The sequence below is a fragment of the Ceratotherium simum genome, chromosome 14 (assembly GCF_057802395.1).
Source record: "Ceratotherium simum simum isolate JZ-2026a chromosome 14, ASM5780239v1, whole genome shotgun sequence".
Taxonomy (NCBI): domain Eukaryota; kingdom Metazoa; phylum Chordata; class Mammalia; order Perissodactyla; family Rhinocerotidae; genus Ceratotherium; species Ceratotherium simum.
Window position 1 is genome coordinate 19234296 of NC_141913.1, and position 288358 is coordinate 19522653.

Below are 288358 nucleotides of genomic sequence, written 5' to 3' on the forward strand. Positions count from 1 at the left end.
ACACTTACATACTGCAAAATGATTACCACCATAGCATTAGCTAACACCTCCATCATTTTTTTGTGGTGAGAACTTTACTCTCTTAACAACTTTTGAGTATATAGTACGGTATCATTAACTATAATCATCATGCTGTACATTAGTCCCCAGAATTTATTCATCTTATAAGAGGAAGTTTGTACATTTTGACCAACATCTCTCATTTCCCCAACCCCTCAGCCTATGGGTAACCACCATTCTACTGTCTATTTCAATGAGTTGTTATTGATTTCTAGTTTTGTATCATTGTGGTTGGAAAAGATACTTGGCATGATTTCAATCATATAAATTTGCTAAGACTTGTTTTGTGAACTATCATATGATCCATCATAGATAGATGTTCCATGTGCACTTGAGAAGAATGTGTACTCTGCTGCCGTTGGATGGAATGTTCTGTATATGTCTGTATATGTCTGTTAGGTCCATTTGCTCTAAAGTGCGGTCTGAGACCAGTTGATTTTCTTTGTAGACGATCTATCTATTGTTGAAAATGGGGTATTGAAGTCTCCTACTCTATTTACTGCTGTCCATTTTTCCCTTCTGATCTGTTAGTATTTGCTTAATATATTTAGGTGCTCCAATGTTGTAAATTGTAAATATATATGCACCCAACTCATATACTCTGGATGAATTGACCCCTTTATCATTATATAATGACCTTCTTTGTTTCTTGTTTACTTTTTTTTGGCTTAATGTCTATTTTGTTTGAGCTATAAGTATAGCTACCCCGACACTCTTTGGTTTCCACTTGCATGGAATGTATTCTTCCATCCCTTCACTTGAGCCTAATATCTATCCTTAAAGCTGAAGTGAGTTGCTTGGTAGGCAGCACCTAGTTGGGTCATATTTTTTATCAATCCCACTACTCTATGTCTTTTGATTGAAGAATTCAATCCATTTACATTTGGAGTAATTATTGATAGGTAAGGACTTAACTATTGCCATTTTATTAGTTGTATTCTGGCTGTTTTCTAGTTCCATTGTTCCTTTCTTACTCTCTTGCTGCCTTCCTTTGTAAATTGATGATTTACTATGATGGTATACTTTGATTCCCTTCTCTTTATCTTTTGCATATCTACTGTAGGCTTTTGCTTTGTGATTCCTCTGAGGTTTTCAAAAGATATCTTATAGATATAACAGTCTATTTTACGCTGATGACAACTTAACTTTGATCACATATAAAAACTCTACCTTCTACTCCCTTCATTTTATGTTTTGATGTCACAATTTACCTCTTTTTATATTGTCTATTCATTAACAAATTATTGTAGCCACAGTTATTTTTAATGCTCTTGTCCTTTAACCTTTATACTAGAGTTAAGTGGTCAACACTCCACCAAATCACAATATTATAGTATTCTGAACTTGGCAACATACTTACCTTTACCAGTGTGTTGTATATTTTCATGTTACTAATTAGCTTCCTTTTATTTCACTTGGAAGAACTCCTTTCAGCATTTCTTGTAAGGCAGGTCTAGTGGTGATGAACTCCCTTATCTAAGAGAGGGAGTTTCTCTGGGAAAGTCTTTATCTCTCCATTTTTGAAGGAAAGCTTTGTGGTACAAAGTATTTTTGGTTGGACTTTTTTTTAAATTATTTTATTGAGGTCGTAGTGGTTTATAACATTATGTAATTTCAGGTGTACCTTATTATTTATCAGTTTCTGTATAGACTGCATCGTGCTTACAACCAATAATCTGTCTAATTTTTATCCATCATCATATATATGTGCCTCTTTACCCCTATTGCCCACCCCCCCACCCCCTTTCCCTTTGGTAACCACTAATCTGTTCTTTTTATCCATGTGTTTGTTTGTCTTCCACATACGAGTGAAATCATGCAGTGTTTGTCTCTGTCCGGCTTATTTTGCTTAACATAATACCTTAAAGTCCATCTGTATTGTTGCAAATGGGACAATTTTGTCTTTTTTATGGCTGAATACTATTCCATTGTACACATATACCACATCTTCTTTATCCATTCGTCAGTTGATGGGCACTTGGGTTGCTTCCATATCTTGGCTATTGTGAATAATGCTGCGATGAGCATAGGAGTGCATAAGTCTCTTTGGATTGTTGATTTCAAGTTCTTTGGATAAATACCAGGTAGTGGGATAGCTGGATCCTATGTTATTTCTATTTTTAATTTTTTGACAAATCTCCATAGTGATTTCCATAGTGGCTGCACCAATTTGCATTCCCACCAGCAGTATGTGAGGGTTCCCTCTTCTCTACATCCTCTCCAACATTTTCTGGTTTTTTTGTCTTGTTAATTATAGCCATTCTGACAGGTATAGGGTACTATCTCATCATAGTTTTGATTTGCATTTCCCTAATAATTAGTGATGTTGAACATCTTTTCATGTGCCTGTTGGCCATCTGTATACTTCTTTGGAAAAATGTCTGTTTATATCCTCTGCCCATTTTTTGAGCAGGTTCTTTTGTTGTTGTTGTTGAGTTGTATAAATTCTCTATACATTTTGGAAATTAACCCCTTATCAGATATATGATTTGCAAATATTTTCTCCCAGTTGGTGGATTATCTTTTTGTTTTGTTCATGGTTTCCTTTGTCTTGCAGAAGCTTTTTAGTCTGACATAGTCCCATTTGTTTATTTTTTCTTTTGTTTCCCTTGCCTGAGTAGACATGGGATTCAAAAAGATACTTCTAAGACCCATGTCATAGAGTGTAATACCTATATTTTCTTCTAGGTGTTTTGTGGTTTCAGGTCTTACATTCAAGTCTTTAATTTTGCGTTAATTTTTGTATATGGTGAAAGATAATTGTCTATTTTCATTCTTTTGCATTTGGCTGTCCAGTTTTCCCAACATCATTTATTGAAGAGACTTCCCTTTCTCCATTGTATGTTCTTGGCTCCTTTGTTGAAAATTAGCTGTCTGCAGATTTCCGTGAAGAATGGCGTGGGGATTCTGATTGGGATTGCGTTGAATCTGTAGAATGGTTTAGGTAGTATGGACATTTTAATTATGTTTATTTTCCTGTTCCATGAGCATGGAATGTCTTTCCATTTCTTTATATATCTTTGATTTCTTTCAATAATGTATTATAGTTTTCAGTATATTGGTCTTTCACCTCTTTGGTTAAATTTATTCCTAGATATTTTATTCTTTTTGTTGTGATTGTAAATGGGATTGTATTCTTGACTTCTCTTTCTGCTAGTTCATTATTAGTGTATAGAAATACAACTGATTTTTGTAAGTTGATTTTGTACCCTGCAACTCTTCTGTGGTTGTCGATTATTTTGAATAGTTTTCTGGTGGATTCTTTAGGATTTTCTAAACATAGAATCATGTCTTCCACAAACAACGAGAGTTTCACTTCTTCCTTTCCAATTTGGAAACCTATTATTTCTTTTTCTTGTCTAATTGATCTGGCCAAAACTTCCAGTACTATGTTGAATAGGAGTGGCGAGAGTGGGCACCTTGTCTGTTTCTGTTCTCAGAGGGATGGCTTTCAGTATTTCACTGTTGAGTATGATGTTGGCTGTGGGTTTGTCATATATAACCTTTAATATGTTGAGGTACTTTCCTTCTCTACCCATTTTATTGAGAGGTTTTTTTTTAATCATAAGTGGATGTTGGATCTTGTCAAATGCTTTCTCTGCATCTATTGAGATGACCATGTGATTTTTTTGTTCCTCATTTTGTTAATGTGGTATATCACACTGATTGATTTGTGGATGTTAAACCATCCATACGTCCCTGGTATAAATCCCACTTGATCATGGTGTATGATCCTTTTAATGTATTGCTGTATTCAGTTTGCCAATATTTTGTTGAGGATTTTTGCATCTACATTCATTAGCAATATTGGCTTGTGATTTTCCTTCTTTGTGTTGTGCTTGTCTGGTTTTGGTATCAGGGTGATGTTGGGCTCATAGAATGAGTTAGGGAGTGTTGCATCTTCTTCAATTTGTTCAAATAGTTTGAGAAGGATAGGTATTAAATCTTCTTTGAATGTTTGGTAGAATCCTCCAGAGAAGCCATCTGGTCCTGGACTTTTGTTTTTTGGGAAGTTTTGGATTACTGTTTCAATCTCTTTACTTGTGATTGGTCTATTCAGATTCTCTATTTCTTCTTGATTCAGTTTTGGGAGGTTGTATGATTCTAAGAATTTATCCATTTCTTCCAGGTATCCAATTCGGGGGAATATAGTTTTTCACAGTATTCTCTTTTAATCCTTTGTATTTCTGTAGTATCCATTGTAATTTCCCCTCTTTCATTTCTAATTTTATTTATTTGAGTCTTCTCTCTTTTTTCCTTGGTAAGTCTGGCTAAGGCTTTGCCAATTTTGTTTATCTTCTCAAAGAACCAGCTCTTTGTTTCATTGATCCTTTCTGCTGTGGGTTTTTTTTTTTTTTTTTTTGGTCTCTATTTCATTTATTTCTGCTCTAATTTTTATTATTTCCTTCCTTTTGCTGACTTTGGGCTTTGTTTGTTCTTCTTTTTCTAGTTCTGTTAGGTGTAGTTTAAGATTACTTGTATGAGATTTTTCTTGTTTGTTGAGGTGGGTCTGTATTGCTATGAATTTCCCTCTTAGAACCTCTTTTGCTGCATCCCATAAGAGTTGGTATGGTGTATTTTCATTTTCATTTGTCTCCAGGTATTTTTTAATTTCTGCTTTGATTTATTCATTGATCCAATGGTTGTTCAGTAGCATGTTGTTTAGTCTCAACATATTTGTGACTCTCCCAGCTTTTATCTTATAGTTGATTTCTCGTTTCATAGCATTGTGGTTGGAAAAGATGATATGATTTCAATCTTCTTAAATTTATTGAGGCTTGCCTTGTTTCCCAACATATGGTCTGTCTTTGAGAATGTTCCTTGTGCCCTTGAGAAGGATGTGTATTCTCCTGTTTTTGGATGGAATGTTCTGTATATATATCTATTAAGTCCATCTGGGCTAGTTTTTCATTTAAGTCCACTATTTCCTTGTTGACTTTCTGTCTGGATGATCTATCCATTCATGTAAGAGGGGTGTTGAGTTCCCCTACTATTATTGTGTTGCTGTTAATTTCTCCCTTTAGGTATGTTAATAGTTGCTTTAGATGCTTTGGTGCTCCTGTGTTAGGTACATATATATTCATAAGTGTTATGTCCTCTTGGTGGAATGTCCCTTTTATTATTATTATGTAGTGCCCCTCTTTGTCTCTCACTGCCTTTTTTATCTGGAAGTCTGCTTTGTCTGATATAAGTATGGCAACATCTTCTTTCTTTTGCTTGCCATTTGCTTGGAGTATCGTCATCCATCCTTTCGCTCTGAGCTTATGATTGTCTTTAGAGCTGAGATACGTTTCCTATTGGGTCTTGTTTTTTAATCCATCCAGCCAGTCTGTGTCTTTTGATTGGAGAATTCAATATATTTACATTTAGAGTGATTATTGATATATGAGGGCTTAATACTGCCATTTTATCTCTTGTTTTCCAGTTGCTCTATATTTCCATTATTTCTCTTCCCTTGTATTTCTGACTGCTATATTAGTTTGGTGGTTTTTTGTGATGGTTTTTCTCAGTTTTCTCTGTATTTATGATTTGCGTCTCTGCTTTGATTTTTTGTTTAGTGCTTACCATGAGGTTTGTATAAAAGATCTCATAGATGAGATAGTCCATTTTCTGATAGCCTCTTATCTCCATTAGCCTAAGCAGTTTCCATCCCTTTCCTCTTCCCATTCTGAGTTATTGTTGTCACATATTATTCTGTTTTGTGTTGTGAGTTCCAAACTAAATTGAAGTGTTTATAGTTATTTTTGATGTTTTCCTTCCCTTTATCTTTTGTTATAATTGTTTGCTAACTTGTTTTGATAGAAAGCTGCAATTTTCTGATTTGTCTGTCTATTTATCACTTTACTCAAAGCTTTGTAGACCTTTGCCTTTTTGTTTCAGGTATTAGGGAATCCTTAATCATTTCTTTTAGGGTAGGTCTAGTCGTGATGAACTCCCTCAGCTTTTGTTCATCTAAGAGAACTTTTATTTCTCCATTGTATCTGAAGGATATTTTTTCTGGACAGAGTATTCCTGGCTGAAAGTTTTTGTCTTTCAGTATTTTGAATATATCATTCCATTCTCTCCCAGCCTGTAAGGTTTCTGCCAAGAAATCTGCTGAAAGCCTCATAGGGGTTCCTTTGTTGGTTATTTTCTTCTGCCTTGCTGCCCAAATATTTTTTCTTTGTCATTGACTTTTGCTGGTTTTAGTATTATATGCCTTGGAGAAGGTCTTTTTGCATTGATGGAATTAGGAGTTCTATTGGCTTCATGTATTTGTAAGTCCAGTTCCTTCCCCAAGATTGGGAAGTTCTCAGCTATTATTTCTTTGAACAAGCTCTCTACTCCTTTCTCCCTCATATCTCCCTCTGGAATACCCATAATCCTTATGTTGCATTTCCTAATTGAGTTGGATATTTCTCAAAGAACTTCTTCATTTTTTTTAAGTCTTAGCTCTCTCTCCTCTTCCATCTGAAACATTTCTCTATTTCTATCCTCTAAATCACTAAATCTGTCTTCCATAACATTAGCTCTGTTTTTTAAGGATTCTAGATTGTTTTTTACCTCATTCATTGTGTTCATCATCTCCAGAATTTCTCTTTGTTTTTTAATAACAGTTTCAATCTCTTTGGTGAAGTATTCCTTCTGCTCATTAATTTTATTCCTGAGCTCATTGAACTGTCTTTATGAGTTTCCTTGTAACTTGTTGAGTTTCTTTATGACAACTATTTTGAATTCCCTGTCATTTAGAGTGTAAGTTTCTGTAACTTCAGTATTGGTTTCTGGACACTTGTCCTTTTCCTTCTGCTCTGAAGTGTTACTGTAGTTTTTCATGGTGTTTGATGAGCTGATCCTTTGCCAAGGCATTTGTAATAGTATCAGGTTGCAGATTCCACTTGCCACCTCTTGGGGGGCAGGGGCTGTGTTTTCTGAACTTGCCACATCTGCTGGAAGCTGTGCCAGGAGGGCTCCTCTGTGTTTGCCCATTGGCCACAGTAACTTGGCAGGTCACACATGCACATGTGGGTGCTCTGGTGCGGGACCGCTGCCTTGACTGGGGACTGGCCAAGCTGGTGTGGTAGGTGGGAGAGGATGGGGTCTTTCTTTCATGCTCACAGGCCTAGTCTGCACTTGTGGGTGGTTTGCCTGAGCTGCTGTGCTTGGTGGGGGCTTCTTCCTAGGGGTGGAGCTGTGCCACTCAGTGTAAAGCATTCCCAAGGGTGGGGCCACCAGTGCACAGTGGGCACTCCTGGGGGCCTAGCTGCAACTCTGAAAGTGAAAGCATTTGCTCACAGGCCTGTCTGCCCACTCTCCTCCTCTTGCAGTCATGCTCTTGCTGCTGTGTGAGGACCTGTGACCTATATTGCCACTGCCAGGGAGGGCAAGGGATCTGTTCACCTCCTTCCACTGCTTCCCAGGGCTCCAGTACCCCCACCTTTAGATATATGGCTACATGGATCTCTCATACATCCTATTGTGCTTTGTATCGAATCCTCTGTTGGTTAATGAATGTCCATTTAGTTGTAACTTAGGTGGGAGAGACTAAGAAAACAACTCACTCCACCATGATGCTGATGTCACTCTGGAATTATTATTATTATTATTATTATTATTATTATTATTATTAGCATTTTGAATATATCATCCCGCTCTCTCCTGGCCTGCAAGGTTTCTGCTGGGAAATGTACCTTATGGAGGTTCCTTTATAAGTTGCAAACTTTTTTCTCTTGCTGCTTTTAAGATTCTCTCTTTATCTTTGATTGTTTACAATTTTATTATAATGTGTCTTTGAGAAGATTTCTTTAAGTAGATTTTGTTTGGTGACTTATGAGCTTCATTAAGTTGGATATCTAAATCTCTCCCCAGATTTGGGAAGTTCTTAGTCATTATTTCTTTAAATAAGCTCTCTTCTTCCCTCTGCCTCTCTTCTCCTCTGGAACCCTAGTAACGTGCAAAATGGTTCTTTTGATGGTATCCCATAGATCATGTTGGCTTTCTTCACTCTTTTTCATTCTTTTTGTTTGTTCTTCTCTGACTGAATAATTTCAAAGTTCCTGTCTTCAATCTCACAGATTCTTTCTTCTGCCTCATCAAGTCTGCTGTTGATGCTCTCTATTGCATTTTTCATTTCATTTGCTGTATTCTTCAGCTCCAGAATTTGTTTGGTTCTTTTTTATGATTTCTATCTCTGTTAAACTTCTCATTTTGTTTGTTATTGTTTTCCTGATTTTGTTGAATTGTCTTTTTGTGTTTTCTTATAGCTCATTGAGTTTCCTTAAAACAACTGTTCTGAATTTTTTGTTGGATAAATTGCAGATCTCTATGTCTTTGGGTTCAGTTATTGAAAGATTATTGTGATTGTTTGATGGTGTCATGTTACTTTGGTTTTTCAAATTCTTTGAAATTTTGGGTTGATGTCTTCACATTTGAAGTAGTAGTCCCCTCCCCCAGGAGAGTGATATATTCCATCAGTCCTGCTAGGAATTCTGATGTTATCTCAGACCTTCTATGGATACACCTGCTCCACACTTTTTACCCCCTCATGTGACAGAATTCTTGAGCTTGTTTTCTTTCTCTGGATCCTGCAACATTCCAGGATGAATGCTGACAGCCTCTCTTTTGTTTTTCCAAAGGTGGCACTAAAGCTCAAGTTTGTGGTCTCTCTCTGGTCTGCAGATTCAGGCTGGCTTTCTACATGTGCTCACTAGCCATTTACCAAAGCTTGCTCTCACTGCTGTTGTTGAGAAACCCACAGGGAGCCAGCTACGGGGTGAGGAGGTGTGGGTGATGCATGTGGAGTGCTGAGGGTGCCCATGGGCCAGCTGGGGGCATCTGCAGGCAAAGTGTTCCCAGCGGCTCATAGGCAGGCTTCTTGATAACATAATTAGTAGGATCTGCATCCTTTTAATGTCTTCTGAGAGTTCTATTTGCTGCTCTCCCAGCCTCTTACTGCTTCCTAGTTAAGTAGCTTATGATTTAGTACCCTGGACGGAGTTAGCAATGAGCCCTTTTGGCTGTGTCCTGCACAGCTAAACAGCTGGGAATGCTTACCCATACACTCTCCATTTTGTGGATTTCTCCACAAAAGCTCTCTTGTCCATGGGTGATTGTCTAAGACAGTATTTTCCAAGGGCTCCCAGATAGTGACAGACAGGACCTGGAGTCAGTTTACAGACCACTGCAGAGTCCACAGCCTATACCAAGATCTATTTGCTTATTACCTGACATGCAGGTGGTTAAGACTCCTCTCAGGTCCCTTGGCATATGGTGTTGGATCCCACGGCTCCCACAAAGGCACTTTGTCCAGGGATAGATGCCAAATTTTTGTTTTGGGGGGGAGGGGAAAAAGACATCTTCTGCCACTATGATGCTTTATTTTAATTTTTTAATTTTTTGGTGCAAGAGTCTGGAACACAGTTGTATCTGCACTGGAAGCAAGTTCTTATGTGTGATCTTGTTCTAAGCCTGTGGAATTCCACAATCAATTGGATTTGTGCCCTCAAATCCTGATATTTTCCTCATAGGTGGATTACAACCTTGCCTTGGGCTTTAGGATTTTATTTTTTTTGAATTAGTAGTAAGGATTTCAACATTCTTTTTTGGTAGCTTTCCCTTTCTACTTTTTCTTCAGTGGATAGTAATAGGAAGAGACTACCCACTGGATATAACTGGTTGGTTGGTTTTCAACAGCAACATTTTGACATTGTTCTATTTTAAAATACACTTTTGGTCTATAACCTAGACCAATAGCAATGACTGTCATCTCCATCATCAGCCTGAAAATCTGGTAAATTTGGTAAGCTCAACCTTAACTAGTTTTTTTCTCTCTCCATCAACCACCACTAACCCCCATTCATTAATTGTTTCCTTGGTTTGTTTATTTTATTTTACCCAAGAATTCATTCGCTCAAATCATATTGGAGCAGTTCCTAAATCTGTTTAATCTAGTCACTTTTTCCAACACCACAGCCAAAGCCAATCATCTGTGACTTTATTATCTCTTCTTTGGACTCCTGCAGTAGACTTCTAACTTATCTCCCTACTGAAGCCTTAGCCCACTGCTATTCATTCTTTCTGCACTGGACTACATGTAAGCATGTAGGAAGGTGAGGAAACAATTAAAATTATTTCATAGTTAACATTTCAAAAGAACATTGAAATAATCCCTATAAGAAAAATCAGAACATGGTCAGATTTCTTTACAGTCATTTTTACAATTTAACATTGTTTTTATCTCTTTATGTATTGCAGAGTCACTATAATATTTTCAGTATCCAGGACTTCTGAAGATTTTACCTGGGCTCTGCAGATTCCATGAAACTACCAGTATGACTACTCAAAAAAACCAGATCTGGTGATTTCTTTCCTTCTTTCTGCCTTCTAGAGATTTTCATAACCCAAGGCATAAAAATCTAAATTCTTTAGCATGCTATGCTGGGCTGAGCATTATCTGAATTTAATCCCACTGCAAGCAAGCCTAATTGCTTGCCACTCCACTCTATTCTGAAGTCCTGTCAAAAGACTTGATCATTCCCAAAATATGCCTTGCAATCACACCTCAATGTTTTTGATTATGTTGTTCCCTTCTAGAATGTTCTTCTTCTCCACCTTGTGTTTGAGAAAATTATCCTTCCACTTCATATTAAGTATTGTCATAATGAAGAGGTAATTCAATATGGAGCCATATATTCTTTTAAAAGTTCCAGTGGAATCAGATCCATTTTTGCTATGCACTTACCATCTCATATAGTGGCTAGTCACGTGACTTATCTCTGTTTTAGAACAGAAGGTCCTTGGGGGCAGAGCACGAATCTTAATTACCTTTATAGATTCATGGTTCTCGACACAGTACAGAGGCTCAATCTATATCTATTGTCTGATGATTATGCATCTTTCCAGGTTAAAGTACAAAGTGGAATGTGTTTCCTTAATGCTTTGTAGTTTCTTGAGCCACAAGATTTGTCTCCTAAGGATTAAAAAACATTTTTTATTCTCATTTAAAATATTAAATTTAACAAAACCCTTGTAAGAACTCTTCGCTAAAACCTGAATTCTTTGATTTATATGAATGACTATATTATTCTGCTATACTATAAACATAACTGTAATATTGGCAGAAAACAGATCATCTAGGGAAGGTCAGATATTTTTAGTTTTATGTTTTTAATTTCACTTTTTCTTGACCATGAAAAACTGAGCTGAAGTTAGAGACTCTGTTGGCTTATTCATAATGAACAACTGCTGTGATAATCACCAGTCAAGGTTAAAAGATCAAAATTAATGTTTATATATGTTTACATTCTACAAAGATCTTTCATATACCTTTTCTTTTTGCCTCTCATAATAGTCTTTTAAATTAAGTACATGCCAGGCCTTGTTATTATGCCCGTGGTGTAGATAATGATGCAAATGCTGACAGAGTTTGTGTGGTTCATGTGTGGTCATGTCATTAGTAACTAGCAATTAATTTTGGGATATTAACTTAGAGCTTCTACCTCCAAAACTCCTCTCTCTCCACTAAACTATACAGCATCCCTGATTCCATGAATCTGGCTACCTACAAACCCGATCTAATAACCGGAACAAATTATTTCTCACTCATTCTTTCATAAATTATCTATTTTTCTTTCTTGTCTCCTCTTCTCTCCTTTTGAACTACTTCAGTTATTTCTGTCTGGCCTGGAAAAAATTTGGGGTAGGAGGCTGACATATTAACTTTACTCAAAGTAATAAAATACTCTCAATTTTTAAAGATATTCTAATTTAAAAGGAAACCTTTATTAATGCCAATTTAATGTGCTGGTACAAAGAAAAATTGCAAGTTGAATAGTTGTATTCATTTACATTCAAAATACAGAGTAAATTTTATGTTAGGATAGCTAACATCCTGAAATCCCACATTTTATTTCATTTTGCTGGGAACATTAACAGCATTGAAATTATAAGGTCAACTTTCAAATATATTAAAAGGTTGACATCTTACCAGAACATGCAAAATTTACAAATGAAGTCTGAAATTTTGCTTCATTGGAGATAAAAACCAGTTTTTATGAATATTTATTATAATTAAAATGAAAACTTATTTAAAAGAATATGTAGTGGCTAAAAAGATGAGATTTTAGAACTAGACATGCTTGAATTTTCCTCCAAACTCTGTAATCCACAATGTGATTTTAGGCAACTTGCTTTTTTTTTTTTTTTTTGAACATTAGTTTACTCAATTGTAAGATGCGTTGATGTTTGGATCAAGAAAGATAATTTATTTAAAGCACATCAATAAGCATAAGATATGTGTAAAATTAATGATTGTTATCACTATTATATATTAGGCTAATTTATATTTTTGTAGTTTTTGGTATACCTTTTTAGTGTTTTAGCCAGTAATCATTGATATATACCACTGGGTAACATGAAAATAATCTACACACTCTGCCATCTGATCTAATTTTCTCTCAAAATTCTGTTCACTATTTATCTAAAAGATCTAAGGTGTGTACAACACAATGGCAGGATTAGTAGGGAGGCAAGATGTGGGAAGTACATTTTAAGATTTTTTGACATAAATTGAATAGCCAGTACTTCAGTTAATAAAGAAAGTATATAATCTAGATAGTCAAGTCAAAAAATCATCAGCTGTAATGGAGTTGCAGCTTGCATTTAATTTCGAAAACACTAGTAAATAATCTCTTTACCTTATTTAAAAATATAGGCATACATTTTGAAAACCACACATGGGATTCATAAATTGGACGTGTAATTTGACTATACAGTTAATATTTGTAGACCATGTTTGTTCTCATGCATCGTAATGAATTTTATAATCGATAATTTTTATATCTGACACTAGCATTCTTAAGGTGATACAAAGTTGTAAGAGAAGAATACGATGAATCAAACTTTGAGTTATCTTTTTCCAATTGAAAACATTTTTTCATAGTTCTGAGACTAGAGTAAGTTTTAAATTTGTTTTAGAAGATGCTACTTACGTCTATTAAATAAGAATTAATTATCTGCTGCACCTCTTTATTTTAAGAAATTATATTTTACTACTTTCTGGATATATCCTTTATCTTGGAGAACCAAATCTCTAGGAATTTTTTAAAAAATTAGTTCCCTAGGGTGCACTAAACAGCATGGTGTAATACCATATCTAAACTTCTGTATGTTAATCTAATAGAATTTAAGGCATGCACACCAATCAATTGGTCCACTAACATTCAGGTACATGCAAATTTATCAGCTAAATTCAGATATTTGAAGGAAAGCAAAAACATTTTTAACAAGGAGTTCAAATATTCAGAAGGCATAATATTTATAATTTGGATATAGGAAATTCCTTTAAATTATAGAGAATACGTCCCTAGAGGTTTACACAAAGAACTTATCTCCATTTATTAGGAGAATGTGGGCTTTCTAGATCAGATGACTTTTCTTTCTTCCTGTACCTTTTCAGGAACGCATCCTGCATTTCCTACCCCCTTTGTTTCTTGAGCTTCCTCTCCTCCCAACTTGGCTGTACATTAGGGCCTGGTGAGTGTCCCTACATTTTCTTCCTTGCAGTCACCAAAGCAAGCACGCAAGCCTTCCAGATAGGAGCTAATTGCTGTGAGCAAATGGTAGGTGTCACAAAAATCACTGCAATTTTGGATATCTCCTGTGGTTTTGGTGTTTTTAAGAGCTGCATTACCGGGGCGGCCCCAAGGCATGGCGTTTAAGTTCACGCACTCCGCTTTGCGGCCCCGGGTTCACTGGCCCAGATCCTGGGCGTGGACTGACACACCGCTTATCAAGCCATGCTGTGGCAGTGTCCCATAAAAAGTGGAGGAAGATGGGCATGGATGTTAACCCAGGGCCAGTTTCCTCAGCAAAAAGAGGAAGCCTGGCATCAGAGGTTAGCTCAGGGCTAGTCTTCCTCACAAAAAAATAAAATAAAAAGAAAGAGCTCCATTACTTTTATTTCAATTTGTCACTCCCCACTGCACCAATACTTCTGCTTAATCTTTACCTGATTTCCACAAAACACCAGAAACACACAGTATAACAAAAAACAAAGCAAAATCCCCAAACCCTCTTACATGTCTCATATTCTTGTATGTGGAAATGGAGGAGGTGGTTTATATACAACAGTGCAAACAAATTGAAATTGAACATCAGATGTCCCTGCTATTAGTCTTTTCCCCAATGCCTTTTAATCATATCTTCTCTCATTTTTACCTCTGTCCTCTTCCCTATCCCACCTTCACCCTCATTTCTTCACCCTCATCTCAAGTGTCACACTCTATTTACCTCTTTTTCTTACTCAGTCTCAACCCCAAGAAGTTATCTTCCTAAATAAACACTTCTTTCCTGTAAGAGGAATTCTTACATCGGATGGTTTAATTTTGTTTTTACTATACCACATAATAAACTGGCTAAGTTACCAAATTTTTTTTAAAAAAATTAATAAGCATTCACTATGGCGTGCCTCCCAGAACCTTCTTGAGAGGTGAAGAATGTACTTAGCCAGTTGCTAAGAGTGCTGCCAGTAGACAGCCCTACTGACAGCCCTTTTCCAAGATTACCTTCATTGAAGTGGATCCATTCAACCACCCAAGGTCAAAAATGCTTCTAGGGTGGTATATATCCAGCGACTCGTCTACATGGGGCTATATAGTTGTGGTGCCCTAGCCTCAATTTGGAAGAACCTTGAAGGAACACTGTAACTTTATAGCAGCCTGAGATGTCAGCTGAGGCCTTTGTTGAGACTGCATGGCAGCTCATCTTCTCCTTCTGCCTAACACAGCTTCTTTCCCTTCGCTTCCACAAACATCAATTCCAAAAGCCCTCCCTGATTGATAAACTTTCTGCACACCAATCATCTCAGAATCTACTTCCTTTGGAATGCGTCCTGGTTCTTACTTAGTGTTCCTCCACATGGTCACCTACTCGCTCAGTCAGATGGGACTCCAACAATGCTTTTAGCAAATGTAAACTGGTTCTTTGCTTGGGTGATTCTGCATGGCAAGTTCATTTGCTCAGACTGTGGCCCTGGCTATTTTGAGTGGAAGCCAGGCATCAGTATTTTTTACAGATCCCCAGGAATTCTAACATGTAGGTATGTTCAGGAACCACTGGTCAATAATTCCACCACTCTTCATTAAGAAGTCTCTCTACCTCCTTGGCTGTATTCCTTTATTAAAAGAACATTTACTCCTTCTTTGGTTTTCTTTGACCTATAGAATAGGTTTAGTTAATGCTCATCTGAGGAGCCATGCTTTTTCTATCTTGAGACTAATGAGTGACTTCAGTCTCCTTGGCTCAGATTATGGCTCTTCCATTCATCAGGATTGCCATGATTTATTCACATATTGCATATTTCCTACAGGACTAGTGTGGTCATGTTAGAATTATGGTTTGACAATAGAAGAATCCATTAAGAAGTCATAGTTACAATAAACTATTTGAGAAAAACAAAAATCATCAAGCAAACGAATCCTGGAACAAGAGGACAAGCTGTGTCCTGTCTCTCTGGGTTGTAACATCAGTAAGTACTCGGATACTAAGTACTAGCTCTCAGTACATAAGAGACATACATATTAGAGGCTTCAATCTAAGTAGTATCTTTTTGATGACACGTATGCCATTCACTTTTCCAAGTTGTTAATTTAATATTTGAAACTTAAGATTTATCCAGTCCTTTATAGTCTATAAAATATCTTCACATCAATGATCTCATTTAACATTCTTCAGTTGTGCTGAGTGATTTAATAAACTGGGTGATACTGGCATTAAGTTCTTGTAAAGAATGTAATCATGATTAACAAAAAGCAATTTGATGTATTTGCTTCTATACCCTGTACATCCAGTTATTAAAGTTTAATGTTGCTTGATGACCTAATTTTTGAAAGATTCCTATACATGCAGTCAAAGAGTTTAAGAGGAATGGTACTGTTAAGAAGGGGAATATTAGAAAGTGTATTTAGAATTAGGTGAGCCAAGCTAAAATGGATGATTTTGGTCATATAGCTGAGTTATTACGCCTGCATTTTTCATGCCCGAGTCCACAAGGAAAATCTCCAAAGTAATAAAGTTTGATCTCTTTAGAATCTATCATTTCCAGGCAATTTAATCATTTTTAGAACTTTTGTAGTTCTAATTTTCCTGGATATACTTGGATGTTCTTCCAGAGTTGGTGATTAAGGAAACAAAGGTGACGGGTGTTGAAGCATTCTGGTCACTGGGGCCTGGAATCATGCACTATTTTACTCCAATAAACTTGACTAGGGCCCAATACATTTATATAAAATATATTTAATACTGGTTTCAATAATGGTAAAGAGTTTAAAATATATAATGCAGAAAACTAATACTGAGATCTTTTTCATCTTTAAGAGATAAAATGAAGTCTCTTACCAAGGTAAGTGCGTACATTGAAAGAGTGAAAAGAATATGTATTATAGAATGGTAAAGTTCTTATGAAAGTTATGACTGAACCTTGTTAATAATCTTTGAAAAAATAAGAGATTACACTGAATCTTAAAGTGAAAAATGTTTTTGAGACTGAGAACATTTTCTTCTTCCGTAAATTATAAAAGGAGATATGTGTATGCAGATAATAGGACCACGTCTTAATAACAATAGATAACCATAGCTAACTTTCATGGAGTGCTTACTATGTTCCAGGTCACAAGCACTGTCCTCACAAGAGCTCTGTGATGTCTCCCCCATTTACAGACAAGGACACTGAGAGATCAAACAAATTTTCGGAGGTTATGCAGCCGTTAGAGAGCAAAAGTGGGATTTGAACCCAGGGAAAATCACGCCAATCAGTGCCTTCTGGAAACGTTTAGTGTCTTCTCAAGGCTCTTGAGGTTGTTGCAGGGTGCTGGCAGGCCAAAAGTTAGTACATAGGAAAAAAAGACGAGCTACGTTGGATAAAGAAACAGAATAAAAGACTCATCTTTCTTAGAGGAGAAGAAAACCAGCGTCTGCTAGCAAACCAAATGTTCCCTGAGAGCCTGGAAATGTTACTTTGATTTCCAGAATTGTTCAGCTTACAATAGAAATGAAAATGAAACGGTTGGGCCAGCGATGGCAGGCGGGTCTCGTTGCGCGGATGAACGCGAGACTGTTGATAGTGGCTGACAGTGGAAGGATGCTTTGAGCGGCTTTCCAAGTCCTGGGTCAACAGGGTGCAGCGCGATCTGCCTGGGACTGGGGAGAGACTGATGAACAAGAATGCTAGGAATGTACCAGTCTCGGTGTAAGCAGTGAGAGAAAAGGACTTAGTGAGTACAGGAAATTATGAAATTTAAAAATTTTGCCTCTCATCCTGAGGTCTCCTATTCCCCTCCCTCCCACAGGCATTCTCACTAATGTGCTCAGCATTTCATAGGATATGTTTCCTTGTAAAATGTATAATTTATTTTTAAAATTTAGGTTGAATTAATTTAAAATTTTAACTTAGGTATGTAAATTAAAGATATTAAACTGTCTTGACATACACAAATGGCAGTCCCCTGTGGTGCACCTACTGCATCAATGATACTGTGCAATACAGCCTCTTGCTCCTTTTACACTCAGCCCTGTGCTTTTTCATGCAGTGCCTGCTGCAGCCGAGTGATGATAAGTGTGAGTTCAGGAGCCACATAGTCGGGCTTAAATCTTGGCTCTGCCACTTACTAGCTGAGTGTTAGTGGACAAGCCACATAACTTCTGCTGTGGCCTCTCCATCTAAAGAAACTGGGGAAAATAAAAGCAACTTTATATGCCTGACTACGTATTTCAAAGATTCAAAGACACTCTGATGCTATGCTTTATTGTTACTGAAAGGCATCAGTGTGAAGTTTTCACACAACTTCAGCACCGTGTCACCAGGCTGGGACTCATTCGACAACTGTATGATACTTCTTGATCTTAGAATTGTTAAACTGCGGGAAAAAAATAATGTCTATTAGAAGCAATGAAATTGGATAATTACTGTAAGGATTAAATGAGCTAATGTGCCAAGTGAATAGAACAGTGTGTTTGCACATAGAAAGAACTCCATATATGAAAATCTATCCATGATGTTGAATGTGTATGTGTGTATGGGTTTACCTGAGACTAGCAATGGTTTGAATTTAATACAGTGTATGAGGCTGTGTTTCCTTTGAACACAAATGCAGTCAACTTACATGTATAATGTTCATACAGAGCCTGGGAAGATAGGACATTGATTCAGTCTGAACTACTCCAAAGGTTGCAGCGATCCCAGTGGAGTGATGTGAGCTGAGTATAGAAGGTGAGAAAAGCCTGGGACAAAGGAAAGCTCCTTTCAGACTGTGGTTATTGATGCCTTTACTGATACTTAAAGATCAAGATGGAGCTAAAACAGGAAGATAAGAAAAATATCTAATGAAACAAGAAAAACATTATTAAAATAGTCTCAAGTAGCTACCCAAATATAAAGCCATTTAAAATTAAAATAAACAAAATGAGAAAATATTCTCATCCAATACAGTCATATTTCTCCTCTGACCCCAGATGGTACTACAATAAATGTCTTTACCACATACAATCAAGAACCCTATTAGAAAAAAGCAGCAAACTCTAAAATGGTACTATGCAAACTGTCTTCCCACAAAGTAGAACATGAAAAAATAAACTATCACCAAAAAAGTTATATGTATGAATGTACAAGATAAAGGTCAACATTCTTAAACTTGAGATTTCTTATTCTGAGTATGTTAGTTGCAGAGAAAGATCAAGAAACAAATTACTGTAGAAGCTGACTGACATCCATTTAGTAATTAAGTTCACACATTCCTGAACAGGTAAATACTTTTAAGAATTATTCTTGAGGTCAACATATTCTAACTTTAAAAAACTGAATAAATGAATCCCGTAGATTAAATATATATTGGTTTAGAGTAATAGAATATCTCAAAAGTATCTTCCCACCATCCTGTTTCTGATTCACAAAAATGTTTCTAGTTAAGAGAACTGTTCCATCCCACTCCACTCCATGTCTAAGAGTAGGCACTTAAATAATCAGTGTCATAATTCTTATGTGGATGTATGTTTTATTAAAAAGAATATATCCTCAAACTTTCAGTTGTACCTATAGTCAGCACAATCATTTGTTGTAAGAGAAAGTAAGGGAATCTGAATTACTTTAAATCTACAAATAATTTCCCCCAAACTCATTTTAGCTGCTGCAGCATCATCTCTTTTTCCACCCACTGAACTCTTAACTAGACTGGTTCACAAACAGAAAAAAAATGGTGATATATGAGCTTTTATTACCAACCTTACAGAAGCGCTAATGATCAGTCAAAAAGTAATATCTATAGGAAGTCTGAATTTGCTGCATCAAGAAAAAGAGAGCAAGGGGCCAGCCCGGTGGCATAGAGGTTAAGTTCACATGCTCCACTTCAGTGGCCTGGGGTTTGTGGGTTTGGATCCCAGGCACAGACCTACACACTGGTCATAAAGCCATGCTGTGGCAGCGTTCCATATACAAAATAGAGGAAGATTGGCACAGATGTTAGCTCAGCGATAATCTTCCTCAAGCAAAAAGGGGGAGACTGGCAACAGATGTTAGCTCAGGGCCAGTCTTCCTCACCAAAAAAAAAAAAAAAATGAAAAAGAGAGAGAAATGGTTTTGCTGTTTTCTCCCTCCAAATGCCTTCTTAACTGGGGTCAATCAACTGATCTTTTTCCAGAAGGGAGAGTTCTTGTTCACTGGTTTGTTGTTGTTGAGCAGTGGTAGTAGTATGCTGTCAGGTATTTCACATTGGTAATATCTCACTATCATCTCAGATGAGTCAAAAGAGTGAAGTTCAGGATAGTATGAAACTCTTAGGTCTTCTAGTTTTTCCCTTGACTATGAAAATGATACTTTTATTCTCCCAATGAGAAAAAAACTGTAGTAGATTTTAAATGAACAACTGTAAAGGTACAAGGTAAAAATGAGAGAGAAAAGAGACCCGGCTTTTTAATGCCTTCTCTGCTTTTACACCATGGAGGTCAGTTCACAGGCTGGTGGTCTGGAAAGACCCTGCAGCACAGGGCGAACAATCAGTGAGAGCATCTCCTCACATGCCCAGGTCACTGCGGTCACCTCTAAAAATACATAACTGGAGATTACTGGTTGCAAAGACAGTAAATTGCAAAAACCAAATCATTACCAAGACTGATGTTTTGGCCAACCTTCTGTTTTAGTGCCTGTTTAAAAATAGCAGTGAGATAAAAATTTTAAATATATATGTTGCTTACAAAGATGTAGAAAGCAAAATTATTCAAAAGTCTTTAACAATAAAGAGATGAACCAAGCTATACCAGGAAAATGCTAAAATCAAAAAAAAAAGACAGATATAGCTGTATAAATATAAATATCAGAAAAAATGGAATTTAGAGCCAAAAGCACTGATAGTTGCCAAGCAAGATATTTCCCATTGCTAAAAGCTACAATCCAAACTAGAAGATAGAACAGTTTTAAGCACAAATCAACATGGCCTGGAAATACACAAATCCAAAATGCTAGCGAGAAATGTTAGTAACCGGTAAATCAAAAATAAGTAAAACACTAGGTATCTGAAAAACAAAACAACAGGTTTAGAAAAATGTGTACTCTAAATCAAGTGAATAAATATTCTACGTCAATAAATCAAAAAACTAATTCTTTTAACAGAACAATAAACAGACACTTTTAACTACTCTGCTGAAGAAAAAAGGAAAAAAAGTAAAAGAAAAAAATAACAAGGTTTGAAACAGATTTTTAAAATACTGTATGCAACTTTCTATCAATAAATTTTTTAAAAGCTAGATGAAACAGACAATTCTTCAGGAAGATGTAAATTGTGAAAATTGGTCAAAAAGAAGCATAATGCCTCAATACACCAATTCTTATAGGAAAACCTATCCCTATCATAGTAAAATTGTAGGAGAATTCTAATAAATTTTTATGAGTAGGTAATCCCAGTTTATATAAGCGATTCCAGAGCATTAAAAAATGACAGTCTTCTTAACTCTTTATTTGAGGCCAGGATAAATAGACTAAAATTGAGCAAGAATAGTGAAAAAACAGAAAAGTACAAGAAAATTAAATATAATCTAAAATTCTGAAATAAAATAGCAAATCAAATATATCAGCCCATTAAAAGAATAACATTATGACCAAGTGGGGTTTATTCCAAAAAAATTTGACTCAGTATTAGAGAATCTAATGGCATAATTCACTATATTAACAGATTAATATATAATCATCTCTGTAGATGAAGAAAAAACATTTTATAAAATTCAACAGGTACACTCATAAAATCTCAAGGTAAAGTAGGTATACCATGAAATATATCTATACCTATGGTAAATGTTATTTATAATGGTGAAATATACAAAGTCTTCTTACTTTAGTCAGAAACAATAAAATGCTTATGATCAACATTACTATTAACTATACAGGAAATTAAGTATTAATCTTGGAAAGAGGGGAGGAACCTGTCATTGTTTGCAGTCATGATTATCTGTCAGAAAAATCCAAGAGATTCACCAGAAAACTATTAGGACTAATACAAAAGTAAAATAAGACAGAAACAAGACAAATAAATAAAAGTGGATAAATTTCCAATGGAGCAGTAAAAGAATCATTTGAAAAAATGCTGCAAAAAGTAGATCCCACTCATAATAGCCATGAAAATTATAAAATAGTGTCATAAAATGACATATTTAGTGAAACTCAATGAAAGTGTATATATGATCTGAAAAGTGAGAAAGATATTGTAGTATTGGATAAGATAATACATGAAACTACTAACTTCTTAGAACTCAATAAAATTTCCAATAAAATTTGTTATGGAACTTGACAAAATATTTCTAAAATTTATGCACAAGAGAAAATGTGGATTAAAAAAAATTTTGACTAGGAGAAAAATAGTGTAGGGAGTGGCTTATCAGAATGATATTCTAGTATATCAATCTAGTATTATGCAGGAATTAAATAAAAGATCAATGGAACAGAATAAATGATCCAGAAACAAACATACACTTATATGGGAATTGTGTATATGATAAAGGTTGCATTTCACATAACTGGGCTAAGGCTGTACTTTTCTAACAAGGGGTGTTTGGAAAATAAACCATATATCTAGAAATGTTTTTAAAAGTTTGATTTCTACTTCATACAAAATAATTTCCAGGTGAATTACAGAGCTAAGTCAATGCAAAACAATAGAAAACAGAAAACAATATAACTTTATAGTCTGGAGGTGGCAAGACCTCAAAAATCTACAGTTGAAAATACTGACAGAGTAAATCACATAAAACAAAAATTTCAGTACGACAAAATATCATAGACAAACTTACAAGATTAGCAAAAGACCAGGAAAAAAATGCATACAATGAGTTCTTACTAATTAATTGGAAAAAGCCAAGTAATTCAATAGGGAAATGAAAACAGACACTTTGAAAAAACACAGAAGGCTCATAAATATGAGAAAAAAAGTCACCCATCTGTCTCATTAGTAATCGGGAAAGTAATAATTAACATGAGGTATCTTTTGTTGCCCGTCATATTGGCAAAACTTTTTAACACGTGTAGTGTTCAAGATTGTTGATGGGGTCTATAAATTTGTATAAAATGTTGGTGGGAGTGTCAACTGGTGTTGTCTTTAATTAGGGCAATTTGGCCATGTCTCATTAACATTTAAAATGCACATAATTTTATCATAGAAAATAACCCATTTCACAGAGGTTCTAGCACTCTGTATGTATGTTTTTACTGGCAATGTTGCAGAAGAGATCCAAATCACTAGGAATGATCTAAGAAAACATATTTCTGGATGGGTCCACAAACCACATCCATAAATATAGTTTTGAAGGTTTTATGACCTCCCATGGTTACAGTCATTTTACAGGGTACTTGAAACTAGTACTGTGGCCTGACGCAAAGGCTAACTTCCAAAGAAAAGAGAATAAGGCCTTGGCTAGATTGTCTTACATTTTGTGGTTACTATTTTGAGCTGCATAAAATCCTTTTGCCAAAGGGGGAAGTTGCTGGCTTTTAGAAAGCCTCATTTTCTTTTAGCTAACAGGCACTTTGAAGTAATGTTAAAAATTTATAATTTCAGCATATTTAATTAACTTCTCTCCACATTCTTTAATCCAGCAATCCCATCTGCAAGCATCTCATTTAGAGAAATACAGTCCACGCAACAAGACATGCGCAAGGATGTTAGTTGTAGCATTGTTCTTAGTCGTGAAAAAATTGGAAACAACAAATTACTTAGGAAATGGTTAAATTAATTATATGTCCATATTATGGAATACTATGTAGCAATTAAAAAGAATGAGGTAGATGTACATATATACTAATATGGAAACATTTCCAAGACACATGCTTAGTGAAAAAGGTAAGTTATGGAAAATGCATAATTTACAGTCCCACTTTCATGGAAACAAAACAAAAAATCTTTACAGACATATGTGTGTAAAAATGCATATTGGAAACGACTAGACATTACACACCAAAGAGCTAACGTAAGTTCTTCTTATAGCAGGACAGGGGGCTTCCACTTTTTATTGGTTTCCTGTTTCTTTTTTTAAGTGTTTTCAAAAAGGAAATATAGCCATGTATTACTTCTGCAAAAAAAAAAGAGAAGCTTTGAAAAATATTAACGTTTCCATTTACTGACTGTGAATATATAAAATACTTATTATTAATGCTTAAAGTTTAGATATATATATTAGATATAGTCTGTGACTGTACATTAAAAATAATTAGAAGAGTGTTTACCTAAATGATGCAAGTTTTAAATGCTGTGATGATTGATTTTAAAAAGATAGTTCAGTTTTCATTTGGATGTACAGCATCATAGAGGCACAGTCTAAGAATCTATTTTAGAAAAGACTATCCCAATTAGCAAATTTAGTGAGTTTCATTATGGAAATTCCCAGAGGCAAGCTCTGGCATTTAATGATTAGAAAAGTAACAAGAAAGTATTGCTTACAGAGAGAATCAATAGAAAAGTAAATTTCCCTCTCTAATATAAAATAATCTTTATGTCAAGCAAAAACACATGGAGTTAATTAGAGGAGGTATACTGTGTAAGTGTTTTTCAAAGTGTACAATATAAGAATATGATCGTGAAGCAAATAGAAAAATACAGAGGGAATTATTTCAAGTCTCTTAAAATTCACTTATGAAATCATAGTAAGATACATGAACAATTTTACAAAATTTAGTAAGATGGTTTCCCTTTCCTGTCCTCTGTGACTATCTATATCAGGCTAATAGTGTAGTGTCTACTTGAAATTTGCTGAGAGTAGATCTTCAGTGTTCTCACCACACACACACAAAGGTAACTATATACGAGGTGATGGATGTGTTAAGTAACTTGATTGTGGAAATCATTTCATAATGCATACATATAACAAATTATCACGTTGTACACCTTAAATACTTTATACAATTTTATCTGTTAATTATACCTCAATGAAGCTGGAAAAAAATGGTCAACAAATGGAAGCCAGTCAACCAAAGTGTATTTCACTGAGTACATAAAACAATGGCTTAAATGAATTGCCTGAGGATTCCAGGTGTCCACTGCAGTTTCCAGGGCCAGGCCTATAACTTTTTACTGAGGTTTTAATTATGCTGGTGCTCTAATGGGAAGACCCATTAGAGTTAGTATAACCACAAGGTTGAGCAGAAAGAAATGAAGACATAGGTGATGTTAAGAATGACAACAAGTTCACTGAAGTTAGGGATGTGATTGGTACACCACCATCAGTGTAGTCTATTCTTGCATCCCTTGACATTCTTCTTCTATGGTGATGAGAAGATCCACAATGATTCTCTCTGTCGCTCACTGGACACGGCTGCCATGCTAAGGGTTTCAATGGTGAAGAGAGCAAGAACAAATACATATTTTTGTACTGTTGTTCTCAACGCAACTCCAGTACTGGGGCTTTGTGCAACATTCAAAGCAGCTCAAGTAGAAAAGAAAAAGTTCAAACCAGTCACCAGATCCAAAATTAGCATTTTATTCAGAACGCTGGGGTCAGAGGTGTATCATTTATATTCTGGTACACAATACAGAGGCAAAGCTGTTGTCAGAAGTCTCTCCAGTTTGAAAGCTTTTTTTTCCCATTTTTTTTTTAAAACACACACTTAGTAGTGCCACCAGTGTCAGGCCACCCCTTTCTTTTCTTTCCTTTTTTTTTTTTTTTTTGGTACAAATTATGTAAAACATTTGTGCTAAGAACTTTTCTCCCTCCCCAAACAAAAAAGAAAATAAAAAATAAAAAAAAAATTAAAAAATTAAAAATTGAGTATTCTAACTACAGCTCAACAATTGAATCAAATGTCACCTTGTTTTGTAAATACTTTATCCATAACGAAAGATATAAACATGCAAAAAACCTGAATCCATAGTCCAAATAATACATACACATGTTCTGAAGTTTCTGCACTTCTCCATAGACTATGCCAATAAAACATTATGTACACATACCATTTTTACAGTGAAGTGGAAAAAATACAGTAAATAAAAAAAGTGTACATGGATTAAGACCAAAATGTGTCTAACATTCTAGTTTATGAAAAAATTCGATTTTGCTACAAATTGGTGATATGAAAACTCCCTTTATTTGCAACCAGCTGCATAAGTTTTAAGATTTTAGTGAAAAAAAAAATCTAAAGTCTAAAACTAGAAGTAATGTACATTTTCCCAATCTCATGGTCTTATCCCCCAAGATAATAAAATCGCTCCATGAGTTTTTGTTTGTTTGTTTAATTCCGTATTTTAATAAAAGCAAATGCAATGTAACAAAAGTGTGTTGAAGCGTATCATGGTTTAACTTACTGCTCCCACCACAAAATATTTTGTCTTTTACTTATCGTTTCAGAAATCAGTACCATTAAAGCCTTAAACATAAAACTAATTCCAATCTGAAAAAGGTACAAAAAGGCACATAAAATCCCAGTGCTTCTGTACTGTAAAATTCAAGTGTAACTGAGCTCAGTGTTCTTCCAAACAGTATTGGATCACTGATATTCCCTCTGAGCCCAAAATGGTTTGCAGCCTATGCCAAAGCCTCCAGCAAGCACTGTGCTAGTAGACTACAAAGTTAAAGCCTAGCTTCTGAATGCTTTTTGGGAATATCAGTTGAAATTGTTTGTACTTGTCCAAAAACCAAGTTCACCCTGAAGTTCAGTCGTCACCTCCACCGTACATGTCAGCGAGTTTCTTGAAGCGTGGCCCCCAGTCGTTCAGGTAGTCATAGTCCTGCTCGCCACCACTACTGGAGGAATTCAGGGAGCTCAAGGACCCAGCGGTGGAGCCACTGCCTTCATAGTCAAAGACTAAGAGGGAGTCATACGGTGGAGCTGTGGGATCATTGTCAGCAGCTTTAAGGCCCTACAATTTGGAAAGATAAAGAAAGAATGAAGAGACGGTTACAATTTGCAAATCCACAAGCAGATCCTAGCGGTTCCATGGCATCAAACACTTGTTTGTAAGTTTCCATTTGCAGACGACAACATTTTCAACCCTCGGAAATTGGGGTTACCGCCGTGTTTGAAAGTTAGACAAAAACTCACTTTTGTCTTTCCTCTGCAAAGAAAGAATCCTAAGGAGTCTAGCTCCGTGAGGCCAAGGCATTCAACGGGAGGGGGTTAACTGGAGGATGTGTTTGATAGGTGGCAGAAATGAATGGCCAACTGCTTGAAGCCGAGAAGGGAGGATCTTAATGAAGTCCGCTAATGCATCTGTATAGTAGTGCACTGGGTAAGACCACTTTTGAGTGAGTAATTAATGGTGGAATGAGTTACATAGAGTAACACAGAGGGCTATGAAATCATGTGATATGTGGACCCTAATCTATCCAGAGTCAGAGTCAAAGGATTTTGACAGTGATAGGTTTAACAGGAATTATAGCCAAGGCCAAGAGAGGGGCATACAAATGAGTGCCATATGGTCCTTGTACTCTACAAGCTTACAACCTAGCATAATAGGCATTACTATAATATGAAACAAATCGCAACAAAACTACAAAGTCTAGACAAAAGTCATCACGATACTGAAAAAAAAATCAGACTAGCACTGAGAGCTAGGAGTTCAAGGAGGAAGTGGCACTGTATTCGACCTAATTTTGGAACGATATCAAAGGAAAAATGAAGGCAGGCCAGATGTGATTAAAATTTAAGGAAAATTACTCATTAAATCATTTGTGTTCTTAACAGAACACAAAATGTGAAATTAATTGATAAACTGTGACTTCTAGATCCAATAGGCACTAGAAGAGTCATGATCCCATATCTACACATTTGTAGCATAAATATGGGGGGGGGTGGGAATCCTGCCAATCAAAAATAACATGTACATATGTGGCTCTTAAAAAGAATTTAAAAAATAATAACCAATGAAATTATTAACTTATAAACTTAATTCAACTCTTAAAAAGCAAAAAGATGCTTTTTAATATATAATTCATGTATCTGCAGCCAATTCATAATTACGCTCTACAAAACTTTTAAGGATTCAATATTAGGTCCTTTTGGTATTTTCTCTATTTTTTTTCCCAGTTCCATTTTAGTACTCCAAGGTATACCAACATCAGTCTCCAAACAATCATTCTCTTTTTCCACAACTCTGCTTTTTAAATGCTTGTGGGCTTATGGTGGCCTCACTTAGCCAAGATGTCATGGACATTCCTACTTTAGATCAATCCTTCCAATCCACATGCATTTTATGAGTACGTATATGTGAGTCAGTATGTGTTCATCTATTTATTCTTTCAAGTTTACAGAGGAGGAAGAGGGAAAAAGAGCATGAAAATGAAGGTAAGAGTCGGTATGTGTAGTGGTTAAGAGATCAGACTCTGGGTTGAGACTCAGCTCTACACAGTATTAGCTGTGGGACCTGGTTCTATAAGTTCTATAGAGTTCTATAAGCTTCATTCTAAAAGCTTCGTTTCCTCATCCTCATTGTTGTAATAACAACAATAAGATCATTACAAAGACCAAATGGAATAAAGGGACCCAAGGGCTCATCACAGTGTCTGGCACCTGTTAGAGCTCAATGAATATTAGTTAAAAAAAAAAGACCTTTTAAAGTTTAGAGAAAAATTTCGTGCTTTGGAATTTGAAAAAAGAAAAATAAATGTAAGACAAAAGAGAAAAGTACACACTACCAGTTTTCCCATCCTCATGTCTCTCTTACCAACAATCCTACTCATTTAATTAAACACCACTTTTCCTCACATCAGGTTATACTATTCATAACCCAGAAATGCCTATTAAAATAAAACAAAGCCAGTGTTCAGCAAACTACTTCAATATATAAAACATAAATAATTTTAGATAAGATTTTCTTTATCATATTTATAGAATAAGCTACAGGGCAATTCTGTTCAGACTGAGACTCACAAACTACAATTTCTCAAAATTCATAGTTCCCTTCTGTGGTAGATTGTATTACTGTCCTCATGATTCACCATCCTTTCCCCATCAGTGGATCAGACGCCCACATCACCACAAGAACCTCCCTGTAGACAGAGTTTACTTCCCCAACCCACTGTCAGGCTGGGCTCTGGGAATGGCATTGACCATGAAATGTAAGCGGCAGAGAACAGGAGACTCTTGAACAGTTTTATCTAATGTGTTTTCACCAGCTCCCTTTCCTTCTCCCCTCTGCCAGGAGAGTGGCCTGCCCAGATGGGAGTTTTCCTTCTGCCTGGATCCTGAAATACAGAAGACATGTGGATGAGGAACCAAGCCACTGCCGGCCTACAGTTAACATATAACTTGAGCAAGAAGTGAACCTTTGTTAGTGTAAGCCAACAGTACTTTGGAGTCATTGGTTCCATAGCCTTAGCTAGCAAAAGCCAAAGAAGGCACCTTCATTCATTTAGTTTGCATTTATTTATTCAATTCAAGACATATTTGTTGAGTATCTATATTGTAATGTATTCTGCCTAGTGTGGGCACACAGCTATGAACAAACAAGATCTAATGCCTGCCCTTGTGGAGTTTATATTCAAATGTCAGCATGTGCCCCTCTTTCCTTTTCCCTACAAAATCTAGCAACTGCAGATTTAAGCAGTAGGTGATTCCTTTAGTTCACCACTGTCTAACTTGGGTCCACACAAGAACTGGACCCAAGAAAGATCTGAAGGAAAATCAAGAAAAATCAAGGAAACTCCTGATAAGGAGAGTGGGCCTCTGAAGACAACCATTAAGTTTTCATTATGACCTTAAGTAAAAATGCTTTATAATACAGACAACAGAGACAATGGCCAAGGTCACTGTGTTGAGGTCATCTGTTTCGGTACAATTCAAATTTTTTTTTTTGAGGAAGATAGATTGGCCTTGAGCTAACATCTGTTGCCAATCTTCTTCCTTTTTTCTTTTTTTCTCCCCAAAGCCCCAGTAGATAGTTGTATGTCATAGTTGTACATCCTTCTAGTCGCTCTGTGTGGGACACCACCTCAGCATGGCCTGATGAGCAGTGCGCAGGTCCACATCCAGGATCAGAACAGGCGAACCCCAGGCCGCTGAAGCGAAGTGCACAAACTTAACTGCTTCGCCACCAGGCCGGCCCCAGCACAATTCAAATTTTAAGTGGAAACACATGCAGACTCTGCCCAATCCTTATAGTGTCAGCACCAAACTGGAAATATGGAAAAGTTAAGATGAAAATTAGCTCTAAAGAGTCAATGGCAGGTATCAAATATGTCTGGATTCAGCGGCGAGGAAAGCAATGACCTGTGTTTACCATGACTTGGGAATAAATGCTAGAAGCCGTCTGGTCTTCACTGGTGTGTTAAAGGACTCAAGACTCTTCTTCATCAAATGTCCCCTAATTCAATTCCTTAAAATAAATATAACACTGGTGGTAATCTAGTCCTATACTTACTGTTGAGATTCTTAAGAAATATTCGTTTCTTTTTAATTTTTTTAGCTCTTGCCTTGGCTTTCTGATCATCCTGGTAGTTTCTGAATCTATGTTTTCTTCATTTCTTTTTTAAAAAAGAGCTTAAGGCCATAAAATCCATTAGAGATCACTGTGTTATGCTAGAGCAGTGCACACTGTCTCAGGTTTTAACAATTACAAAAGGGCAAAAACCACTGAACTTTTCAAGAATTCTTAGGCAAGCTATCTTTCTAGGTTGAAGGTTAAGTACTTTACGTTCCCTCTACTTGGATAGCACTGATTTTTATCCAAGAATAAAATACGACTCTCTGGAAGAGGCATTACATAAATTCTGAGTACTAATTTGGTAATCCTAAAAAGATCATAGTCAAGTCCTGAGAAAGTGACAGTGACAGGCACTCAACCAGAATGAATGCAGAAATTCAGTGGGCTACAAAACCTTCTGGTCCTCCCTTACGGGATCCCTTTATTCTTAAGTGTGGACACCATTTCACATGATGTGTAATGTGATGTGTAATGTACTGTTACCAAATTTACACACTCACTGCATGTGTTTTTCTTTCTTTATCTAACTTTGACTAAATCTAGACAAGTATGTGCTTGTTTCACATTTCCTGCAGAGGCAGATCTTGAACTCTGGATAAATCTGAACTATTGTCTATAGTTTGAGGCACCTCTGCAAAAACGAAAAAGCTGTGTCTCTGGCTGAATTCTTGCTGAGACTGTATTTATAGACTTCTGATCCTATGCTTTACGGGTGGAGACAGGCTTTTACAGGGACTATAAAAACCCAGATTCTTTAGTGAGGGAACACAGGAGGTATACAAGAGGAAAGAGGTCCTATTGATTCCCTGACATTCTGTCTTCTGTTGTCTCAGTGCCACGGCCTTAGTTCAGGTCCTCATTAGATCCTGCCTGGACCACAGCAAAAGCCTCTCGAACTGGTCTTCCTGCCCCCAGCACTATTCCTGCTTCTCTCCTACAAACTATTATTGGTTTCTCCCTCAGATGTTATTTGAGGTCACTCTCCCAAGTAAAACTCTCTGATTGCTCTCTGTCACGTATAGCAGTGTTTCCCAAATAAGGGAGGAGTTCCCGGGGGTAGGCAAGATGATTTTTAATTGGCGCAGGGCCACTTTAAAGCAATTTCCTTTACTAAAAAAATTAAGTTAAAAACTGATTAAAAGTTTCAGTAAATAATAGAAGAAGTGTGCAGACATGGAAAAAACTAGAAGGTGTTACTCACATGTCCGATGTTTGGGTAACCTATAGGATAAAGTCAAAACTCTTTAGAGAGCATTCGGTGAACCTGCACTGTTCGCCCACCTTTTCTGTTTCAGCTATTCTCAACTCCAGCAACCACAACTGAATTATGCACCAAATTACGCACCCAAATTCCCCCAAACCTAAAAATGTCATGTTCTTGTGTATCTCTATGTTATTCGCATATTCATTTCCTGCTAGCTGAAATATTTTTGTTTGAAATGTCCCCTCTCATATGTTTTCATCTGATTAATATCCATCCATCCATCCATCCATCCATTGTTTAAAGCCCATTAAAAATGTCACTTCTGCTGCAGGGTTTTTCCTCCCAACCACAACCGGGAGTAATTCCTGTGGTCTCTCTGGTCCCCTTTATTTTTATTGCCATGTTTGGGTTGCGCTAGATTATGACGGCCCTTCCTGTAGAGGCTGTCTGTATTCATTTCATCTCCTGCTCTCCAACACAGGGCCTGACATCCAACAGGCATTCTAGAAGCTAACCTTGTACTGCTGTCCTAAGCTTAGTTTTTCACCTCAGCATCTTGTTCATATTTATATCTACTCCTTTCAGAAGAACCCAGGATTTAGGTTTAAAATATATGTGGACATAAAAGTATACCATGTTTATATTACAGTGGCTTTCTGTGATATCACTTATCAATGCCAACATTACTATCTCCCTTTCTGGGAATTTCATTTTACTCAAAGCGATTTGTTTGGAAGGAGAGGTTTTTATTTGTTTTATTTATAATCAGAAGAAAGTAGAAAGTTTTTACTCCTGAAAAGAGACGTATAATAATAATTAATATCATACTGATAATAATTAAGAGATTAGTTTACTATGTGACAGGCACTATACCAAACACTTTACATGGATTATACTATTCAGTCCTCACTGCAATCTTCAAAGGAGGTTCTATTAGTATCCCCATTTTATAAATAAGAAAACTGGAAATCCAAGGACCTTCACCTTGTACATGGTAACAGAGCTATTAAGTGAGGCAGCTGGATTTGAACATAAACCCTCAACTTCTATAAGAGTGGATAGAGATATTTTAAAGAGGACAAATTTAATGAATAGGAGAAAAAAGCCAAAAGTTTTAAAATTTAGTAGTCTTAAGCAACTTATCCTAGAAGCACCTTCCATAAGTTTTTAAATGATATTAATCAAAAGTTGGTCTTTTAATAGAAGTATGCCCTTGGTTTTCATATTTCTGAGATAAAGAAATATACAAGATTAGTAGAGTTATTGGAGGTATGCTAATATCTACGGTCGGGCTGAGATTAAATGAATTTGTTTCAACTCTTTACCCTCTAAAGGTCATGTTTAAACACCTCAAAACAGAATGAAATTCTGTAGCTGAAATTCAAAAATGTTTGATTTATTTTACTCTACCTACACCAGACTGGAAATAAGTTATCATCTTTGAGATTCAAGGCAACATTTATTCATTATTTAAATAAACAAACTAGAAAATGTTCTTATGAGCTTACCTATTCCGTACATCTATAAAAACACCCCAATTATAATCATCACTACATTATTCTTCCTTTGGAACATTTGGTTCTGTGCTAAATCAAATAAGACCTGGAGAGAAAGAAATCTGTTTGCATTTTTAAATGTATTTATAAAATATGCTTGAGTTATTTCTAGGTGTCTTCAACTGTTTTACAACTTTATATGTATTTACTTTCACCTGTCCAGTTATAGAAAGATATTGAACAAATCTTAATGGGTGTCTTAGATGGAAGAATCTATATAGTGTGTTTCAATGTATCTCTGACATTGACAGAGATACAATTTTGACAGTTTCACGCCCCTGAATTTTCCCACAGAACTGACCACCCCATCCCTGGACCTTCTTTTTAGCTATTTTCTGTGACACCTTAACTTCCTTAGCCTTTCTTCCTGTGTCCAAATGTAGGGCATTACTGGGTGTAGATTTTTGGTCTCCCTTCTCTTCCACATTTCTTTATCCTACAATCCCATTCAATGTCATGGATTCAGTAGCTATTTGGGGAACGATTTCCAAACGTGATCCTTTCGTCCGTTCACGTACTTACCAAACCAATGTGCCCCATACCGTCCCTCAGGGATAGACATCTCTTCCCCTGGACCCTGGGGGTGCTCAGAGGGGAGGCAGAAGGGAACTTTAGGACAGGATTTGTAAAGGGAGGCAAGTTCCGGGTACGATGGGATGCCACTGGATGGCGCCTGCCCCATACTCTGTGTGCCTGATCCTTTTTGGCTGGTAAAGACTTAATGAAGGAACTAACATCTAGAAAAAGGGGAAAGGGCATTCCAGGCAGCAGGAACAGCATAGGAACAGGCACTAGCATGGAATTACAAGCTTAGCCTGAGAACTACAAGTAGAGGTCTCTGTCGCTGGCCGGTAAGATGCAGGTTGAGGGGGGGGCCTGAGATGAAACTGTAATGCCAAGTAAGAACCAGACCCAAGGGGCCTCCTATGCCCAGCAAAGTAAGGCTTCAGATACCAGAATGTTTGCCTGGTATACAGACTGTGCTAGCACACACAAAGAGAATCTAGGTTTAATTTATTTTCTTATCTACGTATTACTAGCATAGTTATGTACACACAATTGACATTCAATAGCTATTTGCTGAATGAATGATCCTAAACCAAGCTCAAGATAATTTCAAAATGAGCCATGTTTAACAAATGCAGACAATCCTCAAATTATGAATTGATTGTATTCTGCAAGTTAATTTGCAAATCAGTTGTTTGGCACAGTTTTTCATGTAACTATTGACATGTTTGCTATGGTCTTGAGCCACTTTTTAGGCTGTGTATTTGGGCACTGTTTTAGGGAAAGGAAATTCCAAATGGAAATTCCTACTATAACTCTTTCTACTGTGGCATTAGAAGGGCTGGGTAATGGAACCTTATTAACTAGATACACTCCTCCATACTGAAGAAAATCCAGCCCCTGTAAAAAGGATGAATGAACACACATATAGATACAAACACATACACACAAACACAAAGCACATATTAAAATACAACTTAGAACAACCAATATCCTCCTTTTCTGAATGTAATCAGCATCAGTGGAGTGAAAGGCTCCAGACTTGGGCCCCAGTGAATCCCCATCAACTGAAAATTGGGTGGTGCTCATAGCTTCATGCCCTACACACCTGACACAGTACCTGATTTCCTTAAAACAACAAAATCCAAGAGCTAGGCAACATAATAGATGCTTAGGTTACACAAAAATGAACAAGAAATAGTCCTTGTCCTGGAGAGAACATACCTACTCACATGGGAGAGAGAAATATTGACAGTTACACCCCAGTGGTGAAGGCTACGACAGAGGAGGCGCCCTGCTAACCCTCCCAGAGGGATCAAAGAAGGCTTCACAGAGAAGGGGATGTTTGAGCTGAATCTGAAGGCTACGTAGATGTCTCACTGATGGTCAAGAAGGTAATGAGGGCTTTGGAGAAGTTACATTATAGTCAAAACTGTGATGCTTTTGAGAAACTGCAAATGGTTCAGTGGGGCTGCAGCAAAGGAAGGGAATGTGGTGGGGGAAGAGGGCAGGAATCAGATTACAAATAGCTTTATAAATGACGCTTAGTGCTTGAACTTTATCACTGAGAAAAGAAGAGTGTCATGGATGGGATGGAATCCCACAGAATACTGACACTTTAGGGATGGGCAGAAATATTCAGTTAAGCATTTGCTGAATTACACTGAAGCTAGAATTCTTGCTTTAAAAAAGTCTAGTTCCTACACCTACATTCAAAAGATTTGCTATATCTTGAAAACAGACAACTACAGGAATAACTAAACAATTCCTCATGACGACACAAGCTAAATTAGAAGTAAAATCATCAGGCAATCTTACATACTCAAAAAGATCTAGTCATATATATAAATTCCTGCAAATTCTCCTACCAGGCCATTAAATTGTATATTTAATACTTATTATCTATTTAATAGAAGTGAATACATATGTTCAGAAACCAACATGTATTTTAGGAATAGATGGTAATGAATATTTGTAAAGATGGGTAAATAATCTAACTTTGTTTCAAAATTTTTTCTACAAAAGTTGATTCTGACTCCGAACAACCCTGTTTACAACAGAGGCAACGCTGCCCCGTCTTTTTGCCCCATCCTCTCACGAACTTGGGCCAGGGCGGTGAGAGTCCCAAATCTTAACCACTAGACCATCAAGGCTGGCTGCCTACAAACTATATGAGCACCTAAAAACCTAAGGTATATTGATTATGTATACATAATATACAACTATTTCAAGGAAGCCTAGGAAATAAGAGTCTTATCAGCACACAACTGAAGGCAATATATAGGACAGAAGCATTCCACTCTGTAATGCACTGAGCCCAATTCTGATATTGGAGACACTGAGCAGGAGGATATGGCCAGAGGACGAGTCTTGTCACATATTCATAATCAATATCAATACGTATACATACAATAAAAATTCAAAAGGAGAACTGCAGTGAAACATGATCAAAAACAGCAGCATAAATTATTTTACTTCAAAACTTAAGTATTAAATGTGGCAGAACTCTTGGTCAGTAATGATATAAAAGAATGCCATAATAATTTTGACAGTGAAAATCGTATCTGTTATATTCAACAGAGAATTAGCTGCCTCTTACAGAAGCTCTTAAAACTCCTCAACTAGACAAGTATTTAAATCACTTACACAATATTTAATTTAGCCACTCTTCCTACTAATCTCATTTGATGGAACCCTCTAGTCATTGGGTAGGCACTGAATTCTCACCATTCATGGGACTTAAAGGGTACAGGGTGGGGAAAATGAAAGTGAACTATGATTACATTCATCAGTGCTAATAAATGAAATTAGAATACGCTATAATATTGTTAGTCTGTTTGTGACTTGTAATCTAGGGAAAAAAATCCTTTTGGAGATAGTGTGACTAATACTGATAATGTATATGAATGTCATTTACAAATGTAGAGTATGAATTGATAGATCTCTTTTTGGTCGATCAAAGCAATTAAATCTGTTCTCTATTATTGAAGCCATATTTGCTTTCACACAAAGATGAACTTAAGAAAAACAAGTGTGTTTTAATGCACTACACAGCTGTATTCCAAGCAATTTGTGGTCTACACAGAGCTAACCACTAGCATAAAATAAACGCCTTGATAAAGAAAGTGAGCCTCTCTTCGCACCTCATTAATGAAGTCTCCGATGTCCCCAGGGTGTGGGGCTGCAGATCGGACCGGGTACTGGGGCTCTGCATGAATGGGTCTCTCATCCAGCCGTCGGATTCCTACAGGCTTGATGGCATCAGGTTCCACGGTATCAGGCTGCTGGAGCTGGCTCAAGTCATAGTCCTGCAAAAGACAAAATCAAAAACCCATGGTAGATGGGCATAAAGATGGAAAATTACCGCTTTTGCTTTTAAACACATCCCCAGAATGCATAGAAATGAGTGAAATTTAACATAATGGAAAAGTTGCCACTCTGAGTTTTTCCTGTTATGATTAAATATTTCTTTCACACAGCTCTTTCTTCTGTGTTTTTCATTTCTACAGTCTGTGCTCCATCTGCTTTACTATGTTCTTCATCAGTTTCCAATGGAAAACAGCAATGAGACGAGGTCCCACTATAACATGACTGAAAAACTGACTGGAAAATATAGTTGTATCATAGAAGCAAAGGTGCTAACTTAATGGGGTTCAGGACACACTACCCTAAAATATGGCACCTTGGCATATTAAATATCTTAAGTCAAAGAAATTAAAAAAAAACAAACCAGCAGAAGCAGGAAGGTCACTGACTGCTACTCCCCCTTGCCTTTCCTTCCTAAAACACATTACACAGCTCCCATGTGAAAGGTCCCCTCCTTGTACCAGGAGAAGGAAAGACATTCTTATCACAAGAGACAGGGAATTTGGGACCAAGAGCTCTGCACAAACGTTGTCACACTAACCCCTATCTTCCTAGTCACTTCTTCACCATTTACTACCTCTACCTCAAACCCTTGGTCTTGTCAATTCTTTACAAATTTATTGTTTCTTTATCTAGAAAGCATAAAAACTTCCTGCTCTGGTCACTTTGGGTCTTCATTCTCTTGTGAAGGCTCCCATGTACATGTGAAAGTTCAATAAAATGTCTACGCCTTTCTCCTGTTAATCTGTCCTTGTTAGTTTAATTTTCAGACCCAGCCAGGGGCCCTAAGGGGGTGGAGGAAAACTTTCCTCCACTACAATGTCTTTCATACTAAAAAAAAAAAAAAAAAATGATGTAGATTCCTTTTCCCTTTCCCTAAAGGAAGGCATTAGTTCATCCAGTTTTTGACGCCACTCTTCAATCCTCCCTTCCTCCCTGCAGTGGTCTAGAGTCTGAAAACATTTTTAAAGGGTTACTGAAAATGACAATAACAACAAAGAAGAAGAATATGCCATGGAGACTATATGGGGCCCACAAACTCTTTCTAGCTGGTCCTTTACAGAAAAAGTTTTTCAACTCTGGCCAAGCAGTGCTAGGCCATGGAGAGTGGTTTCCCTTCCAATGCAGCCCTGTGGGAATGTCTTGGGAAAACAGCCTGTCCACTCTCAGACGGGCAGAGCAGAACTTGTGAAGAAGGACGTTCTGGGCATAGGTTGGGCCCTCAGAACTATTTTCAGCTTTAACATCAGCCAGCTAGACAGGAATGTATAAAGAAACCAACTGTAGTGTGGACATGCACCAGAATTTTAGGTTTAGGCAAATACTTTGTAGTTTTCAAAACCCTAAATTCCAGTGATATATAATGTCACATCCCCAGCTTAACCAAAAATCTCTAATTTAATGTTGATATTTACAGAAAGTACAGATTTCCTGGTACTCTTTATAGTTCAGGCTTCATCTCTTTGTCTAAAACCAGCTTATAACAATTTGTAGTATTTCTATAGTGGTTTTGATTTATTCAACGCTTGAATATTTACCACGTTCTGGCAATGTTCGAAGTGCTTTACATATGTTCGCTCCTTGAATCCTCTGAACAACACTGTGTGATATCAAGTTTTATTATTCCCATTTTAAGAGCTGAGGAAAGTGAGTCTCAAATAACTGAAGTAATTAGTCCATGGTCCCAGATCTACTAAGACACGGAGACAGACCCTGACTCCACATGCATTAGACTTCAAAGCCACACTCTCTATACAGTCATCTAGGAGAGTGAGTCAAGGCCGAGCTACAAGGTTGGATTTAGAGAGTAACAAACCAGATAGATGAGTGTGGAGGGACAGGAATGTGAGGAATGATTAAAACAACAAAAGAGACAAAGGAGAGAAAGGTCACTGACCTTCATACCCACTAAGCACCAGGCACTACACCAGCCTCTTGATAAGCGTCTTCTCACTAATACTCTAACAAACCCATGGAGAATGTTTTACCATCATCTTTTTAGAAGAAACAGACTCAGAGAGGTTGGTTGAGTAACTTGCCCAAGGTCACACAGCTGGCACGTGGTGTGAAGATGGGAATCAAAACCAGGTGTGTCTGACTTCAAACCGTTGACCTGAAAGTTAACTCTATGCTCCTTGAGACACCCTCATCCTGACAACACTCCCCTAAACAACTCCTTACCAAGAGATTCGACTAACGTAACTGGTGAAGGCACTGAGGGAAAGCTCCTCCTCCTCCGAGTGTACAGGTGATACGGGAGGTGAGGCAGGCACAAGAGGAGGAGCACAAGCCAGTGTGGGGTGTAACCTTGGTAAACTGCAAAGTAGAAAATGCTCAGAGAGGGAAAGCTAGCGTTAGGTTTGAACCTTGAACAGTACATGGGCCAGGGAGAAAGGATGGTTCTGGAAGAATCAACAGCATGAGGAAAGGCCTGAGAATGCTGTTGCCTCTTCTCAGGATAGATTATTTCAGAGCACGCGTACAAAACTTGAGTGAAAATATCTTGATCTTGCACAAATGTGTTCCATTTTAAATTTTATAGAATTTATGAGTTATTTAGAGACTATCTTAAAGCAAAGGCATACAATGATATAACAGAAGTGAAAGCCTTTGAAAGGCTAAAATGTTATACGAAATAAAAAGAGGGATTTATTTAGAGAGTTTTGGATGCTTACACACTAAGAAGCACGTTTTTCCAGACCATGTGTAATTGCCTAACCAGCAAGCTTACTAGAATGGGGTAAACCATGAGTAAGTGTGCCTTCTGACCCTCATTGAAGCTTTTTGCAGAAAGGGGAAAACAGATTGTAAGTATACTGATGACAGTTAATAAATATTTTTATGCTGAGGGTATACAATGCTTTATTAGAAGTCTGAATTACGTGAAATTAAGTAATTGAATCTTATATTTAAGGACTGTCTTTAACCTGGTGACATACTCCTCAATAGTCCTCAGTATATTATATTATAATTCTGTGTAAGTATACAGAAGAATTTCTTTGTCATAACTAGAGCAATAGAGGCAGGAGAGCCTTGCTCTCACTATGCCTTAACTGGAAAGAGCCCATCCACCCTGATTTCTTATATAGCTCCCACTATAACCACAGGTGACAAACACAAATCCATTTTGATTGGCCAGCAGTATTTCAAAAATTTTCTAATAAGTTGTCAACGTTTAGATATAGAGATATTTCACCTGAAAATAGGAAGATCTGACAAAACAGAGCTTAAATTCTGACATAACAATTTGCTACAGCTGATAGCAGCTGTCCCCTCTGGAATAGGAGAGCATCTCCATGAAGCCAGCTTCACTTATTAGTGTATACATATAATAGCATATTAATTTATAGGTTTTTATCTTTCTTTTGATAGCCTTTTTCTACTACCTTAAGAACCAGTGAGCAACAATAGTCTTAAAATGTCTGTGGGCCTGCTCAGTCCTTTCCACTATCAATATGTCAGGCCCATAGAAAGTGCTCATTAAAAAATGTGTTGAATTAAGTCTCAGCGATGATATTCATGCCAGATGTTCAAAAGAGCAACCAATTCAAGAAACGTGCCTTGGGTCACATTACACTCCATAGCAGTAATTCACAAGGAGGAGGGAGAGAAAGACCCTCGGTCCTATCGCTGAGACTCACTGCCATGGCAAGTGCCCCCATAATGATGGAAACATGTCATGTTCCTCAGTTATGCTGCTATCAAAAAAGAAGCAGAAGACCACTGATCTACAGGAAGCTAGAAACTGGGTTAAAACATGGCTTAAAGTTTCTCTGGGATGGTTTCTCCAGTCTATTGCAAATACGGGATATAAAAATCTGAAGTGTCCTCAGGTCACAGGGATGGGCTTTTCTGTCCACATCCATCTGTGTTATATGGCAGAGGTCCTGACCTGAGGGCCCAATTGTAAGCCTTTTGATAAAGGGTCACTCCATGTGAACCTTCTAAATTATACATCTTTACAATCCCATAATGCTTTACGTAAACACACAAATTACAACATGTAGGATGAGAATTATAAAGAGAATTACAGAGACCGAAAACATTCTCAAGGTCCTTGGGTTCATGGCCTTACTTCTGAAGATTATAAAGAAACAATCCAAGAAGAAGTCTTTATTTGGTTCTTAAAACCCTCTAGAGAAAAAGTGGATCTGAAACTTCTCTTACAATTGTCAACCTTCACAATGTTAACGTCCCAAAGAAATCTAATTTTCAAATGAAGGCCAAGGAAAATCCTGTTTTAACTAATGTTTGGAACATGTGCTATTTGGCAATGACCATTGGAAGTAGGGTTTTTAGATATTAACATTGCAAGTAAGGGAAAATACTTTTTGTTTGTCTATGATTTAAAATGTCTTAAGGGTGATACAATTCTGGGACAGTTAGTAAGTTAGCAGCTAAAACTCTGGTTTTGGCTTTTCTTGTTTAAGTCCACTAAGTTGCAATGATTTATAATTGGTTCAGAAAATAATATCACGAATCTACCTTAAATAAAATAAAATACTGCATCAGTATAAATTGAAATTCTGGAATCCCAGGCAAAAATATCAGAAAGCTATATTGCTGGTAGAATCTACAGAATTGTGCAACTAAGTCTCTTTTAGAGAGTTATGAAAACATTCATTTACTGTTTCACAAGGATTTCAGGAGTGCCATGGGGTGTCCGATGCCATTTTCAACTCTGAGAGTGTGAAAGAAGGAGACTGACTTATTATTTGGTGCCTGTCACCTGTTAGAAATTACACTAGGTGTTTTCTCATGTGATATCTCACATATTCCAAGCAAAAATCATTCCAAGTGGGTGTTGTTCCATTTCACTGATTACTGCAGCTCAGAGAGGTTAATGATTTGTCCAAGGTCACGGCCTCAGTTAAGCAGTGTGGAAGGTACAACAGAGGCCAACCAGGGGGAGTGAAATAAAAAGCAAAAAGCTGCATCTCCTTGCCAGGGCCAGAGAAGAAACGTACCAAACAGTCTGCTGAGGGGGGAAACACGAGAGGTTTTAAGTGCTGGAAGGGGAGTTCAAGGTGGTTATGCTAATTATGCACTGGGATCTAGTACTCTAGTCTGTGCACGGTTGGTTAAAACAAGCCTCATTGATTTTTAGTCAAGAAGGAATCTTCACGTAGGTCCAACAAGGTTCTGGCACACTGGGAGGGGGAGGTACTCAAAGTTCATGGTCTTTATCAGCCTTCACTGGTGAGAACCAGTGATGAAACACAACAGCCAGTTTTGCTATCTCCTGAGCCAGGGCTGGTACAAGTGGAAAATTCTCCTTTTATAGTAGCAAAGGCAAGCAACTTTAAAATGCCCCTCTAGATAAGGTAAACATTTTTTATGTCTCAAGACTGAGTGACTGAGAGAAATAAAAATACTAACATGAAAGTAAATGGACAAAATTCTGAAGGAAAAAAAGGGTTATCTGGAAAAAAGCTGACTAGGGCACAGGCAAGAAACTCTTCAGACAGACACAAAAACAAACGGAAGGTGGAAGAAAAGAGCATTATTATCTCACCCTCTGTAGCTCCTGGCATTAAATTAATTGAATAAAATAAAGATAAGGTGTCAACACATTACCATACAGCTGCTGACAAGTAAGTCAAATACCCTTGCAAGCTTTATGTAAATTACATTACGACCTGATTTTCTTCCCCAGCGAAATACAGTTATGATGGTAACTATCTACACAGGCGAAATGAGGTGGAAAACTAAGTAGATCTTCTGAATTATTAAAGTCCCCCAAAACAAAAGATTTGCTAAAAGCTTTTCTGGTTTGAATCATAAACTTAATAGAGATGAAGTAACTTGGGGACAGACGAAGGACCTCCATTCTCTGCTTTCATATACATTTTAATCGCACTGGAGAGTCAGTTTTCCACTTCCCACAAGGGAGGTAGCTGAATCCCCATTAAGAGGGAACACATTCATTGTTTCTGCTTCCATGGTTTACTGTGAATGCTGCCCTGTCACAGCTTCTTTTAAATTTCTGTTTTCAGAATTATGAATGAGCTGAAGGTTCATTCTTTGGTGCAAAATTATGGTTTGGCTTCAGAAACTAGCACTGTTGAAATTTCACCACAATTTACTTCTCGTTGTAAAATTATGGCATTTTCTTTTGGAAAAATGCAGCAAATACAATTCAATTAGATTTGATTCAACAAATACTCTCGGAAGAGTCTCTTGGGTCATAGACTCAGTTACTGACCTCAGAGAGTTTTTGGTGTAATGTCTTTAAAAAGGACACAGTTAAAATAATGAAAATTTAATATCATATATACACTATTAAGAAAATATGGAAAGTGAAGGTGCAATTAGCCGTGGAAGAGGGGCTGCTGGAAGAAGTGAGGACACAGCTACACAGAGCCTTGTGGAATCTGAAATTTGTTTTTTATCCTAATGTTTGTAATTTCTCATCCTTTCCAGGTAATTCAGTTACAGCCCTACCAAGACAAGCACATTTCTTAACTCTTCGAACCACTGTCTGTCTTGGCAGACAAAAGGTCTAGCCATCTAAATGTGTCTTCAGTTCCACATCCTCACCCAAGCTCCAACTTCTCCTTACAAAAAATAAAAAAGTCACCACTCAGACAAGTCCAAGTCATTCTATCCCAGCACGACCTGTTATGCTATCTTGGAGGAAACCTAAAAATAAGTAATAAAGAAATGGTAATATTTGGTTAAGAATATGATGAAAGAGCATCAAAATCCTTCACTAGTTTATATCACATTGTTTTGGAATTTCCTAAAGAGATATATTCTTTGTTTTAAGATACATTTATACATAAACTCAATACAGCAAAGGAGCATAGTATTGTGATTTAAAAGATGGATTCTGAAATCAGAGCGCCTGAATTCACATCCTGCCTCCAACATTACCTAACTGGGTGACCTTGGGCAGATTACGTAAATTTCCTGTGCTAACGTTAAGAGTATTTTCAACCTTTGGACACAAAAGCTGATGAGGACTCCATTAATGGAATAAGTCTACAGCGAGGGTCAACAAACTTTTCTGTAAGGACCAGATAGTAAATATTTTAGGCTTTTTGGGCCACACAGTCTCTGTCATAATAGCTCAACTCTGTTGTAGTATAAAATTAGCCATAGATAATACGTAAACAATGGGCATGGCACATGGCCGTGTTCCAACACAACTTTATTTATAAAAATAGGTAGTTGGTAGATTTGGCCAGCGGGTAGAACTTTGGCATACACCATTTAGAATCTTAGTTTTTTGTTTTTTTTTTTGCACAGTGCTAATACATACTTGGTACTCAAATCTTTATCACTGTTATTACTGGGATATTGATAACTTTCCATTCCTCTAAACTAAATGTAATAAACTTATGATCACTCAGGAAGAATGAATATTAGAATAAATTATATAAAATGTTGTGTTCAATCACATAAAATGACAGGAATAGCACATAAAAGATCATGTGCAAATCATGTGCATAGTAAAAATATTTAATACCTGGTAGGGAATGGGCACAGATCTCTTAAGAATATATGTTGTCTTTAGCCCACCAGTGTGTATCACCTGGCCATAAGTGTTTTGAAAACAGTGTGCAAAAAGGGGATGACAAAGTGCTAACTCAGTCCCTGGTGAAACTCTCCTCTTGTGAAATCAGTGCCACTCTTTCCATAACTCATATATACTAGTGTTTGCAGGTGGGTTTAAATGGATGAATAACTTAGGAACATAATTAGCAGAGTGTGCTTTAGCCAACAATAAAAATGTTGAAAGTGGTCTCCATGGTTATGTCCAGATTTAGTCATCTGTTAATTTGCTTATAAAGCAGAATGATTTTGTAAAACGATTATTTCAAAGAATCAAATATACCGTGGTTAAATTATACAGCTTCATTCTCTGCTTGAGTCAGAGGGTTGGGCTTGGTTGCCCATATTGAGGCTGGTTCCTGAGATTGGCAGGAGGTCCATAGAGACCCTCTGGCTCAAGCAGAGATCCCTTACTCTGGGAAGTGACTGTTTGGTCTCAAGGGGCTTTCTTGTACCTGTGCCTCATCCCTCTATCTAGGCATCCAGCCTGGATTTTAGATTTTAGTTCCTGTTGCCCAGATTGTATACTCGGATTTTTTTTTTTTTTTTAATAAGTTGGCTGCTCAGACTGCTTCTCCAGATTCTAACTTTATTAATGTCAGAATGTGCTCAATTTTGCAAACCATGTTTAACCAATTAATTGGGTCTTACCCTTCACCTATTCTAAAGCCAGATTACCAGTGGGCACCTAATAAGCTATGGCTCAGCACCCAGACTTGCCGGGCCTACCCAGTAGTACCTACCCGCTAAAGACCAGCAAGACTAAATAAAAAATCCATCTTATGACCTCCAGCACAGTGCATAAGAGCTTGGCATCTCAAGTCACACGGACCCAGGTTTGAAAACTGGACTTATAGCAGTATCTACTGCATAGCCTTGTTAGGAAGATTATGAGAGACATGCAAACTAAGACGGTAGCACAGTGCCTGACAAAGAATAAGTATGTAATGAATGCTAGCATTTATGAACGCTATCATAATTTCCTGAAATCAGAGATCTCAAAGAATGAAAGTGAAATGGTCAGGGGTGTAGTGGTTCAATTAACCCTGTGGATAGACTTGCAAACTAAGAGATTCAGGAAGAGGGCCCAGTGCACAAACATTCTGTGAGTGCCTGCCAGGTGCCAACTGTCCTAGATACTAGAATCAAAAATGAATATGACAAATTCCTGTCCTCACAGGGTTTAAGGTCAAGACCAGGGCTGGACACAACAGCTCAAAATAGAGGTAGACATGGGATGCTGTGGGAGCACAGAGCAAAGACATTTGATTCAGCCTGGGACCCCAAGAGAAGATGTCTTGAGATGAATCTTGGTGGCTAAATAGAGTTAAGCAGGTAAAGACCATGCACTAAGCCACAAAAGTGTGAAATAGCCTGGTATAGCAATAAACATACAGGAAGTTCAATCCTACTGCAGTTTAAAATGCAAACTGGAGGGGCGATTGAAATTATATGTGATTCCTTACATGTGCAAGGGCTGGTCCCTGATCGAGAAGACTTCAGTATCCCAGGGAGGACTGGAAGCATTCTCCAGGTGAGGAAAGTTGCCCTGCCTGGCTTTTAGTGAGCCTTACACACCGTTTCTCATGCCATACAGTGATACAGTGTCCCATTTTCATGAGCTGCTGCACCTCCTGTGTCTCCTCTGTGTCCAGGGACCCACATCCTTCTGGCGTGCCTGGATGTATCAGAACGATACACGTGATCTAGCAACCTACTGTGGGTGGGGTAAAACCCGTTTTCATAGAACCTCAGAAGATTTTCTAAAGTCAAATACCCAACTAGGGTGAGGTAGAGACTTTCAGCTGGTTACAGAATATCCATGTCCAAAAGTGGAAGTGATTTGTGCCACTTCCAGGTCTGGCTCATAAAAATCTCCCACAAATCATCATCCTTGCCATATTTTCATTCAGAGATTGCATGTATGTACAGCTAGGGTGACCTTGGAAACCACATGTGGCAGATGGGAGAGCCATTGGCACTCTGGGTCCATGAATGACTGTGGAGTGGAGCAGAGCTCCCCTCCCCACCCCAAACTCCCATGATCCGAAACCCAATTATTGCTAAGTAAGCAAGAAATACATTTCAGTTAGGCTTAGGTCACTGAAATTTTAGGGTTTGGTATAGCAGCTGGCCTATTTTTTTGTTGTTGTTTGGTGAGGAAGATTGGCCCTGGCCTAACACCTGTCGCCAGTCTTCCTCTTTTTGCTTGAGGAAGATTGTCCCTGAGCTAACATCTGTGCCCATCTTCCTCTATTTTGTATGTGGGATGCTGCCACAGCATGGCCTGATGAGCAGCGCATAGGTCCGTGCCTGGGATCCGAACCCATGAACCCCAGGCCCCCGAAGCAGAGCGCACGAACCCAACCACTATGCCACTGGGCCGGCCAAGCTAGCCTATTGTAACTAATATATCTGGTTAAATATATTTGTGGCTTTCTTTTTTCTTTAAACCAGTACTAGAGAAAATTATTTCCTGGCTTCAGAGCACTACAGTACCTCCTCTTCATAGAAATCTATTTTTGTTAATCCAAAGCCTAGTAATTATTATATAATTGAATCAGAGTCTGCAAAAATAGTTATCTATAAAGGATAGGCTGATAACGTAAATCAATAAAGCTGGCCTGGTATGAAAAAAAGGAAAAAAAATGCAATTACGGGAATATGCTTGCCCTGCTTAAGAAGGAAGCTTCTATTTAGTTTCTAACAACAGTTGTCATGTCAGAATGCAGGTCATGTTTCTAGATCTTTCCATTTTTTGAGAGGATTGCGAGATCCAAAATTTATGTGATTTTTTTCAATTTTTAAACTCTGCAAGCTAAATAAAACACAGACCCCGCAATGTATGAACTGTGACTTTAAAGTGACACAGAATCCAGCTTTCAGATATGCCCTCCAAACCATCAGGGTGGCATCAGGTACTTTCTTGGAGAGCTCAGAATCATCTCTGATGCAAAAGAAACTAGCTCCGAGCAAGTCTTTAAAACAAGAAACCAAATCTGGGAGTTCAGAGAGAGTCCTCACAGTGCTGGAGTGAAACGTGAAACCTACTGAACCCAAGACATGCTGGACCTTGTCTGTCTATAGAGACTGAGAGAAGAAAATTTAGTCAATTGTGATGCTACACTCAGCAGCAGTGAGTAACAGAAGACAGATCCGGAACACGGTGGATAATGAGGGCCAAGAATCCAAGAGCGATCGAGAGAAAACTGGTGAGGAGTCCTGAAGTAGCTAGTCACACTTTCTGTCACCACAGCTCCGAGCAGCATCAGCTTTCATCTGGAATGAGTTGCCTCTGCCTGTGGAGACGACAAGCCCTGCTCCCTTCATGCTCTCACTGCTCCCTTGAACCTCTGGCCGTGGTCCAAACAATTCCAGTGTCCACTGATCGTCATCTGTGAAACCTCCCAACATGAACAGCGGCATCTTCTCTCATAGACCCAGAGTTCCCACAATAGCCCAAGGCCCTGGGAATGGAAAATTTTCCAAGTCAAATTTTAAGAGCACAGGAAGCTGCTCTATGTCTCAGAGCCTACTTCAAGGAGGGGACAGCCTTCTTCTGATAAATTCAAAGGACGTTCTGAAAGGCACTGTCTTAATGGCCTCGTTGAGCCTGCTCTTTGCCAAGGATGCTATAGGGTATGGTAAACACGCCAGCTTCTTTGGACTCAGGTGGACCAGGATTTAACCTCCACTTCACTATGTTCTAACAGCATGTACCTACTTTGCTGTACTGGGGGAGGGTCAAATGAAATAACGGATATAAAGCACTCAGTACAGGGCCTAACATGTAAAGTACCCCAAACAATAGCTTTTGCTATTATTATGGAGAATGAAGCTGCATAATGTCGAGTGATTTAGGTAGGGGTTGTTAAGGCAAGCACCAGTGAGTGTTGTAAACATAAGACACACTCCATAAATGTTTGTTTAATATAAGAGCGATTGTAATTAAGTCTAAGCTTTAAAGAGCAGGAAGCTAACAGTTTCTGTTTCCTATCCTGGGGCTAGAGGGGATGGTTCCAGGAAAAGTGAGTTATCAGCTATATTGTACATTCACCCTGATTTTATTAGTGACGCTGATATGGAAGGAACTACATGCAAAGATCATTAAAAGGGATACAGTCTCTGCAACCAGCTCCACTGGCCAAAAGGGCACGGAAAGACATTTACTAATGAGGGTGATTAAACATGACTTGATAACCACCAAAAGCCCTGCTGATTATGGCAGTGAAGCAGATAAAGAAGGAACCTCACCCTCTGAAAAGAGACTCGACATTATACAGAAGTGTCTGTCCAACTGCCAACAGCTCTGTGAGGAAATAATGCTCCTGTTAGAACACATCCAATGCTAGTTTCAAATGTGGGGCCCAACCTCATCTCCTGACAATCCAAACCAGAGCAGGATATCCACAGGCACTGATAAAAGTCTACCATTCACAAGACAAGCAAAAAGATATAGAGGTATTTGTTGATTTGTTTTGTTTTTCTTTTCTTAGGCCTCTTTTAGGTATTTTGTTAAAGAAACTAGTACCCTGTGTTTTGGCACAGAACTTAGATAGAGATGCTAATCAACAGCAGGGAAGATAAGGGGCTACCTTTGTAAGGGACTGCTTTGCTTTGTTTTCTTTCTAATCACTGAGCTCCCGAAGAAGGATAATTTCTCTCCGCAGGAAGAATAGGAATCTTGGCTGAGCCAGCTTTAGGCTAGAGGTACAGCCTCCCTGGGACAGCTGCTGTAGACCCGCCTGTGCCTGTAACCACAGGCATCCGCCAACCACCTAACGTGACCTCTAAGATCCACCCATCCTTTAAAGCTGATGATGCTTTAAGACTGTCTGACTGAGACATCAAGTAGACCACTGCCTGATTAAGATAAGCAGTGTCTCCCTCCTATGGCACAGTCTCCATCCACACGCTCCACAAAATACCAGCCATGTGTAATAAGAATCGACTACAATTTGTCTAGAACTTAACATGGCATCACTTCCATTTCTGAGGCCCGCTCTTGTAAACAGATAATATCTTAAAAAAAAACTAATTAAAAAGTATGAATCATGTTCTGTTGCCAAAAATGCTTCAAGCACACTAGAAAGAGATATAGAATTTCTAACAGGGAGCCACATGTGAATTATGGAAAATAGAATACCGTATATTTCACAAAACTGAACTTCTCAGGAACTGACCATAATTTTAAGATTTAAAGCAATAGTATCTTACTTAGAAAATGGAGAAGCATTTGGAATATATTCACTTGGAAAGTAAGAGTAAAAAATAAATGGTCTCTCTTTCTTAAGGAAAAAAAAAAGTAAATGATAAGATCTACCAAAAACCTTGAAGAAAATCTTGACGAATTCAGTTGGAGAATTTATCCAAACAGATACGAGGACATATTAGAAAGTGATAGTAATGAAAACTGTGTGGTATTGGCCCAAGAACAGACAAATGAACAAGTAGTACAGCATAGAGCCAGGAAGCCGACCCACACACAAATATAACCACCTGCTTTACGACAAATGAGCCACTGCAGTGCAGTGGAGAAGGGTTACCTTTTTAGTAAACAGTGCTAGATATCTACACCGCAAGAAAACAAAAAAAATCTCTGACCCATATCTTATATCAGATGAATAATCCATTACAGATGGATCACAGATTTAATATGATAGGTAAAAGCATAAAGCTTCAAGAAGACAATATAAAGGTTTTCTTTGGTGAGGGAGATTCATTACCTGGGGGTAGACAAAGTTTTCTTAAATAGGATATAAATGCACTAACCATAATGGAAAAAATAGACAAATTGGACTTCATTAAAATTAAAAACTTCTGTTCATCATAAGACATCATTAAGAGAATAAAAAAGCAAGCTATAGAATGGGAGAAGATATTTACAATACATTTATCTGACAAAGAACCAATATCCGTAATATATAAGGACCTCCTACAAATCAAAAAAAAGACTGATGACTTGATAGAAAAGTAGACAAATAAGCTGAAAAGAAACTTTGCAAAGAAGATATCAAAATGATGAGTAAGTCAGTAGGAATATCCCAATTAAATCATGAGACACACACCATCAGAGTGGCTAAAATTTTACAAGACTGAAAAAAACCAAGTGCTAGTGAGGATGTAGGGCAGTTAGAACTTGCACAGTGCCGTGGCAAGGGGAGGTGTGAACTGGTACAACTACTTAGGAAAACTGGCAGGACTGTACTAAAGCTGCACATAGGCACATTCTAGGACCTAGAAGTCCAACCCCTGCACACATGCCAACAGAAATGCACCAAAACATATGCACAAGAATGTTCATGGCAGTTTTATTCATAATAACTCAACTGGATCAACTCAAATATCCAAGTGTCATAGAATGGATAAATAAGATGTGGTTAATTCTTACAATGGAATGCTATTCAGCAACAACAAAAATGAACTACTTTTAAATACAGAATGCATGAGTCTCACAGATATAACGTTGAGTAAAGGAAGCCAGACAGGAACAGTACCTACTCTATGACATTAATTTGCATAATAAAATCACAAACCAGGTAATGCAAATGTGTGGTGATAAAAATAAAAAATACTGATTACTTTTGGCAGAGGACGTGCCGCCTGGCAGGGGGTACAAGGGAAGCTTTTGTGGTGCTGGAAATGTTCTTTGTTGACATGAGTGGTGGTTATGCTCTTAAACACGTAGGAAGCGTTCTGCTTCTGGTTGGGATACACAAAATCATGAGATAATTATTCACACTCTACTGCCAAGAACAAGCCAGATAAGTTACCAAATCACAGATTTTTGAAAACATAAGATAGCTGAGAACATAATGAGGTCTAACTGAACAAAAATGAAGACACTGACAAGCCCTTTCTAGGAGAAAGAAGACCCACAGCTACTTTTATCCCCAGAAGAGGAGTGAGAGGAAAAAGAAAGGAATCTGTCATTAAATGGTAAAAGGACAAATCATCCTGACTTTGAGGGAAACTTGAGTGGCCATGAGTGGACAGGCTAGATGGATTCACATCCTGAGGGAGTCTGCACCCACCACCAACTCTTTCCCACACGCCTTTACCTAGTGCGCGAGGCGGTACAACAAAGGTTGGGTGCAGGGCCAAAGATCTGTCATGCTATAAGGAAGTCTGGATTTGATAATTTCCGAAAAGTGGATGAGGGTGTGAAACCAGAGACAGGACACTCATTAGGATGCTGTCACAGGACAGTAAAGATTCTGACTTACATTAACGTAGTGGCCTTGGTGAAGGAGATGAGTGAATGGATTTCATGGACCACTTCAGAAGTAGAGGAGACAAAACTCTTGGTGTAGCATTCCTACACTGCATATTTTATTCTGCTATTGTGAGGTAAAAATTAGAATGAATAAAAACACCCATTATGTAATTATGTCACAATTTTCTATAATGAGAACTGCAAATGGAAATCACAACAGAGGATCAGAGATGGGTGGAAGCTCTTGATCTAGATAGACTAAAATGCCGTCAAAGAACCAAGAGGCTACAAAAAGATGCCACAGGAAGACCAGTACTAAATATATTAGCCACAGTGGACAATACAGAGAAAGTTCTAGAAAAATCTTTGGACTATCAAGGAAGTGGGTAGGAAGCAATACATTCATGCCCAAGAGTTCATGTGGGGGCAAAGAAAACTTTAGAAGTCAGGAAAAGAAGAGGTTGAAGATTTATGATGATAATTTCAATAAATCTTGCCATAGGTAAGTTTCACCATTTGATCTCAAGCATCCATCTAAGTGGATAAAGTCAATAAAGGAAGTAAGTCTTTCCTAAAATAACTACAACAATAAAACTTCATTAAATAATTTCTTAAGGGATTGGTGGGAAGGGAGGAGAAAGCCTAATCGAGTGACATTGAGTGCCCTGGTCCAGACTCTCAGATGCTGAGAACTAGTGTGGTTCATGGTTCTCGCCTCTAGGCCTCCAATTCTGTGCAGCATCCACCTACGACTGGTGGCCTTCCAGTTATTACTATTTTCACTGAAGCTTCATTGAGTTGGGTTTAGGTTTATGCCTAGAAAATTATGCAGAATGACATGAAAAATAAAATACCAAAAAAGATTTATGAGATAATGTGATCAATATACGTTTGCTGATCTTGAACATAGCTCAGGAAAGTGAAAGGATAGATTAATTAAGGATTAAGCTAAACATGAATTTTAATATCCAAAGACATTTATAAGGAAGAAACCCTGGGGTGTATTTATAGAGCCACTTTAATTAGTCAGTATTCAAAACAGCTTTACACACGAGTCAAGTTTTCAACAGATTTTAAACACATATCTCTTCTAAATGACAGAGCTGAGGAATATTGTTAACCAAGCATGGAAGCTGGAAACTGGGCTTGAGTTCTGACTCTGCCAGTACAAACTCTGAGACTGAATGATGTAATTTGCTACAAATGTAAAACGGAAAACCATAACAGGCTGCCACAAAGGTTATACACAACAATGGACGTGAATGTGCTTTATAAAACAAAAAGTGATATACTATTTCCTCAAAGGAATAAAGAAGGGAAAGAGAAAGTATGTTCATGAAAATTTACTTTTATTCAAGTTAGCAGTCCTATCACTAACGTCTACATATATACTTAAGACAGAGCACGCCGGAATGTACTGATAATGATCCAAGACCCAAGAATTCTAGGTTCTTTTTCTGACTGCTATCCTGACATTTGCATTAGAAAGTGGAAATGACGTAACTATCAAATGTATCTAAGAAATACCTGTCATAGTGATTTCTCGAGGATTATCTTAAAATCGTCCAGATAATTTCAAGAGGAACTATATCAGAGAAGTTATTTTAGGCTGTGACATAAGACAGAGCTGCATTTAAATCCTGCATCTATCACTTCCTAGCTTTATGAGTTTGTAGAATCCAACCATCCTTAGGCTCTGTCTTCTATCACAAAGGTGAAGATATTCACAGTAAAATATCACAAGTTTCAAAGATTTAAGAGAGAACAGCATTTAAAGTACTTAGCAGAAAGCCTGGTATGTAGTACAGACCTTATAAATGTTAGCTATTTTAATATCTAAATTGCTGCTTCCCAGAAGATAAAGATTCTTTGTTTTCCAACCATTGGTCATTCTTATGCTTGGACAAGTATGCAGTTCCTTATGGACACAGTGACATAGAAGCTCATTTTATTTTATAGCCAAATGGAGCTTCAACATTTATTGAGCAACTACTCTGAGCCAGGCACCATGACAGACACTATGGATACAAAGATGAGCTACATATTGTCTGTAACTCAAGAATGTAGGACCACTGAGGGTAGATATTTGTTGGCTCTGCCCACATCTGTATTCCCAGTGATTAAAATAGTGCCTGGAATATTCAATGTGCTTGGGAAATATGCTTGTGGAATGAATAGTCTAGTGCTTTTTCTGCCATACGTATAAATATGTAAATCTCAATGTAGAAATACTTTTACTTATATTTTGGGTATCCAATAATGAAAAACCGTAATGAAAAATATTTTTATTAGTACAAATATAATTGGAATTAGGTTTAAATCTCAGGCTTCTTGAAGCAATGTTAATGATTTTCTCACAAACTAAATACAATGACATTGGGCTCTTCAAAAAAAAATTCAAGAAATGTGCAGCACACGTTGGAAAGAATTCACCAAGTGTTTGATAACGTGATAACAGAAAGGAAACTTGGTACCATTTTCTTACTGCTTGTATTAACATCTTTCCTACCATTTAAATGATGTGATTATAAAATTTCATTTAAAGATTTAAAATATTGCTCACCTGGTCTTCTTCTCCCCCACCTTCTTCATCATATTTTAAAATATTATCTCTTACATCATCTTCTGGATCAATTAAAAGTTGCTTGGCCTGGCGTTCTTTATCCCGGCGCTTCATCCATACCACAAACATCAGAACAAGGACTACAGAGGAAAATAGCAAAAAAAATATAATTTTTAAGACAACATATAATCACAGTCTTCAATAATATACTTATATGGGTCAAAAACGTGAAATGCATAGTCTACTCTATTATCTATTTCTCGCCTCACATTCAGAGAGATGAGACAAAACAGGGCCCCACCACTGGGTTCCGAGTGCAAAGAACTGGTTCCAGTCCCTGGCACCCTGTGAACCCAGTGGGTGAACATTTGTCCTCAGTTTCATCATCTACAAATGGGGACAGTAACTATTTCTATCTTTACTTTGTCTTGCTAAAGGATAGGATACCCTTGTAAATTCTAAAACAACAAACAGTAAGTTAAATTGTTACTTGTTATTTAATCGCTGTTTCATTCAGGTTGGTCAGTCACCATTATGCTCCTGGAATCAGAGAATGGCACTTCTCAAGGCCCTTCTCATTGCCACGATGACTTCAGTAGTAAATTGGAAGTGGATCAACTCTTGGGGCTTGAGGGGTTTTGATTCCCAAACGACAGTGTTTTTCTACTGCACTATTGTGCATCCCCATTTCATATTAAACCGCATGTTTCAGGTAAGGCTAGGGGATTAAGTTCGAGTACTGAAATAACATTAGGCTTGCATGCCTTACACTTTTGTGCCAGGTCTAGAACCATAAATTTTCCAGAGGGTTGATGTTAAAATCAGCACCAATTTATTTTCCTTCAAAATGCTATAGTCATTTCTCCATGCCATAATCCATCATATCTAAGTCTTTCTTGATAAGGTTGGCATATATGCCACATTTTAGTTGAAACTGAAACATATCCCGAAGTGCACATCTAGAAATGCATTCTCTCTAAAATCTGGGGATATCAGTTTACATCCTGAAGCAAAAGATTTAATGACTCCTATTTGAGCACATTTTTATTACTGGCCATAAAAGTAAATATCCTCCTTTTAAAGCCAGATACATGATCTCATTTGCCATTGTTCCAAGGCTAAATCTAGCAAGCAGATTATTAGTATAGCATGCAGGTTTCAAATTATAGTCAAAGTAGTCTCCACACAGGAAGTAAAAAATGCTCAAGCTTCTATAGTAATTGCTTAGAATAAAGGAACAGAATTCTAAATTACCAGAACACTTGTAAATGGAGAAAACATAAAAGAAATGGCCAACATTTTCAAGGAAGTGATTGGTGCATAGCAAGATCGCACAATAAACTAAGTCCTGATGCTATTCAACAATAAAACACAGGGCCCAGGCAATTTATCCTTTTAACCTGCATGCTTAAAAGTGGTTCCTAAAGTACTTTCCAGTGGTTAATTTCTTGCATTCCACTGAACCAAAGATTGCAAAGTATCTTAAAAAAGGAGCAATTCCTTAATCTAGACTTGCTCTAAAGACAGACAATTTATTGAGCTGTGTAATCATTTCTATTATCAAATGTGCTGTGTGAAGTACAATCTCTCACTATTTTACGCAGCCCTTCAGAAACAATTACTTTGATCCTTGCATGACTGGAGCAGGTTGCTGACTGCGCTTTACACGAAGGAAAGGGAAGGAAAGCAATATACTTATTTTCCTAAATCATCTATTACGTGCCATAAATTCATACTCAAATCATAAGATAAGTGCTCCAACTTAGGACTGTCTAACGTTTTTCTATGGAAAGAGTTTGCTGGAGCTCCCCAAGCCATCAGCATCAGAAAACTGCAATGGGAGAGGTATGCGGGCTGGGTTTGCTGCAAACACGTAAAGCTTGAAACAATGCTCAGGCTTTTTTTCTCATTCTAAAGTGGACTTGGCTGTCCCATATGTGATTGGCAGAAAATGCTCAGAGGTTGAAGAGAGTTGTTACATAACTCTGAAGGGCAATAGCAACAAGTTACTTTGCTAAAGATCCTAGAAGCAAATAGAGTTAAAATCTAAGAACCACTGAAAGTACTTACTGAGCAGGATGATGATGCAAAGCAGGATGGCAATGATGGCACCCGTGCCAAGCCCTGCACCCACGATTCTGTCTACGTCTGTGCAGTCCCCGTTGGAGTCACACTGGCAAACCTTCACGCGCAGGATGGAAATATTTGATTTGGGAGGATTACCCGAATCTGTGATTATGATTGGAACTTCATATATCCCAGCTTCAAGAAATTTTATCTTTAAATTAAGCTGAGCAAAATCACCTATGTGAAAAAGGAAAAAATATAGTTTGATAATTAATACATATTATGATAAAAAACACAGCATTTTCTGGAATGTATTTACTACCTGATAGTATATATAAGCGTGTATATACTATACGTATAATAGTAGGTATAAGCGGATTACAACAATGCTGTGCTGTGAAGACTCTTTCGGCTTTAAGGGCTTTTAATAACTTATTTAAACTTTAAGTAGCTTTTAAAATATATTTAATGAGATTATAAAGCACCTAAAATTAACTTTTCATAACAGGCTTCAGAACTTCTTAACTGCACGCGTATTCAAATAATTAACCTGTTCTTACCATTAAGCCGAGTGATGGTCCAATTTTTCTTAATACTCGCTGGAGACAAAGGCAGATCAAAAGCAAACGGTCCAGCATTTGGATCAATGTCATAATCAAGTGCGGTGATGTTAATTGAATTGGGGTCTGGAGTTTCACAAGTCTCTGCCTCTTGAGGTAACACTTGAGGGGCATTGTCATTAATATCAAGTAAATAGATCTGCAGTGTTCCCGTTCCACTCATAGGAGGAATTCCTTAAAAGGGAGAAAAATCACAAATTGACGCTGAACAGTTCTCTCCCATGAGTCTCAATTACAGTGAAATTCTCAAAGCTTCTAGCCTTCTTGCCCTTATCACTGCATAACCTTGGAAAAATCTAGTTGCCACAGCATCTGGACAGACTGTTTGTGGAACAAGGCCACTTCTTACTTCCTTTCTAGGATGACCTTGAGCTGCCACTGCTGGGGTGCAAGCAGCTGAGCACGGTGACAATGTGTGCCCCCGCTGAGTTGGTTCTGCACCTTCCCTGCCCTCGTTGTCTGTTACTCAGGGCCCCGTGCACAACACACTGCTCTAGGCACTGCAGGGAACGTGAGAGAAGCAGAACACCAGGCTCGTGATCTTGTGGACTCTACTCTTTTGATGAAAAACCAAGACATGTGCATGAAAGAACGTAAAAATGCTTTTAAAGCTCAAACACAGCTATGAAAAATTGAAACAGTCTACAGACGAGTAACATAGACCCACAGACCTCATCTCGGGCAGGAACACCATGGAGAAGAGAAATGATATTTATTGATCAACCAACCACCTCTTTGAGAGAGTATTAGGTCGCTCCATATACATTCTTTCATTGTAATTCTATGAAGTAGGTTTGAAGTAGGTTTAAATATACAAGAAACTCAAGTCTATATAAACTGCTCATGCTCACATACTCATAAGTATTGTTGCTACTAACGATAGGTCTGCCTGACTCCAAACCCGTTCTCATTCCACTATAAAATGTTGTCTCTACCACTTCTTGTGATAATTTAGTCTGGTGATTTGGCCTCCGCTATATGATAAATATTTATAAATAAATATACATACTAAATATATATATATAATATAATAGAAATATTATGTTATTATATATAAATACATAATATAACACAATTATATTATTTAACTGAATTATATTATTTTATATATATTATACTATGTTAGAAATACAAACATTTTCTAAATAAGGCTGCATACAAAGACCCAGAGGTGTAAGTGACCTGCCCAAGAACATGGAACTAGGAAGGAGCACACACACACTCCCGAGGAGGGGCCAAGGAGAAATCTCCGTGGACCTCTCTGAGGAACACAGATGGCTCCGAGAGCAGGGAGAGTGAGGGAGGAGATGTTAACAATATTCTAATAGCACCACAACCACCACGATACTCCACAGTACAAGGAATTTTCACATTTATCATCACGTTTAATATTATTTGATTCTCATAACAACTCTATAGAATAGGCAAGCAGCAAAAACAATTTATCAATAATGAAACTAAGGCACAGAGAGTGTAAGGCCTTGCCCAAACATTAAGGAGCAGAACCAGGGCTCCAAATCGAGCCTCGAGATTTAAAGCCGAGTGCATTGGCAAAGCATCACAGCTAGATAGATTTAACTGCTCACTTCTCTCTCACATCAAACACCCTTTCAATTAGAAAACAATCTACCTTGGTGAATGCAAAATTTGGTTGTAACTCACAACCAACATAAATACATACAATTTTATATCTCTTTAAGTCTCAACATAATGGTGCAAGATATATTACTTCAGCTTCCCCTTACATACGACGAGAGAGCATGAAACAGACACTAATGCTGTGCTCTGATGTGCAACAGCAGAAGCTGTTCCTACCAAGCGTCAACTCTAAATATTTGAACAGTAGGTCTCATGTTAGAAAGGCCAGGAAATATTGCTTTGGCCCTGTCACCATGTAGATTTATGACAGATAATAATCTCATTGAATCTTATTATACATGATTCCGAAAGGTTCATGGAAACTGTTCTTATCATAAGTGTTGATAAGCAATGTTTTTCAAGCCGCACATCTCGACCACCAACTTGAAGACTGCTATTTTTATTAGATGTTAACATTCATAGTCTAACACTAAAATTATTTTAAAATATGGTTGTGATTCAGTTTTGAAACTATTAACACATCATAGAAATATTTATTTGAGTGTTGAGTTTGTGCCAGGCACTGCTTTAAAAGCTTTATGTGTACAGCCATTTTATCTTCCCCAAAAACACCCTGAGTTAGGTACTGCCACCATCATCTCTATATAACAGAAAAAGGAAATGGACAGATGTAAAACCTGGTTGCCAATCCCACAGTTGGGAAGTGGCAGAGATGGAGTCTGGACCCAGGGGGTCAGGTAGAACTTCAGAGCCTGCACTCTTAAACACACGCCATACTGAGGGCTAACAGAGCAAAACAGATCCATCACCAGGTTTATGTAAGTCATTTTTGTCTTATATAACTAAAAAAAATGTGCTATCAGGGCCGGCCCTGTGGCCTTGTGGTTAAGTTCAGCACCCTCTGCTTCAGCAGCCTGGGTTTGATTCCCAGGCACCAACCTACACCACTCATCAGTGACCATGCTGTGGTGACGACCCACATACAAAATAGAGGAAGACTGACACAGACCTTAGCTCAGGGCAAATCTTCACCAGGAAAAAAAAAAGTGCTATCTATTAATCTCAACCATTTAGAGTCTAGCAGAGACCCAGAATGAAGAAACAAAAGGTGCCAAACTATATGTTCCAAAACCAACACATTAAAAGCTGGTGTTCTCACTTATCTCAATTTATGCAAAAAATTAAGAGTTTCCTGGCCCATGGCAGACCAGAGACAGAGAATTAGAAGGAAGAAAAGTGCTAGAGACAGACAAACTGATAGCAGCAAATGGACTGACTAGAAGAAATAAAAAGACCAACTCAAAAAACACAGTGTTTGGGGCCATTGAGAACAGACTCAACCTGCAATAATGAGGCATCGACGCGGAGCAGGGCAGAAAACCCACAAAGGCTTGTAATCACAATATGAGGCTATAATGGAGGGTGTATGGACACTGGGAACATTCATTACAGAAGACAAGGAATATGTCATAGAAAGCCCAGCGGAAAAGGGAAATAGAAGTTGGGGCCTTAGAGTAATCAATATCCGTTTTCTAGACAATCGAATTTCACAGAAAATCTCATTTCCTGAGGATACATGCATGATGAGGATCTACTCTCTTTAACAACATACAGGATAATACAGTGACTATATTTAATTACGTACCATTGTCAGAAGCAAGGAAAGTAGCATTATATATATTGTTTTTCACATTTGGTGATTCTCTGTCCAAAACAGCAATTGTAGTTATTTGCCCATTCACAGGATCTATTTTTAGCCAATTGGCAGGATCAGATAATTTTGTGTATCTACAAAATGAAAGTGCAGTAAGTTTAATTTTTTTGATATAAAACTTTAAAAAAGTAAAACATATTTTTCAACCTAATTTCAAATGCAACCAGCTCACTAACCTGCATTTTTTTAGATGATGGCTGGATATACAGTTTTCACATGGAAAAGTATTTCTGTGACAGTGATTTTGGGAGGCACATACAGGTTGTATATGGTCAGGCATGCAGGAAACATTACATAGGTATTTGAGAGGAAAGACTAGGAGCACAGTCTCCATACAGTGTGCTACAGTGGATTTGACAGATCTCATTTCAAGCTGTTGTCTGTTTCAATGGATAGCAATAGTGCAGATACAACAGCTCAAATATACCTTCTAAATAAGCAGTAGCTCTAATGTATAGGATATAAGAGAAATTATAATAGAAGTTGAATTTTTTATCACAGAAAACTCTTAAAATGTTTACCACCTTATCACGGCAGAGATGAGGTCATAGTGAGGAGACCTCCATAATCCCATTTCTACTAGTATCTCCCACACAGGGTCAAGCCTCAGAACTACACTTATCAAGGGAAGTCCCAGAGTCAGAGGCTGTATCAAGCAGATTTATCTCTATCAGTAGACTTATCAGCTTAAAATCCTTTTTTATTTGGGGTGGGGGTGAGCTTTTCAAGATTGGATAACCAATATACAGATTGGAAAAAATATCCTATATTTTGAGAGGTAAAAAGTTGTAGGAGTTCAATACCCTTGTTAATTAGCTATTTATCTGTCTTGATTTCAATGTATAGAGAAATGGAAAAGATATGCAGTTTTCTGTTAGCAGCAGTTCTGGAAGAAATTAAATAAAATATGAACTAATTAAAAAATTATCATCACCAGCAATGGATAATAGTTGTGTGGGGTATGCTCTGCCAACCATCTACTCCCTCATAAGGAAGGATAAATTAGATTTTGCTGAGGTTAGAAATCTTTATAAATATGTTTTATAAGTCCTATAACTACTGTACAGGTAAGGGATGAAAATAATTAGCTCTTATATTTTGGTTTTAGCATGAGTTTTCTTTTCCTGATGTGTGGAGAAGAGATAAATATTATAAGTTTATGAGAGTCCCCTATTTATTCACAGTAGAAACTTTCTGTGATTCTTAGTATAAAAACACAGGCTAAATCATTATTAAACATAAAAAAAAGGAAAGGGAGCAGAAAAAAAGAGGCAGGGAATATTTTTTTCTTCAAATAAGACATGATCCATTTTATATTTCCTATCCAATATACTCATTGATCTACCGAGAAGAAAATTCATCAAAGAATTAAAAATAATCCCGTAATAGGTAGTTTTGGTTCCAGTGAAAAGTTCTCGCTCAAATGATAAATAAATTTTACCCACAGCATAGAACATAACGTAAATTACAAAAACACCATAAATGTCATTTGATACCTAATATTTTGCTGCATATATCGATCTGGGTCCTGAGCAGTAAACGTTGTTAACATGGTACCAGCATGAAGGCCTTCTTCTTGGCGAATGATCTTGGGATTTGGGGCAAAATAAGGGTTTTCATTCACATCAATAACTGTAACAGACACAGTTGCAGTTGACTGAGGTGGGTGCTGAATACCCTTGGCTAATGGCACTTGATTTTCTGCAGCAACAGTAAGGACAAACATCCTATTTGTTTCAAAGTCGATTGGCTGCAAAAATTAAAAAAAAAGGGAAACTATATTTTTGCAGGAAATAAGAATATTTGCATTCTGCAGTTTATTCTTCTAGCAACTTCATTTCCAAAACATTAATTTTTCATTCACTACACCCTAGGTTCCTCTCAAATTCCTGGAAAACATGCATTAGCATGGTCAATGATTGAAATATTTACCACAGTTTAACCTATTTATATAAGAGATTTATAAATCTTGGGTACTTCAAAGATTTACGTTCATAAAATAATGCATATTACTATTGCACTGATTGCATTTCTTTAGCTACATCTAAAACCTTATTCTTAAGAACAGCATTGTTGAACAAAAATCTAAATAATCTGAGGTTAAGTGAGAACATGATGGTCTAGATTGTATTCTCAAACATTGGTAAAAAGACCATACCTCATCCAGGAAAGCTTTTACCAGTAAGTCTGTGATGATATGGAAAAAAAAAAAAACTAGAAAATGTAATTTTTTTCATAAAGCTAAACACATTCTATTTAAAAGTATCCTTCATAGGGGCTGGCCCGGCAGGATAGTAGTTAAGTTTACACGCTCCACTTCAGCGGCCAGGGGTTTGCGGATTCAGATCCCTGGTGCGGACCTACGCACCGCTTACCAAGCCATGCTGTGGCAGGCGTCCCACATATAAAGTAGAGGAAGATGGGCACAGATGTTAGCCCAGGGCCAAACTTCCTCAGCAAAAAAGAGGATTGGCTATGGATGTTAGCTCAGGGCTAATCTTCCTCACACACACACAAAAAAGTATCATTCATAATTTGAAGTATACATTTTAAAGTACACACATGGACCCACACATTCTTTAAAAATGATAGTGTTGATAATATAGGTAGAAGAGTTTTGTGTGTGTTTTTTCCTTACTTAGCAAACTAAAACTCTGGCTGTTTTCCAAAATAATTTTGGGTATTTTACTGGTCTGTAAAAATCCCAAATCTAAGACCAACACTCTAGATAAAGGAAAGAACAAATAACCCGTCATGTAAATATTAACTTCCAAAGTTCCATTGAATCCTACCGTCAATAGAAAGGTCACCAGGAGTCAATGACCAGACTGGACTTGCACTCTGAATTTCCCTTGCTCACCTCCTAGTGGAGGTGCGGATAGGCATTACTGTCCATAATAGTATGAAAAAAGAGCTTGGAGAGCTCTCATGTATCGTAGGTAGTCTAAGAATGATGAAGAGCTGAAGCTAATGAGAAAGCCACATTATGAGCACAAATCACACCAGTTTCTTAAACCTAGACCATCTCCTCAAATCTTCAAACACATAGCTTTTTTTCTCTCATTCTAAAATCCCCAGTTCAACTTCTTTCTCAATTATTTTTAAAAAGACACTAAAGAAGCCAGAAAGTAAGACAGAATTCTTTTGAGTGATTTCATTAGCCACATGAAACATCCCCGACATAACATTTATTTATGCTAAGTGGTATGTGCAGCTCTAAATCCTTTAATGTGCATTAAGCTTATCTATCCCTCCCAACAAGGTTATGACTTGGGTACTGCTATCATCCACGCTTTCTGCATGAGGCTTAGAGAGGTTAAACAACGTGCCATGGTCACACCGCTACCAAGGGCAGAGCTCGGATTCAAACACGGATGGTTGGGCTCTGGGCCTGTGCTCTTGATCACTGTGCTGTATTCGTTCAGAGAATTTCCAACCTCCACCTCATGGGGGAAATTACCAATCTACTCATGCACACATAAAATTCTTGGCAACTGACACCTCAGTGCACCTTTCTATGTAAGGCCAACATTTGGATTCACTTACAAATCAAGAGTGTTGGGACGCAAGGCAAGGAAGCAAATCTCTTCCCTGGGCGTCTAAAATGAAGAGATGGTCACTTTAAAGAGCCGTTACTGCATAGCTATGTATTTATTACACTCAAACTTAACATCCCCTTTGCTTCCCACACTCAGTTTTATTTTCATTTTTTGACAAAGATCAGAAGAACCGATTTCTGAAAGTCTTGAAAATAGCATTTAAAAACAATAATGTAAATTCAAAATTTTTTAGAAGCATAGGCCCTCTTCTTGCCTACTCATTCCATTTTTCTTTTGTGGTATTTTCTGGTTTGTTCCCTGAGCCAATACTCTAATAGAGACCTGTAGACATGAGAATAGTAGGTCCGGGGCATCATTCTGAATCAATTAGTGATCAAATTCCTATCAACTGGTGATCAAAACTTCAGGATGTGATATATCACTAACACACAACTACACTGACAGTTAACACTGTTGAGAGTAGTCCTGTCTTCAGATTGTCAAAACTGTCCAAATTGACTTAAAAACAATCATATTCCAGGGATAATGTGAGAATATCTATGTTGACCTCAGCCTCAACATAAACTAAAAAATAATAAATGTGACTCCCCAAAATATATTAACTCCAGATTTAAAGACGTTTGAAAGAAAAAATTCCTAAGATTCAATAGCAAACTAAGGGGGTAGGGGACATACACTGGTCATTGCAGAGTGGCCATCAGAGAAAACAATACACTTACTTTTACCACGGTGACTAAGCCATCGTTGCTGTTTGGGTCGGTCTGAATGGCAAACCGCCCTGTGGGATCCCCACCGCTGATTCTGTACACTGCATTCCAGGCTGGCGTATGGGGCTGATCCTTATCGGTCACAGTTAGATTAGCTACTATAACATCTACCCTGTTTTCAGGGACTTCGCCGTAGAACTACAAGAAAGACAGACTTCAGTCGGAGGAGCGACGTGGAACACTGAAGGACAGCGTGTATTGATGACCACACCAACCGGATTTTACTGCCCCATTAAATCTTTATTATCCACACTAAATGAGGAGATCACTAATGCAGGTAGTCACAGCATTTATGCTTGACTCTAAAAATACGATAATTTTTTCAGCAGTCAAATTTTTTTCCAAATTATGTTATAGTTTCACCAATATTAAAATTAGTGTCCGTTTGTGAATATCTGGGTGATTAATAGGGGGTTGGAGCAAAGGACTTGTGTGGGGGAAATAATTTTACTCAAGAGAAAATAACTATATGGTGACGAAGTAGCATAAATCAGTCATGCAATTCATGTACCTGAAAATATTTATAAATATTTTGTTATTACAGCACAAAGTCTTCTTAGGGCATTTCTTCCAGGCAGTATATTTTAACAACTTTATCAGTGGACTTGGAGACTACAAGAAAACAAATTACTTCGGTGCCTTATTTAAAATCCTGGCTTAAGTGACAGAAAATGTCTGAGTCAGTAGCCATTCTACCATTAGGTTTAGCAAGTTCCACTTCTATTTAACGCATTTATTATTCATGACAAAACTTCTTGGTAATAGACCACAGACCTAAAGTTCTGTGAGTGACAGTCTGTACTTACTGTCATGGCAGTAAACTCTGGAGGATTGTCATTGACATCTGTCACCGTGATGACAGCCGTGGCTGTGTTTGAAAGGCCATATGTGGGATTGCCTTCCATGTCTGTAGCTTGAATTATTAGCGTATACTGTTGCACTTTCTAAAAAGACATAAAGATAACAACTTAAATGAAACTAATTCCTCAAGAAGACATAACAGTTGTTCGGTAAATGGCTCTTTATTACACATGGAGAGCACCGCATCATTCATTCTGATTAACATTACTTGAAATTTCCCAAGTTGAGTTTACTTTAACTTGTGAAGCACAGGTCTGGTCCTTGTCTAAAGAGATTTAACTGTTTTCACCTCTACTCGGGAAAGGAATGCATTGCAGATGTGTGAAATTCACCGCTAAACTGAAACTTCCATCTGGTTTCAACCTTTCCCTTTCTTCTGAACTTCACAACATTGTGATCAAGCATGCAAGTCATTTGGTTTGTATTTACTTTCTCATATGTTAATTTCTACCTGGTTTAGGATACTAAAGACAATGAAGAATCTTGAGAGGGAGAAGAAAGTATATATAATTCACAAAATATATATGCTTTCCCTTTATTCTTACACATGTTCTTTCTATTATAACAGGGTTGAAAAAGTATTTTCTCCTAATTCCCATTAGTACATACTATTCACAACTATATCAAGAGAGATATTCTCAGGTGAATTCAAAACCTAATTAAAGGGTTTATGTTTATATCCTTAGTCCTGGAACATAGTAGGTATTTAATAGTTGGGTACTCAAAGGATTGCCCTTCGGGCATAACACTCACTGTGTCCACGGGCCTATGATGGACATGGTTACTTTTGCATGTAGGCGATTATTATCAGATAGGCATCACAGCTTTCAAATTTCAGATTGAATTTTTAAAAGGAGAGCCAAATTAAGCTGCAATGTATCTAAGAGAAAATCTTGAGATGGTCTAAGTCTGTAGCACGACTTGACCAAGTTTTATGTTAGGCCAGCCTAACCAATATGAATATCTAAAATCAGTTGAAATCTCGTTGGAAATTGGCACAGATAAAAAATATAGATCGTTTTCATAAAAGTTAAACCATTCTGAACAACAAAACTCACTTCTCCATATAAAAATAAACTGTCACTGCCAAGTGCAGTTTTCCCTGATTCTAAATAGAGAGAACATTATGAATGGCCGTTCTTCAGGGATTTCTGGAGCTTGGATAGAACAGACACAAATTGCAGCTTTTGATTTAGTTGTGAGTGGGAAGGGCAAGGAAAAAGAGAGGAGGAGGAGGGAAAGCCAAACGTCACACATTCGATTTTAAGTCTCTGTCCACCCAAATGCCAGTCTCTAGCAATTATTTATTTTAGATTTTTTTTGTCTTCTTAAAATAGAAAATATCACACTTTTCTGAATAATTAAAAAAAAATGAAATGAAGGAATAGTGTTGGTTGAGCCATTTTCAGTTTTCTTAACCCATAACACTTCACCACAATGCTTACATAGGCTAAACTATTTCTCAATGATTTCCTCTCCCAATCCAAGAATGTCATTTCAGCCTAACGCTCTCATGGTTAGTGAGAGAATTTTGTAGGGCACTCAGTTCAGCCTCCCAGCTGAAAATTATGAAAATAAAAGTTTGTTATGACTTTGAAATGCCATTTTTGTTAGCTGCTATTTGCAGAAACAGATGAACATTCTCAAAAAAAGGAAAAAATTGGAGTATTTTTTTAAAGATTAAAAAACCCACACAAATATTATATGGAGATACAGTTCTTTGTTAACGTCTACTCTACAAAGATCTGTAAAATCATAGACGCATAATACAAATACTTTTCCATAGAGCTGAAATACTGAGATTGATAGCTAATCCTTGAAATTTCCTATTGTTTCAAGCTAGTCTTAAAATCTTTAAGTTACAAAGAACATTGTTATTTCTAAAATACAATGTCTCTTCAAATAAAAAAATACTGACTTGGTAAATAATATAATCTCCATTTTCAAATGTCTGGTTGATAAAGTGCTCTTACATTTAGTAAAGAAGGCACGACAGCCTATGTTTTAGGCAACCAAACTATTTAGACCTTCTTGCCTAATTTAGTCACTAGGCATCTGGTTCTGAATGACTGACAGTTAGATTTGACTTCCCATCCGCAGTCCCACATCTGATCAAGGGGACTCTGCTTAAAAATGTTTCCTCACTTTCTGTTCCAGAAAGGAGAAAATCTCAACTCATCTGCTTGCTCTCAATCCTTGCATCTCTGTGACTCACTTATCTTACCAAACCTAACTCTCACCTTCCATTCACTTACCCCATACCTCAAGCTTTTTGTATTTATCTTCAAATGCCTATCATCCCTACGCCATCCTCTGCCTAGACCAGTGGTTCTCAACTAGGGTGATTTTGTCAACCTCCCTTCCCACCCCTCCACCAACCAGGGGACATTTGGCAATATCCTGGGACATTTCTGGTTGTCACAACTGGGGGGTGCTACTGACATCTAACAGGTAGAGGCCAGAGATCCTACGATGCAAAAAACAGGCCTCCACGACAAAGATTTATCTGATCCAAAACATCGATAGTGCCAAGATTGAGAAACCATGGCCTAGAATACTGTTCCCTTCATCTGAGCCTGGCAAACACAAAGCTTAAAAGTCATCTCAGAGATGACTTTAGAAAGTCCTTGAGATAGACGGAGCTGTCTGCCTACTCAGGACACACCTGTATCATGGCTTCTACTTTATGAGGCTGTTATCAGTCCACATGCCTGTCCTCCTCCACTACGTACATACAAACACATACCCTTCCCCAGGGCCCTTGTGTTGTCAATGTTTGTGTTGCTGGTATACAGCATAATGCCTGAAACAGAGCAAGTAAGTGATAAATGCTTTTGAACTTGTGGTTGGATGGATGAATGGATGGGAAACCTTGGGTCTTGCATTACATTATAAAAATCATTTCAGGTCTGGGAAAAAACCATCTTCTTTTTACATGGCTAGCTATCATTTATTCATTAAAACATATGCTGAGAGCATAAACTAGCTCACCATTTCCCAAACTACAGTGATTCATATACCATCTTCCCCATTCTGCCATATCCTCATATTTCTATACCATGAGTCACTTACTATTTATCTTGACATTAACTTCCTTTTAAAAAATATAATTTATGGTAAAAGTGCCATAAATGGAAAATTAGTATCACTTGCCATAAATATAACTGTAAGAATAAACACAATACAATCCTTGTACTCTGGCAGTCTCTACTTGATGGAGTAGCATGTAAAAGACTTGTGGTCTTTGGTTTTCTCTAGAAGCTTCCCTATGGGTATCAATTAAAATCATTCTAGCTGTGTACCACACTTTTGAAACACTGAACTAGAGGGATATACGTGAACAAAGAGGTGAGGACATTCAGTCATTCATTTGGCAAACATTTAATGAATGTCTACTACATGCGAGGCAATGTGGTATTCACTTGGATTAAAATAATGAACAAAACCTGAGGTGGCCTTGCTGTCATTAAGTGACGGAGACAGATGTTAACGGATCATGGAACCAAATGGACAATTGGACATTGGACAACCAAACGGACAACTGTAGTAAGAGTAAGAAGAAGCGATGCAAGGAACCTTTAATGGGGCATCTGAACCCATTCTCAAAACCTGGAGGGAGGAATGAGTGCAAGAGGCATTTTGAAGGAAAACAGAGAGGAATGTGATGACTAAATAGATCAGGGATGTACTGATAGCAGTACGTGGTAAAGGCAAGTAGACCATGATCTTGGGAGAAGGTGGCACTGGTCACGTGAAATAGGAAATTCATCAGGAATTTAGGGAGATGATAGATCTGCTTTTGGATGCATTGGATTAGGGGATGGGCAATTAAGCAACAATGTCATGAGAACTTACAAGGGAAAGACAGGTTTGTGACCCTGTTCAAATTCTTAAATGCTAAGTCCCAGCTCCCTCCTCTGTGAAATGGGGCTGATAGTACTACCTACCTCCTAAGTTTGTAGTCTAAAATTTTTTTGAAAGCTTACTGTATGCTGACAGTATTCTAGGGGGCTCGATAATAAAAAACAATAATTAACATTTATTGAAATTGAGCACTAAGTATGTGCCAGGCACAGTGCTATGCACTATCAATCATCTCATTTAGTCCTCACAATAATCCTATAAGGTGGGTTTTTTAATACTCATTTTACAGATGAGGAAACCAAGGCTTAGGGAGGCAAAGAAGCTTGTCCACTGACACCCAGCCTTATAGCAGAGACAAGATCTGAATCCAGGTCTCTCTGAGTCCAGAATCTGTACCATTAATTGTTCCACTATGTTAGTGCTTTCCAAGAAAGTCAGAATATGTGCATGCATGTGTGCATCTTGAATGGGGAAGCAGGAGGAAAGCCAGGTTTCAAGGAGATGAGGCAGGAGTGGGAGTGGAGCAATGAGTAGGGACTGCCCTTTTGAGGAGTCTAGTGTTCAAGGAGAAAATCTAAATTGAATATTTCTTCAGGGTTCCTGTTCAGGGTGAAAAGAGGAAGAACACATCAGCTTCACTGCATACTGGGAACAAGAATGCAGATATAACATCTATATAACATAGTCTTGTATATCTAGAGGAATGCACAGATGACTGTGGGTGCCAGGGGAGGGGTGAGGACTGGCTGTCACAGAGTAAAGATTAGCCTGCAATATAGAGATGGGAAAGGAATCTTCTGGCAGAGGGAATAACAGGAACAGAATATAAAACTTCAGATTTGTACAAGGAATTGCATGTGGTTGTATGAGTGGCTGGGCATCATTTGCTCATAAGCAGGCAGCAAGGAATTCTCTAGGAGGGAAGGCTAAAGAAGGCTTTGGGGCCAGGGTCCCAGAGGGTCTAGAATTCCATGTTAAGAGCTCTGACTTCATCCTGTGGGTTATGGAGAGCCATTTTACCACAGGCGAGACTCAGCATGTTTGTAGGTTATGAAGGAACCTGTGGGGTTTTTAAGAAGGAATCCGTAGAGAAGGGAAGGCTGAGACAACAGAAAACAGGAGAACATTCCTTCAGGATAGACCATGGAGCTGAGGACACAAGTAAAAGGATTATTGGACATGGAAAACAGGAAGTATAATTCTTTCTTTGGCATGATAAAAATTATGATAAGGAGAAAAAGTGATAGTGCTCACCCAGTAGATGCTGAGGTTAGATTTACGATGGCAACGGGGGAAAACAATAGCTAACATTTGTTAGGCACTGTGCTGAGAGCTTTCTGCCTTGTGTTACATACTCCTTCCAACCACCCACGAGGTAGGTAATATTATTATCTCATTTACAGATGTGGGAGGAGAGGTTTCAGGTTAATATGCTGTAGGTCAGATAGCCCATAACAGGCAGAGCCAGAATTCAAACCTAGTGAAGCAGAGGGTGAGTTGTTGGTTGTCCTCACCAAAGAGAACAGGAGACGGACATAAAGATTGAGTGGGGAAAAGACAGTGCCAGGAATAAGCAGCACTAAGTAATGCAACAAGAATCAGGTAGAGATAAAAAACTGAAGACTGGGATATATGGTGGCTACAGCTTTAGGTCTGGAAAACCTGAGGAACTGAAATTTTTTTAAACCTGGAGATTAAAGGAAAATAAAAAGCTGAATCTCCGTAAGCATTTCAATGATTAGGAGTTCAATCACTTAAAGGTGGCATATATCCTGGGAGAACGACAACTGAAATTACTTTTGACAGAAAAAAAGCTGTGAATTCTAACAGAAATAAAAGAATCTCAAGCCTGCACGAGGCCTAAAGAAGTCAGAGTAATTTATTCCTGGCCTCAGGCAGAATTACCATGAACCATCTGAGATAGATACATTTTTTCTATATTAAATGACTTTCAGAAAAGGAAGGTTTTCCATAATTTTCCGCGGTAACTCATTGTTGTGTTTAATAATTTCACTGTCAAGAAGCTATTTCTCATACTCTATCTCACCCACGATTCTATAGTTTCAAATCCGTTTCCACATTCGTTTCATCAAGGGGTAGCGCATAGCCGCTTCTGTCCACTGCAAGATATGCTTAACCACGATTACGGTCTGACTTCAGACTTTCATCCTCTAAACTAAATACATTCTCTTTGATTTGAAAATATGGTTGGTCTGCTTTAGTAAAACTATCTTTAATTCTCTGTGCCTCTTTCTTGTCATAAAACAGCCAGGCTAAATGTGATAGGAATATTACTGTATGAAAACAAGAGGAAGCCCCATTTCTGTAACTTGCAATGGGAGTGTGAATGAAAGAGAAGTATTAGGATTGGGAGATGAGTTATACCTTAGTGTGTGAGCAACCTGACATTTAAGAGAGAATATTAAAAATACCCCACGTTCTCATATAAAACATGGCATTCATGCTGAGTTTATTGGCATTTAAGAACAGTACTTCACACATTAATGGAAGAGGTGAAAAGGCATACATGTTCCAAATATCACTGAACTAAAAGTACTATTGCAAAAACTGAATTTCAACAATCTCTTATGCAAAACATTCCTAGAAAAAGAATTGTTGACACCTGGAAGGTAATAGGTACAATGTAATAGGTATACATCTAACTCCTAAGTAAGGCTCTCAGCTCAGCTGTGAATAAAGTAATCTTGATTAGCTCATATTACTTTATTAAAGTGCTTCTTAGCACTATCTTATGTATATAATTAATTGCAATAGTAATGTTTTCTTTGATCCAATTCAAGTGAATGCTACTAAGGCAAATAAAGCATCATAAAAACCAACTCCTAAAATTCTTATCAATAATATTTATTATGATAGGTATGATGTTTCCTTTTGATGTACATAATCTGAGGTTCCATTACTATAAAAGCTGGCTCAGCCAGAAATCTACAAAGCACGAATCTCTATGAGTTAGCACTTTGATAATTCACTCACACAATATTTACTGATGGTCAATAATGACCTTGAGAATCTCTAAGAAAATGGTCAGAATAGAGAAAGAGTGTAAAAAATTCATTAGGGCTGGAGTTTTCAGGAAACAATAAAAGCAGGGCTTGAAGTGGAACATGAAGAACTGGAAAGTTTAAGATCAAGAAAAAGGTACAAGGCATTCCTGGCAGAAGGAATCACATGAACAATACACAGAGGTGTGTAGGCGCACAAGGTGGGCTGAGGTCTGTCACAGGGAGACAACACATCTGGAATTAACCGAAATACCCATTCCCTCTCAGACTGTAATACTGCATAACATTTCAGTACCATCAATATTTTATGCCTGTTCAACAAATATTATGCCAGAAGTGTGTTTCTCTGCATTTATAACTTTAAAGGCTTTTTAGTAGAATTAATGCAGTTACTAGTGTTCAAACCTGTTAAATAAGTTAATGTTAGAGTTAAGGGGCAAGTTCTAATAAAGGAGATCATATCGTTTGTACTAAATCAGGCTATCCACAGGGGCTACAAAAACCTTAATCACAAACCTGTTACTTGTAGCCTCTTAAAAATATGAATGTTAAAAATTATCCTAAATCTATGCACACATTATTTGGGAATGATTCTTAATTTCAATTCTCACAAAAACCTTTGAATATAAGGGAAAACCGAGAAAATGCCAAGAATTTTAAAAATTAGATACCAGAGGTATCTAATTAACTTAGTCAATTATCACTAAGATAATTACATAGACTAGCAAAGGCTTATCCAGTATACATATATCATTTAACCAGTTTGAAGTTGTGCAGAAAATAGTACAAGAGATTTCTTAATGAAAATTAACATTTGAATAACATTATGGATATATTATTACCTGGAGATAAATTGTATGTGACACCACGCACTTTTAAGATTACAAGCAAATTCAAATACAGTTTGGGGTTGGCTTACTTCTCTATCAAGTCCAGCTGCCACTGTGATAATATCACCCGTCTCATTGTTGATTGTAAACATGTTGGGTGAAGGGGTGCTTGGAGCCTGGGACAGGATTCTGTACCTCAACATCCCATTTAGAGCATTTGGATCATCAGCATCAATGGCAGTGACCGTCATCACGTATGTTCCTAGACACAGTACACATGGAAAATGAGTGGTCACCCTTCACTTCAGCGTCTCCTAGACAGAAGGAATATTTACCTTTTCCATCAATCTTAGCTTTTTCAAAACAAACATGTAATCATTTAGACTTGACTCAAGAGCAGTACTCACTTTTAAAAAATATAAAACATGGTTTAGATACTTGAAAGGAAAACGATAAAAAATTTATAAAGACTCAATTTTTCCATAACTTAGAAGACAAATTCACTATATGATTCAAAGAAAGGATCACTTCAGACCTTCATTTAGATAAAATGCAAATAATAACTAATATAGATGTCATCAGAAACATATTTTATGGCCACTGATTCCTTCCTTCTGCTATATTTTTTTTCCCATTATGCAATAACATCTAAAATGACATGCTGAGTGTGACTCTCCCCAGTGCCTAAGTCACTTTCTGAAAGTAAGCTGTGTGCATAACGATGCATACTCCATTTACTCAGGTCATAAGGAAGGATTCCATGCATTACTGTTTTGGTTCATTGAATAGGGGTTTGGCATTGTGGTTCATTATTTCCTAGGAGATTACAAGAACATTGTAACAAACTGAGGGACTTCAATTTATTAGATATTTTGGAAAGGAAATCTACAAAGCATTAGGATCAAATAAATTCAAACTAGCTAGACAAAATGTGTAATTTAGAAGTAGAAAGAAAAGTAGTTACTATTTAACACGGTTTCTTCTGTGGGATATTTATAAGAACTGGATTATAAAATTTTCCGTCTCCGGTTTATCTTCTTCACGAGTATTCCAAGCTCGGTTCTGCCAGAGCCGTTACAGGTGCTGTTCCCTCTACCTGGTACATTATTGCCCCAAAATTAACCAAGTTCTGGTCACATTATTCAAATCTCTCTTTAGAGCTTGTCCCTCTAAAGCAGACACTCTGACTATGTGCCATTCCTACATGTTGTTATTTTTTTCAGAACTTTATTGCGTATTTACTGGCTTGCTTGCCTTTTATTTTTCTCCCCTACTAGAATTTCAGCTCCAACAGGGCAGGAACTAGCTTGTCCCTGCTGTATCCACAGTGCCCAGCACACAGCACGTGCTCTGTAAATACTTGTTGAATGAATGAATGAACAAACGAATAAATGGTTAAAACAAAAATATATTTCAGAATCTTGAAACAAAATATTGATTACGATGCAGTTTAACTCAAGATTCGTAACGTTACCAAACCTTGTCTAGAAGGATGTTTACAAACTTACAGAACAACCACAGGAAATAGACTCATGATATGTCTACTTCTCGTGATCACTGAGAGTCTTTTATTTATGAGAGGCTTTATGGAAATGCATGGTCAAATGCACAATAAATCTATGTTTAATGGTTTGTTTTTACATTTTTTATAAAGCAATACTTTTAATGAAGTTGGAAATAACAGAAGAAAAATGAAAATAAGTTTAAAAAAACAAAAAAACTTCCCCAGGCAAAAAAGCCCAACGTTTATTTACATTTATAATATGTGCATAAGACTTGGGTTTTAGTAAGGATTTTTTTTGTGTGAGGGAGATCAGCCCTGAGCTAACATCCATGCCAATCCTCCTTTTGCTGAGGACGACCCGCTCTGAGCTAACATCTATTGCCAATTCTCCTCCTCTTTTCCCCAAAGCCCCGGTAGATAGTTGTATGTCATAGCTGCACATCCTTCTAGTTGCTGTATGTGGGACGCGGCCTCAGCATGGCCGGAGAAGCGGTGCGTCGGTGCGCGCCCGGGATCCGAACCCGGGCCACCAGTAGTGGAGCGTGCGCACTTAACCGCTAAACCACGGGGCTGGCCCCAGGATATGTTTAACATGCTTTGATTTTACAGTATTTTGAATTTGATTTTTAAGGTTTTTTTTAAAATACTGAAGAAAGCTACTCTGAAAACGTGATTCAGGAGCCACCGATGGCTGAACTTCCTGCACAGTCCCTGTCCTCCCACTCCACTGCCCCTCACCCTCACCTCCACTTCTTTTTGAGGATACAGACAAGTGTACTTGGATCAGTAAAAGTACCAGCGTAATGCACAGTTGGTTATATCTATAAATTGGCCTATGTATAAGAGAGCTAGCTACATAAACTGGTAGAGATGATAAAAAATATGTAGCACAATTTTAAATATTGAGGGTTTTTTAAATACAAAAGAATAATAACATAGCTAATTAAACCTCTCTAAACACGAACTCGTCTCAGAAAGGCTGGTGAAACATTTCCTTTCACCATCCCTATACCAAAACTGATTTTCTTGTCCACTAGTTTTTCAAACCAAATAAGCCTTTCTAGCCTTGCTATTCTCCTGTGACTGAAGCCTACAGTGTTTCAGTACAAGAATCTAAAATCTTAGTCAAACATCACTTCACAATGGTGAGAGGCTTTGGCAACTGCTGTTTCTAGGCTGGGTCACTTTCCATGATGCTAGTTTAACAGCAAGGGCTGCAGAAGACAGCAGGGTCATCCTGAAAGTAAATATCCAGTGTAGCCAGAGGGCAGCCTCACAGCTGGCACCAGGCCCCTTCCCTGCTTTGGGTGTTGCCTCACTCACTGCCTGGTCCCAGGAACACCACGCATTTCAAGACTCTCCAATTGCGTTTTAGTCGCTGCTACGACTAATATGATAAAATCTGTACTTTATGAACAGAAGGCTTCTGGTCCTCTGGAGCTCACTTTCTAGCTGCACTGACTATATCAACCATACCAGAATGAGAGGATCCTATAGATTCCATAGTACAGAATCAGATACTGTAGTATATATTTTTTCAAAGGTGGGAAAAGTTATTGCGGGCAGTAGAGTGATATTTTTTCTGTTTTCTCTCTTCAATCAGTTTTTTCCTAAGTTACCTTTCTTTTTCCCTAAAAGCATTAGGAATGAAAGAAAATGATATCAAAAGGCTCACACGATTTCTCCTCTTCTTGCTTATATAACAAACAGTGCTGGATTACACTGATTCTCCTGAAGTCATCTCCAAATTATTGTCTTCAAACTTACCCGGCTTTGATCCCTCAGGAACTGTCCCATTCCACACCTGGTGTAAGAACTCTGGTCTGTTATCATTCATATCAATGACATTGATGACAATGTCAATGGGGTTCTCCACTTGATTGCCATTAATATCCACTGCATGTGCCCTCAACTGGAAAAGTAATTAGAAAACAAAATGATGTAACGGATTTAAGTGAGAGGTAAAGAGTGAGAAGGTAAAATATACAATCACCATGCTACCAAAATAGCAAGGATGGACTGAGAAACTGAAAAAAGCTACTTTTCCCATCAAAATTTAAGTTAGCCAAACTCCATGTAATTAGGGTAGAAATACTAGCAAAAAGCCACCACTTACTACCTGCTAGGCATTGTGCTCAGAGCTTTATGGATTTTAACTCATTTAATCCATATACAAAAGAATGAGGCAGAAATGATCAGTAGTTAGAGGTGAGGAATTGAGCTTCAGAAAAGCTAAGAAACTTTGCTCTTTCTACTGACAGAGCCATATCCAAAGCCAGTTCTGTCCAGCTCCCAAATGCCTTTTGCTAAATCAGTACATATGAGTCAGGGTAATTAAAAATGTGGCACTGGCACAGAAGAGTCATAGAGATCAAGGGAACAGAAGAGATTCTAGAAAGAATTAGGTGTGCATAGGGAATTTTGACACTAGGTTTTTTTTTTTTCTTTTTATTGTAAAAAGCACTCATAAACACTTAAAGTACAGGAGGATATACACTCATAAATGTTAAAAGTACATCAGTATATGTTCCTCTCCCAGGTCTGAATTCTCAGTTTTACAGGTATTCTTCTAGAAATTTTAGCTTTTTTTTTTTTCTTTTTAAACAAATATAATCACTCAGCTATTCTTGGCAGAGTATCTTCAAAACCTTTTCATCCAGCACCTAGAGACCCATTTGATTCTTTTCAAAAGTTGTGTAGTGTTCCATTGAATTATTTCTTTTCAACAGCAATGCTTCTATGGTTTTCCTGTGAAGTATGATGCTGGCTGTTGGTTTCTGTTGCATATGCTTTATCAAGTTAAAGAAGCATCAACATATCCCTTTTTTTAAATTTAGAGGTTAACACATGAAATATTGTAAATTTTATTATTTCCTTTTCAACACCTATAGAAATAATCCTTTTTTCCTTTGATTTATTTAATATATTACATTAGTAGATTCTTAACATTGAATCATTCTTATAATTCTATAATTCTATTTTTTATGGGTATTGCTCTTTTATGTGCAAGTAATGAGAATCTGGAGAGCAAGAATTTACCCAAAAACTGACATGAAAATATTTACTTCCTGAGTTTTCATCACATGAGTTCAATTACTGAGAATTCATACAGGTAGAGATATTTAGAATTTTTTAATATTGATACTATTTATATTTATAAATTAGAGACTAGTCTAATTAGAGATGGATCTATTGTGTGCTATCTCTATCAAGGTTCCCTATTACTATGATGTTGTCTTTGCGAGAGGTTTGAAAGTACTACTCCTTTCTTTATGTTTTAGAACAATATAAAAAGCATTAGAATTACATGTTCCTTATGGATTTTAAAAGAATTGGTTGATAAAACAATCAAGGCCTTTGGGAGAAGGGAGTGTTGAGCAATACTCAGGATTTAAAACATTTTAAATTTCTCATATGCTTATGTGTCTGTTTAGATCTAGGGAGGTCTTGCTCTGACACATATCAATATTCTAAGAATTTTCAAAACTTCAGTAATTTTAAAATTTGTACAAGTGCAAAAATTCAACAAGTATATGAATGGGCAAAATAAGAATCTAAAAAAAACACATGCTTATCTGGAATAAAAAGTTTTGAATGACAATGGAGATGATAAATGAATGGGAATATTAATTCAAAATGTGGGACAACTGTTTATCAATGGGAATACTAATCAATACATGGGACAACTGGCTAGCCATAAAGGAAAAACAAAGTGGATCTATATCCCTCCCTCCTTTTACTAAAATAAACTCCACAGAGGTCAAAAATTTAGATGCAAAAAAAATAAACACGAGATAAAATTGGAGGATAAGCATGTTGGAATAGGGAAGGCTTTTATAACCATCTCTAAAATAATGCATGATAAATTTTTAAAAAATGAATTTTATAATTCAAAAACTATAAGTTATAGTGGAGTAAAAATTATTAACAAAGTTTAAAAACAAACAACAAAGGGAGAAAATATATAACAAACCAAGCATTAATATCCCTAATAAATAAAAGGTTCTTAAGAGAAAAAGGTAAACAATTCAAAAGAAAATTCAACATAAGAATAAGGAATTCACTTTGATCAGACATTCAACTTAAAGCATTGAGATAAATTTTTTACAAATAATACTGACAATAAATAAACAATGCCGGGAATTGATAATGAATGTGGAGAAAGTATGTCTCCTATATAGTGGGCAGGTAGTGTAACACAATGCAACCATTCCAAAGAGCAATTGTACTATATTTATCAAAATAATTCTAATTTTAGGAATTTATTCCAAGGACACAGTGAGAAAATGTACAGAGAGATGTTCATTGCCAGATTATTATGGTTGCAAAACAAAATAAAAAAAGTAAATTATCCAAATATTTACCAATAAGTAATTAAAATTATGTTACATTCATTCAACAAAATAATTTGGAGCAATCAAAAATGATGATATAAATAAGTAATTATTTACTGACATGGAAAGATGCTAAATCTTATAATTACTAAATGAAAAAAGCTGGTTTCAGAGAATGATCCTAATTGCAAAAGAATACATTTATGAATCTGTGCCTAGAGAGACATCTTACAGTATACCATAAAAGTGTTAAAAAAAAGAAAAAGGTTAGTTTTATGTACTGGGACTACAAATCATTTTTACTTTCTTATTAATACTACATTATTTGAAAAGTTTTATCTATGTATTATTTGAAGAGTTTTTACAATATGCATATATTCTTTTCTAAAAGAAAATGATACTTTCATTAAAAGTTTTAGTTATTCATGTAGAAATTGGAGAAATAATAGAGATCAATTTAGGTTTCTATATTAAACTCATGAAAAAAATTGTTGAAATCTTGTTCCATGAAAATGTGCAAGCATGGCTAGGAAAAAATGAAAGAAAAATGCCTCCTGGAATTTATATTTTAATATTAGGTAATTCTTGAGTTTTCAAATACGATAATATTATTTTTAAATTGGGAAAATCAGTTTCAAATATATACATATATTAAAAAAATGAAAATATAACTATACACAAAAAGTTGTTATAACTCAATAAGAAAATGAATAAAACAGAAAAATAAAGAACATAAAAATTAACATATGAAATATAACTAGGTAATATATCTAAGAAAATATTGCTCAGATTGGCAGATTGATGAAACCAAGTGTTGGCAGGGTTATGAGGGAAAGGAAAAAAATCTCAATTTCTGGTAGGAGTGTCAAAATGGCACATCTTTCTGGAAGGAATATTGCCAACAAATAACAAAATAAAAATGTGCTATCCATTTTCTAGGACTCTATTTAATGGTAATAACCAGACCTGCAGGAATAGCTAAAGATGGCAAACACAGATGTCTATTAGTAAGAAACTATTTGTAAAATTATAGTCTGTACATTCAACGGAATACTATGCAGTCATTAACAGTGCTGTGATCTCTATATAATTTATACACAACAATTATGACCCCCTTCATGTAAATTTGTTCTCATAAGTTCTTAGCCACATCAATATGTAAAGAGTAATGAGATTTCAGGCTATTTCACTTTCTTCTTTGGCACTGTTTGTTTTTTACCGTGAGCATTCATCAATTCTATATAAACAACAGAATTATTACAATAAATTGAAAAGGCTACAAGAGCATTTCTGGTGTTGAAACTCTCACTATCAAAGCTGTAAGATGGTTATGAGAGGCAAATGCTAAACTCTGCACATGTTTAGAAGAATATTAATACATAGAATTATCCGCTGGTTGACATCTTACATGAAACCGGGCTATCAGCTCGCGATCCAGAGGCTTGGTCACTGACAGCTGACCTGAGATGGGGTTGATAATGAAGATACCAGTTGGAGGCTGGTCAGCTCCCGGCCCAGTCACGCTATACCTCAGTGAAAGGTTTTTATCTCTATCGGACCTGATCTGAGGATCAAGAAGACAATCGCATTAAACGAGAGACTAAATGAGCTCATTATCAGATTTCATGCCACACTGCATGCCCTTTTCAGTTACAAACTTACACCATCTCTTCCCAGAAAACCACTGAAACTCTCCCAGTCCTGTTCCTCCTCCTCGCTTCTTGGTGATACGCTTCAAAAAGAGATGTCACCTATCACCAGAAAGACTGGGGGCCATGTTAACATCTAACAAAACACTCACTAAGAGCAGTGCAAAAAGTCAAAATTAAGGAGTGTCAGTTTTTAAACAGAATCAAATTCTATCCTGGGAATTCGTAGGTTAGAATATTTAACCCAGTAACAGGTGTCCAATTTAATGAAAATAAAAATTGCTTACCTTTTGGTATCAGTTAAGATAATTCTTGTCTAACCATGGTGTGAAACAGCCTCACATGTGAACCCTAAGATTATGGTTGAGCCTGGAAGTCAGATTTCTGTACTTGCATTGTACTGACAGTATTCATTGCAACCACAGCTTTCCATATCATTTTAAGGTGGCACCTATTACCCCAAATTCTTTATTAATAAAGCATACGAGAAATGATTTCAAAATGTATTTCCAAACTCTCAAAAATTATACCCATTATAGGCTCACTGCCTTCTCCTCCAAATGCAATTCCCAGGAAAAATAAATTTATAGATGAGCGGTCATAGGAACAGGCTACAGACAGGGAGGAGGAAGGACAGTACAGAGAAAGGGCTGACTGAGCAATAGTATTTAGAGGTGATAATAAGAGATATTTACATATTAGCTAAATACGCTTAATCCAGTAATAGAATCCAGTTTATTTTTTTTTAAGTTAAGGCAAAATTCTTTTTTTCTCATTCTCCATTAAAATATACAAATAGAAAACACCTTTATTTGCGGGTTATGTCATTCATTGTTAAATTGAATTATAATGTGCTTTAGAATAGAAGAGACAACACAAATAAATGATATTAAAATATACAGCTTTCAGTAAGCATGCATCGGAATGCTAAATTAATCATATACAGAAATATTTACTTTCTAATAAACTATATAAAGTTGAATTTTTTTAACCCCTCCCAAAATAATAATAATAAATAGGGATAAAATGACTTTGTCTTATTTTCCTTTTGTAATAAATAATGGGTTGCTAATTTTACTAAACAAGTAGAAATATCTGCAATTTTTTCTCTGTGTCTGAAGCCCTGCATTTAGAGTAACTGAAAAAAACTCACTTGTCAGATTTGAAAGCCTATGTTTTGGCACAGCCCCGGGGATTCTGTTAATGGTATCAGAGGTCATTTTTTTTTCTTTAAAACTCTCAAAAGCACTTAGTTCTGGCATTTTTAGCAATGATTGCCCCTTTACTTTTTCTTTGGGCCATAAGCTATCTATAGAGGGCAAAGATCATCATGGAGAGCAGCTTCCAGACAGGGAAGCTAAGCTGTGTGCGTGTTGTGGGAAAGGGTGTGGTACGGGTGTGAATGCATGGTGAAGTCAGGGCGTCTGTATTCACAGTGAACAAACTTTATCATCCATGGTGTATAGGACCTGTTCTACCTATAAATAATCTGAGATATAAAAAAAACGAGAAGAAGCTCTCTACAACACCATAGACACTTCATCTCTACAAAAACATATTTTTTTAGTATGAATATGTCGCAAACTCTACCTTGTGAAAAAAAAGACAAAAGCATTTCTAACATACACTTAACACAGGCCACAGTTAAAATTGTGCCACCCTACCCTGACAAGCTCCTGAGGAAAGGGTCCTCTGGAGTTTTCCGGCAAGTTGATTGGAGGGATAACCCAGTCTCTCTTCTGCCTTTGTAGATGGCCGTTGTGCTTAGTCAATTGTCTTGGGAATACTATTTCTTCAATTTCTTGTGATTCCTTTGCATTAAAATACAAGACATTCCTCAGTTCTAGGAAAAACAATTTTCTGAAAGTACATCAATATCAATGAATACTTGAAAGTGTAGGAATCACAGCTTATTACGAACAAGAAAATAAGTCTGGAGACCCTTTCCTCGTCCCTCTGTTAAAATAACAGAACACACCATAAAATTTTTGGGTTACACCGTTCATTGAAAAATTGAATTCCAAACAATTTATTAGGTGGCACAGCTGTGTAAACTATTTGCAGTTTCAATAAACCATCTTAGATAGTAGTTAATATTGAGCAAAATTTAATAGTACCCTTTTACACATTTCTCATTAGTTTAAACCACAGTTCAGGTAATGTGCTACTGTACATTAAATTTAGATCTTGATGTGCTAAAATATAATTTGAATTCCAAGGGAAGTTTAATACATACTGCTAAGGAACGTCTCAAATATTTATGACCCTATTAAATCCCACAGAATTAATGCTGTAATTATTCTAAACCTATGTCAGCCATGATGGATGCTGCAGATGACCCACTTCACACACTGGGTATTAATCTCTGCTGGATGTCAACATTTTCTTCTATTTCTCCCTATATCTGTAGAAAGTTCAGCCATTAGCCCTTGCTGCTTCAGTGCAAATATCCAAGCTAGTGTGCTGGAACACAGCGAACCATCAACCACAACAAAAGCATCTTTTCACTTGATTAGTTATGAATTTCTCACTTTATATTACCCAAACGACATGATTCCCCTTAACACTTAATAGATTAACAAATTACATTTCACAATAATGAAAGTCCAACACTGGTATAAGAGAAAAATGGTATCTTTTCATTTGATACATTTATTCATATTTGATTATGGGTGTGTATATCACATTTACAATTAAATAGCAGAAATGAATGTGTATATTCCTATCTCCCACAGTACAATAAATATACGAAATGTAATAGTCATAGTTCATAAAATCATGAACTTCAGAATACACGGGTGTGGAGCCCCCACATGTTTGTTTTGATTAACTCAAAGAACTAGAATATTCAGAAACTAATAATGTCATCATTACTGTAATGTTATCATTACATTATCTTTACTGAAGAAGTTATTGTATCTTATTAAAAATTCTTAATATAGTGACTTATACAAAATAAGTACTCAATAAATGGTTGTTGAATTTAATCAAACTGTACTCCTTTGGAAATGTACCTTACTTATTTTATCTTGGCTCATAGCAGCTTCCACCAGAGGGAGTACATCATTCCTAAAAGTCATGTCCGTAGTATAAATAATTCATACTCCCCAATTTGATTATTAAGGGACAAGACAACAACCCAATACTCCGAGCCAGAAATGCTTTCCTCTTACTACTGTAAATCTGAACTTCCCATCTAATAAATTTGACTGGTGACATCCAGCAAAGACTTGTTTATTTTGTGGTTATATTTAAAAGCTTGTAAAGCTTCTAAGAAATTTAAAACAAACAATGACGACTAATTTAAATTAAGTTGTGAATCTCAAAGTATAAACAAACCTTTCAAATACAATTTCAGATTGCTTAAAATATATTTAGTCTAAACATCTTATGAGATTAAAAACACAACAAAATACTGTTGAAGTGACTGAAGTCGATAATTCAAATACTGGCTGCCCCTTAATGTGACATAAAGCAAAATATGTATTTAGTCAAACTGTATAAATCTGATATTTAAACATAACTCCAAAGCCGTATTTGGATAGTCTACCTTCACTGAATCCTCTGGTAAGGCTCGCTGGAGGCTCAATTTTACTGCTACCTGCCACTTTTCCTGAGTCTCTTTGTCTTGGGCATATACCAGGAACTTCGCGTGCTCAGAAGAGAGGGGAAAGCTTCTCACAGCGTATACCACGCCGTCTTCATCCACCTTAAAATCTGCTGGCTCGCTGCTTTCATACTGTACTTTCCTTTTTCCATTGCAGTTGCTAAACTTCACTGTAAAAGATAATAAATATATAAGTGTAATTATTCTACAAAGGCAAAAACACCTCACGTCTAAATCTACATGCTGCTTAGGTTAAAGGATAAAATGCAGTAACATGAAACACGAACGTTTTATTTTTACATTATTAAAGGAATTCTCATACTAGAGAATACCAGATTGTGGTTCTGAGTCGTTCCCCAGCATCTCCTTGTTCCAAAGCCCTCCCTTGTCCTTCACATTCCCCTAGATCTTGGGCCCTCAGGTACACCTGCTCTTCCCCCCATGCCTCTCACTGATATTGCCTGCCACTCCCTAACAAACTCCTACTCATCCTTCAGGACCCAGCTCCAAAGTCACTGAAGGTAGAACAGATCCCTTGTTCTCAGTCTTGGTCTAGCAATCTGAACTCTACTATCACAGTTTTATAGCCATGCCTGACACTCACTGTGAGATGTAGTTCAGGGCAAATTTTCTCAGCTATCTTGTATACCCTGCACATTTCCTGGCACACAGTCTTAATATATAATTTTTTCAATAAATGCTTAAAGGAAGAAAGCAGTAACATTTATTAATGTTGAATGCCCACTGTGCTCTAGAATTATAAGACCTTATGGTAATTAAAAGGTGAATAATTTGCAATTTCTAGTTCTCCTGGTGATTATAACAGTTCTATGAGGCAGTAACAATTTTATAAATTTTCAAACAGATGAAAATAAAGGTGTATTTCAAAATAAATTTTAACTAAAAATATCTATGTCTTAAGAATAGACGAAACAAAAAAATTTCAGTATTTTAATTATCTCTATCTTAAACGTAATGACTTAAAATTGAAAAAATAAAAGCAATGCCAGTCAGCTTATGTCTCATCGGATAACAAAACAAAAGTTAAACCATGTACTTAGAAATGTAGAACTAGACATAGTTAAGCCAAAATAAAATTATAAAATAATAAAAATATTCTCTAAGGAAGATTATTTCCTTTGAAATCCTTAACCATTCTTTTCGCAAAAAAATTCTATGGGAATAGCATAAAGGGATCAAAGAAAAAGCAATTTTTCTTTTCCGTAAACATGTGATGTTATGTCCTGACCACAATTACATAGAATACGTTTTGGAATACAATTAATAGGTATACATTACAAAATATAATCATATACACCTTTTGCATTTTTCAAGGATCTGAGTAAATTTTTTCGAATTCCCACCCCACATACAGATAGATGACAGTTCTTTTGTTTTCATTAATATAAATTCACTGAGATGTGCACCAGACCACGGACAAATAACACGCATGCTTATTTCCCTCAGTACCCGTAAAATCCTTGATAACAGTAATAAAATACTTTACTGAATATATTATTTCCCACATAATCCCACATATATCATCCTTCTTCTTTCAAACATTTCACAATGAAAATAAAAGTTGTATCTGACACTAAATTATGTTAAACCAAAACATTCGTCTTTGGAGTAGAAGTATCCCAAAAGATACTTAATTACCCCATCTTACTTGCCATGTGATTTGAAAGTGAAAAACGGGAATCTTTTCTACAGAACAATGCCATCTACTGCTTATCTTTTATTAAAGACAACACAATGAAAAGCAAAATTGTTTTTGGGAACCCTGTTGAGAAATCAAAATGAAAGATTTTTACTATCTTTCTGTATGAAAAATACCTTTTTATATCATAAAAGGTATTCATGATACTTAACAAACATATAATCTGGATCAGAAAAAATTATATACTCTTTGCACTTTCTGGTTCATTTTTACCACTCCAGCATTAATCCTCATCAAGTCACACCTGGACTGTTGTGTCTGCGTCCTAGATGGCCCTCTCTCTGCTCCAGGTCACTGTGCTTAGTCCTAGACTTAGCACTGTGCTTAGTCCTAGACTAAGCCTCTGATGCTTAGTCAGGTCTGCTCCCTGCTTAATATCTGTAACATTCTAAGTAAACTCTTTCACCTAGTCTACAATGCTCTCTTAACTTGGTCACTGGGTCTCTTCAGTTTTACTTACATCATCTTCTAAAACATATTCTGCCCAGTAAGACAGATTACTTAGTCATTCCCCACCTCACTGCAGCCCACAGTCCATGCTCATCACCTTTTCTGGAATGCCTCCCCACACCACTCTCCATGCCACAGCTCCAGAGCCGGGCCATCGTTTGGGGCAAGAGTCCACTGGGGTGTCCTTGGGAAGATGGCAACCTCTCTCTCATTCGGAAAGGCTCTGAATTTTTCACTTTCAATTTTATTTGTTTTTGCATTTTTTGTCCACAGAAACACATATTAACACTTTACTTTTACTATAATAATAATTATAATAAATAATGTCTACTTATTAATGGTTTCATGTGACGAGATGTCTCCGTAAGCAGACTGTAAACACATTTTGGCTTCCTGACACTGAGTCTTGATTCTTCTGTTTCCTGTGACACCTAGCAGTGATAGGGACAGTATAAATGTTCACTAATTATCCATAGGCCAGTTGTAGAGCTTAATATCTTATAACTTTGCAAAAAACTAGAAAACAGACCAGAAACTTAGAAGTATGCCCAGCTTACTACAGCAACATTCGGCAACAACAACAAAAATCCAGGGACTTCAAATAATTTGGCTTTGTATTAGGTTGTTGGTAGTGAAAGAAAATGAATTAATATTTGTTGAATGCCAGGCATTGAACACGACACTTAGGATCATGTTATCTACTTTAACCTTAACAATAACCTCCTGAGGTGGGAATCACTATTTCAGTTATTTCAGACAGAGAAAGAAAACTCAGAGAGCCATCTCTGCCCATGGCTGTTGGACTCTTAGTGGTTCTCTCCTCTACAAAAGCCCAAAGGAATCTAACGGAACTCATGCCTTTTAAGTTATTGAAACCTAAACCTTTAACAAACAATAAAACTAAAGAAATAACAAAGAGGCTTGATAAATGCTTGTGAAAAGAATAATCCCACATTTAGATCTCTGAGAGTACCAATGTAAACAGCATACTAAAGAGAAGTCCTTAAATTGGAGTATGCCCTAAATCTCCAACAGAGGGGAGACCTGGAGCCCCTACGTTGTGGTGAGAGTATGTGGCAGGCGGAAGAGGAAAATTCATGCTCACGGTTACTCTGACCAACTATTCTGTTAATTTGGTACTCAGCTACCCATTTGGATTCAGGTGTCAGAATGACACAGGGAGGGCAAAAAGGAGGACGTTGAAAAAATGCATTAGCAAAGAAGGAAAAAATGTGCCTTTTCCTACGAAGGGTCAGTGCACATGCTATGACTGAGAAGTGGTTAACATCAGAAATCTGACACTGGAGAAAACACTTTGGAGGAAATTGCATAAAGGTCAGTTATTTGAAGTCAATTAGTTTTTCTATCACCCATGCCCCTAACCTATAACCAATATGAATTGGTTTAATATATCGGTTATTAAAGTGTTCTCAGTTTTTAAAACAAATGCTAATTCTTATTAGTTCTATAATAAAATAAGCAACATTTTTCACATTATTCAGGCTTAAAGAAATATTTTGTATTACATAATTCCCTTAGTACATTCATCCACTGGAATCTTTTTTTTTTTTTTTTGTGAGGAAGATCAGCCCTGAGCTAACATCCATGCCAATCCTCCTCTGTTTGCTGAGGAAGACCGGCCCTGAGCTAACATCTGTTGCCAATCCTCCTCCTTTTTTTCCCTTTTTCTCCCCAAAGCCCCAGTAGATAGTTGTATGTCATAGTTGCACATCCTTCTAGTTGCTGTATGTGGGATACCACCTCAGCATGGCTGGACTAAGTGGTGCATCAGTGCACGCCCGGGATCCAAACCCGGGCTGCCAGTAGCGGAGCGCGCACACTTACCCGCTAAGCCTTGGGGCCGGCCCCCATCCAGTGGACTCTTAATCCAACACCTTACTGAAAATAAGTCAATTGCCAACTAAAAAAGTTCTCCTTGGTGAAACATTAGTTCTGACTTCATCCTGTGGTTGTGAGTTAATACATGTAGTACAATGCCCGGCTCACAGCAACACGCTTAATCAATGATAACCACATTTTGCTGTTTCAAGTCACACAAATTAAAAAGCTTATTAATTTCAATGGGTGTTATGGAGTGAACTGTGTTCCCCAAAATTTATGTTAAAGCCCTAACTCCCAGTACCTTAGACTATAATTGTATTTTGAGACCTGGTTTTTGGGGGTTTTTTTGGTGAGGAAGATTGGTCCTGAGCTATATGTGTTGCCAATCTTCCTCTTTTTGCCTGAGGAAGATTGTCCCTGAGCTAACATCCGTGCCAATCTTCCTCTACTTTATATGTGAGACGCTGCCACAGCAAGGCTTGATGAGCAGTGCATAGGTCCGCACCCAGGATCCGAACCTGTGAACCCTGGGCTGCCAAAGCGGAGCACATGAACTTAACCACTACACCACCACGCTGGTCCCAAGATATGGTTTTTAAAGAGGTAATTAAAGTTAAATGAGCTCATATGGGTGGGCTCTCATCCAATATGACTGGTGTCCTTATAAGTAGAGGGAATTTGGACATAGACATGCATGTACACAGAGGAAAGACCATGTGAGGACACAGAAAGAAGGCAGCCATCTGCAAGCCGAGGAGAAAGGTCTCGAGAGAAACCAAACCTGCTGACACCTTGATCTTGGACTTCTAGCCTCCAGAACTGTGAGAAAATATATTTCTATTGTTTAAGCCACCCAGACTATAGTATTTTGTTATGGCAGCCCTAGCAAACTAACACAATGGGTAACACGTGAATTCCATTTATTAACAACTGGTCAACATTTATAGCCTGCTGTTTTGTTCACTTATGACGTAGATATAGCTAAGAATATTTTCTCAAATTTGACGAGATTCACCTCTGCCCTAGGACCAAGCACTGAAACTTACTCAAGAGGAGTTTTTTTTTTTACAAAAACTTAGAGGTTAATGGAAGAAAAAGGGGGAAACAGCTATGTTATAATCTTAGTTATAGCACTAATATATACTTATAATTTATAAATTATATTTATTTGTAATTTATAGCTTTTCAAAAAGGTTTCCATGAGGACTATGACAAAATATGCATACAAAAAAGTCTGATCAAAAATAAAAAGGAGAGTGGACAGAAGCCATTTGGAAGGGAGAAAGAGATATCCAAGGGACATAGTTTATATTATAATTATTAAAATTAGATTTAAAATTTAACTTTGAAGATGAGGAAAACAGGCAAACATCACAGACATTTGACTCTTATGAGAAGGAATATCTAGTTCACAGAAACCAAGTTGTTTCTGTTTCTGTTATTAAAACATTTTCCTAATGGATGGTAGGTAAAGAACTCTGAGTAACATAAGGAGTAAGATTTTGTTTTTTTTGTTTTTTTTTTTTTGTGAGGAGATCAGCCCTGTGCTAACATCCGCCAATCCTCCTCTTTTTTTTTTATCTGTGCCCATCTTCCTCCACTTTATATGGGACGCCGTCACAGCATGGCTTGCCAAGCAGTGCGTTGGTGCGCGCCCGGGATCCAAACCAGCGAACCCCAGGCCGCTGCAGCGGAGCGCGCGCACTTAACCGCTTGCGCCACCGGGCCGGCCCCAGGAGTAAGATTTTCAACTTTTATTTTCCAAAACATGAAGCAGTTTTAACATTTTTTTTATATATGGGTTTTTAAGAAAAGATGATGATAAATTTATTTTAAATTAAAATACATCCTTAGCAGTGAAACTACCCTGTATGAGGCTTAATGGCAGATACTTGACGTTATGCATTTGTTAAAACTCACAGAACTGCAGAACACAAAGTGTGAATCCTAATGTAAATCAGGGACTTTAGTTACTAATAATGTATCATTATAGGTTGTAACAAATGTGCCACACTAATGCACAATAAGAATAGGGAAAACTGGGGTGAGGAGGATATGGAAATCTCTATACTTTGTGCTCAATTTTTCTGTAAACCTAAAACTGGTCTAAAAAATAAAGTCTATTAATTTAAAAAAATGCTTCCTTATAGGTGATGGTCTAACTTGGTATATGATTAGATATTTGAAAGGAATGGATAGTCAATATTCTCAGTCTCTCACAAACACGAGTTCCAGTGAATCGCCTCCAGGTGGTATTAGTTGGAGCTGGATAATATAACTGAATCAATTACTTTACATAAATACTAGGTAGGGAGATATTGAGTTAGTGTTTCATGAAAGTCTTAATATTTTATCAGACACATGCAATAAAGTTGAAATTCTATTATTTTAAAAATAATCAAGGAACTTGAAATATTTTTCTGACAGAACAATCTTCCTTACATAAAAACATTAATTTTGCTTAAGTGCTCAGATAACTCAAAGTAGAAATTCTAGAATCTTATAACATAAGAGAAAAGGAATAAATTTCCTGAGACAACTGAAAAACCAGGCTTGATCTACTGGATTATTCAAGTTTAAAACAACTCGATACACAATTAAACGTTTGTGGCTAAAAACATCATATTAACAAGAAATTCATGATTAGAGCTATTGCATAGTTTACATCCATAATATGTAGTTACTGTTTTTTAACCCACATAAAATTTTGTTAATATGATTAATACAAAATTAAGCATCAGAAAAATAACTATCTTAAAGTGCTTTTTGACTCTTAAAGTGATACTTCAAATTAATGTTAACCATAAAACTATAATATCCTTGTAAAATATTAACAGGAAACCACAGATCTTATACATTAAATGTATTAGCAGCTAAAGGCACTACATAAACTATATGAATGAAAATATGCAAATACACACAAATGGTTTATAATTTTTGCTCAAGTGAAACATCATACCATATTTAGCAACAATTATAAGAGTACACTAAAATATTTTTGTGCCTAAATATGCTTTTAAGTTTTTTATTGTTTTTTCCACATTAATGGATATTTTTGAAGGCACAGTGCAAAAACAGAAATGGTTTCACAGTATTAACAGAAGTTCTTCCATACACAGAGCAATATTTATTAATGAACACGTATCTATTAATGAAGAAATGGGAGGGATGGAGGAAAGAGCTGTCTCAACAGTAAGTATTTCACAGTTTTTTTACTTATAGATTCCAATGTAGAATGGTTACCAAGTGCAAGTTTGCTCATAAATCTGAAAAATCTGCTTAGACATTCTTTTGCCACTCCAAGACCTTTCTGAGTTTCAATTTGAGGAACAATTTTTCCTAGAACAAGTGAGTAGCCATTCCAGGGTCTACCGTCCTTTTCACACATGCACAATGGGATACACTAGAGGTAGTCTGGGAATGTCCAAATGGGCCGTGGCAAAAAAAGTCATTACATTTTCTTTATAGCATATAATCATGAAAAGAAAAATGAAATAAAGTTTTAGGAAACATATTGACTATTAAATATACATAAAACTTCCAAATAAAATATTTTAAAAATCTTTAAGGAGAGTTTGAGCTTGTTTTCCTGAAATACCTTTTTTATAGCAAGTTTTATGATTGAGATATTAAATTCTTGATAATTACCATCAATGAAAACTTTATTCACAAAAGTCAGTGGAAGCAAATGGTAGCAAAGAATTCATCACTTTTTCTCCAACTGACAGAAAGATCTTTCTTGTCATGAACCACAAGGGATACATTTATTAAATTTCATGGTCCTTCCTTTTCTTACATCGACAAATATAATGTTGAAATTCCTTGTGGAAATGCAAAAGCTTTTCAAGTTTTTTCATATTAAGTATTTTAAAATAATGATAAAACCTTACTTCAAGCATGCACAGGTACCGCTCTAATTGTCTTAATACTTTTTCTTTAGAATTTAAAATATAACATCAACTAAATATCACAAGTGAATCATTTTTATCCCTTTCCAAAGTTGAATTTTTGCTTCAAAGCCATAACATCTGTGAGTATGTGTAATATTTTTTACATGGCCTTTGCAGTTTTCAATTAAGTTCATTCAGGTGCTCCAAAATGTCAGTTAAGTAAGCTATTTTTTCAAGTGAATAACTCTCCTCCAACAAATCTACAGTGAGCAGCATTCAAACATACTCACAGTCCGTGTTTCTATTAGCTAATAAACTCTTGAAAAAAAAAAGTCCTTTAGACAGCTTGTATACTTTGGTATATATCAGCAAATATGGTATTCTAATCCCTTACCTTTGCATAAAGCTGTAGCCATTTATTTTCATAATATCAATTTATGTGGATTTAAGATTTACGAGCAAACTTTTATATACAAGAGCTTTGATATGAGTAAAACTAACAGAATCACAGGGCTCTCAGATTTAACTCTTGATGTTTATATCTTCATACCATTTATAGCCTTTATACCTTCATACCAGCCTCATGTAATGTTTGCTTAACATCTTGTTTTAAAGTATTCATTTGTCTCCTTGATACAATTTACAAAAGTTTGCTTTGCTTTTTTTTTTGCAGAATAAATAATGCTCTTCAAAGATTCTAACCACTATTACTAACATTTATTAATTCCATAAAGTCATCCACATGCAATGATAACTTTTTTGATTTAATAATCTTTTTGATTATTAAATGTCACTATGATGTGTGACATGCCATCACTCCCTCCCCTGAGTGTATTATTCAAAAGTGGCTCCTTTTCTATTTCTTCTACTTCATTGGTGCTCAGTATACCGTTGATGTATATAAAGACTGGTAAAATAAGGAATTTTGCATTTGTGTGAGGCACTTTGGCTTAAAGCATTAAATGTGAAATATTTAAATGGCTTTTAGAGCTGGATCATATAGTGCCAAACTCAATCTCATAAAAGAATTTTCTCGCTTTCTGCTTAAAAAAGTCCAAAAGTTCTTCTGCCTAAAATGGCTGTTTTGGGGAATGGTGCCCACAAAATTTGTCCTGCATACAGCTTCATTTAATCGTTTTTACATTAAATAAAACATTTAGACCAAGTGGGAGAATAATTACAAGGACACACAAACTCCAATTTGAGGGAATCATTATTACATTACCTAATTAGTAATATAATATATATAAATAATAATGCAATAAATAATATTATGTAATAATATAATATAAAAATAATATAAGATATACAAATAAATATATATAATGTATAAAAATATATATTTAAGCTCTTCTGCATTTTTAAAATACTTTAAAATAAAGCATACGAGAAACTTGAAAAATTAAATATCCTATAATGTAAATTAGAATACTGAATATTCATTTTCACTTAATTTAACAATTCAAAGTTTAAAAAACTTACAAAATATATTCATTATTTATATTTGTGGATAATCAAAAAATATTATGAAAAAGTCATTTTCTGCAACCTATGGTCCTGTTTAGTAATTTAGTAAATTTTATGTCCAGAAAAACCAACTAATTTAATTCTAAGAAATTTGTTTCTAAAAACCTATATAAATTTAACATAATACAGACACTTTAATTATAAAAAACACACAAAAATTATTAATTTCGATCAAGTATAAGACTTTATTTTAAAATCCAATAGGAAAGAAGAAAAAAAAGCAAAAGAAGAAAGAGAGGAAAAAAGAAAAAGAGGGAGGGAAGAAGAAACAAACAATTGAGAAAATTAACAAAATTAATGATTTTCTGGTACCTGACAAAAGCATAAAATGATAAAATTTATACATACCTTCTATTTTAGAACTAAATAGTGAAAACCATGAGCAAAAAATACAAGCACATTAAATTGAAAGAACAATACATTAATACTTGCTTAAAAACTTCCCTTAGAGTAAACATATTACAAAAGTAATGATCAGATAACTGGGGGGGTTCAGTGGGAAAGGGGAGATTTTGGTGCTTGCTCCATGGACAAGCTTTTGGTCAACAAGATGACCTGGGGAGATGCTATGTGGAGACTTGAGTCTATGCAAGTTGTACTCAGCAAAATAGAAATCAATAAAATTAATAACTTTCACTGAGATTTTAGAGAAAGCCATAAAAGAGCACTCAAATATAATTTTAACTGTTGTCAGTTAATTTATTGAACTGTTTTATTGTAAAAATGCCTTCACATTTTTAACACCATAAAAAAGTTCACCCGTGAGTATCCATAGTACACCTGTACCCCATTCTTGGGATTCTGGCTGGGAAACACTGATCTATTTTGCCATACTGCTGAAATATTAAGGCTTAGGTAGGCATTACTAAATGCTCTCAGTTTTCTTCTCCTTCTTAGACATTCAGAGAGACGACACTTCTCATATCCCTTGACCTTGGCCATGACCATGTGGTTTGCTTTGGCCAATAAAATTTGGTGATTGAAGAGACACATATCACTTTCCAGCAGAAGCATTTAAACTCTTTTCCCGCAGTGGCAATTATGAAAGAACGTGTTAAATGGAGGTAATACAAAATCAACCCACCCCGGGATGACCACCACTCAACAGAGAGTTGCCCCGGGGAGTCACCTGTTTCCACAATGGACTTCACATGAAGGAGAAACTGATGTTTCTCTGTGCTAGGCACAGAAGACTGGAGGTAATTGTTACTGCAGCACACCCCAGCCTATCATGTCTGACAAGACCTCAACCTGAGTGACCTAAACCCTTCTCAAGGCAGTAGAATGAGGATGAAGTGTCTATGAAACGAAATAAATAGAAACCAAACTTATTAAAGATGAAAATCATAAAACAAAAAAATTTCTTCTTCCTAAAAGTCTTGGTATTTCCCCACCAAAGGAACAAGCTTTTATTGTAATGTTCTCTAAAACGTTATGAAATCTATTAGAGAAGCTGTTATTTCATTTCTTTTCCAAGGAAAGTCATGTAATATTTAACTAACAGCTGTATACAAGTTGCCACAAATAAAAGAAAGAAAGAAAGAGCTATGATATTCTTCTTTGGTATGAAACTGAAAAAAATCAAAACAAGCAGTAGGGATCATATAGAAGAATGATTATGACATCAAAAATATGAAATTTAAATTTTCAATAGTCCAATAATGTTATGCATACAATTTTATATATTAAACTATTGGAAAAGCGATAAGATTATTTCATTCTCCCTTGTATGCATCCTAATAACTCAACAAATTGTAAGCTGTTCCCCGCTTCATTGATATTCTTCCTCCAGGCATCTCCATGCCATGAAATTCAATGAAAACCCTTTCTTTTGACAGAATCCAGCTAAAAGTATATAAAATTATCAGTGCTCAGGCAGAATTATTCTCCTTTTTTGCAGAATGTGCCCATTAACAAATTACATTGAAATGCCACTACCTCTAATTAAATTACTCTGACAGAGCACAGGTTGTGTAGAAGCTCCTTTTCCCAACTGTATGGTTATTAGTCTCTGAAATTTGATGCAAATTTATTTAGCCTCATATTTCGGGCTACTTATATCAACAAAGAAGGAATCCTAATTCCTAATTATTGTGACAGGTTTTTACTAATTTTTAAAGAAAATGAGCTTTCTGAAAAACAGAAATTCTTGCTAATTGGAGTTTTCTAAAACACCGCTAGAAAAGGAAAAAAACAACCTAAACTAAACTAATCTTGTGTCTAAATCAGTTTTGACAATGTGGCCTCAAAATGTGTCACAAAAACCAGAAAGAATGAATGTCTCCCCAGAAATGCCACCTTACTAAGACATGGGCACACCAAGGAACACAAGGATGTTATATGTTTTATGAAACTTGAATAAAAGAAAGAGGTTCATAGAACATAATGTTCATTAAGCAAATTAGCTCTACAGTATTACAAGATATCAAATTAACTGAAATTAAAGTCTATTGAACTATTAAACTATTAAATCCCAAACCATTTGCTGATAGTAAAGTTACAAAACAAACAGGGTAAGATTTCACCCCAAACATGCAAAACAATTTTAAAAAGATTTATTCTTTTACTCATTATTAGCAGAAAAAGATCATGGTCATATACGAAGAAAGATCAATGTAAATAAAACATCTCTTGAAAATTTGCCATAATAATACATAATTCACAGTTTAAAAGCTGAATTCCCACTTACTACTGCCAGTCCCCTCGAAAGATATATCAGCTCACTAATCACTGGAAAGAACTTTGTAAATAACAAAGTTGGACTTTCTACAGAAAGCAAACCATAAAAATTTAACAAAAGCAATATGAAAACCCACAACATTACACGCGTTATTTCTAAAGGCTGCCTACGTTCTCTGAACATTAGCAACGTGTGTATTAAGTATCTAATATATGCAGGATTCCATAAAAATTTCATCAGTTACTACTTCTTTCATAAAACCAACGAAGTTACTCAAAGCAATTACATAAAATCCCTAAGTTGCCAATGAAACTTAAATAGTAAAATCAATTAACAAATTCTAATATAAATTCAATTAGTGTGTTATTGCTTGGGAAATATCACCATATAATCTGGAAAAAGAACACATGGCCTCCTGGTCCATCTTATTATTATTGTCTCACTACATCACTTTCCCACTTTTTAAAGAATTATTGTATATCTAGAAAGCTCTCTAGTAGCATAAAAGTATTTTTCCAACAACCTAAATGGATAGTATTTCTCAGATCCAGTTCAACTCACTCTACCACATGTAGTCACAAGGAAAACAAGGGCAAGTAATCTATGACATATAAGAAAAAAACGGGCTGTGATTTTTAATGCATTAACATGTAATAAAGGGACATTTACAGATTATTTGATTTTACACCAATGTATAAATATTTGAGTAACGCTCTTTTTAAATAAACTTATTGATATTTAGCAATTATATTGTATACTTACTAAATCTTTATTATAGTGTCCAGAACTGCAGTCATTTCAAAATGCTGTCATTGGTTTAAAACAAACAAACAAAAAAATAAAACAAAAACTCCTCTTCAGAAGTGTTCCCTCTCCCTGTTACAGCCCCAAATGAACATCTCTGTGAACACACCAGCAGTCTGAATTCCTGGGCAAAAATCTGCTTCAACTGACAATAATAAGCCTTATCCTCATTAATGGGTAGACATTTCCTGTTGGAGAAATGATTACACTTCCATTTCACCATTCTCATTAATGATACCAACGCGAATGAGATTAATTGTCATCTACTGTAACATTATGGCCATCTCATGTATGCTGCACACCATGTGATTTATCTGCAAGCATTTAGGTGCATGAGTGTCTGTCTAGGAGCATTAATCTCACCGATCCTTCCTGAATGCCACTACAGCACTCTTAATCCAGCTCTTAGGTGTATTTATGAAGGGTCAAGGTATCTTTAAATTTCACAGACATAAAGATTTTGCACATTTAATTTACCCCATGTAAATACACAAGCATGTATTAAAATATTTTCATTATATTAACCAAGATAATGTCAATATAAGTATTCCACACACATATTATTTGCTTCCAATTTACCATTTCCCAGTCTGTATATTAGCTACAATAAATCGAGTTAGGCTAAAACAATATCCTTATCTTGTCCTGATAAGTGGATGCAATACGCAGACTAGTCTGAATCATTTTTTTGCCTAAAAGCCTCAGCGATACTAATGCTTAAGTATAATATATTAAAACCCCATTTTTAAAAAAACTAACTTAGATATTTGACTTCCAGAGGCATAAATGAAGTAAAACGACAGATGCAAATAACTGAAACAATGACAGAAAAAATACACAGCTAACAGGAATGATGAAAGACCCATTAAAATGTGAATTTCTCATCTAAAGAAACCCATTTTTTTAAAAAGCAGGGATATAAAAACCAAGAATAGATGGAAAGGCAAGGTATGAAAGAGACTGCAGATAGCGCTTCACGGCACAGTGGGTCCATATTTTTGATGTACTATCTTGTTCCAAACACACAGCAATAATAATAAAGTATAAAGAGTTAAAACAAAATAAGACAAAATCTAGGCAGGCTCAAAACAAGATGAATATCCCAGTGGACCAGAAATTAACTTAATGTAAATTGCTGCTTGGATAGGAAGCAAGCATGGGCATCTGGAAGTTCAGCTTCTGCAGGGTAAAGGAGCTTGAAGGTGAGAAGAAGTAGGGTACACATCTAGGATGCCACGCGACACCAAAGCATGGAGGTGGGGCTGGGGCTGAGGTTGGGTTTGTACAAGGGCAGAATGTGAGATGAAAAAAAGTCCCACTCACAAGGAGCCTGAAGTCTCCAAATCATTACACATCAGAAAATCTAATGCTAAGAACAGCCAATAAAACCAACAATCAGAGCCTAACACACTCCAAATGAAATTAATTTCATGGAATATTCTTCTGGTTCTCCCGATCCCACTGGTCACTCCTCCATCTCTGTAAGATGCCTTAAGTTTTAGCCTGGGACCTTCAATTCTCTCAATTCTCACCCTAGGTGATTTCAACCGAATCCAAGGCTTTAAAAACCACCTGTACAAACATGAATGTTGAACACATATGTACCAACCTTGACCGTGCCCCTGAGATCTAGACTCCTACTTGCAACTGCCCACTTGTCATCTCCACTTGGATATCTAACAGGCAACTCAAGCTGAACAGGTGCCAAAGCCAACTCTTGATTCACTCCTGCCCCCCAACAACAAACTCCATGGTAAACAGTTTCAGCCCTCATCCAAATGCTGAGACTACAAGTCTAGGAGTTGAGCTTGACTCCTTTCTTATTCCAAATGTAACGAATTTGAAAGTGCTGTCAGCTCTGCTTTCAAAATATATCCCCAATATGGCCATTTCTCATGACATCCACTGATACTATCTTATCACCAGCCATTATCTGGGCCGACTCATGGCTGGTCTAACTGGTCTGTCACTTTTACTCTCCATGACATCTATAGTGGCCTTTTAAAAATATAAATTAGATCATGCTCAATGGCTTCCTCTCACATGGAGATCAAAATCATTAACAAGGCCCTCAGCCCTGCAATTCATCCTCCTTTCCTCTTCCAGCTCATTGCAGTCACGCAGGCTCTTATGATTCCTCCAACAAGCCAAATTGATTCCTGCCTCACGTCCTCTTCTGTCTATTGGAAATATTACACAATGCAGGAGAGAAGAGATGAAAGAATGAAGGAGAAGGAAGAAGAAGCAAGAAAACTTGGGAAATCAGGCAGGAGATTGAATCAGCTGTCCAGGGAAAAGATCATCAGGCTCACTTGGGTCTTTTATAGGCTATATGGTTAAAGTTACTTTTCCTTAATTTTTCCAACTTCCTTCTTTTCTTTTCTTTCCATGTCACTGGTATTCAATGGATGATTAGAGTTGACTCCAGTCAAACCAGATAATGAATAAAAGGAACGTGAGACTCTCTTTTTATTAGCTAGTTTGACTAGAGATGAGTAGTATGAATCATAGAATGCACAGGGGAGGGGTGTAGCATATTATGCATTTTAATAAGAGCTAAGCAAGTAGAGAGGCAGCAAACAAAAGTGTTTTGATGTTTGCAATCTAGTGACCAGAACATTAGTGATAGCTAGGATGCCACAGATCACCCAGAGTCTGTGCTCTACTGTACCACATAGCCTCTCAAACACCACTGGACTTTGAAAACTTGCAAGAGGAATGAACAAATTCCAGCTAGCCCCTTAGTAGTCATGGACAAGGCCAGCAACAACCATAGTCTAGTGTTGAGCCAATGTTCATGCATATATGCATTAAGTCTCTTCAATATTGGGGAATAGTTAAGAATTAGCATAAAGAAACTTGTGGGTTCAGCATCTCAACCACCAATTATAACCCAGCTTTAATGAGAATGACTCTTAATATAAGGAAACAAAGGACAAGGGTAGAGTTTGTACCCACTTCCTCAGATCCAATAGCACTAGTCAATAATAACACATTAACTTGTTTTGTATGTATGTGCGAATCCATCTATGTATGTATAAAAGTGAAGTGTTTAGAACTATACTCTGAACAGAGTAAGTGTCAACTATTACTCTCATTACTGCTATTTCTAAGTCAGGAGTTCAGAGTTCAGAATGCTTGTGATATAATATGCCATTTGGATATCACCTACAATGATCTAAATACTTTCATGCACTTTTTTTATTGTTCATACAATAGTTTCCCACCTTTACACATAAAAAAATGTTTATTTGGGAAACAAAAGGTCACAGAGTGTAAGTTACCTGGTCACATTGAAAGTGGTGGCACTGATGCCTTAAGTTCTTGGGGGCATCCTGAGAAGCACCCACCACATTTCTGGACCAAGGGAAATTTCCATTTCTTGTTGAACCGCCCACATTCACTGAAGATTAACCAAATGATTCCCAGTCTACCAGGTAAGGTGAATACAGAGATGGATATGTCAAGGTCCCTGATGTCTAGAAGTTTAAATTTAGACAGAAAGGTCTTCAATCACTAACAGTAAAGTAAAACAATATAAAACAAGATGAGATAAACCAAAGCTCTTGACATTTATGTTTGAAGCGAGGAAGGGAATAACAAGATGTAATGGAAATGGCAGCCGGCTTTTAATCTGAGCATAGAAAGATGAACAGGATCCCACTAGGCTGCACGGGGATAGGTGAAAGGTGGTGGCTTCAGCATGAACAGAGCATGGAAGCCTGGCAGTGATGGTGCCTTCACAGAGGCATCAGTGTTATGTAAAGAGTGGTACCTGGATCAGCACAATTGTTCCTCATTCAACACCGTTATTAAGGATGAGTATTTGTGAAGGAGTTTTTCTAGGGCAACTTTGTTTAGCAAGGTGTTTTTAGGGCATATTATCTTTGTAGGGGGATGGATTTTTATGGGCTAAAGTCTTTTATTGAGAAAAGCAGTCTCCAGGTAAACCGAAAACCATTAGGCTGAAAGAAGAAATGTCAACATAGGCATGAACTAAAGATCTAATTACTGATGCACGTGAACTGGTTCACAGAATTTAGGGGCAGTGTGTGTGTGTAATGTGCATATCTGACAGTAGGGTTAAGTGTTAAATTTAAATGTCATTGTAGTTTTTATAAAAAGGCTTAGTTAGCATTTCTCCTTTTCCTGAGCCCATGGGTTACACTTATTAATATGAGAAAGACCATTTATGACACTTTTTAAACATGGAAATTATTCAAAAATATGCAATATAACATGCAAGATGAAATTATAAAGAAATGGGATTGATTCCACAAGTCACATAGAAAAATCAGATTCATTACATAACAAGCACACCTTGTTAATTATAGTCCAACCAACAGGGGTATAAATATGCACTTTAATTTGGAGCACAGTACAGAAGTAACTTCACCATCTAATGAGATGAATGACTAAGAAAGCTGAAGGATACTAAAAAGAACCGGCTTCTATAAAGGCCAACTCTAATCTCACGTATTTTATAAGTAATCTTCAATAAAACACCAATATTTTATACACGATTGAACTATATCCTCAACTAGTCTGACACAGTGTACTTTTCTTTGAATAGGACAAAATTGCATTGATAATGAGATTTTTATCATTCTTTTCTTGTTTGGTGTAAAAAAATAAAAAGCCAGTAAACTCAGTTCCACTGACACCGGATCATTCTCTAAACAGCCTTGGATCTTCATTTCTTCAGCTATCATATTTTTACAGCACTAAAAATATGCATACACGTAGTCTAAAATTCAGTACCATAACAAGTCCCTGAGTGAATACCACCACTGAAGGTTGCACTCAAGTTTTTTTGGTTTGTTTTTATTTTTGTCGAGCAGCTTTTAAGTAAAATATAATGGCTTCTCTGGACAAAAAGTAAAGGAAAACTCCTATGGGAATAAAATTGTTTTAAATGTATTTTTCTTTAGTTTTCTAAAAAGCTATATATCCCACAAAGCAAAGTTAAAATCCAAATATCACATTCCACGTAATTCTAGATGAAAGGGTAGCAGTAGCTACAGTGATAAAAATCAGTGCAATTATTCAATGGTCACTCTCACTTTCAACAGGTTAACAAACTACATTGGCATTAATGAATTGTAATTCATAATCTAGGCGTTTCTCTTTTGCTAAAATTTGTATGTCATCACAAAAAGCTCAAGTTATTCTGTTTGAAACACAACTCTTCCTAGAACAGACCAGTCACCTTCTTTGCATGAACAGATTTCAGTCATTTCAGCACTAAGATGTCACAATGAGTATAAATCCTTGAAGATCAAATGGTACTACCAGTACTTCAAGTTCCAAATTCTGTGCCTCATCCCCTTTAAAAGTAATGAATGTCAATGAGAAAAGGTAAAACTCAAACTTCTTTAGAACACACTCCTTTAAAACAGTTCTTTAGAACTATTTGGTAAGGAATACAAAACAGTTGTAATTCTGGAAAATAAAAATATGCATTCAAGACAACTAAGGGTACAATTCATGATTTCTCTTAAATGTACAATTTTTATTAGATAAATGCTCTTCAGGAAAGATAAACTGAAGACCTACAAAGTTCCTTGAGAGACATGGCAAGAAAACCGATATGATTCTATTTCGGGTTTAAGTTACAACAAAAAAGATGCTCCTTTAACGCGCTTTAAAGGTGCTGCTTTACGTGACATATTTTCCTTTAAAAGTTGGTAATAAAATAAACTCAGTATTTGTTGCAAAAGAGATATTCTCTATTCAGTTCTTATCATAACAAACATACATAAACATTCTCCTGAAAGTTTTGATTTCTAATGAGTAGCATTCTTTTTCTCAGGTTCAAAGTCATTTTCTTCAACAGCCTATTTTATATGCACACAATACCTTTTGATAATTCTTCCATGGATTACAGTTTAGACTTAAAAACAAGCAACTTTGTTGAATATCTTATTGTTTTTCTAGGCAGTTTCAAATCCCTTGATGTTTGGCAAATTTTTACAAAATTAATGAGATTAACTTTCATTTTTCAGACTTGCACAGTTACTTTATGTTAACACAGACCTCTTCTTTAAAGATGACTCATAGTCAAGGACTTTTAAGTTTCACTTTATTTTTAGGAAAATCTAAGCTCAAAGTAAATATGAAAAAAAGAGAAGTATGTGACACTTTCTTAATCTTAAACACATTTAGGGAACTAAATACAGTTTAATCCCACTTGAAATAGATTTAAGAAAATACAGACATCTGAACTAAAAGGTAATGAGACATTAATAATGTTTTTCTTTTTCTAAGATTCCTTTTTGTAGCTGCATGGTATTCTGCCTTCTTACTCCTTTCCACATCTGAACATATATGGCTTTCTACGAGATAGATATGTGAGAAGAGCCAGAAATATAAAAGAGAATGGGGCAAGTAATCCACCATCAAGGAAGTCACAGATTCATCTAAAAATTTCTGTAGCAAATTATATGAGTTAAGATGAAGATCTACTGAGTGGGGATTAGGGGAATCAAGCTAAGACATTTAAAAGTTGAAGTTGATACTTAATGACATGATTAAATAGACTACCACAAAAAGTATAAAGTTTGCCACAAAAATATTTAGTCTGTAAAATTTTAATTTACCTGCAGTTTGCAGGGCAATATCTAATATATACAGAAATGGACAAATATAGCTTGTTGCAAATTATCACCAGCTGGATTTGAAAACGTACCTTATTTTAAAATATAAATATGTAGTTCCCAAACCCACAACTCTAAAGAAGGCAAAGGAGAAATATAGCTCTTAAACAACTCCTTCTTAAACCACCATCCCTACCCCCATAGAATACATTTGCACAGTTTTTTGTGGTTATGTGTTAGTTTTATTTTAGAATAACAGAAATTCATAGAATCGCAGAATTCTTTGTTTAAAATCTAAAAATATGCTTTGTACATAAGCCTTTTCATTTGATGCTACTTTATTTTCCAATTTAACTAAACCACTGTTAGATGGAATGAATAAGGCAATTTTTATTACCTGAAAGGAAAACATATGATTCTGCTTGGTTCTTTAATTTCTCAGTGAAGATACACACACAGCTCTTTAATAAAAACATGTCATTGAGTTTCCATTTCCCATAATTCCTTCTGCTTAGTGAACAAAGTCATAATAGGTATGTCAGAATGAAAACAGGGATAAAGTTCTTTCGAGCTGACGGAAATGCCTATGCAGCTTTTTATAACTAGAATACCGACCGTCAGCAAAACAGAGATTGGGTGGCTCAAACAGAGCCCATATTACATCTGATTCAGTGATCCCTTTCAAATTCTTGCCCCCAACCTCGGGGCAGCACAAAACCTTCCTGAGCTCTGCCGGTCCTTTTGTCTGTTTGTAAAACAAAATACAACATAAGAATAAATTCTTAGAGGGTAAAACAGCATTTCTAGTTGGACAAATATCTCCCTTTTGGTTATCTTGAGATGCATGTTCTTTCTAGTTTTTTCAGCTAGAAACTATCCTTCACCTGTTACTTAGCAATCTGTTATGTAAAAACATCTGTAGCTCTCCAAGCTTTCTCTAAAGAAGCAACTTGGATGAAAAGTCAATAATAAATGTGCTTTGTCTACCCAGCAGCACTCAAAGTGCTTATAAGATAATGAATCTTGGTAAGGAGTTGTTGGTTTTATACTCTAAATTGGGTCTGAATCCAAGATTAAACATTAAAAAGAGTGTATCTGAGAATACTCAAAATACAAAATTTCATAATTAAAGAAATGTACTCTATGTAAAATGAAAGATGCTTTCACTGCAAAACACGCCTGAAAATAATTTTGCTAATGGGTAGATAGAAGATGCTTAACGAATGCTTTCTCTCCCCGATTTTTACAGAAGTTACACTTACCAAGAAACTTTATGAGGTTTCAGATAGGCTTCCTACATGAAGGTAGGACAACTTTTAACAATGGCTTGTCAGATGTTGTCTTGTTATTAAACATCTCCCTTTCAACAATTAACTTTCCATTTCATACCATATGCTAAACAGTTTAATGTAGCATAAGAATACTGTGGGAACCAGTGAGAAAGTCTACAGAAATACTCTGGGAAAATGCTGAACTTTGGAGGATTCTGAGAGATGAGAATAGGAAGACAGAAAGTTCTAGTAAGTAGCAGGAATAACACAGAGCACAGCAAAGAAGACAGATGATGACACGTCTAAGAAAAGGCAGAAGCCAGCCACTGCTTGAAATATTGAGTTCATATAGGAATATAGTGGAAGGTACATCTATAAATTTAGCATGAACATACCACAGAAGACTTGCAAAAACTGGGAAGACAGATGCTGCAAGTTTTTGGGCAAGGAAAGTGCAAGTAGTGTTTTGGGACAAGCGACCTAACCTAAACATACAGGCTGAAATTATGAATGAAAACCCAAAGACTGGCAAAGCACTGAAGAGGTTAATGTTTGAGCATGAACTAAGGATCTGAGCCAGAGTGAGAGCAACAGGAATCCCAAAAGAAGAAATATATATTCAAAGAGGTGGAGGAGGAAAGAATCCACAGGAACTGATAATTGATCAGATGTGAGGATGAGAAATGGCTCCAGAGGAAAAGTAAGAGGTAGAAAGGATTCCAATTTTTGAGTCTAGTTGGCTGCTACAAAGATGAATGGAAATAGGTTAAATTTGAAGGAGGAAATAGTTTTATGAAAGATTGCTTTTCAGAACTGATATAATTTAGCATTAAAAAATATATGAATTGTGCCTGACATTGGGCTAGTTGTAGAGGATTCATAAACTTCCACACAGACCTTACCTGGAGGAGTGCCTAGTCCAATTATAGACAGACACACACATCATTTGCCTAGTTGAAGCCATCGGAATGAGGTGAAATCTTTCAGAGAGAAAGTCATGTCTAATTTAAAACCTTCCCGCTAAGATTATTTTGTTTAGTTGTCTTATTGACAGAAAACATCTGATAGCCATCTTGTATGCAGATATCTCTTCAAAAAGATATAAAAAAAAATACTGATGTCAGCCCTTATCTTTTTTCCCTCCTTATTAAATTTATCAGTTTCTTTACTCATGGGCCTTTGGTAATTTGTTTTTTCCCCCTGCACCATATTCTAACTTGCTACTACTATTTTCAAATGTAAAACTTATGAAAATTAATTCCTTAAGCTCAAATGCTCGTATAAATTATTGCCAAAATAACAACATTTGAGTACCTACTGAAGGCAAAATACTTTTCAGTTTTTGTAACTCCTACACACACTTGACAATTTCTTGTGAGCTTAAAAATCTTTGGAAGTATTAATGATAACTGAGCAATGCACGTTCCATCTTTGGTATTGTACAGTCAGGGCAGCGGCCTCTATGAGTCATCCTTTAGGCTCTTGGTCCCTTGCTTAACGCTCTACTAGATTTATGCCTTGGGTCTAATGTCATGAAGAGTTCCTTCATTTCTCTCCCTTCCACAGCCACTGAAAGGGCCTCTGGTAAGCCTGTAACCCATCTTACCTGGCCTCTGGTGTGATCTACATTTCTGACATCTGAGGATCCTGAGGCATAGGGGAGGGCGGGGACATATGAGGCATGGGATGCCAGGGGTTTGGGCTCAGGGAACACTGGGACATTGGCACTCTTTGCCTGGCTGCATTCTTCCAGTGCTTCTTCCAATCTGCTCTTGGATTTGGGAGACTAGTGTTGATATTTCAGTGATTTCACAGACGTGATCATATTTGATCCTTACAACTCACTCTAGCCTGAGTAGGCAGCAACTCATATTCCCACTTTATAAATGAATTAATTATGCCTCAGGGAGATTAAGCAACCTGCTCTAGGTCCCACAACTGTCAAAGAGAACAAACTGCCATTATTAGGGACCAAATGAACTACAAATAATGCTAGGTTTCTAGCTCACATTTAGTTTATGGTTTGTGATAATTACCTATTTTCTGCTCTACCAGTGCCAAGTCAGGATTTCACAGTCTATATCATGTATTTTTTGTCAAGTCAAGTTTTTCTCACCACTAATTTGTAAGCATAATTTTCCTCTAATTCTACTAGTTGTAAGGATAAGCAATTCCATGAAATTTAGAGTCTTGTGTGACTTTGAAACAAATCTTGGTATTTTACAGTGATACTGTAAACACAAAGAAAGCAAAGTTAAGGTAGGTCAACATTTATGCTTCAAGAAAAGGAGAGTATTAGACAACCAATAAGGAGTCAATGTCTTCTAAACTATATTCTGATGATAATGCATGCTCTAATCTTGGCAACAACTGACTGTGAAAAAGAGAAGCAAATCTCTTTCTGACTACTCGAACACAAATAAAAACTTCAAATAGTTTTTATCATGATAATATCTTAAAATGGTGCTACTGAAGAATAAATAACTATTTTCTTAGTTGGAGCCAATGATGCTTATTGAAAGTTGACTGACCACTCGCACACAGGGCCTTGGAGCAAAGTGTCTAAGCAAGTGTGTGGCATGCTGTGGTCCTTTCCACTTGCTTTGCTTTCCAGCTAAGATATTGCTCTTTAGCAAAGGGAACTATATCAGCCTTACTGTCTCATCAAGATAATATTAGGACCACTATCTTATAGCTATATAGCACTTTGTTACAAAACTGTCTTCACATAAGCAGAAGGTAAATTATGATTTCTGATATGGCAGTACTCCAAAAACTTTATGCCAATGGGGAGAGATCCACCACATCAGCAAAATAATTAACTCACTTCCAAGTAGCTAAAATTTCGTGATGAACGGAGCATGTTAATTTTCTTAGGTCAGTGCCCTGATAAAAACTGTGTTCCCACAATCTGTATTCAACCCAAAAACTCTTAGTTTTACCTCCTGTTAACAGAAGTGTCAGAAACAAAATTATCCATAGGTAGCAAAACTGGCAACTGCTTGAAAAATATCAGATGCAACAACAGAGAGAACAGTATAAAGCAGAAGCTGAACCCACATAGTCCAGCCGAGCCTTGATGAAGAGTTGTGCAAACCCTCACTATAGTAGATATCGCCCTACTAAGAGCAACAATATTAAACACAGAAGATCAAGATGGATAACTCTAGTCCCGGCCCTCCGCATATTCACAGTACTGTAGAGTGAAAGAGGAACAAAGATCAAGGATTCTAGTTCATTATTCTCATATTGAAAGATCTTGGTCCACTGTTTTAGCGATTATGCCAGATAACACTACACACACTATCTCATTTAATCCTGAGAACAATTCTAAAAGGTAGATGTTATTTTAGAGATGAAAAGAAGAAGAAAAAACAAGTCACGGGGAGATAAAGTACCAGGTCCTAGGTCACACAGCGGTGGAACTAGTATTTGAATATGGCTCTGCGATTCCAAAGCCTGGTATGCTTTTTCAAAAATGCTTCACTGCCTTCCAGTTACGGGAGAGGAGTCCACAGTGAGCACAAGATGCGAGTAAAAACATGAGCTATGAATTAATATCTTTATGAATAAAAATATCTTTCCCTTAGGAACCGCACTAGATTACACATTTATAAAACAGTGAAATCTTTATCATTTGTTACATTCTTGAAACAATCTTTTAATTGGCATGTTTATAAAAGTGGTTTTCTGAAGTGAAAATCTGTTACAAAGTATCCATAGGCACCTGGACTTCATAAATATTTTCAACTTTTCTAAAAAGAATCACAATTCATTTAATTTCTCACTGGAATCACACGTCGAGTTTTATATGAAATAAGAAGAATGGATTTCTACTGAGTACTTTCTACTTTAATCAAAGCCTGAATCAGACCCAAGACCCACCAGGCCATGTGAAAAAACGGACAGTCAGCGGGCGTCTGTGTGTTTTCAATGGATAAGTGGCCATGACAACAGGAAAAAAATGCCACAGCAGTGCAAGCAACACTGTTAGCAGGCTCAAAGAGATTAGGAGTAGAATTAGCCTGCAGATCAATCTGCCTCTTTCCCTTCCTTCTTATAGATGAATCATTCTGAACAGAATTCAAAAGCACTGCATAAGCGCGGTCCTGCCTCCCTCACGTTTATACCTGTTCCTGAATTGATAGAGGGCTTACGTGCTAAGTGCTGCCCATCTGGCACTTTTCACCAGTCCTACACTTCACATGTTTTCTTTTAATTCATAAACAACTTATAAAGTTCCCAGTAACAGTAAGAATGAGTGAAATAAATGAAAATATAAGTTTATTTTCTGAAAATGAATATACAAAAGTACACCATTCCTTGAAATGTTTCCAATTATCTTAAGAATTTCACCTCAATTTCATTTAAATATTTTTTCAGCTTCACTGAGGTATAATTGACAAATAAAATCATAAGATATTTAAAGCACTAATCATGATGATTTGATACACATATACATTCTGAAAAGATTACTCCCATCTAGTTAATTAACACATCTATCACCTCACATATATATATACATATATATATACATAAAAGAACATTTAAATTCTGTTCTCTTACTAAATTTCAATTATACAATACAGTGTTATCAACTATAGTCACCACGTTATACACTAAATCCTCAGACCTTATTCATCTTATAGATGAAAGTTTTTAAATATAATTTATTGATGAAAGAAATGAATTTATACCATGAAATGATTTTCCCTTTAAACTAAATTTTTATGTCCTTTGTAGTTACAACTGAAAAATAGCTGTATACTAGGAGGGCAATCATCACCATAAAAACAGGAAATATGGGGGGACGGCCCAGTGGCGTAGTGGTTAAGTTTACACGCTCCGCTTCGGCAGCCTGGGGTTCCCAGGTTCGGATCCTGGGTGCAGACCTACGCACAACTTATCAAGCCATGCTGTAGCAGCGTCCCATATAAAGTAGAGGAAGATGGGCACGGATGTTAGCCCAGGGCCAATCTTCCTCAGCAAAAAAGAGGAGGATTGGCAACAGATGTTAGTTCAGGGCTAATCTTCCTCAAAAAAACCAGGAAATATAAAAGCTATAGCTGGTATATTTGAAATACCAAAGTGCTAATAAGCACTTTTTATTAACCATATATGTGGTCTTTATATTTTATTAATACATTTTATTGTTAAATTTTTGTGACTATATGTATAAAGGAAACTTAAAATTGTGTACATTATACTATATTTAGAACAATTGACTTTTTTTCTGTTTATTCATAGACAAGCTTTTCTGCTTTTATAATACCCAATAAAACAGCATTGGAATTACTTGGATAATGCTTTATTTTACTTTAAGAGTAATCCAGGTTAGGGGTTCTCTGGTAATTCCATGATTAACCTGCCTCGGATGACATGTAAGGTGATCTGACTGATACTGAAGTCCACTCTATAGAACTGTATTATAGTTGGTGTATCTACATTGATGGTCTGACACTATACTCCTAAAGCACTTACAAATCTTAAACTGTGATAAATTCTATTTTATTTTTCATGTTGCAAATAAGTAGACAATTCATCTCACTTTAACATGTCTTAAAAAAATCATTCATTTATTCAACAGTTACTTATTGAAGACCTTCTATGTGCCAGGCATTGTTATGAGCCCTAGGGATACAGCTGTGAACACAGACACACACACACACACACATCACACACACGAAAAGTTTAAGAAGAATTAAGGCAACATTTGCATTGATAAAACAAATTATTACAGGAAACTAAGGTTTTTAAAAGTATAATTTTAGCCTTCTTTCTGTTCAAAGTCTAAGAAATAAAGGGATTTCATCCTTTTCCATTAAAGAAGGATAATAATCAAACACAGAGTAACTAGAACTAGTAACTTCTAGCAGGAAACAAGATTTGACACATGAATGGAAGGAAAGACAGAGCTCCCTCCAACTGAGGAGATAAAACGTGGATATCTCAAAAATAGGTTTTATTTGTAGAAGGTTATGGACATTTGTGATTTTTTTAATAACTATTTTATTGAGGTCACACTGGCTTACAACATTGTGTAAATTTCAGTTGTACATTATTATATATCAGTTTCTGTATAGACTGCATCGTGTTTGCTACCAATGCCTAGCTTTTACTGGTCACCACACACATGTGCCCCTCTACTCCTTTTGCCCTCCCTCTACCTCCTGCCCCTCTGGTAACCACTAATCTGTTCTTCTTTTCCATGAGTTCATCTTTCACCTATGAGTGAAATCATACAGTATTTGGTTGCAGGGTACAAAATCAATGTACAAAAATCAGTCGCATTTCTATACACTAATAATGAACTAGCAGAAAGAGAAATCAAGAATACAATCTCATTTACAATCACAACAACAACAAAAAAAAATACCTAGGAATAAATTTAATCAAGGAGGTGAAAGACCTATACACTGAAAACTAAAAGACATTATTGAAAGAAATAGAAGATGACATAAAGAAAGGGAAAGATATTCCATGCCCATGGATTGGAAGAATAACCATAGTTAAAATGTCCATGTTACCTAAAGCAATCTACAGATTCAATGCAATCCCAATCAGAATCCCAAGGACATTCTTCATGGAAATAGAACAAAGAATCCAAAAATTTATATGGAACAACAATAGATCCCCAAATAGCCAAAGTAATCCTGAGGAAAAAGAACAAACCTGGAGGTATCACAATTCCTGACTTCAAAATATACTACAAAACTACAGTAATCAAAACAGCATGGTACTGGCAGAAAAACAGACACACAGATCAATGGAACACAACTGAAAGCCCAGAAATAAAACCACAGATCTATGGACAGCTAATCTGGACAAATGAGCCAAGAATATATTTTACAAAGGAGAAAAGAAAGTCTCTTCAATAAATGGTGTTGGGAAAACTGGACAGCCACATGCAAAAGAATGAAAGTAGACCATTAACTTTCACCATACACAAAAATTAACTCAAAATGGATTAAAGACTTGAATGTAAGACCTGAAACCATAAAACTCCTAGAAGAAAATATAGGCAGTACACTCTTTTGACACTGGTCTTAGCAGTATCCTTTCAAATTTTCAAATACCATGTCTACTCAGGCAAGGGAAACAAAAGAAAAAATAAACAAATGGCACTACATCAGACTAAAAAGCTTCTGCAAGGCAAAAGAAACCATGAACAAAACAAAAAGACAACCCACCAACTGGGAGAAAATATCTGCAAAATATATATCAGACAAGGGTTAATTTCCAAAATATATAAAGAACTCATACAATTCAACAACAACAAAATAACCCAAGCAAAAAATGGGAAGAGGATATGAACAGACATTTTTCCAAAGAAGATATACAAATGGTCAACAGGCACAGGAAAAGATGTTCAACATCACTAATTATTAGGGAAATGCAAATCAAAACTACAGTGAGATATCACCCTACACCTGTCAGAATGGCTATAATTAACAAGAAAAGAAATAACAAACGTTGGAGAGGATGTGGAGAGAAGGGAACCCCCATACACTGCTGGTGGGAATGAAAATTGGTGCAGCCACTATGGAAAACAGTATAGAGATTTCTCAAAAAATTAAAAATAGAAATATCATATGATCTAGCTATCCCACTACTATTTATCCAAAGAACATGAAATCAATAATTCAAAGAGATTTATGCATCCCTATGTTCACTGCAGCATTATTCACAATAGCCAAGACGTGGAAGCAACCCAAGCGCCTATCAACTGATGAATGGATAAATATGTGGTATATATAAATACACAGTGGAATACTATTAGGCCATAAGAAAGACAAAATTGTCTCTTTTGTGAAACATGGATAGAACTTGAGGGTATTTATGCTAAGTGAAATAAGCCAGTCAGAGAGAGACTTGTGATTTTTAAGGGCACTTACACAGGTTCTTTAGTGGTTGATGGGACTGAGTTCTCATTACATCTCGTGTCTCTTCAAACTTTATGGGTTCTCCTTATGACATAAATATCCCACCAGCACTATCATTATGTTCCTCATCTTTGAAAAACATCATTTTCATTTCGAGTTAACAAATAAAGTAAAGATAGAAGAAATGTTTTCCCTAAGGTCAAAAGTTGGACAAGAGACCCAAGGGAGCTGGAGATGCCGTATTTGCAAGTGAATGAACCCACTCTGGCTGGACCACTCATCTCTTTCTTAGCCTCTTAGAATTTTGAACAGAGAGAGAGAAACACAGGGACCTGCTGACAGCATGTTAATTTTCAGCTGTACTCTGGAGGGGAAATCCCACAAACTGCTCCACTTCTTGGCTGTTAACCTCTTACTTTGTTTCTGCAAGATTTTCCTGGTATTCTTCTAACATACAATCCCTTTTGCTTAAGTTGGTTTCTGTTACTTGCAACCAAAAGAACACTAATGTTACATCTCCTTCCACTGGTCCATTTTGTATGCATCGTTTGAATTCATTTCCTTTTTTCTAATCATCTTGCTAAAAACTTTCAATGTTTCCTACTGTTGATAAGATAAAATCAAATCTATCTACATTCCAATATTCTCTGTGACACTCCTACAGGCTTTCAAATTCAGTTCTGAGTGCACACTCAGCCTGTCACCACTTCTATACCTTGCTTCTCATTCTTCCTAAAACACTACAAAAAATAAAAATGGAAAAAAAAGTAAACATTATTTTAATGGTATGTTTGGCTTCAAATGCTGGACCTGGCGATTACTGATGTGGAAGCTTACAAGTTTTCTTACCTCTCTAAAACTTAGTTACTCTTTAATAAAGTGAAGATAATAATATGTTGTTCTTAGAGTTAGATTGAAGATTTTAAAAGACTATATATATAAATAAAATCATCTAGCACAGGGTCTAGCACATAGAATGTTTTCAATAAATGAGAGACATTTTTATTTCATTATGAGTAAAATTATATCTCTAACCCAAAACCCTTTCTTGAGATTCAGAGCCACAGATGTTAAGTGCCTACATGACCTTTCCATGCAGACAGACCTCAAATTTCAAATTCAATCTGTGCAAAAGGAAAATTAACATCTGCATTCCTCCCAACGTTAGTTCTCCTACATCCCTTACCTTGAAGAATGAAACCACCATCCACCGGTCACCCAGCTACAAGTATGATAATCTCAGACTCCTTCCTCATCCAACTGGTCTCCCCACTCTGTAGACTTTACCCTCTTAACATCACTTGAATCCATCCTCTCTGCTTCTCTCAGGACACAGATCCTCCACACCTCTCATCAGGCCTCCAACAATAGTTTCCCAGCTGATATACTTTGCCTTTGTTGCACTCACCAAATTTATGCCCCCAACAGTGAATGAATAACTCTTTCTAAAACTCAAAGCAGATCAAGCTTAAATCTATTAATAACTCTCCATTGACTAGAGAATAAAGATGTGCTGTTTGGACTGTTACATCTGTCCTTGACAATGTGGCCATGGCCTAAAGTCAATTCTCTCATTATGCCTTGTTAGTGAACTCCACTCCAATCATATCCACTTGCTCACAGTTTCTGCATCATCAGACTGCTTCCAGCTTCCTTTGCCTTGTTCATGCTGGTCCACTTGAGTGGAACGCCCTTACTTCAACGCTCTGGCAAGTGGCTATGCATCTTTCGAGGGTCACTTCTTTTACGAAGCCCTGGCAGATATGGCCCTCTCCCATGTTTGTATTGCAACTGTAGCCCTTAAATACTTCTATCAGAGCACTCACACTTGTATTTAACATGCTTGTGTACATATTTTTCCAAACTGAAGGGCAAAGCTGTGTATTATTCCTTTAGGGCCTCTGGTGCTCAGCTCAGGCCTGGAACATAACAGGCTCTTAATATATGGTTGCTGAATGAACAAAGGTAACAAACAGAAAGAGACAGTTAAGGGAATTTAGAATTTGAATTTCAAAAATGAAAAGCAAAGTTCAGAGTATGTTTCAGAGTCTGGAGACATTCAGTGTCTCACAGGACCCACAACAATACAGCATACAATAACTGTTCATAATTATAATTTCTACTAATTAAGAAAACATTCCATCACAGCTATTCAGAATACCCTATTTAAGGTAATCAAGTACCTGATGAAGCTGACACAACATTCCAAAAGGGGTTGAGTCAAGCATTCATTTTTGTAAGAGGGCTATTGCCCCTTAAATGACAATTTGAGAGACTTATGAATATTTTACAGTCTAAATAATTTAAAATGGTGCATTACTGAGCAACTCCAGAAAATAGCTTACTAGCATCTAGTAATTCGTGACCATCTCATATATTACCAGGAAATTTAGGCAACTTTAATAAATTTGCAAATAACTTCCTAAATGGGTAATGAAACTTTTGGAAGAAACTGGAAGATAAAAATGCACTGGGAGAATCTGTTTAATAGCTGATTAAAATAGAGAATTATTTCTTTAAAAAAATGTTGATAGCTATGCCATAGTAAACATTAAGAATATACGCAAAGACATGGTCAGAAACCAAAAATATAAGAATTTTTGACATAGAGTGATTCAGGCAGAAACTCATAACTCATAATTTAGAGGAAAATCTTACATTACTGAATCGAATTAAGTTATAATACGATTCAGTGCTAAGAAAAATGCTCTGCAAATTTACAGAATGCATCGTAGGTAAGAGATCTTCTATGAAATATTGTCACAGACCAGAATAAAATAAATGTAATTTAACCATCAATTTTCAACCTAGTCAATAAAAAAACTAAAGGAAATGGATGGCTGTTTTGATAGACTTTTAGATCCGCTACCTATTCTAACTTGAATAAACAGTCTTTAAAAAACTTGTTTGGACTTTCCAATGAACTTCACTCAAAACAAAAATCATAATTTTGCATTTAAGATTTCACTTTTGTTGAACTGGAGTCACAGATGAAAGTGACAGGAACCATGACTGATTAAGTAGAAGTAACTTTTAAAGCAAGCTTAAGGCAGGTACATAATATTACTTTTGTGAAGTCTAGTGGAGGAGTGGAAAAGAAAGACTACGAATTTCAAGAATCATGCAAGACTGGGATGTGCTAGAAACCAAATGATTGTATTTGATATGATTCCTAGAGGGACTCCTTTACACTTCAAATCTATGGCCTTGTGATCTGCCCTGCTCCAGGCAGTTCACAAACAAATTACCATCACCTGCATTGAAAGTGGATTCTTAGCTGTAGGAGAAACAACTAAGCCACAAAAAAGCACTAAGAGATTTAAATACCTAGAAGCTTGCTAGAAGCCAAGAAGAAATGAGATACTGATGAAAGTTAGATATTTATCATAGAAAGCCTTGGCCATCTATATTCATGGCTGAGCAAGAAAACATATCAAAATACTTTTCATTTTATATCTCAAGATGTTTTAAGACCAGAGGGTAAGACTGGCCTGCCAAGCACTCGGCTGCCCAAAGATTGCAGTAGTTATGATCACCTTTTCAAAATAAAGGAAAAAACGTGCCTTCTAAAGCCATGCTAGATTTCAGTTCAATGGGTATCAGGAAAGGAAAAAATAAGTTTTCATCTGATTATTCAAGTACTTATGTTAAAAGATTTTAGAATAACATAAACAGATCATTTCCATATGAAGAATATGGCCTTGGTAAGTTTGAATTGTGATACATTTTAACTTTTATTTAGTGTTTAACGCTAAAAAATAAAAGGGGAGGGGAGCTGAAATAAAATTTCCCATTACCTTTTTGCTTCATCTATCGGCTTTTCACTTGAAATTATGGACAGAGATTTTATTATGTTAAAGGTAAACACAGAAACAATCCTGCAAAAATGTACCTCACACAGTGATAAATAATGATTCTGGTTGTTATACAGAATAACCGTATTTGATATGTAATGTAGGTCAAATGCCCCCCAAGCATACAAAGTGGGTACCTAGAGACCGATATTAAAGTTTTTTGGCATTTCCTCAAGACTACGATGTTATTCATGACGCTATTTCCCAGTCTACATGAAGGTGTTTCTATTTCATAAATCTGAAGCACCATAACCATGACATGAATTTGAATGTAAGCAAAGAATGCTGAACCCCTAACTAAAGGCAGCAATCTTTCTACTTCAGAATAGGCAAACACCGCCAGCAAAAACAACAAATGAAATTTCTGTTGACACAAAGACGGCAGAGCGTGAAACAGCAGCCTGCCATCAGACATTGGGAGTTTGATTTTCATCAATGGCAGCTGAAACAGCCCTCTCCTCCCACTTTTGTATGAAAAAAGAGAAAACAGACAATACCATCTGCACGCAAGCAGGAGGACAAATCCTGTCCGTCTACTTGCTGCACTCCAGCACGAAATCCACAGCAGCCACCAACGCCTATTTAGGCTCCGTTTCATTCCCTGAACCGATCTGATACTCCTAGTTATTGTACATTCAGAGGAATACACAGTAATTTTTTAAAATATTCTGCTGGTGTCACATCATGTATTAGAAAAGTTTTCAACCAGGGGGCTTCTGATTGATTTGTTTGGGGTCATGTGGATGGAAAAGGAAAAGTGTGAAAAAATAAGCACTTACAGTGGTGAGTGGCAAATGCAACCTGCGATGTGAATGTATTTCACAAGGCTCCTCTTTGATGAGTACACAAAAACGTGCCAGGGGCGTGTAGTCCTTGCACCAAAACAACAGTCGCTTGTTGCTGTACAGCTATTTCCAATTCACCTGTTATGATGCTAAACATGCTCCTGAAAGTCTACCTTCTGTGAGAGGTGAAACTCTTCACACAGAGATGAAATGAACAGTACAAATATACACTGCAGTAGCAATGAAGAAAAACTCAGATCAAATAAAGCAGATTGATAAAACAGGTAGAAAACATCTTAGCTAGACTAGATTATTAATGATAGCAGAGAAGCATCAATGTGCTTTAAAAGGTTTATATGCATTTGTTCGTCAGGCATGGTGTAGTGACCATATGAAGCTCAGTGACTAGATTAACTCATCACTGAATAGTGTCTATGACAAGTCCACATGCACATTCAATGTCACAAAGCAAACAACCAACGTCAACAACAAAAAACCTTCTCAGCCGCATCCTGCAGACCTGATCACTGCTTTTAGAAACTTTCAATATAATTTAACCTGGATGTAATTAATAATAATTGTGATGATGATAATTGTTTTAATAGTTTGAATTACTGTACAGCAAATATTCACTAGCTTCTTCCTCTCCCTACGGGCAGAACATACTCCCCCATTCCATTGAGGTTGGGCTTGGAAATATGTCTTGCTTTGGCCACTGGAATGTTAGTGGATGAGACACAAGCAAATATGCTTGCACTGTGGGGCTGGCCTTCTTGGAGGATGCCATCACCATGCAAAAGAACGTGTTCTCGCTACCCACTGAGTTAAGGAGGGTGAAGGGAATGTGGAGCAGATCTAAACTCAATCTGCAGCTTGCATCCAAGCCCAGCCTGGATCAGCTACCCAGCCCACAAACGCATGAGCAAGAATAATGATTGCTGTTTTAGCCACTGAGTTTTGGAGTGGTTTGTTATGCAGCATCATTTTGGCAATAGCTGACTGAGATAACACTATTAATAAGGATATAATTAACATATCATCATAAGTAGTACCTATATATTAAATAAATGGTATAGGGTGAAATGAAAACACAGAGATTTCACTATTGCTGATAGAATACTATATACTTATAAGCCTTAGTAAAACTGGGTCTTCTTAGTTTTACTCCCTCCAAACTTTCTATACCCACATAAGTAGCTACTGCCATTTATTAAATACTACGTCTCAGAGTCTCAGGCACTAATGCAGTCACTTTCTATTCATTTGATTCTTAAAACAATTCCTGTAATGTAACTTTATCCTCTTACAGATAAGGAAATCAAGACTCACAGAGGTTAAATAACTTAGACCACAGAGCTAATAGGCTGCAGCTCTAGGTTTCAAGGAGGTGCTTCCTTAATACTTACCATATTTCAGTGAAGTTTTTTCTATTTAAGAATGTTTAAAGGAGGAACAAGCTGACTCCATAGAGGAGACATAATGTCTTTTTCACTTTTGTTGCTCTGTAGGGACTCATCTGGCACTGAAATAGCTCTCCCATTCCCACCCCCAGATGGTCCACTTGACAAGGAGAGGCCTCTGGGGATGTTTGAAAGCCCTCTTCTTGTAAAGGAGAAGTACAGCCTAGAAAATTCCTAAGATAGCCATAAGTTTTAGCTCAGGAGGATACTTGAAAAAAAAAAGTTTATTTCCTTTCATCTATGATCATTAAGTTAGCTCAGCCTTGATAAAGACCATACAAAGGAAAAATCAAGCTTTTTTTTTTAAAAAAAAACATACATCTCCCTAACCAGGTGTGTTTCTAATTAACCCACACTAAGAACTGAAAACACTTAATTCAGTTTTCCTCTCCCAACTCTAAATCTTATGCATATTATCAAAAAAATAGATAACTATGAACATTTTTCTATGAATGCTTTTCTTGAAGTACTTTTTAAAAGATACAGATGCAGAGATTGTCTTTCTAAACATTATATTAAATTATTATTAATATTTCTGTTGCTCATATAAGCTTTTTTCAGACAGATTTCTTAATACATCAGGGTAGTCAGGCTATCTCTATTCCACAGTAGTGGAAACTAAAGGATAGCTAACATGACACTGGGAAAAGATCTTTCAAAACTTTAAGATGTGATAAAACCAGATATTAACATTAAGAGTAACAATGACCTTGGGAAGATATCAAATGCACTAAAAACAACCCCTGCATAATTAATAGGATGACGTTATCTCTATAGTCAGTAATATTATGCTTGACACTAAAAACATCCACTCATCCTAAGAAATGCAGTCTGTGAAGTAAAAGAAGGGATTTTCATATAAGATTATAGATTCTATGTCAGAATCATTCTGATACCTGTCAGGCAGGAGTGCTAGACTTTTAAAAATTAAGATATTTAGTGCCAAACATTTTTAATAAAGACAAAATAATTTAATCCTTTGCTGCAAATTAACCAATTCAAAAATGCTTCCTACTAACTGCAGAATTGCCTGCCCTTGATACAAGGCTCTTTATGAGTAAGATTCCCAGCACACATTCAGTGAGGCTGTTAGGAATGCCTCTATATCTATAGGAAAATGAACTACAGTCATGAGTCACTTAATGGCGAGGATACGCTCTCAGAAATTCGTAGTTAGGTAATTTTGTCATTGTGCAAACATCATAGTGTGTACTTACACAAACCTAGATGATATAGCCTATTACACACTTAGGCTATATGCTCCTAATCTTATGGGACCACCGTTGTATATGCAGTCCGTCATTGACCTAAACCTTCTTATATGGTACATGACTGTTTAGCCCTAATACAATTAATGATAATTGTTTGGCATCATGGAATAACCAATCTATGAAGTATAAAGCAAGTCTGTCTTTCCCTCACAATATATTATACGAGGAAAATTATGTCTATTTCCCAGCACTACAATACTTTTCAAAAAGGAAAAATGAAGAAATGAAAAAGTAATTAGAAGAGTCATAATTTCCATTTTCAATTTATTACACATGGAAAGTAATTTGTGTAAGGGAGGTATAACTAAGAGAAGACATGGTATCAATATGTATATCAAACCTGTAATTAAACAGATAAAGGAAGAGAAATCATTACTTGAATTTTAGGTTATATTTAGGCTATAACAATAGCAAATGAAAAATTAACTTTAAACTTCTCAGTGTCCATTGTTATTTAAAAGCATACAGAAGTAAACGCTGAAGGACCTCCTTTCTTAAGTTAATTTAAATGAAAAGCTAACATCATATTTAATGGTTTGCCTCTCTACAAGATCTTACTCCTATTTGTTTGGAGAGGTAGAGAAATTTCTAAGCCTATAGAGAAGTGTTTTAAAGTTATTAAACAATGCTCTAACTTCAGTGTTGCCAATGCCTCAAAAGAAAAGAGAAGGAAAGCAGCATGGAAACGAAGCAGAAACAGTCACAGGACTGAAAGTGAAAATATATGCCATGACCAAGTGGCCAGACATGCTCTGGGTGCTTCTGCTTGCTCAATATCCAGGAAAAGTTCACTGAAACTAGCTGACTTGTTTTTTGAGGTTTAAAAATTACTCTCTCTCCTTCAGATCACTAAAAAAATTATATTCGTTGTGTTACGGGCTGAATTTTGTCACCTCCAAATTCATATGTTGTAAGTCGGATCTTCAGTACCTTAGAATATGTCTGTATTTGAAGATAAGATCTTTACAGAGGTAATTAAGGTAAAATGAGCTCATTTGGGTGGGCCCTAATCCAGTATGACTGGTGTCCTTATAAGTAGAGGAAATCTGGACACAGATGTGCATGTACAGAGGAAAGAACATGTGAGGACACAGGGAGAAGGTGACCATCTACAAACCAAGGAGAGAGGCCTCAGCAGAAACTAAACCTGCCAACACCTTGATCTTGGACTTCTAGCCTCCAGAACCGTGAGAAAATAAGTTTCTGTTGTTTAAGCCACTCAGTCTGTGGTACTTTATGATAGCCCTAGCAAAGAAATACACTGTCTAATGCTGAAAACTCTAAAAACTAGTCACTGACTTCATTCATAATGAGGCAAGTTAGTATGACCTTAATTTTTTTAATGTCAAGTATTAAACATTTTTTAAGATAATAATACCTATCACACCTAAAAGTGAACTATAATTCATTAAAATTAACAAATATTCAGTCAGTAATCAAATTTCCTTGACTGTCACAGATATACCTATATATGCACATATACATATACATATGCATGTATATGTGTGTTTCATATATATTTTATTTATATAATATATATGTATATTATAAACTTGCTTATACACATACACACTTATTTGAATCAGCTTCCAATAAGATTAGGTGAAAAGTCTCCTTTAATTTATAGGTTCACCAGCGCCTTTTTCCTTTCAATTGTTTTTGCTGTTGTTGGAGAAACGGGATCACTTGCACTACAACATTTTCCCACAATCTAGAGTTTGCTGATTGCAATTCTATAATGTCATGTAACATGATCTTCTGCTCTCTGTATTTCTTATAAGCTAACAGATCTAGAAGCTTGATCAGATCCAGGCTTATTATTTTGGTTGGGGGGGGCAAACTAGTTCACAGATGATGTTGTGTAATTCTATCAGGAAAATATAAGAGATTTTTCTTTCTTTTAGTCGTTTGTGATCATTGCCTAGATCCACTATTTCAATAGAGATGCAAACTGGTGATGATCAGCTTCTATAATTCCTTTTTCATTTATTAGCTGCAATACTTCTATAAGAAGGAACTTACTCTCATCATCTGTTCATACAGAGTAAATGTGATATAGAGTCATTATAGAAAAAAACAAGATAAATACCATATTATTTCCTTTTATTCAATAATTTTCAAAACAGTGACCAAAATGGGTTAGTTTTTTTTTTCCCCCACTGCAGTTATTAACCTTGTTGATGCCAAAGCTGACCCAAATTGAGAAGACCTTTTGATAAGACTAGTAATCATTGATAGTTATGTTGCTGTGTGAGAGGGCAACATGATATTCCAGGTCATCTCATATACTTCTTGTTGTAGACATGGAACCAGTCATTTCTTCATCGAGTCCCAGTTCCTTCTGGTACACCTCAATATGGACGCCAGGGGTACTCATTACTACTAGATGGTCATTGTTTTCAGGCATTTTCAAAGGATAAATATAAGAAATCAGTATTTTTAAAATAAGTTCATTTTGATACTTCTCACTCAAATTCAAGATGTCAGGATTTTTATCCAATCACACTGATCTCACACCTCTACCTTCTTTCTCCCAATCAAAAACACAGTTACTCACTTGCTTTACCCCACAATACACCCACACAACAGTTTCCAAAGCTAACACTACCACCAAATATGATTGTGAGAAAGTTTAAAATTTCATTGTCTCTGTTTTTAGATCTCAGAGTATATCCCACTGAGGACGTACAGTCAAATTTCTGTGTCTTAGCATCATGTGAAATGATTCTTCTCTGTGGCACTGGTTATACCAGCAACTAGATACGCAAGGAGGTCTGTATTTCATCTCAAACAGTTGTCTTCATTTTACCGGTTTTGTTTTATACCTATGTAAAACATGGACGCCCTTCCAGAGTCAAATCCACAAGACTCCCCTTTAGATAAAGAGTAGCACTGCTTGTTTGAGCACACTTTCCTCAGCGGTGCTGTTTTTACTTCACATTTCATCCACAGCAGTTTATAGAAGCCCTCACTCCTTTTCACAGCTGCATAGCACTTCCTTAGATGGATGTACTATAATCTATTCAGTGCCCAGTCCCCAACTCATAGTCATTTGGTTTGTTCCTGTCTTTAAATTTTACAAACAGCTGCAACGAACAGCCTTGGTTTTTTTTGGTTTTTTAAAATGTTTTTATTGCGATAACATAGGTTTATAACATTATATAAATTTCAGGGGTACATCATTATACTTCTATTTTTGCATACATTATATCATGTTCACCACCCAAAGACTAATTACAAACCATCACCACACACATGTGCCTAATGATCCCTTTTGCCCTCCTCTCCCCCTGCTTCCCCACTGGTAACCACCAATCCAATCTCTGTCTCTATGTGTTTGTTTTTTGTTGTTTCTACTTATGAGATCATACGGTATTTGACTTGGAGCTCCCTCTGACTTATTTCGCTTAGCATAATACCCTCAATGTCCATCCATGTTGTCACAAATGGCTGGATTTCATTGTTTCTTATGGCTGAGTAGTATTCCATTGTGTATATATACCACATCTTCTTTATTCAGGGGCACCTAGGTTGCTTCCAAGTCTTGGTAATTGTGAATAATGCTGCAATGAACACAGGGGTGCATGTATCTTAACACATTTGTGTTTTCATGTTCTTTGGATAAATACCCAGCAGTGGAATAACTGGATTATATGGTAGTTCTATTCTTAATTTTTTGAAGACTCTCCATACTGTTTTCCATAGTGGCTGCACCAGTTTGCACTCCCACGAGCAGTGCATGAGAGTTCCCTTCTTTCTACATCCTCTCCAACATTTGTTGTTTCCTGTCTTGTCAATTATAGCCATTCTGACGGGTGTGAGGTGATAGCTCACTGTAGTAGTTTTGATTTGCATTTCCCTGACAGTTAAAGGTGTTGAACATCTTTTCATGTGCCTGTTGGCTATCTGTATATCTTCTTTGGAGAAATGTCTGTTCAGGTCTTTTGCCCATTTTTTAATTGAGTTGTTAGTTTTTCTGTTGTTGAGATGTATGAGTTCTTTACATATTTTGGAGACTAACCTCTTATCACATATATGGTTTGCAAATATCTTCTCCCAATTGTTAGGATGTCTTTTCATTTTGTTGATGGTTTCCTTTGCTGTGCAGAAGCTTTTTAGTTTGATGTAGTCCCATTTGTTTATTTTTTTCTATTGTTTCTCCTGCCCAGTCAGACATGGTACTTGAAAATATATTGCTAAGACCAATGTTGAAGAGCGTACTGCCTATGTTTTCTTCTAGAATTTTCATGGTTTCAGGTCTTCTGTTCAAGTCTTTAATCCATTTTGAGTTAATTTTTGTGTATGGTGTAAAATAATGGTCTACTTTCATTTTTTTGCAAGTGGCCGTCCAGTTTTCCCAACACCATTTATTGAAGAGACTTTCCTTTCTGCATTGTATGTTCTTGGCTTCCTTGTCGAAAATTAGCTGTCCATAGATGTGTGGGTAGCCTTGTTTTTTGCAACAAACTTGTGAGCTATTTAATATTTTTTCTAGCTAGTTATCTATTTCTCTTTAAAATTTAAGAAGTGGCTAAAATTATTTCAAAAGGAAGAGAATATAGCACAATAGGATAGACTATTGTCAACTATTCATGCACCTATCCACTAAATTAAAGGATCTATCAAATTTTCCAATAGAAAACATACAACTTATTCAACTAATTGACCACAATTTATAACCTAATATATTCAACTTGAGTCAACAAAAGTCTCAGTTTTGTGTGCCTTCATTATTTTTATAGCATTCTACAGATGAAAACTTATATAATTCTTAGGCTTTTTTAAATTATAAACTATTTTTAAAATAGCCCCTGATACTGTAAATCAAGTAATCCACATCATGCAATTGAGCTGATAGTGCAAATATTCTACACATTAACATGAAATCAGGGGGCTGCATATGTGAAAACTTTCCAAATTTTAATGGTACACAGTAAGAAAAAGGGAATGAAACATCACAAATTGTGAAATGCATGTCTCATAAAGGCCTAACAGGCTCCCAAACTGTTAAAATTGTATTATAATATGGTAAAAAAAATAAGCAGTACTTTAAAAAGCAGCTAGTTAAATGTTAGATTTAAGTACCAGTGTACGGCCCTCTTAAGTCATTTTTATGGTGGTTTTAAAAAATAAAAGCATATAGCTTTGTAAAATTCTATTTGTTTCATTAAAAAGTACTTGAAAAAAAATCACCCCCCCAAATTATTATAGGGCAACAGCAACATTTATACTACTTTTCTTGTATTTTGAATCTCAAGGATTTTACTGAACATCTCATTACTACCATAAAATAGACACTACTTGGTGCTTAAAAAAAAAGAAAAGTGGGCAAAGGAGTCAACAACCAACTAATGAGGAGGAAGGACATTGACGGAGGGCCAAAGAATATCCCTTTGTTTGGGGAGATGGAAGGAGAAGCAGTCTTTCTCATCTGGAGCAAAGAAAAAGGAGAAATTCTGGCAAGTTATTTATGGTGGCACACACCCACAACTACAGCAGATTTCTCTCACCCATTGTATGGAGCACTAAAGCATCATTAACACATCCCAATAAAAACTTCTCACAGGGGCTCCTTTCTCATCTCCATGCAAAACTAAATGTCAGCAGGAGGCTGCTAGCTTCAGGAAGCCATAAAGTGAAGCTTGAACTCATAATGATCTGCAGCAGGATATCTATTGAGACAAATTTACTTGGCTAGGACAGATCTGACAGCATAACTGCGTATGTGTAACAAACTTCACACCATTTAAGCTACGCATCCCTGAGATTTGTAGACAAAAGTATCCTCTTTCATGCTTCAAAAAGTATTAACACGGTTTTCTACATTTTCTTCCTAAAGGAGCTTCATATTATTGTTGGTACCCATCTTTATTCTACAATCTTCAAAAATCACTAGTGGCACAGTATATTGCATATAACCAGCCCCAATTTATTCTATCTTTAAGATCAACTTAGGTAAAGGAAAAAGTAATATAATATTTATTGCCTGCCTGAGAGGTGTTAACAGCGAAAACAAGTTAAAATATATGCTCTCCTTCATTTATTTCTCCAGACACGTCTGGGTGAGAAACATCTGGAAATCTCTTAAAACTATGAATTCCTCAAAGCGGGGTAGAGGGGTAGAGGGAAATTTTTCTCTCTCCTGTCTCAAAAGGAACCCCATCTCTGAATATGATATTTGTATGGAAGCAATCCCTAGGAATTAGGACAGTTTTCCTCATCCCTTTTCTTTCACTGGCTTCCTAAACCAGTAATTTGCCCACGACACACCAGCCAGAGCACATGGAGATATACCAGAGAGTGATAAAGGAGGAAACAGAAAGGTGAAGGAAGGAAGGAAGGGAGGGAGGGAGGAAGGGAGGAAGGAAAAGAGGAAGGGAAGAAGGGAGGGAGGGAGAGAGGAAAAAAGGGAGGGAAGGGGGAAGGAAGAAAGAGAAAGAAAGAAAAACAGAGAGACTCAAACAGAAAGACAGGGATGAATGTACCTAACTGTCCACCTCCCCCAGTTCTGAGGTAGTTTGAAGAAAAGGAAAAAGAGAAATGAATGGGGTGACCAAACCAAAATATCCAGAAACCTGGAGCCCTAATTAACAAAGTTAATATTTACTTAAAATGAGAAAAGAAATCACCAAAATTACCCGAGCCTTGAAAGATTCAAGTCTCTTTCTTCTGAGATCTCTTCAGGCAATTTACCGGAAATGTTTCCAGATTACCATCTGGCTCCTCGTTCCCTCCTAGGACACTCTGAAACAACTCCCAGCAAATCCCATCACTCAGGGCCTGAAAGCGAACAACCTTGAACTTTCAGCTTCCTTAACTTCATGATAAACCTGCCTTTGCTGTTCCCTTGTCCTTCGGCTTGTCCTCTCCAAGAACCATACATTTTCAGGTCCCTCCTTTCCCAGCAGCTGCCTACCATAACAAGATTTTTCACACTCAAGAATGTCACAAATGAAGTGGTACTACAATTCAAGTGCTATGCTCGGTGGCTACTAAAAAACTATAAATTACAGTGACCACAACAGTTTGCAGCTCACTTCAACACTCCTCCGTCCCTTGAATAAAGGGAGCTCTTGGAAGCTCAACCAGAAATTCAGTCACTAAGGGGTTTATCTCCTGTTGACACTTCATTGTTCAGAGAGGTGATAAGATCTAAGCCAAGATCTAAGCCAGGGTCCCAATCCTATTAGGCCTCACAACTGATTATCTACACAACATAACATCCATATATCAGGAAGCAGATAGTGGGCTGATTAAGGAATACCCAAAACAATATTTTAATTACACAAGATGTCTTACCAAAAAAAGAGTTGGGTTATATGTTAAGAAGAATCCATTCTAGAGCAAATGTAATAGAGGAGTCTTTCTAAAGCACTGCTATTTTCAAGCATAAATGCTTCTGTTTCCTAATATGGAAGAGGATTACTATCCTACATTCTCAGACACTGGCTCAAGTGCTAAGAATGCTGGCTACACTGATAATCCAGTCATTGTCAACCTCTAAGGAAACCCACGGTCACTTGCTACAGAATTGGTTCCTTGTTGCCCAGGGTGCTGACACTATAAGAAATATTACATCAACCTCTTCTTCTCCATGGTCGCCATCATCATCATCATCATCATCATCATCATCATCATCATCATCACGCCTAATTCATCATCAATATCATCATCCTGCCTAATTCTCCAACAATAAATTCTGCAGAAGACTATAAGCAAGGGTGTCTTAGAGGTAGAGGAAGACCTCAGTAGTCCCCTGGGTTATGAGGTGATTAATGACAAAAAAGTGGGACAACCACCAATATTTATCTCTTACAGGCAATGCTAGACTTAAATGCTAGTGGTTTGAAGAAGATCACAAAATTAAATTTCACTCTCCCTTGGCTCTGATGATTACTCACTCAGATAGTACCAAATCTGACAAAGAAGGCAGGCTGAGGCTTTCTGGTTAAAGTGGGGGTGGAGGGTTATAAGACTTGGGTTACATACCCCCCGCACTTATTCATTAAATATTTGAGAGACTGCTATGATTCAGGATTTGCATGTCAATTTATGCCACAACTCTCTCTGATAACAACCATTTGAAAAGTACTTAATCGCTATGTTTAAAAGGATTATTCTTAAATTCAAAATATTTGTCTGAAAAACTATAACTCAACTGGATTGAACTGGACGGCGTATTTCAATTGCACACAGGAAAAAGAAGACACTTAGCCTTAGCAGAAACTTACTAAATATAACATAATTTTAACTTCAAAACTAATTACAGAATCGTTTTACAGAACTTCAAAAATGCAGCTATTTCATAAAGAGAAACACCGATTTTACATGATTAGAGTAAAACTTGGGTTCTAATCAGAGTATTTTTTAGATTTTAAGGTTGCCACCTTTAGAGTGAGAGTTCGAACAAAGGCTCTTATGTTTAATGCATCAACAATTTTCAGAATAATTCTTGAGAGCAATGCATGGAATTGTATTGACAACTCCCTTCTCCAAATAGACCCCTTTCACTTTTCAAAGGCAAAACTCTCCTTTTCTTACTGTCTATCAAACAGACAAGCATGTAATTAAAACCATTTCACTAATTCTCTTTTTACTTTAGGTGCCACTGAAAAGCTGGTACTACTCTGCTGTTTGAATAATGATTTCTATTATAGTCAAGTTGAATCTGAATTGTACGAAGGATAAGTTTTACCACTGGATCAGATGGAAAAAAATTTTAATCTGTAAGTTACAAAAATGTTTATTGTCAGAATCTGAAATCCACAATATGAGCACATTTAGCATTCAGAAGAAGACTCAATTCTTACAGCATTTATATATACGCTCCTTCAATATGAAAGAACTGGAAAATCCCCCAAAATATAAAAATCCAAAGTAAATTTCAAGTAACACTCGAAATAAAAGTCCTAAAATAAGAACATTATAAAAATTTAGTTTTCTACTTAGATCTTTCTCCTCATAAACAAAAAAACCTATAAAAACAAAACTTCATAACTGGAGGGGAAAACAAACTCTACAAATGCATTAACAAATAGACTGCATGGATTTATATACTTCTTGGTAACAGTAATAATCAGAAATTTATTTAAAAAATTCACAGAATCTGAAAGCAAATTTTTGCAAACTCATATTGATTATGCAATGTATATTTTTGCATTTTTGGTTTTGTTTTTTATTTCTAGTGATACTAATTTTTTAACACTTTTAATGAGCTATAATTCACATACCATGCAATTCACTCATTTAAAGTATACAATTCAATGGCTTTTAGTATATTCACAGACTTGTACATCCATTACCACAATCAATTTTAGAACATTTTTTCACCCTAAAAGAAACCCTGTACCTTTTAGCCATCACCTTACCGGCCCATCGCAACTCCCTACCATCCAACCCTAGGCATCTATTGATCTACTTTCTGTCTCCACAGATTTACCTGTTCTGGACATTTCATACAAATAGAATCACACAATACGTGGTCCTTTGTGACTGGCTTCTTTCACTTAGCATAATGTTTTCAAGGCTCATCCATGTTGTAGCATATATCAGTATTTCATTTCTTTTTATTGTTGAATAATATTATATTAGATGGATATACCACATTTTATGTATCCAGTCATTGGCTGATGGACATTTGGGTTACTTCCAATTGACTAATTTTTTAAACAGTATTTCTTAACTAGCTTTACTTCTTGACTAAAGATATTCATCCTATCAAGCTCTATAAAGCATCTTCTCCCCAAAGTAAAATAATTTACTTTCTGTTCAAGACTATGGTCAAAAGCACTAAATGCCCCTGAGAGTCAAGTTGTAATATTCATAAGCAAAGCCCACCACCTTACATGGGCCTCAATTTCCTCATTTATGAAATGACAGCTTGTCTAGCTTTAGTGAAATAAAAATTACTTCTGAGTTTCAAGTTTTAGGGATCTAGAAATTGATGCTTATAATGCAGTGGAAAGAATTATCAAAATGAAGTTGAATAAAACCCAAAAGGTAGTATAGTGATATTAGCCTAAAGACACTCCACAGGAAGAGAGATAGAGTAATAAATGTCCTGATTTGCCTCTCTTCCATCCCTCCAATCTCTGCCAAGGATTCATTGGCTAAATCCATCCAGAAACAGAAGGCAAAGGAGCCCACTGATGTAGTCCATACAGGTCAGCCTCCTGGGGCAGACACTAGATCTGGAGGGGCAAAGAAAAGGTCTCTGGCCCCCAAGCATCTCAAACAGCATTTCAAATTTTGAAAGCTAAGAGTGAAAGAGGGAATAAAAATATCAGAGTTGCTAGCTATAAGGTCTCAGCATTATTAGCATGCATAATGGTTATTTATAAATACAAGGAATGTTCCAGAGAGTCCAAGAGATAAGTAGTCAGTATGCATTTCCGAAGCTCTAAGTAAGTGAAATTAACCAACGCACACACACAAACACTCATAATGTCACTATCAAGACCACTTTGAACATTCTGAGAAAGAACACACAGATAAATGTTCCTAACCAGGACAAAACTTATCAACAAATTAAAAATAAACTGAATTTACTCATACAGCAGATAATCCAGACACTCAGTATTAAAAGTGGAAGAAGTGTTAACAGCACGACCAAAATAGCTTCATTAAGCCTTGTGGCAAGGTTATGACACCTAATGCTCATAAATGAAGAGAATAAGATCAGCTACTATCAATCAGTACTAGCAACTTTAAAACTAAACTTGGTCTTAAGAAGGCTGACAAGAAATGCCCTCTAGCTAAAGAATAGCTGCTGAGCCAAGAACTAACTCATCATGGTGAACCAGATTCCATGCTATTCCATTAACTAGTGACTAATTTGACACAACCTGATAGGCGCTATGCAGATGAAAAGCTACTCAACCTGAAATCTATTTAATAACACAAAAAACTTAGATTAAGTAAGAAAAGAACAAGTCATTCCCTACCATATAATAAACCATCCTTATTCTTTCTCTCCTTTGCTATTTTTGGAGAATAGAAAGGCACAGAAGTGTCACATATTACACAAGGGGCATATTCCTGGCTTCTCCCTTAATTCCAAGACTAAGCCTGACAAACAATTGAGGATACTTCTACTTACCATATGAAGCAGAACCACCATGAAAATTCATTCAGTTCAACCACTTTGAAATTACAGGAAATTTGACACATTTTTTAATTTGGGAAGACGCACGTTATTTCAGAATTTATGCAAAAAGTTTTTTATATATCTTTACATTACAGTATTTTCAATTTTGGAAATTTGATAACACTATAATACTAACCTTTGCATGTCTTGTTAATCTAGAATTTGACATGCTTCAAAATTTCTTGAGGCAACAATTTGAAAAGGTCTATATGATTATTCTTTAAGTGGAAAAAAGAATCAGTTTTATTCTGAACCTCCAATATTACTCCCACACAATGGTTATTGAATTTCACGCTTCCCAAAGGAACTACTCTCCTCATTTTGTACTCTTTCTGTAATAGTAATCCTATTTTTTTCATTCCCAGTTTCAAGTGTCCAGAATGAAGAGATTCAATGCCACTTTCCAGGGCACCTTATTAGCCTCTTTCAGGTGGATTACCTAAAGCAATCCTCCCTGGGATCTCGAGACTAAAAGACAACTTTTGACATCTCACCTGTAGATTATGAGTACCCAGTTCCGGGGCTCTCACAGGTTTATTTGATACGTGTTATTATAGCACACACAGAAGGAATTAGCTGTTCCACCAGAATGTGAGACACATGAAGGCATTGACCATGTTTTATGTGGGGATGGAGCCACCACCATAACCAGCCCGAGCTGTATTCAGTTTTGAGCCTTCAATTTATCTGGATGCATCTCAGGAACTAGCTGCCTAGTCCTCCATCCCACCTTGAACAACCCTCAAGGTTCCATTTCCCTGGGAACTCTATAAAAAATGCAACACAAGCAGCCTCCCAACAGAGAATAATGCAAAAAAGTGAAGGTCTACTTTAAGGCCTCCAGTGCGTGGACAGCCACAAGAAGCCGAGTAGGCAGGGGTGGGTCAGGAGAAGGAGAATCCTGGCGAATAGTCAGACAGCTGACCCAACCTGCATAGGAACGGAGACTGGCGGAAACTCGAGATGTGGTTTGGGGACACGGTTTTGAAGCAGGCAGGAATTCTGCAGGCCAAGAAAATTCATACTAAACTTATATATATAAAACCTTCTATATATAAGGCACCTTGCCAAGAGTAAAAGTCACATAGGAAGTATAGTATTTGCAACTATTGTTCTGCCCTCTTAGAAGCCAAACTACAACTACCACCTTCATAATTTATTAAGTGCTTTCATAGTTATTATCTTATTTGAGTCATATGGGGTAGATATAATTGCCCAATTTAATTGCTAAGACTGGGAATAGTGAGTAAAACTTGCCGAGGTCCTTCTGGGGTGGAGTGGAGGTGGGATTTGCACTGGGGTTTCATTGACTCCAAGCCAAGTGCTCGTTCCAACAGACAGCAGGAGACTGCAATCAACTAGCCCAGAAAGAAGCCAGGGACAGAATGCAGAGAGCAAAGTGTCGAGCCAGCGCATTTGAGAAGGGAACACCACTAGTCTAGCCTCCCTTCCAAACTTGGACCCCTCACTAGATCAGACAACCTCTGCAAAATAAAAACTGCTTGCCTTTCTCTGATGCACACGGGAGCCTTCTGGAATACCTACTGTGAGTTGCACACTGAGAATGCAGTACACCTGGTCCCTGCTCTCACAGAGCTCCTGGCCTGACTGGAGACGACAAAGTGTAAACAAGTAATTAAATGTCATAAGATAAATGTTTTAGGAGAGACAGCATAGGTATAGAGGCAAAATACCAGGAAATGGTAAAAAGCACACCACACCGCCCATCACGAGCAATCCATTAGTGGTAGGATTCGGATTAAATTACAACTAGATTTCACTTATTTATTATTCATGAGACATTCTGTTTTTCAATTATTTTTTCTCCTCCACATTAGCCCACCCATTTTAAAGCCTCAAGCATTAATTTGATTTCCCGCCAATAATTTGAAGACAATGATTTGTGTCTTGGTTCTGTCTGCACGGATCTTCCTCTGATAATTTGGAGAGAAAATGATGTGTATCTCCCCTCTTTTCAGACAGTGGCCTTAGGGATTTTATTCATCGTGGGGGCAGGGCCTTAGCTTTTCTGACAGATTTAGGAGACAGGAAGACAGAAATCCAGAACAGAACAAATCTGTCAAACTCATTTTCTTTCAAGGTTTTCTGCCAATTTTTGCTCCTACTCTGCTCCCTCTCTCTCTCTCTCTTTTTTTTCCTTCCTTCAAGTAAGAGGAAAAAGTTGGGAAAATATGTATCATCTCTGGGTTCCTAAAGAGACAGACTGAAAATGTAAGTGAGCAAAAATGCAGGTGTTCACTAGTGGAAGGTCACTCTGCTCCTTGGACGATGAAGCAGGAAGTTAAAAAGGGCAAGTGTGAGTGACTTCAAGGAGGAGAGAGACTGCAGACGGGAGGGACATCTGTCCATAACTGTCACTCCATCATCGTGCCTTCACAACAGAACACTGAGGACAGGAGACCCACCTGACCTCAGCCTTCCCAGGACTGCAAGACCTGCCCTCCCCTCCTTCACCTCTTATCTTCCCATTAGCCCAAAAGCAGGGAAAGAATTAAACCTTTTTTATTGCTAAATAATTAACAAACCGCTGGCATTCTGACAAGCTGGCATGCATTTTCTTAATCAGCAGCCAACCCAAGTAATTTTGTTTATAAGCTACTTAAGATAAATCCTGTCACTTAAATATTCTAGATGAGCCTATGTACACTGTCCATTTCCTTGAAGTAGCTTGAGTTATGCTTGCTTCCCCTTTGCTCCCTCTTCTAGCTCCCAATTTGGCTCCTTTTCACACTCAGGGATCACACTATTAATCCTGAGGGTGGCAATAATGATGCCTACAGCAGTTCTACTGTCATCATAAAAAAATGACTAGGTTTATGAGACTTGCTTATCATACAATTCCTCTTGTAAGATCCTAGAAATTCAATAGACAATAGGAATAATGATATTGCTCTTGATAAGGCCACCAATGACCGCTTAATTGCTAAAGTCAATGACTCTGTAGAGTGTCTGTCTTGAAAGAAAGAGCAACATGTGACACCGTGAATCCCTTATTCCCTCTGCCTTGAACCTGCACCCCACCAAGCCCAGCTCTTGGGTTATCACTCTCTCCTGTTCCTCTCCCACTCCTGTACATTTTCCTTATCAGTCTCTTTCTTCTATTTTTCTTGACTATGGGTGGCCCCAGGGCTCCCCGGTTGAATCTCCTTTAAATGATATAAAGAACCCTTTGCCTGTCCAAGCTAATGATCCACCTGTCCCCACACTAGCCTTATGTGACTGCCATACTGCATGCCTTCCAGCTTCAGAGCAGCATCTGCATTCATGTGGCTCTCTCCTTTTCAATGCCCTCATCCCACCTGACAGAGGCCTGCTCAACCTTGAAGACTCCACCTGGCACAGGTCTTCTCCATCCTCACCACAATCTAGGATCACGGACTTATCACTTGTCTGTTTGACCCACTAGTTCCACCAGGTCAGGGACTCTGCCCCTCTAGTTAACCATCGTATTCCTCCAGGACTTAGCAAGTAACCACTAAATAGTTCTGAGTAATAAAACAGACTAGAAGGTCATATCCAAGTGATAGAGATGAAAAACAAAACAAACCAACAATTTTCCATGAAACTTTTGTATGTAACACAGGAAGACTTTCTGAACTTTATGATATACTTACTATTACAACTTATTATTCTTCAAACAAAAGTAAAATTAAAAGACCTTAAATAATTGTTCATGCTCGAGGCAATAATTTCTGCTCTATGCAAAGTAGTATTTGAACATATGAGTGGTATCATAAATTCAAAATAAAAATCTATCAGTGTTCAAAAGCATATAAACCCTAGTCGAATTCATGGGTTACACACATGGTTACGTGTGTACTTGTCTACCTAGATACACAAACGAATACACTCACATACACACACTCACCTAGAGTTCCTATTATAGTCTGAGCTATGAGTATACTAATTGTCAATCATCTCACATAAATTACATAGATGGATACACAGAGTGTTTTTTCAAAAAAAATTATCGTTTTATAGATGTATATAAGCCAGAGGGCACTGTAAGAATATCAATGAGCATCATTATGCCTGTAATTTGGATTACATTTCCTTCAGTTCTCTAGTGTAAACAAATCTTCTCCCAAATAGCCCTATTAGTAAATGAAATATTTACTACATCAATAAATTTGCCACAAAATTTGCTGACCAAAAATGTTTTTAATGTAGAGAACTTCATTGCACAAGGCATTTATTTCACATCCTTTGTCAAGGTTCACACAATGGAGGCCTTTAAAAAGCTTAACAGTCCTGTTTTCTAATGATATTTTTTAAGTTTTATTTCTAAAAAATCAATATAAATATTGAATCTCTCAGTTGATTGTTTTTCTTTGAAAAATATAAATCAAGTTCCTGAAGCTCCAGAAAATGAAGACACCATTTGAAATTCTGCTTTTAAAACTGTCTCTTACCAGTCTTTATTTTTTTTTTTTTAAACATTTTATTTATTCAGTTTTTTCCCCCCAAAGCCCCAGTAGATAGTTGTATGTCATAGGTTCACATCCTTCTAGTTGCTGTACGTGGGACTCGGCCTCGCGTTGGACGGAGAAGTGGTGTCTCGGGGCGCTCCCGGGATCCGAACCCGGGCCGCCAGCATCAGAGCGCACGCACTTAACCGCTAAGCCACGGAGCCGGCCCTCTTACCAGTCTTTAAATGCTTATATCTTTTAAGGTGGAAAGGTGACTGCTACTAAAAGGTTGACCTGAGGCCTTCTTAGCTCACTAAAGGCAGATGATAGTATCATTCCAATGAGATTGTAAAGATTATGATACATGAGAAGCATTTGGCCTGGTACCTGGCACACTGGAAGGCACAGTATACATATTTATAGAATTGGTGAAGAAATAAAGCTCCTGATGGGGGTATTATAGACTCTGTAGTGAAAGCACCTGGGTTCAAAATCAGTTCGATTTCCGCTAGTCATGTTACCTTAGGAGGCATTTACTTAATATGCCCAAGGTTCAGTGTCCCTTATTTACAAAAAAGGGATAACAAAACTACCTAGCTCCCAGGGTTGCTGCAAGATTCAATGAGATAGTGCATATAAAGAGCTTAGCACAGTGCCTAGGCAGGCACTACGTTATTATTTCCACTGTATTAATTTCATTAGCATGTTGGGGGAAGTGGGTGGCAAGGAGAGGTGGCCAAAGAATTCTGGGAAACAAATTCTCTGTAGGAATTTTTAAAATTAAATTTTGGCTTTTATTCACATGATAATCTTTAAAGTTAACAAGAGTATTTGATGCCCACTTGTGTCTACATGTACAAAGAGGTACACAGCAGTCATGGAAATGTATCATCTAACATGTAGATGATGGTCTCTTGTCAAGTGAAGGTCAAATGATACCATACCATGCTATAAGAAGTTTTGAAAGTGTCTGATTAAGGAAAGCAGTGAGGAAGGTTGGCTGTCATATGATACACGAATACATGAGACTACTGAACCCACCAGCATAACACAGATACACTTTGTAAAATGTTAGTTTCCACATCATCATCCATGACACTGAATTAACGCTCTAATTCCAATTTTAATGGCTTTCAGTTTTTTGGTGTATATTTAAAGTTACTTTGCTTTTACAATTATGTGAGACGTATTATAAGAAAGGTTTAACTAGTTTCATATTTTGCACATTCGTAACTAACATGATATAATTTAAATCTTCACTGAAAGAAGCCCTTTTACTTCTCAAGCTTGAAAAACAATGTTTTTAGGGAATGCATTGATTAGTTCGTCAGACTTCTCACAAGATTATACCCAAACATCTTTGCCAACCTCTGATGAAAAAGCAAAGGATTGCAAGAATTAAATGAGATAATGCACGAGAAGAACTCTATATAATATCTGTCTCTTGCCCTCAATAAAGGTTTGCCATTATCATTACCATCATTATCGTAATCAACAGTCATCATTATCTACAGACCCATCTATTCATCTTCCACTTTGAGAATAAAACCTGAGTGCTATTTGCATCAAATGGCCAAATTGGCAATAAATGTTAATTTTATCTTTCTTATTTTAGATAATTATTGTTTCCTGGTACCCTGGCCACACTGTTTGCTGTTTTAAGTATGTTAAAATTGGTAATAAAACTCAGCAAGTGAGTAACAGCATACTATTCCGCTTGTTTATAATAGCAGAAGTCATCATCTTTGAAATAAACATTAAATGAATGAATTAATCAGAGATTTACAGAATTTTCCAAATGAATAAAATGAAAACTTATAAAGGAAGATGCTATCAAATCAAATTAAAACAGGATTTAAAGAAGTCCTTTAATAGAGGAAATCATCAGTAAAAGAACAAAAATTTCTGCTTACATTAGACGAAAGCATTCTATCAGTGCCGTCTGAAAATTTGGAAAGGTGATTATTTTTTAACTTCCTCCAAAAATCAACAGAAAAAATAAAAGAAATTGCAACCATTTATCCTGTTCCAAAAGAAAAAGAATAGTGGTTATCACTAACATTTATTCTCCCTCTGTAAAGTGGAAGCTTTACAAAATTCTAGACACTAAATCAAATCTGTGGCCACTGCAAGGGAAGCGGTACTTGGTGTTTAAGTTCAACACTGATAAGCCTGTGTACAAAGAACACAGTTGGTTATAAGCTTCGTACCAGGTGACATCAATGCCATAGCATATATTCTCAACACTTGAAAATTTTCCTTGCATATAGGACATATTACATTCCTTTTGTATTTCCACTTGACATGAAAAGAGAGTTTTCATAAAATCTTGGAATGTGCTTTCTGAGACCCATTCTGTGCCCCAGAACTCTCTGGATTAACTGAAAGGATTCTCCAGAGTTGAAAGAACTTTCCAGACCATCTGATTAAGCTCCCTCCCTGTCTTGGGCAGACACTATATTACTTTAATTCATACAAGGATGTTCACATACAAATGAAGATGGAGAATCATTAGTGAATTTCTTGACTCATTAATGGCTTGAAAAAAGGGGGGTATCTGTACTTCAGCAACGGGGAAGGTAGAGTGCTGGGGAAGAGCTTAACACAGACAAGTTTAGGTAGTAGAGGCCATCATTGGTGACTAACTGGGATACTAGGGTAAGGGAGTGGAATGATGCTCTCTCCGACTTCAGGACAAAGTACTTCCTGATCTTATCTGCCTACTTCACCTCCTGATGCTCCCCTCCCTCACATCTAATACCCCAGCTACGATAAATTCTCCTTCCCAGTACTGTTTTTTCAAGCATCCAGGTATTTGCACATTGAATCCTTCTGGCTGAAATACTCTTCTCCAGCTGAAAAACTCCTACTTATCTTTTAAGACCCTAGCAAAACATGTCCATACATCAAAAGCTTTCTATGCCCTTCCTCCCAGCAGTTTAATCTCCACCTTTTATGCATCCAAAGCACACTGCTTACTCTTCCATTGTGAGCATGCTTATCTCACGCTGGGTTGAACAATCAAATCTGTGATAACTTAGAATGGGACTTTTCCTCTGGACATCAAAAACATCACTCCTCCACATACTAATCAGAGAGTAGAACCCACCCTGAATTGTAATTATTTGCTTCCCTGGTTCTGCTAATGGACATTCAGTTCCTTAAGCCCACAGGAATGTTTATTATTTACCCTTGCATCTGGCTACTTAGTAAGTGCTCAACAAATATTTGCTAAATAAATAATTTAAATAGGCTAACATTTAGCTATCTAAATTGTCTAATAATCCTTCCTACGTTTAGCTTCATTTCTCAAAATAAAGCTGCAGTGAAAAAGTAATTCTCTTCCTCATCATCTATGGATGGAGATGAGCAGTATTTTTCATCCTCGCTCTCAATTATAAAAACCTTTGCTCTCTAATCATTCTTTCTATTCCTTTCTTTAATTTCACCATTAATTCTTAAAATATGGCAATATATCCAGAAAATAATATTTTATAGTAGAGGCACAGCAGAAGGTTTACGTTATTTCCAATCTTGTGTGGGTCTGAGTCCTGTCTATATACAATCAAAACACATATTCACCTGTATCTGGGTCTCTCCAATTATCTGTGATTCCACAGCAGTGTACTTTCCTTTGCTGCAAATTATTTTGCTTCTTAAGAAATCACAGTTTTAAGTTTCATAATCCGAGTGAATGTTTTTTGCTTTGTAGGATCAATTTATTTAAAGAAAGAAAAGAAAAGAAAGGATGTTCTGAGCCAGCCCTGATGGCCTAGTGGTTAAAGATCGGCGTGCTCTGCTTCAATGGCCTGGGTTTGGTTCCCGGGCACAGAACCACACCACTTGTCTGTCAGTAGCCATGCTATGGCGGTGGCTCACACAGAAGAACCAGAAGAACGTACAACTATACACAACTATGTTCTGGGGCTTTGCAGGGGAAAAAAGGAAGAAGATTGGCAACAGATGTTAGCTTAGGACGACTCTTCCCCTGCAAAAGAAAAAAAGAAAAGAAAGGATGTTCTGGTCAATGGTTTAAAGTGGTAAAGATTCCCAATTCTGATCCTGCTATCAAGTCAGAGGCAAGATGACCCGACCTTGAGAAGGAAAGAGCTCTGTTAAGCAGGACATCATCCTGAAACCAGAGCCTTGCACTGTTAGGGCAATGCCCTATGACAGAGACTTTAATTCTACCAGATATAGTGGGTAGCCTTATTAAAAAGTGAACTTTTATCCAGAGAAAACATGTCATATGATCACAGGGACTTAACTGATTTTTAAAACCTGGTCCATTATTTTATAAGTAATAAAAAAATTAAAATTTTAGCAAAGGGAAACATGAGGTCAGAAAAATATCTTCCTACATCTAACACATAAAGTGAAATTCTCTAGAGTGACATTGCCCAGAGTCTGAATAACAGGGACCCTGAAGAGCTTTCAGTGACTCTGACAGATTCCTCAGGAAGGGGATGCAGGGCTGATATTCAAAAGAGAAAGAAGAATATTCTGATAATTAATTTACCAGAAGGTGGAGGAAAGACAAGACCCAGAGAGCAATGCAAGACCAAAGGACACTTGCTCTAAGGCCAAAGAAAAATTAGCATGAATATCGAAGGTCACTACCTGAAATCTAACACAAACTCAGAGGCCTCTCAGGGACAGTCTGAACACAATGAATAACACCAGAATACAGAAATCTGTTTTCATTTCCTACTTAACAAGGCAACTTGCAATATCCTCTATTTCTATTCAAAAGGAAATTAAAATTTCACTGAAGTTATGTTAAAACACAAGTTTGCGATTTTAATTGGTTGGTTTCTGCTGTAAAGATGCCTCACTTTCTAAATTTTGAAGTTGTCAGACAATATCCCTTAAATTTAATAATTAGGGCTTTCAAAAATTAACACAGCACAAAACAACAGAGGAAAAGGAAATGCTTAAAAAAGAAACCCAAAAACAAATCTGAAACCTTTAATTATCAAAGAATGCTGAAACAAATTACCACAAGTTTTGATAGAGTTTAGAGTGATTTTGTTCATATAATATTTACAGCTTTATTTGTGAAATTATGCTTATGCTAAAATTTAACCCAATGGCCAACCTAATTTAAGTATTATACAGTAAATTAGGAAAGATGCAATTCTCCTTCGCTCAATCAGCTAATTACTGAGCATATTACTGAGCACCTCGGATATTCCACACCTTGAAATACAAGGAAAAATATTTAACAATACTAATCAAAAGGTCACGCTTCATACCAAAAGCACATTTCCAGTAATGCACAGATTTCCTATAAACTTAGCACCTCCTAATCCCTGGAAAGCACAACTCTGCCTAACTCTGTGCCTGTTAGTCAAGCGTTCCTTCCACCCTGAATGTCTTCTTATCCCAAAAGCAAGCAGCCCACTAAGCAACTTTGTGATCAAGGGTAAATGACTAAGCCCTGAGCCTTGGTCTCCTCATTGAGAAAAGGCTGCTGTGAGGTTTAACCATGGTAGTCTCATCAATCATAGTCTCATCATTCTAGATCAGCCCAAGATGCTCTTTGTCCGTTTAGGTCAGGATAATCTCTCCTTTTCTGGATTCCTTTAACTCTAACGATTTAGCATTTAATTGCCTTTGTGTGGGTGTGTGTGTGCTCACGTGAGGAAGATTGGCCCTGAGCTAACATCTGTGCCAATCCTCCTCTATTTTATATGTGGGTTGCCACCACAGCACAGCTTGATGAGTGGTGTAGGTCTGTGCCCAGAATCTGAAACTGGGAACTGTGGGCCACTGAAGCAGAGCATGCCAAACTTAACCACTATGCCACCAGGCCAGACCCTTTAACTGCTTTTTAATTGTTTACTTAAGTTAGTAATTCTCCCCAGGTATATTGTATTCCTTTAGGACAGGTCCCATCTTATGCCCTGAAGCACTTCATAAAGTACTAGTCAAAATAAATATTCATTGATGCATTTATTGTTGAAGCCCAGAGAAGAGCCATTTAAAATAATTTTTTTAAAAAAGCAAATAGCTTATACTTGGTTATTAAAACTAACTTTTAGAAAATGTTTTAAAATTACAAGGAATCCCACAGAAACAGGCTATTTCTAAGGTATTTTCCAAACTAGTTGTAATATTTTATCTGCTAACATTTTGCAAGCTGCAATATTATAAATATTATTTCTTAGGTCATCCCTCTAAAGTTAATTTTCTCCATTACATGAGTAAAGTACAACATTAATCGTATTATTTCACCTATCACGTGTAACAATGCTTCATGGGGAAAATCTCATCTGGCTTCAGGATTGTTCATAAGCCTTTCCTGAATAATGATTACGTTGTATTTGTAAAATGAATTATTTTCTATGCTGCAAGCATCAGCACATGTTGGCATGGTTAAATGGTTAGCTTCATGGCTCTTGAACCTCACATATAATTTAGCATTAAGGTAATGACATATATCTGAATAATGTTTGCCAAAGATGAAACATTTTAGAATGGGGTATTTCATTTGATCAAAACACGAAGCATAAGCGGGTAAGAAAGCAAGAGTTTATCATTTTCTTCATTGTCATCTCTTGAATAGCACCTTTTTCCATATCAGTCCTCAAATAACATAGTCAAGTCCAAGGCTGAGTTTATAGCCTAGTAAAATCTTGTTGTGAACTACCGACAAGCTTATTGTAACCGAATAACTGATCCAAATATTTTCTACTTATTATTATAAGGATCACAGCCACCTCAGGGTTTTTAAAAAGTTTTTTAAATGGTAACCAATACCTACAGGCATGGTTACATTTCTTCTCTGGAAACTTCATAAGTTGATGCAAACTAGCCAAAGTGGATCCCCCACTAGTCAAATTGGCACCCCCATCTAGAAATTAACTTACATGTTTTTCCTACAAATTGCTCAAAGATTCACAAAGCAATTTTTACCATCTCATTAATCCTATTTTATATTAGATTATAAAATGGTGTGTTACACATGTTGTTTTATAACCACACAGCTGTTTCTTACATGGTTGCTTTCTTAATTGTACTTAAGCTTTAGTTTCTTGAATCTAACGAAAATATACTTAAAAAAAAGTTTTCAGGGGCTGGCCCGGTGGCATAGTGGTTAAGTTTGTGCATTCCGCTTTGGCGGCCTGGGGTTTGCGGGTTCGGATCCCTGGCGTGGACACATGCACCACTTATCAAGCCATGCTGTGGTGGCATCCCATATAAAGTAGAGGAAGATGGGCACAGATGTTAGCCTAGGGCCAATCTTCCTCAGCAAAAAGAGGAGGATTGGCAGATGTTAGCTCAGGGCTGGTCTTCCTCATTAAAAAAAAAAAAAATTGATTATTTAGGACACAAGGAAAAAGAACAAGAAAAATACTGTCAATACCCATAGGCAAGAGTGAACACCCTATCTTAAGGGGAGTATTCAGCACCGATGGAGGGCTGGTCTGCACCAGCTCGAAGGTTCTTTCCCACCCTGGTCTATGACCACAGGAGTAGGGTTTGTTGTTCTTCTTCAGAATAAACTAAACTAAAGGGGTCTAAAAATACTTTGTGAGCAGCCTAAAAGCAAGTAACAATTTATGCCAACTGAGCAGAAAAGAATGCTGATATTAAATTTCCTGCCTGTAGACTTCCTAGGGGAGAAGGCCTGGTAAAACATGTTTGTTGCTGTTGATCTGTTTACAGAGCCATTCCCTCAATTAGCTCCTGGAGGCACAGATAGTATAATTAAGTAACTAAAGATAACATCCCCCAAGAAACTCATTTTCAGCATCAAGACCAAGACTACAGCAGTACCTTGCCTAAATTTCATATTTTATTGTCCCTGTCCAGCTCTACTGGAGGTGCTAATGAATAGACGAATAGCCAATAGTCACATGGTACATAGAAGACTAAAAATTTGAAAAGGAAGGGCTTTGATCCAACAGAAACCTGGATATTCTACAGTTTGAGCATAAGCACTGTTGTACCAGGAAAAAAGCTTTACCACATTGGCCTGAGTAGAAAACAGTGAGAAAAAAAAAATGTTTTAAAAATCTTTCAAACAACCTAAAGGATCATGAATTATTAGGAGCTGGGAAAGACCTTAAAGATCATTTTATGGCTGAGGAAACTAAGATCCCAGAGGTAAGTGACTTGCCCAAGGTCACAAGGTTGGTTAGTTGCTGAATAAGAACCAGAACCCAAGCCAGCTGTGATGGCTTAGTGGTTAAAGTTCAGTGCTCTCCACTTCGGCAGCCCAGGTTCACTTCCCGGTCACAGAACCATACCACCCATCTGTCAGTTGCCATGTTGGGCGGTAGCTCATGTAAAAGAACTAGAATGACTTAGAACTATGATATACAACCATGTACTGGGGCTTTGGGGAGGGAAAAAAAGAGGAAGATTGTCAACCAATGTTAGCTCAGGATGAATCTTTTCCTGAAAAAAAAACTAGGACCCAGATTTTCCTTATTTTCAAGCCAAGGTTTACTCACCAACTCCCCATACCTTGATTTCAATATGTTCTCTCATTCCTAAAATGTATGATAAATTTTAAGGCTGATTGAAAATATACATACGCAAACTACAGTCAAATGAATTAAACCATGTTTTTCTTTGAGGCAAATGGAAACAGGCATAGATATTACAAAGTCAGGGTTGACAATCACTGTTCTAAATTCCGTACTTGAGAACACACTAGGTTGGCTCTGCAATCAGCTCCCCACATTCACATTTTTACATGGGGATGGGGAGGTACATATTTTGGTTTAGTTAGCTCTGCATCTGCCTTGCAGAGTTCAGCAGAGAGCAATTTTGCAGAGCTTAGAGAGCTCTCTCCAGCTTGGTTCACACGTAATCTGAAGCCTGTCCTGGGTAGCCAGTAAGCAAATCAGCCATGGAGACTTTTGTCTGACAAATTCAAATTACCAAATACCAACAATACATGACTCATTGCTAGCAGCTAGCATAAATGAATCCTATTTATTTAATTCTCTGCATACCTATTAGCCACTGAGCTTTTACAAATATCACTCAAAGGCAGTGCCTACCATTTTTGTCAACTGAAAACTAGCAAGCAGTACTGAAGACAAAATTCAACCCCTTACTTAGGATTCTAAAGACACCAATGGGGCAGGTTCTGCAAAAAAGTCACTGAGCTCAAACACAACAGGAAAGAGATTTTCTTGTTTCATTTGTTGTTGCTTCTTTGTTGTTTTGTTTTTATGGGAAGACTCAAGACTTATCAAATAATAATGGTAAGAATCACCATTTCAGGAGTTTCTTTTTGCGTCTTCATCTGTTGTCAAGCATCTGAGAAATGGCCAGAGAATCTGCCTGTTCGCCCAGTTTCTCCAAGCCATATGGGGAGGAAAGTCAGTTTCAACACTGTTTCACAGAAGAGGAAGGGTACTGGGAAGCAATGGGGCAGTGCAAAACACACACACACACACACACACACACACACACACACACACACAATCACGGTCAACATGTCTAAGCGCCAAGCTACCCTTACTAGCTTACTGTCCAGCTAAACAATGCTTATTCCATTTTGGCCTGATTCTTCAATCTCATCCACCCAACCTCAAAACTGGGATCAAGATAGCAAAGTACCATCTTTCATCCAGATGCAGGAGGCTGAGAGTTTCTGGAGAAAAATCTTGTAGCTGTGCATCTCCTCCAATGCCCATCTTGAGTCCTAACCGGGTAACCAGTAGCCATGAATTTTTTGTTGTTCTTGTTACACCTCTTTCTCCCATTCCTTCAGGAACCATACTGAACCTTCACTAGACTCTGGCCCAATCTACAGATGACTTCATCTCCTACTCTCCTGGGAAGATGGAGGCCATCAGCTGTAGTCAAAGTTCAATTCCACACTCTTCTACGTACAAACCTGTGGCTATTCACATCCATTCATAACTCCAAGACTCCAGCTGGAAGTCCTACTCCTGTTTGGGCCTAGCCTTCCAATTGTGTCCTTGGCCCTGACTTCATCTAGAGGCATAGGTAACCCCCTCTTCCTTTTTTCAACTTTTCTCTTTACACATTCCTTTTACACAGGTCATAAACTTGTTCAAAAATGGTCATTTTCCTCCGCAGGCCTTAACTTGCACTTCGCAGCTCGACTTGGCACTGTCCTCTCTCTCTCTTTCTCTGTCTCTCTCTCACGCATGCACACACCCCTCACACTTACTGACAGACACATGCACTCCATATAACTCAAACATATTGAGGAAAGATACTCCCCTACCTAGTATCATGGAGGGGAAAACTGCCCCCTCTACTCTTCTTGTGTTCTTATGGGTAGACTAATAATAAAATTGACAGAAGACCAGATTAACAGGAGAAAAAACAATTTAATATGCACATACAGGAGATCATAGGAAAAAATGATGCTCCAAGAGTAAACAAAACAGGCAGTTTATGTATCTTTTTACACAAAGAAACAATTAATTTGTGAGGAATTGACAGGACAAAAAAACTCAGGTTTGGGGTATGTAATTAGTGAGGAATTTAAGCAAAGTTTAGGTTTGAGGTAATGAATTAGTAAAAGTAACCAGAGTTGTTTATACAGGCTTCTCAACCCTGAATTCCCTAGCTCTGGTGATAAGGAAGCAGAGAGAGCATCTTTCAATGGGAGATACATTTCCTGCATTCAGAGAGACAAAGGAGGGTCAGAGTGCCCTTCCTATACTGGCTGCTTCTCAAGCGACTTTAATTTGAAATAATCAATACGCCATTGTGGAATATTTGGGGACGGCTTGTCCTGGGTCCCAGCAGTTGTAATCACAATACTGCATTCTACTTGTTCCACTCTGCTTCTCTGAACAGGCTTGATTTTCCATCTCAGTCTCCTAATTTCCCACCTGCCCCTTAAATCCTAATTTTTTCTTCTCACTCCCTTGTATGATTTCATCCACTATATGTATCAACAAACAACTCCCTACTGGTGGCTCCTAGATCTGAACCTATTAGCCCAGACTTAACCTCCATCTTCAGAAAACCATGTTCAACAATCTGCTTGGCACTGACTGGTGTTGTCATGTACATGGTCGTCTCAAAGTTGAACCTCTGAGGGAACTTTCTTCTAAATCTGGTCCTGTATTCTCTATCCCTTTTCCCACCACTAAGGTCAGAGGAATCTTTGAATCCCTAGTTCATAACACTGTGTTTGGGACTTAATACGTGGTTAATGTGCTGAATGATGAACTGATTAATTACTTCTAATATTATAATTTCCTATGAAATTAGTATTTGGATTATGTGAACTTATAACGTGATAGTCAATGCCATAGGACACAGGTTAGAAACTCCTATTGCACCTATCTTCTCAAAAGGAGAATAAAAATATTATCCACTCAGAAGCATGTTGACCACTGTATTATAAACTTGTTTTAGAAACTAATGACATTTACTGACCAGACCGTAGGACCTTTGAGACCGTGTTAATTTCTGCCTAACACAAGAGAGAAGTTCAACTTCCTAGCAGGCAGAAACAGTGAGGCTAAATTTACTCTGGAACAACCGGGTTTGCAATTGAGAAGTTGATGCAATTAAGAAAATGTGTTTAAACATTTCTAAAGAAGAGGTTAATGGGGTTACTATTTTTCTAGCCTAATCAAGTAGCTTTTCAGTTCCAGAATTACCCTATAGTCCTTTCCAACATCAGAATTCCGTAATTCTTCAGTTATTTTTATGCTTAAACAATTCCTCTACCTCTTTTTAATTCCTTAAGTCTCCTGGTCAAATTTTGCTTATTTCCTTTATCTATTAAGCCTTTATTGTTTTTTAAGTAAAAGGCCCATTTACTTATCATTCAATCATGTTTGAGGCCTTTCATCTCCCACTGAGAACAAACTGTATACATAACAAAAATCTTCAAAGCATAATCAAGGAATAGAAAAGAAGAGCAAATTTCCTAGGTCAGCCTCCACCTCCTGTCAAAATCAGGACCCTGTGAGCTCTGTGGGGACATTGACTATGGTTCTAAATAGTATATGAATCTAGACAACTACAAATGTATGTTTTTGCTTCTTGCTCATACACAAGCCACACTAGCGGCTTGCCTCAAGTTGAATGGCTCCTTGTATTCCGTCAGTTTCCCAGCCCATGCTCTCATCTCATTAGAATTTCTGTATCCTCTGGTCTTGCAAAGTTCCCTTTACCTTCTTTTGTATCAGACAAAAGATGGTAATTTACGTCTAATTAACGGAACTGAGTCATAATGAGTTCTTTTCTCTTAGACAGCATTTGAATGTCCAAAATAACCAGTGAGATTGGGCTTTTCAGTCTCCCTCTAGCCTAAGGTTTTATAACACAATGCTCTTATTCAGGCCTCCTACTTTGCATACAGTCAGAGGGCTGGAGGTTATCCACATTGTGAAATTCTTTGGCTAGTTATGCCCAGAGTGATTTAATGGCATGCAGGCAGATTTAATATTTTCTGCTAAGCAGCTCTGTTGAAACAGTCAAGCTTACGAATGCATCCTTTTTTGTCTCTTCCTTATACTTTGAAATGATATCTTTTGCCAGTTCATGAATTTGATAGCATTCTTTATGGGATCAATTTCCTTGCAAAAGATACAAAAGGCAGGATGAAAGACAAGTTTGATGCAGAGCACACAAAGCGTTGTGCATCTGTGTGAAGAGAAGCATGGCAAAGCATAAAGCAGTTCTCCCCATGCCATGAGCAAGACAAAGATGGAATGATGTAAACACAACAAGCCTGCCTGAAGAAAGCAAAAACACATGTTCTAACAGATACAGTAACTGGGCTAAAGGACTAAAAGCATCTTCTCACTCTCTCACATGCTGGGGTATTTTAAAATGCCCTCTATACATGCCAGCATGCCAACACAAACAGACCATAGAGTCTGAACGCCACTGGCACCATGCTCGCCTGCAATGACACTGTTTCAACACATTTGGTTTTTACTCCTGGGACTGTCTTCATCCAATCTTTTTATTACATTGGGTTAAGAAGAAAAAAATAATCCTTGTTTTTACACCTCAAATACCTCAATACCCAAATACATACTCCTTTGATATAATATTGTTATATTTTAAAAAGTGTGGCAAGACCACTTAACTGTCATCCTCTTCTGTTGAAATACATGTTCTCCTCTGCTCCAATCTTAAATACAAAAAGAAAAGAAAACAAAAAAATAATGGTGACCCAACTTTCATCATGGGAGCCCTGGGACAGAAATTATAGCTGTATTACACAAAAGAGCTGACAAATCCGGGTTACAGACACTCAGATTTTTATTGTTTGTCTCCTCATCTTTTCTCACCCTTCAGAGAGGGCAGAATGTAAAATTTACAAACCCAAGCTCCTCAACAGATATACTTCAATTTTTCAAAATGGAAAGATGACTCCTTGGTAACTAGGCTGCTTGGTGGAAACATTAAACCGGACAGTAAGTCAAAGAAAATTAAACACTACCTTGACTAATTAGGCTTAATGGGTAAGAAGCAACTAATTTATAAAGCTAAATCGACAAAAATAGCTTAAAGAAAAAAGAAAAAAATCACATCAGATTAAAGTATAATTTTTTCCTTTTTCTTTTTTGGAGGCAATAAACTGATACTCAAAAAATGAACTATAGTTTTGAGCATAGAAACAAAATTCACAATAGGCACTCTTAAGCAACTGTCCTTGCACAATGAGACTGAAAATCTGGTATCAGAAATAAGACACACATAAGAAACCCCGAACATGCAAATGAGTTTAAACGTTAATTTATAAATCTGACACCTGAACCACAAATTCTTCCAAACTAAATTGAAAAAATTCACGGGGATGTCTCCAAGCTAGCTCAGAGAATCCTTTCTAACCTAGAGCATAGTGAATTAAGAGCACATGGAACCTCACAACACTGCTTTCCATCTCCTGTACTTGATGGCATGCAGACACTGAAAGTGACAGGGGAGGAAATGTCCTGCTGTAGTTCTGTCCTAGAGAGGTCTGAGTACCTCCCAAATAGGCAGACAGGGGAGTAAAGATTTCCATAGCCAACAGCTCCCCCAGTGGTGGGGAAGGGTTCCTACAGGGTTGGGGGGGTGTTCCACGGCAGCCACCTTCCCCACACGTGGAGTGTTTCTAAACTGGGGGCTGTCTGTGCTTACCAAAAGATAACCAGGACACAAAACAGTGTAAGTGAAAAACGAGTAGAAGCAGATACTGTGTACAGCGAGAGAAAGCATGAGTTTTATGCTAGGTGTCAGGTAAAGACTATAGTGCAAATTCAAAAGGAAATCAAAGCTGACAAAAAAATTAATATACAGGTTATAATATACTTAAGTATAACTTACAAAATAACCATTCTAAAAGAGCTTTGTAAACAAATAAAAACCTACCTGCCTATGAATTTGCTTTATTCATTTGTTATTTCTCATAACTGAATATACATGGAAAAGGAAAGAGAAAGGAACAGAGTTTGACAACAGATCAGAAGTGTGGTCCCTTTACTTGCCATTCAAACCATCTAAGCCTCAGAAAACTGTTATATACTCAAGAATAGCTACAAATAAATTGCGTAAAAGCTTTTAAATGCCAAACAAAATTTTTGACTCAAAGCCAGATAAGGACACTATGAACTGATAACTTCCTGGAAAAAAGATTTAGGACCTCAAATAAAGAGCCAGGAACACACCAAAAGTCCTTCCAGATAATAATTACCATGTAAAAATCAAACAATAATACCAGTCACAACTTAGAAAGGATAACCAATTGCATACATTTATTCACATTATAATTATATAATCACATTATAGTTATTATTATAGACAACAGCATTTCCTAGACACAGGAAATTTTTAAATGGTTATTGTGTCTCTATATATAGGCGTATCTAGATTTTACAATCTCTTTTTCCCAAAAAGTGGCATATAAATTGATAGTCTATAAATAATAGAGTCATACTTTAAAAGTCCTCGAATTATTTAAATAATTTAAAACAATTTCAACTGCCATTTTGTTCAAGTCTAATAATCTTTTCTGAAGCAAATGATTATATCTAATTAATCGATTTTCTATTAGGTTATATCTATAACTGTTTTTTTTAAAGAAACATTAGAGGAAGTACAGTTAGCTGAAATTATGATTAGTACTCTTACCAGGTCCTATTTTAAGAGATATATTCAGCAACAAATATTTATCGAGCACACACTACCTGAAGGTACAGTACATGAAGGGGGCCAGGAATATAGCAAGGAACATGACAGAGCTGATTCCTGTCCTAATGGAGCTCTCCACACTTCAGATCCATGTTTGGCAGACAAAGAATCTTCAATACCCACCTTAAATTGTGCTTTTATAAACTCTTTGATTATATCCTTTTAGTAAATCTTTGCGGTTTCAGTGATGAGAAACCTAAAGTGTAGTTAGCATGCTTCAAAAAATTATCGAATGCCATAGCTGTAAGGGTCTTGGAGATCAACACAGAGCTCTACGGAGTTCATCGCACGTATTTGTAATTATTCTTTTTAGCATCTGTTGACTAAGGTAATGCATAATGAAAGAACTACTTCGAATCCAGTATGCTTTTAAATACATGCACATTACACTAATCTCAGTAACATCTAAGTTAATTTGAAGAACAATGGCAAATGTGCGGTGTTAATTGACACATGGATTTCTGTACTGGGCAATAATTGTGAGGCTCCTTAAAGAAAAGAACCAAAAATCTCATCCACCTCCTTCATGTCACCCCTGAAGTGCAAATGAAGGCCAGAAATGACTGAACCATCTTCCCAAGGTCATACCACTGGATAGCAATATAGTTGACTTGACAGCGCTGAAGTCTATTAGCTTCCACCCAGGTAGTATCTACAAATATCTGCTTAGGTGCTACCCACAACCTTCCTCCCAAAGAGTACATTTCTCCTTCACCTACCAAAGTTAAACATAAACTCTGTGTACATTTATTAAAGTATCTTCTACTGCATTCCAGCAAACTCTTGGAATTGCTGTAAACACTTTTCTCTTTCCAATCTTACGGTAGATAAGAATTTAACGAAAGCTAAAATATAACTTTAGGGCGAAAGACAAATTTGCTTTTATTGTACTGTAGAATGTTGTATCTATGATGGCCTAAAAATACCCAGAAGCTAGTATAATATTTCGATTGCAACATGTATCTTTCCGGTTTGGGGAAGGAAAAAAAAAGTCCTTTTTATTCCTTTTCACTCTGCCTACAACTAGAACACTGAGATAATAGAGATTAAGCCTTAAATTTCTATATCCAATAGAGGTAGAATCACAAGAGGACTGAAAAAGCATTTGTCTCTACAAGCTAATACCCAATATGTTATTCCTTTGGGCAGTTTACATTGATTTTGCATTTAATTGCATAGGCTGACTTTCCCATATTTTCCAGGACAAAGTTGTGAAAATGAAAGGATTTAGATATATTCTGACATGAAGCCAAAAGAAGAAAGTAAATTTAAGAGTATTGGTTTCTGTAATCTCTATATGATTGCAAAGAAGTTTTTTTTTTTTTTTTAATTTTTTCCCCTGCTAGAAATTGATACTAGGGATCATAAACCAAATTGAGGGCAGAGGTGCTAAAACTGTACTTTCTTCCTTTTCCCTCATTTGCCCCCACTGTTCTTACATTACTTTGAGAAATAGGAAGAAAATGAAAAACACTTACATGCCTTTCACCTACTCTGTAACTAATTGGGTTTAATTCCCTTTAGTTCAGTTAGCCAGTAGACTTTGTCCGTCAGTCTGGCTGGCAAACATTTCACAATTCTTTCAATATGTTTTTGCGAAGTGGTGAAAAAAATCTAATTTCTCTTACCATCAAAGAAGATAAAACGGTATTTTGATGGGAATGAAGCAATTAATCCTAATGATGAACTCAAATTATTTTTCAAAGTATAAGTTTCCTGAAGCTTCACAGAAAAAGATATATTTTTTTTTTTTGAGGAAGATCAGCCCTGAGCTAACATCCATGCTAATCCTCCTCTTTTTGCTGAGGAAGACTGGCTCTGAGCTAACATCTATTGCCAATCCTCCTCCTTTTTTTTCCCCAAAGCCCCAGTAGATAGTTGTATGTCATAGTTGCCTCATCCTTCTAGTTGTTGTATGTGGGACGCAGCCTCAGCATGGCTGAAGAAGCGGTGCGTCGGTGTGCACCCAGGATCCGAACCCGGGTCGCCAGTAGCAGAACACGCGCACTTAACTGCTAAGCCATGGGGCCAGCCCTGAAAAAGATACTTTAAAGACAACCTATTGATCTGCTATTTGAAGAAGCTGCCATTGGAAAATTAATTAACAAAATAGCAATGGTTTTAGGCCACTCTCAAAGAGATTATGAGGAAGCGACATTAATAAAAACTTTGTTTCCAAAGAAAAATGATAGACTCATTTTTCCATTTGATTAACTGAACTATTTTAATCACTCTTTAAACAAGGCCCCCTATGTGAGTTTGCTCTGGCTGCCATAGCATACTACCACAGACTGGGTGGCTTAAACAACAGATATTTATTTTCTCACAGTTCTAGAGAATGGAAGTCTGAGATCAAGGTGTTGGCAGGGCTGGTTTCTTCTGAGACCTCTCTCCTGGACTTGTAGACAGCCAAGTCTTGTCCCAGTCTCTTCACACGGTCTTCCCTCCGGGTATGTCTGCGTCCTAATCTCTTCTTCTCATAAAGACTCAGGTCATATTGGATTAGGACCCACCCTGATGACTTCATTTTGACTTAATTACCTCTGTGGAGACCCTCTTTCCAAATTTAGTCATTTTTTGTGGTACTGTGGGTTTGGACTTCAACATATGAATTGGGGTGGATAAATTCAGCCCATAACATCCCCACTAACCAAAAATTAAGCCGTCATTTCCAAGTGGCTCTAGAATGTGTAATTTTCTCAGCCCAACATTGTTTCTTTATCTCCAAGGCCAAGGAAAGAACATGGTGGGAAAGTCAGAAAAATTGTTGACCCTGACACCAAACCAACAAGTTAGTGCTACCTGTGGTATAATCTTAACTTTTTTTTACTGAAAGAATGGTTTTTTGTGTGTATAAATTTGAAATTATTATTATAAAATGAAAAATAAGTCAGAGGAACAGTTGGGACGCATAAATATTGGTTGTCACCACTTGGAAGCCCAATGTAATTAAACTGCACTCAATCCAATTATCAAAATTATTTCAATGGCCCTATTTCAAGAAATAGGAATAAACTATTGATCAGAAGAGAGAAAAAAGGCATGAAAATTGTAAAAGCCTCACAAAAACTAAGCAGGTGAAAATCCTAATATATAATATTGTTTTGTTAGAAACTATATCTTTGTGCCGGCCCTGTGGCTTAGCGGTTAAGTGCGCGCGCTCCGCTGCTGGCGGCCGGGGTTCGGATCCCGGGCGCGCACCAACGCACCGCTTCTCCGGCCATGCAGAGGCCATGTCCCACATTCAGCAACTAGAAGGATGTGCAGCTATGACATACAACTATCTACTGGGGCTTTGGGGGAAAAATAAATAAATAAATAAAATTATTAAAAAAAAAAAAAAGAAACTATATCTTTGAAGAAACCACAGCAAGATAAAATCCATAATTCAGGGGTGGTATCAAATCACATATCTAGTATTTATTTACAATTTTATTTACATTCCATAGAGTGAATGAAATTATAGGAGAAAGACAGAATCGTAGAAGTCTTCATATCTATCCTCCTCATTTTAACAGTGAAGGATGAGGTCCATTAAAAAGAAATTTTCTTGATAACAAAGTAGAATCAGTCAATATTCAAACCTCCCTACATCTAAGTTATATGCTTTTTCCAAGGACAACCAAAGAATTTTAATACTTTTCATATTATTGAGCAAATCACAAATGTAGTAACACTTAACCATCACTTCTGTCATTCTGAAAACCTTGTTCAAAAAGATAGTGACAAGAGAGTTGTTTGCCATTTCATAAGTTACCACAGTTAACAGGTACTGTATCAAAGTTTGGAGCATTGGTTCTCCTCATCTTCTTTTTGTTCAAGAACACCTTTGAGTATACAATTAATGATGCTATGAAGCCCATTCTCCAGAAAAAAAAAATTACATATACATACAAAATATGGCAATTCAGGGAAATCAAATACTCCCCTAAAAAGCACTTAAGCTTTAAAACCTCTGACACAGATCAAAAACAAAGCCCGTTAGAAGAAGATGCTAAGTGGGATTTCTTGCCCCTGAGCCCTCATCTTAACTGAAAGTGTTTCCATGTAATAAAATAATAAGGTGGGAGCTTTGTCTAAGTTTTTGGAATTCAGTGAGTTAGAGTTTCAAAGGTTTCTTTCTGCCCTTTACACCATTCTAATCCCATATTGAGGCTACTGTGTTAGCTTTGTCTGGTGTGATTAAGATAAATATGTCTTTATCTTTTAAAGTCTAAGCAAAGTAAAAAAGAAAAGAAAACAAAACAAAACATTGGACCGTTTTCAAAAACAATAAAACTCTTGACCATAAAGTTCAGATAAAACGTTGTGGAAGACACTATTACAGCCAGCCAGTTGCATGATTAATACCATTTCCTTAAGATAGTCTATTTCATTCCTTTACATATTATATATTATACCGAAAAACTAAAACTCAAAACTCAGTGGTAATTTGTACACGTCTTTGTCACAAAGAAGACCATAACTAAACCCCAAAAGTAAACTTCAATCTCACTTTTTAAAAAGCAAAAAGCATACAAATATAAGAAATACCACAGTTTCCAGATCCATGAAGCCCTTCTGGAGGTACATATAGGATGAAGAGAAATGGGACAGTGTGTGAGCACAGACCACCCTCAAGACCAACTGAACACACTCTCCTAGCCCACCAAGAGCGAATCTAAGTTATTCTTGGATCTGATTAAAAACTCTTAGGCTCAAATGTTCAAAGAGGTGCATAAAGTTCTTCATCATACTTACAAAGAAATACATCTTTCTACACTTTTAAAATATTTTCTTTTCAAAAAACACCTCAGCTAGCCTGAGGAAAGTCACGACTGCTTTGGAGTTCAGTTTCCTCAATGGTAAAAAGAAAGAGTTTTAAGTAGATGATTTCTAAGGTCTCTACTGACTCAAAATACTACATTTCTATGACTTAAAGTTTTTAATGAATGACAGTGGGGATTTACAGTTGGCCAGGCCAATTTAACTAAAAATCTATCAAGTTTGGGAAAATAACCTTTAAAGACTTTATAACATGTTATTACATATTTTTTCCAATAATTCCTGAGCATTGCTGCTTTAATAAGGTGTCTCAACTTATATTTTTGAGTGTTTAAAGACGATTTTAAGCTCTAAAATCAGACTTCGCACTCTGTCAATTACCTAGGAACCCAGGTTTCTCCCCCCTGTAAATGATCTGGCTAGACTTCAGGGATCAGGGCATTTTCATGTTAATATACTCCATGCCAAATAAAGCTTAGGACAGCACTCAGACATCCAATCAACACTTGCTGAATGAATAAACAAACTTAGGAGTGACTGCACTGCTATGTGTTAGGCATGAGGAATTAAAAAAAGAATTTGACTATGGGTTTCCATTCCTTAGGATGCATCCAGAAGAGGGAACACAGGTACGTAAAAAAGAATTACAACAGACTGTGATTAAGTTCCACAATGGAGGGTATCTACAAGGTACAATAACACACAGAAGAGGGATGAATGAATTGTTATAAGGCATAAGAGGTTCTTAATGTGAGTAACTGGGTGCATTCCAACGTCAGAAAATAAACTATTTGGGAATTATGCATTTTGTACTAGCCCTGCTTCCTTCACAGGTCATTATGGGGGAGGCTCAGACATGTTTTTATTCCTTAAAGTGTCTGGATCCAAGTGAGAACCCAATAACATGCAGTGCTATTCCCTCTGTACCACTGGGTCTTTAAAGGTACACATTCCAGGCTTTAAATTTTACATACTAAAAAACATATTTAACTTGGAATAACTCCATAAAAATTGTGGCAAAAAAAAAAAAGGCTCTCAGGCAAGTATTTGGGTAAAAACTATGAATAATGATTTTATACAAGGCAAAATTCCAAAAATAAATACTATTAGAAAAAGATTGATGCTTGCTAGTAATTAAAGATATATAAATTAAAGCACCTTTGAGATGCCATTTTATGGCTGCAAAGAAAGCAGGATTCTTTTTTTTTTGATAACACACATAATACACAATCATGGGGTAACTATTGTAGGGAATGCTATTAAGCAGCAACAGATTTTTGGAAAGCAATATGAAAACACACAACAAAAGCAATAAAGTAGATTCATTGTAATTCCATTCCTAGGAATATATGCTCTAAAAATACCCCACAAGAAATAAAAACTATATAAGCATTAAGTTGTTCATTTGGCATTATCCATAACAATCAAAAAGTGGAACAAAATCCAAAATGATCAAATTAGGGGAAAATGTTAACAAATTAAAATGTATCAACACAATCTAATATGACGTATTCAGTACTTTATGATCACAAAGGCACTGCAGAAACAAACCAAAGACTTTGTTATGAGGAAATGTACAAACTATGAAATGCCACGTTACTTTGTAAATAAGAATTAAATAGCATAAATCAACATCTGCTCTCTGGTAGCAGCAATGCTTAAAATAAATGATAAGCTAGACACACTCCCTACTTGAAAAAGATCATATGCAAAATTAAAAATCTGCCAATGTAGTAGAAGTATGCAAATTTATAGCATGAGATAATTTTTCCCATGAACATAAGTCATTTTTCAACGTCTAGCGCACATGCCGCCTCTTTCAGCCGCCAATTCTCACAGCAGAAAGTAATATTTGCTCCAACTTCCCTGTTTCCAGTGCATTCTGCTTAGATTCCTCCTGAGGCATTAAGCAGGACCTCCCTTGTAGCAGAGGGTCTATGTGTACCTGCTCTGACTTGCTGGATGGAAAGGAATGGGACCCCTTCTTCACTTCCGCATCTGTGTCTATAAAGAATATATGTGTGATTGGTGTTTCCTGAATTTAGATATCTGAAACAAAGCTAGAAAAAAAAAAGCCAAAGAGGGGTTGGAAATGGAGGTGAACAGTCTAGGCTCTCCTCCATACCTATGTGTTATATATAATATTCAGAAGAAATAAAAGCTATGTAGTTTTGTTCTTTTCAAAAAATTCAATTCACAATAAAATATTCAAACCAGTCTACAACTTTATCAATAAAAAGAGGAGGTGGGACTGAAAAACCCTAATAGTTCCTGCAAGTGCATTCCTATCTAATCTGCGATTCTCTCCACATCTAAGATATACTGCACTGCAACTTGAATACATTAAAACAAATTTGCTATAAATGTCCACTAAAATAAAAGATAAAAATAACTTTTATAAAGTTTTCATAGTCCTATAAAGGTTTTCAAAATTTGATAAAAATAGATAGTTTTCTGTTAATTTCCTTTTATTCAGAAAACAACATATTAGAAAGATCACAAAGGAATCTTGCAAATAGCAAAGTCTCAATTTGAATATCCTGTGTTCCAGAGATATTATTTGCAAAAAATTCATCCTAAGGAAAAAATCATGGATGTGATAAAGATAAAGCTATAAAGATGTCTATTCCAGAATTTCATATAATAGCACGAACTTGAGAGAGGTTAGTAAGTGTTCCATAAAAGGACTTTCATTAAATAAACTAACAGCCCATCTGTACTCTGTATTGCTACACAGACATTAAAAAAATATTGAAGAATATTTAATGGCACAGAAAAATATTCAAAATACACCATCAAATGTACAGTGGAACTCAATTTTTGAAAAAAGAAAAAAATTAAAGTTGATTTTTGTTATTCATGGTAGTTATGCTCTGTAAAGTCTATATTTTGAATATTGACAGTTGTTTGACATTAACCATGTCCCCTAAATACTGGCAGTATCTATTTTGTATAAATTAAAAGGAATGTAGCTTAAGAGAATTTTATAATTCTATGGTGAAAATACTAGAGTAAGAGAAAATAAACTCAAGTTATTTATAGAATACATAATTCATTTTCAAAATATTTATATTGTATCACATTTTATGTTTGTAGTCTTACTAATAGTGTTGTTATCAGTTGTAGGATTTCATTGAACACTTTCACATCAATTAAAATCTGAAAAGTTATTATGTACACAGTAAAAATAAAGGCAATTTGCAAGAAGCCACTAGAAAGAAGTTTATTAAGGGCAGAACTAACCAAAACCAAAATAAATTAGGGTGAAGAGAAGATAAATGTTAAATACAAATAAAGATAAAGACAAAATTAAATATAAATATTAAATACCAACCGGATACGAAAAAAGAAGCCATGGACTTACAAGAAAAATTGAGAGGCAGTGTGATATTAAAGGATGCAAAGAGCAAGTAAAAAGATGTGCGGGGCCGGCCCCGTGGCTTAGCGGTTAAGTGCGCGCGCTCCACTACTGGCGGCCGGGGTTCGGATCCCGAGCGCATACCAATGCACCGCTTGTTGGTCATGCTGAGGCGGCGTCCCACATACAGCAACTAGAAGGATGTGCAACTATGACATATAATTATCTATTGGGACTTTGGGGAGACAAAGGGAAAAAAGGGAGGAGGATTGGCAATAGATGTTAGCTCAGGGCTGCTTTTCCTCAGCTAAAAAAGAGGAGGATTGGCATGGATGTTAGCTCAGGGCTGACCTTCCTCACCAAAAAAAAAAAAAAAAAAAAGATGTGCAATTTCAGAGAAGAAAAAAGTTTAGATCCTTTCAAATATTTTTAAGTACATTCAAAGGAAGGAATAACCTTCAGGTTGGCCCATATGTTAAACACAAAAGTCAATGAATACTTATTTCAAACAATCATCTATGCACTTTTGGCTTTTTAAGCAACAAAAACAGAAGTATTTGCAGATTTATAAAATGGAAACTTGTGACTCTTTAATTTTTGTGATGAACATTCATTCATTTATCCATCCATCATTCATCCATCTATCCATTCAATATTTATTGAGCACTGATGTTTGTAAAGTACTGTCCTGGGCTCTGTACAGACACCATGTGTGATGGTTAATTTTATGTGCCAACTTGATTGGGCCATAGGGCACCCAGGTATTTGGTCAAACATTAATCTGGGTATTTCTGTGAGGGTGTTTTTGGATGAGATCGACATTTAGATAGGTGGACTGAGTAAAGCAGATGGCACTCCCTAATATGGGTGGACTTCATCTAATCAGTTGAAGGCTTGAATAGAACAAAAAGGCCGACCCTCCTCTCAGTAAAGAGAATTCCTCTTGCCTGACCGCCTTCAAACAGGCTTTCTCCTGCCTTCGGACTTGAACTGAAACATTGACTTTTCCTGGGTCTTGAGCCTGAGGGCCTTTGGACTAGAACTACACCATCAGCTCTTCTGGGTCTCCAGCCTGCTGACTCACTCTGCAGATCTTGGAACTTGTCAGCCCCCTAAATCACATGAGTCAATTATTCCTTATAATAAATCAGATAGATAGAGAGAGTGAGAGAGAGAGATATGACAGATATGTACATCTCCTATTGGTCCGTCTTCTCTGGATAACCCTTACTAACACACTATGTTAGACCACTATGATATATATGAGCAAGTCAGAGGGGTTCTGAGTTTCTACAAACCTGGTACACGGCACAACTTCTCTGTGTCTTCAGTCTAGCTCAGCAGACTTCAAACATGAGACAATCCAATGTCACTCACATACACATATTTCCAAAGTTTTAAGAAATTTCTAATAAAACCTAAAAAACTTTTTGTTGGAACGTAATTATTAAGTTTTTGTTGGAACTTAATTACTAGGATCTCTACCGTTATTACAGTAAATTTGAGAAGATAACTCACGACAGGCCACTGCATAGCAATGACATGTGCCAATTCACTAGCTGCAACTTTACCGCTCTCTGTCTTACTGAGTAAGAAGGTCCGAATGCAGGTGAGACTAACACCATGAAAAGGAGTAAAGGGGAACTCACTCAGGCGTATGCTTTAAAAAAGGGAAATTCTGTAAAATTTGTTAAGAAGTGTTAGTATCATATTACTCGTGACACTTCACATCTGATCTCAACACATACGTTGTAGGATTGGTCAGTGGAGAACTGACCACTAGATGGTTTGGGAATGTAAAACATATTTTACCTCTCACACAGCTACTGCTAAGACTAGAATTAATATTAATGGTTTAAATAACTTTCCAGTTACATTGCATCTAGAATACCTTGGTAGTTTGCTTCCCACTTAATATTTTATATGTCCAAACTTTTGTTCCAGAGTATTCCAGAGCTTCTCATGTTCCACAATTTTAAACCATACACATAACCTCTACCTCCCTAGCAGTGTCATATGACCCCTGTAGCTATGTATGTGACCCTCCTAACTACACACAACTTAATTTCATCTACCATAATGAAGTTAGTGGTAAATTTTCCTGCCTTTCAAACTCATCTGCACCTGTATGCATTTCTTTTAACAGCACCCTATTGACTTATAGTTCTCCAAAAGCCACCTGGAGACTTGACTGTATCCACACCTGTGATTTATAAACAAATACACCCTATCACATTCCAGGAATTTAATCTCACCCACCTTATTTAATACTTACGTGCAATTTAATTTGAGCAAAATGTTATGTTTACCTGAAATAGTAGTTCTTGGGGATCCAGAGTTTTAAAAAGAGAAAGAATTGATTAAAGTACAAGAATAAACTTTTCTGGAATCCAGGAAACTAAATTGCACAGCTTGGAGCACACAATCCATTACAAAAATCTGCTCTAAGCATGAAAATGTTTTTAATTTCCTTGATTGCTTGAGAAGGATTCCAAATACATGAAAGTGAAAAAAAAATTACTTTACCCTACAAGGCTCCATACTTCGGCCATTATAAATATCGTATCAAAGCCAAAATTAGCCACTTGTGCTCCTGTTTCAGGTTTTCTCTGCCCTCTCCATTTCTACCTATGAATCTTCCTATTCTCAAACTGCTCAAGAGGGAACTAGCGATGGATGTGCAGGTGAGAAGCTAAAGCATGTTTCCAGTTCTCACAGCCATCTGAAAAGAAATGCCCACAAGTCAACTCGCCCTTATCATGGTGCTGAAACCACCTCTACTATGAAATTGGCCTGTGTCCTAGTTTTTCCAGCTAGAAGAGCGAGCAAAAGTGAGTGGTTCCAAAAGTGAGGGGGTAACTGTTATGTCTTCCATAAACCAAGAAATCATGAGTTAATTTTAGTAGGAAAAAGTGTTATTTTTTTACTTTACTAAATGGAGAAATACAATCCCAAGTGTTTGGAATTGACTGCAAAGTGCCTAAAGAATTTAGAAATGAACATTTCAAGCACAGTCTGGGTATTCTGATCTATCTCTGCAGAATCATTCCTTGAAATGTTTTTTTTCGTCTGTTTTAACTAGAAACAAAGAGCATAGTACCACAGACCAATATCCCTGCTTTCTAGTGCTATACATTCAGACCTGCAGTCAAGGCTGTGGACACTCTGCAGGACAAGAGGCCTATTTCCATACTGAGTATCCAATAGTGAGTGACAGTAGCCGGTACCATGGGGAAGAGCGACTGCAGATTATTTATTTTTTAATGAATATGCAAATTACTCCCTTGTCTTTTTTTTAAGTCAAGAGTTTAGGCACTTAAGGTAAACCAAATATAGACAATCCTAAAATTTATCTCGTGTTTTGGAGTGAATTATTGTCATTAGAGGCCTTATTTTTTTAACTTATTTGTGGATGAGGTGGCAAGGGGTGGGGGTCGTGGCCCCAAACTACTTATCTCAGAAACTGAAATGGAAATGAGAAGGAAAGGTAAAGTATAAAAATAGGCTATTAGTATATAGTGAGCAATGCTAAATACCTAAGAATCACTAACACTGCAACTGAAACTGGTTTTCAGGTGATAAAAAAATTGAGTCTAAATTTGAGTCAGGTAAGATACATACATATACACATACAGCAGAGCTGATTAGAATCATCAAAACATCACTTGTCTAGAAAGAACACCCTGTTTTCACTAGTTACTAAATAGCAGGTACTTGTAGTAAGTTGGTACTCAGTAAATAACCAGTTAAGAAATAAATGAAGTGATCTAAGTAAGGGTCTTAAGTCCAACTGATAAACTCTTATCATCATATACTTATATATACCAAAAAAAAAATCACTAGGAATTTAAAATGCAGTTAAAAAAAAAATTGGGGGCTCCATAATACGAAAACAGGCTGCATACTATGAACACCAATAGCCCAGGAGGAGTTGGAGAAGCTCTTTTTCTGGTAAACTCTACCAGCTGTGGCCACTGGCACTGAACTCTGGCAGCATCTTCTTGATGCCAACTGCCTGTGACTGTCCTGTCTGCCTCTCCAAGAAAACAACCAGAGTTAATTCCACTTGGTTATATTATTGATTTTGGTTACACAAACAGATTTATAATGAAGGAAGACTATAAATAATGTTATCGAGGGTTTCTGTTGTTGGTTGTGTACCAAACATTATGACTGTGAAAATATTTCCCATTTTTCATTAAAATGTTCCCAAAGCATTTGCTGGTGAAGAAATTAACCAAACCAAAATTTATTAAAAGTGCACAGGTATTTATTCTATATCAGAAAATTTGGTTACATGAAAGTTGAGATTATAACTGTCAGTATCTTGAAATCAAGGGTCATAGACAATTTTTAATTTTCATCCTTCTTCAAATATTTTTTAAAAACCATTTAGTAATTCAAGAATTTAAGCTAAGTGTTTTACACAGTATCCCTAGTCCTGTCCATTATCTTATGGAGGTCTTATTAAGGAGCAATAGTCCTAAAACTGGGTCATGAGAATAAGTAAAATCATCCTCATCCGAGTAAAATTATTCTCATTCTTGCAATTAATTCATAAATTGAATTAAACATACTTTCATAGGAAAAACAATTTAACCACCTAAACATAAATATAGATGCAAAAACTAATTCACCATAATGAAGTATACTTAAAATAAAATGGACTCCCAGCTTCACACCCTGATTTTTTGAACTTATAATACATTTATCGGAGAGAATTTTCCATGGTAAAAATACTTGACCTGGAGCCCAGAGTCCAGTATAAGAAGGGTTGGAGACCTTCTTATACTGCTCGTCAGCTGTGTGTCCTTGGGCAAGTCATTTAATCTCTCTGGACCTCATTTCCTTCAACTGTAAACTGAGAAGGTTGTGGTTGAAAAGCTCTCAAGTTCCATCCTGTTCTAATAACCTACGAATCTGTGAGAGAGAAAGTTCATAAATATTCCATAATCTTCCTTTTACCAAAATGCTACTTCCAAATATAGATAACCTTTTATGACACAAAGCAAATGTTATGACAAGGTACTTTTCAATTAATGCAAATTTTAAAGTTACTATTTAAAATAGTTCAAAAATAGAGCAGACTCTATCAAGATGTTATGATTTCAGATATTTCAGAACACAACATAGGGATCACATGCCAATCAAAAAAAATCTGAATGAAGCAAATTATTGAGTATGAATTTTACAGAGTTCTGGAATACTTCCAAATTCCTTCTATCCTTTTCAAAATAAGCTTTTCATAAGAACACAGTCAAGTCTTAATTAATCAGAACCCATCAATTATATACATTTAAAGTTTAAAAATTATTATTTTTTCACTTCAATCTAAGAAGAAAAGTCCAATCTGACAATAGAACAAATTTATATCAGTCATTCAATAACCCTTTTTCGCTCTCCTCTAACTTCTGGGGTATGGCCTGCATCACAGAACTCCAAAATGAAAATTCAAATTCAGAAAAATATTCACCCAGGTCAATCCACAGGACTTAATTAAAAACATAATCACATTCATTAATGGTGTTATAATAGCCAAATAATACATTTTATAAGGATGTTTAAAAATAAAGCTTGAATATAAAGGGATTCCTAGTTAACCCCCACATGACTGAATTAACCAGAAAATAACCACTCCATATGTGGATTAGTTAACTGAGGATTTACTGTAAAAGTAATAACTAGAAGTTGTAATAGATGGGAAATGAGTAGAATACATTCTTTTCAATAATATTCTCATGATATTACTTCCCTCACAGGGCTTATTCACAAGTTCTCTGCTCTGAGATTTTGAATGTGAGATTCTTGAAAACTTTTATTTCCTGCCAGCAGCCAGTTACCATTTGCAAATGTGGGGTAGGAAAGTATTATATGCATCTTATGGGCATCAACTTACCGTGGTATGTTCCTCCTAGATAGACGGTTTGAACTTATTTTTTCATTTGAGAAAGAAAAAAAAAACTATCTATAGAAATTATTCACTACAGTTATAAATTTATACATAATGATTTTTTAAAAAATCACGTAACATATAACTACTAAACAGTGAGGAAGCCCACAAGATGAGTTACACTGTTTCTGAGTTTCAGAGCATCTGTCCCATTTAACAGACTCTTTTATCTGGCTTAACTAAACTATTCTTTTTAAAACTATTTTCCAATATAATGGTAAATATCTTATACATCAGCATTTAAAAACTCAAATTCAAGTCCTTAAAATAATTCATAATTTTAATTTAGCATCTCTAATTATTTTATATCACAGGTAGCATGAGATTACTTTTTTACAGTTTATCTAGTTACACAAGTGTTTAGTTAAAATTACTTTGGCTATAAGCACAAAAATCAAAATTATGTACAAAGAGGCAACCCAATATGGCGCCAATTAGAAAACATACAAACACACACATACACACACAAATAAGCATTCATTATCAATTCCATGACAAATATTTTCTTAGATTATGAAAAACTTGAAAATGGTAAAACTGAAAAACCCCATAAGTTTGACAATCAAAAGTACTACTATAGTACATTTCCTGTCATAATGTCTCATAAAACTCTAACATCATTTTAGACTACAAAATCAAAGCTCATCAAGAATAATATATTATCTGAACCAAGACACCTAAAACTAAAAAATGAACCTAGATCTACCCAATACCTACAGATATTGAGTTTAAAATGTTGAAAAATTTGTTAATTCTTGGTGTGATAGTAAAGTATGGAAGGAGAGACTGTATGCATATTAAAACAGACACCATCGAATCAGTCATACATTGTAATACAGAAGACAGTAGGAACACTATTACCTAGGGCACTTAAAACGACACAAGACTAAATAAGAAAAAGCCCAATGTAAAAAAATACAACTGAATAAATGACTTAATAGGAGTATAGTATACATGCTACAATACTGATACAAACCTTGCATTTACAAGCAGGACTCATTCCCCTAATATTTAAATTAAAAAAAAGCACATGAGAGCTCTTCTCTACTGTATAAAGAAGCAGTCAATAAAACAAAGAGGGAGACAGGGAAAAGTGCAGAAGGTCAAAAAGGCAGCTGTCAAAAGAAATAGGTTTCCCTTTGGGAAAAAAGTGAAAGTTCTTATGCATTTTAATTAGCCAGCTTCCAAAAAGAATCAGGTGAAGACTACTAATTATCACCTTCTAGCCTCACTAACACTTTGCCGTCTAGCAAAAAGGAAGAAAAAGGGAGGAAAAAAAGAAAAAGAAAAACACTCTCCCACTCAAGGCCATTAAAAAAAGAAAAAAATCTAAGCTTCCTCCAGGATCCTTCCAAAAGCTACTGACAAGGTTTATCTTCAAAGAACTTTCTTGTTTACAATACAAATCTTCTCCTCTGTTACAAATTAAACCCAATTATCTGGTGAACAGTTTCCATAATAAAACCTGGTAGACAGAGGAAGCAGTAACCTTTTCATTTTTTTTCCCCCTCCATTTGATAGCCTCCAGGTTTCAAGAAGTGAAAACCACTCTTACTTATCCCATTAACACATAGGTGTTGAGAGGGCATGGAAACCCCTGGAAAGATAAATGGCCTCATTTTCCTTGGATCAGGCTTTTGAGACAACTTCCAAAGATCTGAAAAAGTGCGGAAAACCCTCAGTTCCTTTTTTGATCCATAAATTTAAAAACTACTATGGGAAACATAACATTCTACTGAAGAGCATCATTAACTCTTTCTGGTCAATGGAATCTAAAGTCATTGGTTTACTGAGTCACTGGTGAAAGACGAACTGCAAATATTCAAAGAAATAGATCCATCTGTTGAGAAAGCGAATAGATGAGATGCAATCACATATACTTGAGTCCTGGCCAATTCCAACTCAACCTGACAGACTGAGGCTCAGCTTTTAATCAAGCAGCTCCGCAAAGACACATTTGTGTCCCTTTAACAGTCAAACTACAGCGCCCATCCAATGAGGAATTTCAGAAAATCCAGTTTATTCTAAGTCCTGAAAATGCATTCGTGCATGCCCAACAACCACATACCTCAATGACAAAATTACCAGCTCTATTTTATTCTGTGATAATATTTTGCATTAGCAGATGACTTATGAGAAGGTTTTAACTAGACATTTTCTATTGATGTGAACTCTGTTTTGTAAAAATATTAGAGGTACTTTTAATAACACAAGGTCACAGTTAGAAAACAACAGCTTTTCCCAAATTTTCTTCACCTTAACTAGAAGCAGGAGTAATGTCTAAACAAATAAAGAAGCTCCCCTCTCTTTCCTCCCATTTACCTGACTAGTCAAGAAACACAGAATAATGAAACCCAAGTCCAGTCATGCCTCAACAGGCTTTGCTTGTGTTGGACATTAAACATACACTTTCTTAACACAAAAGCACCTTCTTCAGTATAAAAGCAGTATGATTAATCTTATTACACCAGCATCTGAACCATGGCCACCACGCGATGGGAGAGTAACTAGACTGCTAATGGCATAAATAATGTATCTACAAACTGCTATTATCGGAGCTAATAAGGAGCAAAAGAGAAAGTTCATTCTTGAAATGCCTATTACAAATTAAGAAAATTTTCCATAGAAACAAGATTCCTATGCTGCAAAATAAATATATTTTTGGTAGACTGGTCTGCGACCTTAAGTAGCCTTTTTCTTTTCTTTTAATTTTTAACACTGTTAGGACAGAAAAAAATGTTTTACTAACTTACAAAGAACTGACAAATAAATAAAAAATGAAATGCCATCTAACTTTAAGTGGGGGAATTCTGAGATCTCTACGTATTTAGAAGTAAAGAGTAACGCTTTCCTTCTTCTCACACAGTTCACGAAGGATTTAAGGAGAAGGTTCATGGAGCATAATGAAAACTTAAAGTGGAACTCTTTGGCCATGTCTCCTTCTAAGTATTATAACAAGAAACAAACAATATAAAGGGCTAGATATGGAATGGCCGTACAAATAAGATACTTTGGACTGTTATTCTCAAAAACTAGGGAATGATTTATTATTGCAAATTTCCATATCATTCAAGACAAAACCAAGTCTTAGCTTCAAGGTGATTTTTCACAAATAACTGTTGTCAAAATCTCTTTGACACTTTTTCCTACTACTTTGAAATAGGAAACCCTGGGAAAAAAACCTTCCATGTCTAGATAATCAGAAGATCAGGAAGAAAGCTTTTTCTACTGTCTTTAAAGTTATATATTCTTATTATCATTAAAAGCGCATAAATAGTGTCAACACTTACAGGCGCTTGTTAATTCTTCTTTCATATGCCAAAACAGTATTTCCAAAATGCTGGTTAACAAATGGTATTCCCTTCCTTTTCTGAAGGATCAGCCAAGAATTTACATACCATACTTCTGGAGAAAATCATTTTTGACAGAAGGAATCGTCATGGCAAGAATATACAAATACAGGGCCATATGGTGTCCTTTTTTGAGATAAGAGGCGAAAGGCAATAAACCTGACACACGTAGGAGTTTATTCTCTTTCTGAATTATGAATGTGGTGTTGCCCATGTTAACATACGAAATGAGAACACCCTCACAATGTACTACTTACTCATGGGGACCTCTGCTGTTATCACCACTGTGTAGCATTGTCCTCTGGTTAATTCTGCTTTGTCTTAGTTCCAGCCAAAGACTGACATAAAACAGCATTTCCCTACATGGGACCCTCTATCAGCCACATTCTTTCACTGCATCAATTATTTCTTGAGAATAAACTTTTGTCTTTGTTCCTCAATCCTAAAATAATGAATCTGCTCTGCAAGCTAGTGGGCCGAGCCACCCATGCAATAATAGGAGTTATCAGAAGAGGGATAAGGAATATGCATGCTATGGAGGAGCTAAAGGATGCCTCTTTCCTGTTAAAAGGAGGACAGTGATGAACGTGAAATAAACGCATGTCCTAAGTGCTAAACGTGTTACTGACTGTAACAAGAGTTCAGAGGAGAAAGATGCCTAGGCCTAGGCAGGCTGCAGTTGAACCTAAGGCCAGACAGAGGTAGCTAGACCTGGCCAAGGGTCTCTAGCTGCATAGGACAAAGCTGGCTGTAGAACCCAAATTGCTCTTCTCCAAATTGTGGGTTCTCTTCACCAAGCCACACTGTCTCCATGGTCCATTTCATAGAAGCAGCAGGGCTTAAGGTAAATCAAGCTGAACTGGGTTAGTATGGCAGAAAAATTAAAGAGGATGATAAAGAAAGCACACACCCATCTGACAGTCTGCACAGAGCCACTATGGTGGGCCTTCTTGCTTTGCGTTGTAAAGAGAAAGAGGGTTCTTATCAACTCTCCTATCAACTCCCAAGGCTGACCTTCAGTAGCTTGCCTGTCCTACTTACAGACCTTGGAAACAGCCCAGACGGATACCGCCAGGGAGGAAAACAACAGACAGGACCTCTATTATCAAATCTCACAGCCTCGGCAGCTTGGCCTCAGCCTCACCCTCCCTCCTGGAGCCCGCCTGCTGACCTAGATGGAGACGTGTCCGAGCGTGTGAGTCGCACACACATGTGTCCGTGTGTCCCTCCTCCCCACTCCTGCAATGGAATCTCATGTTCCTTCTTTTCTCTTTGGTTTCCTCTGGATTTTGAATGTTAATGTAATCTTGAAATAGAAGTGGCTTTTGGAAACATATGTATTTGAGGTAATAACCCTGTCCACAGTAAAAAAGGAAATAACTCTGTGCTATAATTTGTGTGAGCGAAAATAATCTCAGGAATCATCTAACCAATACCTATCATTTTATAAATGAACTAACTGAGGCTCTGAGAGGCAGGTGTTGTTTCTTTGAAATTAAAAACATTGAGTTCTCAGATTTCTTGTTCAGTCTGAAACTTTTTGAGTGAGAAGAGTCAAATGCAGGCAGAAAGAACATTGAACTGAAATATCAGAGACTCAAATTTGGTTTAACCTATGCTATCCATTAGCAATGGAGACTTGAAAAAAATCGTTTACTTTCTTTAAAGCCAGTTTAGTAACATGCAACATGGAAAAGATTAAGAGCTGAAATAGATGATCCAAAGTTTCTTTTCCAGATCTAAAGTTCTATTCCAAATGAACAGAATCATTTCTGTTCCAAACTGAACAAGAGTAAATAATAAGAATAAAGTGTAAAGAGTTTAACTGCATTTACAACGATTACTTTCTAAATTTTAAGCTAACCAAGTTTTACGAGTGTACATTTATTTTTTATGTATTTTCTTTCCTAGCCTCTGCACTTTTATATCTACACAACTAGAAGGACAGTTTGACCTCAGCATTTAAGGGTAACAGACAATGAGCCTGACAGACAATTAGCTGTTAAGAGTTAGAGATATATTTAGCATTTAAGAAATGTATTATCAGTACCCTGAAAGTATTTGGAAAGTTTCGTCATCAGCAGATAGAGCATGAATCATGTCTGTGTCACTACCCGACCACTCATCTAATCTCTTCCACACGCTTTGTCTCCAGAGCTGGTTTGTTTCATATTTCAGCTGCACGACCACAGACAAATTCACTTGTCCAAAATAAAACCTTCTGACTTTCTGCACTCACTGTCCTCAAAGGGGTCAGTGATGTCTCCAGCTGCAGAATTCCACACCGTGATCTTAATGAGCAAAAAGGCATTCTGTGCTGCTCTCAGCAGAGAGGACACCAAATGGCCACTGAAAAGGCCAGACCCAAATTCCTTTGAAGGAGGCGCAGAGGTGAGGGATTCAGCAAAAGGCTGTGAAGTTTATGTAAAATTTCACTGAGGTTTCAAACACTCTTAAAAGAAATTAACAGGTTGGTTTGGATTGGAAAAAAAAAAAAAAGTTTCTTAAGACTATATTGTAGTGCTCATTTGATCATCTCTTAATATCCAATAAATAACCTTTATTTCCATGAAGTAAAGTATGTGACCTCTTATAAATGTCCTCCCATTGGTAACTCAAAATTTATTTTAAGAGAAAAAAAAAAACTTCCTGAGGATCCCTGCTCACATTCAAAGTAGCAGATTTACAAACTCAAACAAGCAGATCAAAAAAAAAAAAAAAGGAACTCAAATATGCAGATCAAAGCCCACACTCTGAGGCCCCTTATCTCCACAGGCTGGCAAGCAAGCAAGGCATAGCCACTGAAAGAGCTTCCACTAATTCTCTGAAGGAAGAAAAGTCAACAGCACAGAGCCAACAGAGGGAAGGAAATTCAGGAGGCCAAATTTGTGGAACAAAAAGACTTTTTTTTTTTTAATATATACATCTTTTTTTGCTAAAATTTAAGAATACTAGAGGGATCGGTAAAAGTACAGGGAAGTACTTTTGACGAATATGAAGATAGTAATATTCTTTCAACACAATATATATTCATCAGACCTTGAGTAAAATACTGGATCTGGGCGCCAAGGTGCAAAGAAACTACACAGCATCTTGAGCAGCACTGCCCAATGGAAATATGTGAGTTGCACGTGTAATTTTAAAGTTTCCAGTAGCCCATTTAAAAAGGTAAAATGAAACAGGTGAAATTAATTTTAACAATATATTTTATCTAAGTCAACATACTTAAAATATTATCATTTCAATATGTAAACAATATAAAAAAGGAGACTTTTACATTCTCTTTTTTGTACTCCGTGTCTTCAAAATCCGGAGTAGCTACATTACAAATTCTCCATAGCCACATGCGGCTACTGGCTACCACCCTGAGCAGAACATTTAAATACATACATAGTTAATTGTCCGGAATGCAGAAGTGTCAAAATACTGTGACAAGCTAGGAAAAGGAAAAAAAAAAAAAAGATGAAAAAAAAAAAACAGCATATGTTCACCAAAGACATAGCACAAATATTCTCTGCTGCCTGAGAAGGGAAGGAGAGTGAGAGATACATTAGGCATAAATGAAATATGAATGATTTAAATTTAGACATTAGAAAGAACTTCATAGCTATTGGTGCTGAAACATTTCCACTGCAGGCATTTATACAGATCCTCTTCCTCAGAATACTGTATAAAATGAGCATGATTTTTAAAAATAACTTAGAAGTAGCTCTGGAAAAAGGACAGGGAATATGGACTATACTGCTATATATTCCTTCAAGCTTTTAATGATGACTCTTCGTGTATATAAAGTTATCCTCCATAAAAGACTGTGTAATTTATACAAACTCCAAGGAGGCATAATGAAGATATGCATTTTCCTTTTTAAAAACCTAAGGAAAAATGACAGTATCTTGAAAAGGAAAAAGGAAAAAGACTATGTAAAACAAGAGCAGTCATCTGGAAAGAAGTCAGATTTCACAGCATTTAGTAGTGTCACCCTCCACTCCAACAATTAAGATGTTAGGTGGAACACGAGAACAGGATCCTCTAGTATTTCCAATTTATTCCAATCCTGTATGTACACACTAATAATTATTTTTTCCACTGATCCTCCAACCCACAGTTAATACAGAAACAAGTGTTCAATAAGAAAAATATAAGTGATTACATATTTCAAATCGGCATTACTTAGGCTTTTACATGAATTTATTTCTAAATTTAACTGACAATTGATGAGCAATAAAGTGGGCTCTAGTTTCATTTAAATTGTGCTCTTCTCCTTTAACTTCTAGGCCATGTAGCTGTCAAAGATGGTTTTTAATAATGACTCACATATCAAACTGTAGTTCAACATTAACATTATCTGGATATGGTGTCAGTAAAATACTTAGGTTACTATGTCATGAGAGGTTTTAGTTATGGAGCTTCTAAATTTTGAGGCCTTGAATCTGTCATTAGTATGCCATGACCATAGGCACACTGCAACCTTTGGCTCCATCTGTCCATCTTCTAAAAAAAATCAATGTAATACTCTCCATCTAAATTGTAGGTTTTCATAGTGGAAAAACAAATATTCAAAAAGTATCTTACAATGAACAGTATTAAGGTTTAGCTTCTGTTTGTCAAAAATGTTTAGGCCTCCAATGGTTCTCAACCATTTTCCTGCCCAACCCACCGAGGGAGATGACAAATCCCTAAGAATGACAGGGAGTCCTAAGTGATGATTCAGTGATGTCAAAAGGGGAGGTGACACCCCCCATGCTCTCAGTCTTGGAGCACACATCTCGCCTGTTAAAATTCACTGAGTCAAGAACCTTGGAGTGCCAGGAGTGTTCAGCCTTTACTTGAAGCCTGGGAACCAAAGTGATATCCTGTAAAAAATGGGGGTTACTTAAAGTGCTGGCTCCTGGTTGGGAGTTACGGCTGAAAGATTTTGCTGGAGATTCTTGGCAAAAACTTCCCTACCCACAAGGTACCACAGGGATCACTCCCACAAGAAATGCCATGTGGGAAAGGGGCATGAGTCATATCGTTTTAATTCCTGCTCTATTCTTCAGACGCTCCCAACTGAAAGACGCAGGAATGTCCTCAGTGTGAACCACTATGCTCTTCTGGGGCTGACCACTTCACCTCTCATCAGTGACCGGGAAGAAGAAATCAAATTAGGCAACCCCTAAGGATTCTCAAACACAGGCCAGGCTTTCCTACTGGCTGGTGACAAAGCTTCCCACTGGTCCCTGGTATCTTTCTCAGAGAATTTCCTGATATCAGGGCCCCCAGCTACACAATCTTGATGATCAACAGGGAGTCGGTCTGTAGCCCTCATTAGAACCACACCAGAACTACCACAACCAATTTATTGGCCAGCTTTCCAGTTTGCCCAGAATATTCCAAAGTCAAGTAACTGGCATTAAAATTATTACTTCCATTTATACCAACATGCCTATGTGAATTAGAATTTTTACGACTTTTTTTAAGTCACAGAACAAGTGGGACATCTGAACTCCACTTCACCTTGTACGATCTGGTCTAGATCTGTCAAACACATATCAAGAAAACAAGTAAACTCAATAAGTCTCATAAAATTTTAATATAAAATAATAATATTTTTATTAGGTCAGCTTGTTTCCCACACTATCCTTCCTTGAGAAAGCTTGTCCTTTATTCTGACATTTCTGGTGTTAAATGGTAATAAAAATTGTTTATTTAATTCAGTGGTTCTCAACCGTGGGTGATTCTGCCCTCCAGGTAACATTTGGCAATCTTTGGAGATATTTTTGGTTGTCACTACTGGGGCATTTAATGGTTAAGGTCAGGGATGTTGCTAAACACCATCCAATGCCCAGGACAGTCACACACATCAAAAAATTATCTGGTCCAAAATGTCAATAGTACTGAGGTTGAGAAACTCATGCCAAAGTCTTCAATAGGCAATTTTTTTTGAAATTTTACTTCTTTTTTAATCCAAATGACCTGGAATTGCTAGGCTAAAAGGAATGACTTGTTAGAGAGAGACCACTGATTGATAAAGATAAAGTTTAATAATTAAAGAATTTTTGGACTAGATAGATAACTTTGAAACTTGAGCATCTATAAGAATGAAGGTAATAATAAGTGATATATTTACATAATGTTTTAAATTTTACTAACTGCTTTAATTTGCTTTCTGATCAAACTCCATGTATTATTTTGAATGCCCTTTTATGAACCATTTTGGGTCACAGTACATGGATTTTAGCTTAGTACAAAGCACAGTTTCTCAAAGAAATAACTATCTCAATCGTAAGTGAGTTCCTTATCACTGTAAGATTTTAAGTGGAGAGTGAATGACCATTCATGTGCCTATTTTAGAAAGAACTCCCCAAAGGGCAGAGGATTAAAGGAGATGATACCAAAGGTCATTGACCTTCAAGGCTTTCATATAAAACCAATCCATAACAAGACTATATGTTTCACACTTTTCCAAACAACTTTCATTAGTTAATAGTTTTCACACCCGTTCCCTGTTTGTCTTTGATCCAGAGCACAAAATCAATGTGACATAATAGACTGTTTGAACGACTTGAAGCATGAACTCCTGACTTCAAACCAAACCAAACCAAACTTGAACCAAACCACAACTTACTAAAAGTAACTGAGTTACCTGAAAGAGTTAACACGGGCACACTCTAAAGGAATAGTTGCTTGTTTTATGTAATAAGTACCTGTCTTGGGAATGAAGAGGGGGAAAATCAGCATTGCATCTTTTTACAAACTAGATTACTCAAATTTTGTAGGTGGAGTAGGGTTCATTAAGTAGATTCATCTCTCACAACTGGGCTCGCAATCCGGCTTTTGTACTCTCCCTCCCTCACAAGTTACAATGTTTTTGAAATAAATCTTCTAACTTTTAGAGTTTGAAAAGTGGCTTGTTTATCTTACTCATTTTTTTCACACTGATATTTAATATTCCCTTCAAATTAAAATTGATTGCTACCACCAAAAGGGGACGCAATGACACACAAAGAGAAATCCGTTCACCTACTTGTAAAAATCAAATTGTTCTAAGTAAGATTGATTGAGACTGGAAATACCAACCTCAAATTAAGTAAACTCAATCCATATGGCCAGACATGTGAATCGAGGGGAATATGGCTAAAGGAAAAATATACGACTGGGACAAATGTTCACAACCAGCAGGTCAGAAATATCCCTTCCAGGCTGGCCACTTGGCTGCTCACCCATAGAGGATACACAACTGGCAGGGCTGCCTGCACCAAGCTTACACCAACAGCTTCACTAGTGAGCTGCTTCAAGGAGATTTTATGTAAGGGCTCCTAGAATACAGTAGAAAGAGGCTCCATGCTATAACTCAGGGGCTAGAGCTTAACATCATAACGGTCACCAAATTTATTCATGAAGAGTTTAAACTATCAAGAAAGGTATGTAGCCTTAAGGTAAGAGGAATTACACAGAAGTGTGTACAAATCCTGATTTTGTAAAACATGTCTTTAAAAAATGTTGACTTTTGTTTTATTTTGTGTTGTTTTTAAGATAAAAGTGATCAATAAAATGATAATCACAGACCTGAGAGGAATCTTAGTAATCATATAATGCAAGCCCTGCATTTTGCAAATGAGAAAACGGGCACCCAGTGATATTAATGCTACTGTTAAGGGTACACTGAAGTTAGTAGTTGAGGTGACCCTGAAACCCAAGTTTCCTGACCTCTAGACAACTTCTCTTCCTAGTAGGTTAGGTTGCCTGTCATCTAAATAATATGCACAACCCTGGGAAAAAATTTAAGAGCTTTGGTATACCCAACCTAAGTGCTTCATTTGATTTAATTATTAAAAATAAAAGCAAAGAATAGTGACACGATATCTCCATCTTTATTTAAATCTTATCTGCCCTCCTGCCAAGTTTAGGGCCACACAGACATTTTCCTTTTTAGTTTTTCTCCATTGAGTTTTGTTTTTTCCCAATGATATGACTATCCATACCATAAAACAGAATCTTTCAAGAGACGTATATATGATAATTAATAGTCACATATTTCTACGTTAAAGGACAGAGAGTAGACTGAGGTGGAAAGAAGAGTAAGAAATGAAAGGACAGAAGTGTGCAATGGGAAAAAAGGGATTAGGAACAAATGCGGATTTCGCCACCAACGTACTGATGCATATTTACAGCCAAGCAAAGTGCTCCATCTTCTCTTATATATGACTTTTAATAACATCAATATTGGTCCTCACTGTTCTAACGTAATCAAACAAAATAATCAACCTATTTCAAAAGAATACTGTTAAAAAGAACAGGCTCCAAAGTTCTCATTAAAGAGAATGACAAAAAGAAAAATAAAACTAAGCGAGCCAGTGTTCTTTGTTGTTTTATAATGCATTTAAAGTTTGATGAGTGTTGTGCGTGTGTGTGCGTGTGTGCGTGTGTGTGTGTGTGCGTGCTGACTTCAATTTGTGAGGAATAGGAAGGTCATACTAGGTTTTGCTGTGTTTGAGATTTTAAGAATAAAACCCAAACAATGCACCTAAGGGAGGCTTAGCCAGTGTACCTTAACAGTTATTGATGTATTCCACTAATTTGTATTAAAACCAGCCTTTTATTTCTTAAGATTGTTCATTCTAAAAAGTCTAGAAGTTATAGTCTAATTACATGGGAAAATTTTAAATCTGAATTGCTTAATAAAGGACAGAACATGCATAATTACTAGCTCAAAGTATATTTTATGTTAAAAAAAGAATTTTCCAAATCCTAAAAAAACACTAATTAAATAAAGATAAAAAAAATTATTATCCTTGCTCCTCTGACATGACCAAGTGACTATGGTGGGAGCAAATTGGTAATCCACTAGAAAATTCAAAACCAAAAAATAATCCAAGAACATAAAGAATTTGAACCTTCAAAAAATTTTCCCACAATAGCAACTAGGTCTAAAGTGGATTATATTCAGGGAATGTGGTACAGAGCAGACGCTGAGTGAATGAGGAAGAAGAGACTTTTGGACAATTTTCTCTGTGATTTTTACCAGGTATAGCCAGTATCGTCAAGGCCAGCTTTTCACAGGGATATACACACAACTGTAAAAGCCTTAAGGCTAGAATTTGTGTCCAGTTCATTTTATATCTCATGTAATGCTTGGCACAGGACCTCCGATTAAGAGAGCTTAATAAAGAACTGAATGAATGAATGGACAGGGCATTATTCAAGAAGTAATCAGACACAGACCACCCATAACCTGCTAGGAAACAAACGGATCACCATCAGTAATTAAGTGCCATCTACCACACAACCAAATTCCTCAGAAAGTAAAGTTCTGGAATTGGAGATCATCAAGTTTTCCAATTGAAAGAGATGTCTTATGCATAATTTATAAAGCATTCAATAATACCTTAATATTGAGCAATAATAAGTGGACATTCAATAAATGATCTGTAACAATCTAAACATAGAAAATGACATTTCTGTTATTTATATACACCAACTCTATTGTGCTCTGGGACAGAAACTGTAACCCAGTATTCATTCTCACCTTCTTCCAAAGTAATAGAATTTTTACCCGGCCACACTGCAGCTCAGAATAAAGAGTTCATGTCCCTGCCTTCCTTCAGGTTGTTATGCCTCATAAGAAACCTCTGGCCAATGGGATGCCAGCATAAGTGATACGTGCAACTTCTAGATCATGCCTTTAAAAAGAAGGGGCATTCTCCGCCTTTCAGCTGCTTAGACTGTGAACTTGACTGGTAGCCACCTTGGACTGCAAATGAAGGTAATATTCTAGGAAGGCAAAACAATTACAAAGAAGGAGCCTGGATCTCTGGATGACTTCATGGAGCAAAGCCATCCTACCTTCCCCGAATGCCAACTTCCAAATGGTTACATGTGAGAGAAATAAACTTCTTTCTTAAGTTATTGTTATTTCTAGTTCCTGTTTCACAGTCTAATTCTTTTAAATGAACAAAAACCACTCTTTTTAATTACCCCTAAGTCTTTTGGCTAAATTATATTTCACACACACAATTGGAACAACAGACACAGACACACGTGTCTGTAATATGTGTATAGGTCCCAATCATTTTCAGATGACATATCATGCTGACAGGCCCAGCATATTTCTTAAACTTCCTCTCCTTAATGCAATTTGTCTAGATTGGATATTAGTCTCAAATATGACTAGTTGAGAACCTGAGCAAAAAAATTACTGACTATTCAATAATAGAAAAGATACAGATTTTGATACATAAGTTGTATACATCACTTAGTTTTCTCCAAAAGTTTTGCTAACACAGTCATAGATATAAAACAAATATATGCCTGTTTATGACCAAAATGGGTATTTCATCCAATAGCACATGGCTAGACAGCCTGTGTGTATTTAGAAGACAAGACATGACCACAACAAAGAAGACAGATGATCAGGAATATAAGACAGATATATATAAATTGAAGGCATAATTGATGCCCAAGCCAGACAGAAAACCTGTGGGACTTCATCCACTCCATCTATCCTGTCCTAAATTGTAAGCTTAAGAGTGAAAGAACAGTATTGAAGAAATACTCAGACACAACATATACAGGTTATACCTAGATACAGATATCACCTAGACTATCAAGAAGTTGTCTTGTTTTTGTTTTTATTTCCTTTGATAACAATTTCCTGATTAGAAAATTAAATTGTTTGGTAAGGGTTTCAGCCCTTCTCAAGAGGAAAGCCCCTTTGGCCACAGGTGTAAACTTTTACTCATGGAATCTGACTCTACCCACTGGCACTATGACAGCTTATAGCTAATAGGCTCATTACAAGTCAAGGACAAATAGAGAAATCCATGGAAACCACGGCGAAACACTAATGTTATTCTGTGCAGTTTCACAGAAGTATCCAGTACTTGGAATATGTTTCACTCAATAACCAGCTTTCAATCAACTAAAAACGACCCTAAGAAATCCTTAGCCACTTAGGGGTGAAGGATCAATAGAAAACACCTAAATAAACTAAATTGTCCAGCACATCATTACAAATGACATGTGAAAACATGTGAATGTTTTCTTAAAGAAACACATAGTTTCATCTTAACCACTCTATTTAAACTACTCTCAAGGGCCTCAAAGACTGCCATTCACCCGAAATGCAACCTTTTCGTTATGTGTCATTTTTCTTGGCCTCCCTGAAATATTTTAACTCCTTGGTCATTTCTTAATTCTTGAGATTTCCTTGTCCTTAGCTTATGTTGTACTGATTTTCCCCTAACCTCCTTCAGCTCTACACTGGGTCCCACAATTCAGTCCCCAGCATTATTTTCTCTTCTCTAGATTCTGGCTTCAAAGCGCCACACCAACTCCAGCTAACTAAATAGATGAGATTCTCGAACCTCTCCCCCAACTCTAGGTAAACCCAAGCCACAGCTGTTGGATGTCTTCCCCTCAGTTATCTTTCCAACAATCAGAATCCTTTATCCTCTTTCATTAATCCAACAGAAATGTACTGAGTATTGACTGTGCGCCTGGGATTAGGGTTACCAAGAAAAACAAGGTCACTGTAGCGCCATAAAATAAAACCACACTCACATTAGTGTGATAAAACGATAAAAGGTTTAACTGGGGGCATGGAGCACCTATCCCAGCGGCTGTGCAAAAAGTTGTGACACTTGACCTGCGTTTTGTAAAAACTCACAAGCAGAGAAGATAGCAGGGCAGAGTGGGAGGGAGAAGGTGAGAAGGGCAAGAGTGATATGTGCAAAGATGTACAGCCAAGGGAGGACAGGAACTGTACAACTTCGCTCATCAAGCTAGAACTAAAGGCGCTAGAAAAGGAGGATGGTCTTCCCTTCCTACTCTTAGAATTTGGTCTTGGGGCTTCCTTATTTCAGTTAGTGGTACCAGCAATCTTCTAATTATTTATCCTTACATTTTAAAAGTCTTAGGCTCCCTTCTCTTCTTGGTACCACATACCCAACAAATGTCAAGCAGAAAATCCCAGTTGCTTTCATCTCATTCATGCCTGTGTTTTAGGGCCAAGCTCAAATGCCATGTCTCCAGGAAGCCTCTTCCAACTTCTACCACAGACACAAGTAATCCCTTCTTCAAGGATCCCCTAATACTTGGACTACCTGTACTTGTGCTCAGCTCCACTATTTGATGAAAAGCTCACAGAAAGCAAAATTATTTCTATTCACATTTGTACTACAGTTATTTATACACACCAGGTGCTCAAATGTGCTGCCTTTTCTCCAAGTAGGTTTTCTATTTCCTACTCCTCTTTACACCGCCTCCTATTATTCAGAGTGTTTTAACTATCTCACTTTACTCTATTAGCAAAGACAACAAATTAAATTAGCAAAGTTGTGTTTTGTTTTGTTTTTTAATTAATGGACTCCATGGAAGGAGGGGGGCCTAGGCCATCTGCAAAATTCCTTCCAAGTCTAGAATTCTACTCTTTGATGTTATAAAATATGGTTAACTAAAAATAGTACTAAGATGTCTAACATTGAGAAATAAACTGTTTTAAATCAACACCTTATAAGGTGATTTCTCCAAACTTTCTTAAACACAACTCTTTTAGAACACTGGAAGTCATGTACTTCATTCTTGCCTGAGAATATAAACATTGTCTTATAACACTTCGTAAAATAGAAACTAGAAAACAGAAATTCTCCAATAGGCCTCATATTAATTAACTGTCTTATGTTAAAAACAAGTAATTTCTAATAACTAGGATAACCTTTATTGAGATAGACTTTTCTGGCAAAAACAGTCTTAGGGCATTTTTAGATCATAAAGAAAGTTTGTAAGACATAATAGCCAACAAGGTGACAAATTGTGTTTCAGCACTTACATAAGGGATCAGTTTTAAGCCTCAGTTCTGCCTCTCTTGATGCAAGTGTGAGAAAACTGATATCCCAAATACTCTAAAATACTACTCCAAATATATAAATATTTTTAAAGTTAAGAGGAAAACTGTTAAAAAGTCTCACTAAGAGCAAATCTTGAATAAAGCATAAAAACTCAGAGAGAAAGTGCAACACATTCCAATTTGTTTCATTCCTGCTGCATTCAAATGTACCTATATAAAAATTTCAGTTGATGGATTGCCTCTCCAACGCTATGATCATCGATATACTTTTCACAAGCACTCTGTGAACCTGTGGACATACTTTCATAAAATGAAGGATTTTATTCAAAACCATTTAGGGGCAATCATCTCGTGTGATTAAATCATAAGTATTAACTGAAGCAGTATTTTGCAGATACTCAATTCTTCCTTCTTGAATCACATGATTTCTCTTCCCTCGTTCTTCATTATTACAGAGCACATGTTTTCGGACAGACTCGGGAGTGAGCTTTGTGGAGCCTGTCTGGGAGGGGACTCAAAAGCATTGCTCCATCCTGGGTAATAAGAAAAAAACCCAAATATAATTTTGATTGTGCTTTAGAACAGAAAAACAGACACATTCCTAGCCCAGCAGTGATGCTTGCAAGGCAACTGGAACACAGACTTTATTACACTGTATTGATCTCACTAAATAAAGGTTTCTGAATGTATTGATCAGCTCAGATTAAACCCCTAACTGTCTGCAGGACCATGCATGATGTGAAGGCCGGTTCACTGAAGAAGGAAGAACAGAAAGCACTTTTGTTCTAGGGCAGCCACAGAGCAGCGTTTTACACTAAGTAGTAGATTAAAATAATAGACAGCATTCAGTTAGAGAACAGGCAGGGAGATAAACTTGTGTTAAATTCAAAGATTTCTCAGTTTTAAAAATGACGTAATAAGATAAAGGTAAAAAGAGTTTAAAAAGAGGAATATTTTCTTTGCATATTTCTACGCAGAAAGGCAATTTCGTCCCCTTAATACAGTTGTTCCCTTGAAACCCCCAAAATGTCTGTAGCGATTTTTTTTTCACTCTAAATATGCAGCAGTGACCCCCGCCCACCTTGTCACTTTCAATATTACTGTGAAATGATGCATGCAGGGAGGGGGAATCCAAGATTAATTTTAAGGTTCATTTTGTACATCTGCTCATTTTCATTTGGGAGGACATGATTTTCTTTAGTCAAACTCAATTTTCATTCAAAATAAGCCTGAATATGCTGCGAACTGATCTTATTACAATAAAATATTGCTGCCAAATTTATAGCAGGCTTTAATCTCAGAAAAAGAGAAACCATACCCCTTTATCCTGGTTTTCGGAACACAGGCCAAGCATGTTGTTTCCAAATTTCGTTAGTGTCTACCTTTATACTTTCAAAGAGTTCTCGATTTCAAAACAAATAAAAGGAAAACCTATTGTTTTTCTAAACGTCAGCCAAGGGAACATTTCCCAAAAGCCTTTCTACCTTCTCTTCCAAATTCAAAGGGTTACGTACTCTGATCTCTATTTACTCATTATTATTACTCCTCCATTACTACTCCAATATTTCAGTATTTAAAAGAGAGGAAGACAATGGTTTAGTATTAAATCACTGCATTAATCTCTCTGATATTTCTTAAGTCTTTTCAACCTCACTGACTAATAATGATTAAAGTATGACTCACTTAAGGAAATAAAGCAATTGGCTGCCGTTCGGCGGGGCGGGGGGGGGGGGGGTGCGTGGCTCGAGGTGTGGAAATCCAGCCCAGGACTGAATTCGAACTTGAATGCAATCCAAATCCTGATTCAGCCACTAAAGGGTTGTGCAGTGCAGGATCTCAGACAGCTGCTATGCTTTTCAGTTTCAGTATTAGGGAACATACACTGCCTATTCACTGGGTTGGTTCAGAAATTTTAAGCTAATTTGAAAACAGTATTAGATACAAATATGAGTTATTTTAAAAATTGCCTGGAATTTAGATTCTAATATGTCCACTTTATCAGGAAAGCAGCATAGCTGCGACACAGATATTAAGGACTTTTAGTTGAGGAGGGAGAAGGGAAGAGACTTCTACTTTAATAATATTTGTGTTTGAGTATATGAAGTATAAGAAAACTCTGTAAGTTCCTTCCTCTGAAGGTCAAGAAGACAGAAACCCAGGACATTACTGCACAGCCATTGATTCATTTAACCAATATTTACAAAGTATCTAGAATAAATAAAGGAGTTGCTGCCATTCAATTAATACACTGAATGCAAAAACTAATATCTGCCAGCAGTGGTTCCAAAGAAGTGATTCCAAGTGATTCCACAGGAGATGGAAAGCAGTAAGACTCCAAGAAAATATTTTTGTAATTAATTTTCTTCTTAAAAAGTGGGACAGGATTAAGTGGAAATAATATTAGGGAGGGAAATGAATAAGGAACTGAACCCAAATACCTGTTTTATAAGAATGGACTTATCTATCCTAACATATTCATTTATTAAATGTAAACATTGCATGTAAATTAGCTTGATTTCTGAAAATGCTTCATGTTGAAAAGGAAGTTGTAAAAGAAAAAAATCCCAAATCCTCCTAAGGAACATTTATTTAGCATTTACTATGTGCTGGGCATTGTTGTAAACATTTTATAGATATTAATTCATTTATTTATCCTAACAGGCATGTAAGATATAGGCTATGGTCCTCAGTATTCAAATGAAACCAAAGAGGCTAAATTTGGGGTATCCTTTATGACCTACAGCTCACAGCTCCTGGTTACAAAATACATATGTTTACAATTAAGAAATATTTGGGTGTGTAGAAAATATGCAAGATGGTTTCATCATTTTCTTTAATTTTGAACTGAAAACGTATGGAAATTGAAAAACATGAAAACTTACTTGAAGTATAGTCTGTTTACAGGAAAAAAGATGGAGTCTACGGTCAACAGCATTGTGTAACACTTTGAACTGCTCAGACTGACAGGACAGTGGTTCACATTTAAAGAAAAACAGGGAAACATCTAATAAAAATGAGACTGTTAAAAGGTCATATATTGTTATTATATAGGAAATATCCAGATGCATATGCTTCAAAAACTGTACAAATATTTTTATTTTGAAAATTGACATTATCCTGAGAAAAAGAGACTTAGATATCCATGACTGTTTGCTTAATTATATATTGTCCTCAAATATATCTATGAAATAACACATTAAATAGAATAATTGGGGGAGGTAATATAACTTTATAATAAAACTTTTAAAAAGTTAAAATGAATCATTTCTTTAAAATACAGTACAGTGTATAATCCAGCCTTGGAAAGATGGCATACGGCCTTTAAAAAAATATGGAACTTTCCCTTTACTAGCTGGGTCCTTGTGCATACTCCCTAGTTTTTCTGAATCTGGTTACTCAATCTCTTTGAAATATATATAAAATCTACCCCAACTAGTTGTTATGATAATTAAGCTAACCAACACATCTAAAGCCCCTAACACAGTATCTAGAACTCAAGCAAATTTGATATATTTGCATAAATATAAAACACAGTCAAAGAGCTTTGAATCTCTCGTCTACAAATAATTACCTTCAAAAAAAATCTTAACATTGGGTAAATCTCTCCAATTTTCTAATCTCTTAGGTAAAGAGAATGAGTGAGTGATATCCGTCATTGATTTCAAACATTATTGAGTGTGCTGTGCTTGGCACAGGAGATAAAGATGTGAATAAGACACAGGTGGGTATGGAAAAGCAACTTCTAGAAATGAAAGGTGGACAGAGGGGACCAGTAGGCTACAGAGAGACAGGTCAGCTCATGCCAAGATATGGCAATGTGATCAAATGGTACAGCTAGGATACTTCAATAATAGTTTCATATGACTTGGGCCCACAATGTCCACAAGGGCCAAGGGGCAAAGAAACTGCTGAGGTGCTCCAGGGTCTGATCCCAAGGCCTCACATGCTAGGCCCAGGCAGCTGGACTTTTCTTCAAAGCACTGTAGGCCCATGTAGGCCCATGGTGAATTCTTAAACAGGAGACAGACATGATATCTGCTTTGTATAAAGAATTCCAGTATGGAATATAGCTTGGAGAAGAACTGTATCATAAAAAAAAGATAAGTATTGCATTACTTATTAAATCATCTTCTTTTGTAGAGGGGAAAAAAAAAGGATTGTCAAGTCATCCAATGCTGATCTGGAGGAAATAATCCTAAAAGCTACAGGGCTTTTCCTCAGCTCCCAGAGGAGCAGTTAGGGATTGAGTTGATGGATTCAACTTCTGAGTGGCTTGGGAATTTATAAACTTCCCCCTAATAACAGCAAATTCAAATGCTGGTAGCCATAGTGACAAGTTACTCTAGCCCTATCTGAAATTTGGGAGGCAGCCATCTCCATCTCCAACTCCATCTCCATTTGAGGAGAAGGGAACCTACTTTCTTTAGTAAGCAATGGTCAAATCAATTTACCTATTCAAAAATACATTTAAGATTTTATTTAACAATATTAAAACAATGTTCATTCCACTTTTTAATAATAAAATAATCTGTTCACAGAGTACCAAGGCCGATTACAACACAGCATTTTAAGCCATGCCAAAAAAAAAAAAAAGTACTGCTCTCTCTATATATATACATATAAATAAAATTAGATCTGAAAAAAGTGGGGTTTATTATGGTTGGAGGTAGAGTTGCCATAATTATACAAAGTCCTTCAAGGCTATTTAAGTACACATGCAATTAGAAAATTCTTTCATAAAGGAACAAAAATGTGTGACATCTCCTCTTTTATTTTATATATACATACGAACTTGGCTAATTGTATGGTTAACATACTGCAAAGGTCTATGTGCTTAGGCATCAAAGTACATGAGTGAGGCTGGCCAAGGATGATGGTGGTTAATTATTTTGCAAAGCTAAACTATTACCTATTAACTTGCAATCCTACAAGAATGCTCAATGACAAAAATTTTAGATAACAAATGAAAAGATAAAGAAATGATGGATGACTAGTTGGCTGCTATCCTGGGACACCTCTGACGTGCCCAGGACACGTGACTAAAGGAAATAGTAAAAAAATATGGTCTGATGCCACTAACAATGAAATGGAGTTTGTGGCAACTCATTATCATACTTTTGATATACTTTAAAAATTTTATCATGAAATTTCTTGTCAGTTTTTCAGTAATCAAATGTAAAATTAGAGTGAATTAATAGGCCACAACAGGATATGTAATTAAGTTCTGAAAAACGTTTTAAATTATAATAAATCTGATAATCTTATTACTTATGTAATTTCATAGACCATGCCTCAAGAATTCTATGTGTACAATATAATATTATAAGTGTGTATCTAAAATACCAGAATTATGTATATTTATTTCTTATATATTTGGCTACCCTCCAAAGAAGCTTGAGTGCTAAACTATAATAGCCAAAGTTTTATTTTAATATGTTTCAATGGCATCCATGAATTAAGGAGCTAAGTGAATGCTGGGTTTAGCATTAACCCCATTATTAATGAGGCTACCTCTCACAGAAGGACACAAAAACATAAAAAATAGAATGAGCTTTGCCACACATTCAACATACACAATTTATTCGGTTCTGGCAGATATGACAGTGGTACAAACCACAGCCTATCTCAATTGCTGTTTTGCTTATATTTGAAAGTAAATTTGTAAATTAATTTCAGATGCAACCAGCAATGGGAAAGTCAAATCCATAATCTCTAATGACATCAGACCTTTATAGAAAGGTTTCAGATGTATCCCAGTCCACCCAAAACACTTAGGCATCATATATTATGTGATTTTTGTCCCTTATATATGCAAACAGACCTTAGAATTGCCTTTGTGTGATCTGATTAATAGCTACTCCAGTGAAAATTATAATTTGCCTTTCAAAACATTATTGAGTCCAAAGTTGACATATTCCTAATGCTAAGTTATTTTTCTCTGAAAAAAAATTTACTTCCATCAGTTTAATATTTTTAAATCACAGCTGTAAAAATTTTAACTCACAAACAAAACATAAATATCTGCATATAAAAATCTATCTATGTGTACCAGCAAGTAAATATGCTTTAAGGGTGGTAATTACCAAAAAATATTTGAAAGAAGTCTGCTTTGATGTCTTCAGTAAACATAAACCAAAGATAAAATATTAAAACTTTCTTTTACTGTTTTTTTTTGGTGAGGAAGAACGGCCCTGAGCTAACATCTGTTGCCAATTTTCCTCTTTTTGCCCAGGAAGAGTAGCCCTGGGCTAACATCTGCACCCATCTTCCTCCACTTTGTATATGGGATGCTGCCACAGCATGGCTTGATGAGCAGTGCCTAGGTCCATGCCTGGGATCCGAACCCGCAAATCCCTGGCAGCCGTCGCAGCGGAGCATGCGAACCTAACCACTACGCCACCGGGCAAGCCCCAAAACTTTCTTTTTCTTTTTTTTTTTTTAAATTTGTCAGTTACTTTATTTCTCAGAAGGATTGTGTATTTTTTTTTTGTGAGAGAGATCAACGCTGAGCTAACATCCGTGCTAATCCTCCTCTTTTTGCTGAGGAAGACCGGCTCTGAGCTAACATCTATTGCCAATCCTCCTCCTTTTTTTTCCCCCAAAGTCCCAGTAGATAGTTGTATGTCATAGTTGCACATCCTTCTAGTTGCTGTACATGGGACGCGGCCTCAGCATGGCCCGAGCAGCAGTGCGTCGGTGCGCGCCTGGGATCCGAACCCGGGCCACCAGTAGCGGAGCACGCGCTTAACTGCTAAGCCACCAGGCCGGCCCGACCCAAAACTTTATTTTTCTTAATGAAAGTCCAGCCAATGATTTGTGAAACAGATGAATATCAGTTAGACTCTAGTCCTGGCCACAACTTGAAAAATACAAACTATTAACTCATGAAAACTGAAGGATAAGTCTACTTTTTATGTCAGCAATCATAATTTATATACCTATCCTATTACCCATTTTTAGGACATCTAGAACTGCATAAAGAAAGCATTATTAGGTCAAAAGCAGAATTTTTGGAATAAAATGGCATTAAGCATAGTGCCTCTGCTCTGCTACTTTCTTGGCAGAATAATGACCTTTCTTTTCATTTGTAAAATACATATACAATCACAGTGCTCACACCCAGAAGATGATCGTGAGACAAAGAGGCGCTAATGCACATAAAACAGCTTCATATCTGGTACGCAGTGTTCAATAAACACTAGTCAGAAGCATTATGATCATTTTGTAATTACATTAACACTAACAGAGCATCCATGGGCATGGGAAGTCACGGCCAGTCATCAGAGGTCCATTTCTGCTGGAGAAGAGACAGAAACACTTACGGAGACTCTGGGGCTGAGTAGCCCTAGAAAGCAAAGCGAATGCAATGCTTTCCAAACTGCAGATAACAACAGACTATTAGTATAATTTGGAATGGAATGGAAAATGGAGTACATCTCAGTCAAGGCTAAGTGTATTATCATCTTGTGAAATATATATAAATAAATAAGAGGATCGTGATGTAAAACTTATTTCTGATAATGTTTCCCAGTCATAACAATTTGAAAACTACTGCTCTGAAAGACATGGGTATACATCCACCCCAAACAGGACGCCTGTGAAGTAATCACACCAAGCCTAGCTGGGGTCTGTAAGGCACAATTACTTGGTACAGGTCCTGAGAAAATGGAGAGCATGAAGATGAGAGCACAGCAGCAGAGCAGGCCTCTTCTGGAGCCCTGGAGGAAAGGACTGGGCTCTGTCTCCAGCCCTGGAGCAGAGGATTGGGTGCTGTCACCAGCACTGAAGTTGTTACCTCCTCGGGGCACAAGGAGCTGTAATGCTGACAAGACTTTCCAAAGTGGAGTTAGACTGTGAGAGCAAAACCTCTGTTTTAAAGTAGTCTAGAGTAGTAAAAGGATTACATTTCCACGGGAATGCTGAGGCTTCAATAATCCAAATTTTGACGAGCTCCCTTCAAGAGTGAACTAAAAATTTAGAATAAGACACATACATGAGCACACACACTCATCCATTCCGCACACACACTCATCCATTCAATGGAATCTTTATTTTTTAAAAACAGCTCTTTACACCATTTCCTCATAACTAGAGATACAACCAAAAAATAGCTCCAAAAATCTGAGAAAGCAAATATTATTTTGGACCAGCTATCCCACATAATTTGTTGACAGAATGACCTACACAAAAAAGCTCAAATAAGATATTCTGAGTTCTACAGCATTTTAAAGTGATAATTTCCTTTTAAGTTTCTTCTGCTCTGGTCACAAATCTAGGATTACATAATATGTCATAATTTTTTCAGAAATACCAAAATTTCTATTTTCTATTAGGAACTTGCTATAGATTGAGTATTTGTGTCCCCCCCCAAATTCATTTGTTGAAACCTATGCCCTGATGTGATGGTATATGGAGGTGTGGCCCTTGGGAGGTGATTAGGTCATGTGGGTGGAGCCCCCATGATGGGATCAGTGTCCTTAAAAGAAAGACCCTCACCACTTCCACCATGTGAGGACACAGTGAGAAGATAGTTGTCTATGAACCAGGAAGAACCCTCACCGAATCATCAGAACCTTGATCTTGGATTTCCCAGCCTTCAGAAGAGTGAGAAATAAATTCCCATTGTTTATAAGCCACCAGTCTATGGTATTCTGTTATAGCAGCTTGAATGGACTAAGACAGAACTAAAGAAAAAAGAATTTCTCGAAAAGTGAATTTTCTGTCAATTTTTAAAAATCTAATATTCTGAATGACTTTTGCTTCCCTACTTTGTAAGAAAAGAGGCCACAGAAATAAAGATGATCATAGCAAGGTCCCTATGCAAGCACACTGTGGGTTTTTAATGACACCTCCTTACTTCAATCTAGGCAGCTTACAGGAATACTTTGATAGAATCTTCACATAGCACATCAATCACTGCCATGGTGATTTTCCAGTAAGATCTGACCCAGAAAAATCTGACTTAATTTTTCTTCTGTACTCTCCATTTTACAATACATTCTTACAAGAGAATCAAAATATTTTGGAAGAAACTTAGAAAAAAATTATGCCATTTAGAGAGAAGAAAAAAATCAAGGATAATGTAGAGAAGAAACTGTACCTAAAGCAATGTTTATGGCCTGCAACAGTGTGACCCTACAGCTTAGTTAAATTTTCCTCTCGCCCAAACGCTTTCCACCAGTTCACAAGCTAGCATCCCATTTTCATCCTTCTAAATTACTAACTACTTCATTTTTTAAAAATGTCCATACTATTCCCGTAAAACTCTCCTTGACCTCATTTCCTGTTTCTCAGTAAATCTCCAAACTTTTGTTCACACTCATTCATTCATTTAATCTATCAACTAGTATTAAGACCAGGACTTGCCGGGCATTGTGCTAGGAACTGGGGGTACTGGCTAAATAAGTGAGACAGTCCCCACCTCATAGAGCTGACCAACATCTTGGCACCATAGCAGAAAAGCACAGACCTGTGATCAAAGCAACACCTTTCATATCTCTACCTTGATACTTCCCATTTCTGGCCACAACCAAGTAAACCCAGCTTCTCATCCCCCCGAAGTTACGAAGCCTGTGCTCTCATCCTCACTAAGACCTTCAGTAAGACCCACTATCAGTTAGAATGCAACTCACCACACGTAACAGAAAACTCATCTCATGGTCTCTTACACAATCGATGGGGCTTATCAACCAACATGACCGGAAGCCCGGGGATAGGAAAAGCTCAGGATTATATTAATTCAGCAGTTCAGTAATTGCATCAAAGGCCAGGTTTCTCTCCACTCTGCCTAGAAGTGGATGACTGACAGGAACTGTTGAGAGTATTTGCTTCTTTATCCCCAACGAGGGAGGGAGAGAACCACAGAGGGAAAGGGAAGGAGGTGGGGGGACTCGGGGAGTAAGGGGCAAAAGACACAGACAGGTTGAGAGGGAGCAATATTTCCCTAAACTTCACCTCCTTGGTCCAAAGGGTTCCATCGCAGTCAGAAGAATAGGACTATGATGCATCTTCCCTGCAACCAGAGGTGGATTAAACTTCTCCCAAATCTATGGACTGCATGGGGCAGCTGAGAGTAAATACCCAAACAGCAATTGAGGGAGGGATCTCAGGGGAGGCCACCATGAAGTTCACTACACAACTGATTACACATAAAACCTTATTCACCTACCGTGTACTGCCTTTAAACTAAACTTCATCCATCCTGTCCTCTCCAGAATCCATAATTGCCTCCTTCCCAGCTCTAGATGACTCCCACGCCCATCAGCCAACTCAATCCCTCACTCTGCACTCAAAGATCAAGATTTGGTCCCACCACTCTACATCTGTGGGAGTATTCTCCAACAAAAATGTTCCTCCCACATCAATCTGATCTCACACACACACTTCTTATCTATCTCTCCTCCTTATCGACCCAAACTGCCATTCTCCAAAGTGCAGCTCAGTTGCCTTCTCCAGTAAGTCATCCCTGCTCAATCTGGTCCCTCACTTAGAGGCATTTTTCAGGCACACCCTATGGAGACAGCACGGTTCATGAGGAAGAGCACAGAAATGGAAATCTCACAGACCAGGGTTCAACTCCCAGGCCACCACTTGCTAATGGTATGTATGCCTTGAGTAAATCACTTTAAAACTGTTTACATCTAAATTTCCTTACCTGTAACACAGGATTACGACTTTCGCAGGACCATGTTAATGACTAAAGATAATTTCTATTACGGCCCTGGCACATACAAGTCATTTGATAAGTAAAAAATGTATTATCACTATTGATCCATGACATCTCTTGTTTGTATGCAGTCTTCTGTTGCTCTCTAGCACTCTCATATGCTAGATCTTAACACCTAGTATTCCGGGGCAAACAAGAGGATTCACCTTTGTATCTGTGCCCAATTAACTGTGGCCACTGTATCTGGTAAAACCGAGATGCTGCTTCATGAAAGCTACATTTTTCTTCTATCATCTTCCATAGAAATAAATTTCTGTTTCTCAAGTAGAAAACATTCCAGGCTTAAAGCATGCTGGGTAGATGGTGATGATACAAACTACATGCTCCCCCAAGAAAAGAACAACAAAAAACAGAACTAAAAGTTGTTGAGAACCCATCAGAGTTCAAAAAGGTGGCGCAACAGGACCAAAGAACTGAGAACTCTAGATGCACTTACTAGAATCTCAAGGAAAGGGAGCAAGGTTTTGTAATCATTCTTGGAAAAAAAAAGGACGGGAAAATGAACGTGTACCTTGACTGGCAACACGGATTTTAAAACCCCAGACAAGCAAGTGAGTAATGGCATGTGCAGTGTGAGCAAGTGGAAGGTGCACCAAATCCCCTTCAGAAGCAGCCATTGTGAGAAGCACTGACCTCATGGGCTAGAGGGAAAGGACTCTGCACAATGGACAGAAATCAGAAAACAACATCCAGACCACATTCAGCCACTTATTAATCTTATGATTCTAAGTGAATCACTTCACCTCTGGGAAATCAGTTTCATTATGTGAAAAGAGAAATGCTCCCCACCCCCATCCTACTTGACTCATAGAGTCTGGGGCAGCTAAAATAAAATTTATAAAATCGCTCAAGAAGCATAAAATGCTATGCAAATATAACAAACATTTACAAATAACCAATCTGAATGCCGAAAGTAAGGCTTTTACAAATTTCAATGTAGTATTGCTGAAATGTCCACGTTGTGACCACCAGGCATTATACATCAATAATCAGTAAAACAAAGGATGCATCTATTCTTAACTGCCTACTTTATTTAAATGGTTGCCTGGAAAATAATAAATTACAATTATTATTTGTGATGGGTTAAACAATTAGAACATTTAAATATAAAACTACTAAACCTCTGAGAACGGGGCACTAATTCGGGTTGAGAATTCATGCTATCTACTAATTTGCTAATCATTAGTGGAGTGACAATATCATACTGGGGCTTTATCAGTTTGAACAGTTGTGTGAGATTACCCCATAAGGGACCATTTTCCTACACTATAAATGCAACAAGATGCTTTAATAAATGTCTTCTGCATTGATAGAATAGATGACAAGTCAACACAAGATGCCATAGCAGATCTAAGTGACTGAACTGAAGGAATAATTACATATATGCATAATGTGAAAATCTGCAGGATTTAATTTTACAAAGGAATTAGAAGAACAAATATTCGGCTCTGCTGAGATTTTTCTCTGATTAGTTCATTAAGGTGGCCCATTATTTTTGGCCTTTAAAACCACACAGAAATTCTGCAAAGAAACATTTATAATTTAAATGATTACCACAAATTACAACTATTTTCCCTACCACCACAGCTAATAAGTGTTAGCTGGGCACTGGCATCTTCCCAGGCAATGCATAGTGACTTCCTTACACACAACAGAGAACAAATATTTGTTGAATGAATGTACAGAACACAAATTCTCCCCAGGCTCTGAGAATTTCCGTTATCAACACTTCCTTAAATTCATATCTACTAATCTGAAAATACTTAATTTAAAGTGAACTTGTGAAATGAAATACAAGGTAATAATGAACTGGCCCTTATTTGTAGGGTTTGGAAAGGTAATTCAATAAACTGCTAAATAAAGTCAAGCATCAATAATGAAAGAACATCAGGAAGGCCAGGTGATGTCAGAGGAAAAAGTATAGGGTCCCTCTGACAGCAATGCCCTTGGTTAGACCACAACATCAGTAAGTAAATGAAGGGGCCAGAAAGGAAGAGATTTCAGCCCTAGGAATTAACTGGAAGTAGAACTTATGCGCCATTTTCTTTGCTGTAATTTTTTTTTTTTTTTTACTACCACGTAAGTGAAGAATCTTAATCTCAATTTATTAGCACTTATATGAGAACTTTTTAGGGGCCTTATTTGAGCATCTGGTGAAATAAACATTCAGATGTTTAAAAACAAAAGAAAATGTAGTAACAGTGTATACAGATATATTCTAATCAATTGTTAACATAATATTCATCAATATCTATTTTAGATGCGGGTAATCTGTCCAAAGACAGAAAATCGGCTTCTATATAAAAAAGCAAGAAAGAAGAGGTAATATAGAACCTCCAAAGTACAGTTGTGCGTCACTGAATGACAGCGATATGTTCTCAGAAATGCGTCATTAGGTGATTTCGTCGTTGTACAAACATCACAGAGTGCCCTTACACAAACTTTGATGGTATAGCCCACTACACACCTAGGCTATATGGTACTAATTTTATGGGACCACCGTCAGGTATGTGGTCTGTGCTTGACAGAAACATTATGCACGTATGACTGTACGACACCTCCAAAATCCATCCAGATGAATAGCGTTTGATTATCCAAACCCAGAGGAAACATAACTGAACATGATCTGTTTCTGTTGTGGAAATACATACTAAGGCCAACTGTGTAAGTCTGGTGGAAGACCACCTTTATTAGAGTCACCTGGAGTTCACTTGTAAAAACGCATATTCTTAGGACCCAGACCTTAAAATCTGGGACGGGTTCTAGGAATCTGCATTTTAACAAGCTCTCCCAGGGTAACTCTCAAGCACCCTAAAATCTGAAAACCAATGATATTGGTTTAAAAAAATAACGTGAAGAGGCCGACCTGGTGGCACAGTGGTTAAGTTTGCGCGTTCCGCTTTGGTGGCCCGGGGTTCACAGGTCAGATCCAGGGCACGGACCTACACACGCTGTGGCAGAATCCCACATACAAAAAATACAGGAAGATGGGCACAGATGTTAGCTTAGGACTACTCTTCCTCAGCAAAAAGCGGAAGATTGGCAACGGAAGGTAGCTCAGGGCCAGTCTTCCTCACCAAAAAATAAATAAATAAAGTTAAAATAAGAGAACTTTGGAAGAGTTATTTCCTGTACTTTTTAATATAGACACTAGGAACAAAAGTTAAACTGGAAAGAATAAAAGCATATACACAGTGCAGAATCATGTAACAGTCAATTTAAAAGGCAGAGCAATTAAAATTTGATGATTCATATGTTAAAGGGATAATTCCTCATACTACTGAAAATCTTAAACCGAGGTGAAATGGCACATTATCACAAAGAGTGACTGGCTCCTCTAGTGAGGCACAGAGGACGCACGCCTGGTGTAAAGACCCACGTCTTCAAAAGTGGTTGGCATTCTCAATTTCATTCTCGATACAACACAGAGTATGCATATCAGCATCAGAGATGATTCCATTTGGGAAAAAAGCCTAAAAGACATTTTTTTCAAAATAACAGCCAAGCAAAACATCCATAAAAGGAACCTAGTCCACATTGAAGAAGGAAAAATAATAGATCAAAGTGTCAGTGACTTTCCCTTTTACAATGAGCAAATCCCAACTAGAATGATCTATAAAAGATTCAAGGAGGAACAATTAAAGAAGCAAACTTTAGACCCTGACAGAGACACAGTTCAAAACATACATTTACCGAAGGCCAAAAAAAAAAGAAAAAATAATGCTATTTCTGAACACCATAAAGGATTCATCTTTATGTTCTGTCAGTTTACGGGACAATCATCTATTGACAGACAAGTCCTCAAGATGAAATGGAGACTTTGTAACAGCTATAGATGTGCTTTCATAAGACATGTGCATTCCTGAAAACAGATAATGTTTATTTTTTGCTATAATGAATGAAATTCATTTTTCAACAGAAATCTAAAACAGTAGCAACTGGGATGATCTAAATCTCCTGTTATTTATACCTTCATATATCTGCAACAGGCCTTTTCTCCATTCCATGACGTTCAGAAATGCTATTTTAAGAAAATCATAGGTATTGAGTTGAAATATAGTCTTAACATGTGTCTTGAAGTTCCTGTAGACTGAAATTCATCAACCACTACTTTTTGGTCATTTAATGATTTAAGGAGAGAGTGTGTGTGTGTGTGTGTGTGTGTATCTATGTGTGTATGTATGTGTGTGTGTGTGTGTATGGTTTACTCCATCAATTTGATGGTTTATGTCAGCTAAACTTGTAAATGTTACCATATACCCCTTTGTTCAAATGAGGATTTAAAATAAGTACTAGCATTGATTCCCGGGGTAACTGTGTTTGGGTTGCCTGTGGGGTCTTCAGATGGTGTTGAAGCTAGGGCCTTTTTGAAAAAAATCAACTTACAAGTCTAACATGTGAGTTCAAAAATCAATTTTACAAGTGCAAGATGGTAAGCAGTTCATCTGAGAAACACCCAGGAGTCTGAGTTAACCACGGCCATTAACGGGAGCCAACAGAACGATGCAGCGGTAAACAATGCCAATCCCACCTCGAGCTGCACTAGGAGAAGCACTGTATCCACATCAAAGGCAAAAAGGAGCCTCTGCAGAATGGGCAGGACGCAGACGGGAGGAGTTCAGTTGTGGAGGGCACCTCAGTTTCTTCTATTTGAAAGTAAAGAATAAACCAGAATGCTCAACCACTGAAGAAACTGTTTGATGTTTAGCCTGCGGCAGAGAAGATTTAAGGAGCTCAGGTGATTATGTTCAGGTATTTGAAGGATCTCTAAGTACAAGTTCCTACTACGGAGACTTGCTTGTCTTGTTGACCACCATTGCCCCGTTTCTTGAAAAAGGCCTGGCATATGACAAATGCTCAAAAATACTTGTTGAATGAGAAATGATGAAATGAACGACCTCAGGGTATAAGAGAATATACTTGCCGCTGTGTGTGGTGCCAAAAAATGAAACCGGCACCAGTGGGTACAAATTTTAGGAACATATGCTTCAGTAAAACTTTTTAAGAAATGACTTTTTAACAGTTAGAGCTCTCCAAAGATGGAGCAGACTTTGTAAGGCAGCGATCTCCTCCTCATTCGGGGGGAGAGAGTGGCAATGGTGTTCCTGCAGAAACTGGATAACCATCTGTCAAGGATGCTACAGCAATGAAAACACTGTTTACATCCCCGAACACCACAAGGGTTTCATTTTTACCTATCTGCAGTTTCTGCAGAGAAAACCTTCTGCTGACATAAAATCATTAGGCTGAAATGAAGGATTTTAAACCATTTTAGGAGTGACTCAACAAAATGTGTTAGAGTGGTTCCCAAATGCAGGTACATAAAAACATCTGTGGAGCGTGTTATAAATACAGATTTCTAAGTCCCACTTGATCTCATTTCTCTAGTCCACTCCGCGATATTGTCCTAGCAATTATCTCCTCTCTTCTGCACCATCAGTTTTTCCCTCCCTACTGGATTCTTTGCCATCATCATGCAAACATGTTACTCCCATCTTTAAAAAATACCCTTGGGGGGCCGGCCCTGTAGTGGGGTGGTTAAGTTCACCAGCTCCACTTCCCCGGCCTGGGGTTCACAGGTTCAGATCCGGGGCACGGACCTACGCACCACTTATCAAGCCATGCTGTGGCAGGTGTCTCACATATAAAATAGAGGAAGATAGGCACAGATGTTAGCCCAGGGCCAATCGTCCTCAGCAAAAAGAGGACGACTGGCAACAGATGTTAGCTCAGGGCTAATCTTCCTCACAAAAAAAAAAAAAATCCTCTATTGACCCTGCTTCTCTCTCCAACTCCAAAACCACCCAATTTCTCTTCTCCCTTTTTAAAGAACTGAATTTGTATCCAGCCTTCCTCCTCCACCTGACTGTTGAACACACCCAAATAAAGACACCAGTTACCTCCATGTTGTGAAGTCAATGGTGAATTCTCTGTCCTCATCTGGGTTGACCCTTCAGTAGCATTTGGCACGGATGATCACTCCCTCTCTTTACAACACTCCCTCACTTGCCTTCAAAGATACCACACCATACTGATTCTTCTCCTGCCTCCCCAGTCAGTCTCCATTCCGCCTCTTAATCCTGACTTCCTAACACTGGAGTGCTCAAAGGCTCAATGTGAAACCATTTCTGTTCTTTCTTTGGTTTTCTCCTCCTCACACTCGCTCCTTAGTGATTTCACCCTGGGTCATGGCTTTACTTAACTGTTTATACACTTAGCACTCCCCACTCTGCAGCCCAGCCCACTCCACTGAACCCCAAACCCATATCTAAATGTCTCCTTGACATCTCTGATATTCATCTCCACAGATTCAAACCAAGTTCCTGATGTTCCCCATCACAGTGACTAACCTCCTTCTCAGTGTTCGGACAAAATATCATGGAGTCATCCTTGACTCCTCTTTTTTCACACCACTCATCCAATCCATCAAATCCTTTCAGTTCTATTGTCAAAACATACTCAGAGAATGAAGTTGGACTTCTGTCTCACACCACATACAAAAATTACCTCAAAACAGGTCAATGACCTAAACATAAGAGCTAAAACCATAAAAATCTTAGAAGAAAACATAGGTGTACATCTTCATGACCTTAGATTTTGCAGTGGATTCTTAGATATGACACCAAAAACAGCAGCAACAAGAGGAAAAACAGATAAAATGGACTTCATTAAAGTTAAAAAATTTTGTGCATAAAAGGACATCATCAAGAAAATGAAAAGACAAGCTAGAGAATGAGAGAAAATATTTGCAAATCATATCTCTGGTAAGGGGCTAGTATCCAGAATATATAAAGAAACCTTACAACTCAAAAACAAAAAACAAACAATCCAGTTAAAAAATGGGGGAAAGATTTGAATAGACATTTTTCCAAAGAACATATACAAATGATACATATGAAAAGATACTCCACATTAGCAGTCATTAGGGAAATGCAAAGGAGGTACCACTTCACACCTGCTAGAATGGCTACAATCATAAATGGAAAATAATACGTTTTAGTGAGGATATGGAGAAATTTGAACCCTTGCATACTGCTAGTGGGAACGTGAAATGGTTCAGCTGCTGTGGAAAAGAGTCTGGCAGTTCCTCAAAAAGTTAAACATAGAATTACCATATGACCCCTCAATTCCACTCCCAGGTATATACCCAAAAGAATTGAAAACAGGTACTCAAAAAAGTACATGTAGGGCTGGCCCCGTGGCATAGTGGTTAAACGCACGTGCTCCACTACTGGCGGCTGGGGTTCGGATCCCCGGCGCGCACCGACGCACCGCTTCTCCAGCCATGCTGAGGCCGCGTCCCACATACAGCAACTAGAAGGATGTGCAACTATGACATACAACTATCTACTGGGGCTTTGGGGAAACAAAAAAAAAAAAAAAAAGGAGGAGGATTGACAATAGATGTTAGCTCAGGGCCAGTCTTCCTCAGCAAAAAGAGGAGGATTGGCAATGGATGTTAGCTCAGGGCTGATCTCCCTCACAAAAAAAAACAAAAAGTACATGTATATACATGTTCATACCAGCATTATTCACAATAGCCAAAAGGTGAAAACATCCCAAACATCCATTGACTAATGAATGGGTAAACAAATAGTTTACAAACAAATTGTAAACTATACACAGACATACATACATACATACATACATACATATAATGGAATACTATTCAGCCATAAAAAAGAATGAAGTACTGATAACTGCTACAGTTTGGATGAATCTCCAAAACATTATGCTAAGTGAAAGAAGCCAGACACAAAAGGGTTGTGGGACCTGGGGGAGGGAGAATTTGGGAGAAAATGCTTAATGGATAAGGGGTTTTACTTTGAAGTAATGAAAATGATTTAGAACTAGATAGAGGTGGTGGTTACAAAATATTAAAATGTACTAAGTTACATTGAATGGTTCACTTTAAAATGTTTAATGTTATGTGAACTTCACTTCAATAAATTATTTTTTTAAATATTCAGGATGTGAACCTTTCTCCTACCTCTACTGCTACCACCTGGGTCCAAGCCACCATCTTCTCTCACCTAGATTGTCACCAGCCTCCTAACTGGTCTCCTCCTCCTCTCTTATCCCCTTTGGTTTTTCTCAACACAACAGCCAGAATGATACTATTCTGTCAGTCAGATCATGTATTTCCTCTGTTGAAAGCCCTCTAATAGCTTTTTACTCCTCACAGTCAAGGCCAAAGTCCTTACAGTGGTCTACAAGGCCCCACACACCGTGGCCTGTTACTGCTCTAGCCTTGTCTCACCTCATCGCCTCCTACTCTGCCCCTTCCTCTCTCCACTATCATCACACCAGTCTCCTTGCTGTTCCTTCAACATTCCAGATGCACTTCTGCCCCAGGGCTCTTGCACTTGCTGTTTGCTCTATTTTGAATGCTTCTCCCCTAGATATCTGTAGCTCTTGGACCATCACCAACATCGGTTCTTACTCAAATGTCTCCTATGCAATGAGCCTCCCATGACCATCCTATCTAAACTGCAGAACTATACATTCTCCCTCTTTCCCTTCTCTACCTTATTTTTCTCTGTAGCATTTATACCACCTAATGTACAGTAAATTTTACTTATTTATTGTGTTTATTTTCTACTCCCCAGTAGATGCTTACTAAAGAGCCTAAAAGAACAGAGAGAAAGGGCTCTCTGATCTTAGAAGGACAGATTTTAAACCATTCGGGTACCTGCTTGCTAATAGGTCTGCATATGTGAACTGTGACTTACTTTCTTTAATGCAGATCTGACTGCTAGTTTGGGAGAGAGCAGACCTCAGCCACTCCAAACTACTGATGGCTGTGAAGAACTGCAAAAAGATTTAAAAAAAAAAAAAAAGAGAGAGACCACCCAAACTGGCTTATCTTGGTTTGCAGCACTGCATTAAGAAAGCTGAACTTAAAATATATGAAAACGGATATAAAAAATTCTAAGTCTGAAATAAAGTCTAAATGATTATGAAAATAAGGATGAAATTTCTTAGTTCTTATTTTGATCTTATTATATATACCTAATTGCTCTTTAAAAAAAATAAAACTGTCATAAAGTATAAAAAAAGTTCTCCACCCCTGAGAATCTACATGGCTGTGTTTCATTTGCAACTCCTGAGAGCTTGTCATCAATATCCAAGAGAACAATCTCAGTACTTCGTGCCTTTTCCCACAATCAACTGCAAATCCGTAAAGTACAAGGGGCTGGCCGACTTTATAAACAAGATGTTTATAAACCTACCTTTCAAATATTTTAAAACATTTACACATTCAATAACAAAAAAGATTTATAAAAATTAAAAAAAATTAAAACAAAAGCCAAGGTTTCATAACAAATTCATACAAGCCTGGAACACAACAGAACTGCTTAAAATAATATGGCTTCCCAACTCAGTAACACATGTCATACAAAAATACTCATATTACTAAAAAAGTAATGCAGTTGTATAGTCCTACTAAACTAATAAAAAATATTTCAGTACTGTTATCTAAAGATACGATACTGCAGCTTCCTCCGAGCATGTTATTGTAGACCAGCCTCAATCAGTAAGTAAACTAATCTAAATCAAATTCCGTCTAGTTGAAAATAATCATCATGCACTGCCCAGAGTTGGTGAGTATGAATGGATTACTGAAAATATTCTTGGTAATTGCAGGTTGCTATTTATGTTGACCAGAGTTGGAGGAGTTTACTTAGTGAAATGTCTAAGCATGCAGACCACCAATGCAAAACACACAAGAAAATCACTCTGACGTCCACACTAAAAGCAGCCTAGATCCTCTCTGCCGTGTCACAGTGTGGTTGCTATTTCCTAGTGTCAGGTACACTGCTGGAGACAGAATGAAAATTTATGACTGCAGTTATTTTATTTTCAAGTAATGTGCGACCACAAGAGATTTTTCTACTTCAGTGGAGCAAAAGTTAAATATTAAAGACTAAATATTATTTTCCAAAGCCCTAAATTTTTCTGCTTGTAAACAAGTATGTGCAAAATACTCATGGTGACAATAATTGAAAGATATTTTTTAATTATGGGGGGGTTGTTTGCCTGATAGTCAAGAATTCCCAAATATGTCTAGTAACACCAAAGTCATGGTGATAAGTGGGGAATAAAGAAGACCAGCGCTAAGATAAACCTGTCACAAGACACCTGCACAGTTGGGCTAGCTCCCATTAGCCCTCACTCTTCCCTGCATTATTCCATAAGGGTTTTTTTAATCATCACCATCAGCAGCACAAAATTAGGAACGGGGGAACCGGGGTTCTAATTCCAAATCTGTAGCTAACAATCGAAAGAGCTGTATAATCATAGGAAAAGCCTCTAATCTCTCTGAGCTCTAACTTGCTTATCTGTAAAATGAGCAGGTTGGTAATAAATGCTTTTAAAACAGAATAGAAAAATACAAGGTAAAAATGACTATCTGAACATATTAAAATTGATCTTAATTTATAAAGGCAAACACAGAGAATACCACAGGATAAAAAAGGAATGTTTTTCACCCGAGGGGAAACAGGAAAAGGGAAAACATTATAAAACTAAATGGTAATGAGGATGTAGAAAAGAACTAACATACTTTTAGCCCTGTAAAGAAGAGTCCTACAAAAATGAAAAAAAAAAAATACTGTCATATGCTACATTCCTTTGGCCTAATAATTCTACTTTTGAACACAAATCCTCAAAGAAAATATCCCTAAAGAAAAATCAAAGCTCTCTAAAAAAAGTCTTCATAGCAGTACTATATATAAGACAGAAAAATTGGAAACAACCTGTAAGTGCAAAAATAGAGGCATAGTTAAGCAAAATCTAATTTTGCTAACAAAATGGAACAAAGGCCTTTATAGCCATTTTTTATATACTGAACTATTTTCAAAAGAGTGGAAATATTCAACATGATATAACAAGAAATGTAAAGGTTGATCACAAAATACCTTTGCCCTCTTTATGACTTTACAAAACACACACTGATGAAAACCAGAAGAGAAACTGGAGAGATATAACTAGTTCATTGGGTCCACTCTTTCTATAAAATTCATTACAATAGCAAAAACAAAAGAGGGATGGGGAGAAGGGAATGCTCTACTTCATGCTTCTTCTACGTAGCTTTTCTAACATGACTAAATACCACCTTGTATCTTCATCTAATGCTTAATGTTTTTCAAGCACCATCACAAAGATTATGTGGCTTAGTTGTTTGAAAAATAATCAGCATTCACAGCACCTCTACATCAAAATGTTAAACTTTTGTACAAGGTCTGGTGTGTCAGGGATGTATCCTATGAAACCATACTATACATACTGGTGACTACTGTCCTCCTCTCCCCAAACGTCATCAATGGGAAATTAAAGGAAGTATCAAGAGTTGGGAGTTATGCTTTCAACAAGATCTTGGACTCTAAGTCAATCTTAATATGGTAGAACTTGCCATGAGGCAAATGCCTTGGAAAACTGTTGCATGTTTCTTATGTACAATTACTTCTCTCCTTAAACACTATACATTACAAAACCATGGCAAAAGTCATCAGTCAGGCTGGCCTAGCAATAGATCCTTTCAGCTCTAGTAATACAAGGTGAATGGACGTACTACAGTACACAGAATTCATGAACATAATTATGGCACGGTATCTGGGTTCAGTCTATAGATGCACCTTTGGATTATCATCCCACTACAAACTCCAAAAACATATAAAAGGTAAAAATCTAGAATTCTTCTAGGTAACAGTTCTCCAAGAGAAACATAACTGGTGACAATGTTCTTGTAAAAAGGAATGTTGATGTTTCACAAAAGCCTGTGTAAGTTTTCTTCCTTCTCCCAAAAATATTATTTTCTACTAATCAATATTTTGAACTTTATACTTTAAGCTTTAAGATGCTGGTGTCCTTTAACATATTCTATGAATGATAAAGAAAAAAAGTAATGATGGGTGATGAGAGAAACAGTTTTAAAAAAAAGCCAAAAGATAAAAATAGTAACAACTGGCCATACCCAAACTGTAGAAATTCTACCAGAGACTACCATACACATTTCTCTCAGTGATGGCTAGAGCACAAAGTCAAAAGTATTTTCAATCTTTCATATTTACAACTCTAGCCAAATCCCAAGTTTCCAGGTTATACTAAAAAGAGACTGGCAAGCAACTGTCCAATTTCTACTGTCATGAGAATTATCTAATAATTGAAAACAGACTTTCATTTTCAAAACTATTCAATATGCCAATGCATTTCATATCAATGGTTTCTAGTGACAGACCACGTGTTTATCTGTAACCAGCAAATTTCAACTAGGAAAAGACTAGGGGAAGGAATTATCCATTTAAAAATGAATCTCACAAGTAAATGGCAAAAACGCAACAAATTTCAATGATATGTTTTATCTGTCTGAATTATTCTATAGAATCATATCAAAATATTTTTTCAGTATTAAAATAATATTTACAGATCACATAGATCCTAGGATGCCACATAATAATTTACAGATTAAAAAAAATGACAAATGTACAGAAGAACTCCAAGACTCACATTAATCTATACACTTTGATTTGAGTTAAACCTATATCATGTCAACTATTACCCACTAGATGAGATAGCAATTCAGTGTCAGGACAGACTAGTAAATGTTGATTTGACGTTTATTTATTAAAATACCATGTAATGAGGCAGGGACAGGAAGATGTCTTTAAAAAAATCAACTTCAGAGAGATCACATGGGTGTGAGCAAATCACAATTAGAATAGAAATGAAAATAAAATGATAATCTGCACCAAAGAACCTTAGTAGCTAAGAGGCCATTTACATTTCGAAGTCCTCCGGCTATGGTATTCTTAAGTATTGCACCACTAAGGCTTGTCAGTGCTGCAGAGACACTTCAATTAAGGCTGTGCGGTAGAGCCCTGTGTAAATTAATTAGTTGAAGTTGCACAGATTTTCTAAAAGCAGCTCTCTAAAACAGCCTCAGAGATATGCCCGATTTGTGAGGAATTAGAATTTAAATACAACTTACTAATCAATTCTTGCTTTCCCATTTCAATGACAATTTGTGTAATGATAAATAAGTCCGTGAAAATACTACTAACCAAAATTTTATTTGCTTTCAATTAGAGGTAAAGGAAGGGGCTTTCAATTTTGCTTTTGATTCTCAAGTTTTATTTCGGATTTTATCTAGACTTATTGGCAAGAGTTTTCACATGATAACTATAATGAACCTGATCCATATTTAAATAGGAGATGAGTCTATATTTGAGATTCACATATGTTACAACTAAATTAGCTATCTAGTAATTCCTATAAACAATGTCATAACAAAAATACGGATTTCATGCTCCTGCCTCAAGACTTTACCTGCCAAATCTGTTCATTATAATTTAGCTAAACATTAAAGTTTGACATGTTTTATCAAAGATAATATTATAGTAATTTCTTTAATTCAAAACACGAAGTGGATTTTTGCCGTAAATAATTTTTAAAACCAATAGAATCAGATGTTTGCTAAATATTATTCTTCAAAATAAGCACAATGCATGCAAAAAAAATTTTTAATTCGTTGTGTAATGGTTTCCACTATAAATTAAAAATAAATCTAAAATTTTCAAGAGATCAGGAGCCTTCCAGTTATGTGCATAAGAGATTCATGAGCTCTTCTGTAATCCTAAAATAAAGTCCCCACAGTCTCATTATAGTGATTGTGAAAAATTCATGCTGGTTATACAGTAGAGATGACTTAGAGACCTTTTAATAGCTAATTTGTTTCAAGCGCATAGACACTGTATGTACAAATACATCTTTTGAGATAGTACCATTGAGAAGAGGCTGTCCTTCATGCACGTCCTGTGATAAGACTGCACTGTAAACATCTTCAGGAAATCCAGTCTTGCATAATGCGATTTCACCAGAAGTCTCTACAAACGCCTGCAACACAAGAAAAAAAAACGTGTGCAATGATTGCTACCTCCTTCAACGGAGAAACATTCCATTTGGCATAAAGCCTCATTTTCCCAACTATCTTGTACAAACAACTCCTTTGTTTCCGAATGGTTACAATTAGAATGTAGAGGGCAAAGGGTTAATCTTTTTGATAACTGGAGTAGAAGAAACAAATCCCACTTGTCTTGTCCAGGCAAATCTAAATAATACACATTCTAGGTTCTTCTAAGGGCTGAACATTTCCATTAAAATGGTCATTGTGACTGAGGAATGATCAAGTGGACCTCGGGATGAGGGACAGCCAAACAGTTTTTAAGCTCCACAAATCACCATCACTAACTTAACTTGTCAAGAAAAATGTATACATTCAAGTATATAGATCTTTATATTCCCATCTAATTCTCTGACTATGAAGTTTGTTTCAATATAGCCTGTTAATTAAACAACAAAACTGCAATATACTTACTGCAGGATGTAAAGTATTTTATACGAAGTAAAATCAGTCAACCAAAAGTATATATTTCTCTAATATGAAGGGCAGGGATCCATTAAAAATATAAATAAAGATGAATACAATTATGTTTCCTTTTTATATGTGAAAATTAGAAAGTAACTATCTCTTGCCATCTTCCTCTCTATCATCTACATACACAGTTAACTACCCAGGGTGCTTAAAACTCAGTCACACCAAGTACGATCCAGCTACCCCTCCAAGTTAGTTTCACTACTTCTTCCAGCCCTATTGACATCAACACAAGACGATTACCCCTCAGTAGCACTTGTGCAGCATTTACATTAATTATAGGAAACTTCACCCTGCACTGTTGAGGATCCAAATACAGGAGGAGGAAGAGTGGACAGAGCCTGCCAGAGGGAGGGATTTCACAGCTGCAGGGCCTGCATTGGGAGCAGTCTGCACTGGTGAGGAGAATCCGAAATTGGGAGGACGCAGAAAGGGAAGCCCCAGAAACAGAGACCTTGAAAGCAGTTGTCCGAATGCAGCGATACAGTGCAGCTTCGCAATCAAAGGACCACCTGGACTGTGTGTGTGAAGTTTTGCAAATACTAAAGTCGTAAAAATCCAGACTAACCAATACTTAAACTGTTCTTCTCAGATCCGAGAAAGTAAAGAAAAAAGTCAATTTGGACTTTGTTAAATATCACACAGTATTCAATCTCAAAAATGCATTAGGAGCAACAGTGAGATATTAGTTCAGATCCATCAAATTAGCAAGTCTGTTATGTACAAGAAAGGATTGTATCAACTCAAGGATACAGGATATATACAAGGATAACCCCTTACGAAGGGGCTAGTGGAAGCTCGTACAGTCACATGCAAGTGCAATCTGGAAATTCTAGTGAAGACGAATGTGGACATATTCCACACGGTAGGTATATTCCTAGGGAAACTCTCCCCTGGGCGTCCCAGTCGACACGTGCGGGAATGTTCACCGCCACGTGGTTATAGCCGCAGGACCTGGAGACTGTCCGAACAGCCATCAACGGGAGAACGGACTAATATACTTTCACATAGACAAAGAAAGGAGCGCTCAACAACATTAAAATGGAAGAAGTGGAGCTACATTTACCCACAGGGTTACATCTCAAAACAAACAAACAAACAGTCAGTGTCTTTAACTTCCATGCAAAGTTGAAAGAGAAATTTAATTATAAATCAAGCTAGGATGACTATTATTTTTAGTAAGTTCAGAAATTTATTTAGACAACATTCCAAATTTAGATTCGAGACAAAGCACACTGCAGTGTGAATCTTGCAAAAAAAATAAAAATAAAAGGCATGATTGATGACTCCATTTTTATACATAAAGTTTAAATACAAAAGATAATGTAACATTATTGACATGCATAAAAATGTACAAGGCAGTGATAAACACCAAGTGTAGGATAGTGGCTACTCCAGGGGAGGGCAAGACAGGAAAGGCGACATGAAGGATCATACAGGTAGCTTTGATTTTATTTGTAGTAATTCATTTCTTTCAAAAGGAATCTAAAGTGAACGGTAAAATGTGAAGATGTGCGTAGGCACATGGGTGCAAATTATATTATTCCCTATATATCCTGTATGCTCTACATATTTCATAATAAGAAAGAGAAAACATTAGGGACTAACTGAGAAGTAAGAAGTTGGGCTTCCACCCGTCAAGGTTGGGCTACCAGGCGATACTTCGATACTTGCCAGCTGTAAATCTCCAGGCACTTACCCTGGGCCTGGCACAAAGCAAGCACTCAGTAAGTGAAAGCTTTTGCTTTTAGCTAACCACAACAAATAAAGGGAACTCCCCAGTTCACTATATAAAAGGGACCCATGTGCTGTAAATCTGTGTCCCACAGATAGGTTAGGGGTGGGCCTCTTCACCTCCAGTCCAGGCTTCTACAGTGGGAGGCCGAGGCAGTTTCCCACCCAGAGGGGTAGGTGGGAACAGAGCAGGGGCAGCAGATCAGAGGCAAACAAGGGGAGGCATGCAGTAAATCAGGGTCACATTCCAACCTGGGCATTCAGGTCACGGCAGCATGCAGTGCTACAGGTAAGCACCCAGAGATCAATGAAGTCTAAACAGCAGAGGAACACTGTCATCTTTGCTTTAACTCCACCACTACTGTCATGTTTTCTAGTGGATCTGTCCTAAGGTAAGGGAATAAGCACCAACGTGCTCCTCACTCAAACCCACAGGAATGGGATTTCAAGGTCACATCAAGTCCATCAGTCATACTGTGAATGTTCACTTCTGAGTTTCCGTCTCCACCTTATTTCAGAAAAGGGAACCTCTGTCCTCAACGTGCTACCCCTTCCTCAACCTCTCTGCTCATTCTCCTCATCTAGGAAAGGGGACCCACCTACATGGAGTGGCTGTGAGAATTCCTGAAACTATGTTGGCAAAGCACATCTCCAACAAATACCGGCGACCAGTATTAAAAACCCATGGGGGTCATGTATTACTTTATGAGACTTTCAAATTTGTTTTAAACAGCTCAAACTTTTCTAAATTATTCTTCCCCAAGACAAAACGGATCCACAAAATAACATGCTGTTATTATTCTATAATGCATTTTCTTAAAACCAGGCTCCATAAAATTATTAAAATAGATATTTTTGCCTATTAATTTATTATTAATTTCCTCTCTTAACACTCAGTCCAAAAATAACAAAATTAACATGTTCAAAAAACAAACAAGAAGCACTGAAATGAACAGACTCTCCAAACTGGAGATATTTCAGGCTTACTTCACGTCAAGCACTGTGCTGGTACATCAATATCTCATCTAATGCAACCCTACAAGGCTGGGGCTGAACTAGGTCTGAGACTGGAGGAGCCCAGAGAGCCAGTGACAAGATCCACCCAGGGAAGCTGACTCCACTCATGCAGCCTCTGATGGCTATAGCTTTTTGGACATTGAAAGTTCTCTAGTTTAACCCATAGCTGATGTTTGAACGTTTACAATTGGTCTCAACCCGGCGTGGCTTTGCCCCCAGGGGACATCTGGCAATGTCTGCACACATTTAGTTGCTGCAGTCAGGAGGTGGGTGCTCATGGCTTCTAGTGGCTAGAGGCCAGGGACGCTGCTAACATCACACACTGCACAGGACAGCCTCCACCACAGAGAATTATCCAGCCCAAAATGTCAATAGGGCCAAGGGTGAGACACCCTGTTCTACAGCAACCCACGAAAAACGAGTGTCCACCTACCCTTTAGCACCCCTAGCAGTGGGAAGCCCATTATCTCCTCAAACAGCCCACTAAACTCTTTCTGGAACATCCTCCTTTTCAGAAAACCAAAACCCTGCCAGTGTGGCTCACCCCCAACATTAACTGATTAGGCTGCCAGGCCCAGGATGAGGCTCCAGAAGTTCAAAGAAAGGAACCCTCCCCTCAGAATGTTCCCTGCGGTGCAAGGAGGAGGCTGTGAATCACGTGCATTTTCTTAATATTTGAGTAACGTAAGGGTCAGTGAACATTCTTCTATAAAGGGTCAGACAGTAAATACTGGAGGCTTGGCAGGCCACAGGATCTCTGCTGATCTGCTGCTGCAGTACAAAAGCAGTCACAGACCGTCAGAAATGAATGAACGTGGCTCTGTTCATTCAGATAAAACTTTATTTATGGACACTGAAATTTGAATTTCATTTAATTTTCAAGTGTCAAAAATATTCTTCTTCTGATTTTTTAAAAGCTTTTAAGCATTTAAAAAGGTGAAAAACATTCTTGCCCATATGAAAATGGGGATCAGGACTGTAGCCTGCAGACCCCTGGAATAGTGTGTTAAGTTTTATGAAATATCGCTCTCTCTCTTAATTCTCACAACAGCCCCTTGAGGGGGGTGAAATTATCCACGTTGTGCAAAGGAGCGAATAGATTCTCACTCAGACGTGAAATACTCAAGACCTCACATCCAGAAAGAGGAAGAAGCAAGGTTCTCTCTATAGTCTTTCAAAGTAGAACAAATAATTACAGTACAATTCTTTCAGGAAACACGTACTGAGTGTCCATTGGCCGCTAGAAACAGAACCAGACACGGCCTCTGCCTTTAAGAGATTCAAGGTTTAATGCGGGAGCAAAATAGAGAAGTGACTGCAATAGAAAGCAGCGACTGGGAGGGAGAAAGATGCAGAGGGCATGAGGGGGGCCCAGGGCAGGAGTCTGGGGGCCTCCCAAGTACAACCCAGGAGTAGCCAGGCGGTGGGGGTTGGCGGGGAAGCCATCCCAGGCGGTCACTGCTTGAGCTGGAACAAGGCGGCAAGAAACAGCATACTGCTTAGGGAATTACAATGAGTTCAGTGTCACTGGAGTCCAAGAAGCAAGGCAGGAAGTCAAAAGTTGAGGCTGGAGAGTTAGACTGGGTTAGATCATAGATGGTTGGGGGCTTGGGGTTATCCTGTTGGCTCTGGGGAGCCAGGCAGGGATTTTAAGCACGGGGAGATCCTACTTGATAGAAAATTCTCTGATGCTTCGTGGGAAAAGTTTGGGGGGGGTGACAAGTGACAGCTGGGGGATAAGTTAGGACACAGACTTGAATCAGGCAGTGGCTGCAGGAACGAGGAAGGGGCAGATTGTATCAATATGCAGACAGTTAAAATTGATAGGGCTCAGTGAGGGCAGGGACTCACAGTGGCAGGGACAGAGGGAGGAAATGATGCCCTCCCCCATGTTTCCAGCTGAGTGACATGGGTGGCACAAACTAAGAAAGATAATCGCAAAATTATAATGTCAGGAACAAAGTGCTAAAGAAGCAGAAAGAATGGGATGATAAATCTGCCTGTAGAAATCAAAGAAGGCTCCATAGCTGAAGTGACATTTAGGCTCTGTCTTTCAAGATGATTAAAAATTTGCCAGGAGAAAGAGGAGGAAGTGGAAAAGGGCATTCCAGGCAGAAGGTGCAGCATGGACAAAGGCCCTGTTGATTTATACTGAGCTTGTAGTGAAGCCAAACAACGCCGATCTATTTTACCAGGCAACTGTTAAGTCACAGCTTCCAGCATCTTTGCTGCTGATTTGGAGCCCCTGGGGGAAGAAATTACATTTAAGCCTCCAAGATTTGATCTCGATAAATTAATAATTCCACTAGATTTAGTCATTCCTCCCCGCTTTCTGTATCAAGAAGGTCTAATGAGACATCCTAATGACTTCATAAGGATGCTACTCAGATGCCAAAGACAGGGTGTGACGCATGCCCAGACACTGCCCTTCCCACCAACCCAGAGTCATAAACCAGGCTTTTAAGAGATGCTGTCCATGGAGTAGTTTGGAGCACAGACTTGCCACATGCCAGACTGTCAGAGTTTGAACCCTGCCCATCACTTACTATCTGTGAGACCTCAGAGAAGTCACAGTTCCCTCATGTGAACAATACAACATGTATAGTAAAGACAGCACTCACTCACAGGGCAGGTGTGAGAATTAAATGAGATCATATGTGTAAAGCAGTCAGGATAGTGTCTGGCACATGGTTATTCAATGTATCAGCTATCAGTAATAGCAGCATTAACACTACGATTGACAACATGAATCTAACTCATGGTATGTCTGTCATACAGCCCAGGGAGTTCCCAAACTTGCTCAGCATAACAAGTCATCGGGGACATCTGTCTAAAATTCAGATTCCTAGGTCCCAACCCAAGACTCACTAAAACAGAATCTTAAGAGATGTGGTGCATAAGTCAGTATATTTAACAAGTGCCTGTGCAGCCTGTGGTGGCCACACATCCAGCCGTATCTTCCCCCTCCCCAAACTTTTCTGAACTCCAGACACAGCATACCTACCTTTCTGCCGAGTCTTCAAGTTGAATAACTTAGCAACAACAGAAAGGAATAAAGAAACAATTATTTTTTCTGTTCTTAACAATTCCATGCTGTCTCCTAGTTACTGTGCACATCTGAAAATTGAAACAGCAAGCCATCCTTTTGTAATTACTAGTTTGAAAATTTGGCCCCAGGTCAGCACCGGGCTCTCTCTTTTGTTTGAAAACCACACCTTCTTGATTTTGTTTTTTGGTTGTGTTTTTAATTGGGACGTTATCCTAGCCCCAATCCTTTAGTAAGTCTCTTTTCCATAATTCTTCAAAGATTACAAGCAGTCAGCAAGGCATCTCGGCCCACCAGGACGAAATTTATGCTGAGGATCTGAACGCATTTAATGCTGTTCTGCGCTCTTCACACAATCAGCTCACCTATCTTGAGTTTCAATTTCCTCTTACAAGTATTTGCTCTACTCTTCCCAGGCTGAAGATCGACCTCCTTGTCTAAAAAGGACAGAAGTGTAATAGGAGTTGAGGAGTTCTGCTTGCCTGTTAGGATTAGTCCATCTGTTCTGGTTTTTAACTCGCAGTGACATTGCTTTTTGTTCTCGTTAAAATTTTTCCATAGTCTCAATACTGTCATCTTTAAGGCCCTGAGTCCGCTACTCTTTTAGGTTCCCGTTATCATGTTTCTTTTTTTATAGTCATCCTTTGTCACTGGCTCTGCTTTCCAATTTCCTCCAAGTCACTCCTAAGTCCAAGCTCTTAAATATTCCATTGAAGCCACAGCGGACTCTTCAAACTCCCCGCCTCTCCATCTTCCTCCTGATCAAGATCATTTATGATTATTGGCTAAAAATTTCACATCTGAAAGCAGCCCATACCTAACAGAATATTTATTTTTTCTTTCTGGCTCTGAAGACTGCCTAGCTAAAACCTAGGCCCTGTGGGTTACCATAAACTCTTAAATTTAATCAATTGGGTGTTTTCCCCCAAAGCATCCATCTGTTCCTTTTTTCCCTTCCAGATATTCCATCGTCAGAATCCAGTAAGAATGAGAATATTGTGAAGTAGATTATCAACCGCAGTCAACAAAGCTGAAAACCTCCTTTCACTTTATAATATGCTTGTTCCCCTCATTCTTTATGGAAATAAAGGCAGGAATGTGTGTAGTGGTTAAGAATGAGGGATCTGGAGCCAACCTGCTTAGGTTTAAATCCTGTCTCTGCTCCCTACTACCTGTGTGACCTTGACAAGCTATCCAACTTCGTCAGTGCGTCAGCTTCTTCCTCTATAATAATAATAATAATAACAACAGAGTACTGGCCTCACAGGATTGCTGTGAAGTATAGAAAGGACTTAAAAATAATTCCTGATTCACCACAAGACAAGCGTTAGCTGTTATTATGATGTTGTTGTTGTTGTTGTTGTTGTGGAGAGTTTTCTCTCTCTGCTACACGAGAACCTCGAACATTTTTAAAGAATTTTGTGAAGTAGGAATACTGAAAAGAAACCAAGGTGACAAAAAATTCATTCACTAACATGTACAAAGGAAAACAAGAAGAATTCCTCCCTTTGTGATTTGTGGGTTGGGGGTTAGCGACGTAGAGGACAGGGGGACACCATGGTAATAGTTTTATTACATGGTTATGTCTTCCAAATGTTCTAAGTAAATACATTTATTTATTTTTTTATTTTTATTTTTTTAATTTTTTCCCCCAAAGCCCGGTAGATAGTTGTATGTCATAGCTGCACATCCTTCTAGTTGCTGTATGTGGGACGCGGCCTCAGCATGGCCGGAGAAGCGGTGCGTCGGTGCGCGCCCGGGATCCGAACCCGGGCCGCCAGCAGCGGAGCGAGCGCACTTAACCGCTAAGCCACGGGTCGGCCCAGCAAATATATTTAAATATAAACAATTAGTGAAGACATTTTTAAAGTGGTTAGTGAGGTACATGGTAACAGAATAATGGAACTGTTCAAGACCAATTCTGCATGACTAACTTTTTATTTTTTAATCCAATTTATCAGCATACAATTACATTTGCCAGATTCTCTACATTTCACAGGATCCCATCTACGATGTTGGAGGCTATGTTAAGAAGATTATTCAAGAACTACCGCCACTCTTTAAAGATTTTTCTCTGTGTCAGTCATGCCACTGATGACGCTTTGAATTTCATATCCCTGGAAACATGCTTGAAATGTGCAGAAGTTTAACCCTGGACTTTGATATTTTTGTTTTGTCATATACTATTCTGGAGGGGGAGCACAGCCTTTTGAACTGGTTCTTTAACTCTTTCTTGCCTTCACAATACAATCTAGACCAGCTCAGGTGCAAAGAATACCTGAAGGAGGCCAAACATTGCCCCCTGTGACCCACCTGGTGATTGCCATCTTTATTTCCACTGTATTATTAGAATGGACCCATTCTAATAATACAGTGGAACTTGAACATCTCTAGTATCAGCACTTTTATTTTTCTGATTTTCATTTCTTTTAATCAACTAATGAAGAGAAGAGCCAAATAACAGCATCAATGCTGGCTCAGGAACCTGACAACTGCTGAAACTGAACTCTGAGCTAAAAGACAGCACCACAATAAAACAGCTTGATGGACAAAAATTCAAGTTCCACAAACAAAATGTGCTTTAGAGTGCCAACTTCTCAGAAGTTGAACCTATCAAAGCTTAGGACCATAGTCAAACATACATCACGTGACGTCCACGGAGATCTGTGCCAGTCCCCATCTCCTCAGCCCACGGGAGAGGAGGTTTCCCAGGCATCAAGGCTTCGTGGAGTGAAGTCCCAAAAGATAGACAGGAGTTTACCAGTAAGCGTCCTGAATGTTTAATGTAATGGACAGCAACAACACCCCTACAGATTGATTTGGCTTATAAAAGTGTAACACTATCATGAGACAGTGGCTCAGACAGTTAGGCAATTAAATTGCCATTAAAAGTTCCAGAAGCGCCTAAGGCAATTCCAGTAGAGATGACCAATCCTGGCTTAGATTGATTTTGCCCCATCAACTCATTACACTCACCAGAGACAGCAACATGCTTATATACAATGTTCAAAATGACATCAATACTATAGTGTTTAGCATCAGGTTGTGTTTATAATCAATTTAGGAATTCATTCGACTAAATACACTGAAGATCGGTAATTGCTAATATTTACTGAGTGCTTACCATATGCCAGGAACTGTGCTACAATGCTCTCTGTGCATGACATCTCAACAATCCTCACAACGACCCAAGAGGTAGGTACTATTATCAGTGCTATTTTGCAGGCAAGGAAGCAAACTGAAAGGAAATCGCCCTAGGTCATTTAGCTACTTAAATTAGGGATGGTACTCAAACCAGCACTGAATGGCTTTGAGGACCACCCTTAACCACTGCTTGGTCAAGAAAACAACCATCAGGAAGCATCCACATGCACTGACACATAATACATAACTGGCAAAGGGCTGGAAATTGCCCTACATAAGTTAAGACCAAAGTTACAAATATACCTGCCGCCACTGTGAATTTTTTCCTAAAATATGATTCTCAAATATGATTGCAATACGATCTATATTAATAAAATAATTTCAGCGTTTCTGTTCACTATGGAAAAAACTGCAGAAAAAGATATCAAACTTTCATAAACGTCTTGTTTTTAAAGTCACCCAAATCAAAGCCCACCACCAGCCCCAAACCCTTCTAAAAGCACACAAGGAAAATTATCAGTAAATACATATCACAGCGAGTATATTAATTCTCAGTAGGTGATACTGATGGGGGAATAATTACAGTCTGTAATAGACTTTGCGCACTTTCTATACTCCAGACTCTCTTGTATTCATGTACAATTAGGCCCATTTCATAAGACCTGGAGCGTGGTTTCACTTTTTAAAAACCATTACAGATGTTTACGGTTCCCATAACTCTGATATAACTCATTTAATTTGAATAGCCACACATAGTGATGATTTATCTAATTCTGAGTCCTTGATAAGATAAACCCAACCCAATTAGACCATGATTCTTGTGAGAAAATAACATTCACAGCACAGCTTCCAGAAATGTGCTGCAGTGAAAGGAGGGCATTGTCAATAACGCCAGAGTTCAAAGCCATTCGTGAACTTGTTCCCGAAGCAGCACCCTGTCCGGTGGTGTTCTAATAGCTTAAGCAATAAACAAGTAAACCCACAGCCCCGCATGCTAACTCAGGGGTTACAGGGCTAGTATCACCAGCGTCAGTTTCAACTCAGGGGCTGAAGACTAGCATCTTCTCCACCTAGGGCTATGGTGAGTGATTTAAGTCTGGCACTTGGACAGTTTCACTGTGTAACTTGTAGAAGGGGAATGGTTCTTCCCCTCCTGAAGTTCTTTCCGAAAGAACTCAGCCAACTTCAGTACTCCTCCCTCTTTCCACTCCACCTGTCAGTCATACCCTGAACGGCAGTTCTCCAAGTGTGGTCGAGGGGCCCCTTCAGATCCTTCTAGGGGATCTGAAAAGGCAAAACTATTTTCATAATATAATAACATCATTTGCCCTTTCACTCTCATTTTATCACAAGTGTTAAGTGGTTATCAGAGGCTAGGTGATGTGTGATAAGCAGATACTGGAAACCAACTGTTTTTTATTAAGCCAGACATTAAGGAGATCTACAAAAATATAAAGCACAATGATACTCTTCCCACTAATTTTGTTTTTCTGTTTTGGAAAATATAGTTATTTTTCATAAAAATTGGTATTTATGTTACATATATAATGGGTTTAACATTTTTAAATGAATTAAAAAAGTAATATATAATTTTCTCAGTTTAATTTCTAATATGCTAAACATTGATCGATTATTACCCACATTATAAAAGCTCATTGGGGCACTCAATTTTTAAGAGTGTACAAGAGTCCTGAGATTAGGAAGTTTGTGAACTGCTGCCCTAGAGAGAAGACAGAAGGACTGAACTTATCTGAAGGCTAAATTTGAAAGAACAATCTGGGCAGCTGGTGCCCAGCCCTGTCCCCTACTCCTCCCAGCTGGGAGTCGCAGGCCCACAGAAAACAAGCGTGGTGATCTCATTTTCCATGCTGGGAGTTCTCCATCCCTTGCAGCATTGCGGGGGTGGGGAGAGGGGGTGCCAGCACTGCCTGCAACTGAGTGAGCGTGTCTGTGGAATTTGGGATTCTGTATTAGCAACATACACGCCCACCCACAGATAAAAGTCATGCCCTCCAGCCCAGCCCTTATCAGAACCATGGTGATATTTTCCTTTCCTAACTGTTGACTCTTCCAGGTTATATTTCACTTGGTTCAGAACCTGGTTCAGGGAGAAGTCCTATTTATTGGGCCCCATCAGAGACTTCAGCATTTGGTGTACTGTCTGGGGACCTTGAGAAATACTAAAAAAGCAATCCAAGGTTGGGGAAGAAAATAGTCATGGAGGTCCTGGGGCTTTGGAAAGGGGAGAAGGCGGGCTTACTCAGGCCCTGCACATTTTTTAACTTGGTGGTTTGCAGCCTTGATTGTGCAGTGTGGCTGGTTTTTATAGTTGGGCAGGTAGCTTTTAACATCAAGAGGCTTTAATTCCTAAACCACAGGGTATTTTGATCTTGATGTGTGACCACAACTTATGGTGGTTATTCTCCAGGAAAGTGGCTGTTTACAGAGGCAGGGCCTAGAGCAGAGACAGTGGACCTCAGGAAAGGCTGGAGGCCAAGGATCTCGGAAAAGTGTCAGGACATGCGGTGACCGTAGCCAAATGGTGAACACGTCTGGGTGAGGGCTGTTGCAGCTTGGCCTCGGCAAAGGTCTGAGGCAGCTCAGAACTTCTGGAGGTGCCCATGGGCCCCAGGCCTGAATAAGCAGAGACAGCTGAGGCACAGAAAAAGGGGATTATTTCAACATCTACTGCCCAAAGACTAGTGAGCAGAACAATATTTGCTATTTTTAAACGACAGTGAATTCGAGACCTATCGAGGCTCTCACTTTAAATTATTAATGACAGATCTATGAGGGCAGCTCCGAATTGGCTGCCTCTAATTATGCTCTGCATTTAGAGGCAAAGGAAGGCACATTTTGGATTCTTCTGACCACAGGCTCAAGGGTCAGCCTCCACCGAATGGTCTGCACTGGTCTTTACAAATGAAGGAGAAATCTTCCCTTGAGGATGGCCTTCTTTGGTCGAAGCAACCCCACAGCAAGTGGCAAGAGACTGAAAACACCTGCTTCCAAGACACTGTGTCCCACAGCCACCCACCCGACAGAGCCCACACTGGTGACAGCATCAGGCTGTCAGTCTCAAGGGGCTCACAGGCAAAGGCAAAGTTGGAGGTTTGAATATGCTGGATGCAAACTGCAATTCACCAGCGAGAGAATCCCGGTGGGAGGGAGGTTAAATTTAGCACTTTGTATTTACCTGGGGGGAGGGGATCTACCCGCACATCCTGGGTTTTCTTTCAGAAAGCTGGCATTTGACATACTCCCCCCAAGTGCAAAGTTCAGAAATATTTCATGGGGCAATCTCCATCTTTTTTGAGGTGCCTGTCTTTCTCGCCCAGAATATTCAATGTCTTTAAGTCTTCATTTCCCCTTTGAACTCTGTGTTTAGTTCAAAGGTCATGGATTATAAAGGAGAGGTTTAGCTTGATTAGCATTTGGCAAAGGCTAAGGTTTCCTCCGCCCACTGTGAGTCCTTACCTCAGATATCACGGCTTTCTTTTCTGGTCTTTGGGACACTTAAGGACAGGCTCTGGGGTCATAATTTCAGCTGGGATCACTCTTCCAGGATCGGGATTGGTTTGCTTCCTGACTTTGTAGGCTCTTGCATGCCCCATTAGGTTTGAGGATTCTTTAAAAAGTAAAACTTTTATCTTCTAAGACTTCATGAGGTTGGGAGCAAGACTGTCCTGACAAAGGCCCATCTCTCCCTCTAAGGGTGATCACCACGCTTCTGGATGAGCACACACTTGATGGTTAAGAACATAAACTCAACGGTTAATCCAAAATCTGGGGAAGGTTTAGTGGAACCCTTATTCCCTACTTCCATGTAGAGGGAGTTCACTAGCAATACCACTTCTGACCTCTGTTGACCTCTCTGGCAAGTTGGGGTGAAACAACTGGGCATAGCAAGTCCAGTCCCTTCATCACCACTTTTCTGCTGACTACACATTGTAAATATCGTTATGCTGTAGGTGAACTTACAACAGCAGGATCCCTAGGCAGGAGGCTGGCCCTCACCCAGCATTGTTAAGATGGGAGGTGAGGGGGGAATTAATTCTGAGACCCAACATATTTAAGTCACATTCTCCACCCTTGTCTTGATCAGTAATGAAGGTTGTTATTTTGGGTCTCTATCTGCTGACTCTTTCATCTTATCTGTCTAGAACTTAGATGGATAAGAAGCACTAATTATTAAGTCTCTTCAAAGACACCAAAATTACCAACAAAGTCTCAATAGTACTGAATACTCAAATGCCAGGGCCAACAGGTCAAAAAGAAGCCAGGCCAAATAACATCCTTATACTGCCAGCAGGGCCACAAGCCCAGTAGGATAGGTGGACGCTGAGGTCTGAGAGCAGACAACCAAGTCTCTTCAAGTACTTGGGGGAGCCCAAGTGCTGGGAACAGAAAGTTACACGTACCTCTGGATTACTGGGTGACTACAGTTATGGGCCAAGCCAGCTTGAGGTCAGGAAAAACAGGGTAATTCACAGAACCGTCAACCACTCATCAGTTACCCGCATCTCTTAAAATCGCCACCAAGGGGCCATGTGGCCAGCGACAGAAATTGCCTACTTCCATGGCAGCCTATCCTAATTCGGCTCAACCTGTTCGATTTTCCCACTCCTAAGTCCAAAGTTTGCTCCCGGAAACTGAGATCCTTTAAGTCTTCATTCTAAAGTCCAAATCCTCCTCCAGGCTACAATCCTTCAAAATCTTGAAGAGACATTGTCTTGCTCCCACTGCATCCATTCTTTCAGACTTCCAAGGAACTGGTTGTAACCGGGGAGGCAAAACACTGTTCAAGCCCTGGCTGGCCACCTCCTGGAGGTGTGCCTTTGGGTGAATGGGTTAAGCCAGGCATTGTTCGCAGATTTGTAAAATGGATGATGATGATAATGCCCACCTATCTCGTGGGGCTGATGTGAGGATTACATGAGACAATGCAGGTAAAGTGCTTGGCCTGGCACATAGTAAGCACTCAGCAAATATCAGATTTAATCACATGAGTAAGCTTTCAAGGAGGCTCACAATTTTCAGAAACACACCATATAAGCCATGACTGAAAATGGTAGGCAAAGGGAATGGGCAACAAACAGCAAGGCCAAGCTACAGACAAGTTAACGAACTTCACCCCACAGCTAGGGTTCATACAGACACTTCAAAGAGGACGAAAAGGCCGCAACACATATAAAAACAATCTCCACCTTATTAGTAACCAGGATTACGCAAATTGAAACCAAAGAGATACTTTATGCAGTCCACCAGGCTGCTAAAAGTTTTAAAGTCTGACTGTAACAGGTACACTAAAATTATGAAAAAACAAAAATGTGTACACGGTGCTGGTGGACCAGTTTGGAAAACACTCTTGCATTAGCTAGTAAAGATGAACATGTGCATAGTCTGCAACCCAGTAATTCTGCTCCTTGGTACATACTCCAGAGCAGACCAGAATTCCATCAGCTGGGAGCTGGCTAGACACGCAAATTCTCAGGCTCCACCACAGATTTACTGAATCAGAAGCTCAGGGGGTGGGGCCAGGAATCCACGTCTAACAAGCTTTCTGGTGATTCTTGCTCAAGCTAACGTTTGGGAAACGCAGCCCTAGAGGATCCCTGGCACTTATGCCCAGGTTGCATGTATAGGAAGGTTCATAAAAACAAAATTCTGAAACCATACACACAAGCCCATCAGCAATAAATTGCACCATACTCATAGCATGCAATGCCCTAGAGCCGCGAAAATGAACAAATTCTAGCTACACAACTCAACTGAATCAATCTTACAGACACAATGCTGAGCAGCAGCAGCAAATCACAAAAACACATTATGTACATATATATACACATACACAAATATGCATGGTACATTTATATATATGTGCATGATACATATACTTTTATATAAACACATCTCTCTCTCTTGCTCTTTCTCTCTCTATATATATTAAAGGAACATATAGACAGATGGTAAAACTATAAAGAAAAGCAATGAATGACTGGGAAAATGAAGATAGTGATTACCTCTGGGAGGAGGGAGGAGCATAGGAAGAGCACTCTGCAGACTTCCAAGGCACTGGCAATATTCTATTTCTTAACCTGTCTGGTAGTTATACTGACATATTTTGTATACTTTAATTATTGTTTAAACTGTGCATAAATGCTTTATATACTCCTCTACATGTACCACATTTTACAGTAGAAAAAGCTTTTTTAAAAGGCCAAATTTTACACATATACAAGATAGATGTGGATGCTAATCCTGCCTTAATTTTTTTTCCTGTATTCAAATAAATATCAAACCTAAGAACACAGGCTCTGTCAAAGGCTGCTGCCATTGAATCCTAACACCATCAGGTAACAACTTTGGGCACCTTAGTTTAACCTATCTGTGCTTTGTTGTCCTCATATGTAAAATAGGTATAATTTTTTCACAAATTAAATGAGTTAATTAATACATGTAAAGTACTTAGAATAGTGCCTGGCACATAGTAATTACTCAAAAATGATGCGTTATTATTAGGATAGGATGAAACTTAAGTTAAAAACAACATTTCCTGCATCTAACCGTCAATAAATCATCAGCATCTAGAAGAACAATGAATCTCCCTTCACTCTGTTTTTGCAGATTCTGTGCTGGCGTCAACCCACATGATAACATAACCCTCAACCCTCTCCTCTCTGTTGGGTCCTCATCATCATGTTAAAAGCATTTGGAGACTGAGTAACTCACTCTCGTTCCAGGCTAGTCTCAAAACACACATACTCTGGCGTCCATACTAGAACATGAGAGAATTAAATCATGGAAGCAAAGAGACAGACCTAGAAGACACCAGAAAAGCTCCTGTTTGATTAGCTGTAATTCCCAAATCAAACTGCTGGCAGACTAAGACTCCATATATATTAATCCCTTTCCCTAACTGTATCAGCCTAGACAACATCTGTTAGAATTTAAGCAAGAATGTTAAAATATGTGCCCTTCAGTTGTGGCTTCCAAGTGTGGTCTAAGGAACACTGGTGGTCGTCCATGCAGAGTTACAAGTTTCTGGCTGTACCAACAAACAAAGCCTTGCACATATCAAGTGATCAAATTAATTCAGATAATTAAATTATCTCGTGATTGTGTTTGAGTCAAACAATGGTAGTGCCTGTGCCTCCCAAATCTTCAATTAAAGATCTTACATCTTGCCTACTATATAAAAATATTTTTCTAAGTGATTTATATATATTAACCTATTTATTCTTCATAACAATCTTATGATAGCTACTATTTATTATCCCCATTTCACAAATGGGCACTGAAGGATAGAAATGTCAATTATGTTGTCCAAGTTCACACAACAACCAAGTGTCAGAAGCAGGGCACAAATGCAGGTCATCTAGCTCCAGAGTCCCATCCTTACCCACTGTGAACACTGCCTCTCTAGGCAACTAAATCAGTACAACTGGCGAGAGAAAGAATGAGATCCAAAAATCTACAGAGATGTTTTACTTAATAAAGGAAGCATTTTAGTTCAGAAAAACAGAAATTTTATTTGACAAATGATGGTCACCGCTGTTATTGCATATATGCATGCTATGTATGTTACCTATATAAAATCTGGGGGGAAAAATAAAGCAAGATCCTCTCCTTAACACCACGTATAAAAATACATTTCAGATAAATAAAATATCTAAATGTGGAAAATATAAACAGATAAGTAAAATTTGATATAGCATGAGAGAAGACTGTTTGGAAACAGACAGTTTTTTGGCTCACCTACCAAAGAGTAGTATTCCAGAAACACATCATATACATACATATTTTTTATTTATTTTAATTAGGAAGAACCAAAACTTACGAAAATAAGGAATCAGAATCTTGACAGTATCCATTACATATGCAAATACTAAAAAAAGTAACCCCATAATTTTCCAAAATGCTTTTATTTTAGGCTATAAAATGTTATCAGCTATCTGCAGATAATCCATTTTTATCTACATTTAAATATACCACTATCCCCCTTTTAAACATAGCTCCATTGAGACGGCTTCAAATAAAGGGAAGACCATAAACCAAATCATGGATAACTCAGTTTCATTTACAAGGTACTTAACTATAAATCACTTTGTAAATTAAATCAATGGCTATAATATTCTCCCAAATGTTCTTGGTTATCTGTCCAACAGAAAAGACAGAACCGTAAATAAAATTTAATGCTGAAAACACAAACATGGTATGTAAACAATTACTCTTATGGTAGAAAAACTATGTGGTAGGGGCGAAACACAAGTGAAATACAAATTATATATCAATAAGCTAAGGCCACACAAAGAGTCCAGTCGTTTTAAATATTGTAAAATAAAGTCCCACGTGTAAGAACATAAATAAATTGGAGCTGCCTTGAAGCAAACAAATCCTTGGGGAGCCATTACCTCTGGAATTTGATTCCTCATTCCTCACCATTATGCATGGAATTCTCCACCTAGAATCTAGATCTACCAGACAACCATTATAAACAGAGAGAAAAGGCCTCTAGAAAGAAAGATCTTGGGACAAGAAAGGCACTCTGCATCCTTCATGGCAACCTCAGATTTTTAAAAAAGCTACACAAACACAAAAGAGGGTCAACTGTACCCAAAGATGCAGTGACCAGCTGGAAAACTAGCGGTTTGTGGTATTATAACCTCTCCATTTAACCTTTTCCAAATTCAAAATAAATCTGGGTAGGGCCTCACTGAGAAGTGGGTCACTGGTAAGCTCAGAGAAGGAATTAAGAAGCATCCCTGAAAAGATTAGAACCTATTAACACCCAAGCCTTCTGCCTGAAGACTTCGAGTCAAAAAAATATGTAGTTCTTTGCCTCTACCCTCCTTCTGATAACGGGAAGGACAAGAGAAGCTATAATTAACTGAATTCCAAATGTCTTTGGCTTTTGGCTGAAGCAACGTTGCCAAATTACCAGAACAACAGAAGAAGATATTTGAGTAGGAAACCCCACAAAAGGCGTTTTGTGGCTTGACACCATAAACACGCAAGCGACCTTGAAATGCAGTGAAAGAATCGGTCTGTTTTCTTTTAATTCAATTTTCAACTTTCTTAACTTCCCAGATATTTCTATAGTGTCCACTAGTCTTTCCTACTTATTATTTTTCCCATCAAAAAAAATATGACAAAAATATACGGATGATTCTACGAACTGAGTGAAAGATGCCAGACACATAAGGGAATACAGTGTATGACTTCATAAAGCATAAGAATAAGCGAAAGTGATCTATAGTGTTAGAAGTCAAGTAAATAGTTACCATTGGTGGATGGTTAAAATCGGAAGAGGGTACTCCTGGGGTGCTGGTAATGCTGTGTTTTGATTGGGTGCTGACTGAATAGTATGTTCAATTTATGAACATTGAGTAGGCTACCCACTTATATGTGCACTTTCTTGTATGCATTTGATACTTCCATAAAGTATGCGTGTGTGTGTGTGTGAAATTTAAATTTTGAATTCCTTGAAATATAATATGGGGAAGCAGCACATTAGAACCCAATCTTGGAAATGTTGGCACCAGACAGACTCTACTGGATACAGGTGCCAAAGGAGCTGTAAAAGGCTAGTATTTTGGCTATACAAAACACATGGTATTTACTGGACCAGAAAGCCATAAAAAATGAACTACAGACCTTGAACCGTTGTGTTAACCAATTAAGACAACAAAAGAAAAAAAAATTTAAGTGGTCACAGTCTCTAGATTATTAAAGATTTATATTAAGCAGAGGGAGTGGATTATATCCCCTTTAAACTTAATAAAATTAATGGGTTTTCAGTCATTTATCTCAGAGTTCACTTAATAGCTCCCCAACCAACCAACAGACATTTTGTTAGAGATTATAGTCAAGCCAAGTGTATCCACCCACCAGCAATAGGTCAAGTTACAAACAAAATAGTTCTAGGCTTTCTCAGCAGCAAACAAATCAGTGTCTCTACTCGGTCACCACAAAACATTCACAGGAACCTGTTTGTAGTGGGTCCTTTCGAGATGTGGACATATATATTTTAAAATATGCCAAATAATTTCATTTGTGGGAGAAAAAGTAATTCAAACTATTCAAACATGGAAAATGTGCCATTAAACATTAAAACATTTCAAAACTTAGTGATGGAATCCCTTGAATTTATGTTGACAGAAAAGAATAAGGAAAAAGCACAGTTTCAAAAAAAAAAAAAAAATCCACGCATAGCCTAAGAGTTTCTAGGCTCTTAGGAAGAAATTCTTAAGTTCCGGGATTCACACACAAAAATTATTTTTTGAGCACTTACCAGTCTATTCTTTGTTGATCAAGACAATTTGAACATTATAAAACTGATGATGAATCATTTCCCTAAGATTTTTTTCTTCTTTCTCTAAGAGAACATATTAAAAAAAAAATGAGTGAAAATCCTTTCCAAGCATTACATTTTGGCTTCAGATGCCAAAATAAATCAAAATATTTAAGGTCAAGGTTAAATAGAGAATGTAATCAAAAGTTAACTATTTTAAACAAATGTTATCAACTCAGTAGAGAGGAACTGAAATTTCTCTCTAATGTGATATTCATTCTCTGAGTATCATATGAAAAGGGTCCCAGCCTGGTGGAGGAAGAAAGCCATGTGCTTTGCAGTCAGGTTCAACTCTACTATGACAGATACTATTTACTCTGGATTCTCATAATACTCGAAATGTCTGAGTTCCAGTTTCATTATTTCTAAAAAGGGAATAAAATCTCTATCTCACAGGGTTACAGAAATAATTAACTGAGATAACATATTAGTTTCCCTCCCTGAAATTAAAAATATTTCATTCTTGAGCCAGCCCTGATGGCTGCAGCTTCAGAGGCCCGGGTTCAGTTCCCAGGCACGGAACCACACCACTTGTCTGTCAGTAGCCATGCTGTGAGGGTGGCTCACACAGAAGAACCAGAAGAACTTACAACAATACACAACTATGTACTGGGGCTTTGGTGGGGGGAAAGGAAGAGGAAAAAAAAAAAAAGGAGGAAGATTGGCAACAGATGTTAGCTTAGGGCCAATCTTCCCCTGCAAAGAAAAAAAAATTCATTTTTAAGGTTTAGTACTACCAGCTATTAGTTTTTCTGTTAGTTTTATTCATTTTTAAAAAAATATTTGAAGAGGTGGCAGCAAATATCTAAAGTTTCAATGGTTTTCTCTGGTGTATGTGCTCTTCTAGTATGTGCATTCTATGAATGACCTACTGACAATTACAAAAATAAATTGTGAAAGGTCTTAGAACTGCATATGTGGAAAAAAACTGAAAGGGCAAAACTTAGAACTCTTACCAAAAGCAGTAATACAAAAGTTCGATATTTAATGCAACAGAAGAAAGTTGAATAAACTCATAATTTATTTTAATAATGAGGAAACAATAGTCATTTCACATTTCCAGTTCCAATAATTTCTGGAATAATAAAGATTCCAAATTATGCCCCTTTAATTAACTCTTTTTTTTTTTTACTAATTCCCTAATCCACCAAAACATTTATTAAATAATATGTCAGAATGGGGGAGGGGGAGAATCTGAGTATAAATATTTTAAATTATGATGGTCAAGTAAAATTTTTTTAAATTACCACAAAAACCAATATTAAAACTACAATATATAGTTGTACATAAATACACTACAGGCATACCTCAGAGATATAGCAGGTTCAGTTCCAGACCACCAGAATAAAGCAAATATCACAATAATGCGAGTCACATGAATTTTTTGGTTTCCTTATGCATATAAAAGTTATGTTTACACTATACTGTGTTCTCTTAAGTGTGTAATAGCATTATGTCTAAAAAAACAATGTACATACCTTAACTGAAAAATATTTTATTGCTAAAAAATACTATCATCTGAGCCTTCAGCAAATCATAACTTTTTTGCTGGTGGAGGGACTTGTAAAAATGCAATATCTGGGAAGTGCAATAAAACAACTTATGCCTGTATAGTCAAGTAAATTTTTTAAATTAACATAAACACCAATATTAAAATTACGATATATATAAGTACATAAGTACGACATTCCCCCTTATCTCTGGTTTCCCTTTCAACAGTTTCAGTTACCCTCGGTCAATCAAGGTCTGAAAATATTAAATAGAAAATTCCAGAACTAAACAATTCATACGTGTTAAATTGTGTGCCATTCTGAGCAGCATGATGAAATCTCAAGCCATCCCACCCAGGAAGTAAATCATCCCTTTGACCAGCATATGCATACTATACGTTACCCATCGGTTAGTCACTTAGCAGACCTTTCGGCTATCAGATGTCAAGTTATCGAAGTACTTGTGCTCTTATTTTACTTAATAATAGTCCCAAAGCACAAGAGTGGTGACACTAGCAATCTGGATATGCCAAAGAGAAGCCATAAAGTGCTTCCTTTAAGTGAAAAGGAGAAAGTTCTTAACTTACTACGGAAAGAAAAAAAAACTGTATGCTGAAGTTGCTAAGATCTACAGTAACTTTTATTACAGTATATTGTCATAATTGTTCTATTTGATTATTAGTTATTGTAATTCTCTTACCGTGCATAACTTTTAAACTTGATCATAGGTATGTATGTATAGGAAAAAACATAGTATATATATTATGTATATATACTATACATATATATATATATGTACTATACATATATATATATAGTATATTCCGTACCATCTATGGTTTCAGGCATCCACTGGGGGTCTTGGAACATATTCCCTATGGATAAGGGGGACTACTATACACTATTACTCCAGTATTTATTTACTTATTTTTATTATAGGTAGGTATATTTTGTAAAACAAAACCCAAGAACAGATCACGGATCAAGCACCACTCCAAGTTACTCTGTTATGAATGCCATATTGTATTTGCCATATTGTATAATAGCACCTCCTTTTAAACAGCACACAACTAATTCTCTCAACGCTACTTGGGAAAAACCCATTAAACAGTTTACTTAATCGAGGCAGTAGACATCTGATTCCTATAGTAAATGTTCTTCCCTATCTCAAGTTCTGGATAGTAATTAAGGTCCACTTTAGGCTACACTTTGACTATCAGAACAGATGAAAAATTAAATATTCAATCAGTCAAGAGATTTAAGATATATCATAATGGTTTAACCAACTAGTATAATTTCTCAGGCACAGATAACTCAGCACAGTGGGGTCATTCCAAGATACAATGTGGAAAGTTATCTATTAACAGACATGTGCTGCATAACAATGCCTTGGTCAATGACAGACTGCATATACAATGGTGGTCCCATAAGATTAGGACCATACAGTCTAGGTGTGTAGTAGGCTATACCATCTAGGTTTGTGTAAGTATACTCTACGATGTTCGCACAAAGACAAAATCAGCTAACAACACATTTCTCAGAATGTATGGCCATCATTAAGCAATACATGACTATATTGAACTACTCATTAATTTAGCCAATCTTCCTTTGGACCTACTTATAGCTCAGCCTGCTATAGGTTGTTCTCAACCCAACTTTAGGATGTTCTAGTGTTAGTTTAGGTCATCTTTGTCTTATGTCTACTCTGTTTGATTTTCTATTCTTCAGTTATAGCTTCTACCTGTGGTCTTTATCCAGTTTCTCCTCATTCAGAGGCCTTGAAATCCCACTGATTATTTTGGCTGTCCTTCCTTGTAGCTTTTCTAGGTGCATGACTGTGCCAAAAACATTGGGTGGTTTAACAATCATTTTCTTGAACTGGAACCAGAACAAAAATGTTTTATTCCACAAAAAGGGGTTCTCAAATCTGACTGCACATTACACCGTAATTTGTTAAATCAGTTCCTACCGATGGACTTTCAGAAATCAACTAATCCAATATTTTGTAATTATAAATAATGCTTCAGTGCATACCCTTATACAGTCATGTGCCACATAAGGACGTTTCAGTCAATGATGGGCCGCACACACGATGGTGGTCCCATAAGACCAGTACCATATAGCCTAGGTGTGTAGTAAGCTATACCCTCTAGGTTTGTGTAAGTACACTCTATGATGTTTGCACTACGATGAAACCACCTAATGACGCATTTCTACTTAGAACGTGTCCCCGTCATTAAGAGACACATGACTGTATATGTATATACACCCCGTGTGCATCATGAATACGGACATATCCATAGAAAAATAACCGGAGGAAGACCTGCTAGGTCAAAGGGCTATATTTCTAATGCTGACCCATATCACTTGATTCGACCATTCTCATGGAGGCTATCTTCTCTCAAAGAAACATAAAAGTAATAAAATGAATAATTTTATTCTTAGTAATATTATACTTCCCTTCCTTTAAGCCTAACCCTCCTTCCCCCCAGAATAGTTTACTTTTAGTGGTAAAATCAGCACAGCCGATGAGAAAAAAGTATGTTTAAAAGTCAAGCATATAAAAAATACAGGTAACTTCTAACCTATAATATATGATAAACTATCATTAATAACCCTCAAAAATCACATTCTACCACTCTGAGTATCTGAAAATCCTTGCATTTCAGGTTTAAAAATTAAAGTCATTCCAAAGCCTTTAAAAAGGAGGCATATTTGGGATAATTTTAAGGAGCCCCAACAGTCACTGAACTGGAGTGTCCCTTACAGATCAGCTTCTCCAACCAGTCCCAAGATTTTACTATTGAGGAAAATGAGGTCACGAGAGTTTGAATAAACTACGTCCGGACCAGAGTAGAACCCCAGGCTTCCTGCCCCTGACACTAGCTCTTGCCCTTGACACTATGTAAGGGCAGCGCATTTGCACAGAACAAAGTTATTATACCCTTGGTGCCCAAACCACTTTGGATGACACACACAAAGTTATCAATTAACTTTTGATTGACACTTCTTGCCAAACTGTGATAAATGTTGCAGGAGACACAGTTGTACATAGCAGTCTTCAAGATATATAATGCATATATATACATGGAACCCAAGGGCTTGGGTGCTGTAAACATAGTTGGAAGCTCAGACAAGAAAGTGCACTGAGTACTAAAGAGAGTAACAAGGCCTAAGAACTGAGCAATATTTACGTATAACCTAAATTCTCCTTTTACAGACTCCATTATAATAGAAATCATCATCTTTAAGTCCAAATCTTTCAAAAGGTCCCATTTAGCTCCTGAATTCACCTTCTTCTGCCTACTTTAAACCCATCATACAATATATGTAGAAGATATAGCTCTTTTTCTAAAATAATCTGTGTATACCTCTTCCCCGGGATGAATAGAGTTGTTTAATTCAAACTTATCTACATTTAGTTAAATATACAAAGACCAGCATCTGCTCAAATTAACTGATATAATTTGCTGAAAGTTAAAACAAAAATAAGTTTTTAGCAGGAAAAAACAGAAATGTGAGGCATAATGATTTATTGGTACAAATTATGTTTCAACTTACAGTGCAACCCAACTTGAAAATACTTAGGTTCCAGAAGATGTACTAATGGCAGATATGAAATACTTATTCAAATAACAAAATTCAAATTCCAAATCTATCATATTTTTTAAATGGTTGATAAAATTCACAAGTCTGTGCCATGCTTAAACTTGATTACTTTTTGTATTTGAGCCAAAAGAACAAATTTGAATAATGTTAACTTGGGCAAAACGGTAGAGTGTATACACAAACACTACGTTTCTTAAATAACAGCTCTGATTTTTCTTTAAAACATCACTCTTCTAACTTGAGAATATCGGTTTGAAAACAGGATGGGGATTTGAGTTACTTCGGATTTTTTTTAGAGGCATTTTAAAGCAAGATTAACTGTTGCTTTAAGTCTTGACATTTCCCGATTAATAACCCTAAAGCTTAATGAGGCACAACAGATTTAAGAATTGAAGATTTTTAATGAAAAAGGAAATTAAGAACAGTTTAGTGCAATACACTGTCACCAAAATAATCTGTTCCAAGAAGACTTTAGTCTCTACATGTAAAAAATATGATCTGAAAAGAATTTCATCTTAAAAGCTCAGTCTGAACTTTCAGAAAAAGGTCAAGACAGATTTTGATGAAGGCGTGAAAGTCAAAAAAGTACCCTCTGTGAGTAAATTCTGAACTTGCAATTGAGGCCTAAAAAATCATATATGTGTAATCTTTTTAAAATCTGCTCATAAAAATATTTTATGATACACAAATTATTTTTCAAATCACGCCTAACACATTTGCAATGCACCATCTATCAGTAATAAGAACATACCACGAGACAAGAAAAGAGCAAAGATATGCATAACCTTGTCCAGTAAGTAAAATAAACTGTGAACACCAACTATGTTAATTCTCCTTACTTTCACAAGAACTCATTACAAAGACACATGAAAATCAAATAAATACTGAGAATACATACATGTTTTATACTTAAACTGGTTATTATACCCTAGATTTTCCACATCCTAAAACAAAGCTTCTTTTTATACACGTTTCACGTGTTGAATATTAATCTCTTCAAAGTCTGTACCTAATAGGTGAAACACACATATGGTTTATGCATCTTTTTTCATACGTCTTCATCCAGGGTTGAAAGCAGGACACGTGTGATAAGACTAAGGATCTAGAATATCTCTGAACATTAAGGTGATGTCCTGGATGCTTCATAACCCATACAAGTGTATTTAAATTAGAACAATGGAGCTATGCAATTAAAATGTGAACTAGAAAAACAAAGCAGGTTTCTAATCTATTAATTACTGGATAGGTAGTAAAAGTAAAAGTGATTTTTTTTCCTGATGATAAATCTATTTAAGCAGCTGAAAGTCACTTTTATAATTTAAAAAGAAAGCTTGTCATAATTTTGTGATATCCCTTGATCAGTGAAGTTTAATGCTCAAAATCTGCTTTTTGTTTTAACATAAAGGTCAATTGGTAACATATCCAGTTAAAATGAAGAATAGAGAAAATCTTAAAGCTGAATATCATAACATGAAAAATTGACTAGAATTATGTAAATCTAGATAATAGAATAACTAAACTAGTAAAGAATCTCTCTCAAAATGAAAAAAAAGCTCAAAGCAAGGAACACTTCCGTTAACTAAAGGCATAAAAAGTCCTTCTGAATACTCAGTTATTCTTCTTTAACTAGTCTGAAAAAATAAAGTTGCTCTCTATCTACACTAATAACCTACTCACTCTCTTTTCTAAAACTCTTGGTTCTTCAGTCCAGCCTGAAAAAAACTAGACTTTCAATAGCAGACGACTGCAGAGGGGCCATTTCACCTTGCAGATAGATCTTTGTTATTCTGGTGTGTAAGGCAGACCATTAGCACAAAGTCATTTCCAATCTCAGCTGTACAAACGACACGGGTGCAGGTAACCCCAAAACTGATGTTGCATAAACTCCTCTGCTTTCACTCCTAATGACCTTGCAAATCATTCAACTTCATCGCTTGACTTGCACCCAGGAATTAGAAGACTGCCAAACAACTTGATGACAAAGTTATAATTTCCCCTTTCCTGAAGGTGTATAAAAGTCAACATAACATAGATCTAGAAGAAACTGAGAAAGAACATACAGTGGGAAAGATAAGCATGGTATCTGACGTTTATAAACGATATTTTTAAAAATGCGTAAGGAAAAAAAGAAAATGACCTACAAAATTCACACCTGATTTCAAAGCAAATGACTAAAAGAGGAAATGAGATTGTTCCAGTAGCACCACGGTTATTAATGACCAAAAGCTGTCTCCTCCTGGCCTAACTTCAGTACACAGTATTCAATTAAAACTTACTTTCCCATCAAGTTAGTGAACATACCATCTACTGTTAGGCTCACACTCTGAGGATGTATTTTAAGCTGTTTGTAAATAAGCAAGACCACTCACTGTTGTTCAAAAAATAATGTTTTTAAAAATAAGATTTTTTGATCTATATTTCCTTTGTTTAAAAATATGTATATATCTGATGTCCACAGAATTATTGAGTTTATCTTGCCTTTCTCTTAACTCCAAACACTTGAAGGAGCTTTTTTATCCCTCTTCCCCTTCAGCCTAACCTCTTTAATAAACCCCATTTTAAAAGAAGAAACAATAAATGAAGTGACAGGAGGTGAAAGAATGAGAGTGCGCGCTCCCAGAATAAAGGGCGGTTTTATAACAGGAGGTGCTTTTGTTAGCAAGTGACTGGCAGGTCTCCTCCCCCAAGTTAGAAGAAATTCCATCCACTCCCCAAAACTGCGGAGGCCAAAAATGTCTACTCGAATAGTTTTGAAACCCCAGAGTCAGGAGAGAGCAGAGCGGGGAGGACTGGGGAGTGGGGGAAGGGGAAAGAGAAAGACCAGCAGGAGAGGAAAGAACAAAAGGAGAAACCCAAGAAAGGAGAAAGGAACTACGGGCGGCTAAAGAGGCAGTGGGAGGGAGAGAGCCGGAAAGTGGGAGAGCACGACCCGGGGGAGGAGAGCGCGGAGCCGGGCAGGGCCCGACGCGCCGCTCCACGGCGCACCATGGACAGGGCTCGGCGCGGCCGCGGCCCACACCCCTCTAGGGGGCGGCGGGAGAGGGACGGAGAGACCGCGGGCGCCGACCCCGTCCCGCCCCCGGCGCCCGCAGGCCCCCTCCGGCCTGAGCGCGCCAGGCTTTGACCCGTGAAGACCATAGAGGGAGGCGATCCGCACCATCTGTCCCTGCCCCGGACGCCCCCGGCGCAGCGGCACTTCCGAGCCGCGCCCGCACTTTTCGGGACTGCCACCAGCTGGCCACCCCCAGCCGCCGGCGGTGCGCAGGCAGCCCCTCGGGCGGATTTCCCGGGAGACCCTGCCCCGCAATGAGGGCGGACACGCCCCTCTCCTGCAGCCGCTTTGGGACCCCACTTGCCCGCGGGGGGCAGATTCAGGACCCCCGCCCGGCACTCGCCCAGCGCGAGGGTCGCAGTTGATGCGCGCGGCGTCGCTCCCTGGGACCCTGCTCGTTGGCCAGGAGGGGCCTCAGGCATCCTCTGGCCGGACGCCGCGGGAAAGTTGGGCGGTTGGCCGGGCTGGGGACCGGCGGCGCGGAGTGGCGAGGGAGCCTCCGACCTGCCTGGAGCAGGTGCTTCCTGCCGCGGAGGAGCCTCTAGCACAGATCCCATGAAAGGGCCGTCTGGCGCTCTCTCGAAGGCGTGAAAAGTGCGGAGGCTCCTGGGGAAGGCGCCCCCAGGGCGCACGCAGGACAGAAGCAGCCGGACAGAGAGAGAGGAATAGCCGAGTAACGGAACTTCTCCCGGCCCGGGGGGATAAGGGGCGCGCAGGGCCGGGGGCTGGGTGTGGAGGTGCCGGCCCGCAAAGACTCTTCGGGACAAGGGGGCGAGGTTTTTCCTCCAGGTGGAACCGACAAAGAAAATTGTGAGGCAAGAGAACAAGAACAGGAGGCAACTCTGTGCTAGGGTAAAGACAATAGGACAGTGGAGCCCTCGAGCACCGGGAGGCGCGCGGGTGTCAGGGTGGGGTGGGGTGAAGGCAAGTCCCGTAACTAAGACACCAGAGTGAGAATTCCTACTGTAAACTCGCGACCCATCCCTGCAGCAATAAACAAAAAATTGGAGCAAAGTGCAATGCAAGGAGCGAGAAGCGTAGAAAGCTGCAAAACCGGGGTGCTATCCTGCCTCATCCTTCTGCTGCGTGGAGATGCCACCCGCGAGCTCGCCCGGCCCCGCAGGAAGGGCAAAGGGGGCCAGCGATCGGCCCCTTCAGGACCTGCAAAGAGAGGCGCGGGAGACCAGCTGGCCCCAGCAGCCCTGCCCCTGCGCCCGGGCCGAGCCTCGTGCCTGCGCAGCTCCCCCCGGCCGCGCGGTGCGGCACCTCCCTTCCCGGGTGCGCAGCCCGGCCCCGCAGCGGCGCGGGGAACAAAGGGACCCGGCGCCGCCCGCCCCACCCCGTCCGCGGCCCGGCCCGCGGGGACCGCCGCGTACCTGAAGCAGGGCCGCCAGCAGCGGCAGCAGGGTCCGCGGCGCTCCCACTATCCGGCACATGGAGGCGGAGAGGGGCCAAGCGAGGAGCCGGAGGCGGCGGCAGCAGCAGCGGCAGCACCAACAGCGGCGCGGAGAGACGGCTCGAGGCAGTTTCCACCCCCTTCCCTTTCCCTCCCCACCCCACCCCCTTCTCCACTGCTCTCCTCTCCCCGCCAATGGAGAGAGAGCTGATGACAAATAGCGGGCCGCGGAGTCCGCGACTCGCACCAGGAGTAATAAAACAGAGCGAGAGATCAAGGAGCTGGGGAGGGGGCGGGGGAGGGGGCGGGCGTGCGTGTGAGGGTGTGTGTGAGAGAGAGAGAGAGAGTGTGTGTGTGTGTGTCTGTAGTGTGTAGGCGGCCGCTGTGGCAGCGCAGGCGGCTTCGCTCCGGCCCCAAGCGCAGCGGAAGCCGGGAGGGATGCAGGCGGCGGGGACCTTGGCCGGTGTAGGATGCGGAGGTGGAAGTGGAGCGGCTGGCGCTCCCCAGGAGCTCCGCAACGCGAGGTTTCGGGCTCCTGGTTTTGCTTCCTCCGGGTCCCGTCTCCAGGGCCGCTTGGCACGACGAAGACGCCGGGGAGAGCGCCGCGGGGAGGGCGCTCCGGGCCGTGCGCGCTGGCCCACAAAGGGCAGCAGTCCCGCCGCGCGGGAGCTGAGGGCCGCTTCTCGGCTCTCCTTGTCGCTCCCGGAGAGTTGAAGATTGTTCTCCGGCCTTGGCCGCGCGGGGGTGAGGCCAGGGGCCGACGGGGCCGCTACCGCCGCGACTCCGTCCCGCGCAGCTGCCGCCGCGGCCGCCCCTGCTGCCTGCGCGCTGGCACCTCCCGCCGGTGCTGTCCCCGCGCCGCTCACCGGCGCGCGCAGCCCCACCCCCGCCCGCGCACCGCGCTCCGCGCTCGGCCTCTGCGAGCGCGACCAGGGCTAGCCGCTGCCGCCGCCGCCGCCGCCGCTCTGCCCGCGCTCGCCGCACGCGCTGCGGGGTCGCGCGGCCCGCTCCGCTCTCCTCTCCCCTCCCGCCGCCGCCGCCCTCGCCCCCGCCTCCCTCCCCGCCCGCGTCGTGGCCAATCGCAGGCCACCAAGCTGCGGCGGTAGCCGGCCGGATCCCAGGCAGCCGCCCGCCCCCGACCCCGCCCCGCCGAAGCGCCCCGTTTTTGCTGCAGCCCGCGGGGGGTCGCCGGAGGGAAGCCAGGGGTGCGCGGAGCTCCGCCTCGGCAGGTGGAAGGGCTGCGGGAAATAAAATAACTTGCGCAGGAACTTGATGATTGGTGGCAGGTTCGTCTCTGGACCGCGATGGGGAATCCGAGATTAAGAATTGGGGGGACTGCCTCCTTGGTAGCCTAACGCAGGCTCTCTTTTCTGTTTTGTCATTCTTTGGAAATAGATTATTTTTCGGGCAGGGACAGACGCAGCAAACTAGCGACGCAGGCAAAGCCCATCCTGGCCATTGTTGTCTGAGGCGCTTTCCCCGAGCCACCTGCGGGCCCGGGCGGGCGGAGGCCACCGCTTCTCGTGGGCGCTCCCACCTCTCCCACTTTTGCAGATGTACTGGAACAGCCCAAGTTTTTGTGTTTTTATTTTTTCTTTGGTCCCCTCTGGGAGTTTGAGAGTATGTGTTATTTTATTTGAAATCACTCGTTTTAATTTCTACTCGTTAGTAGTACTGTTCACATATTTTAGCAGTTTCGGGGACTTTGACTTCCTCCGTACACCACCCCCAACAATGACACCACCACAAAAGAAAGAAAGAAAGAAAGAACCTAAAGCCAGAACTCGCTGTGATAATAAGGTTATCTAAAGGATAAAATAACTGGTACAGAGTTTGCGCCAAGTAAAGGACTTTTGCTCCCTCCTTTTAAGGCATGAACTTGGAGTGAAACAAAAAGTGAGAGACTACGAAAAGTTTGGGTCATAAGTATTTGTGGAATGGGGGAGGGATGAGGAGCTATTGATTTTGGCAAGGTAATAAATTTTTTCCAGAACCTTTTTTTTTTTTCAGATTTTACAGGTAGATAAAAATAGCGGTTTTAGCTAAGCGTTTCAACGTTTTGGAGGTCATCGAACTTCGTTGCGGTTAATGAACGTTGCTCTTCTGCTCTGGGTAACTGAAGTATTAACATTATTTGACTTTGAGATTCAGGATACTAATCATTTAAGAACCTGATGATGAATTTCTAAAAATCTAGTACAAATTTCTTTGACATAAGTGATGGGGCTTTTAATAATGTACTATTGCTGGTGAGGCTTTAAAAAATTTAATATTCATAGGGAAACTTAATTTTAATTAAAACATAATATCGTAGGCCATTTTTTTAATGAAACAAAAAATTTTTCTGGATTTTCTTCTCCAAAGAATAAGGAAGGTCATATTAATTAAATTTAAAGACAAAGGCTCCACTTGATCTTTCTCTTTCTCTCCTTTGCTGGATATTATTGTCACTCTATGGCTAATCCACCTAAAAGTTCTCCTTGCAAGAGAGTATTTATAAATTCCACTTTCAAGGAGTCCTGCATAATAGTAAAACATTTGGTAGCACTATGGGGATGTTGTTTGTTGATTTCCAAAGTGGAATTTACAGATCCCATGTCCATGCCTAAGAATTAAGCTGTGATCCTGGATGTAAGGCCTCAGCTACATCCTCACCACTCCCAGCAGTAGCCGTTGATGTTTATTGCCATTCTGATTAATTTAAAGATAGGACAGATTTCAGCATGAATAACTATTGCTTGTTAGTATTATTTGCTTGAAGCTTTAAACATCCACCCCCTTATAAATTAAACTCTTATTATGATTCCAAAATCTGCTTTGGAATGCCTGTCAGTCAACTAATTCTCTGATTCCAATAGTTTTTGATCATACAGGTAAGTAAGCACTTGCAGATTTTTATTTTTTAGTTCAACTTGCATGCCTCTTACTCTTCAATGGTTATGAATTGCTTGGAATCTTGCCTGAGTTTAACCTGAGCATGTGGTCAGCCAAATCTTGCTAATCTACCTTTTATCTCAAGGAGTAGCCCAGTCTAAAATCATGTTATTGGAGACTTTGTGCATCCATTTGATGTTAATAAATGTAGATCTAGTGTTGACTTTGGCACCCAACAGAGCTGTACCTTCATTGCACCATACTTAGTCTAATGGAGACATTCCTTCCTCTGGGCAAGTGGTGACCAAACTGTCAGATTTTCAGCCTCTGCTCAAAGCGTCACCAGTCTGAGGATTAACTTTCCATCAGCCTGCAGAGCTCTAGGGCTGCAGGGGGCTTGACAGTGACCCAGAGAAACAGCCAGGTGGTGGGAGAAGGGGGGGAAGACAAGAAAAGTAATCATAAAAACTAAGGGTGGGCTCATACACCAAAAATCAGTCTAATCACTTGATTTCTGACCTGTGCGCTGCTGCTGGTTTACTAAGGGAGGTCTGTAAATGAATCTGTGCACCAAGCATTGTGGATAGACTGCATAAATGATGTCTCTTGCACACATAGCCAGTTTTCATATGTATGTAGATGCCATGATGATTCATTTTTAAACATTCATTTCAAAGTAAAACCATAATAAATTTTTTGTTTTGGTGTGTTTTCTCAAACAAGAGGTGCTAAACATACAAATGCATCACGTGAGTGTTTGTATAAAAGGGTCCTCACTTAGCAAATGCGGAACAGTAATCGTCTGTCTGTGGCACACGCTTCCCACGCACCCCCACCTCCCCCCACAGAGCTGCAAGGCAGGAACCTCACTTGTGTTGAGCTCTGACACCCATCTAAGTGTCCTTCCCGAATGTTCAAGACCTCCTCCACTCTTCCTCCTTCTCTCCCAACCTCCAGGGCAAGCTAGGATTGTCCCTTCTCCCTTAGGAAGTATCCCTCACGTGGCAAGGTTCTCCCCAATTAGCTTTAGTATAATAAAACTGAACTTCCCTGGGTAATATCCCTTTTATAGAGTATGGAATGTTCAAAACAAAACTTAAAGATGGTCTCTGCAACCCTCTCATTTTATGGGAACACTGAGGCTTGAAGAGGTACACAAGGCTACAAGCTGGGACATAGGGAACCCCGATGGGGCACAGGCTCTCTTACTCCCAGTCTTAGCTAGACTCTTTATGTTATTCTAGGGAGTCCCTTTAACTTTAGAAAATTCAACTATGTGGAATGAAAGGGAGGTTTAAAAAAAAAGAAAAAGAAATTTAATGATTCTGGGGATTTGTCTGCTGTTGCTCTCAGGTATTTTCCTCTTCAGAGTATGTGTGAGACAGGAGACATAACTCAGCTTCTCTTTCTGCTGATCTCAGTTCTCACATGCCTTTCTCGGTCTGATCATCTCGCCGTATTTAGTGTGATTCTGGCATTTCATGATCCATACCTTTGATACAAGCTGGCTGCTAAGCACAAGCCAGCCATTCAGTTCATCTGGTACTCAACAAGAGAAGTCATGATCTGTTCCAATACTAGAAGAAAAACCTGGCTGTTTTTTAATCCACTCTTGTTTGCAGATATTATTTACCTTTTATTTCTTTGAAAGTCAAACTCAATGTTTTCATGGAGAATATAACCAAGTAAGTAACTGGAAGTACATATGGTCAGGTAAGTGAGTGAATGAGTTATAAATCTGCATGATGAAGGAAGTAATTCACAAGCAGCCTCTGTATTACAAGGAACATCACCAAAAAAAAAAAAAAAGAAAAAGAAAAAGAATCCCTTTCTGGAAGGTAGAAGGGTATATGAAACAGATTAAGTATTTGAATTCAGGTAGACTCAGCTCTATGAACTTGGGTGAGTTTCTGAACATTTCTAAGGCTCTTTTTCCTTATCTCCAAAATGTGAATAATATACCAGTATTTCTTAAGAAAGTCTGATATGAACACAGTGGAGCATGCCAGGGGCTTGGCATTGTATCTATATGTGTATTAAATGTGCTTATTTCCACTGAGGATTTGGAGCAGAGTTACTCAGGAATCTCAGTGAATGCTCCTCTCATCTCCTCCAGTTCTGTTGGGAATTGAAAACAAAACAAAACAAAAAAAGGCTTTTAATAAGATTTTTAGTTGGGAGGCTCAAATTTTACAGAACAACACAAAATCTCTAATGTAGATAGTAATAGCTGAGTAGATAATCTACAGACTGACAAAAGTAATCAAATTTGGTGGCATTATAAGGTGCATAAAAACAAATCTGGGAAGATGAAAGTATTGATAGGAAACAATATATTCAATATTAATGTATTGATTTATATAGGAAAACTAATTAATTTTTGAATTATCTCATAAATTGATAGTAGCAAGACCAGGACTAAAACTCATTTTGCTTGGAACCTTTCTCCCGTGAACCTGGCTTTTGTCATTTCTCACACCGCTTTCTGTCTCTGTGTTCCCAGAGTCATGTTTTCATAGTTGATTTCATGAGTCCTGCTTAAAGATCAGCTATATTTGAGAAAATATGATTTGCCTGAGATTCAAGAAATCTACCTTCTGCACCAGAAGCATGAGTATTTATGGGGTAACAGCAGCACTTAAAATTACTTAAAAATCAGAAGGCCTATTTTTCAAGATAAACATATCTTCAGAAAATAAAACAAATCATACTGAAGACTTTGGTAATGTTTAGTTGTGCCAAACTTTTGCCCTTGTGTCCTTTTAAAAGCAAAGATCTGCCTTCTGGAAGGTTCTGAAATACAATTGTCGGTGTTTAGAGGATAATAAAATGTATTTAGTATCTGAACTTATACTGACTGTACCCTTTCCTCCAGTGAAAATCGAGGCAGTTGATAAAGTATTTCTTGGACTCAGGAGACCAGTGTTCTCTTCCCAGGTGTGTGGCAGGCTGAATAATCTTAAACATGCCACTTAATTTCTTTGCATGTTTTCTCACCTATAGAACATGAATAATTCCACTTTCCTCACAAACTGCTGAGAGGACTAAGAAAATACTGTCAGTAAAGCCTATTTAGTTCTTTAAAGAGAAGTTCTAGATAAATACATGGTATTCTTTAAGGCTGTAGATTCAGCTATCACAAGAGGAATGATTATTTGATACCTAAAGTTGTCACATTTTAGTGATGCGACACAACCAACAAGCCACCAAGTGCTTATTAAATCTTTCTCCTTTTTTTTTCACTTATCCACAAATTCAAAAAATAACATATTTGTCTTTCCATTACAAAGGCAACACATGTTCGTCCCTAGATATCTGAGAAAATTACACTCAGTTAAATGCACCATAATCATTCATAGATGATTCATAGTGGGTTCTTGATATTGCAGAGCTATCTGGGAAGATATAGTTCGAGTTTTCCTTTAAAACAGTGAATGTAAAAAATCAACAGTAGTCCCATTTATTACAGAATTTCCAATGTCTGTTACTGTGATTCATTCTTTGCGTAGCTCAAAAGAGCTGAGTGATTATCACAAATAAGCATGATCTTTCCGGGAGGTCTATTATTTTGAGTCATCCTTGAGAAAGGTTTTTCAAAAACTTGTTTACAGGAGATGGGAATATTCTCACTTCTAAAGTTGTTACGACAGCCAATAATAAACACGTATTTGCATTCCAAAACTAATTTATCCAAGCCATGTGAAATTGCAAACTCTTCAGGGCTCACTAGGACACGTGTCTCTAACTGAGGGAAGAGTTCTTTAAGGAGTCTGGTCGTCAGGGCTACGAGGGAAGGGACAAGCAGAGGCAGGGACAAATGGTCACAACTGGACATCAGAAGAAGAGAAGGACTAAAGCAGCTGAGGTTTGTGCTTTCTAATAAGCAAAGGGGCTTATGATGTGGCTAGAATATGGACTATGTCTAAACTACAGGATAGGGGCAAGGTCATAATCGTAGTAATTGCTCTATAAATGTTTGTTCAGTTTTAGGAGTGAGTCGTGCAAAACAAAACAAAACAAAACAAAAAACAGGACATGAAATTTGGACAAGAGCGTGGGGATAGCCTTTTGGCATCCAGAACTGGTAGAGAGGTCCACACAACAGGGCAACAGATAAGTAACCGACCATCCAGGGCCGTTCAGTCTGTCCTCTCCCGGAATTTGCACATCTCTTGATGAGGGCAAGTCATCATCAAGAGTAAGAAAGTTTCTCTCTGAGATGCTTGCTGGTGGGGATGTGTGCTGCTATTCTCAGTTCCCAAATTGTTACCTCAACAAATATTCAAAAGCTATTTATACTTCAAAAATTCTCCTCTTAAGTGTTATTTTTGTAAAGGTGGAAATGATGTAAAATGGCTTTTTGTAGTTTATAGCCCTTTTTTCCAGTCAAACATAAGCACTATCCATATGTTAATGGGACATTATAAGCTTTAACTGAAGACGATAGTTGGCTTTAATTTTTTTCTGATTTTCTGGAACTCCTGTTTTTCTGAATGTAGAACTTCGCAAATTGATCCTTAATTTTCTTCTCTCTCTCATTTTCCTCTCCCTTGCCCCCAATCCCTTTCTTTCTCTCTCTTTTAAGTACATTTTCTGGGAGATTTCTTTAGCTTTTACTTCCAGCCTTTCTGTTGAAAATTTGGTCATATTTTTTATTTCCAAGAGCTTTTGGCTGTTCTCTGATGGTTTCTTTTATAGAACTTCACTCTTGTTTCACGGATGTGAAAGCTTCTCTTATCTCTTTATACGTTGTTTAAAAGTTTTCTTCTGCTCCCTGCGTTATCTTGGTTTCCTCTCTGTTGCTTTTCTTGCAGTGTTTATTTCTGTCGCTGTCTTTCATTGTCAGAGGCTTTCTTGGAGAGGAGGATTATGTTCAGTATGCAGAATTTCACTTAATCCTCCCAGTTTTCAATAAGCCACCCTACCCTGCCTCAGCTTTGCTAGGGTGATGAGTTCAGAGCCTATCTCTAAGACTTCTTTTCAAGAACCTTCTTCTCAGAACCTCCTGTAACCACTGCCCTCTCATACTCTCATGAAACAGAGGTTGTTACTCCCCCACTTACACCATGTGTCTCATGCCCATATGCATCCTGAGACTACCTTCTGCTTGACCTTACCTACCTCTGTCCAGATTTAATCTGTAACTTATTCCTTGACAAAGGAGCCCCAAGTGATTATCTGCAGGGTGGATGACTGCTGATACTTTTTCCCTGTCTGAGTTGGTCATCTACCCCTTCCCAAGGAGGAGATACACATCAGTCTCAACTGAGGCTTGTGTCCACGGCAGCACTTTAGGACTTGCATTGTAATCCAGTCTTTCCCGGAGTTAATGACAGACGCCCCCCTCCCCCATTCTCAATGTTCTGTGAGATATGGTATCACCTCCACAGATTACCTAGTCCCAGTTCATTGTTTTAGCCTGGTAGTTTTCAGCTTTTAAAAAAAAATTTAAATGCTTTATCCTCAACATAACATAATAATAGTTATGAAAACCATTTTTAACGTTGTACCACATTCTGTTGAAGCAATCATGGGGGTGTATTCACCCTAATGTGTTCACTTGCGTTCACACTAGCTAAAACAATCCAGAATGAAGTACTTATCCATGTAATATGGATGGATTCATGTTTCTAATAGATGATAATGAAATATAGATTTGCGACATTGGTAATCCAAACCTGAAATTTGGAGTAGATGAGAAAGAAATACCTCAGTAACTAAGGTATTGAGTACAATTATCTTCTACTTTTTTTGATGTTGCTGTTATACTGTCTGTGTGTGCTAAAATGTCCTAGAAGAAACGTCCTGCATTGGGGGACGTGCATCCTATCAATGTATGTGAATCAATGGGTGCTTTTACTATACCTTGCCCCAAATATTGTGACAAGTCCCTGGTGGGGAAGCTCATTACTACTTTCCCCACTAACACTCCTGCTATTGGGAATCACTGATTGAATATTTAATTGCTCTTCACTTTCACTTAGTATAAACCTCTGTTATTCATTTGATGTCTTATGAGGTTGAATTTCGTCCTCTTGTTATTCAACAATGTGCCGTTACTTCACCTTATAAGGACTTGTAAAGATTTTAACACCTGATAATTTCAAGCTTGGAGTTAAAAGGGATATTAGCATCCATTTGACAGATTCATAGAAATCATTCACCATTTCACCAGAAGTTATATTTCCAGATAATCAGTTCTAAGAAATGTATTTTTCCATTTAGAATACCGTTTCGGGGCCGGCCCAGTGGCTTAGCGGTTAAGTGCGCGCGCTCCACTACTGGCGGCCTGGGGTTCGGATCCCGGGCACGCGCACCGATGCACCGCTTCTCCGGCCATGCTGAGGCCACGTCCCACATACAGCAACTAGAAGGATGTGCAACTATGACGCACAACTGTCTTCTGGGGCTTTGGGGAAAAAACAAAAACAACAAAAAAAGGAGGAGGATTGGCAATAGATGTTAGCTCAGAGCCAGTCTTCCTCAGCAAAAAGAGGAGGATTAGTATGGATGTTAGCTCAGGGCTGATCTTCCTCACAAAAACAAAACAAAAACAAAAACAAAAAGAATACCATTTCGCTTACAGTAAAATTGGGTAGGTTACCACTTACTACTAACATCATTTGGAAGGAAAAAGCCTATTTCTAATTATAACAAAAATACTTTCTCTTAAAAAAAAATAGATGACTTTTTAAGTCCAACTTGTGTCCAAATTGGAAAACTCAGCCGAGAGTGAGAACAAAATATAAGACCCATGCCACAAATCTTTTTCTTTTACCCCTAGCTCTACAGGGAACAGGCCAACTGTAGAGCAGCTGAGCACAGACTGTAGAGTTTATGGGAAGAGAAACACTGAGGCAGCAGTCCCGCTGGTGGGGAGGGAGAACCACCATGTGCAGGAGCCTGGACACTTGAAGGCTCCTGAGAGATTTTCAAACTCCATGTACCTGGCAAAAGGTAGCAGTGAATAGATGATGAGTTGAGATAGCTCCTGCCTGAAGGAAAGCAACCTACTTGGATCTGAATAAGCAGGAAATTCTTCAGTTTGGTCAGCAGAACCGAGAAAAGTTAACCCAAGACCCTAGCTAAGATCTTAAAGCCATTCCCCTGTGGTACATGTTTTTGTTTTTGTTTTCTTATTTTTGCTTGTTTGCTTTTAAGAATCACAAAATCAGTCTAGTTGCTTGCACATTGTACATCCTTAGAAATTTCTTTGCATTCCTCTGTAAATCCTGAAGTTTAGATTACCGACAGCATCTGCTATAATCAATACAGCAAAATTGGCATATTATCAAAGTTAAGGTAAAAAATATATTTGCTATTTTTAGTTTTCCAAAATTAACGTTAAAAAAAATTTGCATTTAAGACATCTTCACTATCTATGAGTAAAAAACACGTGTGGTCCTCCAAAATGTTGCATTTATTTTAAACAACCAATGTCATAATTAATATTTTTTCCAGAAATCAAATTCTTAAATCTTTATGCAAAATTTTGAACACAACAATAAATATTTTGTATTCTTAGTTACCATTTTCCCAACTTGTATTTTCATTTAAAAATATTTGCTTTTACCCTGGTCGTCTTCACTAAACATTTCTTCACCTTTGTCTTCCTTTGGGTCCAAACTCACAGCTAATATGATTTCTTAGCTCTCTGTGTTTGATGCTATTTTTAAAAATCTTTATTTATTCTGAGTCAGCCTACAGTATCTTAAAAACAAGCAAGCAAGAAAAAAAAAAGTAGGGAGGGAGTAGGTATAAAGGAAAGAACAAAAAGATACACGGTTATCCACCCCGTTGACTTTTTCTTTTTTTGTGTGTGTGAGGAAGATCCGCCCTGAGCTAACATCTGCCAATCCTCCTCTTTTTGCTGAGGAAGACTGGCCCTGGGCTAACATCCATGCCCATCTTCCTCCACTCCATATGGGAGGCTGCCACAGCATGGCTCGACAAGTGGTGCGTCGGTGCACGCCCGGGATCTGAACCGGCAAATCCCAGGCCGCGGCAGCGGAGTGCGCGCACCCAGCTGCTTGCACCACCGGGCCCCCCCCGCCCCCCCCCCCCGTTGACTTTTCCTATGCTTTGTTTAAATGTCTAATCCTAAAATGGGTGTGATGTGGCTCTGCTCTATGAACCAGCCATTAGGAGGTGCTCATAGTTTAAAACAAACTCTTCAAACCTTTAAGGCTACTTATAGTCTAGTTTTTTTGTTTTATAGAACTTATCTTTAATTTTAGAAATTTTACTTCACTTGAACTTACCACTTGCAAAAATTGTCAAGCTGACAGCTCTGGAAACCGAAGTCATCCAATTAGCCCAAAAAGCAAATGTTTCTGTGGCATCTATCACCACAGAACACCAACAGGCCCTCGGACAAACACATCAGCTTAAAAGAAAAACATGTATTTGAGAAGGAACAACTTCTCAGCTACTTTGCCTTCAGTTGATATTAATTGGTGTAGAGCAGAGGTCTTCAGGAAGTTTTCCCAAGGGCTGTATCTAATTTTGTAAAATAGAAGGGTATATTTGTATCCTGAATATGCCTACAGGGTAGAGTCTACTTTCATAAAGCGGTTTCACAGCTGTTTATTATGGACACCGTTCAGACTGTTAACTATCCCTTGTCTTTCTGCCATTATTGCTTTCTATTTACTGTAACAGACCCAGACTGGCTAGTGGACGAGTATTTGGCACAGATACCAACATGGATGGAACAAAGAAGACTAAAGGACAAGTAAGGCCACCAGGACTTCTTGGTAGGTTTCCATTGCCTCTGAGGCCCTGTTTGGAGGAAAATAAAGGATTTTAGGCTGGTTATTTGTAGTAGAAATTATTGTTAACAGTTATAGTTTTCTGTACAAGTACTAAAATTTTAGAATACTGTTCATAAATTACTTAACAGATTTAACAGTGGCTTCAATAATCTTATATCAAGTTCGATATGACAAACATTGACACTAAACGTTATTTTTTTAAAGAAATTCATATTGAAGGAAACCTGTACAAAAAATTTAAAAATTCTACAAATGATAAAATAGCTAATTTAAAAAAAAATTATTACTTGGAGTAACTCCTGGAGAATAGGAATACTTATCGTGCTTTCATATCTTTGGCACCCAACTCATCCTAAGTAGTGAGCCCAGACATTTTTTTTAGCCTGCACTGCATAATGTAGATCGTGACACCTACTGGCAGCAGAGGATTTTGCACCCTAGTTCCATAAGACACTGAAGCCCCTTGTTACTTAAGACAAAGATATTTCAAATCTATGCTTATATTATAAGTGAACATTAAACTTTACTGGAAAAATTATATCTTGGAGCAGGACTATTAATTTGGATAGGCTAAATTATGCTGTGCTAACAAATACTCCCTAAAACTCAGTGGCTTAAATTAACAAAGGTTTAATCCTTACACACACTACTTGTCTGTTGCAAATTATTAGTGATGTAAAGTGCAAAGTGAAGATTGAAAGTCAATTCCACCTCCAACCCCACCATTAATTACTAGCCTAGTGTCCCAAGGATAGTCACTGATCGATTTGGGATACCTTTTTCTGTCCATTGACCAAGGTCTTTCTGTATTTGCGTCTGTTCCATGCTACTTTAATTGTTATAGTTTTATAATACATTTATTATATAAGAAGACTTACTTCTTCCTCTTATTGTTCTTTTTTTTTTTCCTAAGGAAGATTCACCCTGAGCTAACATCTGTTGCCAATCCTTCTTGTTTTTGCTTGAGGAAGACTTGCCCTGAGCTAACATCCGTGCCAGTCTTCCTCTGTTTTGTATGTGGGTCGCTGCCACAGCATGGCCCTCCATGAGTGGTGTAGGTCCGCGCCCGAGATCTGAACCCGGGCCGCCATAGGGGAGCAGGCCAAACTTAACCACTAGGCCACGGGGCCAGCCCCCGCTTATTGTTCTTTTAAAAGAAATTCTTTGTTATTCTCATCTGATTATTCTTCCAAGAAAGGTTTAGTATTATTTTGTTAAACTACTCTAAATCACGTTTGTTTTTTTATTTGACTAGCATTAAGCTACCAATTAATTTGGTAATAATTGACATCTGTAAAGTATTTAGTCTTTTTATATAAGTCCTTTCTCTCAAAAATATTTGTAATGTTTTTCATAAGTTAAATGTGTTTTTTTAAAAATAGATACTTGGAATTTTATATTTTTGTTACAACGAGTTGTATAATTCTTTATATAATTTGATTTCCACATTTGGTCTTACCTGCATATGGGCATGCTATTGTTTTTGTATTTTTCTCTTACAATAAATAAAATATTTGTATGCATTTTCCATAGGATGTCATTTTGCGTTTTCTTTAAATGAATCACTATTCTTTTTTTGTTTTCTTTTGTTTTTATTATTTTAATTAAAAAAAAATTCTTCTACAAGAATCAACAGACACACAAATAGCTAAGAAAAACATTATACATAGAATGAGTTTGGCAGATTCATAAAAACCCCATTTCACAAGAAATTCCCGAAATTGTTATACAGGCCATGTCTTTTGAATCGCTATTCTTTATGTCTTATATTTATATTTCTTAACTCTGTGTTATGTCTTCTAGCATTGACCAACGCCTTCTGAGAAGGATATTAGACATTATTATTGTTTTTTTCCACATTTAATGGCAATCTCCCTGGGGTTTAACTATTAGAAATGTACGACAGTGACTATTTTTTAATCATATTGGTGGCATATTCTATGCTATTGGTGTTTTCAATAATTGTGACTGTTGAATTTCTTCAACACTTTGTTAAAAATTATTATATAATATATAATATGATATAATGATAGCTTGTTCTATCTATCATGATCTATAAATAGATGTGTAAGGCTGTGTGTTTAAAATGTCATTTCCTATATTTTTAACAGTTTTGGTATACGTGTTTTAAGCTATTCAGCTTTAGGTACTCAGTAGTATTATTTCTTTTACCCTTTGTGATTTTGTCAATATATAACAACTCTTTTTACTCCCCTTTGTGTAAGTCACCACTTCTGCTGTAATTATTTGCATTATTATTTAGATCTCTCTCTTAAAAATAATAAATCACTGGATTATTTTTTACTCAAGCTGATACATTTTGCCTTTTTTAACAGGAAATTTTAAACTATATTCATTAATTTTGTTGGTCTGATGGGTGATTTTGTTATCTGGTGTGTGTTTGTTCACCATTGGCTGCTGTTCTACAGGCTGTTTTGTTTATTTTTATCTTCAAATGCTTTCAAAAACAGACATCCTGTGTTTAATTCTGTTAGTGGTTATCTCATCATTATTAAGATATATTCATAACTATTTGTTTATTAATCAAAATAGCAACAAAGAGGCTCTTGTTCATTAATTGTGCTTCCTTTATCCATTTCTTTCCCCTTCCCAGTCTTCAATAATTAATCTGACTATGTCAACTTTGTCATCAATATATCTATATATATTCCTCTTTTCAAGAAGCTGGAGTTTTTAAGTTGTTGCATTTTTATTACCCCAGTAATGCCGATTATTTTGACTTTTCAGCATTAGCTTTATTCTCTATAGTCATATTTTGCAACAGCTGTGGGAAAACTATGGTCACAGGTTTAAGTCCAACAGAAATATTCCTAAATTCTCCAGTTCCTTTGTGCTTTGAAGTCAAGGTGGAAGTGAATCAGAAATCCAGTGGGTCTGGGCAACCAGCTCAAGGGAATGAAGTTGACCGCTCTGTAAGCAATAGGCAGAATGATGAAGGGAGACTAAGGATCCCCCCTGCCGACGCCAAAATTCATGACATCCTTCCAGGAGCCCTAGGAATGATCTTTTCTCTTGCCTCCTTATCTAAAGCTTCTATGGGGAGTGGTATCTGTTTCTATTCCCTGTTCTCTTCTTTTCTCCTCTCTCTTAGGTCCTTACATCTCCAGTTCCTCTCACCCACTACATGCCTCAAACTTCATAGTCTAATAAATATACTTTTAAAAGTAACCCAAATGCATGAGAGTACTTGTCTTATAGTCTACTCCAGCTGTCATAACAAAATACCGTAGACTGAGTGACTTAAACAACAGAAACTTATTTTCTCACAGTTCTAGAGGCTGGAAGAGATCAGAGGTTGAGTTCTGGATCAGAGCATGGTTGGGTTCTGGTGAAAGCTCTTTTTCTGGCTTGCAGATGGTCATCTTCTTGCTGTGTGCTTACGTGACCTTTCCTCTGTGTGTGCTGTTGCAGAGAGAGAGAGAGAGAGGCATTTCTCGCTCGCATTTTTCTTGTAAGGCCACCAATCCTATTGGATTAGGACCCTACCCTTATGACTTCATTTAACCTTAGTATTTCCTAAAAGTCCCATCTCCAAATACAATCATACTGAAGGTTAGAGCATCAACATATGAATTTGGGGGGACACGTAACAGTACTATAACCCTTGAGACATTTGTTTATACTATAACCTGAGCCTCAAAGCCCTTCCCACTTTTCCTTAAGTGACCAACTTGCCTTCATCTTTCAAGACTAGTTCAAAGTCATCCCCTCCAAGAAGCCTTGATTGAATCCTAAGTAGAGCTACAAGCTCTGGTCCTATATGGTCCTTCCCTGTGGGTAGCTCTCTCTCATCTGTTAGTGTTGACTAGCCCCAGTTTACCATAAGCTCTTCAAGGCCAGGGCTAATTTCTTTTTTACTTGGGTCTCTTAGTGCCTTGGGCAGTGTTTAGCTCAGAGTAAGCCTTTAATCTATGTTGGATAAACTCAAAGCACAGATACTAGACCATACATGTCAAATGAGGCACCTGGAAATCTTAGGGGAGACAGGAGGAAGAATGATTGACACTTTAAAATAAGAGCTTTGGATAGGCCCATGATACTCAAAGTGTGGTCCCTGAATGAGCAGCGTCAACATCACCTGGAAACTTGTTAGAAATGCAACTGTAACCTTGTTTTCATAAGCCCTCCAAGGGACTCTGGTGCACGTAACGGTTGAGCCACTGGCACAGGCTAAGCTCATAGAAAGGGTCGATCCCTCACTACTTCCCCTGCTTCTGCTGCTTCCCAGTTTTGTTTTGTTTTGTTTTTTCACTAGAGAACATGTTAGTTTATTCTTGTGGAGTTTCCTAAACTTCAAGGAGTTGATATGCCAGGTGGGGAAGATGGCCTGGAAAAGAGTTTGGAGTTTGAAGGAATCTTATCTACTATATCATGGGTATTTTAATTTTTAATTTTGATAAAATATACCAAAAATTTTAACTATTTTTAAGTGTACAGTTCAGTGGCATTAAACACATTCATGTAGTTGTACAATCATCACCACTATCCAACACCAGAACCTTCTCAGCCCCCTAAACTAAAACTCCGTACCCACTGAACACTAATTTTCCATTCCTCCACCTTCCAGCCCCTGGTAACCACAATTCTACTTTCTGTCTCTATGAATTTGACTATTCCAGGTACTTCATATTAATGGAATCATATGGTACTTGTTCTCTTGTGTCTGGCTTATTTCCATTAGCATAATATCTTCAAGGTTCACCCATGTTGGTAAACTACCCTGTAGTTGCAGAGACCTGAGCCCTGGGTTACTGAGATTTGTCACTTATTGCTTGACCACCAGGACTTCTCAGGCTGCTGGCAGGGGAGCCACAGATTTGTACCAGATGATAACAGTCCAAGCCCCTTTCAGAAATAAACATTTTGTGAACAAGTAAAAATTTGCCACAAAGGATGCTAGTCTGCAGCCTGGCATCTGGGAAATTCTGCTGCATAGCTAAGTTGCCCGGAGGACATACACTTCATAAAGTAGTAGAAATCAGTATAGCAAAACCGTCAGGGGTCTTTAGGGAATAATATTAATCTCTCCATGCAGTCTTTTTTCATAAAATCTCTTTGCAGTAAAGAAGATCTCGTGATGACAAGCATGTCCTTTATAGATTAAATGGGGATCAGTGACCCTTAAATTTAGCTAGAAAACAATAATAAATTTTTAACTCTAGTATGATCAAAAAGATTTGATGTGCCTTTTAAGAATATAAAGGTGGAAAAATTATCAACAGCCTAATTATTTCCACCATTGTTTTGCATGCTATACATATGCATCCTAGGAAAGGGGAAAGTTTGGGGGTCAAATCTTTTAGCTAGACTCTTTTCTCTCTTTCAGGAACATACTGTATCCAAACTACATTCTCTTTCCTGATTTAAAAATAATACTAGACTTTTGATCAACAGATTTTTCACACGATGCTAAACATTTGAGGTGAAAGGAAATGTTCTTACATTTGCTTAACAGAACTGCTCTTTTAGTTGGTTTGCATGGATTTATTTTTAAAAGCTGAACTGCTTGCTAATTTCCCAATTAGAAGCTCATGTAATTGCTACATTAGTACCTTCTTTTCCTTCTCTGGAATGCTCTCCTACAACTTAGCTTCTGCTGCAACTTCCCTGGGTACCCTGCCCCACACCTCCCAGGGTGGGACCCAGGCCACCTTCACCAGGTACCACAGTGGTACCACAGTATTGCCAGGCTGGTGGTGGGGTTGTTGGTGTGGCCAGAAGCACACGCACCAGCAACATGAACCCTTACTCTTCCCTCTGCGCACTCTGCCTTCTTAGTCTCCCTTTCCTAATCCATTATAGCTCCATTCCTAAGCAAAACATGGGCTAAGACCAGCAGAGCTCTTTCTCACCAGCAGAGAATGAAGAAGGCTTTATCTCAGCAAGGCATAGTGTCTTTTTAATTTCATTGACAACTTGAAGACAAGTTATTTTAATGTAAAGTACCATGATCTTTTACAAGTATCCTCTAGTACTTTTATATATTTCAGTTTACTGCTCTAAATATCTCATCTTGATTCATTTTTTTAACGTTGATTACCTAAAGAAAATAACTATCTTTAAGAAAGGGGGAAATATATTTGTCTGCATTATAGAGAAATTAAAAAAAAATCCACCTATCAGTCCATGATTTGGTAAATAAACCTGTATAAAGTATAACTGATAATTAACATCATTAGAGGAGTTTTTTTTTTTTTTAATTTTATTTATTTATTTTTTTCCCCCCAAAGCCCCAGTAGATAGCTGTGTGTCATAGCTGCACATCCTTCTAGTTGCTGTATGGGGGACGCGGCCTCAGCATGGCCGGAGAAGCGGTGCGGCGGCGCGCGCCTGGGATCCAAACCCGGGCCGCCAGCAGCGGAGCGCGCACACTTAACCGCTAAGCCACAGGGCCGGCCCAGAAGAGTTTTTTCTAGAGCTGGTGAATCTACCGAATGTATTGATTGCTACTTTTAAATTTAAGTAAATTCTTTTGCTTTCGTACCTTTTTCTTGGAGCCGAAATTCTAAATAAATTTAAAGGCCTTTGGGTCATAAGGCTGCTCTCAGTTCAGGCAGCAATTAAGCTAGACAATGAATTGGGTTTTGTTGACATAAGAAGAGTTGTAATTGTGGTTTTGATTTTGCAAATAAAAAGTCCTAACTTCTCCAAAAGTTCTTGTCACAATATGAGTTACATGATGTTATTTTCTTATAACACATCTGAGAAATGATTTTAATAGTTTCCTAAATAGAGGATTAAAAAAGATTCAGGTGCAGGTAGGTGTTCTTTTCTAAAGTGCTGTAGTAATGACAAAAGTTTAGAGTATTTAGAAATATTTCAAACTATGAATGGATGCCCTAGAAAAATTGCCTTCATTGACAACTGAGTTAATTATAGTAGTTCTGTTATTCAAAGCCCTATTATGTGGCTGTAAAAATCATTGTAGGTTAAAAATGGACTCACATTTGCTTCTCTATAGGTATAGTATTTTACACACAAAAAAAAGTCGATTCTTTTCAAAATTCACTGAATACAAATACTCTAAAAAATATGTACACTCAAAAATGGCTGTTCTGTGACATAAAATCTGAGCTGTTGTTTATAATTATTTTAGATACCATAATATATTTATTTCAGATTCTTAAAGCAACTCTGTAAGAATTAACATGACTATAATAGAAAACATTGGGTACACACAGTTGAATGTGTTTGATAGATTATATTTATAAGAGAGTGTTAGCTAATCTATGTCTTTAGTTTTCCATGCAGCTCTCCGGGAGACCAGAATGTGGCTATCATGGAGTCATTTGATTTTAACAGAGATCCTTTCTCTATAACTAATTCAACGCATGGCTATATGGGTAATTTTGAACAAGTGGATCTTTCTCCAACCTGAAAGGCTGCCAGGAGGGAGAGTGAGGGAGAAAAAGAGGGCTTCAAAGGAGGCACAGAGAACCACAAAGTAATCACGAAGCAGCACTGTATTGCCACAATCCCCCTACAGAAGTGCATTGAGAGGTGGTGATATAGAACAGAAGAGGACACATCGTTACAATAAAATACTTTATAATACCTGGGACCACAGTTGGAAATCAAACAGAGCACCCGAAATTGTAGAAAGTTTGACTATGTCTGCTGTGAGGAATTTTTAAAGAAGTATTATTGCTCCCCCTATTATTTTACAAATTTCCCATGGCAGTGAAATACAAAATACAGGTTAGAAATGTAAAATAGGAACTGCCATTGTAACCTTTATATATTATGTTAAATAAAAAAAAAGCTTTTAGCCAAAGATTACATTATACAAGTGTATAAATTATGATTAGTTACTCTAAATTTAGATATGACTATGTTATTGAATCCAAGGTGTTGGAATAAATTGTTAAAGAGGGCTCAATCTTCCAGCCCTGTGAAATCCTGACAAATGGAATACATTTTGGGTCATAGATTAGTACTAATACTGTGGTAAATGGAGGAAAACTTGATTTTGCAAATGTCAATGGAAATATTTTAATAGTAGCAATAAAATAAAAAATTCCAATGAATTAAAACAAAATCATTGAATACTTAATGTTGTTGTTGTTATTGAATTTCGGTAGAAAGAAAACCAAACAGATAATGACTGCAAATATGGTAAGGACTGATTCTTGAGAATAAAGCAGAAATCCTATTATGACAGGGCCTGATGGGCCACAAGAGTGACTTGTTTCTGAGTCTAGAGCTTTGGTGTGATGTTTAAATATTCCTTGCCAAAGGTAAAAATTGATGTTAGACCCTGGAGTCAGGCTGAGCCCACAAATGGGGACTACGTTTTTAATATGCACCTCTTTATGATGTAAATTACGCTGAGTCTAATGGAGTAATTGATATGTTAGAAGTAGTGTTTATTCCAAGAGCCAAGACCAGGTTAGGGATGGTTTGGAATTCATTCATTCATTTTCAAGCATTGTACACTTGCATGGAAATATAAATTTTAGAGTAAAGAATGGACTATAAATTATGCTAAAAAGGGACCTATTGATAGAACCCAAGGAGGAAAATATGTCAAAAGGAGTATTTTATGAAAACTAGTTTAGTAGCAGAAGGATTTTAGTGTTAAGTGATTGGAATCAGGTAGCACACTTAGGAAACTATTACAGTATTTTTGAATCAGGTATGGTGTGATAATATCTTGAAATTTTAATTAATCTGTTTGTTTTTCCACACATCCTTATACTTCATCTTCCTCTATTCAGTAAGATGTATCATTTATTGTCTTAAGGAATTGATGATTATTAAGGCAAGGATGCAAATGACTAGGTAATGCTAAGCTTTTGCAATATAAAACAGATTTTGAAAATTTTTAAGGGCCAATAGAATTGCAATTTAACATTTTCAATGGCAAGAGTGGATATTGTTAGAGAAAAAATGGTTTGTATAAAGAGAAGGGGTCCTTTCAAAACCGGTAGGTTTAGAAGTCTATGTGCCTGAGCAGGACTTTTTTTTTTCTTCCCACAGGAAGCACAGACAAAAATCAAACCCAAACAAAACAACCTTCTGACTGTGGAGGAGAAGGAGAGGTGAGATAAAGAAGAGAACAGCAGAATAAGCTATGGCTCAGGGGCCTGAGAACTTGCCTTCTACACTGCCCTCTCCTAACACCAATCCAGATGAGTTAGAATGATCAAAATGCCACAGATGTTGGGGGATTCCAGGAAAGAGAAGCATTGCCCAGGTTCCAGATACAATAGGGAGACCTCAACCCTTTAGGGAAGCTCTGTGTTGAGCATGGAACCTAAGCTGTAAAGTAGAAATAGGTAGGGAAGGACATGCAAGAGTGTTCCAATCTCTGAGCAGACACGTAAGTAGAGAGGAGGAAATCAGGCACCCTGGCCAGTCTAAGGAGGAAGCAGAATGACGACAGAAGTGGCCCGTTAGCAGAGAAGGACATTGTAGTCGTGCATGCATTGAGCTAGGTGCCACAAAACCAAAGACCAGCAATGATTGTACATCTCATCAGAAACCAAGGTGGCTGGATGCTGATGACTTTGGACCAGTGGTTCTCAAAGGTGAGTGTGCATCAGAATCACCGAAGAGCCTTGTTAAAACGGATTCCTAGGCCCGTCATCCGGAGGTTCTGATTCAGTAGGTGCAAGTGGAATGGGGCTCAAGGATTGCATTTCTAACAATTTCCTGGGTGGTACTGATGTTACTGGACAGGACCTCACTTTAAAAAGCACTTTCTAGACCGAGTGTCTTTCCCCCAAACCTAATATGATATATACAGCACTCCCCCACACACATATGTGCACACACACTCAGAATTTAGGTGGCCCCTCGAGACCAGTGAAAAAGGAGAAGAGGACACATTCTGATAGCCTGAGAAGTTACCCAAAAGAGAATGAGTTTATGCCTGAAAGTATTAAGTAATCAATAATTTGAGTGAGTGAACCTTGATTTCCACATAAAATTGACCACCATCAACAGAAATTGGAACTCAAGGGCTAAATTCAGTTTAGTTGTAGAGAAATAAAGAAATTTACAATTTATACACCTTATAGACCTAAGTCTCATTACTGTGAAAATTAGTGCCCAGTCTGCTAGCATTTAGTAGAAACTTTGTACTGAGATTCAAATACAAATTTAGAACCCCTGGAGAGGAAACATTCGGAGAGGATGTTTTGGTCCTTTGTTACAGTGAAGTTTGTTATACAACAGTTTGCTTTTTGACCTGTCTAGAAGTAAGGTGTTTCCGTAGCCTGGGTACCACCATTCTGTGACTCATCCCCCGGGCGTCCTCAGAAAACAGAAAATGGGAGCTATGTCTGAGGCGACAGTCCTGAGAGCTACGAGAAGGCAGAACATCTGTGTGCTTGGGAACACAGCTCCCACAGTCACAGTTCTGCATCTGGGTCCCTGCACAAACAGACTTAGTGCCCCATTCATGACTTGCTCAGGGGCGTCCTGCACCCATGGCAAATAACAACATTCAGTCTCCAGTGAAGTGGGACCCTCTCCTTTCAAGGGTCCAGCATAAAACGTAAGAGCCCGTCAGATGGCATTTATGTGTAGGCAGCTGGTAGGGCTTGTCTCTTCAATGGCACACTGGTTTGGCCTAAAATCAGACTGGGCACCTTTGCTTTTTGCATTTTCCCTTTGCAGACAAGAGCTATGTCCTTAATTTCTAACTCTCACCAACCTGAGTGCACATTTATGAGATTTAGCCAAAATGAATCTATTACCTGTTACCTAATATCCCCAAGTCCTTCAGTCTCTTAAAGTCAACCTTTCCTTTGATACTCTTAGACAATCACATGAGCCTCTATCCCAAACAACTGATGGAAAACCAGTGCCTTTCCCAGCAGTTCTAAGGATTCTTCAGTGGATGGAGGGAACCTGTGCCTAAATACATGGTCCTGTCTGCCCCTCTTACTCTGAACTGCTTTTCAGCAGTCTTCACTCTTCATATTTTATCCCAAGCACAGACAAAATATCATGTAGACATTTCCAAAAACACCACTAATCCAGTCATTTATTTATTTATTTTTTTACTGAGCACCTACTGTGTGCCAGGTGATGTTCCAGTCCTTGGATCCAGCACTAAAAAAAACAGCTAAGTGTACTGTTGTGATTTCTACAACATATGGAGATTTTCCCAAATGTAGGAAGTTAATGGATGATGGTTGTAGCAGAGAGCAATAAAAATGTACTCTTGCATAACAGTAACAGATATTATGATATGTAAGCCACAGAGATTCCATTCATGGGAGCCAGCTTTCTTCTGAGGACCTAGCCTTGTGCCTTGTGGTTGACTCCTACTCTCACTCTCTGTAGAGGTCTTTCTCTATCGTCTCTTTCCCTCAGGTCCAGGGGTTTCTCTAAAATATTTCTCTCTTGAACCTACAAAAGAAAATGGAAAATTGATTTTAAAGAGGTCGAACAGAATCATGTAACTTATTTTGTCTCATCTTAGTACCGTGGACCTTTTCATAAGCAAAAGTCCCACAACATTGTTTGCTCAAACAGAAGAGCCAAGTGTCTTGGATAGGATTCATCGGAGGTTATGAGAAGCCTACATAGACCATCTTTCGGTCTTGAAACATGCAATCCACCACGATCAACGTAGTGGATCAACAAAATGTCCTATGCGATGGCTGCATGATCAAGCTCCGTGGATTAGGTTATGACAGAAGGGCAGACATTGTCCTAGTCTTGAGGTGAAGTGGAGTGAAGATATACTGCTGCCCTACTAGGGGAAGTCAAATCTCTTTGCTGTATTTTTTTCCTAATAGCATGTTGAAAAAGCATTTGCCTGATCAATAGCTGCATACCAGATCTCAGTGATGTGTTGATTTACTCCCAAAAAGAAGCCACATATGGGAAAGCAGCTGCAATTGAATTTACTCCCTGATTATGTTTACCATAATCCACTTCTTTCTCTAAGGCCGTCTATTTTTCAGCCCTGGTCAAATAGATCAGTTAAATGTGGATATGATAGGAATCCTACAGCTGCATACTTCTAGTGTCTTTTGGTGGCATTAATCTGTGCCATCCTTCAATTTAGTTTACAATTTGGAAGTGGGGAGGCAGTTCCAGGGGCTAATAATTATCCCTTTCTAATTCTGATGAGTCAAAGAATCAAAGTGGGTATTCTGGCATTGGCAGAGTGTATCTGCCCACCATGCATTCAAAAAGTGAGGAGATTACATCATTTTATATAATGCACAGTCACTATGGTTGATGACTATAGCTCCCTTTGAGAAATCTCTAGGAAGGTTCAGAGTTTATTATTTTGGCAAAGACACAGAGTAATTCTTCAAAAGAACCTGACATACTCTTCATTCCAGGGGCTGTGAGTCTGGAAATTGGGTGAGAGGCCATGACTCTCTATTGTGCCAAAAATCTGTTAATGAGATCTGGACTGTTTTAAATTATAAAAATCAAATAGCTAATAGGCAGAAGTTCTGTTTCAGTCCAGGGCACATTGTGATCTATTTGACTCCACCAATGGTTCCTGTGGCTTAAGTCGTTTTGATCACTGCTTTAGCCTGCTGCCCACTTTGGGAATCATGTCCACTTGTCTCTCCCCTTCAAGGTTAAGCATAATCATTTGGCCTCTGCCACTCTCCAGGATTCCACTATCCCCACAGAACTTAGGAAGCCCATTTAAATGGTGTTACTTCCTATAATCATCCTTGGCCTCACTGGGTATTTCTTAGTGCTTTGGTGAAGGGATGTTCTCAGAGCCCATCCAGGAAACACAGTGCAGGAGATGAGTAGCAGGCCACCTTTGATACATCAGCACTAGCATTTCTATCTTTCTTTGTATACCTTCATCCTCACTCCACCCCGGAACCTCTTCATTTAGCCTTGGCCGCCACGGAGCCCAGGTTTCAGTCTATTGACCAGGTAATCTGGTGAGCCACAATTGTATACTCAAACATCAAACATCTTGAATCCACCATATCTGGAAAGTACAATTACATTAATAATGTGGTTCAATCCAACCTTTTGTTTCTGTTTCCCTGTGCTAGGCCCCTCAGAATCCATTTGTAGCATTCCTCCCCAGGCGTCCACCAATATAAATTAGCAAAACCTTCCAACACTTTTGATGGATAAACTATCTCCTCCCAAGTCAGATTTGTACCCATCCTCTTGTGATCTGAGGACAGTTATGGGTCTGGAAACAATGCAAGGTGATGGGGCATGTCTCGTGGAGAATCAGTAACCCCAAGCAAGGGAACCGTCTCAAGTGGAGCTCTCACATGTTCTTCAGACAGGAGAGGAAAGGCGCTTCTACTTTCAAGGAGGTTCAATGGAATTCGGAGGTTCAGATCCATCCGAATCCACCCAAAAGTACCAACTCTTTCCCAATAAGTGCCCTAACTTTTACATAAGATACCAAGCAAGGTTCTGAGTTCAACGTGCTTTGTAATTCTGCGATATGCATCATCAGACTTTTAGTCTAGTTTTCAAATACATTGGTCATGTATTTGGCTACAAGAATAAGATAAATTTAGGAAGCTCTTTTGTTTTCTGATCATTCATTGAGCTGAAAATATAAAATCCTGAGCTTTTCAATTTCTCTTCCTAGAAAGAAGTGGTGTAGTCAGAAGCAGGTAGACTATCCCATAGTTCTTGGAGTCATCATTTACAACAAAATGTTTTATTATAGCAGCCTCTTTGTATTCCAGTCCTTGTCTTTAATAGGCACTTCATCTCAGACAACTACAGTGATAAGTTGATGATTATTTTAAAATCTTTGAATGTCATGGACCATGGCAATGAGGTTATTTTATCTCTAAACTTGCCTGGCAGACAAGCTGTCCCAGATTCTCCTTATTTTCAAAGTCTATCTTTTAGGACCACTTCCACTACTAAGTATTTTCTCAGATGGTCTGACCTGGACAAGAGCAACCACTTGAATTATTTAAGACAGAAGAGGATTTAGCAGAGGGCATTCGATGCTTTCCTAACTGCTAGGATGCCTGGAGAAGCAAAGCTCATGGAAGATCACTGTTAAATCTCAGGTTCACCACTACCTTACAAAGGGGCAGGGAATTTCAAAAGTCATGGAAAACTACTAGTAATTATCACAATTTCCTACAATACCAAAGTAAGTGAATCACTAGGAAACACCTGGAAGTCACTGCAAAACCTCGGATGTGCTGAAGACCACATTTCTGGCCACCACTGACATAGGAGCAATTATAAGAATTCTGCTTTCTCTTTTGCACCTGTTGTTTTTTTTTTAAAATTTTTTATTTATTGCAGTAACATTGGTTTATAACATTGTATAAATTTCAGGTGTACACCATTATACTTCTATTTCTGCATAGATTACATCATGTTCACCACCCAAATACTAATTACAACCCATCACCACACACATGTGCCGAATTATCCCTTTCGCCCTCCCCCCTCACCCCTTCCCCTCTTAGGTTGCTTCCAAGTCTTGGCTATTGTGAATAACACTGCAATGAATACAGGGATGCATGTATCTTTATGCATTGGTGTTTTCAAGTTCTTTGGATAAATACCCAGCAGTGGAATAGCTAGATCCTATGGTAGTTCTATCCTTGATTTTTTGAGGAATCTCCATACTGTTTTCCACAGTGGCTGCACCTGTTTGCCCTCCCACCAGCAGTGTATGAGAGTTCCATTCTCTCCACATCCTCTCCAACATATGTTGTTTCCTGTCTTGTTAATTATAGCCATTCTGACGGGCGTGAGGTGATATCTCATTGTAGTTTTGATATGCATTTCCCTGATAGTTAATGATTTTGAACATCTTTTCGTGTGTCTCTTGGCCATCTGTATATCTTCTTTGGAGAAATGTCTGTTCAGGTCTTTTGCCCATTTTTTAATTGGGTTGGTAGTTTTTTTGTCGTTGAGATGCATGAGTTCTTTATATATTTTGGAGATTAAGCCCTTATCAGATGTATGGTTTGCAATTATCTTCTCCCAATTGTTAGGTTGTCTTTTCGTTTTGTTGAGGGTTTCCTTTGCTGTGCAGAAGCTTTTTAGTTTGATGTAGTCTCATTTGTTTATTTTTTCTATTATTTCTCTTGCCCAGTCAGACATGGTGCTTGAAAATATGTTGCTAAGACCAATGTCAAAGAGCGTACTGCCTATGTTTTCTTCTAGAAGTTTCATAGTTTCAGGTCTTACATTAAGGTCTTTAACCCATTTGGAGTTAATTTTTGTGTATGGTGTAAGGTAAGGGTGTACTTTCATTTTTTTGCACGTGGCTATCCAGTTTTCCCAACACCATTTGTTGAAGAGACTTTCTTTTCTCCATTGTATGTTCTTGGCTCCTTTGTCGAAGATTAGCTGTCCATAGATGTGTGGGTTTATTTCTGGGCTTTCGATTCTATTCCATTGATCTGTGTGTCTGTTTTTGTGCCAGTACCATACTGTTTTGGTTACTATAGCTTTGTAGTATATTTTGAAATCAGGGAGTGTGATACCTCCAGCTTTGTTCTTTTTTCTCAGGATTCCTTTACTTATTCAGGGTCTTTTGTTGTTCCAAATAAACTTTAGGATTCTTTGTTCTATTTCTGTGAAAAATGTTGTTGGAACTTTGATAGGGATTGCGTTGAATCTATAGATGGCTTTAGGAAGTATGGACATCTTAACTATATTAATTCTTCCAATCCAAGAGCATGGAATATCTTTCCATTTCTTTGTGTCTTCTTCAATTTCTTTCAGAAATGTTTTATTGTTTTCCGTGTACAGCTCTTGAACCTCTTTGGTTAAGTTTATTCCTAGGTATTTTATTCTTTTTGTTGCAATTGTAAATGGGATGGTATTCTTAATTTCTCTTTCTGCTACTTCGTTGTTAGTGTATAGAAACGCAACTGATTTTTGTATGTTGATTTTGTATTCTGCAACTTTACCATATTCGTTTATTACTTCTAAAAGTTTTCTGGTGGATTCTCTAGGGTTTTCTATATATAAAATCATGTCATCTGCAAATAGTGAGAGTTTCACTTCTTCCTTTCCAATTTGGATCCCTTTTATTTCTTTCTCTTGCCTGATTGCTCTGGCTAGGACTTCCAGTACTATGTTAAATAGGAGTGGTGAGAGTGGGCATCCTTGTCTGGTTCCTGTTCTTAGAGGGATAGCTTTCAGTTTTTCACCATTGAGGATGATATTAGCTGTGGGTTTCTCATATAGGGCCTTTATTATGTTGAGGTACTTTCCTTCCATACCCATTTTATTCAGAGTTTTTTATCATAAATGGATGCTGTATCTTGTCAAATGCTTTCTCTGCATCTATTGAGATGATCATGTGATTTTTATTCTTCATTTTATTAATGTGGTGTATCACATTGATTGATTTGCGAATGTTAAACCATCCCTGCATACCTGGAATAAATCCCACTTGATCATGGTGTATAATCTTTTTAACGTATTGTTGTATGCGATTTGCTAGTATTTTGTTGAGGATTTTCGCATCGATGTTCATCAGTGATATTGGCCTGTAATTTTCTTTTTTTGTGTTGTCCTTGTCTGCTTTTGGTATCAGGGTAATGTCAGCTTCGTAGAATGAGTTAGGGAGCTTCCCCTCCTCCTCAATTTTTTGGAAGAGTTTGAGAAGGATAGGTATTAAGTCTTCTTTGAATGTTTACTGGAATTCACCAGGGAAGCTGTCTGGTCCTGGACTTTTATTTTTGGGGAGGTTTTTGATTACTGTTTCAATCTCCTTACTGGTGATTGGTCTATTCAAATTCTCTACTTCTTCTTGATCCAGTTTTGGAAGGTTGTATGATTCTAAGAATTTATCCATTTCTTCCAGATTGTTGAATTGGTTGGCATATAGCTTTTCAAAGTATTCTCTTATAATCTTTTGTATTTCTGAGGTGTCTGTTGTAATTTCTCCTCTTTTATTTCTGATTTTACTTATTTGTGCCTTCTCTCTTTTTTTCTTGGTGAGTCTAGCTAAAGGTTTGTCAATTTTGTTGATCTTTTCAAAGAACCAGCTCTTGGTTTTATTAATTTTTTCTATTGTTTTTTTGGTCTCTATTTCATTTATTTCTGCTCTGATTTTTATTATTTCCCTTCTTCTACTGATTTTGGGCTTGGTTTGTTCTTCTTTTTCCAGTTCCTTTAGGTGCATTGTTAGATCATTTATTTGAGATTTTTCTTGTTTGCTGAGATAGGCTTGTATTGCTATAAACTTCCCTCTTAGAACCGCTTTTGCTGTATCCCATAAATTCTGGCATGTCGTATTTTCATTTGTCTCTAGGTATTTTTTGATTTCTTCGTTGACCCAGTCGTTGTTCAGTAGCGTTTTGTTTAATCTCCATGTATTTGTGGCTTTTCTGATTTTCTTCCTATAGTTGATTTCTAGTTTCATACCGTTGTGGTCAGAAAAGATGCTTGGTATTATTTCAATCTTAAATTTATGGAGACTTGTTTTGTGGCCTAATATGTGATCAATCCTGGAAAATGTTCCATGTGCATTTGAAAAGAACGTGTATTCTTCGGTTTTTGGATGGAATGCTCTGTATATATCTACTAGGTCCATCTGTTCTAGTGTATCATTTAAGGCCAATGTTTCCTTATTGATCTTCTGTTTGGATGATCTATCTGTTGGTGTAAGTGGAGTGTTAAAGTCCCCTATTATTGTGTTACTGTCTATTTCTGTTTTTATGTCTGTTAATAATTGCTTTATATATTTAGGTGCACCTACATTGGGTGTGTAGATATTTACAAGTGTTATATCCTGTTGTTGGATTGTTCCCTTTAGCATTATGTAATGTCCTTCTTTGTCTCTTTTTACAGTTTTTAAGTCTATTTTGTCTGATATGAGTACTGCTACCCCAGCTTTCTTTTCATTGCCATTTGCATGGAGTATCTTTTTCCATCCCTTCACTTTCAGTTTGTGAGTGTCTTTAGGTCTCAAGCGTGTCTCTTGTATGCAGCATATATATGGGTCTTGTTTTTTTATCCAATCAGCCACCCTATGCCTTTTAATTGGAGCATTTAGTCCATTAACGTTTAAAGTAGCTATTGATAAGTATGTACTTAATGCCATTTTTTAACTTTTTTTTTTTCAGTGTTTTAGTAGTCCTTCTCTGTTCCTTCCTTCTTCTATACAGAATTGATGGTCTCTTTAGTTTGACCTCTGTCTGAAAGCTCTACTCTTTAACTCCCTCCTCCCTCCTTTCATGTTTTTGATATGATATCTAACCTCTTTTTTGTGCATTTGTATCCATTACGTTCTAATCATGGAAATAGATAATTTTTCCTATTTGTGGTCTTCTCTTTTCCCCTTAAATCAGTCCCTTTAACATTTCTTGTAGCACTTGTTTCTTGGTGACAAACTCCTTTAATTTTTGCTTGTCTGGGAAATTTTTGATCTCTTCTTCCATTTTGAATGATAACCTTGCTGGGTAGAGTATTCTTGGCTGTAAGTTTTTTCCCTTTAGCACTTTAAATATATTGTGCCACTCTCTTCTAGCCTGTAAGGTTTCTGCTCAGAAGTCAGCTGATAGCCTTATGGGGTTTCCTTTGTATGTAACTTGACGTTCTCTTGTGGCTTTTAGGATTCTCTCTTTATCTTTAATTCTGGACATTTTGATTCTGATGTGTCTTGGTGTGGGCCTCTTTGGGTTTATCTTGTTTGGGGCTCTCTGTGCCTCCTGTACCTGGATGTCTGTTTCCTTCCTTAGGTTAGGGAAGTTTTCATCTATTATTTCTTGAAATAGATTCTCTGCCCCTTTGTCTCGCTCTTCTCCTTCCGGGACACCTATAACACGGATGTTAGTGCACTTGATGTTGTCCCAGAGGTCCCTTAGACTGTCCTCACTCTTTTTAATTCTTTTCTCTTTTACCTGTTCAGCTTGGGTAATTTCTTCTAGTCTTTCATCCAGCTCACAAATCTGTTCTTCTGTATCCTCTACTTTGCTTTTTAGTCCATCTAGTGAATTTTTCATTTCCAGTATTGTATTCTTTATTTCTGATTGGTTCTTTTTTATATCTTCCATTTCTTTGTTGTCATTCGCATTGAGTTCATCTATTCTTCTCCCCAGATCAGTGAACATCCTTAACACTCTTTGTTTGAACTCTCTGTCAGGTAGGTTGCTCATTTCTGTTTCACTTAGTTCCTTTTCTGGGGTTTTGTCCTGTTCCCTTACTTGGAATGTATTCATTTGCCTCCTCATTTTGCCTCTTTCCGTGTGCTTGTGTCTATGTATTAGGTAGGTCAGCTACGTCTCCTGCTCTTGGATAGGTGACCTTATGTAAGTGATGGCTTAGGAGGCCTGCAATGTGCTTCCCTCAGTTCTCAATGTTCCAGGGGTGGCCCCTATGTGGGCTCATGTGTCCTTCTGTTGTGGCCTGTTTGCTCCCCCTGTAGGTGCCCAGGGTGGCCGAGTTATGCTCCTGGCCAGCTGTTGTAATGCTCAGCTGCTTGTAGTTGTTGTGGGCCCTTCAGTCTCTTTATCAGGTGTGGGGAGCCCCAGCACAGTTGGCTTCAAGTTTTAATACCACATTTGTGTTGCAGTATTTCTTTTAAGTGAGTAGGTCCTCAGCGTGGCAGGTTGTTAGGCTCAGGGCCTTACACTTGCTGTAAGCCTCCAGCCTTTAGGTCTCTTGTCAGCTCTCTGAGGATTGCAGCTGGGTGGGGCTGGCCTCAGGCACGGGAGCACCCAACTGTTTCAGGCTTTGGAAGGTGGGGCAAACCCCCTATGTGGGTCTTTGAAAAGCACAAGTCTTCTGCAGCTGACAAGCCCTGCTGCCCACAGGTCCACACACACAGTCAACACAGTCCTGCCCCGTGTGCATGCCCCGACCTCCCGAAGCAGACCCAGTCTCTCCACGGTGGGAGCTCCACACACTCCACCACCGCCCCACACTCTCCACCTGCTCCTTGTGCATGTCCTGCCCTGCTGAAGACAGCTCAGTTGGCAGGCTGCAGAGAATCCAGTCACAAATCTATACAGGCCCACAAGTTGCCTGAGGGCTTGTTGTTGGGTGGGGCCAGTCTCTAGGGTGGGCTGCCTGCACTGGCTGAGCTGGATTAAATGGGTGCTCTAGCGGGTGGGGCAGACCCTGGGCTAGCGGGCCTCAGGGAGAACTCCAATGGCGTCTGTGTCAGCACGCCCACACCAGGCCACAACAATGGCCGCCGCCAATGTCCTAGTCCTTGGAGAGGTCTCACCTCTCACTGACATGCACACAGGGCCTATTAGGTGAGTCTCTTTTCACCACAGCACTGTATACCTTTCTTTCTGGTGATTTTCGGTTGCTTTCTGAACGGGTGAGTTTGCGCGTGGGCCCTTTAAGAGCCGGTTTTCGTTTCTTTGTGAACCAGCTTTTCTGGGGGTGCTCCCCAATGTTTTAGTAGCAGGCAAAGTCAGATATTCTGCCACTCGCCTCGATTGTGCTGCGTCCACAAAATGCCCACAGCGGGGGCGCTCCCCGGCTTGGGGCCGGCGGCTCCAGGGAGGCTGCGGACATGTGGGCTGCTCCCGAGCGGCCGTGAGGCTGGTGGCTTGTGAAGGCGGCGTTTTTCCTCTCCAGAAGGGAGTTTCTGCCTCTTCCACCTCAGTTAAGATTGTCCGTTGTTGCAGGAGTTCCTCTTATCCAGTTTTCAGTTCTGTCTCAGGGGTAATTTTTACGAGTAGTTGTAAATTGGCTGTGTCCACGGGAGGAGGTGAGTTCAGAGTCTGCCAACGCCGCCATCTTGACTTCCTCTCCTCTTTTGCACCTTTTGAATCTCTCACAAGTGTCTCTCATTGGCAAAATGTAACCTGGAATCCAACTGGCAAGGGATTCCAAGAAATGTAATGACTGGGCTTCCAGACACTGAGAATAGGAGAGGCCAAGGTGGGGAAGTGGTGCTGGGTTGCACAGACAGCACAATGAGCTTTTCTGACATAGTCTATGAATTTGATTTTTTTATGACTTCATATAAAAAGGAACAATTAAAGGTATTTGTGTGTTTACATCTTTATTTATATGCTACACAAGTGGATGTTGATAAAAAGTTCCTGGTTCAACTAACACAGAACACGAGCCTTCAGCGTCTACGTGCATCCACTCTAAGGTTGATTTTTGCTAATATTATTTTGTGGTTAGAAAAAAAAAAACAAGCACAAAAAGAATCACATCTTGGGGCCGGCCCCGTGGCTTAGTGGTTAGGTGCGCACGCTCTGCTGCTGGTGGTCCGGGTTCGGATCCTGGGTGTGCACCGATGCGCCGCTTCTCCTGCCATGCTGAGGCCATGTCCCGCATGCAGCAACTGGAAGGATGTGCAATTATGACACACAACTATCTACTGGGGCTTTGGGGGGGGGGGAAAGGAGGAGGATTGGCAATAGATGTTAGCTCAGAGCTGGTCTTCCTCAGCAAAAAGAGGAGTATTAGCATGGATGTTAGCTCAGGGCTGATCTTCCTCACAAAAAAAAAAACAAAAAAAACCAAAAATCACATCTTGGCTGATTACAGTGATATAAAAATAGAATAACGTGTAGTAAATAATAACAAAAGCAAGAGCAATGCAACACAACTAAAGTTTTTGAAAAGTTTATATTCGTTTTGAAAAACTACACAACAGAATAAATAAAGAATTAAATATTTGAATGAAAACAGAATAAGCCCTTAGCACCCAAAATAGAACATGTTTTGTTGTTGTTTATAATCAGTGAGATAAAGTATCTGTTGGCTGAAAATATCCTGAAAGTGTATAAATCAAGATCTTTCATGGCCCATATTCCCTTCTTCCAACCCTAGGAAACGTAAAATTGGAATATTTGTATTAGTAACAAAATTAAATCACTTAATATTTTTCACAGTTGCTAGTATCCCTAATATGGATGGCTGTTTTTCTTTTTTTTGAGGAAGATTGGCGCTGAGCTAACATCTGTTGCCAATCTTCCTTTTTCCCTCTTTTCTCCCCACAGTCCCAGTAGATAGTTGTATGTCATAGTTGTACATCCTTCTAGTTGCTCTACATGGGATGCCACCTCAGCATGGCTTGATGAGTGGTGACTAGGTCCTCGCCCAGAATCCAAACTGGCGAACCAGGGGCCACCAAAGCGGAATGCTAGAACTTAACTACCACGGCACTGGGCCAGTCCCATGGATGGCTGTTTTGACAATTTATAATCTTTAAAACTCTATAACGTCATCTAACACAGTGCCTGGATAGAGTAGTTACCAAATAAATGTTTGTTGAATTAATGAAAAAGAATGTAGACTGTCCATTTTAAAGATTGTACAAAAAATAGTAAACAGGCATACTAATGCTCTTAAGCACTGGGCTAGAAATCAAGAAAGAGGCAGTTAATTTTAGCTGCTATGAGCCAATTCATTGTGTGAACTTGGGAAAATCATTTCAAATCGGGGTGCCTTGTTTGTTTTCATGATAATAAGCTCTTCTTCCTACTTCACAGAGATAATCGCTTTGAGCTCTTTGAGGAAACATGAGCTATCGAGTTACAATGTATATTGATAACAATAGTAGACTTCTGTAGTAGTAAACAAACATGCATTACTTTATGTATTAGCAAGATTTCATTGTTAACTAAATCCAATTATATTAATATAAGGAAGCATTTAGATTATAACAAATTTCAAAAGCTTAGGTATTAAATATGGAAGGTTGTTCATGTATTCAACAAAACTTCCATAAGTGTCTCTTTCTGCGAAATCTAAGTTCATTTTGTCTTCTACTTTCACAGCTCTTTGTCTTGCCCAGATCGAGATTCTACTGTCAGCCTTAAGAATGATGCTGCTGTTCCAAAGTTGGCAGCTTTTTACCCATCAGATAAAGAACAACCTTTTGCTCCCAACTGCCTTTCTCTCTATGACCTCTCAGCCTCCTAGTAGCGCTGAGATGTTCTTAACAGAGATCTTTCCTTCTCCCCAAGGATCTTATTGTAAGAATATAATTTAAAATCCTCAGTAATATTTTAAAAAATTGAATAACTTTATATTGACTTCCATCATCCCTTTTGAACTCATGCTCAGTGAGAAAAGTTCTTACCTCCCCAGTCCTGCAATTGAAAACTTGGTCATTTCCATGAATTAGAGGTAAAAAAAGATCCAAAAGTGCCTCTTAATTCCCAAGTCTGAAAAGTGAATGTCATATCTCACATAAAATTCAAAATTTCCCCTTCCCCTTGCCCCGGCTGGAGCCTGCTACAGCTGGAAACCTGTTGGTAAAGAAGAACATGGTCAGCATCTTCTTTCTTTCCAATATCCTCCTTCTCTAGCTTGCTAACTGTGATATCTGATCAGTCTGGGGTTGTATCAAGAGGTTGCTGGGAAATTCTTATTTCATCCTCTCTCCTCTGGCTCTTTCTGCAGCTGGTAGGAATCTGGTTCGGCTTCTCTCTGCTAAGGACTGTTCATCCTCTAGGTGGCTCTTCTTTGTTAGGACTGAGTATGACATACCTCCATTCTTATCTGCGTGTATGGTCTACTTTTTGCCCAAGGGAACTACGTACCCTTTGCCCAGTGTAGCAGCAACCTGTCCTTCTCTCTCACTGGGGGAGAAGCTTTTGTGTGAGGGCAAGAGTCAGACACAGTTTACTGTATTCCTCAATTGCAGGAGACGTATATCAAGATTTCCCAGTGATCTATTTGAAGTCCCTTTTACTAGGATTGAGACAAGCAGCTGTTGTCTCCCACCCCCAACCTCTGCCTGGGGAGAAATGGGGCTCACAGCAATTGAATAACTCTCCTTTTATGCCCTCTCTGTGATTGAGTTATATTACAGGTTTTAAATATTTATTTAAATGTTTACTTAAAATATATATCTTCATCTGGCACCTCAGTTTAGAATTTTGTATCTGTTAATTTTGGCACCACAATAAAATTCCAATTTATCATACTGCTATATTTCTGTGCACTGGCCCAGAGGGATGCATTTCTCTTTATGGTTTTCAGATACATGGAGGGCTACGCAAAGTTTTGGATGCTTGAAGGAGAGGTCGTTTATGTACCCATGTGCACTTTTTTTTTTTTATGATTTTATTTATTATTTATTTATTTTCCCCCAAAGCCCAAGTAGATAGTTGTATGTCATAGTTGCACATCCTTCTAGTTGCTGTATGTGGGACGCGGCCCCAGAGTGGCTGGAGAAGCGGTGCATCGGTGCACACCCGGGATCCGAACCCGGGCCGCCAGCAATGGAGCGCATGCACCCAACCACCAAGCCACCGGGCCGGCCCTCCATGTGTACTTTTGTCCAAAAAAAATAAGACCACCCATTTCTCATTGTTGGCTGTCTTTTTGGGATCAGTGACTCTGAGACTATTAGAAGATTCTTAGAGCTTCCCAGTCTGTCCTGGTATCTGACGTTGGAGAGACGGAAAACAGCCCTGTCCACTAGTTTGGAATTCCAGTGTTGGAGATTGCATCAGCCACCGCAATGATCCCAAAGGAGGGCAGAACAACATTGCTGCTTCTCTTTTCTCTTTCTAGATTCTTCCTTTTTTATTTGGAAAACTGATTAAGCCTAGATCTCCTTGAAACATGGGGAGTGGCTGAAAGCACAAAATCCCAGGTATTCTGTTTATTCTCAGTAGTTCAGCTGAAAAGGAATTAAGCTATCCATTCTCAGTTATTTTCTGGAATACTCAGCTTTTGGCACAAAAGTTTTCATCGGTGGAGGCGAGCAATGTGAGGAGGGGATGGGGAGGCTGACTTCCAAGTTGACAGTCATGGCTGTTTTAAGAGAACATATCTAGACCTACTTGGATATAAAGGGACTTTGCTTCCTTGTAACAACTTTATGTGACGACCTACAGCAGACTGTCTGCTTAGGTGACAGAAGCTGGGAGGACACAAATAGGTAGCTCAATATGTCCAAATTTTCCAGTGGGATGAAAAATTAGAGGGTGCACTGTTCTCAGAGCACAACATGTTCTGGGTCAGTAATTCTTATCTCTTGTCTCGGGAAATAGAAAATGTGTTTACTGACTTTAGCCAGGTTCTGGATGAACAGGTCAGCCCGTCCTCCTGCTTCAGTTAGGATGCTTTAGGTTGCAACTAATTGGCTTAAATACTCAAGGGGATTTATTGTGCCGTGAAACTGAAACGTTCAGAGGGAGAGGAGAATTTGGGCATGGTCTTGTTTCTTTCTGACACTTTGGGATCTGCCTTCTGCCATGAGTTGGGATGAGTGAAAGGACTACTAGCACCAACTAGGGCTACATGTTTCCTTATTCATGTCCACTGAAGAAAATACCCGATTGGACCATCTTAGACCACATGCCCACCCACCCTTTAAAGCTATGCCTGCTGAAGGAGATATATATTATCCTAACTGATCAAGACTAGTTTTAGGTCTATTCCCAGCTGTACTCCCAGCCAAACCTAATGAGGCAGCTGCCTTGCCTGATGCCTCCCAATCATGGGGGACTTGATTTTTTTTTATAAAGTAAGGAACTGTATCCTAGATGTCCTCAAAGTCCTTGAGAATTCTCTCTCAGAAACTCAGGTTATCTCCTGTTTAAGAGGTCCCAAGTAACTGATCTTCATTTCCTCATGCAGCTGGGGGCATGGAGCTCATATACACTCAAATATGGCCCAGCAAGGCTTGGACTAGAATAATTTTCTCTGTGGTTTTATAATGTTTCTTTGTTCCTTTCAAAAGCAGTGATTTGATCGACAGTCATATTGGATCCAAGATTCAGAGTTTAATCAAGATTTTATATCAGTTTTATTTATATGTGTCAAATATTTAATGATTATGACAAAAATCCTAAGCAATAGAATCTTTAGGTGATTTTTGCCTAATGATAGTTACTTTAATTTTAATTCAACACACTTCATACAAAGGCTGTGGATGTGGCTACATGGAATTGTTACTTAGACCATACTGCCTATCAGTATAAGTAATCTACGTAGTTTGGTTTGGATTAATTTGGTTTTAATTAATTGTCTGATTTAAGCAGATACTGGAGGTAGCCATTAGGCCTAGCATTGACCTGGCTTTATACAAACAAAATTACTGTTACGATTTCTAACCACAGCAATGTAAGCTTTATCCTGAGTACTAGAAGCTTAAACGTATATTCAAGTTTCCAAGCTATTAATTTTAATAATATAAAATATAATACTTGAACCTTGCTTCAATGATATAATTGAAAATAAAGCATTCTTTAAAATTGTCAGGGTTCTTATTTTTTTTAAAAAGGATAGGTTCTCCAAGAAATGACCCTCCTTTTTTTCACAAAAGCATTTTCTTTGAGAGGGAAATTTGCTTGTTTAATGTGTTTTGACATTTCTGAATTTTGTTGCTCTGATTTTTCCAAACTTTTCTTATTTTTCGTATTTGCTACAAGTCAATATGACAGCATATATTACTGAAGGAAAAAAGAAAAAGATTAAGTCCACTAGAGCATTTCTAAGCTATAATCGAGTGCAGCAGAGATCAGAATGAATTTAATGTAGGCAAATGTAATCAGCCACAGTATAAGAAAGCGTAATTTATTGTATCCTTAGGGAGAAAGAAAATCTAAGTCTAAAGATCATTATAACTGTAAGAGACTTGAAGAACAAATTAAAACAAGCAAATAAACAAAACCCATTTAATAACAGTGCATTCCTCAGAAAAACCAATATATTAAAATTTGTGGCCACCAATAGTCCTTTTCCCCTTGAATGTGATACCAAGTATTATCCATGAATCTTGAACTCATTAAATCAATTGTAATATTTTACACTCCACTTTTGCTTTCATTTGTGGTATAATCCATGCATTTTTACAAACGTATCAAGAAATTAGTCAGCTTCAAAGTTATTCATTATTTTGTTCAATGTTTATTTCCACTGGTTTCATACTTTGGCACACTATTACTAGAGAAATACATGATGATATCAGTGAGGAAGGAAGGAACAATTAATCTACTCATGGGATTCGAGAGGAACTTGTGCCTTTAATATTAATATTGACAACTCACCTGACTGCATGGTATAATAGCCTGTAAATCTTCACTTATTCTACTGAGGGTCTGTTTAGTGAATGATTGCTTGTGCCAGAAATTGTGGGAGGTGCTACACACAAGTGACTTTATTCAACCCTCACAAGAACCTTGATGATCCAGCAGATACTACTCTTATTTTATAGATTAGATAATTGAAGATTAAGAGATAATTGAAGATAATTTTTTCATCTTACATATACAGCATGAGGCTAGAGTTAAAAGCCAAGTACGTTTAATTACAAAATCCATGCTCTTTCCACACCACTTTGCTATTTCTTTCTAGTTCTAGTATCCTTTTAAAGTAGATTATTGATTAGCTTTTTCCAGCCTAATTTGTGCCTGGTCATATAGCCAGATTTTCATTAATCCGGAATAGATGTGCAGACTAGACTAAGGTTAAGACCTAGTTGAGAATTGGATTGTGTAATATTTCACTCATTAGAATTTGCTCATTTGTTCACATTTTAACATTGTTTAAATCATTGGCTTTATAATTGATGATAAGGAAGTATTTATCATAGTTTGATTATGATAGTGTAATTTTTCTTTCTTAGTGGAATTTAAACTAATGGTGTGTTTTCAAGTGACGGTTTCTTAGATTAGATGAAATATGGTACTTAGCTCTTCAATGAAGAGAAATTAGGCAAAGCAGAGTAATCCTGATTCATGCCCAGCTCCACTCCACACAATTTGCTGGGAAAAAAGATGCTCTGTTTAGAGCTGGAGGGGAGGTTTGGGAGTTTTACCTCCTATTGCCATTGTTATCCATTTCCCTTCCCCATGGCCCGGTTCTAATAATAGAATTAGTGCTTCAAATTTCCCCCTGGATAATTGAAAAATGATGTTAATTTTATTATGATTTCAAGTTATCTATATTCTCTTCCTCTCACTTTTTTAAAGTCATTTTAATCAAGAGTTCAATCTTTTTACTAAGGATTTTTTCCATAATTCTGTTAAAAGTTAAATAAAAATGGAATTTTTTGGCTATGCTCTTTACATATACGCAGTCAGGTGCTGCATAATGACCTTTTTGGTCAACGATGGACCACATATATGATGGTGGTCTCATGAGACTAGCACCATATAGTCTAGGTGTGTAGTAGGCTATACCATCTAGGTTTGTGTAAGTACACTCTATTATGTTCACACAATGAGGAAATCTCCTAACGATACATTTCTCAGAACGTTTCCCAGTCGTTGTGATGCATGACTGCATATATATATATATACACACATACGAATATGTATATATACACATACATATATATGACTTTAAGTGATTATTATATAAACTGTAGTCTTGTTGCTTCTTGTTACTGTCCATTTGTACATAAGGTGGTATCAGAATTTTTCCATTATATAAATTCCCACTGTTACTGAAGGACTTAACAAGCTATTGAAATCAAAAAATTTTTATTGTTGTCTGAAACACTATCCATCTTGAAGCCTCCCCAAAGCTCTGCTCCCCCTCCTTTACCACTTACAAAAATCTTTCACTAATGTCCTTAGGAGAAATTGATCTTTTCATCCTCAGAATATCTTTATAGCTTTTGTTGTAGAAAACTCTCTCAGTTTTCTCTGATGTAAAATGGGGGGTGATGATATTACCTACCTGTCTTGCTTATAGGATAAATTAGCTAATACATATGAAGCTGAGAACAAATGTCTAGCACCAAATAAGTGCTCAATAAATCTTTGCTATTGTAAGAAGCCGTTTGGTATATGTCGTAAACTGCCACTCTAGTCCTTTTTCAGAGTATTTTACAGATCATAAATTCCTAGAAGGCAAAGACTACATTGTATGCATCTTGGTATTCCTTTTAATGCCTAAAATTGTGCCTTACATATTCTGAAAATTCCATTTTTTATTGGTGGGCAAAACTTCCTATTCAGCACCCACCCTAATTGAATCTGTAACGCTTACGCAATACTTATGGGAACCAGGGTGTGTAGATTTCCTATTCAAACTTGGCATAGCGGAAATAAAATAAGCTTTGGACTCAGACAAACCTGAATTTAAAGCCCCAGTTGACTTTTACTTTGATATTGAGAATCACTTAGTACTCTCTGAGCCTCAGTCTGCCTCTGTAAAAAGTGAGGGATATTTATTATATTATTATAATAGGTTGTGGTGGAAATTTATAAATTTGATTTATATAAATATAATAATATTTGTTATTATTATTGTAATAGATTGTGGTGGAAAATAAATTATATTATGTATGTAAATAAATTATATAATGTATGTAAAGGCCTAGCACAATGCCTGACATATTGTAGGCTTTCCATACATATTGATAACTATTGTTGTTGCTATTTTAAAAATTATCTTGAGCAGTTACTCAATACCATTAAATCTCAAATTCTTCATCTATAAATGGGGCTAACATTACATTATTCATATGACTAAAAAGGGGATTAAGTTATGTACACAAAGTCCCTATCAAAATGTCTTCACAGAGTAGATGCTCCAAAAATGATTTTTATCCTCCCTTCCTCCACTCCCTTTCCTACACCTTATTTCTTGATATAACAAAGAAGCAATTTCCTTGTTCTTTCAAAACAGATATTTTCCCAAATTTCCCAACTCTTGAGTGTTTTGTGATGTTGTGGAAACTTTAGCAAAATGAAAGCCTAAAGCCTTTGGGTCTTTAGGTTAGAAAAGTTATGGGAACATTTGGAATAACCTTCACCTATGAGCCGTCACCATTACCATGTAGCATTCTGTAATTTCCCACGGGCGTCTCCAGTCTTAGATTTTCAATGGTGCAGAGAAAATTGACCCTTCAGCTCTTATAAATAGTATTCCTGAGGAGTCTTATTCTATTATGTAGTTTCTATATTTGTTCCCCAAGGGTTTTTTGGAACTCTGATTCCTTTGTCTGAACAAAGGGAAAAGATCCTAAAACAGAAAGAGAAATAGTGATGGGCCCTTATTCTGACCTCTTGAAGGAGAAGCTCTAGGAAACATCCCCTGTAAATGTTCCTCTAAGTTCTCTATGAAGTTCCCTAAATAAGATGAGAAATATTGTATAGGTCTGTAGAGTTGCACTTGGGTACCACTATTACAGAGGATGGAATTTTATATTGATGGCATAATTTGACAGTAAATTGTTATTATTATCTCTGTACAAAAAGATCTGAATTCAGAGCACAGTTGTCAAGCTTGCCAATTTGAACCATGAAATCGTTAGCAACACTGACAGTCCAATTACAGTTGTGCTTATTTCTTCACTGATTGGAATCATGGCAATTTCAGGGAATGTGAGAGCACTGAGGTATCTGTTCCTCAGGGGGGCTGGTGGTCTCCCACATTCAGGAATAGGGTCATCAGAGTGTCAATTTAAGACTATAAGCAGGATCATTGAAAACTTTTAGTGTTTTACATGCCTCACCTGTCCTAAGAACCGCAATGTGTGACACACATATACAATAAAAAAACTCTAACTAGAACCATAACACCAGTGAATTTCTTTTCTGTATTCTGCTCTAGAAAGAAAGAAGCAAAGCACAATGAAATAAACCAATATCTGGTCAGTTCAGATTCAGAGTTCAATATACTACAGCTTATTACCTGAACAACAATTCCTACTGACCCCAAGGCACTGCACAGTCATCAATCATAAAAGAAATATTAAATTAGCTTTACGATACTGTACTTAGCAAAGCTGTAAAGTAGACTAATGCATTTTACAAAGATTTTTTTCAGCTACTTAGGTTGAAACAAAACAGATTTTTCTATTTAACCCTTCAGTTATCCAGAAAAATTCTATTCATAAGAAGGTAACAGAGGTTCCCTCATCGTACAAATGACTGCTAAAATGGGTCTTGTTGGGATTTTTAATTTTATCAGCAAGTATAATATACTTTACGAAATGTAAAGAACACACCCAAGATGGGCTCACCTTGAGGCATTCATTATGTCTCTAAGTCACATTTAGATACTGAAGAGAATGTCAAATATCCAACTCCTACATCAGTGCTGCTAATGTCAGGGGAAGGGACATCATTAGAGGAAAAGGTAACCCCAGTCCCCCATGAACCCTTGCAGAGAGAATATAATTAATGACTCCCAACTGTCTCAACCTTGCATTTGTAGTTCCTGACTTAAGTGGAATGTGCCTGCCATTTATCTTCATTACTGGCCAGCAACATTAATAAAAATCAGCTTAAGATCTGAGCATAGAATCACTTCCCATAGATTCCAATTTAATTTAGGAATGCCTGAACTGAGGGAAACATCCTTTCTTGTCATTGAGAGATGAGTTGGTTTTTCTGTGATACCCAGTTACAGCAATAAACAAAGATGATACAGACGTGAAGATCCACAGCCAGTTCTTCCATTGATCACCTCCAGACATTAATTTTCAATCTAATTGCTTTGGTTGGCACTTTCACCTCAGTGGTACTTACATATGCCTACAGATCTGTTTGATCACAACTCTTGGGGTTTGAATTATTTAATACCCAATCAGTTTTAGAAATGTTGTCCTTCATACTCTATCCAGAATTTCTGCAAAGGAATAAATATAATGTGATATTTAATAAAATGGATTTTTAACCACAGATCTCCTTAATGGTTTACTATCTTTGTAATCCTGATTTGCTTTCTTTGTTCATGAAATAATTGCTTTAGCAAAATCAGAATCACAAAACACTTCTACATTCCATCTGGGTGTAGAGAGCTTTAGAACATATAATACATATAAGTTGATAAAAATGTATTTGTCTCCTAAAAATTATGGCTTTGCAAAAATTTTGTTCTTTCTATTTAGCTGCAATATTATGATTTAAAAAAAATTAACTGTTATTTTATACATTTTTAAAGCAGTCCATGCCAGGTTTTTTTTTTCCCCAAATAAATGCTCTGTTTCATCTTAGACTGAATATATAACACTGGTTAGCTCTCTCAGCATTGTGTAGGCATGGGCCTCAGGCTGCTCAATCTTTGCATTTAGATTTATTAAACAACGTTACCGTCTTAACTGTGCAAATGTCATCTTCTCAGCTTCTTCGTTCTCCCTCCAAAACTACTTAATGTTGTTTTAATGGCAACACTAAATGTTAGTTTCATGATTTTCTGTACTTAATTGTTACATAACATTATATTCATTCAATATTTTCCAAAAAGGAAAGCTATGAGGAGAGTATATGATTTTAGTTGCTGGGCCAGTTCTTACGAATCAATTTGAAATAGCCTTTTCTCTCTTTTCTAATAACTGCTTATTTTAATTGAGATATCAACTATCTTATCAAATACTAACTTATCTTTTCTAGCTAAAATTTTTCTATCTTTCACAAAAATAATTACAACTTGAATATGTGTATACAAACATCTAATACCCACATATATATAAGTCTAATGTATATAAGTACATATATGCATACCTACACATTAAGCCAGATCTAATAGAAGTTTAGATATGCTGAGAAAGCCACACATTTTTAGATCTCTTAGTCACCATTATTTACAGAAATATGACCAGTTCTTACGTTGATCAAAGCCAATGCAATATTACTAAAGTGATTTCTTCCCAGAGAAATTAAATGGAGAATTCTCTAAAGAACTCGTTGAATATTTTCAGGTAAACAATTATCTTTTTTGCCTGTTGAAGCTACTTCAGCTTGAGTTAGTCAAATAATTTTTAAACTCTTCATTCTATCATTCCTTGTAGACAGCTTCATATATTAATCAGTCTACTTTGATGGTCCTTTGAGAATGGTATCTTAATGTGTATTTAAGTGCAATAAATAGACTTGACGTTTATAGGAATAAAGAAAATGGGTATAAATTAAGCCGAAAAATGTAGTCTGTAGCTTAGCAGCCATGGGCCTACCTAAAACACAAGGGAAGGTTCTACTGTTAAAAGGAAGAAAGGGAGAATAGTACTTAGAGACCCCGGCTGTGTGCTCCAATCTATGGCCATGGCTACCCAACCTGCCTTGTGCATCCTTCTTCCCATAGAGACCATATTATCCTTGCCCCCAGTAAGAAAGACCAAAGGCCTATCTGGTAAACTCCATGCAACTCAAAGTCCTGGATTTCTGAGTGATGTGCTGTGCATTCCAACAGGCTTAAACGTGGCTCTTAGATGTCCAATGGCCTATAAAAAAATTATTTTTCTACCTCCTGTTCCACATCCCATAAGGAATAGTGGAGTAGGATCAGAATAGCTCCAATAAAATTTTTCATTTGGAAAGTGGAAGGTGGGAAAAAACACAGAAGTCACCGGTCCATAGCAATAGAGAAATTGTTTAGGTCAGAAACTGTGAAGACTTTGCCATGGCCATGTGGAAAGTTCCTTGTTTAAACCATGGATCCACTCTCTGTGAGGAACTGCCTTGTTCATTGTCTTCTATGGCTCTCTGATTTGCCTTTTTAGGACATTTTTCTTACCAAAATTTTGAGGTAATTGCATTAATAAAGAAGAGAAACCACAAGCCTGAGTGGCAAAAGCTTTAGGGGGTAATTTATTGACCCCTAAAGCAGACTCCAGGCCTCCTAAACTGCCCTGTAAGGAAGCAGGCTGGGAAAGCTACGTGGACCCAGGAAGGCATAGTTTTTAAGGCTTCAAAGGGCAGACTTTTAGTCAGATACTTCCAGTCGGTTCCGTTTGGGAATCACTATGGTCAAAGATCTCTTCTCGTCTCGCTCCTTGATGTATAGACTCTCATTTCTTTATTGGTTGCTACTCTTGACCATCCTATTTCTCTGGATTTGCTGCTTGCCACCTTGAAGCCATTTGAAACAATAGGCGTTGGTGAGGAGGCAACTCTTAATCTTCTGTTGCCACTGACTGGCTCACCTTAGAGAACACTTAACGCACGCCTCTGGAGAAAGGCTCTGGGCGCAGTCTTACCTCCTGCTTTTCGGGGAACAGGGCAGTTGGCTTTTCCAACCCTGCCTTGCTCCAAATTTCTGGACTCTCAGCAAATTGACAGAACTTCCTTTAGTAGAACGAACTTTCTTTGGTCCTCTGCTTGTGAAATGGGAAGTGGTTAATTCTTGCTTGAATTCTCTCTCTTTTTAGTATCTTGCTACGTGCATAGGCGGTGAACAGCACCAACACCCTGACAGTCTCTAAGTATGTCCCCATAGAGCCATGGTCTTAGTATATAAAGGATCTGTCTCTCTAGTTATCATAGGTAACAGTTTGCCAAATTTTTATTATGGCGTCACAAGAGTCACTAGCTTTCTGATCTTACCATTACACCATTGCCACATATTTTAAGTTTTAGTTAGGGCAGTACCAAATGTCCAGTATCAAGTTTTGTATGAGAGCATAGACCATGATGCTCTAACAGGGACCAAAGGTCTCAAATGAGATGGAATGTTCTTTCTCTCATCTAAACAGTTCAGAGGCAGAAAGGTGTAAAGGCAGATAGGGAGCTCTGCTCCTGAAGATCACCCCGGAACACATCCCTGCATGGGGTTTCCATTTCTCTGTCAGCCAACAGAAAGGGGAAAGGAAAGAACAGCTTTGTGGTAGAATGTGATCTGGAAGTTGCCTGCATTGGTTTGTACTCGATTTATTGCCCAAACCCCATCATGTTGCCATGCACTGCTGCAAGGGAATAGTAGCCTTTAGCTGACTGGCTATGACCGTGTGCTTCTATGGGAAAGGGAGTCCGTTACTGAAAGGAAGAAGGGGAGAATAGACATGGGGGAAGAATTAATACATGGTTAATCATTTCATAAAGAGTATTAAAAAATGACTATTGATTCTTAATTTTTCAATTTCTACATTCTGGATTTAATAAACTTCCATGAACAATTAAATCTAGACTCTAAGATAGTGAGCTCTATAATTACTTGAGTGTTTTGTGATATATTTACGTAGAAAATATTAATGTAACTTCACTACTATTTTTAAATCTATTTCCAGGGAAAGATAGAAGGAATGATGAGGAAAGAAATATATGGTAAAATGTTGTTCTCTAGGTTTACATATAAAAATCTACTAAAAGTTTTCATTATTTACCTGTACCCCTCATAATGACTTAAAATACTAAAAACATTGGGAATATCTGCAAATGACGCTGGAACAATTGGGAACATCTATGCAAAAAAATGAACTTTGGTCCTTTTCTTGCATTGTGTATACAAGTTAACTAAAAATGGATCATGAACCCAAATATAAAAACTAAAAATATGAAATCTTTAAAAGTAAACATAGGAAGGCCGGCCCCGTGGCTTAGCGGTTAAGCGCGTGCACTCCACTACTGGCGGCCCGGTTCGGATCCTGGGCGTGCACCGACGCACTGCTTCTCCGGCCATGCTGTGGCCGCGTCCCACATACAGCAACTAGAAGGATGTGCAACTATGACATACAGCTATCTACTGGGGCTTTGGGGGAAAAAAAAAGTAAACACAGGAGACGGGCCCAGCCCCATGGCTTAGCGGTTAAGTGTGCACGCTCTGCTACTGGCGGCCCGGGTTCAGATTCCAGACGCGCACCGATGCACCGCTTGTCTGGCCATGCTGAGGAGGCCGCGTCCCACATACAGCAACCAGAAGGATGTTCAACTATGACATGCAATTACCTACTGGGGTTTTGGGGAGAAAAAGGGAAAAAAAAAGGAGCAGGATTGGCAATAGATGTTAGCTCAGGGCCAGTCTTCCTCACTAAAAACAATTTAAAAAAACAAAAAAAAGTAAACATAGGAGAAAATCTTTGTAACCTTGAGTTAGGTATAGATTTTTTAGATATAACACCAAAAGCACAAGTTATAAAAGAAAAAAAGATAAATTGGACTTCATTAAAACCAAGAACATGTGCTCTTTGAAAGACACTGTTAAGAGAATAAAAAGCCACAGATTGGGAGAAAGTATTTGCAAAACACTTATCTGATAAAGAATTTCTATCTAGAATATGTAAATAACTCTTTAAATTCAATAATAAGAAAAAAACAAAATAAAATGATGGATAAAAGATTTTTACAGATTCCTCATTTCACCAAAGAAGATATACGGGTGGCAGACAAGCACATAAAGAGATGGTCAACATCATTAGCCATTAGGGAATTACAAATGAAAACTACAATGAGATACCATTACATACATATCAGGTTGAATTGCTAAAGTTAAGAAGATTGAGCATACCAAATGTTAGTGAGGATGTTAGAGCAATTGAAACTGTCATACACAGTTGAAGTGAATGGAAAATGGTACAACCATTTTGGAAAACAGTTTGGCTGTTTCTTAAGAAGTTAATCATATACTCGTCATACAACTTAGCCATTCCACTCCTAGGTATTTACCTAAGATAAATGAAAATATATGTCCACACAAAGATTTGCACATGAATGGTCACAGCAGCCTGAAATTGGAAAAACTGCAAATGCCCATCAATAGACGAATGAACAAATTATGGTATATCCATTCAATGGAACACTATTCAGCAATTAAAAAGCTAAACTATTCAAGTGCCCTTCCTTCTTCCTTCCTTCCTTCCTGACTTCTTTCCAAATGCCACAACATAGGTAAATCTCAAACTGATTATGGTGAGTGAAAGAAGGTAGAACAAAAAAGAGTGCATACTGTATTATTCCATTTGTATAAAATTCTAGAGGATGTAAACAAATGTATAGTAACAGAAAGAAGACAAATGATCATGAGGGAATGAGGAGGAGGGGTGGGAGGGGTGGGAGAAAGGAATTCCTAGGAGACTGATGAAACTTTTGGATGTGATATATATATTAATTACTTTGAGTGTGGTGATGGTTTTGTGGATGTATACAGAAGGCAAAACTTATGAAAGTGTACACTTTAAATATGTGTAGTTTATCATATGTTTTTATTCCTCAATGTAACTGTTAAAAATTAGAAATAAAAATTTTCTGTGTCTTTATTAAGTTCTTATGGTTCATAATCTAAGCAGAAGGCTAATGTATGGTAATTTAAATACTAAATTTTAATGAAATTATAATTAAGAATAGTTTTCTGTTTGTAACTCCTTGTTATAAAGCTTGACCATTGCATTTCTTGTAGCATGTTTTGCATGCTATCAAGCTAAAAATAGGTACGCAGGACTCACTTTCCAAAAGTCTTTTAAAACTAGAAAGAGTTCCGTGTATCATTTAAGATAATTGCTAACTCAGGTGAAAGTATATTTATTCAAAACTGCCAAGATCACACAAATCAGTTTAAAATAACAGAACAATTTTTTTTTTTTGCTTTTACAAATATTATCATTTCTCCTATTAGAGTTGGTGCCATTATATGTTCTACATTAAATCTTTACATTTCTTTACATTTTTAGATAAAATCTTTATAATACCTAACAAGGTTATCTGGCACAGAATTAATTATTTTGATATTACCTATTAACTTCGAATCTGACTTGCTTTTACTGGTTCTTGCTCCTTAGAAGCAATCATTGAAAAATTATCTTAAAAAACTGGCTTAACAATTTAAGATAAATTTTTAATGATGTAAACTGTAGCCCTTTCTTCTTCCTTCCTTCCTGACTTCGCCCTTCCCTTCCTCCCCACTTCACTTTTTCCTCTTTGCTTTACTTTTTCTTTCTTTTTTTGTTACTCTTTTAAAACTTGTGTATTAAGCACTTATGATTCTGAGTTCTGGGGATATGAGTTGTGAGCCCTAGACTTACTTTTAGATATTTATTTTCTTGTTAGTGAGAAAAGGCAATGACACACATCTGAAGGCAGAAGTTAATGGAGGATAAAGGAGGAGAGATCACATGGGCTGTGGATACTGCAGATGTTTGAGAATGGAGTGTACCCAGACACCACAGTAGTCATGGAAGGTTTTGTGGTCTTTTATTGAAGAGTGTAGTTCATCATTCCAAGCCAAATAGTGTTATATTTACAGTAATCATGTAAAATGATTTTACTGAGTTAAAAAAGTAACCACTTTAGTAGTTTCCTGTCTTCCTGAAATCTTGTTGTTTATAAAAATTCAAAGAACCTAAGTTGCTACAATTTGATTTCTCATAATATCCACTAGAATGAAAATTAGGTTTACAGAGGCCTTTTTCCCTAGAGAAACCACATATCCTGGTATCCCAGTTAGACCTGCATTCATTTCTTTCAGTAATCATTTAACAGTTGCATGACCTTGGAAAAATTATTTAACCTCTTTGAGCCTTAGCTGCCTCATGTAGGGCTACTTTGAGAAAAAAATCAGATAATAGATGTACCATAGTGCCTGGTCCATAACAATGGCCAAATAAATAAAAGTAATAGTACTCCTACTACTATCATTAATTGAGTTGGGTGGTTATCGTTTAGGACAACTGAGCCTCATTTTATACGGTAAAGAAATATTTTGTGCAAATTTAACTTTAGTTGTTAGGGTCATATATTCCTATTATATCAATTGTCTCGTGCTTTTAATAATAGTTTTCATTATTGCAAATTAAATTAAATTACTCTCAGTGATTGACTGATGGACAAAGCTGATCTTTTGTTTTGTTATTTTTCATTTCTTTTTTTTTTTTGGTGAGGAAGATTGTCCTCGAGCTAACATCTGTTGCCAATCCTCCTCTTTTTGCTTGAGGAAGATTGGCCCTGAGCTAACATCTGTGCCAATCTTCTTTTACTTTATATGTGAGTTGCCACCACAGCATGGCTTGATGAGTGGTGTAGGTTTGCCCCTGGGATCTGAACCTGCAAACCTGGGCCGTCGAAGCGGAGCATGCTGAACTTGCCCACTATGCCATTGGGCTGGCCGCTCATCTTTTAGATGTACATAATGAGTGATAAGGCTTGAATAATCTTTCTAGATTTTTTACTTTCTAGAAGGCCTCATTTTGAAGCTGAGACATTTGGAAGATGCAAACAAATGTATCAGCTCTCCTGAGACAGACAGGTTGCAGACTGTCTCCAATTTAAGTTTAGCTTCTGTTATCCTGACATGCTGATTTTGTACTTAGGAGAGCCATATATTTAGATCTTTCAGAACAATCTTAGTTTCCAATGTACTATCCCATTGTGCCTCCTGAGGTACACTCAGAATTGTTATAGGATGTGTTATGCTTTTTGGTTTTGAACGTGAGATCAGTATGTTAATACTCCTTAGTTTCTCTGGCTTCATCGTTGCTCCACATTGTGACCTGGTTCCTGGATTCAAGGTCTTGACCCTGATGCTCTTTGCCTTGAGACTTAACTTGATTTCCTATCTCAGTTTCTCCATGCAATTTGCTTTTGTGAAATTTTTTGGAGTCCATTTATCGTTTCTTACATTATAATATTAGTAGGTTCATAGCTATTTTGTGAATAGGTTGTCTTTTTTGTGAAGATTTGAATAATATGCAAAATATCCTGAAAAAATCTTATGAACCATCATGAAAACATACTAGAAGGTATAGTCAATGGATCAAAATAGTGATTTGAATCTCTATGAGACAATTATTTTGTGAAACTAGAAATTTAACTTCTTGCAAAAATCCAAGCAGATTTTGAAGCGAGCAGTCTCACCAAATGGTGTCAACCTCCACTCTCCTTGACGTTCATCCATCATTTAATAAAAACAATATACTTAAATATTCCATCGGGGGGTTAGAAATTAGATCTGGCAATGCTCAGGTATAGTAAATTAATGTTTTTAATGATCTAAAATTACCTACCATTTAGGTCTTAACATTTGTGATTGCCTAAGGAACAACTAAATCAACCCTTTGGTTTTATTTGTCATTGGCATTAGTGGTTGATTTGTACGTATTAAAATTGGTTGGATGTACCATGTGGCAATATAAACCATCAATTGGACCGGCATCTAATATGACACTTCATTTATTCAATGCCATTTAGTGATTGTCTATTATATGCTTTGTGTTGAGCTTGGAGCTGGGAATAAAACGATACTAGGAATAAGACATTGTTTCTAAATTCAGAGGACTCACTTTCCAGATGATAACTAGATGACTTGACTTATTGGGAGAAGCAATCATGCTATTCAATAGGAAAAGCTATTATTTGGATTTGTATAACTCCAAGAGAATAATTATTTGACTAAATTTTCCATTATTCATTTTTAACTGGTTGCCTTGGCAATTTGAACAAGGAACCCAAGACAGCTGAAAACAATGAAAGTGTTTTGTTTTGGTCCGTTCTTTTTCAGTCATCCAGATATGGTCTGACTGTTGACGAAGAGAAGTTATTGAATCAACTCAGGTAAGAAACGACGATTGAATGAACCAGAGTAGCGAAAAGATAGAGAAGAGCAGACAAGGTTGGAATCAATGTTGGAAGAAGAGATATTGAAATTTGCTGATGGATAAGATATGGGGCTGAGGAAAAGTTGATTTTGAGATGTTCATTAAACATCCAAGTGAAATATTAAGGAGGTAATTGAATTATATATGTCTTGGCCTCAAGGGAGAGGTGATGTATGGAAATAGATAAGTGCTCAGGTTCTTATTCGGACAATTTTGCCTAATAAGACTGATGTCCATGCTAAACTTAAGGTGAATTTGTTTTACTATTTGAAGAATGTAGGTTAAGCAGTATGTTCAGGTTGATAGATTGGTTAGGGGGGTGAACCTTAGAGTCAGACAGTATTGAGGCCTAGTTTTCCTTCTTATTTTCTGTATGACCTTGAAGACTTAATCACTCTGAGTCTCAGTATTCTCATCTGGTGATAAAATATTATATTTGTGAGGTTTAAATGAAATAATGATTACAAGCATAGTGTTAGTTATATAGTAATCACTCAATAAATAAGATAATGGTAGCCTAAGGTGAAAACAGAAAGTGTGTAGGTCTTAAAAAAGGGTAATGAATACAAAGAAGAGCACTTATCAATAGTGGTTAAATTAAATGGGATTTTTTTCATTAAAAAGTGCCAGGAAAAATTGTGAAAACTTAAAAATGGGCAAAAAGTTATTCCTGGGCACCTGCGCCCTTCTAGGTTAGCTTTACCTTTCATTGTCTTTGAATTCATACGTGCTTACATTCATAGCTGTGTAAATTGTTGAAAAATTAGTAGTACAAAATGATTCTTGCTCATAGAAATCAATAAGTTGTGTCCAGTGGAGACGCAATCTACTTGTAAATTCAGTCCAGCATTCGTGATTGCCTTTATATGTGTGTCCTTTGAATTCTTCTTTGAACTGGCTGCAGCATCTTACTGGTTCCCTCATTAGTTAATGAGTTAAATAAGATCTTAAACGTATGTTTATTTTATATTTATATGAGAGTTATGACTTTGTCTTTAAAAGAAATTACCCTTTAACAAAAGCAAAGATTAATTCTTTCCTATCACCCTTCAATTTGATGAAGAAAAATGATAAGTAATATGAATATAAAAAGAGAAGATACTAAAATATTTAATTAGAAGGAGGGATGTAGGTACATGCTTTGATAAATGTTATTGGACATGAACCATATGTCCTACATGATAAAACATTGTGCAAGTCTTGAAATTCTTTAAGCAATGTTTCCTAAATGTGTCCTGTGAAACATGAATATTAAGAAAGGTTTATAGATGTTCTGGGAAAAAAATAAAAGAATCCCAACTTCAAATAGTTTGGGAAAAGACCAGATTAATCTAAGTTAAACAGATCTTCTCAGAGTCTTCACTAATTTAAATGCATTGTAAACATCTGAGAGAAATAATGTATAAACTATCCCGAACTTATAAGACTATAGAACTTTTCCTTCCTTTTATTTTTCATTTCTATTGACATTTCATTTCTCAAGAGATATATTTAAACAAATTGATTTGTTTAAAACCTGATTTAAAGAAAGGCTTGTGAAATTTCCAGTGAAGAAATGATGGGGACAGTCTAACAGCACAAAAAGGGATGAGGTGGAATTGTTTTCAAGGTATGGTTTCCAAGGACCTCCTTCATCTGTCCAGAGAG

General features: G+C 37.6%; 1 protein-coding gene across 2 annotated transcripts; it reads right to left on the bottom strand.

Annotated features, from left to right (window-relative positions):
* Positions 1-25020: 25020 nt before the first annotated feature.
* On the bottom strand, positions 25021-235101 carry CDH2 (cadherin 2). Of its 2 annotated transcripts, XM_087439098.1 has the most exons (16): positions 234933-235101; positions 205461-205572; positions 83890-84116; positions 82004-82150; positions 80099-80254; positions 76124-76268; positions 72942-73114; positions 65081-65218; positions 64227-64412; positions 61444-61697; positions 59879-60021; positions 56575-56808; positions 56018-56251; positions 53948-54087; positions 36389-36553; positions 25021-26417 (listed from the first exon to the last, which is right to left on the bottom strand). In XM_087439098.1, the coding sequence occupies exons 1-16, from the start codon at positions 234990-234992 to the stop codon at positions 26211-26213; spliced, it is 2721 nt and encodes a 906-aa protein (XP_087295224.1). In that variant the 5' UTR covers positions 234993-235101; the 3' UTR covers positions 25021-26210. The 2 variants fall into 2 exon arrangements, with proteins under 2 accessions (XP_087295224.1, XP_087295225.1); XM_087439099.1 differs by lacking the exons at positions 205461-205572; positions 234933-235101 and adding an exon at positions 86448-86478.
* Positions 235102-288358: the final 53257 nt, after the last annotated feature.

Bases quoted from the DNA above. Each gene is read 5' to 3' on its own strand.
- CDH2 (XM_087439098.1), bottom strand. From the start codon at position 234,992: ATGTGCCGGATAGTGGGAGCGCCGCGGACCCTGCTGCCGCTGCTGGCG. The intron at 205,573-234,932 runs GTACGCGGCGGT...CTTGTGTTGCAG, and splicing joins TGCTGGCGGCCCTGCTTCAG to GCGTTTGTAGAGACTTCTGG. The intron at 56,809-59,878 runs GTACGTAATTAA...CTCCCTTTTAAG, and splicing joins TTTCCTTGCTTCTGACAATG to GAATTCCTCCTATGAGTGGA.